Consider the following 243,793-nt stretch of genomic DNA (forward strand, 5'->3'; position numbering starts at 1 on the left):
ACCTCAATAAAAAACAAAAAAGCAAAATAAGTTCTCTGTGTGTGTGTGTGTGTGTGTGTGTGTGAATGATTTCATTTATTATGGTTTTTACTGAACAGCTGAATAGAAAGAATCATAATAAAGATACATGAAAGTGGAAAAAGAACCTCTGTTGCTTAAGCATAATAGATAAAACATGAAGTGTGCTTCAGGGAAAACAATCAAATCACACTGGAAATACCGTAAGTGTCTACATGTGTAATGTTTCAGCAAGGCCCAATGTGCTAATGACAGGCCATTGCCACATGCCACAATGCTGCAAAGCAAAGCCATTCCTTTACATTGCCCTTATCCAAGTCCATTAAGAAATAATGGTTCTAAGATGAAAGTCTTGTTAGGGTTTCATTGAAAATGTTTGGCACACCACGATGAAAAGTCAACAATCTGCTTTTAACGAGAGACACCGGAAAAATGTTGGTTAACATACCACTGAAAATATTAATTCTCCTTAATGGCAGGATGCAACGTAGCTTTTTATAGTTTTTGATCCATGTCATAAATTTGGCTATGACAAAGGGGATATTCCGGCTTTGACTCTCTGGCAAGAACATTAGCTATTTTCCAGCCCTAAAAACTTTTGTCCTTAGTATTCTTTGTAATGCAGCAAAGGGCCAGATTTCTATCTTCAGAAGGACAGGCTGTGTTTGGGTATCTGTACATACATTCACCTGTATTTGTGAGTGTGTAGTCAATGTGTGTGGGTTGATTGTGAGTAGTTTTCTTTGAACTTTTAGAGAAGGAAAAATATTACAAGTCCCAAGTCCCAGATTGTAGCATCATTGTCAGAATTCCAAAAATTGCAAAGCTGAATGAATGAGGAAGATAACAGCCTTACAAAACACAATGACTTGGTTACTAAATGCCCCTTTCCACGGGATGTTGTTAGAAAAAGTATATTTTATCCTATTTTGTTTTGCTTAGCCTAATTATAAATTTTCAAATTTTAAGGGTGAGAAGGAATGACCAACAGGGAAAGTAATCCTCTCATTAGCTCAGAGCAATGAATTTTGGCTTTGAAACTTACATTTTAAAAGAGGGTTATCCTTGTTCAGAATTTTCATGTAAAGTCCTTTTTTTGTAAAATACCTACACATATGTGTGTGTGTATACAGCCCCCCCCACATACACACACACATACATATATATGTGACAAGTATTAACATCAGTGCCAGACTTGAACATTTTATCCCTAATGCCTTCTCTCAACTCTGCCAGTGAGTGAGTGTTTGTTTTGCTTTTTCTTCAACAGTATTGAAAGGAAAAGGAATTTTTTGAATTAGATAACTATAGGAACATTTACTAAAGGAATAATTTTTTATTGCTATAATGGAAGTACATAATTATAACCATAATGTTTTAAGTTTATTCCTGATTTTTTGGCATTCTTCAACAACAGAAACTTTTACACTTAAAATAAGCTAATAGATTGATATTTCTTCTATTTTAAGTTTCAGTGTGTATCCAATGTTTTAGAGCAGTGATTGAAAAGAAAGAACTGTAAATACACGAAAAATAATTCACCACCAGAACACCTTAATTTTTTTTTTTTTTTTTTTTTTTTTTTTTGAGACAGAGTCTTGCTCTGTCACCAAGCCAGAGTGCAGTGGTGTGATCTCAGCTCACTGCAACCTCCACCTCCTGGTTTCAAGTGATTCTCCTGCCTCAGCTTCCTGAGTAGCTGGGACTACAAGCGTGCGCCACCATGCCCAGTTAATTTTTATATTTTTAGTAACTAGTAGTTCATTAACTTTCATGAATACAAGCATCACTTAGTGGTGGTGAGTGACTTGTTAAATATCCAAGTTTCTCGATGCAAAGATTCAGTAGGTCTGGAATGGGGCCCAGGAATGTAAATTTAAAATATAACTTTCTCCTTTTCCCACTGATGCCATTGGTCCTTTTCTCAATTTTGAGAAAACACTGCTTTAGATCTTATGAAAAAATGTCTTGGACAAAGAGAGTTAGACTTATTCATGCCCCAGTTGTTTTCCTTGTTAGGGAATATCTTCACACACTCATAGAAAATGTGTGCTCCTTTCAAAGACCATGGAGCCCTCTTCAGTGCAAGTATTCCTGTGTTGACTTGACAAGCACCTGGAGAAAATGTTATAAAAAAATTTAAATATCAGAGGGATGATTAAATTAAGTTAGCTTCAAGGTCACTTCCAACTTTGACCTTTATTCCATGAATCCTGTATATGTTCAGTATTAATTCTTTTTTTTTTTTTGAAGTAAATATCAGAAAAGGGAAAGGGGATGATAAAGCAGTGAGTTGTCTGTTTTGTGTCTTTGATTTTCTTAAACAACATATGGTTGAGGACTAACATTACACACTTGGGTGTAGTGGCCTCTGATTGTGTGGGGTTGAAATAATCTGTCTCTTCAGTCATTGCATGCATTTTTTAGTTTATAGGTACTCCAGCAAAATATGTATTCCTTTAGAATGCACAGATTTTTAGTTTACATACATAGCATGGTATTCTATATCACATTCTGTTCTGTACTTTCCATTGACCATTATGGCTTTAAAATCAATTCACATTTCAATGCATAATTGAATCTGCAGCATCTACCTGCTCCACAATCTCCATAAAGTGCATCCTTTACATTGTACTTATTTGTTCTCCAAGAGATGAAGGGGTTTCCAGGTTCCCTCCAACTCCTCACCACCAAAAAACATGATAAGGTGAACATCCTCTTACATATCTCTTGATGGACTTGCACACATCAATTTCCAGGCATATAAAAACAAACTTTAACAAAGAGAAATCTATTGGGGTTTCAAATTTTCTGTGTCTCTTAGGAATACTGAAAAGTCAACTTATGATAACCTTATGGAAAATGTAGCTTACTCCTTGAAATAATTGGTATTAATAGAATTCACCCACTCTCCCCTGTAGCGCTCTCTAGAGTCAGAACCTGATTTAAACAAAAAGAAAAGAAAAAGAAAGAAAAAATAAAAATATTCTCTCTTCTTTGCTTTTTCTAAAACAAACAAGAGAAATAAATCGTACCTCCCCCTCTAACCTACTTACGTGAACTTGACCAAAAACAGTATTTTTCCCCTGTGATCATTTAAAAAAATCAGTCCAAATGTATACAATGGTCTGAATCAAATTTAGAGAATAATTGAATGTTTTTTAAAAAGTTATTTCATAGCATTAGCACATTTTGAATTTTATATTTAAGAAATAGTATTTGAGATTCACAAATCTTTTAATAAGGTACATGCTTAACCCATCAATTCCATTAACAGATCTGTCTGTTGTATTCATATTTATTGAATGAACTCTCACGTCCTTGCATTTAATGAAGTGTTACTGTAATTTAATTTGTTTATCCAGTGCCTATTTCTTTATATTTGAAGTCATCCTGCCAGCCAACACACAAAAGCTGCTGTGCAGAGATCAGCAAATGTCTCTAAAAACTTAGCAATTTAAAGGAACCTTTGGAGCACATGTTAGAGATCCTTGTACAGCCCCTGAAAGCATCTCCATGTGGCCATTTCTGTTCTTGATTTAATTTCTGCACATTTTAAACAGTTGGATGCTCAGAATGATGGCTCGACTAGCATGTCCCAATAAAATTTGGTTAAAATATATGGATTTTAACCAACTTGGCAAAAGCATTTTTATTGATTAAGCCTTTCAATGAGACAGCAGGAAACAACTTTTTAAATGAAAGCAAAGATCTGAAAGCACATAGAAAGTCAAGGTGGAAATGAAATTTAACGTACGAATTGCCGCTTAACATACCACTTCGAAGGAATATTAAATGAGTTTGTAGGAAGATGTAAGGTAATTTAAATGTTTATTATTTTGATGATTGACGACTCATATAAGTTGTAGGCTGTGCTTCATTGCTCGTGGTTCTTTAAAGCAATTGTTATTACTCTTAAGTTAACTATAAAACCCTTTTCCCCCATAGAAACCTTATTCCAAAGCAGTAAGTAAAAGTGAGTAGGCATAAAGCTGTTCTGGTGATGGTGGAGGCACAGCCTCATCTGTTTGAACTCATGTCTCACAACCCAACCCCTCCAAGTAAGTTTTTGGGCTCCATGAGAACCCATTTGGAAAACACTGATTCTAAAAAGTAAAGACCATCAAGGAAATGTAAATGCAACCAACCCTTGTGTCTGCTTGCACGGATTAAAAGCAAAATGAGTATCACTGAGTTTGAGAGTAGGAGATGAGAGGTTATCTTTCTGTCTTTGAGTCGGATGCAGACTCTAGAAGTTTCCTGAGTTAACCCGACTTGCATGACACATTTTTTTTTTTTCAGTATGCTACCGTCCCCACCACTGGGTCAGGCACAAAATGAGCACACAATAGTCTTAATTTGAGTTTGTTGTGCATCATGTAAGGAACCCTTGACAGAGAAATCATTAGCACTATTAAATACAGTGAATATTTTCTCACTTAATCTTCATTATCCTCTCAGGTAGATGGATTTCATCCCATTCTACAGATGAGGAAACTGAAGTTTGAGAAGGGGAAAATGTTTGTGGTAACATTTCTTATCACAACACTTTTGAATATTCAACAATACAGAGTATCTCTGTTTGTGTTTGTACTCTAATTTATGAGCAAAATACTAAATGTTTTTAAATTTTGGGAACCTTTAAAAGTAGGTTTTGCGGGTGGAATTTGTATGAAAAATAAAACATAGGAATCACAAAGGAAAACAATATTTTATTGGCTTATTCAAAAAACACAATAGTTATTTTCAAAGGGAAACAACAGATAAACATTGTTTACATAAGGGTAATTCAGCATTACTTGGCTGCACTCATGTTTGTTGATAAAGCTGAAATGAACTTTCACTGAAATATACTTTGAAGCCCAGCTCTGGCCTGGTTCCAAGGGTGGAGTGAAGGAGAATTTGGCCAGCAGCTGGTCCCGATTGTATTCAGGATCCTATGCTGAGCACAGAAGACACCACATTTCCTTTGGAAGGCAAGGCCTCTTCCCTACTATTTGAAACACCTTTTAAATTTTCTTCTCCTCTCAGATAAGCAGCAGGAGGAACAAGGGCTAGGATAGCCCTGTTTAAAGATCTTACAATTAATGTGTTATTAGAGTGTACTTCCTTGATACTAACTTGATATCCATGTTCTTAATCAGGCCAGAGAGACTCTCTGTCACTGGTGTTATTCTCACAGTCATCTCTAGAGATCAATTGGTTTTGGATAGGGCTGACTTTAGACACACTACACAGATGTGTAATATCTACACAAATGTCTGCCCAAAGTCCATTTTCAATTACCTGGATGACAGAACTCCAGAGTTCTGACTTTCCTCTCATATTCAACAGAAATTCTGATAATCTATCTATATATATATAGCTTGAACATATATATTGTGAATCTCTAAGAAAAGGATAAGAAATGTATATATACAGAATATACATTCTGTATACAGAAATGTACAATCACTGTATATTTGATCTCTGAATTCTAGAGGCCATTGGTGACTTATTTAATGTTTTACTTGGGTGTCGTAAGGAAGCTAATCAATGAATAAACCAGACTGGAAAGACATTCGTTAATCTCATCTTTCTTCTATAGTAGTTCTCAGTCTTGGGTGCATGGTAGAATTATATGGCAAGCTTTAAAAAATACTGATTCTCAGTTCTGCACCAGATCAATTGCATCAAATCTCCGTAGATGAGGTATGGCAGTTTTCAAAAGTTTTGTGGTGCCGCCAGGGTTGAGAATTGTTGAACTAAGTGGATATTTCTATTTAAAAAAATGTAAAGTTATATTGTATCTTTAGAATTTCAAAATATAGGAGTTTATTTACCTAAAAATAGATAGGACTGCTCATCCATATTGAGTTTAAACTCACCAGATGACATTAAGGTCTTCATGTACAGACAATGTAGTGTATCTTAAGCTAACTCTTTGTAACCTTACTGAACAACGTGTGGTTCAAAAGTCTTCAAAAGTCTGGGAAGCTTGTTAGAAATGCAGAATCTCAGGCCACACGACAGAATCATCGAATTTAAAATGTGCCTTTTAACAAGACTCTCCAGGGAGGTTTGCATGCACTTTCAAGTTTGGAAGGGATCGATATACAATTTCAGCTATTGGAAAATCTTTTGAAGTTAGTAGATCATTGTTTTTTGATCCAATAGTACATCAGAAAATGAATCAAACATGGAGTTAAGAGAGGGATGGAGGACACTTCCGCAATGTGTGGAGGTCATCCAAATGGAAGCTTTCCCAAGATGATTCATAGGTCTTCATTTCAGTCGTTAATTCTTTTCATCTGACACCTAGTTTCATTTCCTAATGAACGTGCTATCTTTTCACATATGCTTTCTTTCTTTGGCACTACACTGAATTTTTCATCCCATGTAAGAAAATTGCAACCAAAGGCAATAGAGGCAAATATTGAGGGATGAGGGAATTTGGTGATTGGCAACTGGTGACTGAGAGTCTTAGGCAACAGAATATTGAGTTTCCAGCATGCTTCATAGTGCAGAAACCAGGGTCACATTGAGTCTAAGCAAAACATCTTTAACTTATGTGTATATGTGTGATTCGTCTACCTCTCTTCCGGGCTTAGTTTAATTCCTCTTGTGTTTCTCTTCAATCTCACCTTACCCTTCTTCGTAACTCGGGACAGGTTGGAGAGAAGCAGGCAGATAAACTTCCCCTAGAAGAACTAAGGATACTTGTTAACCTTAAAAAGCACATTCCTGGTAAGACTTTTGCTGCACAAATCTTTGGCGCATAGAAAGGCAAGGACTCTAGTTTGACTACTAATCCATTGCCACTTGGAGTACGTTCCCAATACATGAGAGTTTCTTTCTTTCTCAAACCCTCTCCTCTTTCCAAACATCCTCCAAAATAGCTAATACTTAAAAAATAGCTAACAATTATTGCACATTTTACATTTATCAGAAACTAAGTACTCAATAGCTATTAATTAATTCATTCAGTTTTAACAAGAAAACTGTGAGAGCACTGAAACACAGTTTTTTTTTTTTAAGTAAATTTTTTAGAGCAATTTTAAATTTACAGAAAATTGCAAACATAGTACAGAGAGTTCGCATATGCCACATATCCAAGGTAACACCTTACATTAGTATGGTTACAAATAAGAAACCAATATTAATATATTATTATTAACTGAACTCCATACTTTTTTAGATTTCATTACTTCTTAATGTCTTCCTACTGTTCCTAGCATGAGATGTTTAAAGTAACTTCCAGTAGGAGTTGACAGATGTTGGATTGCAGCTCTAACTCCAGAGGCCCAAACTTTTAAGTGCTACTTTATAATGCTTTGTGAGAGGAAGGTATAGCCATTAAATCAGATACCTCAATAAGAAACTACACCAATTAAAAGCAGGAAAAAGGGCTTTTTGCTTTCGTTCTGGAAAAGCTAGTACAATCTGAGGAATCACCCTGATGTGGAAAGCTCATATGTGGGGTTGTGGTCAAACAGATCAAGTCCATCTTCATCATTTGTAAGTAGTTAGGCCTCAGTGTCTGAAAAATGGGCATGATAATGTTTAAGGGCTATTGAAAGGATTTTTATAAAGAGAAAAGAACTAAGATTTTTGTAAAACTGATTTTCATAAAGGGGAAGATACTCGTTGAGAATGTTCGATATGTCTGATGCTAAACTACTTAAGCAATATTGTTTTCATTTTCTTTCTCTCTTGCATATCCCATACCTGTAGTCATCTACATTTACTTTCTGTAAAGAGACATTTAATTACTGTAAGGTGACGAGATGTAGGGATGGCCTCTTAAGGGAAAACTGTGATATTTTTCTTTGTGCTAAGGAAGTTTGATGGCTCATCTTTTTGCATGACTGCATGTCACTGATTTTATGACAGCATCACAAGACTAGATCCACATGAGCATTTAAGGCCAGTCCCCTTCTATTTTTATAATGTGCTAACTCCCTATCTCAGTTTCAGGATATTTAAATAACTTGATACAAAACCCCAAAAGAATGATTTTATACACAAGGATGAACTCAATATTTAGAGGCATTTTTCCAAGAGTTTGTCTGGTTTTCCAAAAGCGTTGGCTCCAGGGTGTTCCTACTGCTTCCTGGTGTATGTGATGGCAACAGGAACAGGGAGTTCATCTTTTCGACACAGAACATGGCTTTGGCAAAATGGCAAAATGTCTGTCCAGCCAGGAAAAAACATTCACACATTTATTCATGTTCACTCCACCCACACCCAAGTCTGATCCTGGGAGCTGCCTTTAGAGTTGTCATCATATTCCAATGTGGATACTGGGGATCAGATAATACATATTGAGCAGTGCCTCAAGCCTAGTAAGTTGTTCCTCCTTTGCTGACCTGTCACTTTCTTTCCTTTTTTTTCCCTGTCATGCTTCAATATCTCTCAATATGTCTATGCTATGAGTGTTAGGATAGACATTTAATTACTTTAACCAAAATTTGCAGAATGTGTTAAAGCCACAGAAAGGGCTTTAAAATGAGATATTTCAAACTTTTTTCCAGCACAGCCCCCTCATTAGCTATAAAAGTCATAGTCTCATTTAAATGCATATAGAATAAAATTTTAAAAACTTTTTCAAAATATATGAATATAAATAAAAGCCTAATTTAGAAATTCTGAGTTCTTTCCCACTTAGGATACCAGCTATTTCATTTTCTGCATGAAGGGAAACACATCTGAATCATACATCAATGAATTAAAAAATCAAATTTTGTAATATAGGCCTCAAAGGGCACCATGAGAAGTTGTAACATTCATTCAGAAATTCCTAAATCATTTCAAATAATATTGTTGAAAATCTCCAGAAAAGAGATTTTATGACTTTCTGTAAAGTGATCTATTTTCTTAAATCCTTCCTGTCTCCTGTTCATACCTCAAGGGAAATGGAGGATTATCATTTCCCATTAACATCCCAACAGGCTTACACCAACTCCACAAGAGGACAGGTAACTCCCACAAGGTCTGACTGCCAGTGCGAGTCAAGATGAATAAGAGTAGGCCAAGAATACCTGTGGCTCCGGGTAGCAGGATAGCCTCATGGTCAGGAATGTGTGCTCTAGACGTACACAAAACCAGTTGTTTGGTTCTGCTACTTATTCGTTTGTTTGTTTGTTTTTTAACTATCTGGCTTTGGAAAATTACTTATTTTATCTGTCGGTTTCATCATCTTTAATTGAACTAGTAATACTACCCAGCTCATCAAGCTGTGACAGATGAATGAATACATTTTAAGGGGTTAAAGATATGTTTGCTAGATGTGATTATTATTCTCTGCTCTACTAGACACTGTGCTTCCAGAGATATGTTAAACGTTTAGTCTGACACATCATTCATAGGCCATTAATATTCCCATTTTATGGATGAAGGAACAGGACAAAGTGGGATTAGAAACTTGTCCAAGAAGGTATCATTAAAAAGCTGCAGAACTCAGAGCTGAGAGTTGAACTCAAAGTGACCTCACTTCAAAGCTCATTTCACCATTCTGCCTGCATAATGAGGCAATTATCTTCTCTTCCTAGAAAGGATGCCTTGAAGTTCACTTCAAGCACCCTGTGAACATGGTATAATTTTCATTTATAATAATTTGGACTTTTTTTTTTGTTTTTTTTTTTTTTTGAGAGGGAGTCTCACTCTGTGGCCCAGGCTGGAGTGCAGTGGTGCAATCTTGGCTCACTGCAACCTCCGCCTCCCGGGTTCAAGCGATTGTCCTGTCTCAGTCTCCAGAGTAGCTGGGATTACAGGCACACGCCACCATGCTTGGCTAATTTTTGTATTTTTAATATAGTCAGGGTTTCACCATGTTGGCCAGGCTGGTCTTGAACTCCTGAATCTCAGGTGATCCACGCTCCCCGGTCTCCCAAAATGCTGGGATTACAGGCGTGAGCCACCGTGCCCAGCTCTGTTTAACTCAACTGAATTTTTCAATGAGCAATTTAGACTTTTTTCCAAGAATATATAAAGTGCCTTAAAGTGAAAACCAATTTTGAGGCCTCTTTGTTTTTTTTTCTCTGTTTATTCACACATTTATTTATTCAGCAGGTACTTATTGAAAGCTACCATGTATACAACGTTGAAGGTAAAATGCAGATCAAAAACTGTTACTGCTAACTGCCACTTATCTTAAGATATTATCTAAGTAGAAAAGATGAGACAACTCCTTATTCAATGTATGAAAAAAATATACAACATCATATAATTAACTACTAACCTGAGTGTCACAGGAAAGAAAATACTGTGTAAACTGGGATAACTTTAGATGGCTCATTGAAAAAAGTAATTCTTGAGCTAGGAATAAAATAGTGGAGATAATTTGCCTATAACATAGAAAGCATTCCAGACCAATGATATACCGAGAGGGAAAGTGTGCAAGTACAATTAAACATGGCTTATTTGGAAAAAAATGAGGAAACAATCTCATTTGAACAAAAAACTGTGTTCAGAAGACTTGGGAGCTGGAACAAGAAAGACTATTTAAAGATTATACCGTGCCCAACCATGGATAATAAATGGAAATGTTTTGATTTTCTCATATAGGCATTTTAACTGCCAGAAAACAATGCAGTCATGTTAAAAGTGAGCGGCAAAATTCTATGACCAGACAAATATATTTATGTGCGAGAGGAACAGATTGACATTACCAGGCATGCAAGGGCTTAGGAAGGATGTCACCCACATACTTCCCTGGTAAAGATGACTCAAATACATGCTAGAGTAGATTGGAGAATAATGCAAAATTTCAAGAGTCTGGAAAATAATGGCATGAAAGAAACTGTGGTGTATTATGAAACCAGTAGACATACAATTAAGTCTAAATAATTGACTTCAGAGGATATACAATAATATATATATTCAAAAGATTCTTACCACATTGTATAAATAGTTTAAAAATTAATAAGGCACATGTCAACAAAAGCAGAAAAATAGGAAGAAAACGAGCTGGAGTTATTTTTACAAGAGATATTACATAGATTCTTTTGCATGACTGACATTGGTAATTAGAAGAAACATTGGTTTAAATATATTTTAGGCAAAGATAATAAATGACACAGCTGTAGCAAAGCCTTACTTGAATCTGCATAATGTGTACATAGAGCTTCATTGAGCTCTTTTTGTTTTGAGTATGTTAAATTATCCTATTAAAATAACAAAAATTGTCACAAAAAACTCACCCAAAGAGCTCTTCCCCTGTAGAATTCAACCCCCGGATCAGTAATGAGACACAGAAATAATTCAAGTGATATTATTCTAATTACAAAACAGATGCTAAGTTTTTTTTTTTTTTTTTTTGCTATTGTTACGATGTATTTAATAACTAAAAAGTAATGACAACTTTTTTTTTTTTTTTTTTTTTTTGAGACGGAGTCTCACTCTGCTGCCCAGGCTGGAGTGCAGTGGCGCGATCTCAGCTCACTGCAAGCTCCGCCTCCTGGGTTCACGCCATTCTCCTGCCTCAGCCTCCCGAGTAGCTGGGACTACAGGCGCCCGCCACTGCCCCGGCTAATTTTTTGTATTTTTAGTACAGATGGGGTTTCACCGTGGTCTCGATCTTCTGACCTCGTGATCCACCCGAAGTGCTGGGATAACAGGCGTGAGCCACCGTGCCCGGCCAAGTAATGACAACTTTTATAAGAAAGATGCAAAGTATCCAAATTACTAACAAAAATTGCGAGGAAAACATGATCTAAAAGCAAAAGGTAGAAGAAGAAGAAGAAGCACACTGAAAAACACAACAAACAAAAACCCAGAAAGCAATGAGGATGACAGCATTAAAACTAAAGTTATGGGCCAGGCGTGGTGGCTCACGCCTGTAATCCCAGCACTATGGGGGGGCCGAGGCGGGTGGATCACGAGGTCAGGAGATCCAGACCATCCTGGCTAACATGGTGAAACCCCATCTCTACTAAAAATACAAAAAATTAGCCAGGCGTGGTGGCGGGCCCCTGTAGTACCAGCTACTCGGAAGGCTGAGGCAGGAGAATGGCGTGAACCCGGGAGGCGGAGCTTGCAGTGAGCCGAGATCCCGCCACTACACTCCAGTGCGACACAGCGTGACTCCATCTGAAAATAAATAAATACATTAATAAAATAAAATATATGAATATGTTAAATTTCTCTATATAAATTTGACAAAACATACAAATATAGCATTTTCTATTTTATGTATTATTTATTTATTTTTTTAGAGACAGTGTCTCACTCTGTTGCTAAGGCTGGAGTGCAGATGTGTGATCGTAGCTCATTGCAGCCTCAAACTCCTGGGCTCAAGTGAGCTTCCTGCCTCAGTTTCTGGAGTAGCTGAGATTACAGGCATGCACAACCACCATATGTGGTTAATTATTTTATTTTATTTTTTGTAGAGACGCTGTCTCATTGTATTGCTCCAGGTGGTCATGAACCCCTGGGCACAGGCGATCCTCACACCTGGTCTCTCAAAGTGCTGGGATTATAGGCATCAGCCACTGCACCAGGCCCATTTGCTTTTTAAAAAATATATTCATAAAAGAATGATAGATACGGTTTAAAAATAAAAGGATGGACAAGTAAAACAACCAAAAGAAAGAATAGGCTGGCATCATTAAGATCACTCAAAGAATTATAGTAGAAATAATTAAATCAATAAGAAAAAGGCCTAACATACAAACAATAAAATTGACAATAAATATAAATAGAATGTTCCCAAAAATATTGAAACGGCCATTGCATATCTGAAATAATGTTCACTCCTACTAAATTAGGTATATTTATACAGTTCTTGGTGAATTCTAAATTGTACAACTGTTCTAGAGAATAATCTTGAAAAATCCCTCAGATCTTTAATAATATATAGAGATTTTGACCCAATAATTTTTTGCTAGGAATCTGTCTTAATGAAATAATCATGAATGAATACAAAGATTTGGGTGAAGAGTTGAACAGATGTTCACTTAAGCCAATTGTTTATAATAATGATGAATTGGAAACATGTAAATGAAATTTCTTAGATCAAGTATGTCATTAGGATAAAATATGATGCAACATTTATAAATTATAATTTAGAGGAATATGTAATAATAAAAAAAGTCCCCAATATATTATTTATAAAGCAGATGTAACAAGAAAACAAGAAAAGATGAAATATGTATATATATTTTAAGACAAGGTCTCACAATATTGCCCACCTTGGCCTTGAACTCCTGGGCTCAAGCCATCTTCCCACCTCAGCCTCCTGAGTAACTGGGACTACAGGTGCTAGCCATTGTACCCCACTCTCTATATATTTATCAACATGGTAATGATAATATTTCAAATTTCTAGTCAATATACTTTTCATCCCTCTTCTCACATAAGGTTACTTAACTTGTTCTCCAGTACCCATTGGGCAACACTGAGGAATCCTTGAGTACCAGCAATGTAGAGAACCAGATGAAAAATTACTCCATATACAGTAAGTGAAGTGATCTGAGATCAAGGTTGAGAAGTTAATACTCCCTTGCTCCATTGAGATTCATAGCACCTGCACAACCCCATCTCAAATTATCCTCCTTTCACCAAATTTAGGTGGGAAGAAAGCGATTAAAAGGATTTGCATCAAATGTAAAATCATTAAGAAATCCTTAAATTTAAATGAGATTAGATATATTTTTTCTTTAGGCAAATAACTTGCTTGGATTCAAAAAATAAATGGAACCAAATTTAATAAAAATTAAAAAATAATGAGCTAGAGTTTATAAAGTTGCATTTCCTTGGAAATATTTTTCATGGATAAATTTATACTTGCAACTTTAAATTGTCCTTAATATTAGTCATTTTGAAAAATAACCAATATATTCAAAAATTTGGCCAGAAGAATGGTATTATTTTACATTTTTGGAAATCTCTTTGATATCTTAATCAAAGACAGTTGGGTTCTTATATTTTTCCTTCAATTAACTCTGTAGCAATATATTTTTTTCTACTTGAAGTGTATGAAGAAAATCTCCTTTTACACAGATATATAATTGAAAAGAGGAGGAGAATGGAAATAATTGCAGATAACTCTTCTTCGGTATTAAATTAACATCTGACAAGTAGTATTTTCTTACAAGTTAGTTGGAATGTAAGAATCCGAAACTATATCAACAAACTTTTCTTACCCTGTATAGCAAAATCTGCTGGTTTATCTTATACTTTAGATGGCTTTTTTCTCATATATGATTTTGTAACAATACATTACTCATTTGTAAGATAATAGATTATTGGCTTATGTAGATCTCTAAAGGTTGATATACATTATTGAAAAGTCATATTTTTAAGTATCAGGAAACTACCAAACTCATGGTGGTAGATAAACATTTTCCAAAATTTTCATTTTCTTTTGACAGCTCAAATTTTATCACAATTATTGTCACTTGTGTTTCTCAAAGTGCCAGGCTCATTTTATTCATTTTTGAGGAACTTTCCAATATCCAATTCTGCAGAATGATAGTTTGTCTTTCAATCATTATTTCGAGTAAAATAATATTTCATGGTGTCATTTGAAGTCATTCTAAGGATTATAATCAGCCTTGAAAAAGGAAAAGAGAACTTTCTAAGACAAGACATGAATGCATCAGCATGAGTGTTATCCTATGGCCCTTGTAACTATATTAGTTAATCTGGAGCAGGACAGATAAAAAGAGCAAGGCTGGTAGAGGAAATTTTGTGGCCTGTTCAGAATCTTAAATTTATGTTAAAGTTCATGTTAAAAAATGATCTGTTGAGAGGTCAAGGCTGGCAGATCACTTGAGGCCAGGAGTTTAAACCAGCCCGGCCAATATGGAAAACTTTGTCTCTACTAATATGAAACTACAAAAATTAGCTGGGTGCAGTGGCACACACCTGTAGTCCCAGCTACTTGAGAGGCTGAACCATTAGAATTGCCTCAGCCTGGGAGGCAGAGATTGCAGTGAGCCAAGATCACACCACTGCACCCCAGCCTGGGCGACAGAGTGAGACTTTGTCTCCAAAAAAAAAAGAAAAAAAAAAATTGATCTGCTAAATATTTCACTTATTGAACCACAATTAATGTACTGAAATCTGGATTAGAGGTCATAAGAAGAAAATAACATTTTTAAAAATATATTAGCAGCACATTTCATTAGATCTTTATTCAGGATTATGATAGATCTTTTCTTTAAAAGCTTGCACAGCTATATAAAATGAGGCATCATATTATTGACTGATCTCCTATAAACCTAAAAGTCTTTTTGATGATTAGAAACATTTTTTCTCTTTTGGCTAAATTATTGGGTTCTCTGGAGATAAGTAGAATAAGTACAAATTTTGTCCAAAGTCTGAAAAGGCAGCCCTTGGAAAGTGCTATTTTGACTCAACTTCTTTCAGTTACTTAAAGAGCAGCACTGAGTTTTAGGTGTTCCAGCCTATAGCTTGTTCTGGAAATCACTCTCTGCATTTTCACTTAGATTCCAAGGAGCTTTCTCAGTGGTTGTTCAACATTCATGTTTAGCTCTGACATTGCCTTCACAAGATGAATCGAAGGTGAAGAAAATATCAAAGTGTGCAAAAATGTCTTTGCTGTTTAAAGAATTTCTAACTCATTCTAAACTTGCCCAATAGCTAATGTTTTCTTTTTGTGATTTTTGGATCATATAGGAGTTTTATCCAAACTATTTACCCTAATCAGCAGTTGGAGCTGAAGAATGTTAAATAAACAATCTTATTTTGATTCTTTCTCTGGATGTTTACCAGGCTGTTGACAAAACCCAGAGAATGTTTAATGACTTGTTGGGGGAACTTGAAACAGAAATGAGAACTGCTCTCAAGGAGACTCATTTGCCTTTTTTTTTTCCCAGTACAACAAAAGGAAAAAGATGACAGGCCACCTCTTGGTACCCAGTTTGAATTAGAAAATTCATCATGCTCCTTGTTGAGAATTCAATTATCTCACATTGCATTGAATAAACATCTTCAATGAAAGCCAGAAAGAAACAGGAAAAATTCAGATGTCTTTAAAAAGAAGCTACACAGGGGATCGAAGGAAATAGGCTCTCCAAAGTCTCACACATGGACTTATGCAAGGTTGCTCATGTGCCAAGAAATAAGGCAGGCCGCCTCAGCACTGCATTGTGACTGAAACCCTATGGGCACTAAATTAAGAGAGTTATCTCTTAGGAATGCAGTGATAAACAAGCAGTTATGATACTGACCAAGGAAATAATTTGTATGCACATCCATTAAAGGAATTACTGGAGTTATTCAATTTTAAATCCTTATTAATCTTTTTATATCTTGGGTAATACTAATTCCCTAGGGCATGCTATTTAAAGCTTAAGGAACATGCATCCTCAAGGACCTACTGCCAGCAAAGAAGCTGTTTTCAACATCTGGGAATAAAAATCACCACCAAATATAGATCATTGGGTCAACTTGCTTTGGGAAATGGTGAAATTCAGAAACGTGAGTTCTGACATTTGCATGAGCTTGTTGGCTTCATGGTAACTAATTTAGAGTCTATTCCTGGATCTGTATGCTGACTGAAAAAGTACAGATGTGGTTGGTGTATTATTTTCCTAACTGCCAAGAGACATGTAAAAACATATTAGTGGACCAATTAATATGGTCACATTGTTCTCACTCTTCTCCTGATTTATTTTTTCCTATTGATATCAAAATTCGGTCAAACTAATTATTTATAATTTTCTGTCTCTATCACCTTATCCATAATTACACAGAACTTGGGAATTTGTATTGAGTCGCTCCTCTCTCTTTAGAATATTTAAAACTGAAACCAAATTTCTCTAAACCTAGGATGTGGGGCAGCATTTTGATACAGGTGTTATTCCAAAAGCTATCAGTCAAATAGTATTTAATAATGACAACTTCAAAACTCTTATTTTTAAATTAGCTGTCATTTAATCATCCTCTAATCTAGATTTTGCTCTCCCTATTACTATTTCTTTTTACTTTTCATCTAAACTTCTCCAAAGAATGGTCAACCATCCTCCTTTATCATTAGCTCCTAACTTACTGTAGTATTTTCCCAACTCAACAACTCAACAGAAATTTTTCTCATTAACAATAATGACTTCTTCATTGCCCAATCCAAGGGTGATCTTGCATTGAGCACATTTTATTTTGTCACTTGAAATGACATTTATTGAAACGATTCTTGAACACCTTTGTTCCTCAATCACTCTTTCTTCTCTGTCTCCTTTTTGAACATCTGTCTTCCTCCACCAACCCCCAAATTTAAGGTTCCTCAAGGCCTTGTCTTGAATTTATGAATTTTTCCACTCTTCGTTCCCTCTCTGGTTGATAATTTTTATTCTCATAAAACACACACACACACACACACACATACACACACACACACACACTCTGTAAGTAGGATTCAGAATTTCTCTGGTAAACAACAGCAAGTCTTCTTTTATCCAGCTGCATTCTGCATATATCCATTTGGCTTTCCCATAAATAACTCAAATTCACCATGTGCAAGCTTGAACTTTCCCACTGACTCTTCTCTCAATGTTCACTAACAGTATTGATTGCACCACACAGTTTTGGAAACTCAAGAGTTTCTAGAACTTCCTCATTCTCTCTCTCATCTTAGTTCCATCTACTCTTGACAGTTTTAGATCCAAAGTATTTATTTATTCTTTCCCCTGCCCCATCCTAAGTATAGCTTTCCTAGATTGGGCTTTCATCATCTTTTTATTGAATCACTGTAACAACCTCCTAAATGGTTTTCTGCTCCAATATTGTGTTTTCAAAAAATGTATCGAATATATTTTAGTCAGAAATATCTGAAACAAAAAATTCTGATCACACTCTGATTTCTGTTTAATAAATGTTAATGTCTCTGCAGAGCTTATGATGAAATAAAGTGCAAGCACCTAAATATATAGCATAGTTAACTACTTGTAGTTAGGAGCTTTGGGTTTATTTTGATTTAATAGAAAAATCCAAAATGATACTAGAGTAGCCTATAAAATGAGAAAATTATATTTCTGTGTCATATATAAAAAGTCTGGAGGCAGGCTGACTTAGGCTGTTGTGGAGGTTTTACAATGTCATCAAAAAATTCAGTCTCCTTTGCTCTGCCATGCTTAGCACAAGATTTCTATTCTCAAAGTCACTTTTTGCTCCAAGTTCATCACTGGTGCTCCAGCCATACTATCTGTTACAGGTAGCAGAAAAAGAAGACACAGATGAGGTTGAAGAAAGGAGAACATCTGAAGCAACTTCTTAATTTTTTTTCTCCAAATAACACCCAATAGTATGAGAAAAGAAATATGATTTTAAAAGAATGACCCCAGATAGTGAGATATTATTATGTGTGTATCATGTTATTTTATTTATATTTAAGTATTTAGTGTCTTATATTTATATTCTATTATGATTATATTCTAGTATATAATATTTATATTCTGGTCACATATTTTTCAATAATAATTTTTTCTCAGGCATTAGTTACACATAGGATTGTTTTGAAGTTTAAATTGTGTTATGTATAAAGTGACTGAGTAATGCATGCTACGTAGAAGGTGCTAAATCAACTATTTTTTAATTGCAAATTGTGTCACTTATAGATGAGGAGGGAAAAGGAAGATCTTAGCATTGAAGTTATGCTTAGAATGATTTTACCCTGGACTATCTAAGAGATCGAATTTTTTTGTAGATATTTGGCTTTCTGTTGCTTTTTATTCTCCTAGGTCACCTAGGTCTAAAGTCTTTCATAGCTACGACTAGGAAAATAAAAAGGGTAGAAGGGAATGGAAAGGAGCATTGAGACATCAGGAGAAAAGTAAACAAGTAGTCAACTCTAAGAATCAAGAACAAAGAACTACTGGGCTACCCCTTGAAAAAGGGTGAAGTAAAGCCTGTACAAAATTAAACTAACCAAACTCCCTGTCTAAAGCAACCACATTCAGTAAGAGCTGTAAGCTCTGTATTGATACAATTTTCTAGAATTAGTGCATATTCCTAACCACTTAATGATGTTTTGTATTAATAGAATATAATATTCATCCATTCTGATATAAAGGTGCATACATTAGTAATTAATACAACATTAACTAGTAATACTTTTTAGGTTTCCTTACTTAGTGAACTAATATTTTATGGCTAATTTATTCAAATAAGGCCTCCATCATAAATTTATTGTAAAGAATAGCATGATTCGAAAAATATGATAAGAACAATAAACAGTATGTAAAACTACAAATACATTGCCTGATATATTTTAAAACCTGAATAAGTAGTTGATATATAATAATAAATTTCTGTCAGACTTCTGTTTATCAGTTTGCTTTTTAGGAAAATTATACTTTACAGAATGTTTTTATAATAGTATGGCTGAGTTAGACTCTTAGTTGCTCTGGGTTTTTTTTGTCACTAGATTCAAAAGCTAGGGACAAATTTCTGATTCTGCCACATTCTAAAAAGAACTGGATACCTAAGAAAATACACAGTGCAGTATTTAAAGAGACTTACTGTCTCCAACTTTCAGAAAATAGATGGGTAGGTAAGTAGGTAGGTAGGTAGATAGATAGATAGATACATGGGTAGGATGATAATATATAATTGATGAATCTAGGTAGATGAGTTTCTTTGTGATATTCTTTGAAATCTTCAGGCAATGTGGAATTATATCTAAATAAATAATATTGAAAATAAAAAAGCTTTAAAAATGTGGGGATCAGACCCCCTTAGAATCTTCTTAGGAAGATACCAAATTAACTGTGCTATTCCCAAACACCCTTTCATTACTGCCTCCCAATCAATCTTTATGAGTGGAAAAATAAGAGAATAAGTCAATGAAGTAACAACTCACTGGGTCAGTGGGAAATTTTCAACACTTTTTTTCCTTTCCCTACAGTGTGAGTCATGAAGGTAGTGCTCCCTACTTCCAATCTTGTGAGTGGTTCCTTAACAGTCACTTAGAAAAATTGAGAACAAAGTGGAGACTGGTATCTCTCATCCAGTCAGATATCTGGGAAAGGGAATTGCAGAATAGGAGAGACTAGGAGGGAGTGCAAGCGCAGGAGAGAGAGAGAAAGACAGAGAAGGAGGAAGAAACCTCTATGCTTAGCAAGTCAAATGGACACTGAAGAAAACAGTCAGTCTTGCATGATTTTGCCAGGAAAATCCTTCCTCTGACTTATGATTCTCTCATGGGACTTAATAGATAAATTCTTTCCATACCCTGCTGAAAGTCTCCCTGCACTTTTCATGACATGGGAGATTCACTTCCAATTATCTGTTTTCAGTGTTCCCTTCAGCTCCAGCTCCTGGTCATAGAAACTCTTACCAAGCAGCCAGCTGTCTTGAGTGGTGTTTTGGTGAAGTTGGGAATAGCAGCCGTTGATCGTTGATCGCACAAGCTTTACTATCTGGAGAGGGTAGCTGAGCCCAAATTGTTTACATCTTCTTTGTCACCTGGTAGAAAACAATTCCAGAGCAATCCAAAAATCTCAGTAACCAATTACTTACACTTTCTTTTAAACACACAATGGCAGAAACAAGCTAATCTGGCTGCGATTGAATATGACAAATAAACAACTTTGTATTACTTTTTAAGGAAAGGAGTTCCTGGTTTATGGAATTGTGACTTTAGATTCCTGGGTTTTTAGAATTATATTTTAATTTCATTGCTGTAGAATAAGATAAAAATATTTATTTCACTATTAATAGTCTTCAAACACTCTTCCTTTTATGCTCAAAACTTTTTTTCTGGCTCCTTGCTATCTAAAATACACAGGCCCTGAACTTGCATTAAAGGCTCTGTGTAATCCAAGGTAGTCTCTCTTGCCTAATATTTCACCATTCCCCACATGCATTATTTAACCCAGCCTGTGATTTCCTTCTTACCGTCTCTGGTTTTTGTCTTCTCCTTTATATTCCCACAGCTTGCACTCTAGTCTATTCCATTATAACCTCACATCTGGATTATTACAACAGCCTACTTAGGTAGTCTTGTCAAAGCCATTTCCAAACCATACTGCAGGCTGCTACCAGATAATTCTTCCTAAAACATGACTTTTACCATGTCCCCTGTTCAAGACCCATCAATGCCTCCTAATTCTCAAGAAGATCATTTTCATTTTAAGATTTTCCATGCTTGACTCCACAACAACTTGCCAACTTTCTCTGCTTTCCAAATAAACTCCATCTCTGACTGTTTTTGTTTTCCCTTTCTTCTACAATGTGCCTTACACATTCCCAAATTCTTTATACTATGCCTCAGCTTATCTGGCTTTTTGTTTTTATCTACAGAAATCTCCCCCATTCCTCAAGGCCAAGTTATTTTTTTTCCCTCTCTCTTCACGTAAACTTCCAAATAATACATATTCACATAATAGCTTCTATTTATAAAGTTAGTCAAATTATACTGTTTTTCTGGCCATTTGGAAGATGGTATTAGGAAAAAGAGCATGACTTTCAATTAACAGAGCCAAGGTTTGAGCTCCAAGGCCATCAATTACTGCCTGTGAAACTGGACATGCTTTCTCATCTTCCTGAGCTCCATTTGCCTCATCTATAGAAATAGAGTAACACAGTGTAAGTGTGTAGTCTTGTGTTTCCACATAAAGTGTAGTCTTTTTTTTTTTTTTTTTTTTGATACGGAGTCTCGCTCTTGTCGCCCGGGCTGGAGTGCAGTGGTGCGATCTCAGGTCACTGCAACCTCCGCCTCCAGGTTCAAGTGATTTTCCTGCCTCAGCCTCCTGAGTAGCTGGGATTACAGGCGCCCGCCACCATGCCCAGCTAATTTTTGTATTTTTAGTAGAGATGGGGTTTCGCCCTGTTGGTCAGGCTGGCCTCAAACTCCTGACCTCAGATGATCCACCTGGCTCAGCCTCCCAAAGTGCTTAGCTTTACAGGCATGAGCCACTGCAGCTGGCCAAAGTGTAGTCATATAGAAAGCAGAATCCACGTCTTTTATTCTAGATTGCACAATGCCTAGAGGTGTTCAGAATAGAGCATACACACACACACGCATGAGATCTGTGGGTGTACATAAAGATTTTCCAAGTAATGCATGGACAAGAATAGCTTAAAATACAGGGCAAATTTCCAGATCCTCAACTTACATCTATGTACAGGCATACCTCAGAGATATTGCAGGTTTGGTTTAAACCACTGCAACAAAGTGATTGTTGAAATGAAGTGGGTCACACAAATGTTTTGTTTCCCAGTGGATATAAAAGTTATGTTTACACTATACTGCAGTCTATTAAGTGTACAATAGCATTATGTATAAAAAATAATATAAATATGTTAATTAAAACAATTTATTGTTAAAAATGCTAATGATCATCTGAGGCGTCAGTGAGTCCTAATCTTTTTTTGGTAGAAGGTCTTGCATTGATGTTGATGGCTGCTGACTGACACGGCTGGTAGTTGCTGAAGGTTGGGGTGGCTGTGGCACTTTTTAAAAATACGACACCAGTGAAGTTTGCCATATTGAATGGCTCTTCCTTTTAAGAAAGATTTTTCTGTACCATGCAATGCTGTTCGATAGCATTTTACCCACAGTAGAACATCTTTCAAAAATGGGGTCAGTCCTCTCAAACTCTGCCACTGCTTTATCAACTAAGTTTATAGAATATTCTAAATGCTTTATTGTCTTTTTAATAGTGTCCTAACATATTTACAAGGAGTAGTTTCTATCTCAAGATAGAAACAACAACTCATCCATTTGAGTTCTTTAAGAAGCAACTCCTCATCCATTGGAGTTTGTTGTTGTTTTTGTTTTGTTTTTGTTTTTGTTTTTTGAGACAGAGTCTTGCTTTGTCGCCCAGGCTGGAGTGCAGTGGTGTGATCTCGGCTCACTGTAACCTCTGACTCCTGAGTTCAAGTAATTCTCCTGCCTCAGCCTCCTGAGTAGCTGGGATTACAGGCGTGTGCTGTACACTCCTGGCTAATTGTTGTATTTTTAGTAGAGATGGGGTTTAGTAGATGGGGTTTAGTAGATGGGGTTTAGTAGAGATGGGGTTTCGCCATGTTGGTCAGGCTGGTCTTAAAGTCCTGACCTCAGGTGATTTGCCTGCCTCAGCCTCCCTGTGGCTCATGCCTGCTGGGATTACAGACATGCGCCACTGTGCCCAAACTCCATTTCAGTTTTATTGAGAGACTGCAGCAGTCACATCTTCAGGTTCCACTTCTAATTTTAGTTCTCTTGCTATTTCTACCATATCTGCAATTACTTTCTCCACTGAAGTCTCAGACTCCTCAAAGTCATCCACAAAGACTAAAATCAACTTATTTCAAACTCCTCTTAGTATTGATATTTTGACCTAATTTCATGAATCAAAAATGTGATTAATGGCATCTAGAATACTGAATCCTTTCCAGAAAGTTTTCAATTTACTTTTCCCAGATCTATCAGAGAAATAACTATCTATAGCTGCTATAGACTTATGAAATGTATGTCTCAAACAATAAGACTTGAAAATTGAAATGACTCCTTGATCCATGGGCTACAGGATAGATGTTGTGTTGGCAGGCATGAAAACAAAATTAATCTCCCTGTACCTGCTATAAAGACACATGCACACATATGTTTATTGTGGCACTATTCACAATAGCAAAGACTTGGAACCAACCCAAATGTCCAACAATGATAGACTGGATTAAGAAAATGTGGCACATATACACCATAGAATACTATGCAGCCATAAAAAATGATAAGTTCATGTCCTTTGTACGGACATGGATGAAATTGGAAATCATCATTCTCAGTAAACTATCGCAAGGACAAAAAACCAAACACCGCATGTTCTCACTCATAGGTGGGAATTGAACAATGAGAACAGATGGACACAGGAAGGGGAACATCACACTCTGGGGACTGTTGTGGGGTGGGGAGATGGGGGAGGGATAGCATTAGGAGATATACCTAATGCTAAGTGACAAGTTAATGGGTGCAGCACACCAGCATGGCAAATGTATACATATGTAACTAACCTGCACATTGTGCACATGTACCCTAAAACTTAAAGTATAATAATAAAAAAAAATAATAATAAAATAAAATAAAAATAAAAAAAATTTCAGTTATACAAAATCAAAGAGTTCTGAAGATAGATGTTGTTGACAGTTGCACACAATATGAATGAACTTAATACCACTGAACTGCATATTTTTAAGTGGTTAAAATGTAAATTTTATGTTATGTGTAATTTACCACAATTTTAAAAATTAAAGAATTAAATTAGTTAATATATAAAGGATACCAGAACAGTGATTAATACACAGCAATATAGTATCAGCTATTGTTATTATGTCCAAGGCACAGAGTACTTAATTAAGTACTTAATTAAAGCTAGATATCATTAGTACTACGACTATAACTACTACCACTACAACTACAGCTGCTACTAGTACTACTTTACACAATCCAAAGAACAGTTAGAGTTGGGGTTAATGATAAAACAAAACCCTGAATAAAACAGAAAGGATTAGTTTAAGAACCCTATAAACAGGAAAGAGGAAGCCATCCTTTTTGAACACAGAAGAGAAAGAGAAAAGTGAACACAGAAATTTTGAAACATGGAGAAATGAATCACAGGTAACACTTGGTAAAGGTTACCCACCGACCACACACCCAAACATATAAACATATTTACACAAAGGCAGTCAACAACTATAGTAAAATAGTTCCTTAATTCATTTTTTAATGAATAGGTATAACCAAAGTAAATTTTGTGAAATCAGATGCTGCACTGAATGAGCAATAACTCAAAACAGAGAATTCATATTTTAAAAACTTGAATCAGTGGGTCTCAATCTGTCTAAGAGCTTGTTTTCTAAACATTAGAATGACAAAAACAAACCCAGAGCCTGAAATATCCCAATATATGGAAAGAATTTCTTAAGATTTACTAACAATAATGGTACATACACAATAAACCCGAAAGCTATAATACACAATGGAAAATGATCATTGACCATGTTCTGGTCCCACAATCTATCTCATTAAAATAAAGATTAGTAAAATGATAACTTAAATAAAATTACAATTAAATCTTAAAAAAAAAATTAATCTCCCTGTACATGTCCAACATATCTCTTGGGTGACTGGATGCATTGTTATTGAGCAGTAATATTTTGAAGAAAACAATTTTTGAGTAGTGGGTCTCAACAGTGAGCTCAAAATATTCAGTAAACCCTACTGTAACGGATGTGCTGTCATGCAGGCTTTGTTGTTCCATATATAAAGCATAGGCAGAGTAGATTTAGCATAATTCTTAAGGGTCCTAGGATTTTTGAAATGGTACATGAGCATTGCTTTCAAGTTAAAGTCACCATCTGCATTAGCCCTCTAAGAAGAGAGTCAGCCTGTTGTTTGAAGTTTTCAAGCCAAGCATTGTCTTTCTTCTAGCTATGAAAGTCCTAGATGCCATCTTCTTCCAATAAAAGGCTATTTCATTTACATTGAAAACCTGTTGTTTAGTGTAGCCACCTTTATAAATGAGCATAGCTAGATTTTCTGGATAACTTCCTGCAGCTTCTCCATCAGCACTTGCTGCTTCACCTTGCACTTTTCTGTCATAGAGATGGCTTCTTTCTTTAAGCCTCATGAACCAAACTCTGCTAGTTGCACACTTTCTTTTTGCAGCTTCCTCATCTCTTTCAGCCTTCACAGAACTGAATAGAGTTGAGGCTTTGCTCTAGATTAGGGTTTGGCTTAATAAGGAAATGTGGCTTTTTTGATCTTCTATACAGACCATTACAATTTTCTCCATGTCAGCAATAAGGCTGTTTTGTTTTAGTATCATTCATGTGTTCACTGGAGTAGCACCTCTAATTTCCTTCTATATATATATATATATATATATATATATATATATATATATATATATTGTGTGTGTGTGTGTGTGTGTGTGTATTTACAACTTGGCTAACTGGTACAAGAGGTCTAGCTTTTAGCTGGCTTTTGACATGCCTTCATCATTGAGCCTAGTCATTTCCAGCTTTTAACTGAAAGTGAGAGATGTGCAACTCTTTCTTTCACTTGAATATTTAGAGGTCATTGTGAGGTTATTAATTGACTTACGTCTAATAGTATTTTATCTTAGTGAATAGGGAGGCCTGAGAAGAAAAAAAGAGATGAGGAAATATCCAGTTAGTGGAGCAGTCAAAACACACACATTTATTGATTAACTTCACTGTCTTATATATGGGCATCCTTTGTGGTGCCCCAAAGCAATTACAATAATGGCATTGAAGATCATTGATCACAGATTACTATAACTCATATAATAATAGGAAAGAGTTTACAATATTGTGAGAATTACCAAAATGTGACGCTGAGACATGAAGTGAGCACTTCATGTCCCATAGACTTGCTTGATGCAGGTCCCACAGAAAATGGGTCCCATAGACTTGCTTGGAAAAATGGTCCCATAGACTTGCTCGATGCAGGATTGCCACCAACCTTCAATTGGTTATAAAACATAGTATCTATGAAAGACAATAAAGTGAAGCATAATAAAATAAGGCATGCCTATAATTTCCTAAGAGTCATCTACCTAAGAAAGTGCCTATAGTCAAGAAATTAATAGCCCTTTTTTTCTGTTTTACAACAGAAAGCTTGAATCTTATTTTATTTGTGACTCACGGTGTTCAAACCTGCAGGCAGCTGAGAAAAGGGACAATTCAAAATATCGAGACACATGCACTTATATTTTAATCATAGCACTACTCAAAATAAAAAAAGACATGGAATCAAACTATGTGCCTATTAACAGTGGATTGGATAAAGAAAATATGGTACATATATGCCATGGAATGCTATGAATAATATGCAGTCATAAAAAAGAACAAAATTATGCCCTTTGCAGCAACATGGAAGCAGCTAGAGACTATTATCCTAAGCAGATTAATGCAGAAACAGAAAACCAAATACTGCATGTTCTCACTTATAAGTGGGAGCTAAACATTGGATACTCATGGACATAAAGATGGCAACAAGAGACATTGGGGACTACCAGAGCAGGGAAGCGAGGAAGGGGAAAATTCGAAAAACTATTGAGTACCATGCTCAGTACTTGGGTGAGGGGATCATTTGTACCCCAAATGTCAGAATCATCCAATATACCTAGGTAACAGACCTACACATATACCCCCTGAATCTAACATAAAAATTCAAATTATAAAAAAATTTAAATATTGGTATTATGACACCAATGAAAATGAATGGCACTAATTTCTAATTACTGATTAATGAACTTTTTCTTTGCACATCAGATGGCTTCAAATTCTTTGCAATCAGAAATACCAAATTAGACTATGATCTGGTTATCTACATAGTGATTATAAAAAATAATTTTTAGCAATAAATTATACTGTCATATAACTCAGAAATTGTTCAAAGAATTGAATGAAATAGCTAAAATAATACTTCCTCCATTCAGTTTTTTAAGTTTATGACTACATGCTTCCTCAGGGCTTTGATCTATAAAAATGAAAAATGATTATCAAATTGATGTTGGAACCCATCTAATTCGAGCAATATATCTTACTTCTTATTTCATCCAAGGATTTAAAACCTAACTGGACAAAAACAAGGCCTATCTATCTCATTAAGAAATGCATTTCTTAAAAAAAAACTTCACTTTGAATGTTTAATAATTACTTAACAAAATGTGAGTTATATCTTAACTTGGATCAATTTTATGACAATAGAAATAATTACAATAAAATGTAGAAAAAAGCACTTTTTAATATTTAGAGAATTGTAATTTCAGAAAATGAGAAAAAAAAGTTAATTTTCCCTTTCAATCCTCATTATCGTGGCAGAGAAGTGTAATACATAAGCAATAAGATAATTTAAGACTAAAAATGTGGTACATTTTGTCAAAATAGTCTTTGCTGGAAATGAGGTTATAAAGGAGCCAACACATACATTATAAAAGAGATTATAGATGACATCAAGTTGCTATGACGTTTATTAAAACAAGAAACAATAAAAATAAACATTGAACAAATAAACAGTAAACAAACAGCAAATAGTGAGGAGGTTGGTTTAATGCCAATTTGTATAATATTCTGGAAATCATATCTCTTCCAAAAATATGTAAACATTTGATAAAATATGTATACATTTACTTGAAAATATGCATGGAGGAAAATAATTTTTAAAAATTCCTTTTGGGAATTAAAGCAAAAATGATTAAGGCACACCATTTGAATTCCACCTATCTTTTTCTTACAAATTAATCCTTGCAATTAGGTGACACTCTAGTATACATGAAAGAACACACAAGAAAGAAAAAAATCTTTTGTTTTGGTAAGTCATACTTAAAACCTTTCAACATGTAAATTTTCAATAAAAACTAAAGAAAGCAATTATGCTTCCTTACCTGCTAGAGAAATTGATGTAAGACTTACTCTCCCGCCATAAACAACTGGAAAATTGGTATATTGATATTATTTGGCTCTGTGTCCCCACCCAAATCACATCTTGTAGCTCCCATAATTCCCACGTGTTGTGGGAAGGCCCTGGTGGGAGAAGATTGAATCATAGGGTGGGTCTTTATTGTGCTGTTCTCCTGATAGTGAATAGGTCTGACATGCCCTATTCGGATCTGATGGTTTTAAAAATGGGAGTTTCTCTCACAAGCTCTCTCTTTGCTGCTGCCATCCAAGATGTGACTTGCCTCTCCTTGCCTTCCACCATGATTGTGATGCCTTCCCAGCCATGTGGAACTATAAGTCCAATAAACCTCTTTCTTTTGTAAATTGCCCAGTCTCAGTTATGTCTTTATCAGCAGTGTGAAAATGGACTAATACGGTAAATTGGTACCAGTAGAGTGGGGCATTGCCAAAAAGATATATGAAAATATGGAAGCCTCTTTGGAACTGAGTATCAGGCAGAGTTCGGAACAGTTTGGAAGGCTCAGGAGAAGACAGGAAAATGTGGGAAAATTTGGAACTTCTAGAGACTTGTTGAATGGCTTTGACAAAAATGCTAATACTGTTATAAACAATAAGGTTCAGACTGAGGTGGAGGTGAGGAACTTATTGGGAACTCATGTGGAGATGAGGAACTTATCTCCTCATATGGAGATGAGGAACTTATTGGGAACTGGAGCAAAGGTGACTCTTGTCACGGTTTAGCAAAGAGACTGGTGGCATTTTGCCCCTGCCCTAGAGATTTGTGGAACTTTGAACTTGAAAGAGATGATTTAAGGTATCTGGTGGAAGAAATTTCTAAGCAGCAAAGCATTCAAGAGGTGACTTCGGTGCTGTTTAGGCATTCAGTTTCAAAAGGGGAACAGAGCATAAAACTTTGGAAAATTTGCAGCCTGACAATGCAATAGAAAAGAAAATCTCGTTTTCTGAGGAGAAATCAAAGCCAAAGCTGGCTGCAGAAATTTGCATAAGTAACAAGGAGCTGAATGTTAATCACCAAGACAATGGGAAAAATGTCTCCAGGGCATGACAGAGACCTTTGCAGCAGCCCCTCCCAACATAGGCCCAGAGGCCTAGGAGAAAAAAGTGGTTTCCTGGGCCAGGCCCAGGCTCCCCATGCTGCTTGGTGCCCTGCATGCCAGCCACTCCAGCCATTGCTGAAAGGGGCCAATCTAGAGCTAGGACCATGGCTTCAGAGGGTGCAAGCCTCTAGCCTTGGCAGCTTCCATGTGGTGTTGAGCCTGCGAGTGCACAGAAGTCAATAATTGAGGTTTTGGAACCTCTGCCTAGATTTCAGAAGATGTATGGAAATGCCTGGATGCCCAGGCAGTAGGGACAGGGTCCTCATGGAGAACCTCTGCTAGGGCAGTGCAGAAAGGAAATGTGGGGTGGGCACACCCACACAGAGTCCCTACTGGGGCATTGCCTAGTGGAGCTGTGAGAAGAGGGCCACTGTCCTCCAGACCCCAGAATGGTAGATGCTGGGGTGACTGCTTGCACTGTGTGCCTGGAAAAGCTGCAGACACTCAATGCTGACCCATGAAGCCAGCTGGAAGGGAGGTTGTACCCTGCAAAGCCACAGGGGAGGAGCTGCCCAAGACTATGGGAACCCACCTCTTGAATCAGCATGACCTAAATGTGAGACATGGAGTCAAAGGAGATCATTTTGGAGCTTTAAGATTTGACTGCCCCACTGGATTTTGGACTTGCATGGGGCCTGTAGCCCCTTTGTTTTGTACAATTTCTCTCATTTGGAATGGTTGTATTTACCCAATGCCTGTACCCGCATTGTATCTAAGAAGTAACTAACTTGTTTTTGATTTTACAGGCTAATAGGCAGAAGGGACTTGCCTTGTCTCAGATGAGATATTGGATTGTGGACTTTTGAGGTAATGCTGAAATGAATTGAGACTTTGGTGGACTGTTGGCAAGGTGTGATTGGTTTTGAAATGTGAAAATATGAGACTTGGGAGGAGCCAGAGGCAGAACGATATGGTTTGGCTCTGTGTCCTCATCCAAATTTCATCCTGTAGCTCCCATAATTCCCACATGTTATGGGAGGGACCCAGTGGAAGATGATTGAATCATGGGGGCGGGTCTTTCCCACGCTGTTCCCGTGATAGTGAATGGGTCTCACGAGATCTGATGGTTTTAAAAATGGGAATTTCTCTGCACAAGCCCTCTTTTTGCCTGCTGCCATCCATGTAAGATGTGACTTGCTCCTTCTTGCCTTCCACCATGATTGTGAGGCCTCCCCAGCCATGTGAAGCTATAAGTCCAATAAACCTCTTTCTTTTGTAAATTGCCCAGTCTCAGGTATGTCTGTATCAGCTGTGTGAAAATGGACTAATACATGTATGAAGCAATGGTTTGCAGACATTGGACAACTGTCATTATAGACCATAAATATATTAATAATCCTGATATTGAGAAAAGATAACCAAGTATGATGAGCCCTATGATTTTTGTGACTTTTTCTCTAGAGGCATTCTCCAGCCCATGGTGTAGGTGCGGGGGGAATCCCAAGTATAGAATGGTGATCTCTCTGAAGAGGCAGAGACTAGATTTCAGGGAGGTGGAGAAAGCTGAAAATTGTAGAGTAGAGTGCCTGCAAAGAGGGAGCTGGAGAATGAAAGCCTCAGAAATCTGCATAGGGTACCCTTGAGTCTGCTTCTAAATTTGAAATTGCCCATGCATAGGAAACAATCCACTAGTCAAGGAAAAGAAAGACTTGAGACCTGAAAGCTGAAGAAGTGCAGAGTTTACAAGGCTAGGAGACTTGAGTTTTGACCAGCTAGAATGGAGAGTTTATGTTGCACACTCAGGACATTCAATATACACAGCAGAAAGACTTAGTAGTAGGACTGGAAAAAAAAATTCCTAGTGCAAAACTACCCCAAACGTGCTCTACTAAAACTTAAAAATAAACCTCAAAAAATTTAATTTATCTACAAATAACTATCTGACAGACCAAAGTTTAATAGCCTTTAAACAATTTTTAAATTAGGACTCAAAACTATAAAATTCACAAGTGCCCAGCACTGAATAAGAATGATTAGAAATAAGAAACAGGAAATTGTTACCTATAAGCAGAAATAGAAGCAAACCCAAAAAATGACAGAAAAGGTGAAATAAACAGATAATGATTTTAAAAGGGCTATCACAGGTATCTTCAAGTATTTAAAACAAAATGTGAGGAAAGAAATATATGCAATGAAAAAGAACCAAAGAGAACTAAAATAAGTTTTACTGGATGAGATTAACAGATTAAACACAATGTTAAAAAAGATCAGTAAACTTGAATATGCAGTAGTTCAAACTACAAAATGAAGTCCAGAGGGAGAAAAAAAGAAAAAGAATGAAAAAAAAAAAAGATACTCAGGGGCTTGTGATAAATATCAGATAGTGTTAAATCCTGAAGTGAGAATCATTAAAAATATTAGACGAGGTGCTGGACGCAGTGGCTCACGCCTGTAATCCCAGCACTTTGGAAGGCCTAGGCGGGCAGATCACATGAGGTCAGGAGTTTGAGTCCAGCCTGACCAACATGGTAAAACCCCGTCTCTGCTAAAAATACAAAAATTATCCTGGTGTAGGGACGGTCACCTGTAATCCCACCTAACTGGAAGGCTAAGGCAGGAGAATTGTTTGAACCCAGGAGGTGGAGGTTGCAGTGAGCCAAGATTGTGCCACTACACTCCAGCCTGGGCGACTGAGTGAGACTCTGTCTAAATATATGTGTGTGTATATATATATACACACATGCATATGAAGAAATAACAGCTGAACATTTTCCAAATTTAATAAAAATATGACTCCACTGATACATAAGGATTAATAACCCACAAATAGTATGAATCTAAGACCTTTCCAGCTTCTAGAGCCACCCACATAATCCCATTTCTTCATCTCCAAGGATTGCGACATTGCACCTCCTTGTGAACTTCTTACATAGTCACATCTTCTTCTGACTTTCTGAGTCTCTCTTCTAGTTTTAAGACTCCCTGTGAATATACCGAATCTACCTGCATAATTAAGACTCTATTTTAAGGTCAGTTAATTAGCAATCTTAATTCCATCTACAACCTTAATCTCCCTTTGCCACAAAAAGTAGTATATTCACAAGTTCCAAGTATTAGAGTGTGTTTATCTTGGAGTGCCATTATTCTGCCTACCACAAATACCTACGCACATCATAATTAAATTGCAGAAAACTAACAATACAGAAAAAAAAATCTCAAAGTAGAGAGGAAAAAAGTGCACATTATATACAAAGGAATAAAATAAGTGTGACCGCAGAATTATTTTAAGAAGCTTTGTAAGATGGTACATAATGAAATGGTGTTGTTAAAGCACTGAAAAAATAGTGTAAACACAATAGAAACATCTCTCAAAAATGAAGACAAATTAAAAGGAAATATAAAGGGAGATTATGTTTAACAAGTGTACCAAGATAATTAAATGAGGAAAATATTTATTTCCAAAAATGGTTCTGGTATAATTAGACGTATACTTGAAAAACATGTTCCTCAACCCTTACCTTAACCTATACATGCAAAATTAGTTTCAAGTGGATCAGATATAAACATAAAAGTTAAAACTTATAAAATGTCTAGTAAAATAAGATAGGAGAAAACCTTTGTAACTTTGGGGGTAGGCAAAGGTATCTTGGGACACGAAAAGTGTAAATCATAAAATTTTAAAAGTCAACAATTGAGTTTTATTATATTTGCAACTTCTGCTCTACAAAAATATACTACTAAAAATGAAAAGAAAACATATAGAGTGGGAGCAAATGTTCACAGCACATATTAATATTTCTGACAAAGGTCTGGTTTCTAGAATACTATAAGAATTCCTACAAATGTAAAGAAGCCAAAAAAATCAAAATAAGCAAAATATTTCATAAATCTTTCATAAAAGAAAATATGTAAAAGACTAATAAGCACATGCAGGATGCTCAATATCATAAGTCATTCAGAAAATGCAAATTAAAATCACAATAAAATGCACTACACATCCACTGGAAGGGCTAATATTAAAATGTCTGGCAGGCATTCTGCTTCTGTCCATAAAGGATTTACTGTTGCAGAGAATGTCTCCTCAATGTAAACAGAAAACTGGACAAAATAATAGAAACAACTATTTCCAGATATTGAACAACAGACACCAGAGGATTATAATCTCTAAGAGAAGGAAAACAAATGGGGTCAGCACTCTAAATGCTCCAGTGCTTCCTGGAAGCAATTTCCAGGCCTCAGGGTAGGTTGGAAGAGCCCAAATGGAGCCTGATGTCCTTGTAGATTCATGGTTTAAAAAGATAGAGTTTGAAGAGGACAACATGCTGGAATTTGTGAGTCAGAATAGTTAAGAGGAGGAGGAAGCTACAGAGGGAGAGGCTTTTCTTTAGAAATAGGCAGACTGATTCTAAAAACCGATATGGAAATTCAAAGGACATAGACTATGCTTATTAACATCGAAAGTAATGGCAAAAACTGCAATTGCTTTTGCACCAACCTAAAAACAATAGAAGTAAATGTCAAAGTTAGCACATTCTCTGAGTTAAGAATTTAACAAAACTACAGTAATCAAGTCATGGTCATAATGGTCCTAAAAATATACAAATCAAACAGAATAGGGAGTTTAGAAATATATCCAGTCCTTAAATAAGTATGAACAATGATTTGTTAAAAGTGTGAAGATAAGTATGCATAAAGTATAGCCATCTCAACACATGTGTTGGAAGAACTGAATACCTACACGAGAAAAGAAAAAAGAACCTCAGCATCACCGCACACTTCCAATAGATTATAGAGACCTAACTGGGAAAGCTAAAACGATACAACTAGAAGAAAGTAGAGAAAATCATTATAATCTTGGCATAAGCAAAGATTGATCAGGATATACAAAGCTAAATTCATTTAAAATATTAAAAAATGAGCTTCATTAAATTAAAAACATTTACTTTTCAAAAGAAATTATTTAAAAATTAAAAGGCAAGCCACAAACTGGGAAAATATTTACAAAACAACGATCTGATAACTGTCTTGTATCTAGAATATACAAAGAACACACAAGTCAATAAGAGAAAGAAATATAAAAATAGGCTGAAGATTTGAACAGACATTTCATCAAAGAAGATATAAAAATTACAAGCACAAGAAAAGAAACTCAACATCATAAGTAATTAGGTAAATGCAAATCAAAATCACTGTAAAATTTCTATTTCTCATCCATTGTAATAGTGCATTTTTAAGAAATCACTGCCTGACCCAATATGATAAAGCTTTACTTCTATGTTTTATTCTCAAAGTTTTATATTTTAGGTTTACATTTAGGGCTATGCTTCATATTGAGTTAATTTGTATATATGGTGTGGAGTATAGATTGAAGCTTTTATTTTTCACAGTAGCCAATTGTTCCAGCACCATCTCTTTTCTCCTTTTGCCATTGAATTGACTGTGCATTTTTGCCAAAAATCAGTTGTTCATATATGTGTAGTTCTATTTCTGGAATTTCTATTGTATTTCATAGATCTATTTTTTTAATTTTGATGACATTACCAGACAATCTTGACTATTATAGCTTCATAATCATTCTTGAGATCAAATGTTAGTTTTTTTCAATTATTTTATTCTTTTTCAATAGTTTCGTTGACTATTGTTGGTCACTTCTACATAAATTTTAAAATCAGTTTACTTTTCCCAAAAAATAGCTTGCTAAGATTTTGATTGTAGTTAATGTGACATACAAATTAAGTTGGGGCGATTTACATATTAAAATATTGAGTTCTCTAACCTGTATGCAAGGTAAGTTTCCCAATTTATTTAGGTTTTTAAAATTTCTACCAACATTGTTTTGTGAATGTGTTTGATATAGGTCTAGTATATCTGTTTTTGGACTTATTCCTAACCTCTACATACCTTTTTGGTTTGCATGGGACATCATCAATCTAGACATCCAAACCAAATTTTATTGGGGGTCCATCCTGTTTCTGTAGAGTGGACACAACTGCAGGAACATGACCATTGCCTTGAGGCAAAATATTGAAAACAGCGTTACCCTTCTCACTCAATCAGAAAGATCTTGAGTAAGAATGTCAATTGGCTTGGCTTGTTTTGTGTGCCCAACTTTGGCTGTCAGGGGTGCTTTTGGCAATAAAACAGAAGATAACCTCACAATAGTGGCTTAAACAATTGGATAATATTTTTTTCCTATGACAAAACCAAAGGTAGACAGTTTGTGGCCAGAAAAGTGACTGAAGGACCCAGGCACTTTCCATCATCTTGAACCAACACCTTTAGTGTTGACTTATGCCCTCAGGCTTATTGCTTCATGGTTATAGAATGGGTGCTGTGCCTCTAGTTATTACATCTGAATTTCGTGCTGGAGAGAGAACAAATGGGCAAAAGGACAAGCCAACTGAGTCTGTTCTTTATTATCAGGGAAGGAAGTAAAATCTTTCCCAGAAATCCTATTCAGCAAACTTTCACTTACATCTTATAGACTAGAAATGGACCACATGGCTACTCTTCTCCACAGAAGAGTCTGAGAAATCAATTATTTTGTCTTTTTCAGTCTCTGTGATAGAGTCAAGTAGGGGAGAATGTGATTATATTTGAGTATTGAGTGAGCCAAACTACAATGGCTGCCACACTGACTGATATTATGACAGGAGAATAGGAAAGTGTTATTGTCCTGGCCTGAGTTATGGGTCTGTCTCTGTGGTCAGGGAAGAGCCCCTTCTATTTTCACAAAAGAAGGATAGAGCATGACTAAATTGACAGAAAAAATAGTTATCAAGACACACAGAGTTAAGGCAAATCTCTGGAATCTGTCTCTTAGGATAATGATATAGCCTGGACAACATGGTGAGGTCCTTATCTCTACAAAAAAGAAAAAAAGTTAGCTGGATTCAGTGGTGCATGCTTGTAGTCCCAGCTACTCAGAAGGCTGAGGTGGGAGAATCACTTGAGCCCAAGAGGTCGAGGATTCAGTCAGCTGTGACTGCACTACTGTTCTCTAGCCAGAGCGACAAAGTGAGACCCTGTCTCAAAAAACAAACAAACAAAAACAAAAAAACAAAACAAAACATAAAAAAGGATAATGGCAATCAGTTTTAATTTTCAGGACTGTTTTTCTATATTTAAATTGAATTAGAGTTAAAAATGACGTCTCTTATCCACTCCTAAAGCCTGCTGATGTTTCTCTAGAGACGTACTGTGTAAGGAAAAATAAAGAGCAAAGTAAGAAGTCAAAGCAAGTCCTGTGTTCAAATCCTAGCATACCTACTATCTGAATTTGTCATCATCGGTAAGCTACTTAAATCTTAGGAGCCTCAGTTTCCACCAGTGTAAAATGGGGATAACTATACCCAATGGCTGTAGTAGTTGGGGAGATTCAGTGAGGTAATTGATATACAGCATCTAGCTTCTACTTGCCACTTAAAAATGTCAATTTTCTTCCCTGTTGCTTCTTTATTTTTATCCTTGTATTTCTGCTGACTAGATTTAAAGCATCTCTCAAGCTCCTATTTGTGCTCTTCCCCAAAGGACTCCTTAAATGTCAAGTTAAGTCCAGATTTTCAGAAGTTTGCATAATGTTTGTGAAAGAGCCATGGAAACATATATGTCTGGCCAAATGACCTTAACCTTCCCAGGTCTAACCAAGCTATAGTTTAGAACTTCTCAGCATGGCTGTGTTCACGAGACAAACAGCTTCATGATTTTGAGACTTATTTGCTCATAGTATAGGTCAGCTTTGTGATATTTCTTCAGAAAAGCCTCGCGTAGTCAATTTATACATTTTATACTCATATTAACATGTACCTCTCTTTTCTAGCACTCAGGACAAATTCTAATTTTGCATCTGTGGGACTGCTTTTAAATTTTGATCTGTCTTCCTGAAAGAAGGGACAGTATCTTCTTCTGCTTACCACTATGTCATAAGTGCCGTGGCCAGAGAAAAGAGATAGCCAACATTCCAGAAGAAGTAAAATACCTCTCCTGAATTTTCCCTGAAACCTGTCTGCACCCCTCCCCTTTCCATAGTTTGTGTTATCAACATTCACTTGTCTTCTAAGAGTTAGGAAGCTGCATTTGTGTCCAAGATAACAAAATTAGGTTTCTCTATCACTATCAACTTAAAAGACTTCCTTCCAAACACTTACTCCTTTAAATTTTTCATTCACTTGCTGAAATAATTTACTCCTTTATTTTTTCATTCACTTGCTGAAATAATTTTAAGGAAGAAAATATCTCATGCAGCTCTCATTTTTATTTTTATAAATGACAGGATCCGTTTTACAAAAGTGGGGATTGGGTTAAGAGGCTCTACAAATGCATTTCCACTTAAGCTGATGCACTCTAGAACAATGTGCAGCTGAATGGACATTTCCTGTCCTACCACCACAGAAGAAAGGGAAGGCAAGTTAATGATTGCCTGTTGGGGCCTGGGATTCAGAGTTTAGCCTTGTAAGAGCTGTGCTAAGAGGTTTCTGTACTGTCTACCACCTCCTATTTGGAAACCCATTTGACTTTTTCCATTAGTGTTTTTCTTCTTTTTGAAGTGTTGTAATTCAGCCTCAGTGTGTGGTCTGGCTTCGTTCTCACTAGAGCAGAGACTGGAAGAATTGAGCCAAACTGTGGTGGGCCAATGATAAAAATTGCTTCTATTTTCCATTTTAACAATTGTTTTGACTTTAACAAATTTGAGGCTGGAACTTTTCGGTTGGGAGAATGGGGTTTTGAGTATCAATGAATAAAAAATAAGTAAAAATAAAGGGATACATCTATAGGATATGGTGCACAAGAGGAAAAATAATTGTCTATCCCAATATTACCCCTAATTTGTTTAATTTTAATTTTTTAAAGAAACTACTTCTATGTGATTTGTGAAGAATCATCAAATTGGTATGCACCACCACTACGCCACCACAAACCCACTTTCTCTGCTTTATAGTACCATACTTCCTTTTAGATTCTAATTTGGGTTTCAATTCGTGTCTTTCCATAAGTCAGCTCACTCTTGAACCTGAACCAACTCCCTGACAACACATTTTGAATGAGTTAATGGGGGAAATGTCCACATTTAAGACCTCATGTTATATTCATTGCCTTTCTGGTTACCCATAATTGAATGATTATAGAAGAGAAATCTGTTCTAAAGCACAGAGTGTGATGCTTCTCTCACTCTGTTGAAAGTTATGTTCATAATATAAATTATGTCATAAATGATGTCACAAATTCAGGAACAAACGTGGCTACAAATTGATATTCAACATGACACTATCAAATTAATGTTGAGACATTAGACAAACCATTTATTTTTACTGCCTCAACTTTTTTTTTTTGAGACGGAGTTTCACTCTTGTTGCCCAGGCTGGAGTGCAATGGCATTATCTCGGCTCAACGCAATCTCCGTTTCCCGGGCTCAAACGATTCTCCTGCTTCAGCCTCCCGGGTACCTGGGATTACAGGCATGCACCACCACGTCTGGCTATTTTTTTTGTATTTTTAGTAGAGACGGGGTTTCTCCATGTTGGTCAGGCTGGTCTTGAACTCCCGACCTCAGGTGATCCTCCTGTCTCAGTCTCCCAAAATGCTGGGATTACAGTCGTGAGCTGCTTCTGCTAAATGAGATAATGAAGTCTGTCTCCACTTATGTTGAAGAATTAAGGAGTTATTTTTAATAACGTGATTCTAAAGTCATCTGGCCCCCAGATGCACTGCTTTTTAGAATAAGGTTAGACATAGATAAATAATGAGCTTTATTCATTATTTACCATATAGCTCAATATTCAATGTCGGCTGAATTTAGAAGTTTTAAAGCACTATCACATCTTACCGTTTTGTAAAAGTAATTTGCCCACAACTCACATTCACCCTATTTTTTTAATTAATTATAACCACAGATTCTGAGGTTGTGCCTTCTTCCTATATCATTGCTATATTACTCTGTTTCTCAGGATTTTGTTTTCATTCACGCTGAACTAATACTATGAATTAGAAGTTTTTCTTTTCATCACACATTATTGCAAGGGTTTACTCAATTTGTTCACTTATTTATATATTCAATACATATTTACCGAACACACTGTATGTGCAAGACTTGGAGATACACCAAAAATAAGAAACACAAAATCCCTGCCCTTGCGTAGCTTATTTTTAGGTAAGAGTGGGTGAAGCTATGAAGAAAAACAAAAGTGAATATTGGACAGGGAGTGACAAGATGGATAATGACCTCTCTATGGAGGCAACATTTGAAGAAAGACTGAAGATGTAGGAAGAGTCAAGCACTGTGAAGACCTGGGAAAGCATTCCAGACAGAGAGAAGAATAAGAGTAGACTGAGAGGGAGCAAGGGGAGAGAGGTAAGGAATAGAGCCCCAGGGAACTGGGACACAGCTAGACCCATAAGACCTGTGGCACATGGCGAGTCATTAGGATTTTATGCTGAGTGTGATGCCCTTAGAATTAAAGTAAAGAAAACCTTTGTGGTGTTAGTCTCTAGTATTATAAAGGCCTAATTCTTGGAAAATTCAATCCATAAGTATATATTGGAGGTTTTCATTGTGCAAGACATTGGGCTCAATGTGTGAGAAAATAAAGAATACAGTTAGAAGCTTGGCTTCCAGAATCTAACAGGGTATTGGTATTTTGAGTAGATGAATCACATACAGATAACGAAGTGTTTTACATCAGGGAACTGTACCTGTCAAATTAATGGTATGGAATAAAAACCCATATTTCTTCTCTTTAAAGAGCTCATACCTTATTGGGTCGGTAAAATGGTCATGGCTAAAGAAAATGTATGACAGCATAATATGATACAATTTCTACCTGTAGAAAGTATTTAGAAAATAAGTACATAAGTGACTGTTAGAGCAGTAAGGTGATGCTTGTTGGAAGAAAGAAGGCTTGAGGTGGAGCCTTGAGCAATAAGCATTTACATTAACATTCCATTGCAACTGAATTTCATGTGTGAGGTATGAAGTAGAAATAAATTACCACCTTTTTAATAAAAATTCAATTGACCTAGCACCATTTACTGAAAAGATAACCTTTTCCTTGTTGCATCTTTTCAGTTTTGTTGAGGTACCGTTGAAAATTAAAAATTGTGTATATATTTGCACATTGTGAAATATTCACAGTCAAGCTAAGTAATGTATATTTTTCTCAAAAGCAATTTTGGAATCGTTTGAATCTCACAGTTGTCTTTTTTCAAAAACAATTTTGGTGTAAATCAGAGATTAGAGGATTCAATATTATTAAGATATCAGTTCTTCCTGTATTTCTTACCATGATATTTTCCTCCCTTTGATATATTTTCTTTGATTTCTCTTGTAGTATTTTCTAGATTTCTATGTAGCAGTATTGCAATTTTTTATTAGACTTATTCCTAGATATTTGGTGACTTTCAAACTATTGTAAACTGATTTAGCTTTCAACTTTCATTTTTAAATGTTTGTTGCTAATACAGGAATGTAATTAATTCATATAGAAATTATACTCAGCAACACTGCCATTTTTATTAATTCTATTAATTTATCTATAGATGTGTCATTTTCAGTCCTTTCTTTGTGCTTCATTACAAATTATTTTCTACTAATCTCTAGGCCAAACACTAATCCCGTCTTCTGCAGTTTCTAAGGTGCCATTAGATTCATTCTTTAATTCTTAACTTCTTTTTTAAGAGCTGATGTTTGGGAAATTTTCAAATTGTACTCCATCTTATTATATACATTAAACTCGGTTATTTTAAATCTGTGTGTATCTTCAACAAAATTTAGATTACTTGGACACCTGTTCCTATGTGTTTTCTCTTTGGGTTTGGTTACTGACTGTGTTTATTGACATGTTTTGTAAGTTTTTATTAAATGCTGGACAGTATGTAGGAAAAAAATGCAGAACATTTGGATGATATCTTCCTCCAAAGACGATTTCATGTGTTTTGTTTTTTCCAGTCCCAAGTACAGACAAATCATTTTCATCTAGGCAAAACTGGCCTATTTTTAGTTTGTTCTCAGTCATTGCTATGCAATGTTTGTAGAAATCTCAACTAACACTACTTTTTGTCTTTCTAGCACAATAAAAGTTTCAAAATCATTGCTAAGCTATTTTTTAGTTTCTAAGCACAGAATCAGAGTTTCTCAGTGTCTTAGAGTTGGTAAATGCTAAGAGTAGAAACTGTGTAGATTGTCAAAGTCACTTTTCTGAAGTTCACTGATTTGAGCCCCTCACATTTTTAGACTATTGCTTCATGATCAGTTTCTATGCCTAGAGCTGAGAATTGCTTGCTAATGCAAAAAAGTGAAGGCAAATGAACACTCATCCTAATGTACTTCCATTCTTTTCAGGAACTCAGTTCCTCAATTTCTTGTTGACTTAGTTAATCTCCAATAATTTTAAGTAGTTGTTTTCTGCTTCATTTGTTTTATGCAGCTTTCATAGTTGATCTCCTTGAAAGTATTTGTATTATACCAAATACTGCACAGCAGAAAGGAATCCAGAGTAATAAATGCAGTTTGAAGTAAATGAAATAATGCTGAAGAGAAAAATTGAAAAAGGAAAATCTATACATTATTATGCAATTTTTGCCTATTTAATGTCATTTTACAGTTCAAATGCATGACATATAAGAAATTTTATAATCTCACTCTAAACTCTTCTCCAATATTATTTCCCACCATATTTCCTAAACCAAACTGAATTTCTCAAGGTTTCAAAAATATTTTATGCATTTCCTCAAATCTACGTTTTTGCATGCTATTTTATATACACACAACTAAGCTTCTCAACTGGTAAATTCTGAATATTTGCATGCAACCAGTGGAGTAAATGTGTGATATTGATTCCACAGTTCATAGGATAGCTGGTCAGAGCCAGGGTGGCCAGAGAACACGAGAAAGTTGCTTCCAGCTGAGAATCATTTTCTCATTTCCAAAAGTGTGCCATAAAAATATTAACATATGTGCCATGATATGAACAAATCTGGAAGCAGTGGCCAAGAATATCTGATCCCGATATACAATCAACTTTTATTTCATGAAAGATTTTGCTCGTTATTTAAGACACTCCTCAAGTGTAATCTTCTTTTTTTTTTTCTGAAACGGAGTCTCCCTCTTTCGCCCAGGCTGGAGTGCAGTGGCGCGATCTGCAATCTCGGCTCACTGCAAGCTCCGCCTCCCAGGTTCAAGCCATTCTCCTGCCTCAGCCTCCTGAGTAGCTGGGACTACAGGCGCCCACCACCACGCCCAGCTAATTTTTTTGTATTTTTAGTAGAGACGGAGTTTCACCGTATTAGCCAGGATGGTCTCGATCTCCTGACCTCGTGATCCGCCCGTCTCAGCCTCCCAAAGTGCTGGGATTACAGGCGTGAGCCACCGCACCCGGCCAAGTGTAATCTTCTTTTAACTCATTTTATTCGTTTCTATAACAATTTAATTTTGTAATTTTGTAGCTTTTGATATTGTACCAAATATATGGGTCTTGAAGTTAGAAAAACTAAATTTGAATCCTACATGAGGAGTTCTGGTCCTTGGTAAGTTTTCTCTGAGTGTCAATTGTCACATCAGGGAAATGAGGGAAATACTAATTACACTATTTTAAAAATACTTACTGAATGCATATTTTATACTAACCACTGAAGTGGGTATTAGATGAAACGAGAGAATTTCTATGAATGCATAGCAACAGCACAGGACATGACGTATTATAGTAACTTAATTTTAAATTTTTCTTTTATTATTTTAAGATGAGTAAATTAGATTAATAACAGTTGATGAAGGACTAGGACCCATTCATGGAAATTCCAAATGTTAGAGCCTGAGTAAATACACGAATTGTGTCTTGCAACATTAGGCCCTCTAAGCTCTTACTGTTGTATAGGTGAGTTGTAAATAGTCTTCTTTGACATCCTTTGCTCATAAGATTTATTAATATAAGTAGAGTATCATATGCATATTGTTTGCTTATTAATTCATGATTATATTTATTGCAGTGGTTCATTCATTCCACACTGTAGGTTGTCAAGAATATAGGCCCTGAGTCAGGTAGACAGGGGGTTGAATCCTGTCTCTACCATTAACTATTATAGCTCTTCATTACATGTTTATAATACATTCATCGCTAATGAACGAACCTAGGCTCAGGTTTCCTCATCTATAAAAACTGGTGTGATGATATATGCCTCATAGGATTTTTGTGACGATAGAAGGAGATTCTACATGTAAAACAACATGGCGTGGAACAATCAGTGTTTAATAACTGCTGTCTATTGTTACTATTTGAACCTTAGGCTCTTTTTTTCGGGGTCCTAATATATTAGCCAAGGAGCAATTTAATATATTTCCATCTTCCATTTCTATTTTCTAAAATCCTCAATCTCAGGTGAGGGTGCTGGAAAAGGTTTTCTTTCTTAAATGAATTTAGGCAGACCAGTTATTCCACATAAATCAAGTACCCCCTTGAGGTTCCCCAGTTCTAAAAGCATGGGAATGTGGGTAGTCTTGGCTTCACTGTCTTTGTCCGGTGTGTAGGATGTGCTGGCAGTCCATCCACTTGAGCTGAAATTTGGCCTTGGGGCTGGGTTCTGTTCACTTCCTCCTAACTAGGCTTTCAGGCCAGGAAAATGTTGTAATACAGTTTCTTCTCTCCAGAAAATCCCTAGAGATTCTTCCTCTTGGACTTGAGGGTAGACCTTCAAATACTGCCTTCCTTGGATGTTTTTTAGTTTAGCTGAGGATTAAATTTTTCAAATTGTCTGCCTTAATAAATATGTCCAACCCTTCTATTCATTCCTTATTTGAACCCAAGGTCAGGGGGCTGTTTATATTTTAGCCTCTTCCAGAAACCCATATTCTTTTCCTTTGTAACCTTTTAACCCACTTTCTTTCTTTTTTAAGTGTTAGGATTTTTAGTTGCTTGCTGACTTTTCCGTTTTATACCTTTAATCTTCTTTTATTTTATATTTTAATATATGCACTAGGGCACAATGAGGTTTCTTTTATAATAACATGAAAGGCAGAGAAAAAATAGTTTGGATCAATAACAAAATATTCAGGAAATGGACATGGAAAAGACCCATTTTTAAGTTTAGCTGGTAAAAACATAAGCTCTTTAGGGAAGGAGAAAGTGCTTCCAAAGGACAACCCTTGTAAAAGAAGAGACTCCCATGGCCCTGATTCACAGTCTGTTTATTTTAGGCTTGTGTTTCTGAGTGCAGTGTGAAAAATGGAAGAAGTCATATAGCACAATTTATTGTTGAGACCCATAGGTCATGGAGCAGAAATGTGTAAACATACTGAGGGATATATGTAATGGCACAAATGACTGCACTGCTTCTCAAAGAGTAACGCACACAAAGCACCATTGCTTATAAATACTTCACTCACTGATATGGTTTGGTTCTATATCCCCTCGCAAATCTCACCTTGAATTGTAATAATCTCCATGTGTCAAGGGTGGGACCAGGTGGAGATAATTGAAACATGGGGGCAGTTTCCCCCATGCTATTCTCATGATGGTGAGGAAGTTCTTAGGAGATCTGATGGTTTTATAAGGTGCTTCCCCCTTCGTTCAGCACTCATTCTCTCTCCTGCCACCCTGTGAAGAGGTGCCTTCCACCATGATTGTAAGTTTCCTGAGGCTTTCCCAGCCATGCAGAACTGTGAGTCAATTAAACCTCTTTTCTTTAAGAATTACCCAGTCTTGGGTATTTCTTCATAGCAGTGTGAGAATGGACTAATACACTCAACTATCTAGAATTTGTTGTTTTCTGATTGAAGGCACAAGGAAGGGTGAGGTACATGCAAAGGATTACCCCAGAAACACAGAGATGACCCTGGAAGATCTTCATAGTATTCCTAAGAAACTTCATTAAAAGCACTACAGTTGATGGCTGCAGAGGAGAGTATGTCTCTCTTCAGCTAAGAGTTGCATGCTAAAATTCCATCTATATAATCTAGAGGTATTTTTTTCTCCATTTTATAGAAAAGAAATCTAATATGCCATTTCAATCATCTACACAGACACTGGTTCTGATGGATAATGCAGTGAGACCTGAATTCCCTAAAGAGTAGTCAGTGCCTTCTGGAATTAGGGTTTCTGAAGGGTCTTGGATGGACATCTGCATTCCCTTAGACTATGAAATTGGCAAGTTTCACTGTCAATTCTTCTCTCTGTATTTCCATCCACCCTTCCAATTACTACATCCTATAACAGATATAGCACATAGTTCATTCTTACAGAACATGTGAAAAGAATTAGTTAATTAAATGAGACTGACCCCTGTCCAGGGAAGTGGAGGATCAAAATACATCTGCAGGAAGCTGCAGATCTAGCTTTGCCCTCCACCCCTATGCTACCCTTCTACCTTCTCTTCTCCCTGTAATGTACATAAAGGAAGGCCTGATTTGTCACTTGGGATGGTTACTGGACCCTTCTAAAATGTTCTTAGGTGAGGTTTTATATTCCCTGAAGTTTGACATTTCCTGAATTTTTATTAATTCTGATGACTTGGAAATTATCACCTAGTGAAGTTTGTAAAATCAAAGTAGTCATGGGCCTCTCTTAAATACCATCTTTAAGATGCTGGTGGAGCCTGGCAAGCTAATTGGCTTTTCTGTATATTTCTTCTTGCAGAACAATTGCAATTCAATACTGGGAGGACTTCCAGAAGGATTTCATCAAATAACAAGCGTGTTATTCAGAGATCCATAATGATATGTTCAGACCCAAGTACAGACACTTCTTTGGAATGATTGTAGCAGAAGAGAAATTCAAAACAGACAGTAAGAATTTTTATAATTTTTAGTAATAGTACCATAACTAGTTTGTTGGGTAGTAAATGAGACTTTCTTCATTGTTTCCAATATTTTGACTAATAAAATTTAAGAATGCCATATTTAAACATATTACAAATGCTATTACTACTGAAATATATTTATATTGACCATGTTGTTGACAGACAACAATGTTTACTTTGATCTGGGTAAAGAAAAGTAAGCTCATATATTTTTAAATTTTCTATATTTTTGTGGATATATAGTAGGTATATATATTTACGAGTTACATAAGATATTTTGATAGAAGCATGCAATGCATGATAATAACATAAGGGTAAATGGGGTATCCATCACCTGAAGGATTTATTCTTTGTGTTACAAACAATCCAATTATACTCTTTTTGTTATTTTAAAACATACAATTAAATCATTTTTGACTGTAGTCACCCTGTTGTGCTAGCAAATAATACATCTTATTCATTTTTCTAACTATTTTTTTGTATTAATTAACCATCTGTGCTTCCTCCAGTCCTCCACTACCCTGCCCAGACTCTGGTAATCATCCTTCTCTCTATGTTCATGAGTTGAATTATTTTCATTATTAGCTTCCACAAATAAGTGAGAATGTGTGGAGCTTGTCTTTCCGGGCTGGACTTATATTACTTAATATAATGACCTCCAGTTCCATCCATGTTGTTGCAAATAACAGGATCTCATTAATTTTTATGACTGAAAAGTACTCCCTTGTGTATATGTACCACATTTCCTTTATCAATTCATCTGTTGATTGACATGTAGCTTGCTCCCAACTCTTGGCTATTATGAATAGTGCTGCAATAAACATAGGAGTGCAGATAGCTCTTTGATACACTGAATTTCTTTATTTGGAGCATATAGCTAAAAGTGGGATTGCTAGATCAAATGGTAGCTCTATTTTCAGTTTTTTGAAGAACTTCCAAGGTGTTTTCCATAGTGGTTGTACCGATTTACATTCCCACCAACAGTGTAATAAGGTTCCCCTTTCACCATATCCTTGTCAGCATTTGTTATTGCCTGACATTGGGATAAAAGCCATTATAAATGGGGTGAGATGATGCATCTTAATGTAGTTTTGAATTGCATTTCTCTGATGATCAATGATGTTGAGCACCTTTTTATATACCTGTTTGCCATTTGTAAGTCTTCTTTTGAGAAGTATCTCTTTAGATTTTTGCCCATTTTTAAAATCAAATAATTAGTTTTTTTCCTATAGTGTTATTTGAGCTCCTTATATATTCTGGTTATTAATTTGTCAGATGGGTAGTTTGATGTTTTCTCCCATTCTGTGGACTGTCTGTTCACTTTGTCAATTGGTTTCTTTCCTATGCAGAAGCTTTTAGTTTGATGTGATTACATTTGTCCATTTTTGCTTTGATTGTCTGTGTTTGTGGGTTATTACTCCAGAAATATTTGCCCAGTCCGATGTCCTGCACAGTTTCCCTTATGTTTTCTTTTAGTAGTTTTATAATTTGAGGTCTTGTATTTAAATCTTTAATCCTTTTTGATTTTTTTGTATATGGTGAGAGATAGGGTTCTAGTTTAATTCTTTTGCATATTCGTATTCAGTTTTCCCAGCACAATGTATTGAAGAGACTTTTCTTTCTCCAGTGTAGATTCTTGTACCTTTGTCAAAAATGAGTTTACTGTATATGGATTTATCTCTGGGTTCCCTTTTCTCTTCCACTTATCTATGTGTCTGTTTTTATGCCAGTACTATGTCGTTTTGGCTACTATGACTCCATAGTATAAACTCAGGTAATGTGCTTCCTCCAGTTTCATTCTTTTTGCTCAGGAGAGCTTTGGCTGTTCTGGGTCTTTATTTTTCTATATAAATTTTAGGGCTACTTTTTATATTTCTGTGAGGAATGTCATTGATATTTTGATAAGGATTGCAATAACTCTGTAGATTGCTTTTGGTAATGTGGAGATTTTGGTAATATTGATTCTTCCTATCCATGAATATAGATTGTCTTTTCATTTTTGTGTGTCTTCTTTAATTTCTTGCATCAGTGTTTTATAGTTTTCATTGTAGAGATCCCTCACCTCTTTGGTTAAGTTAATTCCTAGGTGTTTCATTTTATTTATATAGCTATTACAGATGGGATTACTTTCTTAATTCCTTTCTCAGAGTGTTTGGTGTTGGCATATAGAAATGCTACTGATTTTTGTAGGTTGATTTTGTATCCTGCAACTTTACGGAATTTTTTTTTTTTTTTTTTTTTTTTTTTTTTTTTGAGACAGAGTCTGGCTCTGTCGCCCAGGCTGGAGTGCAGTGGCGCGATCTCGGCTGACTGCAAGCTCTGCCTCCTGGGTTCAGTCCATTCTCCTGCCTCAGCCTCCCGAGTAGCTGGGACTACAGGCGCCCGCCGCTACGCCCGGCTAATTTTTTGTATTTTTAATAGAGACTGGGTTTCGACGTATTAGCTAGGATACTGAATTTGTTTATCAGTTCTAATAGTCTCTTTGTGAAGTCTTCAGGTTTTTCCGAATATCAAGTCATATTATCTGCAAACAAGTATAGTTTGACTTCTTTCATTCCAATATGGATGCCCTTTAATTCTTTCTCTTTTCTGATTGCTCTAGCTAGGATTTCCGGTACTATGTTGAATAACAGGAATGAAATTAGGCATCCTTGTTGCATTGCAGATCTTAGAGGAAAGCGTTTCAGTTTTTTTCCGATTCAGTATGATACTAGCTGTGGGTCTGTTGTATACAGCTTTTATTATGTTGAGTTATGTTCCTTCTATTCCCAGTTTTTGAGGGTTTTTATCGTGAAGCAATGTTAAATTTTATCACAAGTTTTCAGAATCAATTGATAAGATCATGTGGTTTTTATCCTTCATTGTGCTGATATGATGTATCACATTGATTTGCTTATGTTGAACCATCCTTGCTTCCCAGGGATAAACTGCACTTTGTAATGATGAGTAATCTTTCAATATATTGCTAAATTCAATATATTGCTAAATTTAATTTGCCAGTGTTTTGTTGAGGATTTTGTATCAATATTCATAAGAGATTTTGTCCTATAATTTTCTTTTTGATGTATCTTTATCTGGTTTTGGTACCAGGGTAATACTAGCCTCATAGAATGGGTTTGGAAATGTTTCCTTTTCCTCTGTTTTTTTGAAATAGTTTGAGTAGAGTTGGTATTAGTATTAGTTCTTCCTTAAATGTTTGGTAGAATTCAGCAGTGAAGTCATTGGGTCCTGAGATTTTTTTTCCCTGGGAGAATTTTCATTATGGCTTTGATCTCATTACCTGTTATTCGTATGTTTAAGTTTTGAATTTATTTGTGGTTCAATCTTGGTAGATTTATGTCTAGGCATTTACCCAGTTCTAGACTTTTCAATTAATTGGCATATAGTTGCTTATAATGGCCACTAATGATCCTTTGATTTTTGGTGGTATCAGTTGTAATTTCTCATTTTTTATCTTTGATTTTATTTATTTAGGTATTTCTTTTTTTCCTTAATCTGGCTAAAGGTTTCACAATTGTTTATCTTTTCAAAATACCAACTTTTTGGTTCATTGTTCTTTTGTATTGTTTTCTTCATTTCAAGTTCATTTATTTTTGCTCTGATATTTATTATTCATTTTCTTCTACTAATTTTGGGTGGGTTTGCACTTGCCTTTTTTTAATTCTTTAAAGTACATAGTTAGATTGTTTATTTGAAGTTTTTCTTCTTTTTTTGATGTAGGCACTTGGAGCTATAAACTTCTCTCTTAGGTTCGGCTTTTGCTGTGTCCCATAGGTTTTGGTATGTTGTGTTTCCATTATTATTTGTTTCCAAAAATTTTTAATTTCCTTCTTAATTTCTTCATGGACCCAGTGGTCATTCAGGAGCATATTATTTAATTTCCATGTGTTTGTGTAGTTTCCAAAATTTCTCTTGTTATTTATTTCTAGTTTTATTCCATTGTTGTCAGAGAAGATTCTTGATATTATTTTAATTATTTTGAATGTTTTAAGACTTGTTTTGTGACCTAACATATGATCTATCCCTGAGAATGGTCCGTGTGCTGAGGAAAAAAATGTGTATTCTGCAATCATTAGATAAAATGTTCTGCAAATATCTATCAGGTCCATTTGTTCTATAGTGCAGATTAAGTCCCATGTTTCTTTGTTGATTTTCTGTCTGAATGGTCTGTCTAATGCTGAAAGCAGGTTGTTAAACTCTCCAGTTGTTATGTATTGGAGTCTATTGCTCTCCTTAGCTTTAATAATATTTGCTTTATAAATCTGGATGCTCCAGTGTTCAGTAGATATATATTTAACCCTTTTCCCATCTGCCCCAAGAATACTTGCCAGCAAGAAAACATGCGGCTGCCATGTTTACCCAAAGATAACTTGGACATGAAATTACCTCGCTTTTATTATTATTTTCGTATTGCTCTAGTATATCAACATTGGACACAGACATCATTTTATTTATAGCATTCTGTTTTTAGTAGCATGATATGGTTTGGCTTTGTGTCCCCACCCAAATCTCAACTCGAGTTGTTATCCCTGTATTCCCCATCTGTTGAGGGAAGGACCCAGTGGGAGGCAATTGGATCATGGGGGCACTTTCCTCCATGCTGTTCTGGTGAAAGTGAGTGAGTCCTCATGAGATCTGATGGTGTTATAAACGTCTGGCATTTCCTCTGCTCACTCTTCTCTCTCCTGCTGCCATATGAAGAAGGCCTTCCTTCCCTTTCACCTTCTGCCACGATTGTAAGTCTCCTGAGACCTCCCAATACATATGGAGCTGTGAGTCAATTAAACCTCTTTCCTTTATAAATTACTCAGTTTCAGGTATTTCTTTAGAGCAGTGTGAGAATGAAATAATACATAGTGGTATCTCCATTTACAAAATATAGTAATTCTTGATTGCTGAAAATGTCAGACCCTGGAAAATGTGACATTTCATGTGATGTTAACATCATTCTTGAACAGTTGTTGACAAAGATTCATTTGATCAATCTGATTTTTCCGAAAGGAATGATTCTGATGATTCTGATGTTAGTTCTGTTTAGAAATAACTCCAAAAGCAGTTTTCATATTTTATTTTTACATTGAAAATCAGTCAGATTTGCTTCAGCCTCGAAGAGCGTGTTTATGTGAAATTACGTGAGTGATGGCAATGAGCTGTGCTTTTTTTTTTCTAAATAGGAACAGGATTAAAATTGTTATATCTTCTTGCTGAATCAACTGTTTTATCATTATATAGTGACCTTCTTTGTATCTTCTTATAGTCTTTGTCTTGAAATCTATTTTGTCTGACATAGTTATAGCTACTCCTACTCTATTTTGGTTTCCATTGGGATGAAATATCTTCTTCCATTTCTTTATTTTCAGTCTATGTGTGTTTCTATATGTCAAGTATGTTTCTTGTAGGCCTGAGATCATTGGGTCTTGGTCGTGGTTGCTGTTTAATCCATTCAGCCACTCTATGTCTTTTGACTGGACAGTTAGTTCATTTACATCCAATGTAATTATTGATAAGTAGGACCTACTCCTGCCATTTTGTTATTTGTTTTCTGGTTGTTTTTGGTCTTCTCTTCTTTCTTTCCTTCCTGTCTTTTTTTTTAGTTAAGGTGATTTTCTCTGGTGGTATTTCATTTCTTGCTTTTTACATTTTGTGTATCCATTTTATGGTTTTTGACTTGAGGATACCATGAGGCTTGCAAATACTATCCTATAATCCATTATCTTAAGCTGATAACAACTTAACATTGTTGCATAATCAAATGAACAAACTAAGAAAAAACAAAATTAATAGAAATTCTATACCTTAACTTCATCTTCCTGCTTTTTAATCTTTTGTTGTTTCTGTTTATATCTTGTTGTACTGTTTATGTCTTAGAAAGTTGTTTTAGTTTTTATTTCTGGTTGCTTTATTATTTATTTATTTATTTATATTATATATTATATTATTTAATTATAATATAATATATAATATAATATATAATATATTATATATTATATATTATATATAATATTATATAATATATAATATATTATAATATATAATATATAATATATTATATTATATTATAATATATAATATATTATAATATAATATAATATATTATAATATATAATATATTATTACATATTATATATTATATGTTATATTATTTATTTATTTTTGTTTATTTTTATATATAATATATATAATGTTATAATATATATTATTTATTTATTTTTATTTATTTATTTTTTAGCTTTTCTATTTAAGATAAGAACAGTTTACACCCCATAGCTACAGTATTGTAGTATTCTAAATTTTTCTGTGTACTATTAGCAGTGAATTTTGTACCTTCAGACGATTTCTTATTGCTCATTAATGTCCTTTTCTTTCTAACTGAAGTACACCCTTTAGCATTTCTTATAGGGCAGGTCTGGTGTTAATAAAACTCTTAAGCTTTTGTTTTCCTGAGAAAGTCTTTAATTCTCCTTCATGTTCGAAGAATATTTTCAACAGATATACTATTCTAGGGTCAAAAAGGTTTTTTTCGGCTAGGCGCAGTGGCTCACACCTGTAATCCCAGCACTTTGGGAGGCCAAAGCTGGTGAATCACCTGAGGTCAGGCATTCGAGACCAGCCTGACCAACATGGTGAAACTCCACCTCTACTAGAAATACAAAAAATTAGCTAGACATGGCTGTAGGTGCCTGTAATCCTAGCTACTCAGTAGGCTGAGGCAGGAGAATCACTGGAACCCAGGAGGCAGAGGTTGCAGTGAGCCAAGATTGTGCCATTGTACTCCAGCCTGGGCAACAAGAGTGAATCTTGCCTCAAAAAAAAAAAAAGTTTCCCAGCACTTTAAATATGTCATACTACTCTCTTCTGGCCTGGTGTTTTCCACTGAAAAGTCTGCTGCCAGCGGTATTGGAGTTCCATTGTATATTATCCGTTCCTTTTTCTTGCTTCTTTTAGGATAGTTTCTTGACCTTTGAGTGTTTGATTATTAGATGTCTTGAGGTAATCGTGTTTGGGTTAAATCTACTGGGTGTTCTATCACCTTCATGTACATGGACATTGATATCTTTCTCTAGGTTTGGGAAGTTCACGGCTATTATCCCTTTGAAAAATTGTTCTACCCCTATCTTTCTCTCTACATCTTTAAGGCCAATAACTTTCAGATTTTCCCTTTGGAGGCTATTTTCTAGATCCTATAGATATGCTTCATTGTCTGTACTTCTTTTTTTCTTTTGTCTCCTCTGACTATGTATTTTCAGAAAAACCTATCTTCAAGTTCACTAATTATTTTTTCTACTTGATTAATTGTGCTATAAAAGACTGATGCATTCTTCAGTATCTCAATTGCATGTTTTCACTCCAGAATTTCTACTTGATTCTTTTTAACAATTTCAATTTCTTTGTTAAATGTATTATGAATTCCTCCTCTGTATTACCATGAATGTCTTTGAGTTTCCTCAAAACAGCTATTTTGTATTCACTGTCTGGAAGGTCACATATTTCTGTTTCTCCATGATTAATCCCTGGTGCCTTATTTAGTTCATTTGGTTAGGTAATGTTTTCCTGGATAGTCTTGATGCTTGTGGTTGTTCATCTTTGTCTTGGCTTTGAAGAGTTAGGTATTTTTTGTAGTCTTTGCTGTCTGGGCTTATTTGTAGTCACCCTTCTTGGTAAGGCTTTCAGGTATTCCAAAGGACTTGGGTATTGTGATCTAAACTTTATCTGCATTAGGAGGCATCCCAAACCCAATAACACTATGGTTCTTTCAGACTTATGGAGGTACTGCTTGATGGTCTTTGATAAGTTCTGGAAGAATTCTCTGGATTACCAGGCAGAGTCTCTTAGTGTCTTCCCTTAGTTTCTCCCAGACAAATGGATTCTCTCTCCCTCTGTTCTGAGCCACCTGGAGATAAGGGTGGAGTGATACAAGTACCCCTGTGGCCACCATCACTGGGACTGTGCTGGGTCAGACCTGAAGCCAGCACAGCACTGACTCTCACCCAAGGCCCACTGTAACCACTATTTGGCTAGCTCCTATGTTCACTCAAGGCCCTGGGGCTCTACAATCAGCAGGGGTTGAAGCCACCCAGGCTATTGTCCTTCCCTTTAGGGTGACAAATTCCCTCTGGCCCCAGATGTGTCCAGAGGTGCCATCTGGGAGCTCGGGACTGGAGTTAAAAACCTTAGAAGTCTACCTAGTGTTCTATTTTACTGCAGCTGAGCTGGCACTCAAATCATGAGTCACAGCTCTTCTCACATTTCCCTCCCTTTTCCACAGGCAGAAAAGGACTCCATGGCCACCACCATCACAGGACCATGGAGACTACTTCCAGGGTACCACCGATGTTCCCTTACGTCTCAAGGGCTCTTTAGACAGCTTGCGTTGAATGCTGTGTGGCCTCAGACTCACTCTTCAGGGAAGTGGGGATGCCCTCTGTCGCAGGAGAGGTCCAGAAATGCTGTCCAAGAGGGAAGTCCTGGAATCATGAACACCAGGAGCCTGTTTGATGTGCTATCCTCCTATAGCCAAGCCAGTACCTAAGGTGCAAGACAAAGTCCCCTTTACTTTTCCCCATGCTTTTTTCAAGCAGAATTAGTCTCGCTCCATAGCCACCACAGGTGGGAATGTGCTGAATCTTGCCTGAAGTCAGCAAGCCACAGAGGCTCACCCAAGGCCCACAGTATACTACTACCTGGGTATTGCTGCTGAGTATTTAGGACCTAAGGGCTCTGTAGTCATCATGTGATAGGTCCTGCCAGGACTGAGTTCTTCCCTTCAAGGCAGTGGGTTCCCTTCTGGCTCAAGCTGTGTCTAGAAATGTCATCTGGGAGCTAAGGGGGCCTGGAAAGGGTAACTCCTACTGGTTCCCTATCCTATTGTGGCTGAGCTGGTATCTAAGAAGCAAGAGAAAGTCCTGTTTATTCTTCCCTCTCTTCTCCCAAGTAGAAGGAAGGGGTCATTTTTGGAGCTGTGAGCTATGACACCTGGGGTTGAGGGAGGTGTGGTGCAAGCACTCCCTTAGCCACTCTGGCTGGTGTCTCAGTAGGGTCACAAGCCTCCCAAGTTCACTGGCTCTGAGCAGTAAGACTCACCTACAAGTTGCAGTCCTTGTGGCCTAGATAGCCTTTTAAGACTATTTAGAGCCCCAGAACACTTTAGCTTGTGGTGGTCAGGCTTGCTGAAACTCAAATTTCAACCGCTTGCAGGGTGATTCCCCTCTGGCTGGGGCTGTTTTAAATATGCGTGTCAGCTGAGTTCAACCTGGTTTTGCTATCTTCTGTGACAGGAGGATAAATTCAATGAAGTGTCTCACAATTGCTGCACTCTCCCTCTCCCAAGGGTACAGAAACACTCTCTGTACTACATGGCCATTGCTGGGGGATGGGGAAGAAGTAGTGCCAGCTGTTCAAGACTCAGTAATATAAAGTTAAAGCAAGTACTATGAGTGCGCACTGTTTTTTGCTTCTTATGAAGGTGCTTTTGTTGTGTAGATAGCTGTTAAATTGGTGTCCTTGCCAGGGGAACAACCAGTGGAGCCTTCTATTCAGCCTTCTTGCTCCTCTCCTCCCTAAGCTCACTTTTTTTTTTTTTTTTTAACTCCTTGAGTTATCTCTCTTACTGAAGAGCCTGGAAACTTTAATTATAAAACCAAACTACAAGCTTAACTGTTTTCAAGTAACAAAAGACATTAATGCAGCTTTTTATAGTGCAATGGGTATAGCACAAGCTAATGTTTTCTGTTATATGCCATAATTGGTCTTAAAAATTAATAAATATGTAATTTAAAAGTATTTTTATCTTTTAAAATATATGAAGTAAATCACATATTTTACTAGACTTAATATTTTACATATTCTGGTGACCCATGGAAACAGTCGTAAAATATTTCCTTTAAAGCACAATTTTAAGGTGTGTGAATCCCTATGTATCTTTTCAACTTTTTAAACTAGAGTGGGAATCTCTTTTTTTCCTATTTATTTTTTTAAATTCATGCCCCTATTAAAGTCAACAAATAAACATTGAATAGAAACTATGTACTCAGCACTCTGCTTATAGGAAAATTATCAGCAATAACAAAAATTATGGCTTTCACTAGGCATACAGAATTTTGTTGGAGGGAAAATAAAAACATAAATAGACAACAGTATAAAACTGCATGCCAAACTGAGTGGAAGGAAGCAGATATAGTATATTATTTCAGGTAGTATTAGAGAAATTTTGCAGAACAATTGAGGAGATAGAGGACAGTGGATAGAAAAATGCCATATTTTAAAAGGAATAATTAAAGCATACAGTTTGGTAAGTTTGACAAAAAGTACTGACTAAATTCTTGTGCAGATTGTTAAAATTTTTTGATTATTTAGAATAATTTTAATTGCTAAGCATTGGCAAGGCTCATTTTAAAAATAGGGCAATGTCTCTATTCTCTGTTGGGTGAGTATCTTTAGAGTAGAACATAACTGATACTCATATTCGTAACTTTTCTTTGTGCTTCAGAAGTGCCAAACTCTATGCATAGCACATTACACATAAAACCCTTATAATACCTTCTCACAACAATTCTGTAATTTTGGAACTCTGTTATTTCTATTTTACATATAAGGAAACTAAGGCCTAGGGTGAGTAACTACTTTGCTTATATTCAGGCATCGGAAAAACAGTAAATTTGTTTTCAAAGCACAATAATCTGACTCATAAACCTGTAATCCAACTTCTAAATTATAATATACAAAAGATATTTCACAGACTTCTGCTTCTAGTTATGTCAAAATAACCAGAAATATGTATCATACTCATGTTGCTGATTAGTTCAACTACTGTAAAAAAGCTGAATAAAATGCAAAACACAAAAACAGAAACAGCCAGTTGAAGGGATTAGAGGGCAACCAATGAAACCTAGGAGAGAAGAAGATGCATCAAAATAAGTCATACATTTGTCACTGCAATTACACATTGAGACATTTGATAATTCAAAGCACTGAGCATAGAGGTTACCAGAAAAATAAGGTTAAAGGTTTTTGTGATCAATCTGTGTTTGGGAGGTAAAATATTGCAATTTAAAACCATCGAGCCAGCCAAGATTTGAGGTGCTGACGTCCCAGATAATAAAGAAAATCACAGAGAAATGGACCTAACATTCTGTGTACAATTTCCCCTTGAGGGATTTCCTAACTCTTAAACTACTCTTGTATGGGCCATATTTAAAAGATTTTTTAAAAAATAAAGATTAGCTGATAATGAAACCACCTTTGCAAAAATTGTATCAGTGAGAAAATTATGGCAGTGAAAGGATTCTGATTTAACCCTTTCCTTAACTCACCTTCTCCTTAATTATTCCTGGGCTTTTGGGCCAAGCTAACTTTGAGAGGCTTTTAGGTTATAGTTTAAATGATAATAGCCATTCCCCAAAAGTCAACTACCTTTCTAAAGCTAATGAAAGGCCATCAAGCTAGGGAGAGGAGCTAATGTGTAGACTAGTCATTAGATACACAACTTTTTTGCATGTGTGACACTCATGGCTGGTATGTGGACACAGTGACTCCATCTGTACTTGCTGACTCCCATTCCTGTGGCCCCACCCAGAAACAACTACACTCAAGAGAACAGCTTATGATTTTGTCTCCATCCCACCTATCAGCAGCAAGTGCCCTTTGTAAAACCGCTAACTACATGCCTTCAAGGAGACTGATTTGAGGTGGCATGGCTGGCTTCATGTCTATTAAATACTTTTTTTTACTGCAATGTTGTTGTTTTTCTTTGTGGGAGGTAGAACTCCTCAGATGGTTACAATAAGGAGCTAAAAAATGAAACATACATTTTATCTGTCCCACGATGTTAGAGCTAGAAAAAATAGAATTTAGTGTTCGTGAAGAAGAAAGAACATGTATAAATTGAGGCCCTGCAAAAAGATCTTTCCTACATTTAAGAACATACCAGAAATAATCCAGATGGCTCAATGACATTGAAATGTAAACTAAAAGTATTTCAAATTTTAATGGAAATAACCTAACTCACCCATATTATAATTCATTGCCAGAAAAAAATTAAGTCTCTGACACATAAAGAGTCCATACATTTTTACATAGAATGTTTAGCATGCAACAAAAAAATTACCAGGCATGCTAGAAAATAGAACCAAATTATTGAAAACCAGGACAACAACAACAACAACAAAAACGAAAAATAGAAACAGTCACACAGGTAATTTAGATAATGAATTTATCAAATGTAAATTTAAAAATATGATTAAAATGTTCAAAAATAGGTACAAATGGAGAATTTCACTATACAAGAGAAATCTATAAAATAGAATCAAGTGAAAATTTGACAACTGAAAACTCCAGTAATTAGAATTAGGCACTAAATAATAGAAACTCTATACAGAATAATGCAATAAAAGTCACATCTCATTATGGGTTAGAAAAACTTTTCAAAACCAGGATCTAAGAGATCTTTTTCAAAGCAGACAGATAAAACAATCATATTACTATCATAGGTGCAGTAGTAAGACTGAGAGTCACTGTTCGGCTGACAAAAGATAGTAGAATGACATCTTTAAAATGCTAAAACAGTAGTAGCAACCAAGCAGTCTATAAGCAAAAGTAATCTTTGCAAACAAAGGCAAAATACATAGTTTTTTTTAGACAAATAGGCATTGGCAAGAGAGTACATAAAGCTAGTATTTCTGAGAATGTGGCAAACATACTAATTTGAAATATAGTTTAATAAATGGTAGATCTTGCAATCTCTGGGGTAACCACAAAAACGAGGAATGCATAACAAACGGGAAATAAAATAAGAACATATACAGATTAAAGAGAAATAAGGAGGAGAGAAAAGAACAAAAGTACTAGTAAAATTTAAAAGCTATAGTAAAATGCTAGATTGAAATACCGATATATCAACAAAACTTTAAATGTAAATTAACTAGACTAGGGGCAGTGGTTCATGTCTGTAATCTCAGTGCTTCAGGAGACTGAGGTGGGAGGATTGCAGGAGCCCAGGAGTTTGAGATCAGCCTGAGCAACATGGCAAAACCCTGTCTCTACAAAAACAAAACAAAACAAACCCACAAAAATTAGCCAGGCATTGACACATTCCTGTAGTCCCAGCTACTCAGGAGGCTGAGGCAGGAGGATCACTGGGGTGCAGGAAACGGAGGCTGCAGTGAGCTGAAATTGTGCCACTGCACTTCAGCCTGGGCGACAGAACAAGATTCTGTCACAAATAAAAAAAAAAATACTTGTAAATTTATTAAATCTTCCAGCTAAAACTCAACATTGTCAGACTGTATAAAACAACAGAAGTCAACTACTATATGCTGTCTAAGATACAGTCCTTGAATGTTTAAAAGTAAAATTATTGGGCCAGGCATGGTAGCTTACTTACTCCTCTAATCCCAGCACTTTGGGAGGCCAAAGCAGGTGGATCACTGGAGGTCAGGAGTTCCAGACCATCCTGACCAACATGGTGAAACCTCATCTCTACTAAAAAAAATACAAAATTAGCCAGGCATTGTGGTAGGTGCCTGTAATTCCAGCTACTTAGGAGGCTGAGGAAGGAGAATCACTTGAACCCAGGAGGTGGAGGTTGCAGTGTGCCGAGATCGTGCCATTGCACTCCAGCCTGGGCAACAAGAGTGAAAATCCATCTCAAAAAAAAAGAAGTAAAATTACTGGACATGTACTACGTGTACTCTAAACAAAATAAAACTAGTATGGCTCTACTGATATCTGATAAAACAACTTTAAAGTAGGAAATATTACTAGACACAGAGACAGCCTTTTTCTGATGAAGTTATCAATCCAACAGGAAGATATGCAATTCTAAATTCTGCACAATTTTAAAAATAAATTATGCACATTTATTTTGGTAGATTCTTGGTACCTGCTTTTAGAAACTGATAGAAAAATGCAAGTAAAAATTATAATGTTAAGGAAGATTAAGAACATGATTTTCCAATAGTCAGGGTTCTTCAGTTGTGCTACAACCTTACTGTGTGTACAGAATCCATCTGGTCCCATCTGCATAATTCCTATGGGGTGATGGGGGAGTCTGCATAATGCCTAAGCAAAATTGCTAATAATCTGCCCACTGTGCTGTGAGTAAAAAATAACCTTGTCCCTGGCTGAGGAGTCTCATGTCTTCTGCCAGCAACTATCAAACAGTAACAGGTTATAGGGTGTCTAATTTATTAACGTACAAGTAAATAAAATTCCAGGTTACCTCATCACATTTCATTATTGACTTAATTATTATGTTTATTACTTATTACTTTAAAAATTATTATGTTGCTCACTTATAAATATTGCTTGTTATTTTCCCACTAAAATGTAACTTCCTTGAAAGTGCAGAGCCATATTTTATTCCTGGATTTATGCCCAGCCACTAGATTAAGTTTGGGGCATAATAAAACTCTCAATAAGTATTTATTGAATAAATAAATGAATAATAAACAAAATTCCTCACAAAATAGTAAGCACCTAAAATTAGATACATTTAAGTTCCGTGCTGGGAATAAAAAGCTATATTACATGATTTCTATGTTCCCTTCTATTAAAATTCTATACTTTTATGATTGCTATAAGCAACCAGTAATGTAATACATTATAAAAAGAGGATTTAAAAAATATGTATGAGAAATACCTAGTAATTCCACTTCCAAATAACTGAGGAGCAAGACAGTATAATTACTTTTTATGAATTAATATTTAGAAATGGGATTTTAGATACTGTATTTCGTTAATGTCATGTGTGCACTTGTGTGTTCACTGGAGGAATTGTAAGAATAAAGTAAAATAAAATGATTTCTTACATCTGGATTGAGATATCTGATAGACTGGTGATATGTTTTAAAGGTGGGTATAATTTTTCCTTTTGATATGTACTTTTTGACACTTGAGAGAGAAATATGAAAATTCATTTTTACCTTAGTGAATGGTTGGCAGAGAAGCAAGATTGTTGCAGATATTTTACCTCCAGGGAGTAGGTGGGTTTGACAGCTGGAAGGAAGAAGTTAGAGCTCATCGCTAGGGTAGAGTGGGAGGAAATTAAAACTCAGAGGTGGGTCAGAACATCTTTAAGAAGGAGGGGGATTTTGGCAAGTGACTAGATAAAGTTCCAGCTGGGTTGGTTAGTGAGTGAAGTGGTGCAGAATAATGGGCTGTGCTTGGGAGTAAGTTCAGTTCAGTCATTCATTGTGTGGAGTTAGCTTAGGTAAAATGAAACAATTCTAAAGGCTTTTTTCTGTGATGGGAAGTGTAGGGGCTAAGAAGAGACAACTCTTATTTCCTGTAGTTTATTTTTCCTAATTACCTAGAAAGCCATGTTTATGTTTCCTAAAACATTGTAGTCAGAGTCCAACCATCTCTAGTACCTAAACCAGATAAATCTTTGATGTTAAATTCATTGTTTCAGACATCAGTTTGACAAGCCATAGCTCTATGTAAAAGACAGTGAAAGAATGAATTCGTTTTCTTTTTGGCCTTCTCTTGAATCATTAGCTGTCATAATTTTAATTCTAAATTTTTAGAGAGAGCTAAAAGAACATAACTATTTTCTTAGAGCCAACATACTCCAAATTTCCTCAGAAACAGTGAACTGCCATGACATACCAAGAAAAAAAGAAAAATGGAAATTTATATTATATGATCTCTTATAGTAATAGTCTTATTTTTATGTTACAGCAAGATTTTTCTATATCCTTTTCTTTAAAAAAATGGAATTTTTGATTACGTGAACAGATCACAGTGACAGACAATAAAAAGATTGGTCACCAAATGTCATGTTAGTAAAATATTTCTGGCTTGATTCCCAATTAAATCTATTTAAAAAGAAGAAAAACTATTTTAAAATTGAAAATTATTCTCAATAGTATTGGAAAATGAAAACAAGTGCCTTTAATTCCTGCCTGACCTGACACAAACAGAAACAACTATGCAGGACATGACTCAAAAGGTAATACACATAATACAGCATCCTGCACTTGTAGATGAGAGAGGACTTTCTGCAAGATACAAAGCAGATATAATCAGATTGACAAGAAACTGCAGCATAATGTGGCATAAAACACTTTAAGACAGCCTATCTATAGAGGAAGATAAAGCAAAGTAATTAAATGTAAGGAGCAGCCTGATACCCCTGGGATCTACTGAGATGATTAATTGTAAACTTTGCAGGAATTACTGGCTGACTAGACCATCTCCTGTCTCTTAGATTGGCCAAGTTAGAGGAAACAAAGGTATGTGGACAATGTCCGAGGTAGGTGGCAACTCTTTAAAAGGAGATTGAGCTTCCGTATGCAGAAGACAAACTACAGTTACACCTCATCCAAGTATATTATATTCATTTCCCATAATCAACCATGCAAATTCCTATAATCAGAAACAGTTCTAATAAAACTTGAACAGGTGTTTTCAAATACAACAATGATCATATGATAATAAATCACTAAATACAGAAAAAAAATCCCATAATCATCATAACATAGAAGGAAATTTCCATAATAAAATTTGGCGTCATACATGAATACACATATGACAAAGTCCTAAGACAAATGAATAAAGAAAGAACTACATATTGAAATGCCATAGTAAAATGCAGAACTCTGAGGATAAAGAGTAAAGTTAAATCTTCTAAAGAGAAAATAATGAGTTACTACAATAGAACAAGGATTATATTTGAATAAAGCTTCCTTGTCAGCAGCAGATGTTAAAGCACATAAACTAGTATTTAACAGATTCAGGAAATATGATTGTGAGTTTAAATCTTAGCCTTCTATCTAGTCAAACCATCAATAAATGAAAAGGGCAAAATAAAGACATCATAAAACATATAAATACTTATAAATTTTCCCAAACACAGACATTCCAAAGAAGAACAACTTTTTTGTTCTTTTTTAGGGGATTATTTCTAGCAAAATTCAAAATAGGTCCAATAAACAAGGCTAAAAGTGGTAATAGACATATGGTAAGGAAAAACACTAAATTTTAACTGTATGTAGCAGTTAGTTTCTAATGTAAAATATAATAACATGTGGAAATAAAATCCAGATTAATGGAACCTGAGGAAGTGAAGAGAAATGCAGAAATGGAGAAATAAAAATATGCAAAATTTTGAGAAAGAGAAAATTGGTTTGAGGGAGAGGATATTGCTTAATCCTAGACTTTGGTAGAATAATTTAAGGGCAGATATACAGAATAAAAACATAATGTTCATTAGCACACAAGATATAGATGGAAGCCCTCAAAATAACTTGAAAAAATATAAGGAAAAATAAAACCGCAAAAGGAATGGACTAAAATCTATCAAGAGCACAGTAAATAAGAAATACAATATACAATTACAGAAATATTTCCAAACATATAAATAGTTAAAACTTACATTGGTGAAACAAAACCTATTAAAAATTTCAGATTCACAAATTGTCTGAATATTATCCTAAGAATATATACTTACACAACATCTACCTACTGATACTATAAAATTTTGAAATAAGAAGTAAATTTGCAGGTAAGTACAAAAGAAAGTAGGCAGAGCAATAAAAATACATTTATTTCATTGGGAAATTATTAAACGGAAAAAGGGAAATTATTTCTGATAAAAGATGTACCTCACCAAGATGTCCCAGGAGTTAACCTAATACAGTTTTGAAAAATTCAAGGAGATTTAACAAACAAAAATGTCTAGGGAAATGTAAGGCAAATGACAAACATCATTCTACAAATACATATACATGTATACACACATACACATACACACTCTGTATTCTTAAAATAAAACTCTGCTTTAGAAAATGTGAGGAATTCACCAATTAGTGAGGCACTAAATCATAGACCAAATAAATCTCCATAGATTTTTAAAAACAGGAACCATGCAGCCTACATTATTTTTCTTTAATCACAAATTATCTACTCATTAATCTTAAAATGTTATTTTATAAATTGGGATAAAGAAGAAATCAAAATAAAAATAAGAAACTCTTTGGAAAATGACCAAAGATGGACTACTATGTATTAAAATCTTTGGGAAGTGACTTAAATAATTCTCATAACAGAATGTGTTTACCTATGAATGAGTTTATTAAAAAATGCAAAAATGTAGGCCAGTCAAGGTGGCTCATCCTGTTATCCCAAAACTTCAGGAGGCCAAGGCAGGAGAATTACTTGAGCCCAGGAATTTGAGACTAACCAGGGCAACATTTTGAGACACCATCTCTGCAAAAATAAAAAAATTATCTGGATGTGGTGGTGCATGCCTGTAGTTCTAGCTACTCTACGGGGCTGAGGTGGAAGGACAAATTGAGCCCAGGAGGTTGAGGCTGCAGTGAGCCATGATCTTGCCACTGCATCCCTGATTGGGTAACCGAGCAAGACTGTCTCAAAAAAAAAAGTACAAAAAACTCTCAAAACAACAACAACAACAACAACGAAAGCAAATGTAATAATGAGTTATCCAAGTTTCATATTGATGCGGGAGTTTTTCTTGACCCCTTCACTGGACGTGCAACAGGGGTGCCCCATTTACTCAGTCCATTGTGCTCAACCTCTTGCAGGAGGCAGCACATGAGCAATTGAGTGTAGGATGCAGCTGACTTCTTTGGGCACCTGTAGGAGCAGGCTTTGTATGGGCTCTACTGTGGTGGCCAGGTGGGGGGGTCTGCAACACCCGAAGTCCCAGAGGGCATGTTACAATGCTCTCTAGCTCTGCCATCCATGGACAGTGCTATGTTACCTGCTCAGTGGGCCCCTTGCCTCCTCACATGGGGCGGCTGCCCTCCACCAGTGAGGGCAAAGGGCCAGTGTGACAGCCTTTTTTGGGCACATGCAGTAAGTGAGTTCTGAGCAGTTGTCCAGCATCCAAGAAGAATGAGGTTGCACAGACACTTGAAGGATGGTGGAGATGGAGAATTTTACTTAGCGATGAAAATGGCTCTCAGTGGAGAGAAAAGCTGGAGAGGGGACAGGAATGGGCAGATAATTTTTCCTGAAGTCTGGCTGGCTCTAGCTGGCTCTTCAAAGTTAAGCTGTGGAGAGGAGGAGCCAAGATGGCCGAATAGGAACAGCTCCGGTCTACAGCTCCCAGCGTGAGCGACGCAGAAGACGGGTGATTTCTGCATTTCCATCTGAGGTACTGTGTTCATCTCACTAGGGAGTGCCAGACAGTGGGCGCAGGTCAGTGGGTGAGCGCACCGTGCGCCAGCCGAAGCAGGGGCGAGGCATTGCCTCACTCGGGAAGTGCAAGGGGTCAGGGAGTTCCCTTTCCGGGGTGACAGACGGCACCTGGAAAATCGGGCCACTCTCACCCGAATACTGTGCTTCTCCCACGGGCTTAGGAAACGGTGCTCCAGGAGATTATAGCCCACACCCGGCTCAGAGGGTCCCTACGTCCACGGAGTCTCGCTGATTGCTAGCACAGCAGTCTGAGATCAAACAGCAAGGCGGCAGCGAGGCTGGGGGAGGGGCGCCCGCCATTGCCCAGGCTCGCTTAGGTAAACAAAGCAGCCTGGAAGCTTCAACTGGGTGGAGCCCACCACAGCTCAAGGAGGCCTGCCTGCCTCTGTAGGCTCCACCTCTGGGGACAGGGCACAGACAAACAAAAAGACAGCAGTAACCTCTGCAGACTTAAATGTCCCTGTGTGACAGCTTTGAGGAGAGCAGTGTTTCTCCCAGCACGCAGCTGGAGATCTGAGAACGGGCAGACTGCCTCCTCAAGTGGGTCCCTGACCCCTGAGGCCCGAGCAGCCTAACCGGGAGGCACCCCCCAGCAGGGGCAGACTGACACCTCACACGGCCGGCCAGGTACTCCAACAGACCTGCAGCTGAGGGTCCTGTCTGTTAGAAGGAAAACTAACAGAAAGGACATCCACACCAAAAACCCATCTGTACATCACCATCATCAAAGACCAAAAGTAGATAAAATCACAAAGATGGGGAAAAAACAGAGCAGAAAAACTGGAAACTCTAAAAAGCAGAGTGCCTCTCCTCCTCCAAAGCAACGCAGCTCCTCACCAGCAACGGAACAAAGCTGGACGGAGAATGACTTTGACGAGCTGAGAGAAGAAGGCTTCAGACGATCAAATTACTCTGAGCTACGGGAGGATATTCAAACCAAAGGCAAAGAAGTTGAAAACTTTGAAAAAAATTTAGAAGAATGTATAACTAGAATAACCAATACCGAGAAGTGCTTAAAGGAGCTGATGGAGCTGAAAACCAAGGCTCGAGAACTACGTGAAGAATGCAGAAGCCTCAGGAGCCGATGCGATCAAATGGAAGAAAGGGTATCAGTCATGGAAGATGAAATGAATGAAATGAAGCGAGAAGGGAAGTTTAGAGAAAAAAGAATAAAAAGAAATGAGCAAAGCCTCCAAGAAATGTGGGACTATGTGAAAAGACCAAATCTACGTCTGATTGGTGTACCTGAAAGTGACGGGGAGAATGGAACCAAATTGGAAAACAGTCTGCAGGATATTATCCAGGAGAACTTCCCCAATCTAGCAAGGCAGGCCAACATTCAGATTCAGGAAATACAGAGAACGCCACAAAGATACTCCTCGAGAAGAGCAACTCCAAGACACATAATTGTCAGATTCACCAAAGTTGAAATGAAGGAAAAAACGTTAAGGGCAGCCAGAGAGAAAGGTCGGGTTACCCTCAAAGGGAAGCCCATCAGACTAACAGCGGATCTCTTGGCAGAAACCCTACAAGCCAGAAGAGAGTGGGGGCCAATATTCAACATTCTTAAAGAAAAGAATTTTCAACCCAGAATTTCATATCCTGCCAAACTAAGCTTCATAAGTGAAGGAGAAATAAAATACTTTACAGACAAGCAAATGCTGAGAGATTTTGTCACCACCAGGCCTGCCCTAAAAGAGCTCCTGAAGGAAGCGCTAAACATGGAAAGGCACAACCGGTACCAGCCACTGCAAAATCATGCCAAAATGTAAAGACCATCGAGACTAGAAAGAGACTGCATCAACTAACGAGCAAAATAACCAGCTAACATCATAATGACAGGATCAGATTCACACATAACAATATTAACTTTAAATGTAAATGGACTAAATGCTCCAATTAAAAGACACAGACTGGCAAATTGGATAAAGACTCAAGACCCATCAGTGTGCTGTATTCAGGAAACCCATCTCACATGCAGAGACACACATGGGCTCAAAATAAAAGGATGGAGGAAGATCTACCAAGCAAATGGAAAACAAAAAAAGGCAGGGGTTGCAATCCTAGTCTCTGATAAAACAGACTTTAAACCAACAAAGATCAAAAGAGACAAAGAAGGCCATTACATAATGGTAAAGGGATCAATTCAACAAGAAGAGCTAACTGTCCTAAATATATATGCACCCAATACAGGAGCACCCAGATTCATAAAGCAAGTCCTGAGTGACCTACAAAGAGACTTACACTCCCACACATTAATAATGGGAGACTTTAACACCCCACTGTCAACATTAGACAGATCAACGAGACAGAAAGTCAACAAGGATACCCAGAAATTGAACTCAGCTCTGCACCAAGCGGACCTAATAGACATCTACAGAACTCTCCACCCCAAATCAACAGAATATACATTTTTTTCAGCACCACACCACACCTAGTCCAAAATTGACCACATACTTGGAAGTAAAGCTCTCCTCAGTAAATGTAAAAGAACAGAAATTATAACAAACTATCTCTCAGATCACAATGCAATCAAGCTAGAACTCAGGATTAAGAATCTCACTCAAAACCACTCAACTACATGGAAACTGAACAAACTGCTCCTGAATGACTACTGGGTACATAACGAAATGAAGGCAGAAATAAAGATGTTTTTTCAAACCAACGAAAACCAAGACACAACATACCAGAATCTCTGGGATGCATTCAAAGCAGTGTGTAGAGGGAAATTTATAGCACTAAATTCCCACAAGAGAAAGCAGGAAAGATCCAAAATTGACACCCTAACATCACAATTAAAAGACCTAGAAAAGCAAGAGCAAACACATTCAAAAGCTAGCAGAAGGCAAGAAATAACTAAAATCAGAGCAGAACTGAAGGAAATAGAGACACAAAAAACCCTTCAAAAAATTAATGAATCCAGGAGCTGGTTTTGTGAAAGGATCATCAAAATTGATAGACTGCTAGCAAGATTAATAAAGAAAAAAAGAGAGAAGAATCAAATAGATGCAATAAAAAATGATAAAGGGGATATCACCACCGATCCCACAGAAATACAAACTACCATCAGAGAATACTACAAACACCTCTACGCAAATAAACTAGAAAATCTAGAAGAAATGGATAAATTCCTCAACACATACACCCTCCCAAGACTAAACCAGGAAGAAGTTGAATCTCTGAATAGACCAATAACAGGAGCTGAAATTGTGGCAATAATCAATAGCTTACCAACCAAAAAAAGTCCAGGACCAGATGGGTTCACAGCTGAATTCTACCAGAGGTACAAGGAGGAACTGGTACCATTCCTTCTGAAACTATTCCAATCAATAGAAAAAGAGGGAATCCTCCCTAACTCATTTTATGAGGCCAGCATCATCCTGATACCAAAGCCAGGCAGAGACACAACCAAAAAAGAGAATTTTAGACCAATATCCTTGATGAACATTAATGCAAAAATCCTCAATAAAATACTGGCAAACCGAATCCAGCAGCACATCAAAAAGCTTATCCACCATGATCAAGTGGGCTTCATCCATGGAATGCAAGACTGGTTCAATATACGCAAATCAATAAATGTAATCCAGCATATAAACAGAACCAAAGTCAAAAACCACATGATTATCTCAATAGATGCAGAAAAGGCCTTTGACAAAATTCAACAACTCTTCATGCTAAAAACTCTCAATAAATTGGGTATTGATGGGACGTATCTCAAAATAATAAGAGCTATCTATGACAAACCCACAGCCAATATCATACTGAATGGGCAAAAACTGGAAGCATTCCCTTTGAAAACTGGCACAAGACAGGGATGCCCTCTCTCACCACTTCTATTCAACATAGTGTTGGAAGTTCTGGCCAGGGCAATTAGGCAAGAGAAGGAAATAAAGGGTATTCAATTAGGAAAAGAGGAAGTCAAATTGTCTCTGTTTGCAGATGACATGATTGCATATCTAGAAAACCCCATTGTCTCAGCCCAAAATCTCCTTAAGCTGATAAGCAACTTCAGCAAAGTCTCAGGATACAAAATCAATGTACAAAAATCACAAGCATTCTTATACACCAATAACAGACAAACAGAGAGCCAAATCATGAGTGAACTTCCATTCACAATTGCTTCAAAGAGAATAAAATACCTAGGAATCCAACTTACAAGGGATGCGAAGGACTTCTTCAAGGAGAACTACAAACCACTGCTCAAGGAAATAAAAGAGGATACAAACAAATGGAAGAACATTCCATGCTCATGGGTAGGAAGAATCAATATCGTGAAAATGGCCATACTGCCGAAGGTAATTTACAGATTCAATGCCATCCCCATCAAGCTACCAATGACTTTCTTCACAGAATTGGAAAAAACTACTTTAAAGTTCATGTGGAACCAAAAAAGAGCCCACATCGCCAAGTCAATCCTAAGCCAAAAGAACAAAGCTGGAGGCATCACACTACCTGACTTCAAACTATACTACAAGGCTACAGTAACCAAAACAGCACGGTACTGGTACCAAAACAGAGATATAGATCAATGGAACAGAACAGAGCCATCAGAAATAATGCCACATATCTACAACTATCTGATCTTTGACAAACCTGACAAAAACAAGAAATGGGGAAAGGATTCCCTATTTAATAAATGGTGCTGGGAAAACTGGCTAGCCATATGGAGAAAGCTGAAACTGGATCCTTTCCTTACACCTTATACAAAAATCAATTCAAGATGGATTAAAGACTTAAATGTTAGACCTAAAACCATAAAAACCCTAGAAGAAAACCTAGGCATTACCATTCAGGACATAGGCATGGGCAAGAACTTCATGTCTAAAACACCAAAAGCAATGGCAACAAAAGCCAAAATTGACAAATGGGATCTAATTAAACTAAAGAGCTTCTGCACAGCAAAGGAAACTACCATCAGAGTGAACAGGCAACCTACAAAATGGGAGAAAATTTTCGCAACCTACTCATCTGACAAAGGGCTAATATCCAGAATCTACAATGAACTCCAACAAATTTACAAGAAAAAAGCAAACAACCCCATCAAAAAGTGGGCGAAGGACATGAACAGACACTTCTCAAAAGAAGACATTTATGCAGCCAAAAAACACATGAAAAAATGCTCACCATCACTGGCCATCAGAGAAATGCAAATCAAAACCACAATGAGATACCATCTCACACCAGTTAGAATGGCAATCATTAAAAAGTCAGGAAACAACAGGTGCTGGAGAGGATGTGGAGAAATAGGAACACTTTTAAACTGTTGGTGGGACTGTAAACTAGTTCAACCCTTGTGGAAGTCAGTGTGGCGATTTCTCAGGGATCTAGAACTAGAAATTCCATTTGACCCAGCCATCCCATTACTGGGTATATACCCAAAGGACTATAAATCATGCTGCTATAAAGACACATGCACACGTATGTTTATTGCGGCATTATTCACAATAGCAAAGACTTGGAACCAACCCAAATGTCCAACAATGATAGACTGGATTAAGAAAATGTGGCACATATACACCATGGAATACTATGCAGCCATAAAAAATGATGAGTTCATGTCCTTTGTAGGGACATGGATGAAACTGGAAGTCATCATTCTCAGTAAACTATCGCAAGAACAAAAAACCAAACACCACATGTTCTCACTCGTAGGTGGGAATTGAACAATGAGAACACATGGACACAGGAAGGGGAACATCACACTGGGGACTGTTGTGGGGTGGGGGGAGGGGGGAGGGATAGCATTGGGAGATATACCTAATGCTAGATGACGAGTTATTGGGTGCAGCGCACCAGCATGGCACATGTATACATATGTAACTAACCTGCACATTGCGCACATGTACCATAAAACCTAAAGTATAATAATAATAAAAATAAATAAATAAATAAACAAAAAAAAACCAAAAAAAACAAAAAAAAAAAAAAAAAAGAAAAAAGAAACTAATATTTGTGGAACAACAAAAAAAAAAAAAGTTAAGCTGTCTCTCCTCTGAAGTCCAGCCAGCCCTCTGAAGTCAAGTCACGTCTCTCCAGTCAAGCCAGGTCTCTCTCCCTACTGGCTGAGTCTGGGGTCTTTATAGGAACAGGGTGGGGGCTGGGGTGGGTGTAGATAGTTTTGGAAAATGCAACATTTGATTGCTAAAAAGACATTATTCAGAAAGAACCAATTGGGAGAGAGTGGGCAAACAGAGATAGAAGTTCTCACTTTGAGCCGTGAGTTTCCGGCTTTTCAGCTCAAAGGTAGGGTTATGCCAGGGACTTGCCCCTGTCTGCCCAGAATTTCTTTGCCTCCTGACTCTATCAATATCGAGAAAGTAGAATAAAAAAATATAAAGCAGAAGAAAGGAATAAATAAGAACACAATTTTCTAGAATACTAAATAGACACACTGTGTCAAGACAAATAACAAAATAAAATAGAAGAAAAGCAGCACTAAGTAATATTAGAAATGAGAAGTTAAGCATAATTATAGATATTAAGTGATATTAAATTTTTAAAAAATGATGAAATGTGGTATGGATTTAATTGTGTACCCCCAAAATTAATACGTTAATGTCCAAACCTCAGTACCTAATCTAATGTGACCTTATTTGGAGATATACGGTCTTTACACAGGTAATCAAGGTAAAAATGGGGTGATTAGACTTAAATCTAATATGGCTGGTATCCATACAAAAAGAGGAAACTAGGACAGAGACAGACACATGTAAAAGGAAAATGATATGAAGAGACACATGGAGAAGATTGCAATCTACATACAAGGAAAGAGGCCTACAATAGACTCTTTCCTTAGAGCCTTCCGAAGAAATCAGTCCTGCCACCATCTTGATTTTAGACGTCTACACTCCAGAAATAGGAGTTTATAAATTTCTGTTATTTAAGCCACTTCATTTATGATACTTTGTTATGACAACCCTAGCAAATGAATATACCCTGTTTGTATGCCAATATATTTGAAAATGTATGCAAAATAGATATCTGTGAATACTTAAGTGTCGTCTAAATCATCCTTGTAATTGGCTCAATAATTAGAGAAGAAATAGGGTAGAATATTTCAACATACCAATAGCCATTGAAGAAATACAAGACTGCTGAAAGTCAATATATTAAAGACACCCAGATCAGATAATTTTATGAGTTCTATGATAAGATAATTTTATGAATGAGTTCTATTCGAATAGATTATTCTAATCTTTTATACACTGTTTTAAAGAGTACAAATAGATGTAAATAGATGTAAAGTTTTCCTGTTCATTTTACAATACTAACATAATCTTGAAACAAACCAAAAAAATCTTCTTGGTTCACAACAAAAGATACAGAGATTTCCCATATACCTCCTGCCCCTCCTTATGCATAGCCTCCTTCATTATCAATATTCCCAGCCATAGTGATACATATGTTACAGAGGATGAGCTTACTGTGATTCATCATTACACCCAAAGTTCAGTTTACATTAGGGTTCATTCTTGGTGTTGCACATTCAATGACTTTGTTTGTCAGCTTTATGGAGATACAATTGACAAATAAAAATGGTATACATTTAAGGCATACAATGTGATGTTTTTATATGTGTATACATTGTGAAATGATTTCTACTATCGAGCAAAATAACATATCCATCATTTCACTAGTTGCCATAGTTTTTTGTGGTGAGAACATTTAAGATCTACTCCCTTAGCAAATTTCAAGTACACAGTACAGTATTATTAACTATAGTCAACATACTGTACATTAGATTTCCAAAATTTATTCATGACACATAACTGAAATTCTGTACTGTTTGCCCAACATCTCCCAATTGCCCTTTCTCCCCACCTCCTCCTGACAATCAGCATTCTAACCTATGCTTCTATGAGTTCAACTTTTTTAGATTAAACTTATAAGTAAGATCATGAAGTATTTTCTTTTTTGTGACTGGCTTATTTCACATAGCATAATGTTCTATAGGTTCATCCATATTGTCACATATGGCAAGATTTCCTTCTTTTTTTAAGGCTCAGTAATATCAGATTTTGTGTGTGTGTGTGTACATACACACATATATGTGTGATTTTAATATTATATGTGTATATATATATACATGTATATATAAAATATTAAAATCTTCATCAGTCTTAAATTAATTCCAAATAGATTTAATCAGCTCCAGCTGATTCCATATTTTGGCTATTGTGAATAATGCTGTCATGAATATGGAGTGCAAACATCTTTTTGAGATACTGATTGAATTTCCTTTGGATATTTACCCAGAAGAGGGATGACTAGCTTATATGGTACTTTTATTTTTAATTTTTTTAGGAACTTCTATACTTTCCATAGTGACTGTGCCAATTCACATTCCCACCAGCAGTGTACAAGGGTTCCCTAGTCTTCATATCCTCCCCAACATATGCTATTTTTTAAAATAGTAGTAGCCATTTTACCAGGTGTAAGGTGATAACTCATTGTGGTTTTTGATTTGCATTTCTCTGATGCTTAGTGATGCTGAACATTTCTTCATATACCTGTTGGCCATTTGGATATCTTCTCTTGAGAAATGTCTACTGAGGTTCTTCACTCATTTTTTAATGAGTTATTGGGGAGGGTTTTTTGCTATTGAGTTGTTTGAGTTCACTATATATTTTGGATATTCACTCCTTATCAGACCTGCAGTTTACAAGTATTTTTTCTCTCATCTTTTAGGTTGTCTGTTTACTCTGTTGATTATATCCTTTGTAGTGCAGAGCTTTTTGGTTGATGCAATCCCATTTGTCTATTTTTTGCTTTTGTTGCTTGTGGTTTTGGAGTCTTATCCAAAAAAATAATTACCCAGACCAATGTCATGAGACTTTCTCCCTACATTTTATTTCAGTAATTTGAACAGTTTCAGCCATTACTTTTAAGTCTTCAAACCATTTTGAGTTGATTTTTTTTAATATTGTGTGAGATAAAGGTCTTATTTCATTCTTCTGCATATGGATATCCAGATTTTCTAACACTATTTATGGAAGAGACTTTTTTCCCCATTGTGTTATTGATACCCTTGACAAAAATTAGTTGACTTTTTAAGTTTCGGTTTATTTCTGGGCTCTCTATTCTTTTCCATTGGTCTATATACTAGCTTTAATGCGGATATTATACTATTTTTGTTTCTGTAGCTTTATTTTGAATTCAGATTCCTCCAGATTTCTTCTTCTCAAGGTTTCTTTAGGTATTATGGATGCTTTATTATTCCACATGAATTGTAGGATTGTTTTTCCTATATCTGCAAAATAATTTCATTGGGATTTTGATGGCAACTGTATTAAGTCTAGATCACTTTGAGTAGTATGAACATTTTAACAATAAGAATTTTTCCAATCCAGAAATATGAGATATCCCTTCATTTATTTGTGTCTTTTAAAATTTCTTTGTAATTGATTTAACCACTTTATGCCTTTTGATTGAAGAATTTAGGCCAGGCATGGTGGCTCACACCTGTAATCCCGGCACTTTGGGAGGCTGAGACAAGCAGATCACTTGACATCAGGAGTTCAAGACCAGCCTGGCCAACATGGTGAAAGCCCTTCTCTACTAAAACTACAAAAATTAGCTGGTCATGGTGGCAGCACATGTAATCCCAGCTACTTGGGAGGCTGAGGCAGGAGAATTGCTTGAACCCGGGAGGTGGAGGTTGCAGTGAGCCCAGATCACGCCACTGTACTCCAGCCTGGGTGACAAGAGCAAGACTCAATCTCAAAAAAATAAATAAATTAATTAATTAAAAAGGAAGAATAACATTACATTTAAAATAATTCTTGACAGATGAGTACCTTCAATTGCCATTTTGTTTTTTCTGAATGTTTTGAAGTTTCCCTTCCTTCCTTCCTTCCTTCCCCCTTTCTTTCTTTCTTCTTTCTCTCTTTATTTTCTTTCTTCTTTCTCTCTTTTTGTCTTCCTTTGCGATTTCATGACTTTTGTAGTTGTATGTTGTGATTTTTTCTCTTTATCTTTTGTGTAGCTGATACATATTCTTTTCTTTGTGTTTACCATAAGGTGTTCATGAAGCATCTTATAACAGTCTATTTTAATAACAACTTAACTTGACACAAAAATTCTGCAATTTATCATCTCTTCCCCCAAGATTTTATGTTATTTGGGTCAATTTACATCTTTTTATATTTTGTGTCAACTAACAAATTATTGTATCTGTAGTTTGTTTTATTACTTTTGTCTTTTAAGTTTAAAATACAGTTAAAATTGATTTACACACCACCATTACACAGTATCAGATATTGTAAATTTGACTGTATTCCAACCTTTACAGTGAGTTTTATACTTTCATGTAGTTAATTAGTGTCCTTTTTCAACTTGGATAATTTCCTTCAGCTCATCTTTTAAGGCAGGTCTAGTGGTCATGAACTCCTCCACTTTTACTTGTCTGGAAAAGTCTGTATCTCTTCCTCATTTTCGAAGGAAAGCTTGGCTAGATAAACTACTTTTGTTTGGCAGTTTTATCCTTTCAGCATTATGAATAAGCCATCTCACTTTCTCCTACTCTTCAGTTTCTACTGAAAAGTCCTCTGATGGCCATTTTAAGATTTTCTTGCAGCCAGCAAGGTTCTCTTCACTTTTTTTTTTCTGCTTTCAAAATTCTCTCTTCCTCTGACTTTTGAAAATTTCATTATAATGTATCTAACTGAAAATTTCTTTACATTTAATCTAAATACTAATTTCCCTTTCCAGATTTGGAAAATTTTCTATTATTATTTATTTAAATTTAAGTCTTCTGCCCTTTTGTCTTTCTTTCTTACTTCTTAAAACTCCCATAATGAGAATATTCATTTGTTTGATGGTACCCCATAAGTTTATAGTCTTTTTCACTCTTTTTTCTTTTTGTTTCTCTCTGTGGGTAATTGCAAATAACATGTCTGCAAGCTCACTGATTCTTCTACATGAGTGAAACTCTATGGAATTTTTTACTTCAATCATTGTGTGCTTCAGCTCCAGAATTTGTTTCATTCTTTTTTATGGTTTCTCTCTCTTTGTTGAGCTTCTCATTTTGTTCATGTTTTGTGTTCCTAATTTTTTTGTTTATATAGCTATATGTATTCTCTTGTAGCTCACTGAGCTGTTTTAAAATGATTATTTTGAATTCTTTGTCAGATATTTTTTAGGTTCAGTTATTGGTGCTTTATTTTGTTTCTTTGGTGGTATTATGTTTTCCTGATTATTTGTGATACTTGTGCTCTGGCATTGGTTCTGTGCATTTGAAGTAAGCACATTTTCCAGTCTTTTCAGACTGGATTTAGCAGGAAAAGCCCTTATCAGGCAGCCTGTCCAGAGACTGCTGCTGAAGTCCTCAGGTAGACTGGCCTGGTGCTTGGGTCAGGGAGCAGGTTTCTCTGGAGCTTGGGTCTCCAGGGTTGAGCCAGGTCCTGGGTCCACTCCGTGGGCCTGGATTTTGGGTCAATGTAGGTGGTCTTGGTGTCTACATCTATGGGTATTGGGCTAGATCCTGGGTCTACAGGGGATGGCCTTGCACTAGGTTTCACATGGTGGGTGATATGGTTTGGCTCTGTGTCTCCATCCAAATCTCGTCTTGAACTGTAATACCCATAATCCCTATGTGTCAAGGGAGGTACCTAGTGGAAAGTAATTGGATCGTGGGGGCAGTTTCCCCCATGCTGTTTTCATGATAGTGAATGAGTTCTCATGAAATCTGAAGGTTTTATAAGTATTTGACAGTTCCTCCTTCACATGCTCTCTCACATGCCACCATATAAGACATTCCTGCTTCCCCTTCTGCCATGATTTTAAGTATCCCAAAGCCTCCCTAGCCATGCGGAATTGTGAGTCAATTAAACCTCTTTCTTTTATAAATTACCCAGTTTTGGGCAGTTCTTTAGAGCAGTGTGAAAATGGACTAATACAGTGGGTCTGACTACTGAATGGCTAGCCTGAAGCCTGGGTCCATCAAAAGAGACCTGGCAATGGAATAGGCTTTGAGCTTGAGTCTGCAATCACCAGCCTGGAATCAGAGTGAGCCTAGCACCAGATCCATGGAAACAAGCCTGATCCTGAGTCCATGGGGGCCAGTCTGGGATCCTATTAGGTGGGCTTATAGCCTTGGACCATGGGGGAAGGTTACAGGGTCTTGCTTCCATAAAGGCTGGCCTGGAATCTGAGACCACAGGGGCGGGATGTGTAGCCTAGATCCACGGTGGCTGGCAAGTGCCAAAGTTTACTGAGACAGGCCTGGATCACGGGTTTGCTAGTCTAGGGCCGTGATCAGCCTGGTGCTGAGCTTGGCCTGGAGCCTGGAGCCACGAGGACTGGTCTGGTGCTGCAGTGTGTCTGGAACCTGGGTGTGCTGGGCAGTCCTGGAGCCTGGGGCCATAGGGGTGAGCTCAGAGCCTGGGGATAAATCCCAAGGAGGATGATTGCTTGATTGTATGGTAAGAGTATGTTTAGTTTTGTATGAAATTACCAAACCATCTCCCAAAGTGGCTGTACCATTTCATATGACCCTTAGTAATGACTAAGACTTCCTATAATAATTTGTTTATAATCTCTGTTTTTTACAGAAATTGTCTTCTATATTAATTCATTTACTTATTCTAATTCTGTTGCCCTTTAATGGGATGTCTTATTATTGTTTTCCTAGGACAAAAAATAATAACTAGCTTTAGTTACAGGAAGCATCTTTAGTAAATATAACTTGACCAAATAAACCATTCAATGTAACTACCCTGCAGAGACTGTATAAAAAGTTCTGGTAAAACAATATATAAAAATAAAAATATACAAGTAATATATACAAGTAAACATACCTAAAAGTAAATATACCTAAAATATACAAGTAAAACATACAGAGGCATTTAAAAGTAGTTTAAAATAATGTAAGTAGTAGTAACATAAGTAGTTTAAAAATGTATTGAAATATGCTTAAATTAGTGTCAACAGAAAGGCAAATAAAAAAGCAAGAAAGTATTATGTTTTATCCATAATATTTTAAAAATTTGATTTGAAGGATAACATTGCATCTTGTTACAGTTATTGGAAAATGGGGATCTCATATGGTTTCGTTGAAATTGTAAATTGGTCATTTGTCATACATTACAAAATAAATATTTGTAGAACACATAAGAGAATAAAAAATATAGAGTCACTTTTTTCAAAAATTTTTGCTACTGGTAATATATATTGCAGAACTAGTGGCCTGGTTGTGTTATGTATTGTATAAATATTATACAACACGTGTGTCTTCATGAATCACTTCTGTAACTTGAACAACATGTTTAAATGAGTAGCTAATGATTACAATCTTATACCCAAATATGCACACTACCAACTGGACCAGTAAGTGTCTTAATTTTAGGAGGTGAGTGAAAAAAATTTTTAAGTATAAAACATTATTTTGCCATTGGAGATATTTTGTGTGTGTGTGTGTGTGTGTGTGTGCTGGTGAGAACTGGCAGCTTTTTAATAACAAATTTTCTGACAGATTTATATATTAACATATAATTTTACATTAAAAATAAAATAAAATATTTTCTTAATGGAAATTTTCCCTTGTGAAGATCAATTATAGATTTTAAGAAGAGGCCTAAATCTCATCCCTTATAGGAAGTATCTAATATTATCGGAATAGAGATTTAATTATATGAGCCCCTACCTTCTCTGTCTTTGTCTCTGTCTGTGTGTCTCTCTCTCTCTCAGATACATATTCTCTCTCTCTTTGTCTCTCTCTCTGTCTCTCTCAAATACTTATTCTCTCTCTCTCTTTTTCTCAAATACATATTCTCTCTCTCTCTATCACTCTTGTGAGGTATAGAAAATGAAAAAGAACACTGAGGATTTCCCTATCATTCTTCTAAATCATATTTTTTTAACTCAACATGGCAGTGCACAGTTTGAAAGTTCCTTGAAAGCCTGCTGGACACATTCATTTCAGTCTCTTGAAGGTGATGTGCTTAACTTAAACAGTGTGGGAAGTTGTTCCCTGATGATGCTAACAATATAGATTTATTAGTAAATTGTTTACTAATAGAGATAATATTTTGATCATAATTATTACAAATAAACTGTGTTTCAAAAATTCACAATTAGCTTATATAAATTAGAGGAAAGTAGAAAGGTCTAGCAAACATCTAATATTCAATTGGACATTTCCTTTGCTTCTTATTGGTGAAATAAAAGTAATCCAATGGATTAATAACATGCACATATTTAAGTAATAAAATGACATTGTTCTGAATATATGGTATCTTTACTAAGATGAAAGACATGATTATATCTTTTCAGTTATCTAAACAATTCATAACTGCTCAGTTTTGTTATTCAGAGTTGGCTTCATAGCTAAAATAATTTCTGAAATCTGCTTTCTGAGATTAGCAGTGCCCTCTCCTCTAATTTGAACAAAAAAATAATTGGAAAGGCACATGTATCAGCTTCCAGTTTATACAAGTTCATTTATTTGAAATCCCTTGAGCTCCTCCAATTAGAAAACAAGTTTTTGAGTTAATATCCTTCAATTGTTAGAAACTTGCGTCACTGTGAGAGCACAGTGAAACGTAAAGGTCCCAGCACGCTGGCAGTGGATTGTGAGGGGATGTGATTGTTCCACATTTAGACTGGAAAGGGTTAGGAACTCTGCTTCCTAATGTGCTTAATGAATGAAAGGAAAATTGGACCCCTGAGCTAGAGTCAATGACCTAAGAGAGTGAAAAATGTTCACAGGTTAACAAGGGCAACTGTTCCTTGCCATAATTCCCAGCGGAGGTGAATGACAAAGGGGCCAATGAACCTCTGTCTTGATATTATCTATTAATCAGTTTTATTCCAAGGAAAAATAACTTAGCATAGTTCTGGAAGACTCCAGTGTTGAACATCTTAAATTCTATGTTTGTTCCCTTTTGCTACTGATTCATTCTTTTGGTTAATATATTTTGTTTTAATAATTCATTTTGATATGTTTTATTTAAACGTACTAAGATATTTAGTGTATCAGCTAATCAAATTTAAAATTTTAAGGATCTAATACACCTTAATTTAATAGACAAAGTTAGAAGTTCTCACTTTATGTTCACATGGTAACAGATTCATTGGAATCTAATTAGTGCAAGTGACTATGGAGATTCTTTTTTCCTTAAAGTGGGGATTATTTCAAATTTTTGTTTAAAAACATTTGTTTCTTTTGTGAAGGGATTTTTCATAGCCATAGCCAAGCCACCACCCTGGTCATGTTCACAGATAGAAAATCCCTGATTGGCTCTTGATGAGTCATTCCTGGTGAGGAATCTTATCTAACACCTGCTTTATCTTCAATATCCTTTTCAAATTCTTGTAGTAAAACAATAACCAAGAAGGAAAAAAAATTGGGACGACTCCAGTTTTGAAACACCTGCCTTAGAGATAAAGATTGTAATTTTAAGCATTTGTAATGACTTTACTTTGGGCTGGAATTTGTTCTGCATGCTGTGAGCATCTGCCAATTTTTTTGAACACATGCTTGGCCTGGTCCTTACTTCAGTCTAGTAAATTACAAAATGACAAGATCATCTCTGTTACCATGGAAAAATCTGTGTATCAAAAAAATCTCTGAATCTCTGGCTTCATAGTAAATGCATTTTATGAGCTGAAGAAGCATTACAACATCAGCCCTAATGAATCAGTCAATAATCTTTTATGACTTAATTCCAGCCTGATACTGATAATCTGCAATTTAAAGTTAAAGAGGATATCCCAGGTTTATGTGACCACTGTGAACGAAAAAGTTCATTTAAAAAAAAATTACAGACAGGAACTAGACAGCTGGAAACCAGAAGCACTAGTTTTACTTGGGCTGTTAAGAAAATTCACAGTTAACTGAATAAAAAATATTTATTTTACCTCATTTATTTTTCCATCAGTATTTAGACTTCTCCCACATTGGAGAGGTTATTGGAAGGGCACAAATTTGTTTTAAGGTCATGAGTTAATTTTCTATGTAAACATAACTAATTACCAAGAGCATATATAATTTATGCTATTACATTAATTAGTTATATTGGTTTTTTTTAATTTAGTTTTATCATTATGTGTAAATGTTCTGCCACTGGACAGACCTTGCCTGAGACTCACTCCAGCTGAACTCCAGGCACCCAGAAACTGTCTGGAAGAAAACTGTAGAAAGGGTATCTAAGCAAAATTAACCAGCTTCAGAGAGCTTGCCTTGCAAAACCAAATTGACTAAGTGATGGCAAATGTCATAGTACTAAAACAAAAGTTAAAAAATCCTAAAAAGCCTCACAAGTTCCTTTTTGTGTGTTGCCCTCTGGGAATGTGCTGGCAGGAGTTTGATAAGATGGAATGATAGAGAAAAGCAAAGGAATCATCACGGGGCAGAAGAAAGAATGAAAGAAGTTGTGATTAAAACTATGATGAGGGCTGGGTGTGGTGGCTCAAGCCTGTAATCCCAGCACTTGGGAGGCCGAGGAGGGCAGATCATGAGGTCAGGAGTTCAAGACCAGCCTGGCCAATATGGTGAAACCCTGTCTCTACATGAAAAGACACTCAACATTATTAGTTTTAGGAAAATGCAAATCAAAAGCATAAAGAGATACCACTTAATACTACTATGATGGCTAAATAAAGAGGATGGACAATAACAAATTGCAGCTCATACATTTCTCATGGGATGATGAAAAGCTGTAGATACACTTTAAAAAATAGTTTTGTGGTTTCTCAAACATCTAAATCTGGAGTTACTATATGACCAAAAATTCCACTCCTAATTATATTTCCCCTAAAAATAAAAATATATGTCTGATAATAACTTGTACACTAATGTTTATAACAGCATTATTCAAAATAGCCAAAAAAGTAGAAACAACCCAATTGTTCATTAACTGATGAATGGACAAAAGTGATATATTTACTCAATGGAATATCTCAGCAAAAATGAATAAAGTACAGATACATGTTTCAATATGGATGAATCTTGAACACATTTTTCTAAATGATGTCAATCAGAAAACATCATGTATTATATGATGTCATTTACATGAAATGTCTAGAATAGGCAAATCCATAGAGGATTTGAAAGGAGATACAATTCAGTCCATGACATTCTGCCCTTTGCTCCCAAAATTTATTTCCTTCTCACATGTAAAGTATATTCATCCCAGCCCAACAGCCCCCAAAGTCCTAGCTCATTTCAGCATTGACTCCAAGTCCAAAGTCTCATTTAAACATTGTCTAAATCAGGTATGAATGAGACTCAAGATAGATTCTTCCTGAGATGAATTTTTTCTCCAATTCTGAATCTGCAAAACCAGACAAGTTACGTGTGGCCAAAATGCTTGGTGAAAAAGAATAGAAAAAGCATTCCAAAAGGAAGACATTGTAAAAATGAAAGAGGTAGTGAATCCCAAACAAATCCAAAATTTAGCTAAACAAATTCCATTAGACCTTAAGGCTGGACAATAATTCTCTTTGTCTAAATGCTGTGCCATCTGGGCCAAATTTGCAGGCCCACTGGAATGGCAACCCCACCTTCAGGGCCCAAAGGGGTGACAGTCCCACACCCTCAACCCTAGGTGGTAATCTCACCTTCCATAACCTGCAGATTGTCCCCCGAAGCCCTGGGCTAGGCAGCCTTGCCTGCAGAAACCAAAGAGGTGTTGCAACCTGTGGAACCAAGGAAGAGATTGCTTTGCTCCTCAGGTTTGTGCACTCTGGGCTTCTGGTGGCAGTGAATTATTTACAACTCACTCCATAACAGGCACATATCTAGGATTGGAATTGCTGGGTCATATGGTAACTTTGCTTAACCTTTTTAGGAACTGCCATTGTTTTTCCAAAATATCTGAGCTATTTTACATTCCCAACAATAAATGAGGGTTCCAATTTCTCCACATGTTCAGCAATGCTGTGCTTGGTATTTCTGAGGCTTGACATCTTAAAGTAACTCCAGAGCACACTTACCTTCATCATAGTTTTTGTTTGTTTGTTTGTTTGTTTGAGACCGGGTCTTGCTCGGTTGCTCAGGCTGGAGTGAGTGGTGTGATCTTGGTTGACTGCAACCTCTTGCCTCCTGGTTCAAGCAATTCTTCTGCCTCAGTCTCCTGAGTAGCTGGGACTACAGGCACACACCACCATGCCCAGCTAATTTTTTGCATTTTTAGTAGAGACGGGGTTTCACCATGTTGTCCAGGCTGGTCTTGAGCTCCTGACGGGTGATCTGCCTGCCTCAGCCTCCCACAGTGTTGGGATTACAGGAGTGAGCCACCGTGCCCAGCTGATTTTTGTATTTTTTGTGGAGACAGGGTTTCACCATGTTGCTCAGGCTGGTCTCGAGCTCCTGAGCTCAAAACAATCTGCCCATCTTGGCCTTCCGAAGTGCTGGGGTTACGGGCATGAGCCACCACGCCCAGCCTATTGTTATATTTAAGGAACTATTGTTTAATTCAAGGTGATAAAAATTGAGTCCTGTGTTATCTCCTAAATGTTTTGTTGTTTTAGCCTTTACATTTAGGTCTATTGTCCATTTCGAGTTAAGTTTTGTATATGATGTGAGGAAGGAGTCTAAATTTACTCTTTTGCAAAAATCTATGCACTTGCAAAAAAGATGGAAAACTTAAAAAGGCTATTTTCCCTCCATATTGGCACCTTTGTCTAAAATAAACTGACAATAAGTGTAAGGGCTTATTTCTGGACTTTTAATTATATTCCATTTATCTACATGTCTAGACTTACGTTAGTACCACATAGTCTTAAATATTGCAGATGTAAGTTTTGCAATCAGGAAGTATGAGTCCTGCAACTTTGTTTTTGAATTTCAAGATTGTTTTAGTTCACTGGGTCCATGCCTTTTCATAGACATTTTGGGATCAGTTTGTCAATTTATTTTAAAAAAGCAACTGGAATTTGTATGGGGATTATGTTGAATTTGTAGATTAATTTGAGAAACACTGTCATTTTGGCAATATTAAATTTTTCCAATCCATGAACTTTTGTTTCTATTTACTTAGGAATCCTTTGGTTTCTTTCAGCAATGCTTTGCAGTATTCAGTGTACAAGAATTGAACTTCTTTTGTGAAATTTTATTACTGCTATGATTTGGATATTGTTTATCTCAAGCAAAACTCATGTTGAAATGTGAATGTGGCAGATTTAGAGATGAAGTCTAGTGGGAGGAGTTTGGGTCACGGGGAGATTGCTCATAAATAGATTAATGCCCTCCCACAGAATGTGTTCTCACTCTCAGGGATGTGTTAATTTGTATGAGAGCAGATTTTCAAAAGCAATCTGGCTTCCTCAGTTTCTTTCTTTTGCTTCCTCTCTCACAAGGCATTCTCTTTACAAATGCCCCTTCCACTTTCCAGTATGAGTTGAAACGGCCTGAGTCACTCACCAGATATAGAAGCCCAATCTTGAACCTTCCAGCCACTGGGATCATGAGCCAAATAAAACTTTTTTTTTTTTTTTTTTTTTTTTTGCGAGGGGGGACAGAGTCTTGCTCTGTAGCTCAGGCTGGAGTGCAGTGGCGCAATCTCTGCTCACTGCTAACTCCACCTCCTGGGTCCTGGTTCAAGCAATTATCCTGCCTCAGCCTTCCGAGTAGCTGGGATTACAGGCACGCACCACCATGCCCAGCTAATTTTTGTATTTTTGGTAGAGTCGGGGTTTCACCATATTGGCCAGGCTGGTCTTGAACTCCTGACCTCGTGATCCACTCACCTCAGCCTTCCAAAGTGCTGGGTTTACAGGCGTGAACCACTGCACCCGGCAAAACTCTTTAATAAAGTATGTGGCCTCATTGTTCTGTTATAGTAACACCAAACTGATTCAGACAATTGCCAAGTATTATTATTTTGATACTAAATGTAAATAAAATTGTTTTCTTAATTTCATTTTTGGGTGTCCTTTGGCAGTATATAGGAAAACAATTGATTCTTTCTATATTGTTCTTATATCCTGCAATCTTGTTGAACTTGTTCATTAGTTCCAAAAGATTTTTTAGGGAGAGACAGGAAATTTCTTATGAGTTTTAACATTCAAGATCATGAGATCTCCAAATAGAGGTAGTTTATTTCTTCCTTTCCAATCAAGATGAATTTTATTTTATTATTCTGTTTTATGTATGTATGTATGTATATGTATTTTTTTTGAGACAGATTCTCACTCTGTCACCCAGACTAAAGTGCAGTGGCATGATCTCAGCTTACTGCAACCTCTGCCTCCCAGGTTCAAGCAATTCTCCTGCCTCAGCCTCCCACGTAGCTGGGATTACAGGCATCCACCACCACGCCCAGCCCGGCTAATTCTGATATTTTTAGTTGAGACGGGTTTTTACTGTGTTGGTCAGGCTGGTCTCAAACTCTTGACCTCAAGTGATTCGCCCGCCTCGGCCTCTCAAAGTGCTTGGATTATGGGTGTGAGCCATTGTGCCCAGCCAATTTTATTTTTTTTCCTGCCTAATTTCCCTGTGTAGAACCTTCAGTAAAATGTTGAATAGAAGTGGCAAGAATAAATGCATTTTTAATAGATACTTTTTACCACATGGTAGTAGGTCTCTTCTATTCCCTGTGTTTTGTAATTTTTTTTCATCGTGAAAGAGTTTTAGATTTTGTGAAATACCTTTTCTGCTCTGTGTCTATTGAGATGACCATGTAGTTTTTATTCTTTGTCCTTTTAATATGATATATTAAACTGAATTATTTTCATGTGTTAAGTCAACCTTCCATTTTGGGATAAATCACACTTGGTCATGGTGTATACTCATTTTTATTGTTGATGGATTTGTATTTAGGATTTTTACATCTTTATTCATAAGAGATAGTAGTATCTAGTTTTCTTTCCTTATTATACCTTTGCCTTGTCATTTTGTCTTCCTTATTCAGTCTTCTTTTGGTTTGTGAGGTCACTAGTGATGTGGACTTTTATTCCTGATTTTAACAAGTTGACTCTTCTTTTTTTTTTTTCTTCATCCATCTAGTTTGTCAATACTTTTTATTTTTTCAAAGAATCAACTTTTGGCTTTGTTGATTTTCTCTACTTTTTTCTATTACCAATATCATTTATTTCTGCTCTAATCTATATTATTTTCTTCTTTCTGTGGGCATTAAATTTAGTTTGATTCCTTCCTTCTTCTATTTTCTTTAGCTGGAAGGTTAGGCTCTTGATTTTAGAATTTTTTTCTTTTTGGTATAGACTTTTGCTGGTATAAATTTACCTCTATAAACTGTTTTACATACATCTTATAAGTTTTGGTGTATTGTGTTTTCCTTTTCATTAATCTCAAAGTATTTTCTATTTTTGCTTCTGACTTCTATGATTCATGGGTTATTTAGGAGTATGTTGTATAATTTTCCCAACTTCGTACATTTTCAAAAACTCTTTAAGTTATTCATACATAATTTTGTTCATTTGTCTAGTTTCAATCATTAAGTTTATGAAGACTTTTTAAGGACCTAATACATTGTCTATTCTGCATGTGCACTGGGAAAATGTGTATTCTGATGTTACTGATCTGAATATTTAATAGATGTCTGTTTTGTCTGGTTGGCTTATAGTCTTGTTCAAGTCTTTTTTTTATTTTTGGATGCTCTGCCTACTAATTCTATCCCTTTTTAAAAGTGGTATTGCAGTATCCATCTATTATTGTTTAATTGTTTATCTCTTACTTTCATTTTGTCAGTTTTTGTTTCATATACTTGGGGTCTTTTTCTTAAATGGAAATATGTTTTTAATTGTTTTATCCTGATGAATTGACTCTTTCAACAGTATACAATACTTTGTTATGTCTTTAGTAACATTTTTTTCTTAAATAATATTTTGTCTGATTTTAAAATAACTCTTTGAGTTCTTTTGTGTTTACTGTTTATGTGGTATATATTTTTGATCACTTTACTTTCAACCTATTTTTGATCATTGAATATACGATGTGTCTTTTGTAGAAAATATTTTTTAAAAAATCCATTCTATAAATTTATATTTTTCTATTGGAGAGCTTAGTCTATATTTAATATAATTACTGATTAATTAAATTTACATCTATCATTTTGTTATTTGTTTTCTATATGTCTTCTGTAGTTTTTTGTGTTTTTGTTTTTGTTCCTCTGTTTCTCTATAACTGCTTTCTTTTTTGTTAATGAGATATTTTCTCATATATAATTTTGAAAATCTTATTTTATTGTTATTTTTGGACTTATTCCCTGAGCGACTGCCCCAAAGATAAAGATTAACGTCTTAAATTATATAATTCAGATTAATATGAATTTAATTTTAATATTATATAAAAGCTTTGCTCTCATATAGCTCTATGTTTTCCCCTGCCTTTGTGCTACAATTGTCTTAAAAATTACGTCTTTATACATTATAACCTTATCAACACAGTTTTATAATTATTAATTTATGCCCTTATCTTTTAAATCCAATAGAAGAAAAGATTTACAAACAAAAACAGCGTACACTGTCACTTTTATTTAATCCATGTAGTCACCTGTACCAGTGCTTTAATTTATTCATGTTGAAGCACTTTATTATCTAGCGTCCTTTTATTTCAGCCTCACAAACTCTCTTTAGTATTTCTTGTAGGGAAAGTCTACTAATGATGAAGTCTCTTCGTTTTGGTATTTGAGAATGTGTTAATTTTTTCTTTGTTTTTGAAGGATGCTTTTGGTATATAAATAAATCTTGTTTAACAGTGTTTTTCTTTCAGCACCTTGAAGAAGTCATTTCATTGCCTTTTAGTTTTCATGGTTTCTGATAAAAGGCCAGCCATTAAACTTACTGAGTTTTTCTTGCACATCATGAGTCACTTTCCTTTTCCAGCTTTTGAAAGTCTCTCTTTTGACTACCAAGTGTCTACATATACATATTACTTCAAGTTTATTAAGATTATTTAATTGCATATTAACATTTTTCTTTGAACTTGGGACGCATACAACCACAATTTTTTCAAATACCCTTTCCGCCCTTTACTCTTTCTGCACTCTTTTAGGAACATTATGTACGAAGTAGACAGAATAATGACTCCTCAAAAAACTTTCATGTTCTAATCCCCAGAGGGTGTGTATATGTTAATTAACATGGCAAAAGGTGCTTTACAAATAAGATTAAGTTAAGAGTCTTAAAATGTGGTGGCTATTCTGAATTATTTATGTGAGCATCATATAATCACAAGAGTCTTTGAAAGAGTAAAAGGGAAACAGAAAGGTCAGAGTCAGAGATGTTATGACAGAAGCAGAGGTCAAGCTGATGTTTATGCACTAGCCAGAGATTTCAGGCAGCCTCTAAAATCTGGAAAAGACAAAAAACAGATTCTACCCTAAAGTCTGCATGAGGAATACCGTCCAATAGACACCTTGGCTATAGCCCAGTGAGACTTCTGACCCCTACAACTGTAAAATAATAACTTTGTGTGGTTTGAAGTCACTAAATTTGACATAATTTATCATAGCAGAAGCAGAAAATGAATACAATGAGTACATTCCTTTGCTTGATGGTGTCCCACAGGATGCTGAGGCTCTGTTCATTTTCCTCCTTTTTTTTTCTGTCTATTCCTCACACTGGATAATCTCAGCTGACATTCTCCAAGCTTTTTCATTCTTTCTTCTGCAAATTTAAATTTTCTTTTGGGCTCTAGTGAATTTTCCAGTGCATTTGTTGTGCTTTTCAATTGCATAATTTTTCTTAATTTTTAAAACTAAATTCTAACGCTTTGTTGATATTCTCTTTTTGACGAGTTATCATTTTCACATTTTCTTTTAGTTCTTTAGACACAGATTTTTTAGTTGTTTAAACATATTTATAACAGCTTCTTTAAAGTTCTTGCCTAGTAAGTCTCATGTTTATGGTTTCCTCAGGGACACTTTCTATAGGCTGCTTTTTTTTTTGCTTTTTTTTTTTCCTATGTATAGACAATAATTTCCTGCTTTGTTGCATGTCTCATTTTCTTTTATGTTATTAATTGAATATTGTAGATAATATAATGTGAGATCTCTTAAAACCAACCCCTACCCCTGTCCCTGGTTTGTTTTTGTTGCTATTTATTTATTGGCTTTCCTGAACTATTTCTGTAAAGCCTGTATTCTTTGTCATATGTGGCCACTGAAGTCTCTGCTCAGTTAGTGCACTAGTCAGCTCATGGTTGGACAGGGATTTCATTAAATGCATGAAACAAATGAATCTCTCAGCCTTTGCCAAGGGGGTGTGTGTGTGTTTGTGTGTGTGTGTGTGTGTGTGTGTGTGTGTGTGTGTGTGTTGGGATATGCTCTTAATGTCTTGACAGGCATTTTATAACTCTGCCTAAGTCTTTATTTCCTGATTTGTAAAGCCTCAAAATAAGAAGTGAGAGGATAAGGCCTCTAAGGTCTTTTCTGGGCATGCACGTAGCCCTGCACATGGACATGGCCTTCTAGATTCCCAGGAATATGTTGGAACTTTCAAAGCCCCCATGGACATTTCATTCCAAATTTCTTCTAAGTATTTTCATCAGCCTTTGGTAACCCAACTGGTATGACAAGCTCAGGCCAATACAACATTAAACATTTGTCACTGATTGTTTCCAACAGACAACTTGGCAATAAAACTGTTCACACATAGCAATCTTTTAGTCATCTCAAGTAAACACAAGCCCTAAGATCAAAGCTTTTCTAGGAGGCTGCCAGACTAGTCAGATAGTGGCAATTTTTAGTGGTACAGGTTATTTGGGGTGCTTCCAACCATTTCTGTTATCTACATTGGCTGGTAGACTGCTGGTTTTCACAGGTACCATGGTTACAAGGGTATTGGTTTTTAAGGCTACCACAGAGTTGGAGAAAGAGGGATGAGAATAGGCTAAAATGTCAGAGTTCTTTGTTCTTAATGAGATTCAGCCATTTTCCTTAAATAAGTTCCCCTAGTGGTATTGTTGTAAGCCTTTGGTTAATTTCCAGAATTCTGTAAATGTTTATTTTGATTGTCTTTGTTGTAAGTCTTTTTATGAAATAAAGGGTTTTTAGAGGTACTCTCCTCACCATTTCAGAAGTGCTTCTCTTGCCTTTCTTTTTCATATTAGATATGGTCACCAATCATCTAGAGTTAATTAAATATTTTAGATTCTATCTTTGCTGAAGATCTGAAATAATATGATGAATAAACTTTTAGAAATGTAAACTTTATTGAGGTTGCATTTATTATTTTAGCTCTCCATAGTTCCAGATTAATTTTTTCTGAATATGAATCAAAGATCTTATGATACTCATTTTATGGCTTAGCACTGCTTGCCAAACATGCCACACTCACTCACACCATCTAGTTTTTGCATACTGCGTTCATTGGTTTGGCAGCTCCACTGATGAGTTCCTTCTAGTCATTTTTTTCAAGTCATAACTCATGCCAAACCTCAAGTCCTCTTTTACTGCATCCTTTTTATACTCTCAGAGAATTAATGTTTTTTTTTCTTCTTCTTCTTGTTTTTTTTTGGAGACAGAGTCTTGCTCTGTCTCCTAGGCTGTAGTGCAGTGGTGCAATATCGGCTCACTGCAACCTCTGCCACCCAGGTTCTAAGCGATTCTCCTCCCTCAGCCTTTGGAGTAGCTGGGATTACAGGCACACACCACCATGTCCAGCAAATTTTGTATTTTTAGTAGAGATGGGGTTTTACCATGTTGGCCAGGCTGGTCTCAAACTCCTGACCTCAGGTGATCCACCCGCCTTGGCCTCCCAATGTGCTGGGATTACAGCCACCACACCCAGCCTTTTCATATGTCCATTGCACCGTGTGCGTTGTTCTTTAAAATGCTTTTTACATAGTACCTGTTTCTCATTTGTGTCCACATCAACTGGAGGATTGAGATTACAGAATTTTAATTTTGTAAATTCTGCTCTTAGAACAATAGACTATGTACTATGAACTGCTTGTTCATATAGTATACTGCTTGTTCATATACTATGAAATGCTTGTGTATTTACTAAATCATTGAGAAGTGACAGTCATTGACAAGAAAGTTTGTAGGGAGGTAAAGGATAATAAGGAGGATCATGGTGCTGGCCATCTTTAAGAAGAGAAGAACACAGTTTGGGTAGCTTTCCTTTATCCCCTTTCCAGTAAATGACAAAATATTTTGTTCGTTTTTCTTTTTTGTTGAGGAAAATCCCTTTTAGCTTAGTAATGCTCTCTGCACTAAGAGTTAATAGTTCAGAACTAAAAAGAAAAGACTTGGCATAGGCAGGGATGGGAGGAGAATTATGCAGCCAAAATATTTCTCTTCATTTTTTCCTTCAACTCTGGGAAGGAAGAAAACATAAAACTGAATATTATATTAAACATTAAGCAAGGCAAATATTCTTACTCTGTGATTAAAGAATAATGATGCTATTGTGGTGATGTCAGGTATAATAAAATGAAGTATAAGTAAATTTTAAGAAGGAATCTTGTTTGTACGATGTTATACCAGTTGACATGTTGTATCTTTTCCATTTGTAGTTTCCCTAACTTTCTGATTTGTTGCCAACAAAAATTGGTGTTGGTTAAGATGAATAAAAACTTAAGCATGGGAAGAAGTTGATGGATAGCTTTATGTGGTGTGCATGGAAAAATCCTCTTCAGGAAAGAATCCAAATTACTAACTGGAAAAGGGTGGGAAGAATAACTCATGTCAGTAAAGAAAAATTTATGAAAAATCAAAAGGTCAGAACTTTGGATATTTGTAAGTTAAGGTGTATTTAGACTTGTCCTGGAAAGATTCAACAACAACAATTGAACTGTAGTATTTCCAATAAAATTACTTGGCTTAAGTAATATCCCATTTCATTACCTTGCTTGCCATGAGGATAAGTGAAATAGACCAGTGCAAACAGCAGGCCAAACTACACAATATTTTAGGGAGATCTTGAATCATGAAAATATAAGCTACATTGCATCCATGTTTCTTTTTATGAACCACTATTGTAATCAGCAAATAGCTCTTCAAAGCAACCAAAACTACCCTCAAAGTTTGTTGTATCTTCTATACTTAGTAAAGTAGTATATGTTCTCTTACCAAAAGAAAAATTTAGTGGCTCACGCCTGTAATCCCAGCACTTTGGGAGGCCGAGGCAGGCGGATCACGAGGTCAGGAGATCGACACCATCCTGGCTAACACGGTGAAACCCCGTCTCTACTGAAAATACAAAAAAAAAAAAAAAAAAGAAAAAAAAAATTAGCCAGGCGTGGTGGCGGGCGCCTGTAATCCCAGCTACTTGGGAGGCTGAGGCAGGAGAAAGGCATGAACTCGGGAGGCGGAGCTTGCAGTGAGCTGAGATCATGCCACTGCACTCCAACCTGGGCGACAGAGCAAGACTCTGTCTAAAAAAAAAAAAAAAAGAAAAATGTATGTGCTTCATTATCAATATTATTGATTAGTTTAAAATCCAGAATTAGAAAATACAGATAGTGAAAACTATCTTTTGTCACACTTCATTTAAAATACTACTAATTGATTTTAAAATAACATTAAAACAAATATACTAATTTGGGCAAATTTTTATCTATCAGTTATTCCTATTCAGGAAAACAAATGTGCTAAAAACATTGATCCAACACATATTAAATTCCCTTTTTCCTTATATCTATGTGTTTTCAATTTGTGAGTATAATACATATTGATAAATACAAGTGTTTAACAAAGAAAATGTGGTAAACCCACAACACAGAAATAATTCATGGTAGCTTTTGTAGAAAAATATACTTTTATTATTTTTTCATTTATAAATTAACATACAAAAATGATGTTATACAAACTTTTACATCTTTTCAAGTGACTAAACTTTCTTAATAACATTATTCCTTTTTTTCCCTCTAACACTTTAATAAAATGTTCTACCTTGCCCCTAGAGGCAAATATTGGTAATATATTCAAACCTACATAAGAAGTACTAGTCCCCTTTTATAATGAGGAAAGTAAATTTTCCAGAGCTTAATTTACTTATCCATGTTCACACAACTAGCAAGAGCTTAAGCTGAGTTGGAACAGAAAAATGTATGACTTCATGTTCTTCCTGCTCACCATGCAGCATTTATTATTCTTAGTATCAGAAATCTAAGTGTTACTATTAGTTTCTAAATAAAATTAATAGCACCAAAATATGTAAATCTTAATTATTATTACATTGTCAATGACCATTGACCTGAATGTCATCACTAACAGATTAAGTTGCCTGCCAAAATGTAATATATTTTTTTAAATTCAGAAACCAGGAATTGTAATAGGACTTTATCTTTCATTACTACTTCTTGAATGAGTTCTAGTTTTTAAAGCTTCACAGCTATCCTTTCTTTCTTCCCTCTTCATTTCCTTCCTTTCAGTATTCAACAGATATTTTTGAGAGTCCACTACATGCCAGGTAATTTACCAGTGTGCTGTACAACAAGAATTTAACAAATGATAAGACAAAAATAAAAAAGGAAAGAAAGAAAGAAAGCCTCCCTGTCCTATTGGAATTTAAAGTCTAGTTTGACTTAAAATAGATTTGGTAACTCTAATGTTACTGTCAAGGAACATGAAGACCATGGAAAAAATAAATAGCTGCCCTACCATAGAGTAGGGTACATGACAGGATGGTTGGGGAGGGTGGCATCTACCAAGTTATGGATCAGAAGAACTCCAATACAGCAAGGTTATGGGTTTTTAAAAAATAAATGACAATAGGAAGCAAGTAGTGGTTGAAGAAATAGTAAGCATCAGGATATTCTGCCAAGAAGTAAAATGCAAAAAGTTATAAAAATGGAGTTTAGAACCACAATTTCTCTGGGGCTTATCAATGTTTGGGATAGGCAGGAGTTTAAGTCCTTAGGATACAAGACTCAAATTCAAAAGGTAGAACCCTGGTTGGTTTTTGTTTCGGGAAAGGGGCAAGCAAGGGAAGACATATGACTTCCCTAGAAGCCACTACAGCAGTGACTAAGCTTGTAAAGTCAGACTAAGACTTACAGGCATGTGTCTAGTGTATTATTGCTGGATACAAAAAGAGAGAAGCCCTAGATTACAGCAGAACTGAGTTAACTTCTCTGATTTACAACTGTGTATCATTGCTGACCAGGCTCAGGGTTGGATGTAGATACCAAGGGAACGCCAGAACATTTGGGTGTTTCTCAAGTGGTCTTAGTATGTGACGAAAGGCTGGTGCTATCCAAAAAATTCCGACAGGTCATTATAATAAACAGGGACAATGGGAAAGAAAGGAGTAAAATAATATTTGGAGAAACACCCATGGGACTTTTCTTCCGTTCTGAAATTCTGACTGACTAATTTGTCCCTGGGTACCACAAACATCAATTACGCATTCCAAAACTGCTTAGAACATTTTTTTGTGAGTTTTTACAAAACATTTTTCAATCATTACTTTCAAGTTACATGAGTAGAACTTAGATATAGCCCCTTTGAGCATTTTTATATTATGATATATAGGATGCTGTATTTTTGAATGGGGTAAATTTCCATTGACTTTATGTTTAGGCCTTCCAGGATCCTGTTCTCTAATACTGAAGAAAAGAAACTTGATTCCATTGAGGCTACATGTAAGTTATGGCATTCTCATAAATGTTGACTTGGATTACCCTAGAGAAGAAGCAAAAAGAGATACTCCATAGAATTGTCAGCAATAGTGGGTAAGAAGCCTGTGGTTAGAGCCAGGAGGGAGAATATGAACATATTAGAGTAAAGTGGTTTCCACGTAGCTGTCACAATGGTATATTATTGTGGTTAAGGGCACAGACTCTGAAGATGCAACAACTGGGTTTCAGTCTCAACTCTGCTACTCACTAGTGTGTGATGTAGTGAAGTCACTTAACCTCTCTGCACCTCTGCTTGCTCATTAGTAAAATGAGGCTATACTCATTGGACCTACCTCACAAGGTACTATTATTACAATTACAAGAGTTACTATATAAAGTGCTTTGACCAGAAAATTATGATGATGATGATTATTTCTGGTTGGTGATACCCTGCACAGGTTTTGACAGTAAGTAGTTCTAGCAAGGCGAACTCAGAAGTATGCCTATTTTTCTGCTTATGTAACTAGAATCTGAGAGCAACCAAACTGAATCAGATAAAACTCACTAACCATTCCTTACTAAAGATTTGGATTCAAATGACCACGGCAGAAGTCATATAATGGACATTTTAATGAACTAAACTAATACCAGGTTGATAGCCTTCAATAAGAGAGCTTCTACTAGGCCCTCCATAATATAAACGTTCTCCTGACACACCTAACTTTGCCACTGTTAGGCCAAGTGTGCAGTTCAGACCAAAAGACATGTCATCAAGTTTGATTTGAGTAGGGTTTGAATTAGGTTTTTTGCTCTTCATTTTCAGGCACCGTATTTAATATTAGTTTTCTAGCAGTTTCATTACTTTAACTCATGTTGTTTGAGTTTAGATTTAACTAAAATTCCATATTGCCCCAAAAATTCTGCAAGACTTTGAGTTGATCAGCAAGATGAGCTCCACTTCATTGCTTCTCTTATTTAACAAACTACCTATTTTAGTTGTATTGTTCCCAGTTAAAAAGTGACCTCATACTTGCTGACACATGTTCAGTGATTACACAAAAAATGTTGATATTTTGTCTTTCGTGCATCCAGTCAATCTTCTTTTCTCACTCTCTCCTAGAGTTCTGTCCTCCAATTTCTTTGAAGCCACTGTCCATTTGACATGAAAAATGTACTTATAGTCTTGTGGCTAATTATTTCAAGGGGAGGTGAAAAAAATCTTGAACATGGCATGATTAACTCCATCTGCTTTAGCTAAAGCAATTGCACACTTCAGAGTTTCTTTGTAATGACAACTTTTCAGCAATTTACTTTTGTTAAACATTGCATTCCATTCCTCCAATGCTGGACTGATTTTTGTATATATCTTCAGAGAATTAACCCTATCTCACAGCATGTTTTAAAGATCATAATTTTTTTCTGTGAAATTATATGCAACTGAATTGCTTTGTTAGTTTTCACCAAATTATTATCACCTCTTGTGTTACTGTTTAAGTCTTTAGTTTCCTGGCTCTCTAAATTCCCATCACCAAAGTGGATGATCTCATTGTGGGTGACTGTCCCATTCAAGATCTGAGGTAAAGAACTGCAGTCGGGGCTTGAGGCTAGACTGGGGAGTGCTCCTCAGATCATTGACATATGACTGTCATCTCTGCTAATCAGCCCTTATCAGGAGTGTATCTCCTGTTGCCATCAAACAGGATTCTTTAGCCTGGCACGGTGGCTCACACCTGTAATCCCAGCACTTTGGGAGGCCAAGGCAGGCGGATCATGAGGTCAGGAGATCCAGACCATCCTGGCTAACATGGTGAAACCCCGTCTCTACTAAAAAATACAAAAAATTAGCCAGGCATGGTAGCGGGCACCTGTAGTCCCAGCTACTCAGGAGGCTGAGGCAGGAGAATGGCGTGAACCCAGGAGGTGAAGTTTGCAGTGAGCCAAGATCACGCCACTGGACTCCAGCCTGGGAGACACAACGAGACCCCACCCAAAAAAAAAAGGATTCTTTGCAATAAAGCTCTTAAGAATTTTACATCTAATTCCACGGCTGAGACTGGATTCTAGATGTGCAATCTAGTAGCTGTGTAAACTTAGGTCATTTAGGCTCACTTACTTTCAGGTTCCTCATATGTTAATAAGGATAATTAATGCTAGACTATTCTTGGTAGAGTTGTTATATAGATTTATTAGAGATAAATTATTTAGTGTTCCACATAATGCCTGACATGTAGAAATTGCTCAATAAATGTTAGCTATTATTATTTCTGAAGATATACACTCTTGAAAAGTCTTGTGATAATAGTGATTTAGCTTAAATTGTCTTCCATTAGAATGTGAATAAATGCTAAATAATGAGAATTTGGCAATGACGAAGTAAATAGAATTTTAAAAATATATATATGACTGCAGTTTTTCACATGTACCCTAAAGTACTTGAGAATAAAAAGAGACAGTATACCAATAATATTATCTATATTTTATGAGTCCTAGCAATTAAAGAGATGGCAAATGCCCATGTTGCAATCTGTCTACGTTTTGATGATTTCTCCTACTACATTCTTGTTACATTTTTTAGATTCATATACTATCTTCTACACCTAATAATTTAGCAATCAGGTATTACACTCCTGTTACTCCCTCATCTGGGTTTGCTATCATGGGGTGTAACCACCTATACATGGAGATTAATAACTAAGTCACAGGTAAATAACTCATTCTGGTCATTTCATTGTTTGAGAATATTGGAGCACATGGTGGGCTTGGATTTCTCTTTAACGAAAGACATTGCCGGTGTGGCTGGGAGTGCTCTTGGTGAGCCATGTTCAGTTGTCAACCACTGCAGAGATTGCCTAACCCAATGGGATGACCCTTCCCAGAGTGTCCCACCTTCTCTTTGACATTTCCTTGACCACCCTAAAATCACAATGCCTTTCCTGTTTTGCTGCTCACACCCCTTCCCTATTTATATTTTTTTGTAGCATCTCTATATGACTTAACTTGATATCTATATCTATTTGTATGTTCTTGTTACTCTCTATCTGTGAGGATGCAAGCTCAATGAGGGAAAAAGTTATGGTCTGTTTTATTACTGTCATATCCCAGGTGCAAGTACTTAACGCATAATACTTGCTTGATAATTCTTAATGAATAGTTGTGAACTGTGCAGCGAATATCCTACCCTCTGTTGAAGGAGAAAGATAAAATATGAAGGATTCAATTGAAGAAACAAAACTGTTTTATAATCTGAATTTTCCTCAAGTATAGCTTCGGTGACAAAAGGTTTTTGTCTAGAATAACGAAGCTCTACTTTGTTTTTCACTTGGTTATTGGTCCTTGAACATTTACATTCTCACTTAAGATCTAAGAGAAGAACTATGCCTGGCAGTGAACACAACACTCTTCTAAAGTGCATGTGGAGCTGTCCAAGGCCGCTCAGCTATCTCTCTGCTATTTTAAGAATTTGTCCCTGTTCTGCCTCCTAAATTTGGCTTTAAATCTTCTTACACATATTTGGCTCTCTGTCATCCAGTAATTTGACTTTACACCCAGAACTCTGTTTTTAAAGAAAGGCCATTTTTAATGGGCTTTTTATTCAAAGACTCCACCAGACACTGATTTATGAATTCTTTCCTCTATCCATGCCAGGCACAGCACATTATTGGCAACTGAAATCCTGCCTCTTTGTGTAACCAGGACTCTAGGCCATTGGTCCCAGAATGCACCCAGCAAAATATCCCCTGGTTTATGGGACAGGGAATTAGCTTAAAACATTTTGTTGTTGTTGTTAACTTTATTGAAGTGTATTTTACATATCATAAAATTCACCCTTTTCAAATACACAGTTTGATGATCACTGGTAACTTTAATGAGTGGTGTAAACATCACATAAATCAGTTTTATAACTGATTTTTAGCCTTGCAATAGGATCATTCCTTATGTACAGTTAATCCCCCTCCTCATTCCCAGTTCAGGCAATAATTAATCTACTTTCCCTCTCTAACAATTTGCCTTTTATGAATATCTCTTATAAATGGGATTATGCAATATGTGGTATCTTTTGTTTGGCTTGTTTCATGTAGCATCATGTTTGAAGTTCATCCATGACATAACATGTTTCAATTGTTTTTATTACTGAATAATATTTTATTGTATGAATATGCCACATTTTGTCTCTCCATCCATTTTTGTCTATCTAGTTGATTAGCAGTTTTTCAGGTTTTGGATATGATGAATAAGGTACTATCAACATCTGTTTTTGTGTGGAAATACATTCTCTTTGGTAGGTGCTTAGGAGTGGAATTGCTGGGTCAAAAGATAATTTTATGTTTATCTTTCTGAGAAAGTGTCAAACTATAGTCCAAAGTGGCTGCACCAATTTACATTCCCACCAGGCCTGTTTCTCCACATCCTCACCAATATTTGTTATTGTCTGTCTTAATTATTATCACAATCAATCTAGTAAGCGTGAATGGTATCTTATTGTGGTTTTAAACTGCATTTCTGTGGACAAGGGGATGGGAGTAAGCCAAGTTAAAACATCACAAAGTTCAGTAGTTTTTCTGGAATATAATTGCTCTTCAGAGTATTGTAAGCCTTTGATTAATTTCCGGAGTTCCAAAAATGTTGATTTTGCTGATATTTTGTTGTGTTTATTAATGAGAGAATCTACCAAGTTCCTCACTCCACCATTCTAATAGTCTCACCTTGTCTAAAGTATTGTTGTTATGAGTTCTTCCGTTACTTTAACCTTCTAAAATTTGTCTTTATTCAGAAATTTGTTAAGTCTCTCCCTTTATTTTCTTGTTATTTGATATCTAAACATTTAAATTTTTTCCTTTTTTTTTTTTTCTGAGATGGAGTCTCACTCTGTCACCCAGGCTGGAGTGCAATGGCCTGATCTCAGCTTACAGCAACCACCGCCTCCTGGGCTCAAGCAATTCTCCTGCTTCAGCCTCCCAAGTAGCTGAAGCATGTGTCACCACGCCCAACTAATTTTTTGTATTTTTAGTAGAGATGGGGTTTCATCCTGTTAGCCAGGATGGTCTGGATCTCCTGACCTTGTGATCCGCCCGCCTCGGCCTCCCAAAGTGCTGGGATTACAGGTGAGAGCCACCACGCCTGGCCAAATTTTTTTCTTTAGATATTTATTTTGACAGAAGCTAGCCAATTGTCCAACTATCACAGATTAAATAATACTTCTCTTTTCCAGATGTTCATTATTACTCTTTGTCAGCTATGAGCATTTTTTAAGTTTATATTTTTATTAACAATGATACTCTTACACATTTTTAAAAACACATACATTTTAAGGGAGAAAAAAATAGCCCACTGAAACACAATTCAAATATTACTTATATATTTTATTATTTATCTCTATATCTATGAAGTTTTTAAAAGTAAGTTTAACCTGGACCTGTAGTCCCAGCATTTTGGGAGGCCGAGCTAGGCAGATCACTTGCGGTCAGGAGTTCAAGACCAGCCTGGCCAACATGATGAAACCCCATCTGTACTAAAAATACAAAATTAGCTGGGTGTGGTGCCTGTAGTCCCAGCTACTCAGGAAGCTGAGGCAGGAGAACTGCTTGAACTTAGGAGGCAGAGGTTGCAGTGAGCTGATACTGCACCATTGCACTCCAGCCTGGGTGACGTAGTGAGATTCCATAAGAAAAAAAGTTTAACCTAGGTATAATTTTTCCATGATCACATTGACAAATAAGGGCAGAGATATCCACTGATGACACGAAAAACTCTTCAGTTGGATATGGAAAATGCAATGATAATGATAATGATGATGATGATGATAGTGATAGTATCGGTAATGATGGCAAGCACTTATATAGTGTCTACAATGTGCCAAGGTCTGTTCTATGTAACATACATGCATTAATTCATTTAATTTTCATATCAAATCTATGAAATAGAAACTATTATGATCCATGCTTTACATAGAAAGAAACTGAGCCACAGAGGAGTTAAATAACTTCCCCATGGTCGCTCAGCTAGAAAATAGTGAAGCTGGGCTTGTAAATTTTTTGCTGTTAAATCCCTATTGCTGTCCTTGCTTTACATGATTTATTTAAGGCATAGAGGGGTTAAAAGAGTTGTTCAACCAACAACTGGTAAAACTGTGACTTGGATTTACTCAGATTCTAGAGGAGACAAAGAGTAACTACTGGGGACAGAATATCCACATGCCCCTAATTTTAAGATAGATCATTTGGGAAAGACAGTTTGAGGATAAACAGATTCCTATTATCCAGATTACTTGGGGCTTACACTACATTCCATATATCCATTCCCTGCCTACTAGCCTGGAGAAGAGAACGGCAGACAGTTCAGATGTACCCAGACAGAAGGATATTGCTTGATTAACAGGAGTTTGAATTCTAAGATGAGCTACTAAAACATCTCACCCTAGCAGCCATCTGCTTTTGGCAACATTCTGGCTGCAATGGCAGAACCACTCCAAGGTACGAAAGGATGCTGGAAAAAAGGTATTGCTGATACACTTATCAAACACCTATTTGACCATCTTTTTCCTTCTGGATGAACCAGCAGTCTGGGATGACTGATATGATACTCCAGAGTCAAGACACATTGATGGCTCTTAGATCATGACAACTCTGGGCATGCCAGCATAATGTACGCGTGGAGTATGTCACACATATTGGCCAATTCAGACACATAGACCTTCTTAGATTACCATAGGATGACCACCCCAGGCAGAACACCCATTCTACCGCCTCTCCCTCTTCAGATTCCAGAAAGCCTCTGTTTTTTTCTGCCCAGGCAGCACACAAAGCAGGAAGGGGGTCAGCTGTGATCTCTCCAAAGTGTAATGGACCATCTTCTTTTTTATCTTCTTTTATCTGCATGAAACATTTATGTTCATTTTCCCAAAGTTTATCTGGCCATGGTTTTCATGTGATCACTCCAGCCAGTGATTACATGTCTGTTCATTTTAAAATGTTTACATTGACAGGTGACAGTTAGGTAGTGACAGTTTATGAAAATTTTATGTGTTTCTAAGCATTTGTTTACTTTAACTATTGAATGTAAACTTGGAATTTCTTCAACATGTAATGTTAAACATATGCCATGGATTTTGAACTCAATGTCATGCATAAAAGTATTTATGAAAATCATATGCAACTCAGAGTGTCAAAGGAATATACTTTGGCAAAATCTGCTTTTGCCTTCTGTAATATGTATTTAATCAGAGAAAATTATATATTACTTTTATGAAAGTTTGGTTATTAGGCTTATTTAGTGGTGACTAGAGTACAAATTTGTAAATTATATCTATCATAATATATAGGACTTACTAAATTATACTTTGTTAATAGTACCTCCTAGAATGGTACTATATGAGCTAAATTTTTACAGTAGACATCAGTGATTTATTTTTAACCAGTCATGATAATATTTTATTAGACTTCAGAATCTGGTAGCAAACCCTACTGGAGGACTTGTGAATAATAACAAAAAAAAAAGGAAATTGTTTCCTTTGGCCCATGAGCTAGATCATACTATAAAAGGATAGAATGATTCTGCACATCAAAGTAGGTTCAATGATGTGTCCATTCCTTCCACCATACTTGCCCCCGTGAAGATTCCTGATAGGTCTCCAATGAATTAAATTTTGTCCTATTGTTTACATAGCAGAGTCCAATAAAACATAGTTTGAGTCTTCATTTATAATTCATATCATGTGACATATTCGAGCCAGTTTTTTAGAAAGAATTAAGGCAATATTTTCCTCTATCTTTTGTAAGATAGAACACTAAGTAAATTTTCTCAAAAAATCTTCTATTTTCTTTAATAAATTATTTTAGGATATTTGTTTTTCCAGATCTTCCAAGAAATGTTATCTCTCTTGTGTCAGAGAATTGTTGATGAACTTTGTGCTGAGGTTTTGTGTGTAAATGGATTTCCTCATCCATGAATGAAGAGCTTCCTATCCCAGAACTCTGAAGTTCCCCTTGAGAAGGCATGTGGGTCTTGACAGTGTCCATCTATCTTGTTCTGCAAACACATTCAATAGAAGTGCTTCAACGGGGTCACATGTCTAACAAGCACTCAGCCCATGAGGCCATGCTATTCAGTGGTAGAATTTCTCTGACTGCTCTGTTCAAAGACCAATGTACTCTGCAGTTTCCCATTGTAAAGTGTAATATGCTTAAGATACTATAATACGCTCTGCTTCTACAGTGCTCCTTTTCCTATTTGACCTATACCATTTTAAGGTTATTATCCATTTTAGGACACATTAGAGGACACTTGTCTTCTCTGCTCTTAGAATTTTTTGTGTCCTGGAGTAAAATTTTCTAAGTGCATATAAAAAGAGAGGAGCTGGCACTTAGCACCTGTAGTGGAAGCCATTGATGTCTTCCATTGAGTGCACCCGTGGTGCACTCATCTCCGAGCTGTAGCAGTCAATGTTGGCTGCCAACAATTCTCAGAAGCCTCCTTCCTGGATAATTTCTCTGGCCCAAGGTTTCTCACACTCTAGCATGTATCTGAATCACCTGGGGGCTGACTAAAACACAGATGTTTGGGTCGCAGATGACAAAATTGAGCATTTTACTATCTCTCCCTGACACTTGTCATTGGTAGAAAATAACTCCAGTCAGCTCAACTGGGGACTTGAATAGGAAGGGGATGTAATATGGAGCTGTGGTGCCAGAGAGAGAGAGAAAGGGAGAGGGACAGCAATAAGCACAAATACACCTAGATTCATAATAACTTTTTAGCTCCTGGTTTTAGCACCTCCTCAGACCCAGCAGTACTCGCTACTTGTAAATTCTGTGAGATGGATTGATTCTCACCAGTAAACTCCTCCTTCCACTTCAGCTGACTAAAACTTTTTTCTCACTGCTACCAAATGATCCCTAGCCAACACAATCCTCTGCATCTTACACAGTGTTCAGTGAGACACAGATAGACAAGTTTAAAAGATGAATAAATGGATATACAGTTGTAGGTGTCTGCTTTTGTTATTCCTTTAAGATAAAGGAGAAATGACAAATGGAATTTCAATATTAAGGATGAAGATTGTTAAAAAAAAAAACTGACAGAAAAATTTAAACATCATGGCAATCTGAGTTCATTTAAAGCAAGGTTTCTCAAATTGTGTCCCCAGAAGAGCAGTATCTTTCAAGAAATTGATTCATTTTATCTGGTTTATTTGTAGGCATAGAGTTGTTTATAATATTTATTTCTTATCCTTTTAATATCCAAAGGATCAGTAGTGATGACCCCTCTTTCATTCCTGATATTAGTCATTTGTGTCTTCCCTCTTTTTTTGTGGGGCAGGGGTATTAACCTTGGTAGAAGTTTATAAATTTTACTTATCTTTAAAAAAAAAAACAGCTCTTGGATTCATTGATTTTATGTATTGATCTTTTGTTTTCAAGATCACTGATTTCTGCTCTACTTTTTGTAATTTTGTATCTTCTTCTTACTTTGGATCTAATTTGCTCTTCTTTTTCTAGTTTCCTAATGTGGAAGCTTAGATTTTTTGAGTTCAGGTTTTTTTTTTCCTAATATACACATTCAATGCTGTAAGTTTCCTTTGAAATGCTGCTTTCACTGTATGCTACAAATTTTGATTTTTTTTCTCCATTTTCATTTAGTTCAACTGTATCTAATTTCTCCTGAGAAATCTTATTTGACTGGTCTGTTATTTAATACTCTGTTTTATAATCTCCAAATATTTGGGGAATTTCCAGCTATCATTCTGTTATTTTAGTTTAATTTTATTGTGAACTGAGAGCTTATTTTGTATGATTGTTATTCCTTCTATTTTACGGTGCATTATGTGGCCCAGAAAAAAATTAGTGTTTGCCCTAGAGTTTGCAATATACATTTACAAGTAATCTAAGTTCATTTTCAAGTAACACTGTGCTGCTTCATGTGTAGTACAGATACCTTATAACAAAGCATTCTCAATTACTCCCTCCCATGCCTTGTAATATTACTGTTACTGATTTCACTTACTCATAAGCTATAATCACCAAATATATTGTTGCTATTAGAATTTTAAACAAATCCATTTATCAATTAAGAATGGTAAAAATAAACAATTTTATTTTACCTTTATTTAATACCTTTTCTGATGCTATTCCTTCATTTATATAGATAGAGTTTCTGACCTATATAATTTAATATTTCTTGCAAGGCAGATCTACTGGCAACAAATTCCTTCAATTTTTTTCTGAGAAAGTCTTTATTTTTCTTTCACTTTTTAATGATAATTTTATTCTTTACAGAATTCTTCTTTCAATACAAAATATTTTACTCCACTTTCTTTTAACTGGCATGATTTCTGTAGAAAAGTCTTATCTAATTCCTATCCTTGTTCATCTATAGTTAAGATGTTTTGGGTTTCCCCATCCTTGGCTTCTATCAAGATATTCCCTTTATCTCTGATTTTCTGCAGTGTGACTATTATATACCTAGGTATGTATTTTTTGTATTTATCTTACTTGGTGTTCTCTGAGATTCCTAGTGTTGTGTTTTGGCATCTGTCATTAATTTTGGAAAATTCTTAGCCATTAAGTACTTCAAATGTTTTTTTCTGTTCCTTTCTCTCTTCTTGCAGTATTCCAGTTACATGTTTGTTACACATTTTGTAACTGTCCAACAGTTCTTAAATATTTTGTTAATTTTTTCACTTTTTTCTCCTTGCTTTTCAGTTTGGGAAGTTTCTATTGATATGTCTCCAGGTCTGATTCTTTTCTCAGCCTCCAGTCTGCCTATCAGGCCACTGAAAGATTTTTTTCTTTTTCTTGCAATACATAATTTTTTTATTTTTAACATATACTTTGTATTATTTCTTAGAATTTCTGTGTCTTCTCTGTTTATGGCATCTATCTTTTCTTATATGGGGTCTACTTTTTTCGAGAGAGCACTTAGCATATTTCATAGTTATTTTCTATTTTCAGACTGAAAATTCCAATTTCTGCCATCTCTAAATCTAATTGTGATGCTGAATTTGTATATTTAGGTTATTATGTTTTACCTTTTAGCACGCCTTGTGATTTTGCTGTTGTTGTTGTTGTTCAAAGCCAGAAGTGACATATCAGGTACAAGGTGTTGAAATAAATAGGCCATTAGTATGAAGTTTTGTATTATCTGGCTGGGGTTAGGCTGTATCTACAGGTGTCAGAGGCTAAAATTTTCTTCTAGTGTCTTTGTTATTGCACCTCCTTTTGTCTTTGGATTTCCTTTTAGACTCTTTCTTAAGTAGGGTCTGAGCTTTGCACTTATTTCAGCTGTACTGTAATCCCTTATTACTATTCAGTAGTCTAATTGGAAACGTGTGGGAGGAGGGGAAGTGTTCTATACTCCTCTGATTAATATTTTAGTGGGCTTCTGCCCTTGGTCCCTGACCTTCGAAAGTGCTTGTCAGCCTTGTTTTCCTCTTTAGGTGAGACAGGAAGGCTAGGGAAGGCGGGAACTGGGTATTTCCCTTCCCCAAGGTCCTTCAGTCTCTGGAAAAACCCAAACTGTTTAAGTTCTGATAAAATAGAGCAGGACTTTGTTAGGAAGAACAGAAGACTATGGGGATATTTAAAAATGGTTGCTTTTCCTTTTCCTCTGTCAGAATCATGATAGTATTTCCTGTGAACTTCATGCTGAGAACCTGGTGGGCCCCTGGAGGTAAACACTCCAGAACCTCCAGAACATATGGCAGCTTCTTCAAGGCTGGCCCCAGGAGGTTTTACCCCTTGAGCCAGTCCATGTCAGTCTTCAACAATTTGTCAATTCCCTGTAAGTGTTCCTACCAGATCATGTCTTCTGACTGCTTCTGTTCCTGCCAAATTGTGACTCTCTGTATTCCTCGTTTTCTTCAGGACTTTAATTCTCTGATGGATTTAAGTAGCATTGTTAACTTTCAATTTGTTCAGCTTTCTTTGGTTATGAGGATGGGATTGATGAGTTTAAAGTCTTTACATGTTGGAATGAAAGTCAAAATTTTTTTTTAGGTTTGCAAAGTACCAATGATAAAAATTAAAATCATAACAATGTCATTAGTTTTTTCTTTAACACATAAAGGAAGGTTTGCTAAATCAATTTCCTAATACCTATCCAGAGGTAAGATTTACAACGTTGAACCTGAGCACTTTGCTCCAGAACACAGTTGTGGTTAAGAATCATTCCCCATTCTTGTGTTTTTCAGAACCCCCACCATTTTATGTTCCAGGAAATTGTTTACTGCAAAGAACCACCTTTCCCCATATGACTCAGATAAGATTTGATGTCCACTATTTATTGTGACTCTCCTAAGACTGACAGATGAGCTCCTTGTTTACCTATGACAAGGCCAGATACAAAAGCTCTAAATTCCCATTCTTTGGCTCACCAATGATTAGGTGAAATGTTTGTCCCCTGATATTAACTAGACACAGAGATAAACATTTCTTGTTCAGCCGATTGAGATACTCCCTGATTATAAAAATAAGCCCAAGTGATAATTGTCCACCTGTAACTTGTTTATTCCTATTTATAAATGCCAAAGTAAAATCACCCTGCTGAGAAACTCTGATATTCAGATCTGGAGTGTTCTCCCTATTGTAATAGACTGAATAAAATCAGTTTACTTGTTTGAATTTTTGTCTTTGACACCGCCTTCTAACAAACTTATACATGTTCTCCTTAGCTTTAAGAAAAAGTTTTAAAGGCTTTGTTATTTTAATGTGTTGTGAATTGTAATGAACTTTTCTACATTAAACTCTCACTAATAATTTCAAGACATAATAAGACATTTTGGCATTTAGTCATATTATCCCATGCCCCAAATAATCAATCATGCATTATTAGTTGCAAGAAACAAGCTTTGATTTGAATGTCAATTTAGATAAATCTGTGATATTATAGGAAGGAATTATTTTTCAAAACATTATTATTTTGATAGCTTTCATGGAAAAATATTAATAAGATTGCTTGCTAGTATTTTGACATTTATAGAATTATTCATAATCTTGTTTTGTTATCCAATATAAATCTTAACAGTGTATGTATTGGCACAGAGTCTGAAATAAATGCAAATGAACAAAAAATTAAATATCCAAACTAACCACACATTCTTTCAAGTTGCTCATAAGTGATGCCTCTTGCAATTCTATGTTGTGAGAACTACAGACTTTGATAGTCAAATTCAATTACATCACATCCTTGGCAGTATACATTCTTGTAACAGGATGTTAAAATGGAAACCTTTCTTTTTAGTTTTGGTGGAGACTTCAAATTCCAAGACGAAAACAATAGCAGGCAAGTGCTTCCACATTCCACACTGAGGTGATATACTGCCTATATACAACTAGCAAAGGAAACAGTGCAGAAACAAAAATGAAAACAGTTTCTTGAACTCTAGCTACATATCCCTTATAGCACAACATTTTTCAGGTTAAAGAGCTAAGAGGATTTTTTTTTTTATACAGTTGCTGAACTGCTATGGATTTTTTTGTCTCTATTCAAAGAGGGAAAAAAGAATGGAGGGTGCCGTAGCCTTAACTGAAGTCAGCTATGGGATCTTTAATCTAATCATCTAGAGAGCTTGAGATATATACTGTATATATACAGATACATATGTATATGTATATCTGTATGTAGATATGAATGTATGTATAGATATATGTATCTGTATATCTGTATCTATATATGAATGTATATATAAGATATAAATGTATCTATATATACATTCATGTACATGTATATATATATATACATATATATACAATACATATATCTCTTGGAGATATATTTTATATATATATATGTATATATACAGCTCCTGAAGTCAAAAAACAGAACATACAGGTTCCTGAGCAATCTCTGAGAGAAACAGGAAAAGAGAGAGGCAAAGCAGCCATCACAGACTTCCCTGCAATGTGTTTTTTGTGATAAAGGGATTGTGCCAAGTAAGAAATAATGGGTCAGAGATTGATTTCAACTGTGATGATGAGGACCATCTGCAGGTTTGATATGATCTCAACCAAAGGGATATATCTTCAGAAATCTAAGACTGAGTGGGAAGGGAAAAATAATACAATTTATTATCCAAGCCAGGGGAAGTGCAGTAGGACTTCGTGAAAGAGTCAGATGTAAACGTTTGCTAAAGCAGGATCACAACAGTAACAGACAAGTCATAATGTTTCTTCACCCACTGCTCTTTTTTCTAATTCTTCTTATGCTAGAGAGGATAGAAACCTGGGGACAAAAAGAAGCAATGGTTACAAAATAGAAATGATGGAGACACATTTCCTTTTTCATTGCAGGCTCCATACCTGAAAAGGTACAAGGAGGGATGAAGAAAGATCATTGACCACAAATAAAATTGAGAGTTTTGACAATTAAATTATATGGACATTTTAATTCCTGAACTAAGACTAGACAACAACATGCAGACTGCTGCAGATGTCACCAAGGAACAGAAAATAACTAGCCTCATGAGAAAGTTTTGAATGGGCAAAAGGGAAATTGAATACAATTGTTTTTTGCTTGTACCATATAGAGGTGTATTCTTTCTATGTACAGTGATAGGAAACTGGTGGTGTTTGACATCATCCGAAAACAGGGCCCATTTTTTGAATCATAAATTATCTTCATGAACACACCCATTGCCTTCAACATACAGCCTAAGTCTCATACTTTCTAAAATATCTCCTGTACCTGCTCCAGTTCTCAGTGATCACCAATTCCTTTGACCTCCAATAACATAAATTTCTTTTCTACCTTGTACTTAAAATTCTGTTCAAACTATCTTGTTGTATTTAAAATAATTTTAACGAGCTATAGTTGACATAACATATTTAGTTATCTATCTATCTATCTGTCATCTATCTATCAATCTGATGAGAATTTATCATTACACTCAAGATAATGAGCTCAGACATGATTCCCAAATATTTTCTCATCAGGCTTTTTAATTCTTCCCTCTCAACGCTCCCCAGCATTCCCAAACCCAATAAACCACTAATCTGCTTTCAGTTGCTATAGATTCATTTATATTTTCTGAAATTTTATATACAATGGAATCATTCACTATGAACTCTTTTTCATCTGACATCTTATATTCAGCATAATTATTTTCATATTTTTCCATGTTGCAGAGTATAATTTCATTACATAGATATTCTATAACTTATTTATCAATTTACATTTTTGTAAAGATTGTGAAATAAAAATAAAATCCTAAGCCCTGCAACTGACTGAGCAGACACCTGTTGCCCAAGAAGACTCCAGAAAAACTTTGAAAAATTGAGTTTCTTTGTCATGACAAGGTGGGAGGTTGAGTACCCCTTGGTATACCTCGTTCCTTGCCAGTCTTTACTAGATTATTTTCTAAGGGTTAAACAGAAACTGGCCCTGGAAAAATATAGAAATGAAAACTCACTCCTTTGCTGATTTCAGCCAACTGCTGGACACTGCAGCTGGAATCCCCTCCCTTCTTGTAGTTTCTACACAGCAGCTCACCAGTTCCATAGCACATTCCTTTCTGATTTTTTACTACCAGCCATGGACTGGTTCTGGCCAGATACGGAGGCTGCCCACAAGACGTCTGTCACCTTTTAATGTATACAGCCCAATTTTAATACATTTAAATGTTAATTCTCCATCCTAAAGTGAACATGTGACATGTGTAATATGTATGTTTGCTTACTAGCATATGTGTGTCCCTTGTGAATATTCATAACTCTTTTTATAACTTGTTGATATGTATACTTAGCCATTCTGTCCAGTATAAATTCCTATCTCATCCTTCTTCCATCGAAGTACCTGCTTTTGATTTCTGCTGGAGGCTATGCTTCCCAGTCTGCAGGGTGGCCAGCCTGCAGGCAGAAACCCTTTATAAGAAACAAAGCTCTCCTCTCCAAATATATGGATCTCATGATTTTAAGTCTACAAGACTTAAGTTGTTTTCTTTTTTTCTTTTCTTTTCTTTCTTTTTTTTTTTTTTTGAGATGGAGTTTCACTCTTGTGGCCCAGGCTAAAGTGCAATGGCACGATCTTGGCTCACTGAAACCTCTGTCTCCTGGGTTCAAGCGATTCTCCTGCCTTGGCCTCCCAAGTAGCTGAAATTACAGGCACTTGCCACCATGCCTAGCTAATTTTTGAATTTTTAGTAGAGACGGAGTTTTGCCATGTTGGCCAGGCTGATCTTGAGCCCCTGACCTCAGGTGATCCACCTGCCTCAGCCTACCAAAGTGCTGGGATTACAGGCATGAGCCAAGGCACCCAGCCAGTTTTCAAACTACTGTTATAAATAAAAGTGCTGTAAACATTGGTGTACAATCTTTATCTGAACATCTGTTTTTATTTCTCATGAATAAATGTCTAGATGTTAAATGGCAGGATTATAAGGTAATTATATGTTAAACTTTCTAAGAAATTTCTGAACAGTTTTTTCAATTGGCTGTACAATTTTTACATTTCTACCAGTAGTGTATGAGAATTTCAGTTATTTAACTCTCTTACCAATACTTGTTGTTATCTAATTTAACTATTATCTGAATTATTGTTATTATCCAAATGAAATTTACTCATTCTAGTGAGTAGTAATATCTCATTGTAGTGTTAATTTGAATTTACTTACTCATGATGTTGCACATCTTTTCAGATGCTGATTTGCCATAAATTGCTGGATTACAGCTAATAAAAATAAACAAAATGGAATCATAAAAATACTAAATTATCCCTAAAGAAAAAAAATAAAGAAAGAAAGGAAAGGGAAAGAAGAAAAAAATGGAACAAACAGAAAACAAAGGGTAAGGAGACAGTATTAATTAATAATATCAATAACCACATTACATATAAATGGTTTAAATACTCAAATTAAAAGGCAGATATTGCTAGATAAAATAGCAAGAATTGCTTATCACTGCCTTAAAAAACTTGTTTGAGTATATAGATAGCAATGGGGTAAAAATAACTGAATGGGAAAATATATACTAATATTAATGAAAAAATGCTAAAATGACTATAGTAATTTTAGACAGAGTGGATTTCAGAGATAAAAATATTCAAAGAAGCCACTGAAAACTATTTAACTTCCATCTATAACGTTTATTTTTTCTAGTGTTGCTTTATGCTAAAAGAACATTTTAATTTACTGCACTTGACTTGTAAAATACCTTGATTCTTTGTAATTTTAGGAATAAAGTATAGTTAATTTAAAGAAGAACTTTCAATGTAGCCTTTATATCACATTATAACTTTCCTCAGAAGGGTAACAGAAGCACTGATTCATAGTAAGAATCTTCTTTTTAACTTTTAAAAAATGTATTAAAAGAGCTAACGAAGGCCACTGCGTAATGATATAGAAGGTCAGCATAGAAAATAACAGTTCAAAATATGTGTATGCCAAGTAACACAGCTTCAAAATACATAAAGAAAGCAATGATGGTACTGCAAGAAAAACAGAGAAATTCACACATGTAGGATAAGATTGCGTTCTTCATTAAAGAAGTCAACCAACTAGACTTCATTTATATTTATAAACAATCTATTCAACAACAACAAAGTACATACTCATTTTAAGTGCACACAGAACATTTACCATAAAATGTTATATTCTGGGCCATAAAAAAGTTCTCAATATTTCCAGGAAGGTCTCAAATTATACAGAGCATGTTATCTGACCAACAAAAAATTAATGACCAATAACAGTAATATATTAGAAAAATCTTCAAACATCTAGAAACTACAAGATAAACTTCTAAGTAAACTATGGATCAAAGAAGACATAAAAAATATTAGAAAGTTTTTTGAACTGAATAAAAATGAAAACATACCAAAAATTTAGCTTGTAGCTAAAACTGTACTTAAAGGCAAATTTATAACACTAAATACCTATGTTTAAAAAAGAGAAAAAGTATCAAATCAGTGATTTAAACTTTCATGTTAAGAAACTAACACAATTTGAAAAATATCAATCCCAAATAGAGCAGAAGAAATGAAATACTAAATGTAAAGGTAAAAAGAGAAAACAGAGAAAAATCAATAAAAGTGAAAGCTGCTTCTTTGAGAAGACAAATAAAATTGATACATTTCTAGCTAGATTGATTTAAAAAAATAAAAATGAAGACACAAATTACCAAACTAGTAATGAGAGAGGTGACATCACTAGTAATTTTGCACACATTAGAAGGATAATAAGCAGATATAATACATTTTATGACAAATTTAACAATTTCAATGAAATGAAAAAAATTCCTTGAAAGACACAAACCAACAAAGCTCACTCAAAAATAAATATAACTCAAAAAGCCTTAACTCTATTAGATAAATTGAGCTTATAGTTAAACTTTTCCATGAAGAAAAATTGTGGATCAGATAGCTTCATGGGGAAATTCCACCAAAATGTCAAGGAAAGAATAATAATTCTGCACAAACTCTTAGAAAATTGAAGAGGACAGAATGCTTTTCAATCCTATGAGGCCATTATGATCTTGATACCAAAGCCAAATAAGAGAAAACTGGAGATGAAAATCCACCACGAACATCAACGCAAAAATTTCTACCAAGGTTTTACCAAATGTTTATATCACACACACACACACACACACACACATACACATCTCATGACATATATAATATGTCATATATATATCATGTCTCATATATAATCTCATGACAAAATGGGGCTTTATTCTAGGAATGCCTGCCTGGTTTAAGATTTTCAAGTCAACCAATGTAATTCTTTTTAATAACAGCTGAAAAAGGTAATCTGTATAGCTGGAGAAAAGTATTTGATAAAACACACCATCCATTTCTAATAAAAGCTCTGAAGAAACCAAGAATAGAAGTGAACTTCCTCAAACTGAGAAGGTGAAGAGATTGAGTTGGTTTACAACTAGACTGAAAAAGTTGTTTTTTGTTTTGTTTTGTTTTGTTTTTGTTGTTTGTTTTTTTTTTAATCTCTGAGGATGCCTCATTTGTGACTCTTGGTCAGGATAAGAGTAATGGCATTTATGTTATGTTGTTTAAGGTCCAAAACTCTCCTAATGGCCTTCAAAATCAGTTTCTTTACTGATATTTGTGACTGGCCTAACCATTTTGTCCAGCACGGCTGGAGATACAGATTGTTACATATGTGGGACATGAATATGAATAGTGGTCCCGGGGAATCTTCTTGTGGAATGTCTCTTTGGTATCTGATGCTTGCCTCAATTCTCTTTCTTTTTCTGTATCTAATCCATTGCCTTTTAATAATAATCTTACATGTGTGTGTTCCATAAGAGTCTGATGACTCCTTAAATATCCCTAAATGGAATCTATGAAAAACTAACAACTCAAATCGTACTTAATGGTGAAGACTGAATACTATACCTGTAAATTCAGGAACAAAGCAAAGTGGTCAAAGTGGTACACTTTTTATTATTTCTAGTCAACATTTTACTGGAGATTCCAGCCTGTGTAATCAGGTTGAAAAAGAAATAAAAGGCAATCATTTATGTAAAAAATTCTAAAAAATCTACAAAGAAACTATCAGAATTAGTAAATGAGTTTAATAAGGTTTCAGGACACAAGATCAATTTACAAAATTAATTATATTTCTATTATACTAGCCATGAGCAATTAGAAAAATGAACTTATAAAATGATATTATTTATAATGATATAAAAATATAAACTACTTATGGATAAATTTGACAAAGATGTATAAGTTCTAGACACTGGAAACTACAAAAGATACCTAGCATAAATTAAAGATTGAATATGTGGAGACATATGGTGCATTCATAGTGTGATGACTCAGTATTGTCAAAACATCAATTCCCTGCAAATTCATTCAATGCGAGTCCAGTCAAAATCTCAGTAGACTTTGCTGTAGAAATTGTTTGTTTTAAAATTTATATGGAAATACAAAGAACTTAGAATAATGAAAACATCATTGAAAAAGAAAAATAATTTTGAAGGACTTTATCTGATTTGAAGACTTATTATGCAAGTTTAGTAATCAAGAAAGTGGGTATTGCTGTAATCATAGGAAAACAGATCAATTGATTATAGATATTAAATATCAATTCATGCATTTATGGTCAATCAATTTTTGCCAAAGCTCCCCAGGAATTTCAATTGGGAAGGATAAGCATTTCAACATACGCTATTGGAAAAATTTTATAGCCATATGCAAAAAAAGAAGCCTTATTTTATGTCATATGTAAAAATAACTCAAAATGGATCAAAAACCTAAAACTATAAAAGTTTTAGAAGACAAAAAGAAAATCTCAGTGACCTTGAACTTGACAAATATTTTTTTAACTATAACACAAAAAGCAAGAACAGACTCAGTACATTTGACATTATCAAAGTTAAAATTGTTAGGTTTTCAAAAGGCACTGTTAAAAAAACAAAAAGGCAAGCAAAAACTTGAAAAAAAATATTTGCAGGACATGTATCTGAGAAAGAACTTGTGTTTAGAATATATAAAGAATTCTTCTAGCTCAATAATAAGAAAATAAACAACATAATTTAAAAATGGGCAAAAGATTTGAACAGACACTCTTGTTTTGATTTTTAGCTTTTCATGTGGGTAAGCCCTGAATAGCCTACATTTCTTTAAGCTATGAGCACCAATCACAGTTAATAAATATGTTTTGAAGATGTCCAAACTGATAGGGAATGACTTAAATAAAAATCTGCTGCCATAAAATTTATGCTTTTCTCTACAATCTTTATTAGAGTTATCAATGGAATAAACTAATATGGATGTTCAGACTACTGAACATACCAGTTCACCAATGTTCTACTTTTGTTTCTGTTTGATTTGGGTGCCTTTTTGCTTCGATAGTCTAGACATAGCCTGTGTTTCTTAGACATGTTTATAAATACATTGGAAAGGTGGTCTAAATAAAGGCATTGCTGAAATACAAAGCATCTTTTTGTTATACAGGGTTGTTATTAAGAAAAGATTCCAAAATAAGGCTTCTGGCAATGAATCATAGATTCTGACTGATGTTTTCTACAGATGAGAGTTCAGCTCCACCTTTCTCAAAAATGTAAGTTTTAGAAGGAGAGGCCTTTCTTTCAAAGCCCTTGGGAAATAAATTGTAGTGTAGACTGTGTTTCTTAAAACCACTCCTACCATTGTTTGAAATCCAATGGCAAAGGTCTTCTCTGGTAAATAAATGATTTTGAAACTCTAAAGCTTTCAACATATTTTGCTCCTAGATTTGAAGCTACAGCCTTGCAATAGAATCTAAAAAATAAAAGAAGGGGGAAACATTAAGGAAGCTAATTTTCCCTCATGAATGTGAAATTAAGTGTGAAAGTAAAGGTCCTTTGTGTCCTAAAATATGAAAGAGGCTTAGCAAATTACATTATCCAAAGCTTTATTTCATACATAAGGAAACTGAGACCCAGAGCAGGGTGTGGTGCTGGACCCAGGAGCAGAAACCGTAAGCCAGGATTCTACCTCTAACCCAGTGGGGTTTTTCCATTACACCTTCTACATGACAGGAGGAAATAATCTCTGACAACATAATTAAGACCACTTAAAGAGGTCAGATAAATTGCCCAAGGTCACGTAGCCAGTAAGTGGCAACGCTGGTACAAGAATCTAGATATGTGAGACCCCAACGCGCATGATTTATACTATGCCATCATATTTTTAATATATTATTGTAAAACCAATTGAACATATTTCTATTAAAATATATTTGAGTTTCATGAAAGAAGCTTTCTGGTTTTGTTCATCAATATGTTCTTTAACATACCATAAATACACAATAAATATTGAATATTCATTCATAAGTTTATACATATTGATTGATTTTAATATGCGTAATGTTTACCCTGAATGCTTACCAACTATTCACTTAGAAGGCAATGGACATGTGTATTGGCTACAATTCTTTAGCAGCAAGAATTTACCTCCACTGAAGCTCTCTTAGAAATATATTTTTCTTTTTTTTTTTTTTTTTTGAGACAGAGTCTTGCTCTGTCACCCAGGCTGGAGTGCAGTGGTGCGATCTCGCTCACTGCAAGCTCCGCCTCCCAGGTTCATGCGATTCTCCTGGCTCAGCCTCCCGAGTAGCTGGGACTACAGGTGCATGCCACCATGCCCGGCTAATTTTTTGTATTTTTAGTAAAGACGGGGTTTCACCGTGTTAGCCGGGATGGTCTCGATCTCCTGACCTCGTGATCCACCCGCCTCGGCCTCCCAAAGTGCTAGGATTACAGGCATGAGCCACCGCGCCAGGCCAGAAATATATTTTTCATGACCCCAGATACACAGAAGTGTTGAGGAAAGTTTCTAGCTGATCCACTTTACTAACGTGGAAAAAAAAAAAAAAGAAAAAGAAAAGAAAGATAGAGATTTTTATTAATATATGTCTGCAGGTATACTTAACTCTACTGATTTCTAGAGGAATTAAGCAATACTGGGCTGACAGAAAGGTGAGAAAGGAGTGAAGAATTTCCTTCGTATAAGTCAGTTTATCTTGAGTCCCATGGCAATGCAGGATTTGTTCCTTGAGCATCTCTCTCCAGCTATACTTTCTCATTTTCTACTTTGTTTCCAACTCCTCAATCTTTATTGTTAAAAACATAGTCACTGAAATCTCATTCTTGCCTGTAAATCTAGTCTTAAACTCCCAGCACAAATTCTATTATATTGAAAATCAATATGAAATTGTGAAACAATATTTTGTTGGGAGATAACGTAGTATGTTTGTTTATACACGCCTCTCATGAATATGTTGAAAGTTGACTGTGCCTTAAAAATAGAACATATGAAGAAATGTATACAACATAGGACTTCTGGCAAGCATAATCTCATTTCATTTATTCTTTGTAAATACTTCAATTATGTCTGCTAAATATTTTTAAAATCACTCTCAACATACTGCAATGATTAAGAACAGACAGTACAAAGTTGACATCTTTTACATAATCGTAAAGTCGAGAAGGTGTGTGCTGTGAGTTTGTTGTATTTGTATGTGCTGTTAGATAGATAAAGTCTGTTTCTCCACGTAGCTCTTACTTAATGAACAATCCTAAAATAAATCACTCCAAGGGTGCTTCAATGTATTGTAAAGTATTCTGAGTACATTTATTTAAAATATATTTCAAAATACATTTAAACAGAGAAATACATTTAATTAGCACATTAATAAAGAATAACTTCTGCACTCAAATTTAGTAAAATTTGGGAGCTCATATAAAATGAAAAGATATATACCTCAATAACAAAATAAAGAAAATAAGAGTTCAACTTGACATTAGAAGACATATAAATGGCCAGCAAACACATAAAAAGATGTTCAACTTCATTAATCTAATAAAATAAAGTTATACTATTTACCTAGCTACTTAAATAAAAAGATTTGACATATTTGGTGTGGGCAAAGGTGGGGCAGAGTGTATAGTCATAAATATTTGGTGTGAGTAGATATGGGTTTTGGAGAGTAAACTGGGAATATGTATATACTTTTAAGATTGTCCTCTCTTTCCCCCAGAAATCGAAAATCTAAGAATCTATTCTTTAGTTACATTAGTCTAACCTCTACAGCACATACACATGCAATCAGAGACACTTATGCATAAATGATATTCATTATAAATGTTATTTGCAGGCTCAATATCAATAAACAATAAAATGAGATAAAGAATTATAGTACCTATATTTAAAAATTACTATAAAACTATTAAAAAGAATGAGGTACTAACCTAAAATGGTACATATGATAATTGAGTAAGTGGATAAAAATTTAAAAAACACACCAATATTTGTAGCATGATTCCAATTTTGGTAAACAAAGAAAGTAATTAATAAACATAATAAATAGATCAGAGTGCACATGTGTATTAATATATATGCAAATGTGTAATAAATATATCTGATCTATTAAATAACATCAAGGCATAATGAATATACAGGGGAATTAAAGAAAATAAGTATTTGGACTATGGCCCGAGTACAATCTGCTCCACTGGAAATGGCTGATCTTTGGAAACTTGGTAGACATCTATGATGATGTTCCTTTGAGAATCAAGGTTATTTGAGGAAAGTTATCAAGCTGACATATTGGAAGGTAAACAATATGACACTACAAGAATTGTGCGTATCAGTCAGTAAGTCAAAATCCAAGTATGTATAAAGTTGGCACCGAAGAGCTACTACTAGTTAGAATCTCCAACCACTGGGTTAAGCTACTGGCCTCCATAACCATGGATCTTTTTGAGATACAAGACAGGATATCAGCATATAAGATAGTGTACTATCCAGCTAATGAAGAATGGATATGAGATGAGAAGACACAGTCTCAAAGAACAAGACAAACACCACAATAAGATGAGCTAAAAGAATAATTTGAGGTTAAGATGCTGACCTGCACACTCAGAAAGCCTGACTAGAACAGAACAGGAAGATAATTCACTTGAATAAGAAAAGATCTATCTCACATCTTTGCTCACAGCTTGATTATACCACCAGTGAAATATATTTTTTCCCTCATCAAAAAACAGACACTTTATAATTTTACTTTTGCTCCCAATGGCATCATTATTTTTTCAGTCCACCAGACTCAAAATTTTAAATGATCTGTAACAATTTTTCTCCTTTACCAGCTTCTATAAACCTTGATCATTATAACCCCAAACTGGACATTTTCATTTCATTTTAATTACTAAAATAGTCTTATCATGTATCTTCTTTTTTCTGGTCGACCTTCCACAGAAGTGTTAAGATAATCTTTTTCAAATTAAGTATTTCTTACAAAGTCCTAATTCTTCCCGAGAGCACCAGCTGGGATGAAATGATGTGTCTCAGACAGTCACACTCCCAGACTCTCCTTTCTCAGATGGTTTGCATTGCCACTAGCTTGGATAATTTTCCATTTCTTCATCTCCAGAAATTGAGGAAAGTTTTCCTCTAAGTATATTAAAGCAGAGTGCTTAAGATCGTGGACTCTAAAACAATACTCAGTTGATTTTGCAATTTGAATCCACCATATTACAGCTGTATAACTTTGGACTGTGATTTAACTGCTCTAAGTCTAGGTTTCCTTATTCATAAAATAGACATAACATTTCTAAATTCATAAAACTGTTGTTAGAATTCAATGTTATCATCCATGTAAAGTTTATTGCCGTTATTTTTGTTGTATTGGTAGAGTGTCTGGCCCATAATATTTACAATCGTTATCATTATCATAATCATTCCTAGGCATGTCAGCATTTTTCTTTCATTTTTAACACATTTCTTACCAGTGTATGCATAGGGCCTTTTACAAATATACATAATATTTTTGTTCATTTAAAGAATATTACAGTGTAAATTATATAGAAGAAATCACTTACGGATATGAAGTAACACAGAATTTAACTTTCAAGTTCTTTCCTCATCTTTTGATTTCTCTTTGTTTTTCCTTCATCACATAAGCCCGTAGGTCTTTCCACAGTCTGTTCTTTTAGGTGAAAATCCTCCCCTGGAAATTTGTCAATCCAAAGCTAAATGGTTTCTTTGAATCACTTTAAACAAAAGAAATTCAAAGAGAAGACTAATTTAAATATGTATGTTACGGAACACTTTATTATTATTCTTTCTGGTTAAGGATAGTGTTATTTGAATGAACATAAATTAGCTAAGAAAAAATGAATGTATCCGATGAACACAAGGGAATCTCACCAACTGACTGAAAGAAAGAGTAGCCAGGACTCCCAGGAACTAAAAAGTAAGCAGGTAGCTGGTCTCCTTTCTCTATCTGCCACTCATTCCAAGGCATGCTCATTAAGCCAAATACTCAGTATATTTTATTTATTAGACTACATGATAGCACCAGATTTCCCTGTTTAATTATTAACTTAAACATAGATGAAATTGGCCACTGGCCTTAGAATATATAACCTTAAGGTGTCAATATCTCTGAATACCTCAGAATATCTCTGGCACTATTAGTATGAATCACTGGAAAAAAATCAGGTTTGTCACAAATAACCAAATGCTTATTCTTGTCTAATCAGCAAGGGCCAGAGGTATAGGGCTCCCTGGATAACGTTGCTCAGTAAGCTGATACTGTGGAACAGATGAACTCTGAAAAAGAAGCATAGAAAATATAAATGAATTGACTAGCACAGATTAGCAACATGTTCTTTCCCTAATCGCCCCCAAAACCCAAATTAATATCTCAAGAGAACCATCAGTCTCTCCAAAAATGACAGTAACTGATTAGGTAGTCATAAGGTACCAGAGTGCTAGTCACTTTTCTATTGTTATGCCAAGAACAGCTCGTTGTTCACTTTTCATTAGTCTTCTACTATGTTAATATCAACAGCTTAACAACTTAATCAGAAATTATAATAACACTGATCTAGTACCTATTCAGATCACATATTCAATGCAAGGGAAGAATAAGTGTAGAGGAATGGGAATTTGATAAGAAAATACTCAGAATCAAAGAGAAATTGGGAAAATGGTTCTTTGTTCTGTAATCATCTTCTGTCACCACTTGCCTCACCCTCCTGGGGGAAGAAGGGGCTTTCCAAAGCCAACTCCAAATAGGGCTTCAGTACAGTTTTTCCAAGACAAAGTCAGACATTGACAGTATAGAATCCAATGATACCTTCCTTTTTATTGGTCCTTATAGGAGTCTTTGACCAGCCACATATCCAAAATAACATACAAGGAAAGAACCATCTTTTCATCATTCATTCCACATTTGAATAGAACGTATGCATTGAGCATGCAGCATCCCCTGCCCTGGAAGCTGTGGACAGAAGCGATATACAAATTAAATAGAATGCCAGGCCATTTCATTATTTCTCCTGAAAAAGTCAAGAGTGGAGATGGCGAGGTCTAGCCACACATTAGAATCAGATGAGAGTTTTTTATAGCCTACTGTTGCCCAAGATCTACCCCCAACCAACTTAATCAGAATCATTGGTTGTGGGTCCACACATTGGTATTTTTTTTTCAAAAGTTACCTTGGAGATTCTAATCTGTAGCCAGCTTTGAGAAGCATAGGCTAGCCCTTGGGGAAATAATAGTTATTAAGAACACATGGGAGGCAGATTCCAGCCAGCTGGCTGTACTTCTCCAAACTTAAAAAAGAAAAATGAAAAAGAAAAAAAACACAACTGGAGGAAGTCAGGAAAATCCTAAGTATTGAAGAAACCATGGAAAAGAGAGCTAAGTGTGCAAGCTTCTTGCTTCACAGAAGGGCTGCCACTCAGTTTCTAAAGTTGTGCTCCCCACCTCAGGTATGAGGCAGAAGACACTAAATTCAAATCAATCACACACTTTGTTTAAACACAAACGACAAACATGGAATATTATTCTTACTGGGACATAGTACATAGCTAAGATTTAGTCCTAAATTAATGCTATTGAGACTGACATTTTTCAGGAACTGTTGTCGAGCTATAAGGAGAAGGAGCCCTGAATGATCATTGTCACCTGGCGTCATGGTGCCATTCCTTCAAAAAGTGGCCTTAGACAAGCCTTTTAATCAAACTACCTCTCAATTTCTTTGTTTCTAAAGTTACTGAGTTGATCTGACTGTCTACTCAAATATTCAATGAACTGATATTGAGAACTATCTCTTATCAGGCCTTGTCTTCAGCGCTATCCTTCTAAATGGATCACACGTGCTTTCTGGCCATAAATGTCCTACAGTCTATTGAATTTCAAGTAAGGGGTTACAGCACAATGTGAGTTGGAAACGTGGGGAGTTAAAGAGAAGGGTTCAAGAGGTCAGGAAAGATTCTCTGTGGAGTTTTATTTTAGTAGGTATTAAAACACGAATGAAGATGTACTAAACATATGAGATTGGTGGGTAGGAGTGGGGAACAGGAAGTGAGAGGGCAAAGCCTTTAAAAGAACTGTCATGAGTCCAGTATGGCTGGATTTCAGGTTGGAGATGGAGAAGTGGAGGGATGAAGTGCCATCATAAGGGAATATTGTTGAAGGCCTGTGTGTATTTTTATGCACTGATGATAGGATAACGAGATTAGAAAAACCAATCTACTGTGCAAATGAAGAAGAATGGTGACACTGAAGTTAGGGATTAAGTTAGGGAGTAAAGTAATAGCCCAGAGAAGAAATTACGATGGCCTAAATAAGAGCCTTTTGGGGGCATGCTATTCTAAGTATACGTTATAGAGCAAGAATGAGTGAAAAAATGAACTCATAACCTCTAAAAATTAATACCTTTGAAGTGTTTTTTAATGTATAATAAATGCTATTTTCATAGTAATTCTACTTCGAAAGAAATATGTAAGTATTTAAAACTTTGAGGCCAAGTTTTCATTGTCTTTCATTAACCACCAGTAACAAGATTATATTAATGTGAGAATGACTAAACCTATAGGGATATTCACTTAGAGTACTGCGTTCGAAGATACTCACAGATTTCTACACAGTTCTATACATCTTTACTTATCTCATCTCTGATATAGCCCTGGGGATTTTTAGAAAAGAGCATGTAATGTCAACTTTGTACTTAAACCGTAAGCATCAAACCCTTGGGAACTATCAAGTTATCAGTCTTTACTACTGAAAACATAACAGGATTTAAGTAGAGCTACTCTAAATGGTTCAGATTACATTTAGGTAATATTTTGAATGAGATGAAGACAGAGAGATTTTCACCCAAGTGACTAGTTTAAATTGCCTACATTTGTGTACCAGATTTGTGTGTGTGTGTGATGTCAAATAAGGGTATAAGAATTTTCCTCTCCAAAAAAGAAAAAGCTCTTTATGTTGCTGATATCCAAACAAGTACAAACTAAATATTCTTTCTCCCTAAAAGATAAAAAAAAGGAATATAATTTGTAGTTCTTTAAAATACTTCCTAAAGTTTTAAAAGAAGAAATTGACCAAATAGAGCTTCATGATTTAACAAATATAATTTTTGTTTCATTTGCAATCTATAATGGAGGTTACATGTAAAAAAATACCTTGAGGCACATAAATAGTGTTTACATATTTTTACTATTTATGCTTATAAACAAATTTTTTTGAATCCTTAGAGTAGATCCAAATGCCACAGCCAATTCAGTTACCCATAAAAGCATTTGTGCTTCATCTTGGAAACATGCTTGCTCCTCAGCCTCACCACTTGCACTGGTTCTCAAGTTTACATGGTCTTTCCTGCTTTTCCAGCTGGGTGGTAGACATCTTGGGCCCCAAAAGGACATTTATTTCAAAATGCTCAAGTAATTTTTCTGCTTCTGTCAGAAGAGGAGGAGGAAGAGGAAGAAGAGGAGAGAAGGAAATGAGTGAGTGTGGAGCCAACTGACTGTTGGTTTTGGACAGAGAAGCTTATACCACATACTCATGAGAGACTGTAATGTCTTTTAACTAAAGCAGGGCTGCAAGGTAAAACAGAATAGTGCATTTTTCATTCCACAGGCTCCAAACCAAACGACTACACCGAAACAGCTTGTGATAATGCTTTAATGATTTAGTAATGTGTCATTTCAATTATTTCCTTCTGCAAGAGAAAAATAAAGACTAACCCCCTAGTCTTTTAAATTGCAAGCTCAAATCAGTCCTAGGATAAAAGACAGAATTTTTCTGGACCTTAGGATACCATGAGAACGCCAGTGAAACAGGAAGTCATAAAATTATCCACTGCATGAGATACCAACACAGTTAGAAGGACATAGACAAACTATGGGCACTATATTTTCCTGGAGAATATATTTGTAGTGATGAAAAGAAAATGAACTTTGAGATAGTAATTAGCTTAGGAAGCTATATTTTTCTATGCCAAATGGATCTAAAAATAATGATTCAAGGACTATGGGATTATATTCTTTTGGCTAACTAGAAACCCCCTATATAATTTATTATGAGGACATAATAAAAGTATTAAATGAAGAATTCAAAGTAAAATGTTTCATATATTAGACACCATTATATATTGTTTCAGAAATTGTTTTGGTACTTACAATCAGAAGCTTTGTTTTAGAACTCTGTTTTCCCTTGCAGTTTGAACTGTGACTGGTAGATGGCGCTGTCAGGATGTGATTTATTGTTACATATAAAAACATTCCTTCCTCTTTTCTCAGCAATTCAAAAACAAGTTTCATATTTGCAGTCTGGTGAGGAATGTTCTTAGCTAGAAAACATACCGAGAATTAATTTTCTAGAAAATTCTCAGAAACGTCAATATATTTTGGAAATTACTTTCGGATGTTTATTGTTCTAGATAATTAAGTTGTCTTTTTCTGTTCCTGACAGACTCTCACTTCTCCAACACTTAAGCATGTTTTCCAATTATTCTTTTTTTAACTTTTTTAAAATATTTTTCCCCACATTTAGGTTTTTGTGATGAATCGGAAAGATCTTGGAAGCAGAGTTTCTTTAGGGAACAAGGCCCTTTGAGTCTGTAGCTGTAAATTTATTCTTTTCTAGTGCAATTTTTCCATTCCAGAATATCTAAACCTTGATTTAAAATCATGCAGTGCTAAAAAAATGATAATAAATTGTGCGGTAGAGCATTTCTTTTTCTCACCTTAAATGGTGACATTGATTTTGTTCACTTGCTTGAGAGGTTAATGAATAATTTCAAAACATAGTAAAAGAGATTCCGAAGTTCCTAGGAAAATCAAGTAATTCAGAAGGGAAAAAACCCAGGAACAAAACAAGGAAATGTATCTTTCAGGTTCAATTTCCTTAGTGTTGTAGTGGTGGAGTCAGCCATTTTTATGGTTCAGTCAACACAAGTTCAAAACATCTGGGCACTGGAAAAATAGGGATTTTCCACATCTACATGTTATGGGTCATATCTTGAATAACAACAACAACAACAATAAAACACTTCTTAGACGTTTGTTCCTAGATCTACTCTGTTATTAAAAACTGAAAGTTACTTGAAGGAGTTATGCCCTGCTGTTTTATATTCTAAATGTAAACTATGATAGTTTTAAAAATGTACAAATACAATATTTTGGAAAATGATTTGGTTCAATGGATTAAAAAAATTGACAGTGTTTCTCAGGCCCATTTTCTGATGGTTATAGCTGAAAATTTCCATAAAGGCCATCTAAAATGTTTAGTTTTTAGACTGACATTTTATGTTAAAAGCAAATAAGGGATATTCTTAAAGGTAATGTCTATGTCCTCTCTTTTCTCTATAAAGCTCACATGGTATTTAATTCAGGCCATGCATAAATCTGTAATATTATAAAACAAAAATAGCTGAACATTGTGACTTTTACTTTAAAGTTAAATTCTGGGAGCATTCTAAATATTTTTTCCTTGCTAAAATTAAGAAAAGAAAAAAGGTAGAAACATTTAAAAAATTATATTTTCTAAATTAAGTATATCATTAGAATATTCTCTTCACCTGCAGAGGTTACTTTTCTTTCCAAATCACTCAAAATACATTGTATTATCTGGATGTGGTCTTAGTCAAATCTATCATCTTTAGCATCTGCTATGTTGACAGAAATGTTTTACAGTGTGAAATGGTGGTTCATATTTATTGCTGAGAATTGTATAGAAGTTAAATTCCCTTAGGGAGGCAAGAATTTGGGAACCCAAATATATATCCTCTTGCATCAGAACACAACTGTGGGAAAGAATGAGACAGTCTATGCTTCTTTGTTTACAGAGAGCCATAATCTTTTGACCAGATTTTAAATCAAGTCAATGACTTTCAGTTACCCATTATGTTTCTTTTTCTTCTTTTTCTATTGTGATAGCATTTTCTATTTTTGTGGGGAGGGAGGATGATCAAAATTATTTCAACTCTGTTTGAATATTTGTCATCATGGTATAATGGCAACTGTAAATCATGCACATTGAGAAAATTCGTATCTGTATTAGCCTCAATACCAAAACCCGAATGAGCTTTTCTCCTGCAATCGTAATAATAAGCATTTTACAAACTCTCTGATTTGGTCTGCTTACCGTCATTTGTCTTTATAAAAGGAGACTTACTGTTTGGAATACTATTTGCTTAAAATAAGAGTCTTTTATGTTCTAATTAGTTCAAGAAAATCTTTTTTATGGTTTACTGTATCAAGTATAATATTGAAAATATTAATATTACATTGTTAAGGGGTAATGGGAAATGCCCAAATATCATTGAACCAAACTTTCTTATACTAAAATATTGTATTTTGAAATATTCCAAATTTAAAATCAAAACAAATAATTAGACTATGACAAGAAGTCAGAAATTCAGCTTAGTGCTTCTAACTGCCCACTGGTATTTCTTCAACTTATCAATATTATTTTGCCTCAATCCATTCCTTTTTTTCTAAAAATAAACTCAAATTTTATGAGTCATTTAAATTAAAATACATATCTACAAATGGTCAATATTATACTATTATATTTCTGTGACAATGTAGAGATATTTAAATTACATGGCATAGTAATTATAGATGTGAAAATTTATACATAATAATAATATTACAATAAGACAATAACAACATTTCTTAGTACGTGAAGCTGGACTCAGAAGTAAATTTTGTTATAGTGTTTTTCAAATGCAGGCTTGCTTTCTTCAAGTTAAGAAGGCATAGTGTGAATTTAAAATAAATGTTTTAGAAATTGAATGAGAAAAAATACTCTTCAGATTATATAATTTTCTATTTATTATATTTATGGCAGAAGATAGCATATCCAATTGAAGAAGTCATATTAAATCAATAGTGGTGATCATAATAATTGAAATTCATTCTTTGCCATCTTCTGGAAGAGAATATTAAGCCTTTATATATCTTGAAAAAATAATAATTTGAATACACATTTTAATGCCACTCATATTCAGATAATCACTAATTGTAAAAACCTATGTCTTGCTACTTTTGCTTGAAAATTGGAATACATCCTTACAGTGCTTAATAAATATTTGTTGAGCAGACAAAATCAATGTTGTCACCGGTGGTTGTATTTCCTACCTGACCCACAACATTCTGTTTAAGCTATGGATTGTGCATAAAGAATAACTCTGGCCTAGCATTGCCAAAAAATTATTAAACGTAAGATAAATTCAGACAAATCCCAAATCCAGATGACACCTTCACACCTCAGCCTTGACTTCGAACTGAGAAAACTCTTCCCAGTTGCAGTACTTGGTATTGTATGAGCTCTAAGCTACTGTTGGGAGTTCCATGTCTGGGTGGCCAGGAGGAAAAAAAAATGCAGATTGAAAAAAAAGTTCTGCAGGAGCACACTTCCCTGTCCTGGAATCACCTATCACAGTTGTTGTGTTTCTCCCAAGTCTGAATTTGGCTGCATAATTACCTTCTGCTGTCTGTGCCTGCTCCCATCCAACTCAGATATTCTCTCTCCCCCCTTCCATGAACAGAAAATGAAGCAACAGTTTCCTTCCATCTCTTCTTTTCCTGAAGGGAGAACGCAGAAATCCACTCAAGTTTTAAGGAATCTTCATAGCCATTAACAAATAGAAAGAAAAGCTGTGAAGAGGGCTCCACTTTTATCTTTCTCTGTTTTTCCCCTTTTCCCCCTTTGCCTTCTCCTTTGATAATCTACAGACACAAAAGTATACAGGAATAATAATTATGAGACATGCAGAAACTTGCAGTTCAGTTCCTGTGAGGAATTCGATATACTCAAATGCACTCAGCCAGCAGCAAGTCTCTGATCATTTCCTTTTATATCTAGGAGCATCACTCTGAAGGAAGAATGATAGACTGAGATACATATTCTCAGGGGAGGTGGGAGGCAGGAGTGTGATCTCTTCACCTTTGTCATGCCCTTTCTCTCTCACTATCTGTCCAGACGCAGTACATCCTGCCCTTTACCAGGATTAAGATGAAGTAAAAAATGTGACCTTCCCAGAAATTAGATGAAGTGAGAAAAGTGACCAGCCTAAAATTTAGATGACCTAAAAAAATATGACTAGGGCTAAAGGGAATGCAATGTAAATGTAGTTTGTTTGCGTGTGTGTGTGTGTGTGTGTGTGTGTGTGTGTAAGTGTGTAGATATTCTAGAAAACATCAGATTTTGAAATAATGAGATAGAAAGCAATCAAATATAATGGGGGAAAAGGTCTGGAAATCCCCTGAAATATCATTTTGGAAGGGGGGAAGATTTTCCAAATTCCTAGGCTGAAAAAAAAGAAACCCCAAAATCTAGTAATTCTTAGTGACATTTAGATTTAGGAGACATATTTAAGTTAGATTGATGCAAACTGACAATGTGTCTCCACTTTTAATTGTGCCTTGATTTCCTTCAAATAATTACTTTTTGTTTGTTTGTTTGTCTTCAGATGCATTAGATACTCTGCCAGAATGGTCACCAAAAGTTTCAGAAGTGTGCTAGCTGCCAAGAATAACACAAAACTTGTAACATGACATGTCAACATAAAACAATGGATGTGCAGATTGGCTAAACCATGATATATATAACAATAGCCAAACATTGTTAACTTGAAAAATTCATGATTTCTCCCATGTCATAAATCTGAGTTTTATTTCTAAAAAATTTTATTTCCGTCTTTACTTTTCCGTACTTTCAGCCCTAACACTGCTCCCAATTCTAAACTGACTTCTGTAAAATAAATTTGTTAAATGAATTCTTATAGTTAATCCCAGTAATACAGAATGCTATTCATGCACTGAAAGTGTGTGTGTGTGTGTGTGTGTGTGTGTGTGTGTGTGTGTGTGTGTGTGTTTTCTCTCAAATAAATTCTGGAATTCAGTTTAAGAAATACAAATCTTGGGCCGGGTGCAGTGGTTCAGGACTGTAATCCCAGCACTTTGGGAGGCTGAAGTGGGTGGATTGCTTGAGTTCGAGGAGTGGCCAGGAGTTCGAGGCTAGCCTGGCCAACATGGTGAAACCCCGTCTCTACTAAAATACAAAAATTTATTTTTGTATGTGGGTGTGATGGCACATGCCTGTAATCCCAGCTATTAGGGGAGGCTGAGGCAGAAGAATTGCTTGAACCCAGGAGGCAGAGCTTGCAGTGAACCGAGATCGCACCACTGCACTCCAGTCTGGGTGATGGAGTAAGACTTCATCTCAAAACAAAAACAAAACAAAAAAACAAATCTCGTAGTACCAATCTTTCAATCTGTAGATTTACATCTAAGAAGTAACGTCAGTCTATTGTTGTCTTAGAATTACTGCCATTCAATCTACTGCTAATCTTACAACAGTAATAAATAAAAATCTTTCTAAATAAATTATCACAATAATACAATGTAAATGAAAGGAATATTAAGCCAACACCATGTGACTTCAAGTGGAAATTTGTCACAGATCAATAGTCTAACTTATTCTTACCATAATTTCTATCGTACATAATACAGTATGTATGTGTGTACATATATATGTATACAAGTATGTGTGTATGTATATGAACACACACATACACTGTATTATGTGTATATAGATATATACAGATATATATAGATATAAAGGCTGCTTCACTGCTTTAAGTTTCTCTCATAGTACAATGGCTCCCCTAAGAGGGTTACAGTATTCCACTGACTGCTTTGTGAATTCATTTGCTGTGAGTTATTTCTGGCCAGCGAAAGCACGCAGTCACCTTTTGAGTATCGTTCAAGTAGGCACTCCATGATTTTACCAGAGGTTTTTCCTGTAGAAATAAATCTGTGTATTATTTGTCTAGTCAAAAACAGAGCATGCTGACATGAGATCAGTGGGGGATTGGAAAATGGATCTGGGGTTGAGAAGAACGAGTAAGAGGGAACGTACTTATTTCAATAATACACCCAGGACAAAAAAACAAAATATATTATTTAAAGTTATGGAAGTAATGTGTGTATGGAGCTATATGCAAGAAAACCTTAATCGGTTTAATTCTTCTACACAAGTACTTAACTCTCATCTGTGTATGATGTAATTTTATTGTCATTTGATTTCCATTCCCCTCGTTAATTATTGTATTTCACCACTTTTAACACCTTCTTGTTGTGCTTGTTTTAGGAAGAGATGTAAATATGCAGCTTTTAAAATCCTGGAGAAAAATTATCTGTTCACCTCCCATCATACACATACCTAAAAAAGCGTATGTACGCACACATGCACACACATGCCACAACTCTTGACTTTCCATCCTAAGAATGCACAGTGAAAAGGACATTATTTGCCTATCACAGTATCAAACAATAACTCTTAAAAGCTCTTCCCATCACACTTCCTTTTAAGATAAGTAGGTATTTTTTACATTGAAACGATACATAGTAACCTTCTGAAGTAAGCCCCTAGATTTAGAATATTTTGGCAGTAGTGTTTTTAGTGGACATACAGTGATTGATACAGACATTGTTAAAATTAGAGGCTGAACATATTTGATGTTTATCTTCCCTCCTTCTCCTCCTTTCTCTCATCATTTCATAGAAGCAATGACTTGGATTTTATTATGGAAATTATGCCATTCTGTTTAGAGACATCATTTTAAAATTTAGGTTTAGGTATGTATTTGTCTAATAATTAATTACTAATACTGCCTGAGTTAATAGTAAAATTACTATTCAATAAAATTCCTGTAAGATATAATTTAAAATGTGATAGGGAAATGTTTTCACTGTGTTTTCTTTTGACTTTTGTGAAAGTTTTGTATGCCTATCAAATGCCTTTATATAGGGTTTTCTTTTCATAGACATTGTGGTACCTATCATTCTTGATTATTTGGCCTTAGTAGTTACAGCTAAGGTTAAATTTGCATTTGCATTACATTTCTAAAATAAATATAATATAATTTACAAAGTTCTTAATCACAAAAAGACAGGCCAAACCAACAAAGCTTAAAACCTTAGTAGTAAGCAAGCTGGATACTAGAGTTCGTGCATGTAGTCCAGCTATTTGGGAATCTGTGGAGCCCAGTCTGAACAACAAAGTAAGACCTCATCTCTCTAAAACAAACTAATGAACAAAAAAACCCAAAACAAAAAAATTCCACCTTACTATATCTGGACAGTCACATGCAAAAAAAAAAAAAAAAAGAATTTAGAACCAGATATTACACCCTTCACAAAAGTTAACTCAAAACTGACCACTAACATACATTTAAAATACAAAACTATAAAACTCCTAGCAAATAACATAGAACTTCTAGATGATCTTGGGCATGATTACAACTTTTTAAATACAACACCAAAGGCAAGATCCATGAAAGAAATAACTGATAAACAGGGATCTATTAAAATAAAAAAGTTCTACTCTGTGAAACATACTGTCAAGAGAAGGAGAAGATAACCACAGATTGGGAGAAAACATTTGTCCAAGACTTAACTGATGGACTGTTATCCAAAATACAAAAATAACTCTTACAACTCAACAATAAGAAAATGAACAACCTAATTTAATAAATAGGCCAAAGTTCTGAACACTTCACCAAAGAAGATACACAAATGAAAATAGCGTATGAAAAGATGTACTACATCACATGACATTGGGGAAGTACAAATTAAAACAACTATGAGATATTTTGACACACCTACTAAAATAGCCAAAATCCAAAACACTGACAATATTGAATGATGGAGGGAATATGGAGCAACAGAAACTTTCATTCCTTGCTGGTGGGAATGCAAAATACTACAGAAACCTTGAAATACAGTTTGGCAGTTTCTGACAAAACTAAACTTACACTTATCATATGACCCAGCTATCACACTCTTTGATATCTACCTGAAGAAGCTGAAAACCACAAATGTTTATAGAAGCTTTATTCGTAATTGCCAAAGCTTGAAAGCAAACCAGTATCCTTCAGTACATGAACAGATAAATAAACTGTGGTACAGCCAGACAAAGCAATATTATTTAGCACTGAAAAGAAATGAGCTATTGAGTCATGAAAAGATATGGAGGAAACTTAAATGCATATTACTAAGTGAAATAAGCCAATTTTTAAAGGCTACATACTGCATAATTCCAAGAATATAACATTCTGCAAAAAGCAAAACTATGGGGCCAGTAAAAAGATCAGTGGTTGCCTGGGATTTGGATAAAATAAGGGATGAACAAGCAGAACACAGAGGTATGATAGGGCAGTGAAACTATTCTGTATGATGGATACATGTTATTATACATTTATCTAAACCTTTAGAATATAAAACACGGAAAGTGAATCCAAATGTAAAGTAAGACTTTGGTGAAAATACTGTATCAATGTAGGTTTATTTTGTAAGAAAGGTACCACTCTCATGCTAGATGTTTAGTAGTGGAGGAGGCTGTATCTGGAGGTGTGGGGAAGGAGAATATAGGAATTTTCTATTCTTTCTCATCAAATTTGCTGTAAACTTAAAATTGGTCTAAAAAATAAAGTCTATTGCAAGAAAAAAAAAAAAAACTAAAAAACACATGAACGAAAAGCCTTAATAAAATGTTTTCTCTTAAAGAACAAAGTAAATCAAACTACATTAAAAAAATAAAGTAGCCATAAAGCACCTTACTGCCCAGGTCTCAAAGTACTTTTTAGCTAGCAACTCATAACTGCTATATCCTTGAAGCCCTGTCAATACTTGCAGGAATTTTTATTAGTCGTCACCATAATAACTATTAAAGTCAATTATAATGCTTAACTTTTATTTTACAGATGAGAACATGAATGAATTTCATATCATTACATGTAGGATTAATTCTTAACTTTTGGCAATGATGGGGGGAAAGGAATAAAGCAGATCTTGCAATCCACATATTATCTGAAGCTTTCACACTAATTTCAACCTTATTTTCTATTAAATCATTTTTTAGAGGTGATAACCAAGATTGGGCAAATTCTGCCCAATTTATGCCTATTGTTCCATTATTGGAATGCTAAGCATGTGGGAGATATTTATATCTTACTGCTCAAGATCATCGCCAAAGCCTGATTGCAAAAATTCAAGAAACTGCAACCTCAGGCATAAATGGGTTAATTTGTGTAATGCTTTTTTTCTTGTCCCTGCTGTCTTTTCTTGTCCATGCTTTTTTCCCCCTTGTCTCTACCCTTCTGAAACCGCTAATTAATAATGAAAAGTCTAGACGTAAGATAGACAAATAGGCATACAAGAAAATCAATGAGTTTGGATTTCTCAAAATTAGACAATTCGAATTTAGCTGAAGTTAGCAGAAGTTTAGAAATTCAAAATTTACAGTCCTCAAAACTTGTCTGATACTGAGATATGTGCGACAAATCTGATTTCCAAATGTGGATGAAGTCCACTTCATTTTTCATAATTTTCCGGAATAGTTCCTAATCTAAAAAATTCAACATTTGCTTTATTTTGATTACTTAGGTTTTGTTATATGACTTATAAACACTTTGAAACAACCAGTTCTGTTTCAGGTAATCTGTAATTCTGCAATCTCGAGCCATTAATAGCTACACACAGACTTTCCACATAGAATACAAAATTCATGACTAATATAAATGCCAGTTGGACAGATGACTAGGCCAACCCTTTCCACTATGAGAAACAATATAGCAAGTGTTCAACATATTTCAGCTAATGAATGAATGACCTAATGAAATTATGAACGGATAGTCCCAAAGAATTTCCATAAATAAACCTAAAAATCATCATTTAAAATGAAGTTTTTTAATGCAAGAGAGTGAAAAAATAATGTTTTTTCTTCTAATAGTGAATTTTATGATGATAAAATTTATATTAATAATACCCAACATGTAGGATTCTAGGAACCATTCCATTTGTAATTCTTTAAAACCCCTTCTGCTGCTGGATGAAATGGGAACTGTTATAACCACAGGTTTCCTACAGCACTGCAGTATGAATGGTCTTTTTCCAAGTGGCATTTCTATCACATGGATTGAATTTTAAACTGTTTTTTTCAGTGACCAATCAGACATTATAAAATAGTTATGCTACTGGCTTGGTATGTGTTCGATGTCAAGCCGTGTTTTTCCATTGACAGCTTGAGAAGATTGTAAAACCACTAAAAATTTAAATTTGTGGTTCAAAGACACTTCTGTAGTTAGGGTGCTTTTATTTTTTCTCATTCCATTTAGTGAACACCTGCCTTTCATTGGATATTAAATCAATGCAAAACCTTTTAGATTTTGTTTGGAGCCTAGGTAAAAACAAAAAAAAAATTAAATATTTGGATAAAAGAAAAAGAAAAGGATGGACTTATTTATAGTTAGACTTTACATACTCGTAAGTATATACTTGTAAGACCTAATTTATTTTTTTAATTATGCAACCTATTACTTAAGATAATGGAATATTATTTAAAGAAATAATGACTTGCTGCATTAGATTGAAGGTCACAGGTCTGGAAGAGTAATTTAAGATGTAGTGGCCTGATGCTACTAACACTGTGATCATAATTGCCAACTTGTTAGCACCTAACTGAAAATTAATTGTACTAAAACCTGACTCTACGTTATCTACCATGTATACCAACAGCTTATATAGAGTTTAGCACACAGAAGACATTTGGTTTACAACTGTTAAATTGAATTTTAAAAAACTGTCTTTTGAAACTCAGCATTTATTTTCAATCAACAAACTTTTGAGCACCAACATTATATCAGACGTTCTTTTAGGTACTTAGGCTACCAACGTAGAAAACATAGTCACATCCTCAAAAACTAAAACCCTAGTAGAGGAGAAAGAACTGTTTCCTAATAATTGGATATGGCAAGTGATCGAGAGCAGGGTTCTAAATCTTGACTTCACATTAGAACCAGCTGAGAACTTAAAAACAAATAAATCTCATGTCCAGGCTCTTCCGCAAACCAGTTGAATCAGATGTCTGGACACGGTTCCAGGGCATCAGAATTTTGAAATGGTCTACAGAGTAATCCTAATTTTCAGGAGGTTGAGAAGGACTGTGCTTGAGGCAAGCGAGGTGATAAGAAAGGCGCTCTTGATTCCATCTGGTAGAAACAGGGCAATATATCTAGGAAAGGTGATGCTTAAACTAAGCTTTCAAGAATGCTTGAGATAAGTCAGATGAAGACATGGTGAAGGTCATTCTTGGCAAAAAGGAAATAATGACTAAAGGGGAGGAAGAACATGACACATTTAAGGAACAGGAAGTGGTTGTTGTGATTAGTATTTAGAATATGTGTAGGCAAATCTGGAGCAATAACATGCAAAAATCGAATATGTTACATGAAATATGCAATTGACTCTTCAATATTCATTATGTACTAGATAATTATTCTCCAGGTATTGATAAACCTATCATAGTAATTTTATTCCTTCTTTTATTATTGGCTCAGAAGTAGATGAATCTAAGCAAATTTAAATCAAGGAGAAACTTTCTTCAACTCCATGGAAAAGAGAAAAATCTTTTCTGCAACCAGATGGATGGTGAGAGGTATGTTTCATGGTTGCTGCTCCATGAGAGAAGCCAGACTGAGAATAATTAGCTATACTGGGTTACAGGCAGAGTCAAGAAAACCTGAGAAGCAGGGCTGGAAACTTGAGGTATTAGAAACTAGAACCCCACGCTGTTTCTAAGCTTCATGTGATGTGAGATTTAAAATGTTCTTCTTGTTAAGCCACTTTGAGTCTGGGTTTCTCAGCAGTGAATTCATCCAATCAATTCATCAGGCAAAGAATTTTCATTGTCAAGGTAATGAGTAGGATTGCAGCAATTTAGGAAGCAGATTTTAAAAGACAGAAACATGCAGCTACCTTAAAGTAGGATCTTTATATATGCCAGGCAGTGTGTGTGCATTTTATATATGCATAAGAAATCATAACCAGATTTGGGTTTTATTCTTCTGATAGTAACATGTAGGTTGGATTTGAAGAATCCTAAGCTAGGATATATAAAGAATATAGAAGTTATTTTACAGACTCAGGTATAGAGATAATTATGAAGAGAAAAAAGAAAGAGCCAAGATATATTTACGAGATGAACTTTCTAAAATTTGACAAATGGTAGAATTTTATGGCTAAGAGAAATGGAAGATTCTAGAATAAACTGTTTGTTAGAACTACTTGTGTATGTCTCAGTGAAAATGGACTAAACTGAATGTGAAACATTGGCTGATTAGCCCTGGTTTTTGGGGAGGAACTTAACTTGGGCAGAGCAAATTCTGCACTAAAGGTTACCCAAGCTTTCAAATTATTCTGCACATAAAGTGAGTGTAAATAATTATAAATTGTTAAATCTGAAGATTTTATGCTCAAAGCAAATACATTTTTAAAAAATCTCATAGAAATTCCAGCAGGGGCAGACCCTGAAATTTTCCTATTGAGCAGGTGTGGTGAATAAAAGTCAAATGCCTTGTATCTATTTTACTTACTTTAAGTGTGTGAACTCTAGTGGAGAATCCTCCTATATCATGTATTATAGTTAGATTTTTATTTCAAAGGTTGTAAAACATTGGTCAGGGTTTTCAATGACCTCAGTCCCTTGGTTTTCAATTTCTCATGTAATTTTCATTATAGTAGTAATTTTCCTTCCGTAGGAATTTTCATTACCTTCAGTTGATGAAGTATGTATAGCATGCTTCATTGGTGTTCCATTGATTCCTTCTTATATGTTAGTTTCCATGGCTTTATATTGTATTTACAGAGATAATTAGTTAAGTTGAGGCCATATAAGATTAGAGTGGGCTCTAAACTCAATATGACTGGTGTTGTAGTAAGAAGAGAAACACAGTAATCAAGGCTATGTAACCATGGAGGCAGGGGGTTGTAGCTGCAGTCAAAGAACACCAGGGATTTCTAGCAGCCCCCAGAAGCCAGGAAGAGGCAACCAAGGATATTTCCCCTGTGCCATCAAAGGGAGCACGGCTCTGCCAACACCTTGATTTCAAACATCTAGCCTCAAGAACTCTCACAGAATCATATCCTATTAAGTTACATAGTTTGTGGTCATTTGTTACAGAAGTCATAGGATACTATTTACTCCTTTAATATGCATTTTCAACACCAGTTGATTCATTCATGGTCCATACTGGAGTCATGTCTTGAGTCTTCCAAGGCAGTTTTCAAGAGTACATAAACCTCACCTCCTTTTAAAAGAGACACAGAGCTGCAAAATTATCTCACTCAATATTTTGTCTCAATTCTTATACCAATTTACAAAATATTAACATTTCGTTTTTCGTGAAATTTATATATGCTTGATCTCACAACTTCACCATTCCCTATTTTTAAGTAATCTTTAAAAGATTTCTTTACAGTTATTCTGAGGTAATTTCCTCGGAAAAATTTTTAAAAATTTATTAAATTTTTTTCTCCTTTTTAATTATAAATTTATAATAATCATAAACATTAAAAGCATTAATTGACATTGTTTCAGATTAACATGTCTCTCTGAATAGTGGTTTACAGCTAAAAATAAAGTAACTGAGGGAATGAGCCATATCAGACTATGTAAAGATTCAATGATTCAAACTATGGCATCCTGTTTCCTGTAAGATAATATTGGGAAAATGCATTGTCCTAATGTTTGAACAAATATGAGTGTTGCTTGACAGAACTCACTGGTCAATTCCAAATGAATACATTCTTAGAAAGATGCTGAAGTGATTTAAAGTTAACAAAGTAAATTACATATTTGTATGAAAGAGTAAATCTTTTGTAAAATTCATGACTTGTAGTGCTTAGCACTGTATTCTGATATGTACCTAAAATTGGATGTGTAACAATTTCCTGAAATCCTAATGAGATATATATTTAGTTAGCTTTCTTTACCAAGTTCTTATTGGTCAGAAACTTGATGTGCATATTTCTATTACAGAATTACATAGCAGAAAATTTATCTATTGGGTTATGTATTATTGATTTTATTATTTATTTTAGATTTAATTATAGATACATAAACAGAATGCTATATATACCAAATTCAAGCATCTTTAAAATAGTAAGGTCAAAAAGAGAAACATACATGGATCAGAGAAACCAAGACTGCCAAGCAACATATTATTATTTAATACCAAAGTGATAATTTTTTCAAAACTCTATAATCCCATCCCAGCATATGGAAAAAAAAATCAAGATTTTTACTTTTTTTTGAGACAAAATCGCACTCTGTCACCCAGGCTGGAGTACAATGGCGCCATCTCGGCTCACTGCAACCTCCGCCTCCCAGGTTCAAAGGATTCACCTGCCTCAGCCTCCTGAGTAGCTGGGATTACAGGCGCCCGCCACCAAGCCCAGATAATTTTTGTATTTTTAATAGAGAAAGGGTTTCACCACGTTGGCCAGGCTGGTCTTGAACTCCTGACCTTATGATCCGCCTGCTTCAGCTCCCAAAGTGCTGGGATTATAGGTGTGAGCCACCACACCTGGTCACATTATTTTTAAAGTAGCATGTTTCTCTCTCTCTCTCTTTTCATTTAAAGGAAATTCTCCACTTGTATTCACCTTCTGTGACTTCCAAAAATATAACTGTTTTCATAATTTTTGCCATTCCCAACTATTTCTCAATTATCCACTCCATATATACTGAGCCCAGACATGTACCAAGCGATGGCAACATAATCAGTTTCTTTCCTTCAACCTAAATTTCTTAAGGATTATTTCTTAAGACAAAGCAAATAAACAATAGCAAAAACATTTTCATTGTCTTTGCTTCTCTTTTAGATAGCTGCATTACTTTTTTTCCTGTTCGTATCTAGATTTCTGAAAAGCCCTGCATCTGTTTTCTCTTTTCTTGCTGTCTTCTGGGTCCTCTGCTGCTCTGATGAAACATTCTCTGTACTGTTAACCACATCCTTCCCTGAGGCCTTTCTCAAATAGTATCTTCCACAATATCTCTACTTGAAACTCTTCATCACCCATTTCCAGAATTTTTCTCTCCTCGTGGCTTCCTGGATATTGTGCTTGCTTGCTCCTTGCTTCTCTAATCATTTCTCTGACAAACCTTCCTTATGAGGTTTCATCCTTTTCTTTCTTCCTGAGAGTGAGACTACCTAGAGGAGGAGCCATTATTTTTGTATTGTCACTCTATGCCATCTCAGAAAGCTTATTTAAAATCATAGTCTTAATGATCATTTAACAATCAAGCCTTAATTTTATCCTTACTTCTAATGCAAATTCCAACTCATCAAATAAAGGAATATATTCGATACGCAACCATCCACTTGAATTGTATGTATTAAATACATAATACATAAGCACTCACCACTTTCCTCTCTAGCTAGATTCTTTTTGATATTTCTAATTCTGTCAAATACAACAACATCTCCTACTCCCAGGGGGATGAACTGCATGGCCACCAATAACTACTTTTTCAATCCTAAAATACAATCAATTGATAATTCTTACCTAACTTTCGGCCTCAAACAATGCACAAGCATTCTCTCCAAATGAAATTTCAAACTCCTTTCTAATTTGTGCTGTTTTATCTTCCTAGAGACCTTTTGCAGGCCACTCTAACATGTAAAGTCTCTATTTCTCTCTTTTTCTCTCTCCACACTCTCCTCTCTCCCTCAATTTATGAATTACAGAAGACTATATATATTCTTGTATATATGTGTAAATCTTGTCTTCCTAGAAATCCAACAAGTTTTCTCAGGAGAGGAATCTGTCTATACTTTTAAAATCTGTCTATACCTTTATGACTGAGCACCTCATTAGATCTTCCATTGGGATTTTATCTAGTTTTAGTTTACTTGAATTATTAGATGGTGAACAATTTTCTTGCACAGCTAGATTAGTGTTTAGTAATTGAACCTAACATACAAACCTGAAATGTTTTAGTAATCATTTATATATAATTTATATGTACTTAAAATAAAATTATGAAGTCTATATGGGAAAAGTTGAACCAGAAAAATATGTTTTGATAAACAGTTGTCACTTATTTCAAACAAGAACCAATATAACCAAATGCTGGTGAGTGTAATAATCTGTGTATGTTTTATTGCCTACTGAAGTAAGCATTGGTCCCTGTTTTACAAATGTATAGAAATATATTTTATATTTCAAAGTATATTTGTTGATTTTTACCCTGGGATTTTCACTATAGAAATAAATTATTAAATTGATTTCATAATTTTTATTTGTACTAAACATAGTAGTGGAATATACATGCTTCATATGTAAATTATCCCTCAGATAAATCAGTAATACCTGTCTTCAAGAAATATAGAATGATTTTTATTTTATTTAATAATTCTGGCCTAGACATATTTTGACTAAAAATATAATGTCTTTTATGGCATACAGTTAGTGTTATTTGCAAGTCATATAATTGTTAAAACCTATCATGTTAAGAAAACAATTGTGGGCATTTGTGCTTAACACATCCTCCTATAAACTGTATTATTTCAAACCTACACACATTGATGAAGGCAGTCTTCTTTACTCTTTTTACTGGTTCAAATGCTAATGTCTTCCAGCAACACCCTCATCAACATACCCATTAATAATGTTTTACCAGCTATCTGGCCATTCCTTAGCTGAGTCAAGTTGATATATAACATTCACCATCACAATTCACCCTTGTCTCCTTGGCACCCATATGCATGTCCTTTAACCATACTTAGTTTCCAAATAAAGACAATAACAAGGCCATAATTCTGCCTTATATAATACAACTATCTTGCATAAAATGGAAAATCCACTAATCCCTTCCAGAGGAGATACAGTCCTTAAGTAATATTTATCCTTCTAATATTTTATAACTTAAATACAATGATGTAAAATTAACAATACTAAATACTGATATAGAGTTAAATATCTTATGTTACATAACAGGAGAATAAGAGAAAAAAGAAAACAAGGATATTTGCTTAATATATATATAAGAAAAATATATTCATAACAAAATAAGGAGGAAATACTCGTGACAAAGTTTTAGTTTCTGTAACTGGTCCTGTTGTCATAGCCGGTGTTTATAACTACCTTCTTCTACTACCCATTATGTATGCTCTTTGCTTCAGCACGAACCTTATCTGGTCATGGTTCTTTACCTGGTGGGGTGACCCAAACCATTCCTGAAGAGTTTGGGCCATTAGTAGTCCTGTTCAGATGAAGTTGTTGTAATTTTCCATTAACCTTGATCACAGGCACTGTAATACTAGCAGAAGTCCTAAGGAAGCCTCTATATTTAAGATATGCTCATTATTACCTCCATTGTGGAGTAGGCCAATTTTCTTTTGGTAGTCCAGTTCAATTTCCCTAGTCAACACCAAAACTCCCTTCTTGTTGACTCAGAGGCATGAGTTGCCCAAAGTGTTAAGGAGGCAGTCTTAACTTCCAGTTCAATAGAATCAGTGTTGTGTCTCCTAGTGGAAGCATTCCCCCCTCTGGGACTAAGACCTCTGGGCAAGCAGAGCACAAAGTCACGGTAACAAAAAAAATATTTTGCTAATAGGTCACTAGGGGTAATTGCGAGTTGTACCACTCTCATTTCTACTTCTTAATTCCTGGACCTGTGAATCCTTACTATAGAAAAACAAAACAAAACCAAAAAAACACCATTTATTGGATGCTGATTCAGAGCATGTATAGCCTTCTGGAGAACTTGGTCAAGTGGTATTGTCACCTAACTAGCACTGTAAATGAGCCTTCAAAAGGCCAAACCACCATTCTATTAAGGCAGCTGTTTTAGGATGGTTGGAGACGTGGTAAAACTAGTGAATACCATGAGCATGAGCCCATTGCCACACTTTCTTTTGCTGTGAAGTGAATTTCTTTATCAGAAGCAATGCTGTATGGCATATCATGACCGTGGATAAGGCATTCTATACGTCTACAGGTGGTAGTTTTGGCAAAATCTGCCTGCAAGGAAGGAAAATCCATATCTAGAGTTGAGTTTTGTCCAGTAAGGACAAAATGTGGACACTTTCATAGTGAAAGTGATTCAATGGAATCAACCTGCCATCAGGTAGCTGGCTGGTCTCCCCAGGAAATGTTGCCACATTGTCTCTTAACTGCTACTTAAATTCACAATTATTCAAGTGTTTCATGAAAACTATTGTCAAATAGCAACATAAGTTTAACTGAAAAAAACGTACACAAGTACATATTCGTATTCTTGATATCTTCTTTGGAAATGTTGATGAGAAATTTTAAAGTGTAAATTTATTGTACTCACCTTTAAACCCAAGCCGTATCTGACCTATTAAAAGTTAAATATATGGCCTACTTTAGAGTCAAATATTCTGATCACTATGTTAATATATATTTAAAAAACTCCTCTTATTACAGCCACTATGTATCAAATACAATAAAAGTTTTTAATAGAGACAAAAGAAGTCAAGTTCAAAAGAGAGATACACTATTGACTATCAGATAAAATGATATGTTTTCCTCCATCTGAATTAGGATTATCTAGAGAAACAGAGCCAACAGAATACACACACACAAACACACACACAAACAAATACAGAGAAGTTTATTACGGGAATTTGCTCACATGATTATGGAGGCCAAGAAGTCCCAGGATCTGCCAGCTGGAGAAGCAGGAAAGCCAATGGCGTAAGACGTCTGAGTCAAAAGACCTGAGAACAAGGAGAAGCCATGATGGAAATCCTCGTCAAAGTCCAAAGGCCTGCGAACCAGGAGTGCTGATGTCCAAGGGCAGGAGACAATACATGTCCCAGCTCAGTGAGCAAATGTGCCCTTTCGAAACCTTTTTGTTCTATTTTTGCTGCAGCTGTCCCCTTTAGGGTGATGCCTCAGTATTACACAGAACATCTTGTAACCAGGCCCTAGTCTTCTCTTCTTCCGTCAAGTGATCATTGGGAACTCCATGAGACCACAGGTGCAGGCTGAGAGAGAGAAGCCAGGGTAGCAGGAGCGGAGACCTGGGACATTTGGTCCACTTCTTCATGTAACTGACTTGTGCCTTCACAGCCTGCTAGGGCCAGATCACAAATATACCACTTCCATTTGATGATGGAGTGTTATTTCATACACCAACTTGATGGGTTGATGGGTCAGATAACACCCAGTTCATGACGGTAGCTAAGGTCACATACTTGGTAGCCCATTTTTATACCCGTGGAAACATGAACCTCTTTTCCTTATAACTGCAATTTTTGCCACAAACCTTTCAGTTCCATCATCATTTTGCAACAAAAAATATATATCCAGCTGGGTGCAGTGGCTCACGCCTGTAATCCCAGCACTTTGGGAGGCTGAGGTGGGCAGATCGCCTGAGCTCAGGAATTCAAGACCACCTTGGGTAATATGGTGAAATCCCATCTCTACTAAAATACAAAAAAAAAATTAACTGGGTGTGGTGGCGTGTGCCTTTAGTTTCAGCTACTCAAGAGGCTGAGGCATGAGAATTGCTTGAGCCCAGCAGACAGTGGGTGCAGTGAGCTGAGATCACGCCAATGCACTCCAGCTTGGGTTACAGAGTGAGACATCATCTCAAAAAAAATAAAAAAAAAGAAAAATATATAAATATATATTCAATGAACATCATTGATCAAATTCTTCCTAGTGTATAGGCTAATTATTTTATGAGAAAATGTTTTCTATATATGGTTTCTCATGGCATGAACCAAAAAGTTATTTTAAAGTATAAGAATGACTGATGCCTTAGTGAATTATGGGACTTTGAGATAATATAATAATTTATAGCCAATTTAAAATATTTGCTATTTACTTTTCTTAAATGAAAATTATTGGCCAGGCATGGTGGTTCATGCCTATAATCTCAGCACTTTGGAAAGCTGAAGTGGGTGGATTAGTTGAGCCCAAGAGTTCGAGACCAGCCTGGGCAACATAGTGAGACCTCCTCTTTACAAAACATTTTAAAAATTGGCCATGTGTGGTGGCATGTGGCCGTAGTCCCAGCTACTCCGGCGGCTGAGGTGGGAGGATTGCTTGAGCCCGGGAGGTTGAGGCTGCAGTGAGCCGAGATTGCACCACTTCAGCCTGGGTGATGGAGCAAGACCATGACTCAAAAAAGAAAAAGAAAAAAAGAAAAACAGTTAATGGGACAATAAAATATTAATATTTGATACAAATATTTTGATATGAATGAGGGCACTCCATTTTTCTCAATCTTCAAATTAGTTCTTTCTAGATATAAATATGTATTAACTGAGGTCACTTAGAAATTTTGGGTCAAAATATTAACAGCCAAATTAACTTTGTAATTATATCAGATTTGTTGACTATATGAAATTTAAATTTTGTCACAGCCTCTTAACAAATTACTACTAATTTCTAATTTAACTTGTGACTTTATAGGTCATTCATATGCTGCAAATAGCCCCTGAATTCTTTTTAAATAAAGAGGATTGAATCAGATGATCTCTAAAGTCGCTTCCATCTGAGTCTAAGATTTGTTTTTAACTTTACATTTCAGTGGACTTTAAGTACAGTTTAAGCTCTCATTATGCCAAGAGTATTTTCATATTAGAGACATCAATAACAGTATCTAAATCATTTGCAAGAGAAAGAGAGAGAGAAGAGGTGAGGGAGTGAGAGGGTGGAAGATAAGGATAGGGAGAGGGAGAGGAAGAGGATATTTACTACAAACGGATGTTAAACTGTTTTTTTCATGCAATATTTTTAGTATTAAGAAAAGACTATTTCTTTGGTTACGTATTAGAAATTTGAATGTGCTTATTTTTGGATTGTTAGTTAAATATCTGTATTTTGCAAAATGTTATCAACTCAGGAGAAAAAGTAACACTATGAGTTTTGTTTGAAATTTCTGTAAAAATCTCAAGACCCTGAACTCTGTAAACTTGTGCTTCAGCACTGCAACAGCTCATGCCTCATAGGTAATAGAAGGTGTCATGTGATACTCTGAACTTTTCCTTGTCATCCCTTCTTTTGAGAACACTTGCTGCCATTCTGACTCCCACTAAAGATTAGACCCTATCATAGCAAAAAAACCCAAAAATGTCCCTGCCCCAGTCTCAACTTTTACACATGGGAGAAGAATTGGTTTCAATTTACCATAACTCAAACTATTAAATAACTATATTTGTCCAAGACAATACCCTGGTTTATACCCCCAGATACTACCAACCAGCCAGTATAAACTCTTGGTCTTAAGTGTAATGCACTCCATATGCTTCACCTTACTGCAGAGGCAGACCATTGAATCCTTCACATTTGAGTTGGTTCGGATTAGTGCCAAATTGGAGGTAGCACAACAATACAATTTTAGAGTAATGGATGTTATTTAGAAAGAGAAACAATAGTTTCAAAGGCAAAGATTCATTAAAGATAATCAATGGCTTTAACACAGCTGCTGGCCAATGTTATTCAACATGTGAAAAGTTGACTTGAGCCACTACAGATTTTTTTCTAATACATAGGACATCCTTTAAATATTTAGAAATAACAAAGGCGTTTTCCTGATAATAAAGTGTACACATTCACTATAAAAAATTGTAAAACCATTTTGAGACTGTTAGAAACAATACAAATATCCACTAATCTCACCAACTAGAGATAGTATTAACAAGCTCAAATTGTTGTCATTTTGAGTGTGTCTTTGAAGTCAAATATATATGCAATAAATACAGCAAAACATGTATGGTGTGAGTGTGTTTGAATTATATGGTTGTAACCTGCTTTCTTTCTCAGCATTATATCATGATTGATTTTCCATATTCTTCATTATTTTAGAAAATGATTTTTAATAGTTAGGCTGTATTTATCATGATTTACCATAATTTATTTAATCCATTTTTATTGTTTGACATATTTCAGTATAATAAGTATCACTTCAGAGATATAATTGTATGTACATCATTTGATATATCTAATTATTTCCTTTCACTATATTAATTCATCTGCAATTATTGGATTAAAGTTAGCATTTTACTTACTCCTAAAATTTCCACTAGATATGTTCTAATTACACTCTTCCCAGAAGTGTAAAACATTTATTATTTTCCAAAATCCTTCTCATCATAACCTATTTGTTTTTTAATGGTTATTAATTTGATAGGTGGAAAATGCTATCTTTTTTAACTTTCATTTTTATTACAAGTAAGTCTCCAGTAGTTTAATATTTCTTGATCATAAATAGTTCTACTTTGATAATGCAGTAATTCATGTCCTTTGTTCCCTTTTTGTTAGGCTCTGTTTTTCTAGCACTGAATTCTATGGGGATTTGATTTTTCTAGATTCCACTAAGTAACATTTTGCTGTTCAGGCCTTACAGAGATGTCCCTTTTTTAAAAAAAATTGACTCTTGATAAATACAAGGGTATTAGGTTAAATTTTTCTGCATTAAAAGTATTTCTACATTCATGGTTTTAGGCAATCTATATTTATATATTAAACAAAACTTAGAAAACTGGAAGGAATTAATAACTAAATAGCTGAAGACAAAAATAAAGGAAAATAGGGTGCGGTGGCCCACACCTGTAATCCCAGCACTTTGGGAGGCCAAGGTGAGAGGATGGCTTGAGGCCAGGAGTTTGAGACCAACCTGAGCAACATGGTAAGACCCATCTCTATAAAATATTTTAAAAAATTAGCTGAATGTGGTGGTACACACCTGTAGTCCCAGCTACCAGGGAGGCTGAGGCAGGAGGATCACTTGAGCTCAGGAGTCTGAAGCTGCAGTGAGCTATGATTGCACCACTTCACCCCAGACAGAGGAAGATCTTGTCTCTGAAAAAAAAAAAAAAAAAAAAAGTTGCTCAAATATTTGCCCCAAGAATGTACCTATCAAATGAATTAAGAGACCAAGAAAACACAGGTATGGCATTTGAGGGGCTATTTCACTGGCTATATTACATATATTGGAGAAATTAGTGTTTGGTTTTTAGGTTGTGTCTCAAGATCCATTTGTTTCTTTGTAGGTGCCACTCTGAGCCTGTGGGCTGTGAGGAGAAGGGAAAAAACACTGAGCAAGTGGTGCTTGGTGCCCCTGACCTGTGTCCATCCTGATAGCTCTGGTTCTCACTGTCCTTACATAGCTGTGTGCTACGATGCATTTCCTAAAAACAAACAAACAAAACAAAAGCCAGAGGTTTCTTCTGATATTTAAGGTTTGGAAACTTCTCCTTCAGAAGGTTCTCATGTCTTTATTTTATATTACACTTTAGTCTATAATGTATTGACCTTTAGTATTTATTTAATCTATAGTCTTTATTCTATGTTTACATTTTATCAAATTGTACTGTAAATCACCACAAAACATTTTTGGAACTAGGGATTCAATTATAAAGGAATGTACATTTTAGTCAGCACTAAGCAGTACATTAAGCTTATTTTCGGCATAGCTTATATATACTCACTATATGAATCAAGCATAAATGATGTAAATAGATGTTAAATCTCAAGTTCTATGTTATTCGTTTTATGAGTATTTTATTTCATTGTTAGTATGCTTATTTATTTGGAGTTAAGTGAGTTGCATATTACACTATAATTGAGGTTAGGGTTAGCCAGGTAGTTATTATCTCACTAAACCTCTGTTGTTACAGAACAGTTCATTACTTTTGAACTAATGGCTAGATCCTGTACAACCTAAAATCAAATTCCTCTAAAAATTTATCCAAAGTGCTTTAGATAAGAAATGACATATGGCTTTTTCTTTAGAATTTAATAGTTCTTTTGGCCACATGAAGCATTTTTGTCAGGCATCTCAAATTCCAGGTTTTATATGCCAAGAGTTTTTGTTTTACTATTACTTTGAAGGAAGTGGAAAAGTCAAGTGAAATATGTACAACCTAAATGTATAATCATTTAATTAAAAATGTTGGTAACTAAAGTTACATTTATCATTAGCATATTATTTATTTGATCAACAAGTTTTACCTGTGGAGGGTTTCCAGGTTCCTGGCATTTTGAACAAAGAGTTGGACAAAAAGCACAAATAAAACCACAAAGGAAGAGCACAGATTTATTGAAACAACTGCATACCCCACAGAGTGGCAGCAAGATTGAGCAACCTGCTGGAGACCACCGGTTACAGAATTTTCAGGGGTTTAAATACCCTCTAGAGTTTTCCCATTGGTTACTCCGTTTACGCCCTAAGTAAATGAAGACCAGTCTGACTGGTCGCGGGAGGGGACCAATCATAGGTACTTTTCATTTTTCATCTGCCAGGCAGAAAAGGGGCAGGTTGCAAAGGGAATATAGCCTCTGATCCTTTTGTTACTTGGGCGAGGAAAGTTGGGATTTTCCTTTAGATTTAGTTCTAGGAAGTCAGTGTGAATTGGCTTTAGGTTTCCTGCCTCTGGACCCTATTCTCCTGCCTCACAAACATTTATGAAATCTGGCCCTAGACAAGATGTCTCAAGATATTAGAGTGTTATTTGGGAGAAAAGATGGAATGAATGGTTAGATATAAGTAAATACTTCAAAATTTTCTTACAAAGATTGTTTTAGACAGAGTGTGGCTTCTTTTTAGTCAGAACATGGACCTGAAAATTGATGATAATGATGACAATAATAAAAATTAACATAAAGATAGTATCTATCATTTATAAATACACTGTACATCAATTTGCTTGCTAGTTGAGTAACATAAATTATATAATTTAATTGTCAACATGAAGCTATAGAAATAAACGTCTTTATTTTAGAGATGAGGAAACCTAGACACAAAAATATTAATTAACCTGGCCACAATCAAAGTGTTGAAAACTGATGAAAACAAGACACAACCAAAGTATCCTCTTCAGAGACAATGCTATAAATCACTATAAAATAGATAGTATTGGCTGCAAAAATATATAATGTCTCACTGGGAATAAGTCTGATTTACAGAGATTGGCATCACAACTGGTGTCGCAATATGACTGCAGACGCTGTGGGCAAATCCCCAAAAAATTTGAAACACTGTTATTGCATATGGACACAACTGTTGTTCTAATTCCAGTGAAAATTAGAAATGAACCTCTGCTCAAGGGCAAAAAACAAAGCAAACATTATAAAATAAAAAGAAGCGAGCAAACAAAACAAAACAAAAACCTGAAGCTGGGATGAGCATACAATTAGTTAAATCTTCTTTGCAGTTGTAGAAGCAGTTACATTTTCCTGATGTGGCCCAATAGCCACATGGGTACTAAAATCTTATGATAAAGTGAAACTCTTAGATCTAAATGCACTATTAAGTATATGTATTGAGCTCTTGTTTTGTGCCAGACACTGTGATAGAAAACATCAGCATAAGATGCCATCGAGAAACAGGAAGTATAGAGTTTAGCAGTGTGAAGTAGGCCTAGTAGGAGTACATTTGAAGTTTGTCAAAACCTGTTGTAACAGAAGCATTTACTGCTCACCAAATAGCCATGTGCTTCAGAATATTTTCTGGTCCTCTCTCAGGTATGCATGGCTTTGTTCTGGTCCCTGAGCTGTGAGCAGAAGTGGCACCTACCACCTCTGCCTCAAAGTATATAACACCAGGCATGTGACCCTCCACCTCTTTTTTCCCCTGCTGTGGGATGTTGGAGACACATGCTGAGATGACTGATTCACAGCGCCAACTGCTGCCTGGAGAGCCAACCACTGCCACGATATGCAGGACATTTTTGAGGTAAACTTGTGACAGCATTGTCTAGTTCATCCTGAAAAACACACCTGGCTCTTCTTTTTTCAAAAAGGACATTGCCAACCAAGGTGTTTTAAGTGTATCAACAGTTAATTGACAGTGATGCTCCTGATACACAAAGGAATAACAGACGTCTTCACATAGGGGGTTTTGCTGTTTCAGGAATTTCCTGTGTTTCCTTGAGATCTTGTTCTGGAGGTTTCCAGGTGTGGTACCACATTGTGAAGCTCCTAATCATGGGGTCAAAAGGATCAACTTACAGAGAGACTTTAGGTCCTACATCATTTTGACAGATATATATGTAATTTGGTACCTATTTGCAAGGGGAGGGAATAAAAGAGAGAAAAAGTTAAATGACACCCTCTAGCTTAGCACTGTCCAATGTAAACCACATAGGTCATTTTAAGTTTTCTAGCATCTGCATTAAAAAAGTAAAAAGGAAAGAAAGTTAATTTTAATAATATATTTTATTTAGCCCAATGTATCCAACCACTGTTATTTTAACATGTAGTCAATGAAAATCTTCATTAATTTCACAAGAAGTCTTTGAGATCTGGTATGCATTTTAATCTTAAAATGAATCTTAATTTGGAAAAGCCATATTTCAAGTGCTCAACAACCACATGAATCTGCATTCCACAGTGAGGTCTAGATGTAACTTAAATTTGTTAAACATTTGTTGAGCTTATGCCAGTCATCACGGTAAGTATGTTCACAGCATTGTAGAAATTGTTTATTATAATATTCTCTTGAGTTAACAAATGAATATATCCACAGAATTAGAAAGTGACAGAGCTAAGATCCAAATCAATTCTCCACCCTGCCTCTGAAGATGGAGGAATGCTCTAGGCAACTACAGGATCATGGGACCCCTTTATAATTTAAACAAGAAGAGTGAGGCCCCCAAATAAAGTACTGACTGGTGGTGGAGAGGATTATGGACTTAATGAACATTAAATAAGTATAATTGGGAATACTGCACTTGATGATTGATTGCATGGGGGAAAAGGAGAAGGAAGGAGGGGCTTGGCAATTGTGGGTTCCTACTTCTGACTTAAGCAACTGACTGTCAATAAGGCTGTTTAGAGAGAGACTGACACGGGACTTGCTCACTGAAAATTGAGATTTAGCAATTTTTGATCACTGGAATTGCTAGTACAGTACAGGGAAAATAACCCACTTTTTTTGGTTCTAGCCATGGCTATATTTGACACAAATGCCAGATTATAGTGATCTAACAATTGCTTTTTAAGAAAAATATTGTTCACATAACAGAACTAGACATAGATTAGCAAGTCTTTAATACTGTTACAGAAAAAGAAATAGCTAATTCAATAACCTTAGATTTACAGTGCATAACATTTACAAGCTTCTATGTGATTCTTTATATCTTTCTTCTCTAAAAATACACACTAGGCTTTATCACCACATGTGCAACAGTGAACATTTTTGCAATTTTATACTTACGTGCTTGTCTTTGGTTCTGGAAGGATTCCAAGTGGTGCTACCTGGGCCTGAGCCCTTTGCCTGGTGGGGTCTATCTGATGAAGGTATGATCAGATCTTAAAATCCAAAATTTCAACTTTGATCAAATCGCATCATTAACTGTAAGAGGTAGGATATCAGAGGTAACCGAGAACAAAATTTGTGGAAATTCAAACATTTCATAAGCTGTTGACAGGTAATACTGGCCCACAGATGATAATTATGATGAAAAAATAATTAACATGGAAGGTCATAAATGTGCTATTTTTATTGCTCTATAGTTACTATAGCAAAGGAATGTTCTTAAAATTGCAATAAATAGAGGTATTATTATATTTGATTATGGGTCAAGTCTATTTGATTTGACCTTGAGTATATCTTCAGAGAAACATTACCATCACTTTAACCAGCACACTTAATCATCTTTAATAAGTTATTTGCAGAAATGCTGCTTCAGATTACTACAGATATCCTAAATTAGAGGAAAAACCTGTCAGTTTTCTTTTACTCATAAAGTCCATTTTCAACATCAGTTGTCAGTTTGATTCTATTTTATCATGAAGTATTACAAGATTATTTTGATCTCTTTAGTCACTGTGCTCTTTTTCTACCCATTAGTTTTTTTATACCCTCAAGAATGAATTGTTAGAAGTGGAATTGGACCAACATAGAGTCCCGCAACTTTGAGCTTATAGGACAAAGGTCATGCAAAATGCATGGCCGGTGGGGAAAAAAAGAATCTTTTCTAGTACTCTAAGGGTTGAAGAGTTTGCATCTAGTATTTATACAATCTTATATAATATAGAGACAGCTTTGTTTCGATCACAGGCCCTTTTATGGATGAAAACAACTGTTGGCTGGTGGTATGAGAAATTGCCTTGTCCTGGGCCTTAGAGCTCAGAACTGGTATTCCTCCTGGGTTCTGGTTGGTGTTTGGTACAGAATTTCCTGACTTGTGCTTTGAAGTGCTTTAGAGTGCAGTTGGCCCAAGACTTCTTTTTTTTCCTCAGACACTAACAGCTGTTGAAAACCAGCTTATTCCCTTCCCATATACTATGACCCCAACTTAGCAGAAATCATCGTCTAAAAATAGATAAAATTTAGAAAAACCTTTTGCTTACAATGAGTTTCAGGTTACAAATTTGTAAGACAAAAAGGTAGTGATTATTCAGAACTTCAGATATTCAATAGCCTACACATGTCTAAGCATCAATCACATCTATATCCATATTTCACATTAATTATTTGAAACTGTTTCTCAGAATAGTAATATTTCATTATTACTTCTATCAACAATATATATGCCATGCAGTTAAATATGAACCTTTCTGTTTACTTATTTTTAAAATTCCAATTAAACTAAGATATGAACCTGGAATCTTTTTACCATGATCATACGTGGCTTACAATTTATGTATTAACAAATTTAAAATTATTTTTAATATCTTTAAGCTTGTCTCACTTTCTGTCTTTTCACCTGCTAAATACTCTTCTGATTTTTTTTTTGGCCCATTCTGACCTTCTGTTACCTTTCTTGTTTCTTATGTTAATTAAGACATGGGCAGACAGTTGTCATTTAATCATTTCATCCTTGTTTTGATCCATTTCCATACAGCCATTGCCTTGTATGAAATACTCCGTATCACTCTCAAAATCTTCAAAAAAAAAAAAACCTGTGCTCCATCGAAGTACTATTATAATGTTAAACTCTTAAAAATATGCTTTTATAAGAGATCATGTATTTGGCCTTAACTTTTCATTTTGTTTGGTATACAAATATACAACATTTTTCTTTTATTCCTAAAAAAAAAAAGTTGACATAAAAGGCAGCTGGTATTTCTTTGTTGAGTCTGAATCATATAAAATATGAGTGTGCAATTAAATATTTTGGAGAACTATACTAACAGCTAAAACACAGAGGTTTTTAGTAATCCAAATCATAAACCTGAGCTCAAAATGGAAAATCCACTTTAAGAATAAAACTTGCTACAAATTGATGAAGTATGAAAAATAAAAACACACAAGAAAAACTTATCATAGTGCCAAAGTTACATTAGTTATGTTAAACTCTTCAAGTTGGAAAACTAAAAACAGAAGACTAAGGTTTTACTTATAATTCCTGTCTGTATTTTCTATTCAATTTTTCTTCTCTGAGATTTGTGAACTTTTAAAAATTCAATTCATATAAAAGCATAGCATTGCTTTTTAAGACATGGGAGAAATAAATGGTGTAATTCCCTTAAATTGTGGATAGAAATGTAGTGGTTGTGAGTTGGATGCTATGGAAAATATAGTATAGAGTATTTCATTATAGAATTATCTTGAATTAGTTTGCCTGTACATCTCCCTGTTATGGAAAGGATACAATTTTCAATAATAAAATTTTGAAAAGGCCTACATTCATCAATAAAAATGACATACAACGTGAATGCAAATGAAAATGTAGAAATTAATTATTGTCTATTAGCATTATTATGAGTTAACTATCAAATAATTATGGATTTAAAACAGGTGAACAAAAGGAAGTCCAGTTAGAAGTGTTTGAAATTTGAGAGGCAATCTATGTCTTCCCAATCATAAGATGCCTCACAAAATAAAAAAAGAAAAAGAAAGACAAAAGATCATTAGAATTTTATTAACAGTGTGAGTACATATTATGAAAGAATGCATATATTTTGAATTTTTAATTCAATCTTTTAGATTTAATTTTATTAGTCATAATCTATATTGCATGCTGGCTTTCTAAAGATTATCTGTTAAATAGTTCTAATTTTGATATATTTTGTTTCCTGTCTTATTGCTTTAGGCAGAGTTATATTTATTGTTTAGAACAATTTCATTGATTATACTATACCGGAATTGAATGAAAGAAAAACACTAATTCCTGAAAGAAATAAATTTAAATGCAGGAAGACCTAGAAACTAGAAAAACAAAGTACATTGGATTGTTTTACAGTTTAGAAGTAAGGTTTTAAGTATTCATTTCTTTTGTTACATGTAAAATGAATATAACAAGTTTTATTGTGAATGTACCAATTAATGTTATGTAAAAATAATAACATTAAAAAATGTGTAAAAGTATACGGAATCACTAAATAACATGCATTAGCCATAGCAAAATTGTTTCATACATTTTATAATGCATAGTTCCTGGGAAAAATCAATTCCTTAGTTTTATAAAATAAAGTACGTCATAAGTCACATAAATTACCATTGGGTATTTAGCATATTTGGATACATTTTCAAAATTCTTTATTTCAGAAGAACAAACTGAAGGACATAACTGCTACTTTTTGGCAAAATATAGCAGACATAATATTTCTATACCCAATAAAGTTTTCAGAAACAAATTACAACATTAATTTAATTATCCACACTTTAGTTCATATATTATGAGTATATGTTACCAAGGAAAATTTATCTATTAGGTAAAATTCAAAGTAGAGTTTCCTATTTAATTTTAAATATTTGAAGTTCCATGATAACTCATGTCACACGTGTGCAGAAGAATAGCAACTTTTAAAAGAATCGTCATGAATCTTAAAGTAAAATTTAAATATAATTTTGTTGTATTGCTTAATATGAGCTCTATTCCCCTTAAAATAAAATAGTCCTAATAAAAAGAAATCTCTGCCTTTACTCTTGAATGTCATTTTATTTAAGCCGAGGAAACAATAGACATACACACTTATCAAGTTTAAAGAACCTAGCCTGCATTTAAAATAATTATAATTGTGGACCCTGCAAGAGCTAAGTAGCTTACCTTTTCGCATAATCAACCTCTTTATAATGTGTTACTTGATACTGAAACCTTACATGAAATGTTGGCATTAATATAACTTTTCTTCAGGAAAACTCAAGTATATTGTAAATATAGGATAAATACTATATCATATATAGTTTTAAATGATTGTTATACAGAAATTTTATAATACATTTTATAATTTTTACCATTCTTCTTGATATTATTAGGTAAAAAGGCATCTTTTCAATATTGGATTTTATGGATGTGAACACTGAAGTAGCTATTATAGGAAATGCTAGGGATTTTTTTCCCAATGTTATTACATTTTTAAAATTTCTCTATAACCTAGAGCATAAAATTCAATATTCTATCTTATTCCAAATATTCTAATAAAATTTAAAAATCTTTATGTAATGATTAATACATATTTAGAAATCCAGAGAAAATTAAAGTCATATTTAATTCTGGAATTCACCAAGACCTCCTTTGTAGTCCTTCATTTTTTTCCTTCCAAATATTTTCCTTATATTGTGTTTTCTGTAAGAAAACTGGACTTCATAATTTTTGCTGATATTAAATGTTTTGTGTCTTCAATTAAAAAGACCTTTCTTGCTAGCTTTGTTTTCATTGCATGCCTTTGGAATGACTTCCTCCTTTTCTACCCTTTCCTAAATTTTTCTTCCCAGGTTTCTGGCCCCACAGTTCTAGAGGCTGACTGACTGGGGCAGGTTGTAGAGAAACTTCTGGACAGGTTGTTAACATCTGACACAGTGAGTGAGAAAATATCCAGCACAGTTACTTGGCAGGTTTAAGAAGAAGTGGCAGCCTCGGGAGATGAAAGGTTTGTGTGTGCTTGTTGCTGGTTACCTGCAACACACTGGTTAAATTCAAATCCATTCATTTAGTAATTGCTTAGCTTCCTCTAAACCAATGTAATGCAAACCAAAAGGACCGTTGTGGATGTTTTGTACTGATGTCTGCAGATCAGGTGTAATTTTAGTCTGTCTTGTCTGACATTTTCCACAATGCTTTTAGTTGACAGCATTATATTATGTAAATATTTCTGGTTAGGTTTATTGAGGTGGTTGCCTAAATCTCACTTTAAATAAAGCCTTTAATGCTTTCACCCAGAATCCATAGAGAAGCTACATGACTTGGGGAAGTTTAGTGTTGCTCTTTGTACTTTAACTTTTAATATCAGAGCACATATTGAAACCATAAACACAATGAAAATACAAAAAAAATATTCCGACGATATTGGAGGACTATAACTCCCCCAACCTCTTTTTATTCTTAAAGAGCCAAGGGCGTGGGGAGTGGCAGGAAGAAATATTCTTAAGATCTAAGTCCTGGACGCCATCCTGCGAGTGCTTAAAGCCCCTAGAAACGTGCAACCTGAACAGCACCCCTTTTCGAAGTCTAAAACAATATTAGATTCCCAAAATATCGGCAAAGAAAGTCTTACCGTCAGACTTGCAGCAAGTTTCAGCTCAGACCCAGACTGAAAAGCTGAGCAGCTGGTGAACAAAAGTTTTGGTTTTTTTTTTTTTTTTTTAAACGAAGTCTGCAAAACTAATTTCCCTCAAAATAGAGCTCAATTTCCGTTAAAGAAAGCAGCGCTTACAAATCTCAGAATTCCTGATCAACCCCCACTCCACCCCACCTCTAAGCAATAGAAAACAATTCGATCTTTCACACGGATGTTATTGCGAAGCCACTATTCTGCAGTGTGACTTAAAAGAAAAGAAGATAGGGAGGCTTAAGCAGGGGGACTGGAAGAGGAGGGAAAGGTTCTGCTTTGGGGACACCTCTCAAAGATTAATCAATACTTTTTCCTAATTCAAACCAGATGTCTAGCCCAGTTTGCTGTACCCATTAATCCCATTAACAACTTCAAAGACCTGGTCATCATCCTCTGGACACCTGAGACAATGAAAAAACGGGGCGACACTGCTGGTGGCGCATTTGGGGCCCCGGGCGGAATAGGTGACTGCAGATATTCTCCTGATGCGACAGGTCCCAGATGGGACATGACTGTTCCTCCTGCTCATTACAGCGCCGCTCACTTGTGTGTAAACGACTCTGCCCCCAGCGGACCCTGTCGCCCGCCAAGCAAGTGGAAGTTTCAAAGCCCTGCCCTCGCTCTCGCATGCTTACTGGAGGCAAGTTTTCTATTTTATTTTCAGGTATGCAAAGTTGTAACCAAGTGCCCACGCTTGGTGAATTTTGGGAGGTATCGAAATGTAAGATTTCTCAGTAAATAGAACCGTGGTGGTAAGGGATGCATTAGCGGATTTATTTTTGAGCAGAAGAGAGTGGGTTTCTGGAGGAAACTGAGGAGACCTGGGCTAGCTGCTGAGGGGAAAGGCTAGAAATGCGCGTGCAATCTACACATCTCATGTGACCGGGACAAAATCGCTTGGAAATATTCTTGACCCAGGAAAATTTCTTCTTGGTGGACAAGTGGCAAGGAAATTGAGCGGGACCAGGAAATAGGGGGAAGGGAGCCTCCACCTGGCATCGCACGTGAGGATGCCAGGGAGCATGCATCTGCAACCCTTTCAGACTCACGCCTTCCTCCCACCCACCCAACCAGGTCCCTCTTCTTTCTGCATTGAGAACCGCCTTTTCCAGGCCATGGTGCTCATCCCCGCAACCTCAGACCTGGCGTCCCAGCCCATTAACAACCTACCCACAGAAACCAGCTGCGAAAACCCAGGCGCGCTGCGGCGCCCAGGGCACGGGAAGATGCAAAGTTTGAAAAACTTCGAGGGTGCGCCAAACTAGCTCTGGTCTTTTCCTTTAACTCTATTACTTCTTTCGTGTTCCTGAAAGGCTAGGCGTATCCCTAGCTTTTCTGCAGGTGACAGTTCCCAAATGACACTGACAAGTCACGTTTCCCCGAGAGGAAAGTGAGTAGGTAGGAATCAGGGTGCTGGGTTGGGGGTGGTGTGCGCCGCGCCCAGGCCTCCAGAGTCTGGAGTGCAGAGCTGCTGCCCTCCCGGGCGGGACTTAGACGCTGGCGTGCAGCTTGTAGCCTTGGCAGCCGGCAGTGCTGGGCGGGCGTGGACGCTCTACGTCTGTCCAGCGGGAGATAGGAAGTGGAACTGGGAGCGCGTGGCGCAGGCTGAGCGGGAGTTTTGGAGGGAGTTTGCATGTGGTCAACTCTGGGCTCCTAAGCCAGCCCCCAGCTCACGTTACACTCTATTTATAACCTCTCAGAGCCATTTCCCCCTGAAAGCAGTTCTCTGGGACCACCTTCTTTTGGCTTCAACCTCTCCCACTCTTGACATCTGAGTAGCTCAGGGAAGCTCTTCCAGGTCCGACTGTTCATATGTAAAGGAGACTGGCCGCTGGGGCTCAGGACCGGGATTATCCGAGCTCTGCAGAAGTACACCGCTATTGCTTTGGGAGGGTAAAAAAAATCACACGGTTTCCAGTGAAAAGTGACAGAGGGTGGTGGCCTTTGGAACCGTCGTGAAGTCTTCTGCCTGGAACCCGAAACTTGCATGCTATGGAACACCCGCTCTTTGGCTGCCTGCGCAGCCCTCACGCCACGGCGCAAGGCTTGCATCCGTTCTCCCAATCCTCTCTCGCCCTCCATGGAAGATCTGACCATATGTCTTACCCCGAGCTCTCTACTTCTTCCTCATCTTGCATAATCGCGGGATACTCCAACGAAGAGGGCATGTTTGCCAGCCAGCATCACAGGGGGCACCACCATCACCACCACCACCACCATCACCACCACCAGCAGCAGCAGCACCAGGCTCTGCAAACCAACTGGCACCTCCCGCAGATGTCCTCCCCACCGAGTGCGGCTCGGCACAGCCTCTGCCTCCAGCCCGACTCCGGAGGGCCCCCAGAGTTGGGGAGCAGCCCGCCCGTCCTGTGTTCCAACTCTTCCAGCTTGGGCTCCAGCACCCCGACTGGGGCCGCGTGCGCGCCGGGGGACTACGGCCGCCAGGCACTGTCACCTGCGGAGGCGGAGAAGCGAAGCGGTGGCAAGAGGAAAAGCGACAGCTCAGGTAAGGGCGCGCCAGGCACCCTCAAGAGTGCGCGCCGGCCTGGAAAGGGGGCGGAGAGATACTAGGGGAGATTCTCGCACTGGAGGGTGGCAGCGGGGAAGATGGGAATGTGTTGCCCTCTGTGGCTTCCCGCTGCCAAATTCTGCGGTGAAGCTTTGGTCTTGATATTTGGGGACACGTGTTTATCCGAGAGCAATGCATATACAGCCAGCAGCTCTAAGCTCTCCAAGATCCTAAACTAGTTTACCAGAAGGTTGATAAAAAAGGACAAGTGGCTGTGAAATCGATTGTGAAGCGTGACCTTCCATCCCAGCGCTGGGGAGGGAGGGGCGAGCGCGCAGGGATGCAGCGCCCGTTGGGCAGGCGTGCGTGCGGGTGCCGCTTCTTGACTTTTCTCTTGCAAGTTCCCGACTCTGAGTGGCTCGATTTTTCCCATCGTTAACTGGATTTCCAAATTATTGCACAATGTTTGGAACTTGCAATGGAACTTGGCAGAGCGCATGAGAAAAAAAAGTTTCAGTTTTTTTTAACATTCTTATTTCAGCGTTCTTTAAATAGCACCCTATTTCAAATGGTAAAATTTTCCCTTTATTGGGGAAGAAGACATTATCTAGGAATTCAGATCTTAAGGAATGTGTCAGAGAATTGTAAATAAATAGATGCTCACACTGGAAGAAAGACGAACCTTGATAGTACATGTCCATGTGGTGCAAGCTAATTACAGAATCTAAGTTTCAAAAGTGGAAAATAAATCCCTCTACCAAGTGGGTATTAGTAGAGACAAATACTGCGAAGCAACAGCAACTCGGGTAGTGTTAGATAGCTACGTGTCTGAAGGTGGTATGCAAGGGTGCGCGCAGGAGGCGGTGATTTCAGTGGGGATAATCTGAGCAGCCATGCAAAAGGGGAACCTTCCTGACCTCTGGTGCTTGAAGGCACAACTTGCCGAATGAATTGTAGTAATCCAGAGAAACTCAAAGTTTTCCAGACAAGTTTTCAAAGCTCTTACCTACTTGTATTATCATAAAATTGTTAAAAGATACTTTAAAATTAAGAGACTCGTGAGTTTTCTTTCGTGGGTATAGTGCAACCTGGATTACATATTTTTGGAAGGCGTCATTTGTTTAGTATAATATTTGCATATTTCTCTTCCTCTGTGGAATTGGGTTAATAATAGTCCTAGAAGGTAATCCCATATGTTGGTTTGAAGGATTGGAAAAATGTTTATCGCGTATAAAGCTTTAGGTAAGATGCCACATAAATGAAAATGATTGGCCGCATATTTAATATTCCTTCACCCTTCACAGCAATATCAATTGCTCTTCAGCGTTACTATGGGATGGATTCTTCTGTCATAGTCTCAAAAGCTAACTTTTATTTTCCAAGGCCAAGGGGTGAACTTTTAATGTTCCATCACAAATTAGTTTTTATAAGAAAATTACCAGTAGTGTCACTGATATTTAATGTATTTTCCTAACTATAAGTAAAACTCTCTTTAGATCGTGAGTTGAAAGGTTAATCATAGCAAGAAGGTTTCAATTTTTATTAGAAAAACAGTCGATTTTAGAATGCAGTGATAATTTTATAAACTGAACATTTGATATCAGTGTAACTTTGGAAGCAGATCCTAGTTCAGGTTGATGAGCGTACTCTTGCAATTCCCATAAGCTCTTACTGTTCATTTTATTTTTTGCAATGAGAAACCTACATGATAGATTGTTCTTCATGCTTCCTGAACTGAGCCATTGCCCTTAAGTTTCTTAGGGCAAACAATTTTCATACAAGCACATGTTATTTTCTTTGGGGAAAACTGAGAAAACGGAATTCAATAACTGATTCCCTTAATTTATTTTAATAATTTTTTTAAAAAATGGAATAATTTAACAAAACTTATTTATCTCTCCCCCCCAACTTAGTGGGAAATAACCATTTAACAAAATTAAGTTCATTTCTACATGTTGAAGCTGATAATGAGGGTAGTGGAAAAACAAGCAAATGTAAGTGTTTGTGTCAGCTACATAAATTATTAACAGATTAAAACTTCAGTGGAAAATACAGTTAGTCATCACCAAGGATAAAAATACTGGGGATTTAGAATGAGCTTTTCTTTCCTTTGATATTTTGAAGAAATATTTACTAAAGGGAAAGTCACAATAATTTCTGTTTAAATCTATGTACACTTATTGAAAATAAAATTTTATTTGCCAATTTCAGCTGAAGGTATATTTGTCAGATATTGAGATAGATTTAAATTAAAGATATCTTTCTCGTGTAACAATTGCATTAGGTGTTCCATAAATTATCTTCAAAGGTATTTTATTTCATAGACATCTTGATCTAGCACAAACTAAAGTAATATTGAAAATGATTATCATCCTGGTATGCTATTAATAACTATATCTCTCATTGCTTATAGCACATTTTAGTATTTCAATGTTTCTAAAATATAAAATTGAAGTGATTTCGGAACTCCTGAAATTTAAAATTGTATTAGATAAAAATCTCATCCTATATAGTGAGACCATTTGTATTTTGTTAGGTAGTTTGTAATTACTTTGCATTTATGGTTGAGAGGAAATTTAGTACATAAATCCAGGGTAAAGTCAGGACCAAAATTCTGTATCCCTGCATCTAATACCTAGACTGTATGTGTATGTGCTAATTATAATTACTGTCTTAAATTCTAGTAGAATTTTAAGCACCAGAAAGTATTGAAAAAGAGCTTACATATTTATAAACCTTACAATTTTACTCATAGTAATGATTTAAAACTATAATATGTAAACTTCTCTAGCATATATTTTATGCATTTTCCCTCCACAAATGCACATGGACACACACATATGCAAACTCTAGCAGCTTCATGTTTTGGAAGCAAATATTTATGGACTTTAGGCTTCCTTTATGTAAGTTTATTGACAATTGAAAATAACCAAATTTAATAGAAAAGCATGTCATTATATTTTATATGTGTTAAACATTTTTGTAACTTTGAACCTGCTACGCTTTCCAGCATTATTAGCAAAGCCAACATCTGCCACGTCTTCAAAGGGACTCTTAAAAATCAAAAATTTACAACTGCTGAAAAAAATCACTACAAAGCAGGTGATTCTGAAAAATGTCTATAAATAGTGTGAATTGCTTGGCTTCAATTATATTTGATTGCTCTTTGAGCAATCTAGTAGTAGGAATAAACTGCCCACTTTTAGTTAAAATAACTAAAATTAATTCATTAATCGAACTTTAGCTTTTGTGCATAGATCATACAGTGTACATATCTAGATATTTTCTATTCAAATTTATGAATACATATTTTATAAAAAATAAAAATTATATCAAAAAAGAGCGATTTGGGGAGGTAGACTTTACTAGGTTTTGAATCATATTAGATTCTTGTAAAATTACGTATATTTTTTTATAGCTACTATGTCATAAAGCCTTTGCTGTCAAATTATGTCTGTCTATATGCTTGACTATGCAGAATGACTAGCAAATATTACATTTAATAAGCTGGAAGTTAAACTCAGAGTAATACCTTCTCAACCTCATTCAGTATTATATTATAATATTTCCACGATATTTCAATCATTGTGTTTTCTGAAAGGAATAAATTAGTGTTATTATTCATTTCTGTGTTACTGGATTGTGGCTTTTCAGCATTTGCTTTAGAATTTAAAAAATAATATACTGGATCTTGAAGATTAGAGTGAAGTATTGAACAAATCAAATGGAGTACAAAAAAAAACACTTTCATTCTTTATCTTGGACTGGTAGACTAATTTTAGGTGTGAACATTTAAAAATGGTAATCTGACATAAAAAATTCTAAGTATCATTGACCTACATGAGTGCTCTAAAATGTGATCTAAAATAATCACACTCAAGTTAAAAGCAACAATTCCTTTAGAATTAAAATGCTTTATTGTTGAACATTAGCAATGAATAGAAGGAAGAATGCAAATAAAAGTGGGAATAGTTTCCAATTCTGTGTAAATTTCTTCATGTATAGTTCATTTTAAAATAAAAATCATAAATGCAAGGGATGATATTGCACAAATTTTCACTGGGCTTAGAAATCCAGAACTTAGTATTTAAAGTTTTAATCTTTGTTTATGGTAATTATCAATAGAAACCATTACAATGACATCTTATAAGCTGATTTTTACTAATAAACTGAAAAAACAGTACTTCAGTCATTACCCCATTTTCCCTCTGTGTTTGAAAACATAGACCATTCATTATAACTCTGGAATTTAAGTTGTAATATTTATGATAAGATCTAAACATCCTAAGAACTTAATTTTAAGCAAAAATGAAATATCAGGAAGTATCAATCCTTTCTCTTAGATTCTAGGAAATTTGGGAGGCGAATTCCGTATGTAATGAAATAATTACTTTTTTTTGCACTTAAGAAATGTAAATCTATAGATGAATTAATAGCTGAATTATGTAAAACATCACCAAATATAAGCCCACTACATGTACTTAGCCTGATAATGCTGCCTTGCTTGCGAAATTTTATTCGTTTAGTGTTTTTATAATGGCAGCTTGACACACAAAACCAAATGTGAAGGCTTTTTAGATTTTCATTTCAAATGAGAAAAACCAATATAATACAGCCATATATTTTAGTTTTGAACTGTATTCACTTCAGAGTTTATTTCTAAATTTTCAGAGCAAATCTCTTTTCCAAGCACTGCTGTGAGGGCTGCAAATATCTTTGAGCGATAAATACTAAGGATGCAGAAATATTAGAAAATAAATTACAGGTAGGAATTTCTTAAACAATATCTGTTGAATTAATAGTTGTGGATGATTTATCTCACTCAAATTTTCTTTATTTTTTTCACTTTTTTTTGAGATAAATGAAACATTTTGTGCAGGAAGATATATAAGCATTTCCCCCCTTGATTGTAATAATAAAATGAGAAGGCTTAATTTTCAACTGGCCAGTTACATTGTATTTCCCGGCTTATAGTATTGGTAAATGATTTCAGTGGTTAAAATCAAAACCAAAAGAATAAAATAAAACACAAACTAAGGCCAAAGTCCACAGATTAAAAATTGAAGTAGATGTGATTTATTTCCTATTTAGCATATTTAAGAAAAAAGACACAGTTTGTAGTCACAATTTGTTTCTACATATCATGTGCTTTAGATGTTAATATGGTTTACTGACATACATGTTTTGTAAAGATTGTAAATATAATGAGGCGCTAACATTTTGCCTACTTTCCTTATGATGCTCTTATGACTATTTCTTTTATTAGCGTGTTGAACTGAACCCCTAAGTAGAAAAGGAGTAACGGTATAAAGTAAAGTTAGTTGCAAAACTCTCTACATTACTCCTAAATCATAGTCATCAGTGAGATTCAAAATCCCATTGGAGAAAACCTCGCAGAATGTTTTATGTGTTTTAATGTAGTAAAACTTACAACGGCCAAGGTCTTATAGGGCTCAGCCTTCAATTTGCGTTAGAGGCAGAATTAATCTAAATCTGATGCCCTTTTCTCTAACAGTCCTTCCTATTTTACTTACATTATAAAAATATTGAATGTTTTAAAGAATGTTGTACTAGATAGTATTTTATGATACAAAATAATCAATAATGTATCTATCGATCCATTTGTGTTCATCTCAGATGTTGTTTTTATGTTTCAGAATAAGTATTTTCATGTAAAACCTTTTGACAATATTTATTACCAAATTAACAGAAAGTTACATGGTAAGTGTATGATCAAATGGGTTATTTTGATGGGTGATGAGTGGGTTATTAATTTTCCTCTATATTTGAAATTTTTGATATATGATTTCAGGAATAATAAGTAGCTCATTATTCCTGAAGCTTTCATTTATAATGTCACATTGTCTACAGAAATATAATATTTCTAAATGTATACATGTTACTCGCTATTGTGTACTGTATTTTTAAATATTGGTTTACACAGTGTTATGAAAATAATTTACATGTTTTTGGTTTCTTACATCAGCATATGCACAAGAATGATCAGGTAGAATCTGTACTGTATCTATACATTTTTGGAAAGAGTTTGTATGAAAGATAGAAAAAGCCTTTCAAAAATAATCCCTTGTTTTATCAATAGAATTACAAATTAATAAACTGGATCATTAACTTGTATGATAATATTGCTATTTTATTTTTAAAATTTCCATTTACTTAAATATTTAATAATTCTAAAATATTTGTGTACCTTGATGAAAATTCTTATGTCCTTACAATGTGTACTTTTATTCCAAATATAACATATTTTTACTAGGTAATAACTCATAGTGGTAAAAACTTTAGGGTATTGATTATAGCTTTAAATTCAAAAGCTGTTGCTCTTCAAAATTTTATAGAATCAATTCAATATGAATGTTTCAAATGTATTTAAGTATTCTGCTGTTTGTGTTCATAAGCTTTCTTTCTAAGATGTTAGAGGTAGGTTTCTTAACGCTTACATAGGCTACATTGATTAAAATTATGATTATAAGCTGCTTACTTTCATAGTTTTTTGTTTTTATTGTAGTCTAGTAGAGAGGATAATGGCAAGGAAAGGATAAAAGGGAGGGTGCTCAATTAACTAGGACATGGAAGCTATACTTAAAACACACGTTAAAAGAAGGCATTCACTTTATATATGTATATACATATATAGGTATATGCACACCCACACCCACACATATATATGCATACATTACTATAACTCCAAATTTATTTTCCTGATAATAGTAAATCTGAATTAGAGCATCCTTATTAAGTGCATAATATGATTATAAATGTTCCAATTGCAAAATTAAATATTAAGCTTGAAGCATATATCGTTTTGTGAAGAGTCCAGCAGGCTTAAGCTGGCAGTCAATGATAGCCGTAAAAGTCAAACCTGCCAAGTCCCTGCAGTTTTTGTTTTCTTTTGTTTTTCCTCTTTCTTTAGCTCATTATTCTTCACACACTTCAAGAGATTCCCATAATGCTACAAGAAAAAAACAAATTCGCAGTTATCTTACGTGACTGTGGGCAAGAAAATGACTAAGGTGAAATCATCTGTCAGGCTCTGCAAAAACTAGAGGAGGGTCCAGCTTAGGTTGGCAGATGCCAGTAGAATTTTAAACGCCTGGAATTTTACTCTTTGAAACTATAGCCTTAAATTTTTGCCAGAAAAGACACCCAAATGAAAACTTATTTTTGCAAAGTGATAGTTATTTGCAAATGCAGTAGTGAAATATATTCAGAGTCTGTTGAGGTAGCTTGTCCACTGTCTGGACTGCACAGTAAACATTTGGATGATTATTCTTAGCCACCCAAAAAACTAGAAAACTAAACTGAGATGTATTCTTATTAGTGGAAAAAATTAAATGGGCATGACTCTTATCAAATTAACAATGAATGCAAAGCAAATTTTGCAAATCATCGATTTATGTTGGTAGGTAACACAAGCAGGAAACTATTTAGGAAAATAAATATGTGTTATCCGAAACGTAATGGGGACTAGCTTTGATTTTGTAGGACAACAGCAATTTAGCAAATAACTTTCACATTTAAAGAACCATATAAATAATGCTTTAGCACTCACTGCATAGGTTGGAATCAAGTGATGTCTTATTTAATATTATTCAAAGATAAAATGAGGTCTTAGTATGTTTACTGCCTTTAACAATTAAAATTTTCTCACCTATATGCTATGCTTACATGGGAATTTCTTTTCCTTATTTGAAGTATAAACATATCTGGATGCATTAAACTAGACAGAATGTAGATGTAAAAATGATTGAGACAGATTAAAATGACAGGAAAGTCAGAGTTTAGGCATCCCTATTTGGGGGCTTGCTGCCACCGACGTTTCTAGGATTACTGTCTTGTGAACGTCCACACTCAAAATTCAGGGAATTATAAATAATTTTTCCTCCAGAACTATTCTTTGTTCCTGGAAGTAGAGCTTTATAATTTATTTTCTAGAATACCCAGATGTTTAGGAAAGTATAAATAAGTGGCAACACTTTTGCATATTTAGCCATTAGTTGATAAATCAGAAAAGATTTATCCTATTTCTTAATTATCATATTAGACAAGGAAATAGATGTCACACTCAAAGGGAGAGTTGAAGAGAGTTTGATGATGGCAATTTGATGGTGGGTAGAATGTAGCGAAACCACAGGAAATGATGAATCCCCCAGGGTCTGTCCACAGTTGGAATATATTAGCACCCCTAACCTGACGGGGCAAATGCAGGGAGCTCTTACCGGAATCCAATGAGCGCAAAAGGACAGAAGCCTTCTGGAAAAGTTGGGACCTCAGATAGAGGATTGCAGCTCATGTCAAATATCATCCAGTAACCTGTCTTCATGTCCTCCAATCTTCTTTTGTTGCTTCCATTGACCAAACACTATCTGAAGCCAGAACCCTGGGGGGTTAGAAGGATGCAACCCTAAGAGTCAACGGAAGAAGAAATGAGGCGAGCATATCTGGGAGAACACAATGGTTAGGGCTAAACCCCTGCTGTGTCTTTTACTATTGTCACCTCTGGGCCACAACTTTAACTTTTCTGTACCATCGTTTCTGAAAAGGAAATTGAGTTAATATACACAAAGCAATTAGAACAATGTCTGGCTTAGTAAAGTGTTAGTTATTATTTTTATCATCTATCAATGAAGGTACCATTATGTCATTCATATGCACCATCTGAAAATAGTCTATTTTATGCTACCTGTTTGCATGTTATTACAAATACTGCTATAGGAAATGTAACTTGCCTAAGTAATTACTAAAGATTTAAAATAATCATTTTCCTTAGAATTATAAACGGCATGAAATTTCCCTGAAATGTAAGGTGAATTCTAGCTGAGTTATGTAAGAGGCTCAAGTTGCTTTCCCCACCCTTAAGATTTCCATTCCACAGCCTCTTTTGCTTGGACCTCTCCTAACTTCCTCTTCTCTTGTGTCTCCTGCTACTTCTCCATTGAAAAGCTGTTTTCAGGAAGAGTGCATATTGAACAAAATAAAGAATAAAATGAGGACTCTTTTTTTTTTGAGATCAAGTTTTGTTCTGTTGCCCAGGCTGGAGTGCAGTGGTGCAATCTCGACTCACTGCAACCTCCACTGTCCGGGTTCAAGTGATTCTCCTGCCTCAGCCTCCTGGGTAGCTGGGACTACAGGCGCCCGCCATCACGCCCAGCTAATTTTTATATTTTTAGTAGAGACGCGGTTTCACCATGTTGGCCAGGCTGGTCTCGAACTACCGACCTCAAGTGAACTGTCCGCCTCGGCCTCTCAAAGTGCTGGGATTACAGGTGTGAGCCACCGCACCCGGCCGGAACTTAACTTTTTAAAAAGAGTGTACAGAGGGGCAGGGCATTTAGTCAAGACGAAACAGAACTTAAATAAAAGGAATTCAAATATGACGATGAAATTTTGGGTCTCTGTTTTAGCTGTTAACTAGGAAGGTGGGAATGACATTTTCCTGCTATGTTAGAAACTTTATTGCAGAGAGAATTTTCTGATTGTAGCTCTGTTATTTTTAGCAGTTCCAGTTGCAGACCCTTAGGAATGGCAAATGTGCAAATATTACTAAAAGCTGAAAACATATATGTCCCACAAAATGCATGAACATAATTTTATTTTGGTGATATAATTTCTTTTTACAAAGAAAATATTTTAATTATTTGTTTGTTCACATTTGCATATTTAATACGTTATTGAGAAATACCACTTAGATAGAGGTAAAAGAGAACAGCAAATCCCTGGAATTGCAAGTCCTGGGTGGTTGACTGCGTTGACTCTATTTAGTTTAGTCACCTCTCCCACATCCACAATGCAGTGTGCAGAATTCAGAAATGTACTTCAGCGAAATTTTAAATGATTATATATGCGAGACTTCTACAGTGCGTTTTGAATAAATAATAGAATCAAACATTATATTAAAATCACAAATGCAGAGTTAACTTTTTAAGCATTTTCAGATCCACAGCAATTTGATCCCTAAAACGAGAGAAGTTTAAAGGAATAGAGAGTGTTTCTCTGCTAGATAATAGAAGAGCTGGGAGGATGTAGGGAGAAGAGTACAGGAAGAAGAGCAAAATATTAAATGTCCGATAATACACAGCAGGGACAAGAAGGGTCCAACGGCATCAACCAGTGCGTTGACTCTTTGATTTTAGAGGAGGCTTGATTTGTCAAAGTTTTCTTAATGAATTGTAACCTGTAATATTTAAACAGATGATTAGAATCAAAATAATCAAGACACTAGAAGAGACTCAAGGCACTACCCAGTTTAATGAATGTATTTCCTAGATGAGGAAATGTGCCCAGAGAAGTTAAGTAATGTCTGTCCATTCAGCCAAGTAGTGGCAGCTGAGCTTCCATATCCTGACTTCAGCCTAGTGCCCTTAAAAGGAAAATCTCATAAAATATTTTGAAGCCTTAAGTTTTTAGTCTTCCCAATAAAAATAAATTTCAGCATCATTTAAAATGTTGGCTACTGCTTTTAAGTGAACAAAATGGAATTTGACAAAGTGCTTTGCTTGAGTGTAAATTACCTCTCCCAGAATCTGATTTCATGATTACCTCAGACATTTTTCAGCTTTGTTTTATGAATGTAAACAGTGATCAACTTTCTTAGCTTCAATTTTTAATTTTTTTAACGATGTAGCTCTTGTGGTCAATTACCAAAGTACCTGAATATATTTGACACAGTTTAATAGCTGGCTATGTGCAGATGGGCTTTGCTGTAAATAGTAGATATTTATGTGAACAGAATCATATTTTAGGCAGTTATTTGTGAATTGAAGTATCTGTTTTTTGTTTAAAAATTTAACATTTAATCCAAGTAAATTTTGTGAAGTTGAGCATTACCTATATTGTATTTGCCTTTTTTGTGTTTGGTTAAAGTAATAAAAAACATTACTACAAGCAGACACCAGGAAACTTTCCCTTATCTCAAGTCCTTAACTTTATCCCCAGTTTTAGAAAACCATTGATTTAAAAAAATTTAATATAGTCTTTTTGCATAGAAGATGCTGAAAAATATTAATGATTGGTCATTTTTCTTATGCTAACCAGGCATGCTTTCCTTGTTTCCCCTCCTCTCCTGTTCACACCTATCTTCCCCACAATGTGTAAACACCAGACCCATCTGTTCCTCTCTAATACAATGAACTGTGTAACCTCTGGAACACTCTAACATTGACCATTCTTGTCTATTTCAGATCCTTAGTTCTTACAAGACTCTCAAAACACAGAATTAAATATCAAAAATACAGTTAATTATTCCATAACTTTTTTCTTTTTGTTTTCTAAAGACAACACCATTTCCAAACATGCACACACACACACACACACACACAATCTTTTATCTAATTAATTTTAATTTACTGTCAAAATGCTTTCACATTTATAATCTCAGTTGATGATTTCTTCTTTTCTATTAGACTTATATTTAAGACTGAGTTCCATTGCTTCATCCTACCAGAGCATGGTTCAAATCCGTTCTATTCCATATTCTTCTATATTTTTTCCCTTTGCCTACTTTCAAGTCTCTTGCACTTAATTTAGTTCTTTCCCCCAGGACTCCCGAAGTGAGTATTCTCTGAGCATCTTTATCTCTTGTCATTCTTCTCTAATTAAATGCTGTAGAATAATACAACATGTAGTTATTATTTTGACTGTAGCATTTCTGTTTGTGGAATTCTATGTTAACCTGAAATTATTCTACAATTAAAATACAAATGTTGAATTATTGGCTTTGAAACACATGACTGGCTAATGTCAATCAATAATATGTTATTAGATATTACTTGTACTGGCTTTTGTGTGTAACCAAATTTTGTTTAATATTATATCTGTCTATAGATATGTATGTATTATTATATCTATCTATCTATCATCTATCTATATACACATGCACATATATGCATGTGTGTGTGTATTTAGAGCACTGCTTTTCTGGCAAAGTGAACTTTTCACTTAGTCTTTGGAACATGATGCTTAATGTTAAGAGTTTAAGACAATGTTCTGATATTTTCTAATGTGAATATCTAAATATTTATAGTTTAGCTACATTCAAGTTTTCTACAGGATTTTCCGCATCTCTTAGTTAGTCAAGAATCCCCAGTGACATGTTATGTCTTACTATCGAATTTCCTCAGAAAAGAATTTAGACTATATTTTAATGGATTTCTGTCTACAATCTCTCATCTTAATCAGTACAACCTTTATTGACCAGCTAGGACCGTTTTTGTTGATGTTGGTTTTGCTTTTGTTTTGACCAATTTTTTTTTGATAGACTTGTTTATGCCTATTCCTCATCTAAAAAAAATCTTTATTTTGAGGTAATTGTAAATTCACCTTCAGTTGTAAGAAGTAATACAGAAGGAGCCCTTATTCAGATTTCACTGTTTTATATGCACTTCTGTGTGTGTATTTAGTTCTATGCTGCCTGCCAGATTTATTTTTTATTTTTATCCCATAGCCTGTAATATATTTTCCCAATATATATGCATCATTTTCATTAAAATGTGAATGGTTACACCTTTTGAGATCACTACCTCCCTACACTAATCATTACTTTTCCCTTGCCATATAATATCTATAAAGTGCAGAAGACTATACTTAAATTTTCCCTTGTGGCTATCTTTGTTGTCCCTAGTTCACATGTCTCTGGTTTTTTACTTGGATCAGAAATATGCACTCCCTAAGGAAAAATTAGTGTTTTGTTTTTCTTTTAGTGTGTTTTCCAGCGTAGGCTTAGGTGCACAGTTCTTGGTAAATCCTATTTCTGGCATAGGAAATGCTTCCCTTATAATGAATGATTTCTCTTTGTTAGGGGTATTTTGAAGGTCTTGGTTCCAGGCTTTTAGAGTAGGGCAAATTTCGAAGATGCTTGGGAAATCTGTAGGAGAGTTGAATGACTGTCCAGGTTAAGTTTAATTATCTGTGTTTGTGTCTAATTGATATTTATGGATACTTTCTCTTTTCTTTTTTTTTTTTCAAGACAGAATCTCGCTCTGTTGCCCAGGCTGGAGTGCGGTGGCACGATCTCGGCTCACTGCAACCTCTGCCTCAAGGGTTAAAGCAATTCTCCTGCCTCAGCCTCCCAAGTAGCTGGGACTACAGGCACGTGCCACCATTCCCGGCTAATTTTTTGTATTTTTAGTAGAGATGGGGTTTCACCATTTTAGCCAGGATGGTCTTGATCTCCTGACCTCATGATCTGCCCACCTTGGCCTCCCAAAGTGTTGGGATTATGGGTGTGAGCCACCGCACCCTGCCCAATATCTACGGATACTTTCTAAAGTGAAATACCTTTGATTGTATGTGATATATTTGCTATTATTGGATTAATCAGGACAAAAATAAATATACATTTTTAAAAGTTTACCATAAACCAGCGAAACAGTCTATAATTTCAAAGGTAAGATGTCTATATTTTTAAGAATTTGGAAACTGTCAAGCCTAATTTTCTAACATGTGAGAATGCCTCATTACATTATTTTTAAGTAAGACATAAGATTCTATATATATTCTGTGCAGTTATGCTATACATTGTTGAGCTTCTGAGCATTGCATACAGTCAAGAAACATAGTATTTAATATGCCAGTCTAACAGAGACAAAACATTAAATAAAACATGGAATCATTGGACAACTGAGAAATATAAGGAATATCAAGCAATCTGCATTGTAGTAATGGATAGTGGCGAAAATAGTTGGTAATTTGAAAATAAAAAATAGATTAGTTTCAAATTTTTCAATTGATCACTTTGTTTTTTTTTTTTTTTTTTTTTAAACGGAATCTTGCTCTGTCACCCAGGTTGGAGTGTAGTGGTGCAATCTTGGCTCATTGCAACCCCAGCCTCCTGGGTTCAAGTGATTCTCCTTCCTCAGCCACCCACGCAGCTGGGATCACAGGCATGCACCAGCATGCCTGGCTAATTTTTGTATTATTAGTAGAGATTAGTATTATTAATAGAGATGTACAATTATTAGAGACCATATTGGCCGGGCTGATCTCGAACTCCTGACCTCAAGTGATCAGCACTTCATGGTCTCCCAAAGCACTGGGATTACAGGTGTGAGCCATCATGCCCAGCCCAAATTGACCAATTTTTAAAAAAGAAATGAAAAATCTCCTTTATGAGGACCTTGATACAATGATACTGATTTAAACTGTAATACCTGTGTCATGTCACTCTGATTTGAGTATGACTGATTAACCATATTCATCAATGGTGTTTGTTTATGTGGTTACGAGACACTGATAAGTAACCACACTGTGGCCTGGCTTGTAAGGAAGGAGCAATGATAGTGAGGGGTGGGCAAACTAATAAAGTCATTTCAGCTGTGGTTCTGGGCTTAGTCACGTAAACTGTCTAATAAAAGGGAAGTGTGCAATAAGTCTACTTGTGCAATTGAGTTAGCATTTATTTCTGTAAGGAAGTAAAAATCAATCCATATTGCAACACATTTTGATAGGTTTAAAAAAATCTGTTAAATTTGATTAGTTTTGTTACTAATGACTCTGATATTGATTCCATTTTAGCAATTTCTTTAGTTCACAAGAACAGATCACTGTCAGACCCTCCATGCTTCTTTAATTTATCATAAAATTACTTTTTTCTGACTAGTAATTCTCAACACTGATGTTACATTGGAATGATATGGGCATTTTTAAGAAATACTGATATCTCATAGAATATGATTAAGTTCATCTAGAATGGAGCTGGCATGTAAAAAATTTTATATTGGAAAATTGCAGCATTTAAAAAATAGAATTGTGTAATGGACTTCCCTGTGTCCATTATGTTCAATGTTTATCAACGCATGGCAAATCTTATTTATTTGTACCAACCCACTACTGCCTCATAGTGCCCCAATTATTTTGAAAACATCTCAGATATCTTATTATTTTATCTGGACATTAGTATTTTTAAAAAAGCTTCCAGGTGATTGCAATGTATAGACAAAGTTGAGAATTACCAGTTTAGAATAGTCTTGTTTCCAAGTTGAAAAGTTCTGAGAGTCAAGGACGCCGTAGTCTAAATATGATCTTTTTCTGCACCTGGAGAGCGATGTCAGACAGGGTTGCTCAACAAATATTACAGATGTGCTAGAAATGACCATTTGTACATATATGCTCAGCATCAATTTTTTTAATACTGTTTTATGTCATGTAGTATGGTATGTAAAGCCACATGTTGCTATGTAAATTTAAATTTTAACTAAATAAAATTAAAAATTCAATTGTTTGGCTCCACTAAGCACATTCCAAGTACTCAATAGCTATATGTGGCTACTAGTGAATGTACTGGGCAGCACAAATATAGAACATTTTCATCTGTTAGTAACTCCAGCTGGACAGTCATTCTAAACAACAAGACAAACTTTCTTACCCTTCAGCTACTGAAGGAGGCATCAAGGATGGGATCCCTCTCCCACCTCAATGGACAAAGAGATTATGAGATTCAAATACCACAAGAAGCCAATTACAATGAAAAGTTGAAGCATATCTGAAGGTGAAATGTAAAGAGTACTATTTTACCAAATGCCTTCATGGATAAACTCTTGCGTCTATCAACCAAATATTTATGAAAATAAAACGCATTCATTGTTTTGAAGAGGACAAAGTGCATCCTAAAATAATTATTAAACATAATGCATATGTGTAAGATATGGGGACTTAAAAGCAAAATCAGAAATATGAAATCATTGAACTGTAGATACCCAATTAAAATGAGGTAAAGCACAACATAACAATGGAAGTGAATGTAAGAAAAAAAGTAGAATTTTGGAAGCAAGAAAGCAAACAATAAAAGCATATTCAAGAATGTAAGGTCAACTAGGGAGATTCTTCCAGGCCTCTTGAGGAATGGGGAGGAGACATTTTTCTGGGAAAGGATGGGGAACACGCCAGGAACTAGGCTAGATTTTCCAGGGGGAAAGTCTGAAAACTTAATCGAATCAGGCAGTGGCAACTAATGACCTAGAATCATTAACCTTTAAAGCCTCTCAATAGATGTAGTCTTTAGTAATCCGTGGTCTGAATTCCAGAATCGCAAATCAGGTAGCTGAGAAACAGGAGAAGCTACTAGAGGAGTTTTTAACTTTTTAGAAGGAAAATTAGAATAAAGTATTCATCCTGGCATTAGAAAAGAGCAAATGCAAGTAAGAGTGACATATAGGGAGTCTCTTGTCTATACCGTGAAACATCTGGGCCTGTTTGGCCGTGGCCATACATTACACAATTCAGCTGCCACGACTGCAGAGTTTTGACTATGTGGGAAGCAGGAGGACAATTCAGCAGTGAATTCATTTTTAATAAAGATTAATTGGGAATTAATTGAGGATTAACCTGCTAGTGATTTGTGGTAGAAAAGGTAGTATTAACGCTACACATCAGGCAAAGATATTACTGGACATATTCACGTTAGAATTTATGAGTTGAGAGTTTGCGTTAAAGTATGAAAATGTAGAAAAAGTGTTAATGATTGCAATCAGGATATCTTAGAAACACAAAAAACAAATATACATGTTATAGCACTTGAGCCAAATATAAATAAGTGCCCAGGCAACTCTCATTATTCACAAGAGGTTTTGGAACAGAAATAAGTCTAGACCAAATATAATTTGTAGTAAAGTTTTATTGGCAGTATAGAAGAAGCGTAGAGAAAGCCTTTCAGTAGTTTTCATTGAGTGACATTTATGAGTTTACTTTTATATTGAAACTTTATTCGTACGATATTGGTGTCATTGGTGTGTAAATGTGTGGATGTGGTAATTGTGTTATTAATACCAATTGTTTTTTACTTTAGATTAATAAATCTGACTTTTTGCAAATTAAGAAAAGTTGCTATTGTTTTTTCCGTGGACATAGTAAGGAGAGGTAAGAGATGGTGTTTTAAATAGAAACCACTTAGAAGAAATAGTTTGCATACGTATAGCATCCCTATTAGAGACACTAATTAAATTTATGTTAATTAACTGCAGTAAAGTAGAGTTGACCCTTGAATAATGTGGAAGTTAGGGGTGCAGATCCCCATATGCAGTTGAAAATCCATGTATAACTTTCAAATCTCCTAAAACTTCACTACTGGCCAGGTGCGGTGTCTCATGCCTGTAATCTCAGCACTTTGGGAGGCTGAGGCGAGCGGATCATCTGAGATCAGGAGTTCGAGACGAGCCTGACCAACATGGTGAAACCTCGTCTCTATTAAAAATACAAAATTAGCCGGGCTTGGTGCTGGGTGCCTGTAATCCTAGCTACTTAGGAAGCTGAGGCAGGAGAATCGCTTGAACCCAGGAGGCGGATGTTGAAGTGAGCCGAGATCGCGCCACAGCATTCCAGCCTGGGTGACAGAGCAAATCTCTGTCTCAAAAGAAAAAAACAAAAACAAACTTAACTACTACTACTAGCCTACTATTGCCCAGAAGTCTTATCAATAACATAAACAGTAGATTAATACACATTTTTAATGTATATGTATTATATACTGTATTCTTACAATAAAGTAAGCCAGAGAAAAGAAATGTTATTCAGAAAATCATAAGGAAGAGAAAATATATTTACTATTCATTAAGTGGAAGTGGATCATCATCAAGGGCTTCGGTTTTCATCACCTTCAGGTTGAGCAGGCTGAGCAGAAGGAGCAAGAGAAGGGAAAGGTCTTCTGTCTCAGGCAGCAGAGGCGGGAGAAAATCCACGCATAAGTAGACCCACACAGTTTCACCCCCGGTTGTTCAAAGGTCAACTGTAGTTAAATGCATGTAGTTAAATACAGTAGAAATAGGTAGTTTCCACATTACTTGGCTTTACCTTGAAAACTTGGGATGTGAGAAAAACGAATTAAACCAATAAGAAATTTAAATATGTTATTCCAAGCGGGTGGAATAAAGTGGATCTGTTGTTTAACTGTGTCCTAAAGAGGTGCTGAACTAGGGAGGGACTGTTTAACACAAGAGTCACACACAGAATGTGATTAAGGGATTTTCCTCATTAAGTAGCTGAGCTATTCTCAGGTCAGATATAAATATTTCCTCACATTTTCTCCACACTTCTAATACCTTTTAAAAACTTTCTCCTTTTACATCTCTTAATGAAAATATACTTCATTTAAAATCACTTATTAACCTTAGGAAGCACATTAGTATTTTAGCTCAAGATGAATTATTTAGAGGCAGGAGCTCAGAAAAGGATGATTTTCATAAATGGTTATTCATTTCAAATTGTAGCCTACCTCCCCTAGGTCTCCCCAACACACACACCAATGCAATAGGTGTTTCAGCAGCATCATAATTAATAAACTTGTCCATAATTCCCTAAGTTCCAGGGACTTGGCCCTATGCTTTGGGTACACTAAGATGAATAGAACACCTTGAGGTTTCTGGAAGGGTCCACAGTACAATAGGGAAGCCAAAGATGGAAACAAATGGTGACAATCTGTGATAGAGGGTATAATAATGCAGCAAACATGATCCAAATACCCAGAGAAATCCAGGGAGTTTCCAGGAAAAGGGTGGCAGCTGCCTCAACTCTCTCACCTCTTATTTCCTACTTCTTTTTTTTTTTTTTTTTTTGAGACAGAGTCTCACTCTGTCGCCAGGCTGGAGTGCAGTGGTTCAATCTTGGCTCACTGCAACCTCTGCCTCCTGGATTCAACCAATCCTCTTGCCTCAGCTTCCCGAGTAGCTGGGACAACAGGCGTGTGCCACCACACCCAGCTAATTTTTTGTATTTTTAGTAGAGACGGGGTTTCACCTTGTTGGCCAGGATGGTCTAGATCTCTTGACTTCGTGATCTGTCCTCCTCGGCTTCCCAAAGTGCTGGGATTACAGGTGTGAGCCATTGCGCCCAGCCTTATTTCCTACTTCTAAAAGGTGATGAGTACATGAATATCTAGTAGATGGTGGCCAGAATCAAATCATTTTGAAGAAAAATATAAGGGACCTTGTTAAGTAATACGGATATTTAATTCAGTGTAGCTTTTGGGTTCCTGGAATCCTGTGCAAAATCTATTCCTAGGATATTCTTGTTCATAACCTCAATTTTTACCATTTGAATTTTTTTTTTTTTTTTTGAGACAGAGTCTTGCTCTGTTGCTCACGCTGGAGTGCAGTGGCACGATCTCGGCTCACTGCGACCTCCGCCTCCCAGGTTCAAGCAATTCTCCTGCCTCAGCCTCACAAGTAGCTGGGACTATAGGCATATACCACAACGCCCGGCTAATTTTTTTGTATTTTAGTAGAGACAGGGTTTCACCATGTTGCCCTGGCTGGTCATGAACTCCTGACCTTATGATCTGCCCGCCTTGGCCTCCCAAAGTGCTGGGATTATAGGCATGAGCCACCCCACCCGGCCCCATTTGAATATTTCTTTGTCTCATGCACCAAGGTTTGTGAAGCGGTAATTGATCCAAGGTTACCAAACTTTGTATTTCAAAAATACAATTCCAAGGACATCATTAGATAAAGTCATAGTGAAAGGCAGGAGATTTTCATAGCTGGTTAAATATATATAAGCTGTATTATTTTTGGCATGAAATCAATGCCATTTTGATAAGGTAAGGGAGGATTAGGCCTATGGAAGTCATTGAGAATTACATTTACAGGCATGACTGTGATTGTATTAGCTCTCCCATGTTTCGAGGACTGACTTTAGATGAAAATTATGAAACAAGTGATGTGACTTTTAGCCCTTTCTGAGTTTCCCTCCATTGGTCTTGGCATTTCTTCCTTTATTTCCATCTTTATCTTGAGAGCTGTTAATACCTTCCTGCAGTCTACATTTGAACACATTCGCAGAATGTTAGCATTGGAAGGGGTTCTAGAATCCATCAAAACCACCCTATCAATCTTAAAGTTGAGAAAATTGAGGCTCAGAATGTGGCACCCCTAAGACCATATATGCAGAGGTGGGAATAATAGCATCCAATTGAGTATCTTCTATAATCTGCTGTTTGAACATTTAATTTCATTTGTTTATTAAGGTGTCAAGTAGCTGAAATTTTACCTTTGAGGATTATTCGGCTGAGCACTTTCAGCAATAAGGGTAAAGATAGCATATAAATCTACTTTCCTAGTCTAGCAAAATTATTGTTACATTACTGATGTCCACTTGATCTGAATGAATACTGCAAATTAGTTTGCCAGTATTTTTAAGATGGAATCTAAAAGGGTTGTAATTCTTATTAATGAGATCTCAGTGTCTGACCTGTGTGATATTTACTACACGGTAAAATTGGTCATTTTAGGGGAAGAATAATTTGGACCAATCTGGAGTTGATATTTATTCTTCAAATTTATTTTAAAAATTCAACTTAATATATTTCATTAGTGACTAAAATGGCAGGTAAATCTATAGTGCTGTTGTACTTGAAACTACTTCAGGATCTGGAGTTTCAGGGTTTTCTCGTATTCTCTTTCTAAATAACAGACATCTTACTTGAATTCCTGAAATTAATCTGTTTTTCTTTTAATATTCCTTCAAGTATTTTCCAAAAGATAATTAGGGCTACTGATTCATTAAGGTGATTTTTTTTTCTTACTTTAAGGTAACCTTAGTTTTCTTTGCTCATTTCATTTTCCCTGGGTTATTCTGGAAATGTATCTGGAGGAAATCATATAGATTCACAGATTTGATGATATTGAATCACATGGCTCTTGTTTGCCAAAATGTGTAACATTATCTTGACCATTTAGAGTGTGGTTAGAAGGAACCCTGAACTGTAAGAAAAGTAGAGGCTTTGTGTGTGTGTGTGTGTGTGTGATGTCCACTTAATAATAAATCTGTCATCACTGACTGGTGTTCATTTCCTCTGAAATAAACAAATCACTATTAAGTCCTTTGAAACAGGAGACTGCCAGGAAACACAAAAGTCACTTTTGCTTCATCCTCCAAGATAAAGTATTTAATAAGTGGAAATGAGATGCAACAGAAGGAGTGGTGGGGTCTTCATACCTGCTAGAAAGTCCAGCAGATATCCACAGAGCACGAATTCTAACAAATCTCAAACCTTGACATTTAGCAAAAGTGCAGAGACTAAGCCAAGAAATAAATCTGTACAGCCCTTGCAAACTTCTTAATTAGAAATACTGATTTGTGGGAACATAGGAAGTTTGAAGAGAAAATGTTAGGGATTATAGCTGGAGGGTTCTGTCCCCCACCCAATGAATTAGCCATGAAGTATTTTTATTTTTAAATTATTTCATATTCTACTTTAAATCAAATGGTAGTTGATCCCTATATAGCAGGTTTTACTAGAAAGATGAGGTCTTGCTTGAGGAGTAAACATCAAGCATCTATTGCTGAGAGTTTTTGTTGTTTGTTTGCTGGCATATTTGATGTTGGAAAATTTCAGAACTATGACTCATTGTTATTTACTCAATCAAAACAAATGAGTACCTCCAAAGTAATTGCATATATATTCTCGCTAGCAATTTAATAGGGAAATACAGGTCAGATAAGAGGTAAGAAAAAGAGAAGCCAAATGCCACAACAACTAGAAAGATCAAAAAGCAAATACAACACAAAGGGAAGAAACAGACGTTAAGAGGAAGACCAAAAGCAAATCCGAAAATTAATTTTAAAAGCATATTTTTGTTTAATCCCTTTTTTTAATTAATGAATTTATTTGTCTCAATAGCAGAGTAAATCCCTCTTAACCTATCTCCTTCACATATATTGGCTCTTTAAGTACAGCCAACTGTAGTTTATATTTGCTTTAACAATCATTATGCTAAAACAAAATAAAAACAAAAACAAAACTTGATCTGAACTAAAATTTTTATTTGAACTCAAAATTTTCTTTCTCTCAAGATTTGATAAATTTCTTAAATCAGTTATCTATCATCTATCTGTTTATCTATCTATATCCATCTATACATTTTCAAACAGATAGTATTGAACAGAGCAAGAGCCTAATTAGGAGATCAAATAACAAGTTATTTTGTCTCTTCTAGCAGCTTAGTGATTGGAATGATGCTATTACTATGAGCTATGATTTGCATCTTACTGCCTGCCTTATACCCGTCTCTCTCTTTAAATGCCTGCCACAGTGCATTTAATTTAATTTATAGTAGTCCCAGCCTTCAGAAAGCTTGCATGTTATTTTTGTCTTTCAAAAAATAAGTTTAGTGCTATGTCATTTGTACATATTAAAGATTATTGGCTGGGTGCGGTGGCTCACGCCTGTAATCCCAGCACTTTGGGAGGCCAAGGTGGGTGGATCACGAGGTCAGGAGTTCGAGACCAGCCTGACCAACATGGTGAAACCCCATCTCTACTGAAAAAAAAAAATACAAAAATTAGCCGGGTGTGGTGGCATGTGCCTGTAACCCCAGCTACTCAGGAGGCTGAGGCAGGAGAATCTCTTGAACCCAGGAGGAGGAGGTTTCAGTGAGCTGAGATCGTGCCACTGCATTCCAGCTTGGGTGACAGAGTGAGACTCCGTCTCAAAAAAAAAAAAAAAAGATTACTACAGAAATTTCTCTTGCTTGACATTAACACAGTTGGCCACAAGATGAGTTCTTACATCTTTTTTGAAAATTTAATCTTCTTACTCATTAATTTTCAATAACGAATTTATAATTATATTGATTTTCAGAAATCTCTGATATTTTTTAAATAAAATGTTATTTGTGGCTGTGAAAGAGCGTCATGCCTGTGTGTTCTGTGTGGCCTCAGTCACTGGGAACTTCAGTAGGGAAGCTAGTGTTCTATCTGTAGTATAGATTTACAGATTGGTTATTTATAGATGTGAGAATGACCACTATGTTAGTATATTTCATGCTATTTACATCCTTGAATTATTTGATAAAATGGTATGGAGGCCTCTTAATTGTGGGGCTTCTGTTCCCAGAGTATTGATAATAACTTAAGACTTTGACCTCCAGAACAAAATGCGCTGTCTGTTAGATTATTGTTTTCTAACCATGGGAATCATTGATTGGTTTAATGAACTGTGCTTTTAAATTTTCATATGTCCTGCATTCAATCATAAATCTTTTGGAGTGGTTTCATTTTTTATAAATCTCAGTACGAAATACAAATAAATTACCAAAAATATTCCCAGTCACTGCACTTTTAAAGAGGATGTGGAAAAACTTTGAAGGAATGGGGACCTGCTCCATTGTTTTAAGCCAAAAATATCAAAATTTGGCTTATAACACTATGGAAACTAAAAGTCTGCTTATTCCTATAGGGGATTAATGCATTACTCAACCTTGAAAAATTATATTGCCTGGCAACTACAAAATATGTTTAATTTTCCCAGTCTTTCTGTCTCTATTCTTTTATTTTGAATCTAGTATCATTCAAAAGTTCTGTTCTGCTGACAGTTCAAATCTCATTAGACTGTTGTGCAGCTGATATTCATGCTGTTGGAGCAGTTTGGTATACATATTTTTAAAATTAACTATAAGTAGAATTATCGCAATCTTTCCTTCCCTATCTACTTAATTGCTTTTAGTTTAAGAAAATGGAGAATTTAAAACCCCTATAACTAATACACATCCCTAAAGAAAAAATATTATGTATGACATTAATATTACATTCTTATTTGAAGACCTCAAAGTTGCTAAATTAGAATTTTCTAGATAATGGACTTTGACTGATTTTATTTTTCCTTTTCAAAAATTAACTGAAATGTAAATAGCAGCAGTAGTGCTAATTTTCTGTTCGAGATTTTCCTAGTCAACACCAGTAAAGAGAATAAATGGAGTTGGTGGGGTGGGGGGTGGGGGAACACTGATCTTTTTCATTTTAATTCCAGCGTGTAAGGATTGACTTGCTTCAGATGAAAATGAAATTGTTAACTTTGCAAAGTTCTGTCTAAATACAAAACAAGTTTATTTTATTGTACCCTATTTAACTTGACTCTTTCCATTGCATAATGTAATTTTGTAGTATGTAGTTGTGCAATTATGGAGGTAGTAGCATCTATGTTTGCCACCCCAGCCAGTCATTATCTGTTACTGAATAATTTGTCAATGCTTAAGCAGGTAGAGTGGTACGAATAATGTCAAAACCACAGGCTTAGGTTTTGAACGTTAGCTTCTCTCAGAGAATGATTTTCTTTCGTGGCTATACAGCACTGCCCTAATCGTTACCAGCCATATAATAAATGCATTCTGTGTTACACAGGGAACTTTGTGTGTTTGCCTTGCCATAAAAGGAAAACGCATCAAGAATGCCACTTTGAAATGGCTGATCATATTTTTTAGGATGATTGATTCATCTCCCCACTCCTTCAGTCATTCAGTCACTTATAAAGTACATATTGAGTCCTTCCCATTGGCAAAGTGATGAACTTCTAAAAACATATGTGGTTGATTTTAAAAGCAAAACGCATTCCAAAAGTTCAGGCCCCATAGTTTATGTAGGTGGCTATTTGATCAAGTCAGTTTGGTGAATATGCTAATATATTAACCAATCATAAAGAAAATTGAGAAACTTTGAATATCCCTCTCTTAAACCATAATTAGCTTAGCTCTAAGAAAAATTGAGATGTGAGTGAATACAGTTCTTAGTGTATTATGTGAAGTAGCTCAGCTATAGGTTATGGCAGATTTGATAAGGAAAAAAGATAGCCACTTATCAACAGAAAAGCTATTTATGTTTTTAGTTATCAAAGCCTACCAATTTTACATTCTGGGCAACTGTTTAATATTTCCCTTAACCCAGTTTCTTAATTTAGAAATGCTATTATTCACCTGTGTCATTACAGCAACCCCTCTTCAGTATATCTTAATGCTTCCTTTCTCTCTCTCTCTCTCTCTTTTTTTTTTTGAGACTGAGTCTCGCTCTGTCACCAAGGCTGGAGTGCAATGGCATGATCTTGGCTCACTGCAACATCCACCTCCCAAGTTCAAGTGATTCTCCCACCTCAGCCTCCCGAGTAGCTGGGATTACAGACACCCACCATCATGCCTGGCTGATTTTTGTAGAGGTAGGATTTCACCATGTTGGCCAGGTTGGTCTTGAACTCCTGATCTCAGGTGATCCACCTGCCTCGGCCTCCCAAAGTGTTGGGATTAGAGGCATGAGCCACCAAGCCTGGCTCCTTTCTCATTTTTAAAGCAATTGTGATCATGGATTTAACCATTGTTCATTGAGCACTATATGACAGGCATGGACCTTTAATGTGGGATCAGTGGTTCTCAAATCAGAGTGATTTTGTCCCTCAGGAGGCATTTGGTAATCTCTAGAGACAAATAGTTGTCACAAGTCGGAGGCAGGAATAATTCTATTGGTATCTAGTGATTAGGGGCCACAGATGCCGCTAAATATCTTACGATGCAAACGACAGTTCCCCACCACCAGGAATTACCTCATCCAGAAGGTCCATAGGGCCAAAGTTGAAAAATCCTCGAGAGAGTAGGGTGGACAGGATTCAAAGAATAAGGTCAGGTTTCTATTCTTCAGGCATACTCATCTAATACTGTGCTGAGTAAAATTCTTGATTTTTATTTATACTCCCTGTTGCTCACAGCCTACACTCTCTTGCTAATTTTTTCTACCATTCTCTGGTGTTCTCCATGTGCTAGTTTTAGTCCCAGAAGAGTGTGATTTTCCATAGGACATCCTGTGCTCTTTTGTGTTTCTAGATTTTGTTCTTGCTATTTCCTTTGTGTGGAATACCCTTATTTTTGCATCTACAGAAATCTCACTCATTCTTTAAGATCTAGCTCAGGTGTCACTTCCTCCTAGAAGCCATCCTTAGCTCATTCAAGAAGGAAAGGTATTCACTTTTCCTGTCAAAGATATTACAGATCATTGCACATGCTTTTATTTTTGAATAAGTCATTTTGCATTGTAATCATTTATTAACTTGTGTCTCCTAAACCTGACTACAGAGACAAAGTCTTTAGTTCTGTGTGCTTAAGACAATGACTGATACAGAGTATTACTCAAGTACTCGATAAAAGAATAAAATAAATATTTGAATAACTGAAAGAGAATAAAGAATCTATATCACATAAAACTGCTAAAAATCATTAAGCTGGATCCTCTTTGCTTTTTTTTTTTTTTTTTTGAAAGGAGTCTTGCTCTGTCACCCAGGCTGCAGTGCAATGAGGCGATCTCGTCTCACTGCAAGCTCCGCCTCCTGGGTTCACGCCATTCTCCTGCCTCAGCCTCCCAAGTAGCTGGGACTACAGGTGTCCGCCACCACACCCAGCTAATTTTTTGTATTTGTAGTAGAGACAGGGTTTCACCGTGTTAGCTAGGATGGTCTCGATCTCCTGACCTTGTGATCCGCCCACCTCGGCCTCCCAAAGTGCTGGGATTACAGGCGTGAGCCACCGCGCCCGACGCTCTTTACTTTCAAGTGCTTAAAATTCTGGGTTTAGACATTACGCATACTTCAACACATAGCAGACACAGATATAAAATTTTCATTTTGTATGCACACATCCGACTGCAAAAGCATTTCTTTTTTTACTACCACTAATTCCTATGCTTACATATAAATATATGAAAATTGGTTGCAAAAAAGATGCAACATTATGGTTTCCACACCTTTCATATTTTAAAATAACATTGCTTAGTTTATAAATAAGTTATATATTAAAGTAAATTTTTGGACTTCTGCCTCATCTCTACAAAAACAATAAATAAAATAAAATAAAAAATGGCCAGACATGGTGGCATGTGCCTATAGTCCTAGCTACCTGGGAAGCTCAGGTAGGAGGATTGATTGAGCCCAGGAGATCAAGGCTGTAATGAGCCATGATCATGCTACTGCACTCCAGCCTGGGTGACAGAGCGAGACCCTGTCTTACAAAAAGAAAGTACTGGCTCATTGGATATTATATGTAAAACGAACATAAGGAATTTCCGAAAGATAGAAAGATGAGGCAGAATAGCTAGTGTCTTAGTCAATTCAGGTTACTGTAACAAAATACTATAGACTGGTTGTCTTAAAAAATAAATATTTATTTCTCACAGTTCTGGAGGCTGGGAAGTCCAAGGGCAGGGTGGCAGACTGAGTGACTTATGATGATCCTTTTCCTGATTTGCATATGGTTGTCTTCTCACTATGTCCTCACATGCAGAGAGAGACCATTTCTCCTGCATCTTTTCTTATGAGGGTGCAAATCCTATTCCTCAGGGCTCCAGTCTTGTGACCTATTACCTCCCAAAAGCCCCAACTCAAAATACCATCACATTGGGGATTAGAGATTTCAACATACGTATTGGGGGAAGATACAAACTTTTGGTCCATAACAGCTAGGGATTTTGAGATCGTGAGTTCTCTTTTTGCTTTTTTGCCTCATTAATACCAGAATTGAAGAAGCCAGAAATCTAATACACCAATACATACAGACAAAAAAGTTCTAACAGATGTTTGCTGTTCTTAGACAAAGATCCAGGAAAGGAGGAGCCTCACAAAGCATAACAATTTAAGACAACAACCTCTCTACTCCAGTCAAACATCGTAGGAAAAAAACCCATGGTTTCTTCTGCATCCACACTAGTGAAGGCTGAGTGAATAGCCTAGACTTCCACCCTCAGCAGGCTTTAATGAGAACCCCAATCTTCCTCCCACCTCCCCTGCAGGCTGAAGTCAGAGAAACCTGAATAAGGACCCAGAGCCAACTGGCAGTAATGAATTACTCATCCTGTTCCCCAAAGGGATGGTTTCAGAGGAGGCCTCGTACAAAGTCTGGACTTTCAGAACCACACAGTGTTAATGAGGACGACTCCACCTACCCACTCTGTGGTATTAGTAAAAAGCTAGTCTTATCCTTGCCAGCTAAGGTGGTATTATCAGAGGCCGAGTGGGGAGTTAGAAATCCTACCTCCAGCTGGCAGTAATCAGGAACCTTCTCCACTTTTGATGTAAACTGAGGCTTAGTGGGGAACTTCTACTTCAGGTAGCACTAAGAAGCCTGCTCCAGCTGCCTTGCCCCTCATTCCCTCACTATCACAGCAGTGTCAAAAGAAGCTGCTGAAACAGAAGGTTTAAATAAGAGTACCATACATAATACTAAAACTATCCAGGTTTCAGTTAAAAAATCACTCATCAGACCCTTACCAATAACCAGGTAAATCTAAAGTTGAATGAAGAGTGACCATCGTTGCATCTTAAAATTGAGATAATAGAGAAGTTAGATGTAATAATTGGCTGAAAATGTTTTAAATCAATAATCAAAATCTTTTCAATGATTAAGTACAAACATGCTTGGAACAAATGAAAAAATAGAACATCTCAGCAAAGAAGCAAAAAATTCAACAATGCTCTAGAAGACATAAAGAAGAACCAAGTGGAAATTTTAAAACTAAAAATATGCTAGCCAAAATAAAATCTCAATGGATGAGCTTAATAGCAGGATGGACAGGACAAAGGGAAAACTGGAGAATGTGAAGATAGAACCATAGAAATTATCCATAATGAATGATAAAAAGAAAATTGAAAAAAATTTTTACTTTATGGATCTGTGAGACTGTGACCAAAAGCAATCTAATATTTGTGTAATTGGAATTCCTGAGGGGGGAGAAAGAGGGTGAAACTGACAGAGAAATTGTTGAAATAATGGCTGAAATTTTCCAAATTTAGCAAAAGACATAAACCTGCAAAAACAAGCAGCTGTGAGAATCCTAAACAGGATAAACACAAATAAATTTACACTAAATGCATCATAGTCAAACTTCTGAAAACTAAAGACAAAGAAAATAAAATTAAGTCTAAATCAGTGAAAGAGAAACTATACCAATGAAGAGCAATTTTTCAATGATAGTAGATTTCACATTAAAAACCATGGAGGTCAGAAAGAAGTAGTACAACACTTTTCAAGTACAGAAAGAAAAGAACAGTCAACTCAGGATTTGGTACCCAGAAAAAATATTCTCAGGAATGACAGGGAGATCATGACATTCTCAAGTGAAGGAAGACTAAGAGAATTTTCCTAGCAGGACAACCCAAAAAGAATGACTAAAGAATTTTTTTTTGGACAAAAAGGAAATGATAAAGGAAGTAATCTTAGAACATCAAAAGGAAAAAGAACAATGGCAAGGGTAAAATTATAGGTAAATACAATACATTGTCTTTCTCTTTTGAGTTTTATGTTATTATTGTTATGTAAAGCAAAAGTTATAATGTTTTCTGATGTGGTTTTAAAATGAATATATAGGAAATATTTAAGATAATGGTTTTATAAATAGGGGAGGTTAAAGAGGAATAAAGGGAGATCAGGTTTCTACACTTCACTCAAACTGATAAAATGAAGACACCAGTAGACTGTGATTATTTATATCCAGCACAACCTCAAAGAGATACACTCAAAAACATGAGACAAATCAAAACGGTATTCTAAATAAATGTTTAGTAACCAAGGGAATGGCAGAAAAAAAAAAAAGAAAAACATGAAAAACCAAGGAAACAATGAATAAACAAAAAGTAAAAGGGCAGACTTAAGCTCTAGCATACAATAATTATACTAAGTGTTAGTGGCCTAAAAACATAGCAATTAAAAGTCAGAGATTGATAGAGTGGATTAAAAAACTTCATGAACCAACCATTTATTGTGTACAAGAAACTCACTCTAAATACAATGATAAATCTAGGTTGGGAGCAAAGAAAATTAAAATAAAAAAAGATTTACCAGGCAAACTTTAATCAAAAGAAGGAAGGAGTGGCTATATTAATATGAGATAAAGTAGACTTTAGAGAAAAAAATTACCAGAGACAGAGAGAGATATTAAAAATGATAAAAGTCAATTCATTGAGAAGATGTAGGTATCCTAAATGTACATTCACCAAAAGCAGAGCTTCAAAATACATAAAACAAAAACTGATAGAACTAATAGAAGAAATGGATAAACCCATTATTATAGTTGGAGATTTTAATATCCCTCTCTCAATCGATAAAACAGCTAGACAGAAAACTAGCAAGGATATAAAAAAATTAACAACACCATCAACCAACAAGACCTAATGGACATGTATAGAATATTCTATCCTGAAACAGTAGAATACACATATTTTTAAAGCTCACTAAACGTATATCAAGGTACACCATAACCTGAACTGTAGAACAAATCTTAACAAACTTAAAAGAATTGGACTCTTACAAAATGTGTTTTCTAACCAAATTGAAATTAAACTAGAAATTAATAACAAGAAGATTTCCAAACACAGAAATTACACACACTTCTAAATATGGATCGAAAAGGAAATCTTGATAGAAATAAAAAATACGTTGATCTGCAAGAAAATGAAAATACAACATTGTTAATTTTGTGGGATCTAGTTAAAGCAGCCCCAAGAAGGAAATTTATAACAGTAAATGAACATTAGGAAACAGAAAAGGTTTCAAAACAATTGTCTAGTCTCCCATCTAGAAAAAAAGAGCAAAATAAACTCAAAGCAAGCAAAAGGAAGGAAATAGAAAAGATAAGAGCAGAAATCAATGATGTTGAAAATATATAAAAATAATAAAGAAAATAAGTGAAATAGAAAGCTTGTTCTTTGAAATGATTTTTAAAACTGATAATCTTCTAGGAAGACAGATAATAAAAAACAGAGAGAAGCCACAAAAATGCCAGCATTAGATATTATATAAGAGGTATTGCTACAGATCCTGCAGACACCAAAAGGACAAAAAGAAAATACCATGATTAATTCCACTCAAATAAATTTGACAATGTAGAGGAAATGGACCCACTTTTTAAAAACACAAACTACTGCAATTCACCCAATACGAAAAAAAAAATTTGAATAGTTCTAAATTTATTTAGGAAATCGAATTTATGATTTAAAAATGTCAAAAAAAAATACAGGCCCATATGACATCATTTGAGAATTCTACCAAACTGAAGTAAGAATTAACATAATTCTATACAATCTCTTCCAGAAAATAGCAGAGGAGAGAGTACTTTCCAATTTACTTCATGAAGATAGTATTATTGTAATATCAAAAGCAGACAGTCAGTATAACAGAAGAAAACCACAGTTATATTGCTCATGCAAATAGATGTAAAAATTCTTAAAATAATAGCAAATAAAATTCAGTAGTATATAAAAATAATGATATACTATGATCAAGTAATGTTTATTGTAGGGTTGCAAAGCTGATTAAATATTTAAAAACCCATGTAATTCACCATATTAAAAGCAAAAATATTCTCATAATTAAACCAGTTGGTGGCAGAAGAAATATTTGACAAATTTCAAGATGCATTTACCATAGAACCTCTCAGAAAACTAGAAATGGAGGCAAATTTCCTCAACTTGATGAAAATAAATTTGCTGGTAGCCTACAACTAACACACTAATGATGAAAGACTGAATGCTTTACCCTTAGGATCAGGAATGTCCTCCCTCACCACTTGTATTCAACATAAGACTGAAAGGTACAGCCAATGCAATAAGGCCAGAAAAGGAAATAAAATGCATACAGATCAGAACGGAAGAAAAAAAAGCCTGTTCTTATTTGCAGATGATACATGTGTTTTCCAGGAAAAACCATGGAATTTACCAACAAAATTCCCCAAATATTAGAACTTATATGTGAGTACAGAAAAGCAGCGGAATACAAGATAAACATACAAAAATTACACAATTGTATTTCTATTAATTGGCAATTAACACATGTACTCTAAAATTAAAACACAATTCGAGCTCCAATAGCTCAACAAGAAATATCTTAGGTCTAAATCTAACAAAACATTCACAGGATCTGCATGCAGAAAACTACAAAATGCTGAAGGAAATCAAAGAAGATCTAAATAGATGGAGAGACATGTTGTGTTTATGGACTAGAAAACTTAACATAGTAAAGATGTCAATTTCCCCCAATTTGCTGTAAGTTTTATGTCACTCTATCAAATTCCCAACAAGAATTTCTGTAGACGTGGGATTTTTTAAAATGTATATGAAAAGCAGAGACACTAGAATAGCTAAACGATTTTGAACAGGGAGAATGAAGTGATAAGAAGTAGCGGATTCTATTTTGATGTATTACGTACCTACATTAATCAAAACTGTGTGGTATTGGTGGAGACATAGAAACATATATTAATGGAAAAAACAGAAAATCAATAGTGGAGAAAGCATACTCTTTTCAACAAATGGTGCCAAGGCAGTTGGACAACCATAGGTAAAAAACAATCTTGATCTAAACCTCAGACCTTACACAAAAATTAAATCAAAATGAATCATGGATGTAAATACAAAACATTCACTTATGATACTTAGAATAAAATGTATGAGAAAATCTTTTGAATCCATAGAGCTTGGTGAAGAGTTGTTAGACTTGACATCAAAAGCATGATCCATAAAAGGAAAAATTGATAAAGCAGACTTCATCAAAATTACAAATTTTTGCTCCGTGAAAGACTCTGTTAAGAGGATGAAAAGACCAGCTGCACAATGGGGGAACATGTTACCAAACCACATATCTGATAAAGGACGAATGTCAAAAATACATAAAGAACTCTCGAGTCTCAACAATAAAAAAAGCAAATATGAAAGTGGGCCAAGGATAGAAAGAGATTTTTTATCAAACAGAATATGAAGATGGCAAATAAATACATGACAAGTGTTCAACATTATTAGCTATTTGGAAAGAGCAAATTGAAACCACACTGTTATAACACTACACAGCTATCATACGAGCTAAAATTGAAAAATGGTGATTCTAACACATGATGGCAAGAATGTGGAAAAACTGGATCATCCAGACACCACCGCTAGTGGGAATGTAAAATGGCCCAGCCACTCTGGAAAAAAGTTTGACAGTTTCTTAAAAAAACAAAACATGCAACTACCATATGACTCACCAGTTGCACTTTTGAGTATTTATTTCAGAGAGATGAAAACATGTTTATACAAATATCTGTGCATGAATATCCACAGAAGTTTTAATCATAATAAACAAAAACTGGAAACAGTGCAAATGCTCAACAGGCAAATGGTTAAACAAACAGTGGTACATCCATAACATGGAAAACCACTCAGCAATTAAAGAGGAGGGAGCTGTTGATGTATTTATAGCAACTTGGATGAATCTTTAAAGAATTATGGTGAGTGAAAAAAGTCATTCCCCAAAGACTAACAATGTATTATTCCATATAAATAGCATTCTCGAGAGGACAAAAATTACAGACACAGAGAACTTACAGAAATAGAGATTGCATGTGAATCAACAACTATCTCAAAATAAAAAGATTAACCTAATTAAAAAGATGGTGGCTTAGTTTTTTAGAATATCTTTATTTGTACTATATGTTTGTTTATATATTTATATATTTACTATTTATATGGGCCATGATATGCTTTATACTCTTTGTAGATATTTTCTTTTCCAACGTGGCAGTGTTGCTGCTTTCAAAATGGAAAATACTTCTGGCTGAGAATAGAAGATCTGCTTATATGACTGGTGTTTACAAAAGATATTGTGACATATATTACATGCTTTTATGCCATGTACATTTTGTTAAAAATATTATAGATTACTTAATGAGAGTGTTCAAAATGCATGAGTAATTATATATGCATTTTCTACTTTATGACACGGTTCTAAAGAGGCGTCTCAGAATATCCTATAAATCAGTCACAACTAATTTACCTAATAGTTCTTTTGAACAGTGAAAGCATGTTACTGCATTTGAAAACACATTTTCAGAAAAGTCAAATGAAAATGAATTAATTGCTGAGAAGCCTATAGGTTCAAAGCAATTGAGTCTTAAATCCCTATTATCTTAAAAGATTCTTTCTTTTAAAGATGGTATTTTGTAAGCTGTTCAGATCCTTTGTTGGTAGAGTCTAAGACTGGGAAGAAGATGAGTTAATCATTGAATGGTTTCTAGATCATTCCTTTTCAGGATATGCTTGTTAACATTCAGTTGTCTTATGTTGGGGAAGTGAAATTACTAAGTAATCATGTCAGTCTGTTAATGATGTGGTCACATGTGTAATTGAAGACCCTGAAATTGTTGAAATCATGTATGGCTTTGAAGTTTTTCAGTAGGGAAGGTAGAAGCCATTAAATGTTGTTCATATTTTTTCTCCTTATTTTTCCTTTTTTTCAGTAGAGTCTTTCTTAGTATGGATTCAAAATAGAACACTTGGACAAGGGGCTCTTGAGCACTGATCAAGAGCACAGAGTCTAGTGCAAGATTTCTCAGAATTAAATCCCCTCCCTTGCTGGCTGTGTGACTTGGCATGTGCTACTGGACTTCTTGTGCCTCAGTTTCCTCATTCTTGAAATGAAGGATTGTGTAAATAAATGTAGGTGCTTAGAATACAGCCTGGTGCATAATCAGCACTCTAGAGGTTAGATATTATTATGTCAATATCAAGAACCCTGTAGAAATTACATTATATTCTAAAATATTTCTTTTATTTTGAGTGATTAGAAATAGTATTGCATTGCAATTTTATCAGAGAAAATTTCTTACAATTTTTAGACCATTAAGAACATGCCAGAGTTAACTGATTATTTTTTGTTCAATACCTACAATGCGACAATACTGGATATATATATTAATTACTATGGGCAGGAGAAATTCTCGGAATATCAAAGGAGCGTGGATATTTTCATAGCAGTATTGAGGGAAAGTATATCACATTTCATTTATACATACCAAAGTTAGACATTGAAACCTATTTTATTCCCCACTCCCTCTCAATTTTAAAAATCACCAATGGCTTCCTATTAACAAGAGAAAATACTCAGTATGAAAATCAAGGACTTTCACAGGCTGGTCCAAGCCTCATCTCTCCTCTTTGCTCCACGTCCTTGTTCCCAGCACTTTAAGAAAGTAAGTGTTCCCAGTACGTTCCACATGCTCTATCTCAGTCTTCTGTTCACTTGTCTAAATGCAGTCTGCCCTCATTTCTCTTTTAGGCAAACTCCTCTCCGTTTCCAAGTCCTGACTCATATTTACCTTCTCTGGGAGTCCCTTTTAATAAAAGGCAGGCAGATTGAGTGCCTCTGTTGTCTTCTTGTCTGTTCTTTTTAAACTACTGTGGAAATCCCTCCACGCTAATAGCAATTCTTTCACTGCATTGACTTTTTTCGTTTAATTGTTTTTATAATTCAAAATTTTAAAACTATGGAGAAGTACAAAAAAAAGTCAATTTTTTTCCCTCTATTTCTTCTCTCTCCTGTATACGATGCTATGATCCTTAAGGGAAGGAATAATTTCTCATTTATCTTTGTGTCCCCTCAGTGCCCTGCACAGTTACTGGCACATAGGAAGCATTCAGTAAACATTTATAAATAATATATTCACAAGATACGGCATTAGTCTGAAATATGTAATGAGATCAGCATTATTTGCATGTATGAAACATACAAAGGTAAAATAGAAACAATTTTCAAAGGAACAGTAAAAGCAAATTGAAAGGTACCTAGAAGGTAGGTAAAAAACTAAGTGTGAATTGTACTAAGAGATTATTGCAGTAATCTTAGCACAAGATGCTGAATCTGGTGCAGGTGTTGCTTGCCATCTCAAGGGAAAATTACACAGAACATTGCAACTAAGTTATGGGGTATGGAGAAAAGTGGAAAGCATTAGAACTCTTTAATGATTTTGAGCCCACAATTGGGAAAATTGTGGTGCAATTTACAGAGATGTTGGAAAAAGAAGCAAGTGTAGTTTTTGTGAAGAGGAATTTAACTCTAAACCAGTTGACTTGTAAGGGATGGCCAAACATCCAAGTGGAATTTCCCAGTCGGCAATTAGAAGAGCTGGACTGGTGAGAACTCTCCTGAGATCCACCTCTATTTATTACTGATCCTTAAAACCTTTGATCTATAGGCTTGGGCCTATCTGGTCACCAACTTTGTGAGTTTGGACCAAATTGCCTTGTGGCAATTTAATATGGTTCTAGCACTCTGCTTAATTTCTACAGTGTTGGCTTAATATGGAGACCTCTGCCTTGCTTATCCAAAAATATTAGACTCTCTGCGTGGCGAGACCCCTGTCCTGAGTTCCTGATGGCTTATCAGCAGCATAGTGTCCTGATCTACTCAGCCTCATGATACCATTGCTTGGACATCTGTACTTTTGCAATACCCCATACTCATTGCTGTCACAGAACAGTTTTTCTGCTCAAAAATGTTCAACTTCGTCCCTCAGCTTGTCATTCATTCATGGCATTAACTATGTTTCTGAAATAAGCTTTACCATCTCTCCCATTTATATTCCAGATACTCACTGTTTCCTGCACCGACTAGTCAGTCCCTAACGTAAAGTCTTTGTTCTTATTTTTCTTGTCATCTGGAAAGTTATTTTCTGCCATAGCAGAAGCTCTGTCCTTTCTAGAAGAACTATCATAAATGTAATTTGCTTGTGAAACTTCATGATTCTTCAATTTATGTGATTTTTCCATCTTTCATTATCCATAGATGCTTGTATCTCTTTTCTAGTACAAAGTATGTTCTTTGATGTTTTAGCTATTTTTGAAGTTATTTTTATCCATTTCTGATGTCTCCCACCACCCTTACTGCACACTATTTTTATAAGCTCCTTAATGAAGTTACATAATATATTACTTACAATTTGTTTCCCAGTTATTAAAACAATACCTTGCATTGTAAGCATTCAATAAATACTGTATTTGTTGAGTGGAATTCATGTGGTAGTTAACACTTTAAAAACAGTGAAATGTGTAAGATACGGAAATTATTTATAGAAAAGATCAGCATATGCTTGGCTATTGCAGAATTTCCCATTTTGGGAGGAAAGAGTAATGGAAACAGAGATGAGGAATCCTGGAGATGGTGACTTGCTTTGTTACTCAGGGAGTTGTGGGAGGGCCTCCCAGAATTCAGGGCAACTGTGTCTCAGCAAGTGAACAACTTAATTTCATGTAAATCAGCTATTATTAATCATTTATGGAGTGAGGCATTTCTGCTCCTGTTTTATAGTCGTGCTGGCAAGTGGGTGCCAAAGGAAGAGGGAATTCCCTGGGTAACTAAACTCCAACCTCAAATCTCTTTACTTCCTCTGGGTGATTAATTATGTTACAGGGTTCTAAACAAAGAACCCTTGATTCAGATTCTGAAGCGCTAGGTTATTGATGCTGCAGCACTTTCGCTACATCCTAGTTCAGTTAACTTTTTCTCAAAGCTGGTTTCTATTTTTGGCAGTAACTCTTCAGTTCTGGAACCTCAGTCCCAGCCAAAATAAACTATTGTCTCAGGTCTGTATTTGTCCTGAAGCACCATGGCGTTTTTATGGAATGTGGAGACAGTTTTATGTAAGACTTTAATGGTGACAATAAAGGACCCAGATCCCTTTCTCCGGCCTGCTATCCTTTCCTCTGTATCCCAGCAGTGATTATACAGTTTCCAAAAAAGAGCCATCTTAAACCTTCCAAATACAATCTCTCTTTTGTATACTCTGGGATACAATTTACGCTTTCTTTTTATTCCTTCATCGCACCGGCATAAAATTATTTTTTATGTATAGTTGGTTACAATTTTAAGGAAAAAGCAATCTCATATATTACGATTATAGAGTTAAAATTGCTTTTTATTCATTTAAATAATGTTCATTCAGTTTTACTTCTTTAAGTAGCTGTGTTTTATCTGTAAATATTTATTCATGCTGTTCATAATAATTCAGAGAAGCAAATATTACATTAAATCTTAAAAACTTAAAAATGTAAAACAGGTAAAGCTTGTCTATTTTTGATTTTTTAAAAATACCTATTAATTAAAAATATATGTCATTAAGGATGTATTTGCATGCTATGGGAATATCTCTAGCCTGATAGTATCAACATCTTAATATTCAGCATATTGAAGGCCAGATTCCCCAACTTCAATGAGTGAGTAAAAGAAATGCTTCTGAAACTATTATGTTTCCATTATTTGAATTTGTCTTACAAGTGATCCAAAACATGGTCTGTAAATTGAGAAGTTTAAAAATAAAGGAGAGTTCTGAAGTCATTTCTTTATTATAAGATGAGCTAATGCCTACATGGTAATCCTAGAAACAGTGATCATTTTTTAAGGTCAATTAAATTTTAAAAGTCCTACAGTTTTATTAAATGATTATCTTTTAAAATAAGAAACTACATTTTAGTAATTTCAAGAAAATTGCAATAAAACTTTTCATGATTTGTTTTTGTTGTTGGCTGTTACAAACAATTATAACGTTTCAGCCATCTAGCATTGCCACTATTATACAGTGACTGTTCACAGCAGCTTTAGTTTCATTTTCCATAAAATTGAGCTTCCTGTCTTTACATTTTAGAACCTAGATCATTATCCTTGAGAATGTCTATGCTAATGCATAAGATTGCTAAGAAAAGGAAATACTGTAATATGAGAAGACAAAGAAATTGAACCATCAAAGTAGACTCTTGCATAATAAGCAGAATCTTAATGCTTGTTGAGCTTAGAGAATTTACTAAAATGTAGCTTGCAGCCATATGTCTGGAAATGTCTTACCATTTAATGCAGAAAGCATGAGAACCTTTCTGAGATACTGCTATGGTGGGTTCATGAGGCAAACTTGGATTATTGGTAAAAATAAGCAATTGTGATGTTCTTCGAACACTCATTTTATGTATGTTTGAGTATTATAGATTTCTGGGATTTGGATGATTACCTTTTTCTCAACAGAAACTTTAATATTTTTAAGGTATGATATCTATCAAAAACAACTGTACTTAGCTAATAAAAACTTTCTTCCTGTAGAAGTACTGAAATACCTATAAGGAATATTTCTAATATATGTGTCTTATGAGCTTCAAACAAAATGCAAGCTTTAGCTATAGTTTAACATAATAAATATGTACTTTCTATATTTGTTTCTTGGGGGAGTATGTCCAGATATATAAATGCACTGGATATGTAGATAATACTGTATATAAATTGCCTTTAATGTAGCAAATATATTTTGACATAAGCACTTAAACACAGCCAATATAGTGTCTTGAAGATAACAGAATATTAATAAATAGAAGACATTAATTAAAATCAACTGTCACCCTAGAGAAGAAGAGTAAATGCTCATTCATTAATTTGGATATTAATCTTTCATATTCTGAACACTGGTTTTATGTCAGTGTGATTTAAGTGACAAATATTGGTGCTCTTTTCAAATACGTGATTAAATGTAATTACGAATTATGGAGACTTCTTCCATTATGAAAACCTTCTTATGTTCCTTGAAGTACTTTCTTTTAAGAAGACATTGCTTCATAGATAAGTATGATAGAGCTCTGTTTGTAAAATAATAAGGATTTAAAATATAATCAAACAAGTAATATTTTCAGTAACCCAGAGTTTTAATATCATGGGTTTTACAGACTATACTTTGTCAAACTCAAATTTTAAACTTTTGTATGTTACAAAGAGGATCTCCTTCAGTTGAGAAATCATATATTCCAGAGCAGGAAGAAGTAGATGTGTAGCTATGTGAGAGATGATAGTAGAATAATGGAAAGCCAATGTCATTTCAACTGAGGTTTGGGAAGGAAAAAACACAATTATATTGTGAAGATATAAGTGCTATAGAAAGTTTCCAAAGAAGAAAATTTGTGTTTATTTATGGGGGAGTTTATAAAATACTTTCACGTATATTATCCCATTTGTTCATTTACAAAAATTCGGAAGTCAGGGAGTAAACTAAGAGTAGAGAGATGTTAAAACTATCAGATAAATAAACAGGGACTAGAATGGAGGTTTTTATGCCAAGTTTGTTACTATTCTTATTTTCATAGCTACCACCACAAAATGTAGGGTTTTGGTGCAGAGTAATTAGCATTTATTATGTGGCTACTAACATACATATTATCACATAAACATTCTTCTTAATTTTGAATATTAGGCATCCACTTATGAAAGATTTCCTTTGATCCTGTACTTAAAGAGAAGATATAAACCAGAAACACTTTCCTTTAGTACTGCCACAAGGACATACACATATGCACACACAAATGCTTGTGACACAGAAATATTCATACACATTTCTCAGACTACAAGGTATATATATATATATATTTCCATGATCATTTCCCTTCTGTTTACTATTTGTAAGCCAACTCTTTCTAGAGGTCAGGCACTCTGCATATTTTACTTTCATTGTCTAGTACTTAAAATAGCATGACAGCCAAGAGACCACTTGAGAAATGCTTCTTTCTTTGTTAATAGTCCCCAGATAATTCAGGTACTCAATAACTATCAAGGGTGTTTTTTACCAACCAATTCTTTACATTTCTGTTTGTTTTAAGCTGTAAATTCCTTAAGTTATTTCAATGTAGAAATATTTTCAATAAAAAACAATTCCAATATCCATCTTAAAAGAAAAATATTGCAGTCATGGCGAATTTGGTGTTTCTTTTCACTGGTATGAGCCCATGTCTATACTTTTACATTTCGGTATTTGGATATAAAAGGGCGTTTGGTTTCTCCTTGATATCTTTTCTCAATGCTTTAGATTCGTCATAGCTGTTATTTCATTTAAAGAACACTGCTTACTATGTATTGCACATGATTGAAAATAAATCTTTTGCACTTATTTATGCCTACTCCTAGCAATTTCCTTGCTTACAATGACATTTGCATAGCCTCTGTGATTTACCCATTTTGGTGACCTGATTGTCAGATTAACACTATAAGAAAGGTTATTAATGAATCAGAAAAATATTATCAGTTTTATAGACAACTTTTATATATGTTTTATATATAACTTTTAGAATATCACTTTCAACACTGCTGTCTAATCATTGAGAGAACTTTCAAATTAGCTAATCATACCTCCTTACCTTAATCTTCTTTATTAGGCTATCACTAAGGAGATTGTTATCTATTATTTTATGACAGCTTCTGAATACCAGGATTCAGTTTGTGAGCTAGTAACGTATTACAGCAGTGGGTGTTCTGGGGCCAGTGAGTAGGGGCTCTAGAAAACTGACTGTTAAATTTTCAGGAAGTTTGTAACCCTGTTGACATCACCTTAGCTTACTGGCTTGGAATCCCCTTTGGTGGGTGTATTTACTTCATGGGAAGTGGCAAATTGTACAAAACGAGCATTTCTTCCTTCCTACCAGCACACAACTGGGTATAATTCACTGTAAATTACTCCAGAAAAAGATTCATGTATTGCATAAGTAATTGACAATAAAAAATATCTAGATTTTTCTTTTCGAGGCCAGGTTTGCATTTTCATCCTTCTGGGTTCTGCCACTATCCGAAGCATGTCCAGAGCACCTCCCTCGAATCCTGGAGCAAGGAGATGAGCTGCAGAAAGTGACATCTCAGGAAAGGCTGTGCTGCAGATCTGTCCGAGGTGCAGGAGCAGATTCACCTTTTCTTGGAGAACTTTCCTGGGTCTATGTGCTTCTCCATCCTCCTCTGTTTCAGGCATAGAAGGATTTTGCTCTTTTAGATTCCTTGTGAAACACTTTGAACAAATATTTTGAGAGAAAACACAGAAATTCTATCATAAGGGGTAAAAGAGGGAACCTCCAGGCACCATATTTAGCCACAGAACTCTGAGATCCTAGCTACAGGAACAGGAATTTCCACAACCCCTACAGACCTTTGGATTGGCAGAGGGAGCCAAATGGAGAACATATGGAGGCACTGCTTGAACCTACATAGAGCCCAGAAGGCTTTACTCTGCTGGGCAGCTACAATGAAAATGTGACTCTGAGTGCTCATCACCCAAGGCCCTCATCCTGCACTGAACAGCTGCAGCTCCTGCTGTCTGCCTGGCTAGGAGAAAACAGAGCCCAGACACTCTCATGCACCCAAGACAGGTCCACAGCCATTGTCAGGGGAGCAAGATGCATCTTAAACACATATCACCTTGCCTTCCAGCCACCCCTGCAACCAAGACTGCCTGCCTGGCAGTTCCTGCAGTGGGGCCACAGCATTGCCTTGTTTTGTTGGTAGCCTGGGAGCAGCTCACCAACCCCATCACAGTTGATGCTTGACCCCGAGGGCCAGAGGACAAAACTGCTGGTCTGGTTCCAGTTCCCCAGGACACAAGCACACTGCATAGGGGCATGACAATGGGATTTATGGCTTGATCTTGACTACAGGAGGAGCCCCCATTGTTAGAAAACAGAGAAGAGTGTGGCACACGTTTGTTTAGGGGCACAGGGGCTGGGCAGCCCTCCCTTCATGAAACTGTAATGTGAAGGGTGTGTGGCCTGACAGCTGCAGTTTTTCCCTCTGGGAGTCCCATAGTCTGGAAAGCCTAAAATGGCTCAGTGACCTGGAACAGACAGCTTGGGATAAGCTCAGGCCTGTTGCTGGGCTAGACACGGGAGGGAGACTCCGCTGGGCATGCCTCATGTCTCTCTGCTGGGCTGCAAACCCCAGCCCCCTCCCCCACCCCTGTTCCCCTATGGGAGCTCTGTGGCACAGGAGGGACACCACTGAAGAGTTGGCCCAGTGGCCTGAGAGCTGCCCCTAGACCTTAACCAAGATCAGTACTTGTACCTGCCTTGGAGGGCCTGGTGGCTGAGTCGCCTGACCCAGCCTCACCCAGCTTTGCCACCTCCAGCTACCTTGGCAGCAGAGTGCAGAACATACCCCCAGGAGCCCCAGCCCCACCCTTCACCAGGGACATACCAATACTTCCTTTGATCAACAAAGGCCAAGCAAAAATCCCACTGCCAACAGTGCAACTGCCTCTCACCTGCAAGCATCAACTACAGGCTGGGAGGTCAAACTGCATGTCCCAACACAACTTCTGGCATGATTGTAAGGAACTCAACTGGCTCTTACTTGCAAGAGCTACCTATTGACCTGTAGCATAAACTGCATGACTCAATATAATTGTTGACAGAACTGCACAGCAAGGAACAAGATAAGCCTCTCTAGACCTCCAACACCTTATTATCCCTGTAGGAGACAGTGAGTTTGACCACAAGCACTGCACATCACTACTACAATGTACAAACAACGCTTGAGAAAACCACTAAACTAAGGTTCTCTATAGCCAAGGAAATCATATAGAGCCTTGGCCCCCTAAAAGCACAAAGAAGCAAAGCTAAAGGGACCTACTCAGCATATGCAATAGTTACACTCTCAAGAGGGGGAAACCTCCACCCAAATGAAAGTAAATTCAAAAATAAGACGTAATAGCTTCTGCAGATGAGAAGGAACCAGCATAAAGAATTCTAGCACCATGAAGATACAGAATACTGTGACATCCCCAAAGGACCATGTTAGTTCTTTAGCAATTGCTCCTAACCAAAATGAAAACTTTGAAATGAGAGATAAGGAATTCAAAATATGGATTGTAAGCAAGATCAATAAGATCCAAAAGAAAGTTGAAAATAATCACAAAGAAACCAGAAAATCGATTTAGAAGACAAAAGGCAAGATAGATATATTAAAGAAAAGCAAAACAGAACCTTTGGAAATGAAAAATGCACTAAAGTAACTTCAAAACACTGTGGCAAACTTAGCAGTAGAGTAGAACAAACAGAAAAAAGAAATTCAGAGCTTGAAGACTGTACTTTTGAATTATCTCAGTCAGACAAAAATAAAGAAAAAATAATTTTAAAAAAATGAACAAAGACTTCCAGAAATATGGGATTATGTGAAGCAAACAAACTTGTGACTTGAAGGCTCTTAAGAGAGAGAAGACAAAAAAGTAACTAACCTGGAAAACATGTTTGAAGGGATAATTCAAGAAAATTTCCCTAATATTGCTAGAGAGGTAAATATCCAGAAATTAGAAATGCAGGAAATACCTGCAAGATACCATACAAGATGAACATCAACAAGGCATATAGTCATCAGGCTATCCAAGGTCAACATGAAGGAAAAATCTTAAAGCCCGATAACGAAAATAGTCAAATCACCTATAAAGGCAATCTCATCAGACTAACGGAAGATTTCTCAGCAGAAATTTTACAGGCCAGAAGAGATTGGGGGCTCATTTTTAGCCTTTTTTTTAAAAAATGGCAACAAAACATTTTATATCCTGTCAAACTGAGCTTCATAAATGAAGGAGAAATAAAATATTTTTTTCAGACAAGCAAACACTAGTGGAATTTATCACCATGAGACTAGACCTTCAAGAAATGCTCAAGGGAGTTCTAAAAATGGAAATAAAAGGTCAAAACTTACTAGGACAAAAGCAAATGAAAATACAAAGTTTACAGATGCTACAAAGCAATTACACAATTGGGACTACAAAGCAACTATCTAACAACACTATTAGAGAAACAAAACCTCCCATATCAATATTAACCTTGATTGTAAATGGCCTAACTGCCCCGTTTAAAAGATACAGATTGGCAAACTGGATGTAAAAAACAAGACCTAACCATTTACTGCCTTCATGGCACCCACTTGACATGTAATGACACAGGCTCAAAGTAAAGGAGTGGAGAAAGATCTACGATGCAAACAGAAAGGGAAAGAGAGCAGAGGTTGCTATTCTTGTATTTGATAAGACAGACTTTAAACCAACAACAGTTAAAACAAACGAACAAACAAACAAAAAACAAGGAAGAGCATTGAATTATAATAAAGGGTTCAATTCAGTTCAGTAAGATTTAACTACCCTAAACATATATGCAACCCAAATGAATACATTTCTGAAACATACAATCTCCCAAGAGTGAACCAGGAAGACATTGAAATTCTGAACAGACAAATAATGAGTTATGACATTGAATCAGTAATAAAAAACATCTACCAGTTAAAAAAAGCTCAGGGCCAAATGAATTCATAGCCAAATTCTACCAGACATACAAGACAGAGGTGGTACCAACTTACTGAAATTATTCCAAGAAATCAAGGAGGAGAGTTTCCTTCCTAACTCATCCTACCACGATATCAAAATATGGCAAGCCCACAACAACAACAACAATAAAAAGAAAATCATAAGTCAATATCTCTGATGAACATAGAGGCAAAAATTCTCAAGAAAATCCTAGAAAGCCAAATCTGGCAACATATCAAAAAAGATAATTCATCACGTTCAAGTGAGTTTAATTCCAGGGAAGCAAGGATAGTTCAACATACACAACTCAATAAATATGATTCACTATGTAAACAGAATTAAAAACAAAAACTATATGATAATCTCAATAGATGCAGAAAAAGCATTTGTTAAAATCCAACATCCTTCATGATAAAAACCCTCAACAAACCAGACATGGAAGGAACATACTTCAAAATACTAAGAGCCATGTATGACAAACCCACAACTAACATCATACTGAATGGGGAAAATTTGAAAACATTCCCTTTAAGAACTGAAAGAAGAAAAGAGTGCCCACTCTCACCATTCCTATTCAACATTCAACATAGTACTGGAAGTCCTAGCAGGGCAAGTGAAAGAAACAAAAGGCATTCAAATTTGAAACAAGGAAGTCAAATTACCTCTGTTTACTGATGTCACGATCTTATATCTAGAAAACTCTAAACATTCCTTCAAAAGACTCCAAGATGTGAAAAATAACTTCAATAAAGTTTCAGGATACAAAATTAATGTATAAAAATCAATTTCATTGTATACAACAACAGTGCTCAATCTCAGAACTGAATCAATAACCCAGTCTCATTCACGGTAGCCAGAAACACACACACACACACAAACACACACACACACACACAACCCCCAAACAGCAACAACAACAAACCTAGAAATATATCTAACTAAGGAGGTGAAAGAATTCTACAAGGAGAACTACAAAGCACTGATTACAGAATCATAGATAATACAAACAAATGGAAAAACATCCCATGGATAGGAAGAATCAATATCATTAAAATGACTACATTTGCCCCAAGCAATCTACAGATTCAACACAATTCCTATTAAACTACTAATGTCATTTTTCACAGAATTAGAAAAACAATTCTAAAATCCACAAGGAACCAAAAAAGAGAGCTCAAATAGCCAAAGCAATCATAAGCAAAACAAACAAACAAAAAACAAAAGCAAACAAAACTGGGGATATTACATTACCTGACTTCAAAGGGTACTAGAAGGCTTTAGTAACCAAAACAGTTTGGTACTGGTACAATAGACACATAGATCAATGAAACAGAATAGAGAGCCTAGAAATAAAGCCACACTCCTAATGCTAGCTGATCTCCAGCAAAGTCAACAAAAATAAACATGGAGAAAGGACACCCTTTTTAATAAATGGTTCCGGGAAAACTGGCTAGCTACATGCAGAAGAATGAAACTGGAACCTTCTCTCTCACTGTATACAAAAATTAACTCAAGATGTATCAAAGATCTAAACATAAGACCCAAAACTATAAAAAAGAGGAAAATCTAGGAAGAACTTTTTTAGAAACTGGCCTTTAGATTAAGACCTCAAAAGAAAATGCACCAAAAACAAAAGCAGACAAATGGGACTTATTAAATTAAAGAGCTTCTGCACAGCAAAAGACACAATCAATTGAATAATCAGAAAACCTAGAAAATGGAAGAAAATATTCAAAAACTCTGCATCCAACAAAAGACTAATATCCAGAATATATAAAGAACTTAAACAAATCCACAAGAAAATGACAGACAACCCCATTATAAAGTAGAAAAAGGACATGAACACATACTTCTCAAAAGAAGACATACAAGTTGCTAATAAACATATGAAAACATGCTCAACGTCACAAATCATCAGTGAAATACAAATAAAAACCCCTATGAGATACCATCTCATACCAGTCAGAATGGCTATTATTATAATGTCAAAAAAGTAACAGATGGTGAGGATGTGGAGAAAAGTGAATACTTTTACACCGTTGGTGGGAATGTAAATTAGCTTATATCCTATAGAAAACAGTATGGAGATTTCTCAGCTATAAAAAGAACTATAATTTCACCCAGCAATTCCACTACGGGTATCTACCCAAAGGGAAAGGAATAATTGTATCAAAAAGTCACCTGTTTATCATGTTTATCACAGCACTATTCACAATAGCAAATTTATGGAATCAACCTAAATGTCCATCAACAGTTGATTGTGTAAAGAAATTGTGATATATATGCACCATGGAATATTATGGAGCCATAAAAAAGGTATCAAATCCTGTCCTTTGCAGCAATAGAGATGGAGTTGGAGGCCATTATCTTAAGGGAAATAACTCAGAAAGAAATGAAATACACATGTTCTCACTTACAAGTGGAAGCTAAACAATAGGCACACATGGACACAAAGATGGAAATAATAGACCCTGGGGCTTCCAAAAGGGGAGAGAGAGAAAGAGGAGAGGGTAAAAAATACTACCATGTTCACTATTTAAGTGATGGGTTCACTAGAAGCCCAAACCTTACGATTATGCAATATACCTACGTAACAGAACAGCACATGTACCCCTCTGAACCTAAAAAATAAAGAAGATCTAGAAATGTTTTACATATGCACAAAATTTGCATGAATTTGACTAAATGCATATGAGACCAATGAAGACTAAATAAAACAAAGTATTTTAAGTGGGTTAACTGTAAATATATATGCCCATACACATACAAACATACATAAATAAAAGATAATGCTATTTAATTGCACTCAGAAAAATAATTTATGTTTTAAACTTGACTGCACTTTTTAGCAGCAAAGCTATAAAACATGAAAGAAATAAAAGTGTACAGACTTTCACAACCTATTAACTTTATTAAAAGTAATCATACACAACTCTTGCTGATTGCTTAAATAAATTATGAGGATTGTGGATCTTTTAAAATACACATGGGTAGAAAGAGCTAGAAAATAAAAATCATCTTTTTACTAAGTTCAAGATTACTAAAAATGAAATAAAGGTGTATTTCACTAAATGTTAGGTGTCAAATGAAAGTTAAATGATTCAAACGAAATTTGTAAACTAATAAATTTGACTTAGAAAAGGCTAATAAATATAACAGTACCATCCTACTCCTGGTACATTTTAAGTTTAATATTACTAATAGTAGGTTTGTATTATTGAATTGATACTACATCTCAGATATACACACTTTAAATTCTCTAATTCTTCTATTTTCAACAATCTTGTGGATTCTTAGATGGGGAATCTGAATTTCAGAAGACCAGCCTCAGAAGACCACACAGTAAGTAGCAACAATGGATGTCCAACTCAAGTCTGCTGGCTTCAAAGCCCCTGATATATTCCCCAGCCACTCTTTCCTTCTAAATAATTAGAGTTGTAAACAAAACTATACAAGTTATACAGCTATAATTATAACTACAATTCTGTTTAATCAATGAAAAACTTTAAAAACTGGATACTACTGAGATTTTTCTGCTTATTGAGAAGTATTGCAAGATTAGCAGCTGGTATGTTTTACGTGTGTGTGTGTGTGTGTGTGTGTGTGTATTGGAAAATTACAATTTAGGAGTAAGCGGGTACTCTTTTTGTGGGTGGTGGCACACATGTTAAGTAAAACAAAAATGTGTATGCTTCAAGTCCCCTTCTCTCCACCGTGTAATGGAATACTGAATGCTATCTAATATCTAACTGGAAGAAACTTATGAATCATTTCAGAAATTATAAGATGTAACCTATAACATATGAAAAAAATATTGTGAGTTTTGAGTGCCTGAATTTGTTATACAATTACAACCCAAGGATTGTCTGTAAGACCTAGATGAAAGCTTCACATTCACAAAAACTTAATGCCGTATCATTATATGCTATCTTGGCAGAGATCAGAAATAGGTGTAGAACATTTTTCACATTTAATCTAATATGAAATTAAGTATGATTTTAAAAAACATTTCAGACTTCAGTGAAATTAGTTTCCTAGTATAATTTACTCAACAGAATATTAAAGTTAGTCTCTAAAATATCATAAATGAATGGATAATTCTATGGTCTGAATGCGTTTCCCAAAATTCATGTGTTGAACAGTTGATCCCCAGGGCAACAGTGTTGGCAGGTGAGGCCTTTTGGGAGGTGTTTAGGTCATGAGGATTTCACTCCCATGAATGGATTAATGCAACTATGAAAAGGGCTTGTATGAATGGGATCATGCTCTTTTGCCCTTCTGCCTTTTGCCATTAAGGTTGAAGCAAGAAAGCACTCACCAGATGTTGCTGCCTTGATCGTGCACTTCTTCTCAGTCTCCAGGATTGTCAGAAATAAATTTGTTTTTTTTTAATAAATTATTCACTCAGGTATTCTGTTATAGCAGCACAAAATGGACTGAGGCAGATAATAGTTACATTTATGTTCTTAAATTTCTATATTGCATGTATAATTGAATTTAAGATCTTCAAAGAAATGATTTAGATGCTCTGTAATTGGGAAAATCTTTGCAAAAAACAATCACAATTTGATAATAATGCAGATTCGTCAACCTGAGATTGTTTTCCTTCTTGCCAGTACAGCTACAATCATGTAACAGATCACAAGAATTTAACTTCACTAGCGCAGTCAAAAGGAAACTGATGCCTGAGCTAGAACCCTATGTTGTTTGGTATTTTATAATTAGTTTTATTTCATTACCTTTATGCATTATTTATTATTGTTTATAATTGGTTTATTATACTTTGAATCTAAAGCAAAATCAATTTATAAATTCTTAGTCATTAATCTTCCAATGTGATTATTTCAGAAAAAATATCTAAGGGATTTTTTTTCTCAAACCCACTATATGAAGAAACTCATAATTAGAGAATATTTCTAAGTAAAAAATAAGAGCACAACATTTAAGAGAATCGGCTTGTAAGTGTTTTCAGTAAATACTTCTTATCTTGGTCTTCTACAAATCCATTTAAAAGTATTAATTAAACTTTTTTTATACCTTAACAACTAGGCAGAATGTGACTCCTAGCTTCCTACATTTATGTACCTGTTTGCCAGGACTCTAAAAGAGAAGAAACACACATACTCACACAAACACAAGCACACTATCTGACTCCGTTTTATTGGGTATGCCAGGTTTGGTTATGTTTCGTTGAATTTCCAAATAAAACTTTCAGAGGAAATAAAATTTCATACATTGATACCACTAAGCCTTGTAAAGTGTCACCTCCCCAGGTTCCTTGGAAAATTGTAATTAAACCTTCAGCTTCATTTGTACATTAGCCAAAAATAACACATAGATACTTTTAGGGGCCCAATCATTTTTCAATGTAAAGTGCAACTCTGCTAGTCACTGTGTAAATTCCTAAATTCTTAGATTTTTAGATTGAGGTCCATTTTAAAAACAAAATTTTCCTACATTTTAAAAAAACTAATTCTAACACATGATTTTATCAAATGCATAATTTTCAATCGCTAAGGCCTTGGACCACAGTCCTCTGCTAATAACGGCTAGAGTTTACAATTGATTATTGAGTGCCCATAATATGTAGGCATTGTTCTACATGATTTGCTTAATTTAACCCTCTTCACTTAAAGTCTGTGTTAAAGATGAGCACAGTGGAGACAATAGGGGTTGAATAAGCAGATAAGGAGCAGAGAGGATGCTCTTAATATCTGTGTATTTGGAATCTTTGGTACTCAAGATTCTGTTTGAGTATTTTAGGTTTCGTAACCATATTTAGTATCACAATTAAATGGCAGTGGTCCTCAAATCCTTGTTGTGAAAAGGCCATGCAGTAGGTAAAGGGTATTTCAGGAGTTCATAAAACGTATTCCTGTTGGTTTCTGTAGCTGAATGACACTTAGGCCTGAAACATTCTGTGACTATTTGTGACCCTTGATGAGCCCTTCAGCCACTTTTAGCCTCACTTTTCTCAGGTAGAGAGCAGGTAGAAATAGATGGTTTCTAAGAATCTCCTCAATTTCTAAAATGCGTGCCTACAAAGTCAATATTTATTAATTCAGTCAGTATTTAATTAAATGATATGGATGTAATCAAATAGTTGATTTATTATTAGCGCTTATGTGTTTTGATGCATTGTGGAAACATAATACTTCCCTCTGAAATTTATTGAAACTATCACACCTCTGAGGGATGGCTTAGGGACATGGCAATTTCTATGGTGATGCCATATGTGTCATTTTACTGTTCCGTGTGGATAATCCTCTGAAGTTAGAGTCACTTATTCTGCAGTTATATTTTGGGTGAATTAGCACTGACAAAATCTCTTCTTGAACAATTTTATCTGCAAATAATCTCATCATTGGCTTGGAGGAGACAAGGCGTGACCACAGTATAAAGGTGGGATTATTTACACATAAATAATGCATACAACTTATGAATCATGTTGGCCATTCCTAGAGAGAGTTGTATAACTGAAAGTTATTGATATCTTCATCCAAATATTATCTATATGCAATGATTCTCTACTGGGAGCAATTTTTCCCTATGGGGTACATTGGGAACTTAGGATTGCCAGATTTAACCAATTAAACTACAGATATCTGGTTGAATGAAAATTTTCATACAACAATAAACATTTTAAAATACAAGTATGCTTTGTGTAATATTTGTAACATACTAAAACTTTATTTATTGCTTGTCTGGAATTCAAATTGGACTGGGAGAACCATATTTTATTTGACGACACTAAAATTAGGGTTGAGGTTTGCTACAAGCATCCAGTGAGTAGAAGCCAGGGATGTTCTAAACATTCTACAAAGCCCAGAACTGTCCCCGCCTCACACCAGATGTCTTTATTTTGAATATGTTTATGTTTCATTGAATACAAATGTAACAAGAATTATCCAGTCCAAAATGTCGATAGTGCTGAGGTTCAGAACTGTAATCTCTGGGCAATATGTTCCTTCACTTAGTATAACATTCAATCATTTTGGTTTCAAATTTTATAATAGGGAGACTGATTTGGTACTTTTCTATGTGAACATGTTTGGAGATATCATTATAAATATAGAATGAAGATAACATTACCTGTCTGCCATTAGTTACACGAGATATGTGTAAACATGTCTTAAAAGTTAATAGAAAGCAATAATAAATGATACTTTTCCTTTTTTGAAGCTGAAGGTCAGTTAAATTTCTATGCCAGAACAAGGCTCCTTAGGGTTATCTTAGTAATTGTAATCTATAACCAGATCCTAAAGTCAAAGATACAGCAGAATAGTAGGTGTTTAATATTAGAAATACAAAGATGAAGATGACAAAATTCATAATCGTAAGTTACCCAGAGTCTAGAGTCCAGAGAAGCAAAGCAGACATGAAAATAAATGAAAAGTTCAATAATTTCTATGTCACTGCTTAAAAATATATTAAAGCCACTATGATGACTTGCTAAAGAAATGGCTCAGAATTACAGCATAAACGCAAGTCCTTACACTCTGAGAAGTTGTGGGCTTGTCTTTCATAATATTAAAAAAAATACTCTATGGAAGTTTTCCTGTTGCATGTCCAAGGGTTTTACTGCACTACCAGCAGAATTGGTGCTGAATTTTCTGGCATCACACTGCAAATCTGTATGGCGTTATCTGATGCCATAAGAGGGCTCAATCCTTTTTGCCCTGTTGACAGCTGTAAATTAGAAATGTCACAATTCTTTTGGCCTTTGCCAAGTTACTATTGTCCTTAATTTGTGAAAATAGTTTCTTTCCCTCCCCATCTTCTCAAATATGCAGTAATACCATGTAATTCCAGGCCATTTGCTGACATAAGAGCTGAGTAGGAGGTGAATGGGGGACACATGTGGAAGCTTGAGTTCTCTTCACTATCTTGCCTATTGCTTCTGCGTGTATTAAAATTAAGTGTGAATGCAAGTATTATTTTTATTGACCTCCAATGTCTGAATAAACTAGAACAAGAACTGGCCTCAAACACTTACGTTCTAGTGTGGGAAAGAAAGCATCCGTACAGTGACATAATGTGGTAAGCATTGTGAGAAAGGAACAAAAGGAGTTTGAAGGGAGCTGACAGAAGTGGTACCCTCTTTAAACTAATATAATCAGGGAAAATGGAATGGAATGCTTTATGTCAAAAAGTCTTAATCAGGGCCTTTAGTCCCACTGTAGGTGCAAACGATGACCTTTGAGAAGTCCTTTGCTATTAGACAGATCCAGGCACATGTGCCTTGTTTTGTTGGATGGATAGCCATGATCTTTCTTTAGTTTATGTTTTCTCTCTGGACTATAGCAAGAGCCATAAAGTCAATTCTGGGCTCTGTAAACTCTTTCTAAGCCTAGAAATGTGTAGCAAAATCTACAAAGTTTATTTTTACCCAGAACTCTTGTCCTGGTTTTGTTTTGCGTTAAGTGCTTTGAAGTTGGCAGTTAGAAGAATCAAATCTGTGTCAAATTTGACTCAAGTAAATTGCATTATATTCCTATTTTATGTGTCTCTGGCCTTTAAAAATATTTTTAACAAAAATACTTTGTTTTTGTTAATTTTGTTAAAATTTGTTTTGTTTTGGAATTGCATATTAATCATGATATTAATTTCATCACCATTTTTAGTTCTTTGTGAATTTGTCTTTGTACTTAGGTCATGGTGGAAGAACCATTGGTTTGGCATCTTCTTACTATGAGGAAGCATTACATAATAATAAATTCTAGGAAAGGAAAGATAAAATAACAAAATGACACATTAAAATCTCATCATTTAAAAATAAGGGTCTTCACTAAACAGGCTATAAAGTGAAACTGAATTCATGTATTGATGGGCACAAAAAATAAGGAATTAAAATGAGTTATGTACTATGCACCTATTTTAAAATGGCTAAAATTTCTGTAACTTCCATCATCTCAAAATTGTAGGGAAGAGAGGAGGAAGCAAAAAGAAAGACTTTGTTCTAATACTCGCCAGTTTATTCCAGCAGTGCAATGCAATGCCAAGGAAATTTTATTACCTACTTCAAGGAAACGTCTACATCTAAGGTATAGAGGACTTTAGACACCTAAGTATTTTATTTTTGTATAAATTCTGAGATATGTGTTTGCAAATTTTTCAAATCCATATCCATGCTAAGTTGCTAAATTTCTACCAATTTAAGAATAATCTTGTGCTATTTTCTCCTCTGTCTCTCTCTCTTTCTCTCCACACACACACACACACACACACACACACACACACATTTAACCTTGGCTTAACTTGCTCTTTTCTTTTTGGTAAAATTTTATAGCCTGTGATAAATTTATGATATTTCCAAAAATTAAAATTCTCTTTCATATTAAAATAACATGTAAAATATATAGATTTTATAAAGCATCTCAAACCTTCATACTTTTCCCTTTTATATCATTGCTTTGTACAGCATAAGTTATAAGTTAGCAATTGTAATATTTTCTTATGTAAGTAGCTATTGCTAAACACTGATGCAATCATGTGCATAAAGTTTTCATCAATCTCATTTTAAGAATGAGTGGTGTAAACATAAGCCTAAATATATTGAGAAAAAGTCAAGTCAATAAACTTAAATTGAAAAATTGTTACATAAAATTTTTAGCTATACAGTTACTCTTTCAATATAGACCACTATGTATGAACTTAAATGCCTTTAACAGGAATAAATAGGATATCCTCTATAAATTATTTGTTCAAGACATATAATTGGCTACATAAATATAATAAAAAATAATCTGTCTTCAATTATACTAAATTGGGATTTATCTGATTTATTTCCTCCCTGAAAGCATATTAGACAAACCCATGAATAATCAAGATATTGAGCAGAGAGGATAGATAGTGAAAAAGAGTACATCTGCCAATTGATAATCACTGCTCAGCAGGTACAATGATTTTTTTTTTTTTGATTTTTTTTTTCTTTTATTATTATTATTATTATTATTATACTTTAGGTTTTATGGTACATGTGCGCAATGTGCAGGTAAGTTACATATGTATACATGTGCCATGCTGGTGCTTTTGCATTTTGAAGACAACTATTACAATAATAATTACAAATCAATGGAAATTCCTTTTTTGGTATGTAAAATTTGGGTTTGCTTTGTAAGAGAAAGTATTATTATAGCTATCAAAGAGGTACAAGAAATAATAGATGTTTTCTGGCTATCCTATTCTGGATCTAACATAGTGGTGCTCGATCCAATTTTTAACTCCTCACACACCTTAGTGTATAATAGACACATTCATGAATCATAGTAGCTCGCTATGACTGTGGTTCTCAAATCTGGAGAGTGGATTGGCAAGACGATTTAAGAACTCCTGGAGGAGGTTGTTTACTTTGAAAAAAGAAGAAACACTGAGAAGCTGAAATGCTCACTCATTAATGAGCTGGAGTAGCAAGTTGGATAAGTGCCCATAAAGAAGGCAATTTCCCCTTTAAATGTGAAAATTACTAGCACCAATAGAATGATTTCATAAATTTTTCTGCCTCCATCCACAATCCCTATGCCTATGTAAAAATTATTAGCTTTCCATAACTACGGGTTTGTGCAGTTTTGTTAATAAATAATGAAATATCTCTCATTTTGAATAGTTTACAAAGTATTGATACAAAAGTTACATCAATATGCTGAGGCTTAGTATTCATTTTTCTTCAGGCTATGGAATAAGAATTTATATTAGTCTAAGCTATATAGACATTCCATTCCATTTTGATATTTTACAGACATAGGTGAGTTATGTTCTTCATTTAAACGAGCTAATACGTTTACCCAGAGTAGCCAAAAACATTCTCAATCATACTTTTATTTCTCTTTTGCTAAATAGCACTCTGTGCCACTAGTGAACAGACCAAGCCCTCCCATTGCTTGTCTTCTATAAAACATTATTATCTTTTGGCATTCTCTTGCACTAGGGGAAATAAAAAGTCACATGTGGAGAAGTTCTAAATGCTAGACAGAAATGATCCTTGGAGGGCAATTTTTATCCTCCACGGAAGTATTGCAGACTTCTTCCATTAGCGTAGTCCCAGGGAGCAAAAGGTTAGGGAACTGAGACTGCCAACCATACCTGAACACATAAGTCAACATTTCCTCGAAGCGCTGAGAGAGTGTGAATGGGCCCACAGGTGCATTAAAGTATCTGAGACGAAAAACAACAATTGTAGTATTTTACATTGGAATATACTGTACAGATGGTGACATATTGTTTGTGGTTGTAGGGAAGAAAGGAAGTCCAGATTCCCCCCTCAGCACCTACCATTTGGCATAGGATATGGGAGGTTGAAGAAAAGGGAGGGACTTTTGCCTCACTTAAAACAGCTGGGAAACAGATGGAAACTGATGCAAAAATTGTCAAATGCATGGTGCAAATCTTCCACCCATTTTCTACCAAAGAAAGTCTAGTTAGGTAATGGCAGTAGAGGCCTTAGGGTCAGCAAGTGATAGGCTTTGGAAACTGTAAAGAAAGAGGTAAAAAAATTTTAAAAACCCAAGACTGTAGGAAATACAAATCCAGAAATGCAATTCTAAGAAGCATGTTTTCAATAAAAGAGAATGAGGGTTGTGATGGAAACCACACTACAAGGGTAAAAGTACCTTTTACCATACAAGGGTAAAAGTAGTGGCTGGATTAATCAACACTGGTGCCACTTCAACTACATGAACGTTCTCTCTCATAGGAGGTGATATCAAGAAGCATACATCCACTCTCTGTCATCTAATTTAATGTAATTTAATTACAATTTAATGGTTCCTTCTGTGGTTATAAATATGAGTGTGCACAACTTACTTCATTTTAGTCATTGGATTTCACTTTGTGAGCAATTTTTGGTTTGGTATTCAAGCATTCAGTAAATAATTTATGGATTTAAATATTGAACTACAGCCAGATTTTAGCTTAAATCCAGTCACTGACTGTATAAACCTCCTGTTGTATATTTCCAGTTACAATGAGTGTGTATATAGACCCATTACCTGTGAGTGTCCTTCTGAGCATTGGCCCATGTTTTGTGTTTTTGTTTGTGTGACTGTGTGGTATTTATGAAGTACTTTTGAATATTGCAAAAGTTAAAGAAGATCACTTTCAAAGAAACTCAAATAAATACAAGTCAAAGCCTTTCCTGAATTTGAATTTGTTCATTCATGCTTACATAAGGGAATGTGCTAACCATGAATCATTCAAATTGAATTGCTCATGAGAAAAAATGTGCTGGCTTTACTGTCAGTTTCCAGAGTTGCTTGACTGAAAGGAAAAGAGCATTGTCTCCACATAAAGAATAATCAGCCACAGATTTTAGGCAAAGCAGGGATCCAAATTGGCAAAAGTTCTTTCAATTCACCTGAGAACATGGATGCCTGTGAGAGGGTCTTGTTATCTGAATATTCTGTACTGTGACTGAGTTTGCAGGCTGCAAGAACAGCCCACGGAAAAGTTAAAAAAAATCAATCATTTGGAAATGTTGTTCACACAATGCCAGAATAGCTAAATGCTCCACCAATGTGGATGCTGACATATCTGTAGCTAGAGGCAATTGGATGATGGACTGCAGTTTCCATCCTTACAGCCAGGTAAGTTGGCACCATGTAAACATGGCCTACCTGAGAGCACATACATCATCTCTTATGTCACTCACCTGGTCCCAGTGGCTTTCTATAAAGTGCAATCAACCTGTGCATGACATGTCACAAACTACTTTTGTGCTGGATAAAGCCCCACATGCCCTGCTAAGGTGAGAAGCTAGCTGATACAGGGATAAGTGACAAGCCCAGAAATGTGGTCAGTGAATGAAGAGTTTCCGATAGCACCAGTGCACCAGTGAGTGAAACACTCTGTGATCCATCAGAGGATAAGTAATAGTCAGTGTGCCAAGTTGTTGAGGCAACTTATTGCTGCTGCTGCTGCTACTAGACCTAGAAAACTTCACATCTGGCTCACTTAGATACTGCTAAGAATCAAAATAAAAGTCTTTACATTAAAGTGCCTTGTCTAGTGAATTTCCATTATGCAGGGTCCTCTTTAGTTCAGCTAAACATCCCTCAGGCAGATAGAAAGAAATAGAACACTAAAAAATTCATTTTTGTACTTCTTAGCATATTTAAGCATCATTGCATGAAAAAAACATAATCTAAAAAGATCCTGTATAAGCCATGCTGTATTATATTCGTCAATTAAAAAAACTATTAAAATGTCACTCTTTGAAACCTTTGGTTAATGATCATCTTTCTACATCAATTTTCTATCATTTGGGCTCCTAGAAGAGTTAAGTGTATTCACACTTTTTAAAGATATCACAGCTTGTTTGTACATGTGCAAAAATAATTAGATACCAGAAATAATTTTCAGGAGAGCATTAATGTGCCCTTTTATCTTGATTATGTTGATATTTCACTGAGGATAAATTTGCCCTAAGTTATTAGAGCTGGGTATGATTACTTTTTACTTGGCGTGTGCGTGTGTGTGTGTTTACTATTGATTCATGTTCTGGTTTTTAGTATATTAAGAATGTCTTCTGACCTACATTTCAGGGGTATTTATGAGGATAAAAGAAATTCTATACGTTAGTTATGTCTTGAACCCTTAAGAGGAAAAATGGAATGATATGCTTAAAATTGTTATTGGTATTTTCCACTGCATTATAAGATTTGATGTTGTGGATCACTGATGGTACATGTTGTGCATCTTATGTTTATCTTATATATAATGAAAAACATTTTAAAACTCTGTTCATAGTTTAAATCATATGAACACAATTTCATTTATAGATTCCATGTTGGACTAAGTATAATATAAAATAAAAGAACATTGCTATTGTCCTCAAGAATTTTACTTATATACAGATAAAAAAGCCAATAAGTACACACATACTTTTACATGTGCTCAGTCTGAGCATAAAATTTTTTATGGTCCAGTTGTTAAATGTTTGAATTTCTCAAATACTCCTATATTGAGATGCCACTTTTTAAAGGATTACTATGTTCAATCTTACTTAGACCTCAAGTACGTATGTTCAACAACTTATGAAACAAAACTTCATATCTAAAAGTGTTTTCTAGAGAGGTTTTGGTTTATCTTAATGTCATATTACAAGCAGTTAGAGGTTTTGTTAATATTTTATAAGAAGAAAATTACATGCTTTCCCAAATAGGCTGTGAGTTACCTGAAGGAAGATGGGAAAAAATAAGAATCATATCTCCCCCTGTTGAGCTGCCGTCAGTCTTATTGTCTTTGGTCTCTATTTGTTCCATGTCTGCGCAGTACCCGGAAAAGTAGTAATTCAATAACTGTGAATAATATGATTGCATGTGTTTGAATAAATGAGTTATTACCAATTCTGTCTCCCTTTTTTTTCAGACTCCCAGGAAGGAAATTACAAGTCAGAAGTCAACAGCAAACCCAGGAAAGAAAGGACAGCATTTACCAAAGAGCAAATCAGAGAACTTGAAGCAGAATTTGCCCATCATAATTATCTCACCAGACTGAGGCGATACGAGATAGCAGTGAATCTGGATCTCACTGAAAGACAGGTAAAGCTGGACATTGTCATTATATGATCTTTTTTAATTGCCCTGGGTCCACAGTCTTCTTTGCCATGTTTGAAATACCTAGATCCAGAATTCTTGAATACCATTTGGAAGACAGGTATACTATTCCATGATAAAATTTTGCCAGCAAACTGACAAAATTAAAAATAATCTAATGATATTTAAAAGAAAACCACACTTATTGAGTTGAAGAAAGAATCCTCCTATGATTATTATCCTTCTGTATTTTTGGGTTTTAAAATATTATTTCTTTTACATAATGATGGCATACAGTGAGGAATTGTGTGTGCTTATATGTTAAAATCTCCTTATTTGGCATATTAGAAAGTTGGTAACCCCAGATTAGTGTTCTGTATTGCTCAGGATAGGGTATGATACGTTGCAGTAACACATTCACCCTCAAATCTCAATGGCATAACATAAAAATGTTTACTCACTCTCCATACAAACTCTACACGTCCAGCATTCCAGATAATCACTCACAGACCCATTCTGACTCTTTAGCATCTCAACATGTGGTGTCCATGGTAACTACAAGAAATAAGAAAGAATTGGAAGTTTATGCACTGACCTTTAAATGTTTTCACCTGGAAATTAGCCATGTCACTTCTATTTACACACTAATGTCTAGAATAGTCATGTCTATTAGCCATGTCACTTCTATTTACACACTAATGTCTAGACTAGTCAAATGGTGCAGCTTAGGTGCAAGATGGCTGGGAAATGATGAAAGGCAAGGACACATAGATCATTGGTAAATATTTCTGCCCCTTTACCCAAAATATTTTTGAAATTGTATTGGTGTCAGTAATTCAAAATTCTGCTACCCACTCAGAGAATACTTTGAAATTATTAAGGTTTTTGGACGCCAATTAATGAGACCTAAATAATGTTTTTAAATTAATTGCTTTTTAGGTCCCTTTCTTGCATTTTTTTTGAATGACAAATGATTTGTTCTAACAGTGTTCCCAGTGAGCTCCTTGTACAGATTCTTGTTTCCCTGAGGAGAATCTAGCCTACTGCCGGTTAACAGTTGCTAATCTTTACAAAAACATTCCTGAAAGGCAAATGCAAACATCTTTATGGACAGTGCAGTTATGATTGGCACTCTTAGGGCTAGAGTCTCATTTCCTCTTTCACTGTGTGTACCTCCTCCAGGATCCCATTGGAACCAAAGAAATATCAACAGGGTGTGGACAAATGAATGCATGTCTTAAGAGAGCAAGTTATTTTATCCAATTTCTTAAATGATCTGCTTTCCTTCTGTTAATTTTTACATTTCAGCTTTGGTAGGTTATTTATGGGTAGTAGAAATATACAGAGGAACACTTTTCTGTGGTTTTATTTATTGGCAGTTTATATTTTATTACATATTATGACTAGTACCTATGTTATGGAGCACAGCATTTTCCTTCCCTTGGACTTCACATACAAAATTCCCTCTATGTGTTCAACATTTGGCATGCTGGAAAGCAGGATCCAAAATCTACATCATCAGACCTCTATTTTATTATTTTTTTTAAACACGGAACAGGAAAATAAAAAGGTGTATGTGGAGGGAGAATTACACACTAATGTTCTTATATAGAGATGGTGAACTCTGGGAAATGCAACCGTGTTTTATATAGTACATGAAGGAACTAGGAAACTAGGATTTGCTTCCAATCTGTAGAAATGACAGGATCCAGTACTGTGCTCTCGGCCAAGAGGAAAAACAAGATTCTGTACTTGACAGTTTGGGGATGGTCTACGGTTATCTGTCATTGTTTGACCATGGAGCAGAATCATTTATTTTTAGAAGCAGTTTTGTAAATCTGGTTTGAAAATGTTGAAAGTGTCTTGGATATTTCTTCTTTCTAACTGAATTCACAAGCTTGGTAAAGAATTACATGCAGGAATTATATATACCTATACATACTATTTTAATGTTTTTTGAAAAATTCTTTTAACATTTTGTGTTAGTTACCCTTTGCTGTGTAACAAACCACTCCAAATCTTAATGGCTTCAAATAATAACCAAAGTTTTATTTGCTTTAGATTTTGTAGGTTAGAGATTTTGACTGGGCTTAGTTGGACAGTAATACTGCTGGCCCTACATGGAACCCTCATGGAGCTCCAGTCAGCTGGTGGGTTGACTAAGAAAGAGATGGTTGGGCCTCAGCTGGTACAGCTAGTTTCTGTTGCTTGTGGTTTCATCTTCTTATAGGCTAGCTTGGGATCCTTCCAACAGTGATAGAAGCATTCCCAGGAGCACTGAGGGGGAAAACTCCAGTGAGCAAGGGCTTTTCAGGCCTCTTACATCATATTTTCTAGTGTCCCATTGTCCAAAGCAAGCCACATGACCAAACTCAGTGTCAGTGTAGTACAGGACCACTTCATTGGAAGTCATTCCTGAAATAATCTAACCACAGCATCACGGGGCGGGGGGGACGGGAATTAACAAAGAACATGAGAGATGATTCAGTTTACATTTAATTGAAAATTTGTTATTGTGCACAATATATTTTTATTCCATAAATCTCTATGTGCAGTTTTGCAAGTTAATGTGAAAAGATGTATACATGCAGAATTTAAATTCCTAATCAAAACTAAGGCTTTAGAGGGCCTCCTTGGGTTACTCAAAAAGAATTTAATTGTTATGAAAAAAATCTGAATAAAAATCCAAGGTTTGCTGATTAGAATTGTGTGTTCCTAAGTAACAATCTCCCCAAGGCATAAAATGGAAATTAAAACTACCTGCTCTTTCTTCTATGTAGATTTATATATCATAATGGATATGAAATAATTTTTAGTGTAAACTATAGAACAGAACTATCACCCAGGTGGGAAAAACCTTTGCTATGCAAAGCATGTTGAATTAATCATTTTGTAACACAAATATTTGTTGAGCTAAGTGCTGGAAATAAAATCTTAAGCTAAAGAAATACCTGTTAGAATTCACAGAAGAGGTAAAAGTTGAACAAATATTCACAATTGTTATGAGTGTAGAATGTCACAGGAGAGGGATGATGTAATCGTATTGGATAATGTTTCTGGTTGCACCATTTCATTCCAACATTTCTATGCACGCATATTAAGTTTCTTAAATTAAGAATCTGTGCACAAAATATCTTAAATTAACAATCAAGCTGGGAGTGGTGGCTCAAGCCTGTACTTGTCCCAGCACTTTGGGAAGCCAAGGCAGGCAGGTCACTTGAGGTCAGGGGTTCAAGGCCAGCCTGGCCAACATGGTGAAACCCCGTCTCTACCACAAATACAAAAATAAGCCAGGCATGGTGGCAGGCACCTATAATCCTAGGTACATGGGAGGCTGAGGCAGGAGAAAAATTTGAGCCTGGGAGGCAGGAGCTGCAGTGAGTCGAGTTTGCACCACTGCACTCCTGCCTGGGTGACAAAGTGAGACTCTGTATAAAAAAAAAAAAAAAATCCATACTTAAATTATGTATCTATTTTAAGTTATATTGTATTTTCTGGGCTGAATTCTACTGTGCTGAATTTATCAGAAAAAATATAGTATGATGTCAGTTGTCAACTTTGCTACTCTTGAAGGTCAGATGGCATATTCTTTCAAAATGCCAGGGCTCTCATCCCAGTGAAATATTTTCAGTTTATTTTCTGGAGGTTGGGCTTTTAAAGTTATTGACAAAATTACAAACAGAACACTTTAAAATCCATCTTCTGTAATTTGCAATGCAGCTTGTAGTCTATTGGGGCTGCTATAACGAAATACCATAGACTGGGTGGCTTACAAACAACACACATTTATTTCTCACAGTTCTGGAGGATGGGAAGTCCAAGATCAAGGCATCAGCAGATTCGGTGTCTGGTGAGCACACACTTCTTCATAGACTTCCATTTTTCCATTGTACCTTGATATGATGGCTGAAGAGGCTAGGTAGCTCTCTGGGACCTCTTTAATAAGGGCACTAATCTGAGTAATGCTAGATCTGTTCTTATGACCTAATCTCATTCCAAGGGCCCCACTTCCTAATGCCGTCACCTTGAGGGTTAGGATTTTAACATAAGAATTTGGAGGAGACATAAATATTTAGACCATAGCACAGCTATTCCATTACTTAGATTTTATATTAATCTCATAAATGCTATGTTTAGCCATGTAATCTATATCTTGACTCTATATAATCTTAAACAACATCCTTCCCTAGGATTTCCACATGTGAAATATCTAATTATAGATATGTTGTCTTTTCATATTCATTCTTTAAGACTTATTTTTTTCATATGTTAAAATAACCTGAGATTCAGTAAAATAAACATATACACCAAGGAATATTACATCTAACCTCATATTGTTCAATATTTTCCTTAGCTTTAATAGAATTATCTGAATATAAAATAGTTTCCTTAACATTGTCAAGGTCTTTTGAAATTCAAATGCAAAGACAGGACTTATAGGCTCATTTTATGTGGGTGTGTGATTCAAAAGCAGAGACAGGACTCATAGGCTCATTTTATGTGTGTGTGTGTAAATATACACATATGCAAACACATACACACACATATACACAGATATATATGTGTGTGTGCGTATAAATATATACATATCTCCGTACTTCTAACTATACATCTATCTATATACATCAAAAGAAAGATATCATGCAAACAAGGAAAAGAAATATTAAATTATATAACAAGATTGCTTTTGTTTGTGTGTTTGTTTTTTGAGACAGAGTCTCGCTCTGTCACCAAGGCTGGAGTGCAGTGGTGCAGTCTCGGCTCACTGCAACCTCTGCCTCCTGGGTTCAAGCAATTCTCTTCCTCAGCCTCTCTGGTAGCTGGGATTACAGGCACCTGCTACCATGCCCGGCTAATTTTTTGTACTTTTAGTAGGGACGGGGTTTCACCATCTTGGCCAGGCTGGTCTTGAACTCCTGACCTCGTGATCCACCAGCCTTGGCCTCCCAAAGTGCTGAGATTACAGGCTTGAGCCATGGCACCTGGCCTGTAACAGAATTGTTTTTGAGAAATAATTTTTTCCTACATGAAAACCTACTTTATAATCAGAACTAGTCTTTAGACATATTGTCATGTGGAAATTGTACATGATTGCCAATAAAATGTGCATGTTTATAACTGAAGTTATTTGTGGCTACCCCTACCTTACTTAGATCACCGATCAGTATATCTAACACAAATTTTATGATGAGTCATATATGTGTCATGAAGATTTGCAATAATAATTAGGTTTCCTTTTAGAAAAACATAAGATATGTTAAATCCTTAAATATCACTCAGGACTTGAATTTCCAAATTCCATTCTGAAGAATAGTCATGGAATCACACAAAGATGTCACACTGTTACATTTGCATCTTCCATAGTGCAATGTCAGGGTAGTCTGTAATTCTGTTTGAACTTCATCTGGCCAAAGAAGAAAAAAAAGAGGCTCATTCTGCAAAACAATTCCATGTCGGCACACAAGTGTTAAAGAAAATCGTTTTATGTTAAATAAAAATGCAGAAACCAGAATGAAGCTGAGCTTCAAATATTTTAATTATATAATGTTGTTTGTTGAACAGTTACAGATCACTCCAGTAAATCTTCCAGCTTCTAACTCACAGCTTCTAGTTTACAACATATTCTCATGTAACCTTCAAGATCAACAGATAATAATCTTCAATTGTCAGAGTCACCCCAAACGATTTGCAGAAAACTCAGTCTAAAGGCTCTCCAGTTTCAAGGTATTTTTAATTTGGACAAGCTTATTCTGGCGTTTTTTTTCTCCATCCAGATAAACTTGGAGAAAACTCCCACCAGATTTTTAATATCTCACGGTGGGAAGATGAGAGAAAGCAGCTACAGGAGCATATAAAAGAAGTGGTAAAATGGACATTTTTATAGAGTTAAGGCTGCCAAATATAGAAAGAATGAAAGATCCTTTCACTTCAAAACATCTTTTTCACAGAGCTAATGAAAGGTGCAATGTTGCAGACTTGTAAACTAGTTAAGATTACTGGAATAAACAGACTAAATTAATGATACTTCTGCCAAGATAAATGGAAAATCCCACCTAGCTAGATCATACTCCATTGGTGGAAATGAGAGGAATTATGTTTTGTTTTTTACTCATAAATCATCAAATGGCCCAATGCCAAGTATTTTCAAAATAGCTATCATTTTTTTGATGACTACTAAGGAGAAATATTTTGTGTGTCAAATAAAGAGTGGTTTTGTCTTTTGCTTAGCTGTTTTTTTTTTTTTTTTTTTTTGGTCACCCAGGCTGGAGTGCAGTGGCTTGATCTCAGCTCACTGCAAGCTCCACCTCCTGGGTTCAGGCCATTCTCCTGCCTCAGCCTCCCGAGTAGAGTAGCTGGGAATACAGGCGCCCGCCACCACGCCCATTTTGCTCAGCTATTTTACGCAATTTATCTACTTCATATTTTTATTTCTACAAATTTATACATTTAGTTATTTAGCCAATTATGTCTCCATGAGTTGACTTATTGTCTGTTCATGTTAATTCAAGTCTACCTATGTAGCTAGACTTTAGAATATTTCTTTATTTCTTTACAGCAGTATATAGGAGTCATCTAGAGGAATGGTAAGATGCTTTATTTGCTTAACTCATGATATGACAATTATTAAGAATAATTTGACTACAACTGGTAAAATGGGGAGAGTATAGGGTAAAAGAGTTGATGATAGGATATGAGAGGGGATTTTAATTTTAAATATTAAGAGACATTCCTGATAATGCTTTTGTTTAAATAAATAAATACATATTGACAGTATCGGTAAGCATCAAAAACTAGACTCAAAAGTACTTCAGCTTCCACACGAAAAAGGTTATGATACATGAAAAGTAACTTCAGATCAATAATAAAGCAAGATCTATTCGGTGCAAACAATGTTTTAACCTAAAATTAATTTTCAGAAATATTACCTGTATAAAGTAAAAGACTAAGAAATAAGTAACTCATCCCTAATAAATGTAAATATTTAAATTTCAAATCATATTTTAAAAACCAAAGAAAAATAAACATTACCTTTATTGAACTGGCCTTGAGAATATATAATCTGTTTTCTTTTAAAATGCTATCTTTCTTCTGATGTAGATAGGTAGACATATGTATAGTTAGAGGCAAGGAGATGTATCTATCTATAGATATATATACACACACATATCTGTGTATATGTGTGTATGTGTTTGCATATGGGTATATATACACACACAAAAATAAAATGAGCCTTTATTTTAGAGATTTTACTGAAATTTGCTCCACTGATTCTTGCTGTAAACGTTCATCAAGCTGGTATAATAAAAGGATAAAGATAATTCTTCCCAGGAGTCTAAGAATTTTCCACATTTTGTTTCTCAGTTTCCTCACTAGGGAAGCAAAAATATTAATTTATATTTAATCAACAAATTAACAATAATGTTCGGAAACATATCATACATTACATCACAGCATCAGCACTTAAAGTGTACTGCTAAAGAAAGAGACTTCTGCTATGAAAGATCACTCCGAGCATTCCTTTTCTACACTATTCTTGCATCCATAAGTTTTATTCATGTTAAAAAAAATCCTAAAACTGAGATGCTTCTAGATATTTTGAGAAGCTGGTGCAAGTTTTGTGTTGGCATTGTCAATTTTAAGAAAACTTTCTATTATCTACATCTTTATATAGAAGAGTACATACATGTGTTCTGTGACATCTATACAATAATAAACCCAGGCCTAAGAGAACTGACAATTTTCTAGAGACTTTGACTATAAATGACTTTGTACCAATTATTCTTCATATTTCTATGTCTCCTCATGAAAAACTCCGAGATGCATTCAATTTAGAATAGACTTTGAACTTCAGATCCCTTTATCACTTCCAATTTTTTATGATGAACATATATTTTTAAATTTTTGAAGGTTTTGAAGTTATTAAAATTATTGACTTTTTTATGGGTCAGTGTATACTCACACAGAACTAATAATTATCTTTATAAGTTTATATAATAAACTTGGATCTAAGGTGATAGTCTCTAAATCTAATAAATGAAATAACCAGGGCAGTAAAGGATCACATAGATTCTGATAAAGGATTTAAACAATCATAAATAATCAAAATATTAATTTAATATTAATAACAATCAGAATATAAATTTAGATTGAATCATAGTAATATTTCAGTATTCCACTGTTCTTATAAAAAGGGTTAGTTCCTTTGTTTCAGCTAAATATTTATATTCGATAGGTTATACTTAGAAGCTGTTAGCCAAAATACTGATGGTGTTATCTTGCCAATTATTGTTAAACATCAGCCAAGAGATTGGGCAAGATGTTGAGATCAAAGACCATCATTCTAGTTGGTCTCAGTAGTTTGAACAAGATAAGCATGAAGTAATGGCTCAGAATATACAAATTCCATGTCTTCAGGTATTGCTTATTCAGTAATTTTATAACACAATAAAGAAAAAAAGTGCCTAATTTAGTTTTGATATTTTCATTAAATTTGATATAGTCTTTTATTCACGAAATACTTGAGTAAACAATATTTTACTTAAAATAACTAAAAGGTGTGTCTTTTTTATCTCGTGTAAAAATGGGATTAAGAATAGTGAATTTTTACCGTAAATATAGTGAAAGAAGACATTCGAGTTGAATTTTACTGGGTATGAGAGAAAACAATGGTTAATAAAGGCCAAGTTAAAAGGAATCAATGATATAACCACTTTGCTTTATCATGTGAATGGTTGCTTTCAGTTCATTTTTGGAAAGAAGAGTGAGATTATAAGGTTGGCTTATAATTGTGCCTGTGAGATTCAAATCTGTCGTGGGGAGTTTAATCTGTTGCCCCAAGAAAGGGTTAATCCTTGTTCAATATGTTATTTGTCCATGGCTGTCTATAGCTAATGTGTATTCACTTTGTTTTAAAAACATATGAAATATGTAATTGTAAATGTTATGATTACATTAATGAGCCTGATTCACAAGACTTGGAAATAGAAAAGGAAGAGGCTTCAGAACTAAAAATTACAGAGGTAGGAAAATGATTCCCAATGTGCTAAATCAGTGGATAAAGGTGAGAGGCAGCCCTGTAAACAGGACTTAAGCCTTCAGTTATGAAGTATATCCTAACCCTCCACAGCCTCCCCAACACACACAAACACCCTTTAATTGTGGTAGAAACAACAGAGTCAATTAGTGGCTCCAATAAGCTTTTGGAAATAGCTAAAGAATTCCTTCTCTTAATCAGATATAAATCCATCTATTCAGGAAGAGTTAAAAAAGCTTTCTTTTCCCCATTTTTCACCTTTACTTTTAAGCATTCTTGCTTCTAATTCTAATACTACTGAATCAGTAGTTCAGCTACTTTGTTACTGAATTACTTAGGCGAGTCTTTGGATTTACTAGGTACACTGCCATGATCAAATTTAATCACTAGGGATGTGATTAAATCTGAAAATTTTATTTGTACAATTATCCTTTGCATGTTTTCACATCTCAAAGATATAAATAAATATTTGTTAGATAATGTCTACAATATTCCAAGTGCCCAGATAAAAATGGAAACAGTTGGAATACGAAATCTACAAATCCCAGATGTTTAGAGGCATCTGGGTATGTCATTGAAATATTTAGTTTTCATCCAGATGTTTGATGTTATGGTTGTTTCTTCAAAACAGAGACATTTATGGTATTACATAAATGTGGGTTATGACATTATATAGATTCAACTTTCTATCAACCTATTTGCCTAGGAAATTGTGTGACAATACAGATTCATAAGTCACTTATTTTGTCTGGTAATATATTGTGAAACCTAAAAGGACACCCTTTACATAGTAAAGGGTATAATGTGATGTCCAAATAAGTTACATTTACATTTCCTCCATTTTCTTGACTGTGAATACCTTAAGGGCGGGGGCTATGTTTTACTTGTGCTTCAACACCTCCCATCTTTGATCTAACACAGTACAGGTTACTGGACATTTGGTAATATTTTTAAATGTATGAATGAATGAATAGAGATCCCAAGTCACCAAGGATATGTGAGAATTCTTGTACTCTATGTAGTTTATAAATTAATCTTATTATATAAAATGTGCTTATAAATTTTAATAAAAATAATTCAAATACTTATTTTTTAGTAAATAAAATTTTAGGCATTTGGATGATTATAATTTAGCTGTCTTAAAAACAAAAACTAAAAGTTTTTTTCATTACAGTCAATAAAGCTGGGTTAATAAAGTGATACTAAATTATACTATGAAGTCTCTTTATAAATTGCCTACTGTCCTACATTAATGACTATTGATTTATAATCTGGAATTAAATTTGTAGGTTTTGTTGGGGGGGTTGCTAATACTGTGATGCTAATAGAAAAATATGTGTTTTTCCAAAAATCCTTCACTTATTTTAATTCACCCCAATATTTTATAGTATATTTGAAAATAAATCTGAACATATTGACGTTTAGAGTTCTATATTCTTCCTTCTGTTTTCTATAAGATATGCCCATTATGTATTTGTTGCTATTTTTTGTTTCCTTGCTAAGGTCACGGAATTTCAGTATCAAATATATAATCTAGGTTTTAAATAAAATAGTATGTAAGGTATTAGAGTTATTCTATATAATCAAATGCATAGTCTTATATGTATATATCTATTCATAGGTATATACATGTAGCTACTATTGGCAATTAACCATTCAGTCTTTTTTCAATCTATTTTAAAAAATAAAATGGTAAAATTTCACATGATAGACATAGAAAACAACACAAAATAGGTCATAATATATCTAAAATCAATACCATATTCTTACATTTAGAATTATCTTATTTAGAATTGCCCATAACAGGTTTTATACTGATATTATATAATTACTATACCCCTTCTCCTAGAAAAGGAAATATATGCAGATTTTTAAAAGTATATTTCCCCTTTTTTTCTGCCAGGATTATTTAGACTGAATGTTTCAGCTCTTGGTGACAATGATGATGATCATGACATATGTATTTCTTCCATCTGGAATTGTCCATGATAAAATATCCCTATAGGGAATCTTGAAAGGCTTATGATTCCAATATTAGAAATATGAAAATTGAGGTAGAGAGAAGTAAAATTTTCTCAAATTCACACAAAATGGAGAAGTAAAGCCAAGAGTAGAACCCAACTCATGTGGAATAGATCTAATGCAAAATGCAATGTCAAGCTTGCAAAGGTAATTAGACTCAGCAGTATAATTACCTAAATTATAGTACAGGAAAATGGTGTCATATTTACAAACCTAATTATATCAAGTGGGAGAATTACCTGAATGATAGTAATCATATAGATGGCGTCCACGTACTCTATATGCGTTTTTTTTTATTCCAAATGCTTTAAAAATAGGAGATTGAAATATAACAGGAACCAAAACAAACAAACAAACAAACAAAAAAAACCAGAATCTGGAATCAAACAAACCCCAGCCCTCAAGTTTAAATCCTGGCACCACGGTTTCCTTTCTGTTTAATCTTAGGTAAGTCACTTAAACTTTACCACAACTTTCTCATCTATAACTTAAGAATAATGGTAATAATATCTGGAAAACTGTATTAGAATACTGTATAAACAGCACCAATAGTATAGCTGTCTATCCCTAAGTAGGTATATAATAAAAGGCAATTACTGATTATTTTGTTTAGTAAGTCATAATAATATGTGAACACCCATCAACTACTTTTTAGTGAATCTTTTTTGTACTATTTTTCTTATTTATGTATTTATTTATTTTTTATTATTATTATACTTTAAGTTTTAGGGTACATGTGCACAATGTGCAGATTAGTTACATATGTATACATGTGTCATGCTGGTGTACTACACCCATTAACTCGTCATTTAGCATTAGGTATATCTCCTAATGCTATCCCTCCCCCCTCCCCCCACCCCACAACAGTCCCCAGAGTGTGATTTTCCCCTTCCTGGGTCCATGTGTTCTCATTGTTCAATTCCCATCTATGAGTGAGAACATGTGGTGTTTGGTTTTTTGTCCTTGCGATGGTTTACTGAGAATGACGATTTCCAATTTCATCCATGTCCCTACAAAGGACATGAACTCATCATTTTTTATGGCTGCATAGTTAATACATGTTTGGGCAATATATGATACATGAATTCAACTATGGCTCAAAGTGAGACCAAGAAAAATCCAGAATAGAGAAATATCTCAGTTTAAATATTTCACTGTGAAAGCATGCTGATGAAGCATCGTGATTTGAAGATCACTGATATAATTATGTCTTTGGAAATTTAACATATTTTTCTTCACTTTCTCCATAGCACTATTTACAGAAATTGAGATTATTTCTAAAATGAAAATAGAGAATATTCAAAATATTTCTAATGTAGAAGAATGAAACAGAACTATCCCTAGCAAATATAAAGGTTTACTATAAAATTATAATTAATAAGGTAATGTGGTTTTATCACAACTATAGAAAAATTAATAAAGGAACAGAACAGAATACAGCAATAAAGCTATGTATATATGGAAACTTGATTTATGAACACAGATGAAACAGTGATCACTGGAAAAAAGCTGGGTTATTTAATAAATGGACCTGGACAATGCATTATCCATTTAAAATAAAGTAAAGTTAAGCCTATTCTTCAGACTATATACTAAAATTAGTACTTCATTGATTAACTACCTCAGTTTGAAAGGCAAACTTTTTTTTTTCTTTTTGAGACAGGATCTTGCTCTGTTGCCCAGGCTGGAATGCAGTGGTACAACAACCACTGACTGCAACGTCAACCACTTGGGCTCAAGCAATCCTCCCACCTTAGCCTCCCGTGAAGCTGGGACTACAGGCACTGTGCCATCCCACCCAGCTAATTTTATTTTATTTTATTTTATTTATTTATTTGTAGAGACAGGGTCCCACTGTGTTGGAAAAGGCAACCTTTAAAACTCTTAGAAGAAGACACCATAGAATATCTTAGTGGCCTCAGAAAATAGATGTTTTTAGAAAAAGAAAACACAAAACACTAGTCATAAAAGAAACAATAGATAAATTTAAACATATTTATTAGGAGTTTCTAATCATCAAAAGATACTCTAAGAAAAGGAAAAAGCAACAGCATACATTGAGAGAAGACAGATAGTAGCAGCCGTATAACTGCAGTCTCCAGGGAAGTTCCCATGATATGCTTATCAGGACACAAATGCAAGAATGTCTATAGCAGCATTACATATAGAAAAAAAAGAATTCAAATATCAATGGACAGTAGAATGGAAAAATGGTGCTACATTGACAGAATTTGGAATATTATACAATGATAAAAAATGAATAAATACAGTCTTTTGAATCAACAAAGAAGTGGCAAAAAGCCTACACTTAAGAACATTCCATTGATAAACCTAACAAACAAATAAAATTAAAGAGTATATTTTTAATGTTACTTGTTATGAAAAAAATTTGTTTTCTTTTTTAAGAAAGACTTGGAGATGATACACAAAATTCAGGCTTGTGGTACTTTTAGGTGAGGTAGACAGAAATACAATGTAAAAAGAACACTTCGCTTACTAGAAGCTATAATTATGAGAAATGCAATGTGAAAGAAACAGATTTCCTCCTAAACAAGATGCAATAATGCCAATTATATTCTAGTTCTGATAATGGAGAGACCTTTAATGTCTGTTTGCTGTTTTTTTTGTTTTTAATACATATATGTTATTTACATATATATATTTATTTAAATGTATTAGGCAAATTCAATGAAGCTTTTAAAAAGAAAATACCTGTACAAAGCTGATGTGAATGATGTAGTATATAATCTTGGTGTTAGCATTTAACAAATGTTGATAATTTTTTATTGTGACCGTATTTTAAAGAAATCACTAGATCAAATATTTGCAAAGTAAAATAAATGAATTAAGGTAGAAAATAAGAATAGTTCAAAAGAAGATAGGCTCAGTGTGAGGTGGAATGGTCAAATAAAGATTTGTGAAAGCAGCAGTAGTTTCTAATGGCAGAGTATGGCCTTTCAGATGCCGCTTAATCAGTAGCTGCCGGAGCATGTTTTAAATTGGTTCAGGAAATGACAGCTGGATGTCAAATCAAAGAAGAACTTAGGAGTGAGGGGGCTTTGACCAACACAAATATTATGTTAGCTCCAATTCACAGAAACTCTTTATAGACCCAAGTGCTTTGAGTGACCTTAAATGACAAAATTTTTGTCTAGTTCCATATTTTACACTGTATGCTGTAAAATACAAATATAGTACTTTGTATGCACCTTTTGAAACTTTAAAAATTATTATCATGAACATGTAACCTGATTAAATTCAACGTGGATTTATTTTTCTATTCACTCCTTCATGGTGTCTTTGTATAAGCCTTTGAGGAACTACTTTTCATTGATGACACTAAGGAGAAAAAAATGTCATTTTAATTACCTTTTTTGTTCTGTTTGTTTGTTCCCTTTCTTCGCTGAAGGTGAAAGTCTGGTTCCAAAACAGGCGGATGAAGTGGAAGAGGGTAAAGGGTGGACAGCAAGGAGCTGCGGCTCGGGAAAAGGAACTGGTGAATGTGAAAAAGGGAACACTTCTCCCATCAGAGCTGTCGGGAATTGGTGCAGCCACCCTCCAGCAAACAGGGGACTCTCTAGCAAATGAAGACAGTCACGACAGTGACCACAGCTCAGAGCATGCGCACTTATGATATAAACAGAGGACCAGCTCCATTCTCAGGAAAGAAATGTTGTGATGGCAAGCCTTACCCAAACATCGTTTACACAGAGAGATGACTATGGCAGTGATGTTTAATATTATTAAATCCAGGCATTTCGAATCTGTTTTTCATGATTTATAGAGGGTTTACACAAAGTGCCACTTATTAAAGAGCTTCCACAGTGAAGATGGAGAAGGTGAACTTGCTTTGAATATTCCAGATGTGTTTGGTCGTGTGTATGGCAGTGAGCAGGTATGCGTTTGCTTTTGCTTGCACTGAAAATTACATTGCTGTCAAGAGCAAACTATGAACGTTTTTATTCAAGATGTCTCCAGAGTGAAGATGCCGAGGATGAACTTGCATTGAACATTCCAGATGTGTGAGATCATGTGTATTACAGTGGGCAGGTATTTGCTTTTGCTTGCACTGAAAATTAAATTGCTATCAAGAATAAACCATGAAACATTTTATCCTGAACAGCCACAGTGCCTGAATTCACTCAAGTGGATAAAAAGTGTATTTTAACTCTGTATATATTACCCTTAAGTCATTTTCCTGTCTTCACTAATTTAGCAATGCATTCATATTAGCTGATGAAAATAGGCACTCACAATGACAACCAGAGCCAGTTTCTTGTCTTTTTTATACATTTTGTCATCCCAGAGACAATCAGTATGTGCTTACCTGTGTTCAAGTAGAGAAAAATACAGTAGAGTCTGATAGGACATATTCTTGTACCACAGACAAAACAAATCTTATGTTGCATTTACTATCAACTGCTGCTAATACATTATTATAAAACTTACCTAGCTCCTGAATTCTTCCTATCTTATAGCTTAAAAAAATTAGGATCATAGGCAAATCAGTTACCTTGCAGAAAGAGCTTTGTATGACCGACATTGTCTTATTTTATTTCTGTAAAATATTAGCTGTATGAATATGATTTAATTAACAAGAAAACATTTCTTCCTGATTGACAACAGTGTTAGACAAGGTGCAAAGTGAAACTGATTGCTCAAGTTGATAGAAAACAAAATTCTGAATATCTTCAAATTAAATTTGGTAAAAACACATTATTTTTTTCATATGTGATGTATTCATGCAGAACAACAATCTTTGTATTTTGTTTTTAAAATGTGTTTAATAAATGATCCTTTGTAAATAACTTTGGTCTCCCTACATTAATTTTCTTAATTTTTATAGATTTCAGTATCAATAATTAACAAAGTCTCAAATCTATCTGCACTTTTGCAAGTCCAGATGATTATAATTAGTGGATTATTTACATTTTTTCATTTCTGAATTTTTTTATTACGGCAGGAAAAAAATAAATCCTTGTGCAATCAAAGGGCACCTAAGAATGGGCATATATTAAGCTATTTCTCTAATTTGAAGAATACAGTTAATGGAATTTTTTGTGTGTTTTATGAAGCCACAGATAAAAGTAGGAAAAAAGTATTAAATAATAGTATTCACCACAGTGAGGAAAATAAAATAGTCATACATTTTTAAATTTATGTCTGATATATGTAAGTTAATCCAACAATGGTTTTATAGTCTGAATATGCAGAGTCTCTGATGTGAAATATAAGCTAAACAAGCTAATCAGAGTCGTCAGTCCTAATGGGACTAATGTAAGAAGTAAAGGATGCTATTAACGTAATGTATTTTGCATCATGCATGATTGCACACGCATGGGGTGCCTTAGTCCTACTTATAACTTTATCACATTGTTTTTCATTTGTTTCATATTCTAAGCAGAAATGCTTGGAAACATTGCCAGCCTTCCTCCCCTGCCTCAATCCGAAACAAATACAGAAAAACAATCAGTAAAAATTTCCAAAAACCCATCAGTTAATTGATTTCACTTGCTTTAGAATGATTAGACTGACAAAAATTAGATTTGATGTATTTTAACTTAATCTAGCATGATATATAGAGTATCCCAGAAATAAATAATTTTTTGTATCACATTTTCCTTTTGTGTAATACATTTTATCTCAGTAGTTGTCAGTATTTTAAAATTAACTGAGAATAGACCATTCAAATTGAAGTCTCCCAGGCATGAAACAGACACTTTTCTATTAGTCACCTGAATTAATACAAAGTCTGTTTATGCTGATGACATCTGCTTGGGTGGACTGACTTTCTTATCGTAGAATAGGATTTAAAGTCAAAACATCTTGACAAATTGGTCAAGTGGGAAGACGTAAATCAAATTGAGTTCAATAGGGACAAAGTGGAGGATAATTCATTTGGGCAGGAAAATAATTTCCAGAAATAAAAGAAAAGGACCCCTTAGAAGTAGCTAAAAGGAGAGCTACCGGTTGTAGCCAAATAGACATAAGAATTCCAATGTAGTATGAAAATGAAATAGGAAAAAGGGATTCCAAATAGATATAACATTCAGGAAATGGGAGGCTTTTGTATCATGGCCATATCTTTATTAGAGAATTGTAAGCAATCCTGAAATGAAATTTGATCCAGAGAACACAAAGTGGTAGGAAAGGCCACATGGCTGACTAAAAAGAGACATCACTTTCTTTATGATGAATTAAAATGATCTGCCTGCCACATAAGACACCTGACACATTATCACATTGTCAACACACTGACAATTAAACGGGAAGCCAGAGTAATTTTTATTAGTGGAACTTGCTATCTTTTTAAAGTATTTCAGTATCCTCCGGTCTTCAAACTGATGTATAGGTTAGCTACATTATACCCCAATATCCTTTTGGAATTAAAATTCTGTGAGGAAAATTAAGATATTCTCATGAACTATCTGGGTTTAATTCACTCCAAAGGTGCCAAAAATCTGAAAGAACTCTACTTGTTTTTAATCTACACTGGGCTCCTGGCATGCCACGGTATCTTATTGCATAATGCCCTTTTCATGTAATTCTATCTCAGACCCTGTGGCTCTGTGGAAATTCATAATAGCATGAAAGCACCTTTCTCTGAAAATAGTGTGAAATCATCGTTAGGATGATTTTTTTTTCAGTAGGATTCAGAAGGATGAACACTACAAAATTTTTCCAAAGACTGATCCACATATTTTTAACTCATTATTCACATGATCCCAATTACTTCCTACTTCCCACATTTACCATTTGCTGTCAGACTATATTTTCTTCTTCAGAAACCATGCATAATATCTGAGTTTGTCATTTTTTTAAGATGAAATAAATGCATTTAAAATAATCCCAATCACAGTTTTAATATGCTTATGAATGCCATTACATGTAATAAATGTGAGAATTACTTGTGAAATTCAATAAAAGCTTTTCTCAGACTAATAAGCTAAGATTAGAGGCCAAATTAAAACAAAGTAAGTTATAAAAATAAATATTTAGTAAGTTAAAAAAATAAATATTTTATATTTCCAATGCTACTCGTTTTTGAGAACATTTCTTAAATTCCTGGCGTACTGATGACAGCAAATGCTAATTTTCGCCTGACAGAAGTTTTGAGAAATTATAGATTTGCTGAGGAGAGCTTTACTTCCAAGTATGTGGTCAATTTTGGAATAGGTGTGGTGTGGTGCTGAAAAAAATGTATATTCTGTTGATTTGGGGTGGAGAGTTCTGTAGATGTCTATTAGGTCCGCTAGGTGCAGAGCTGAGCTCAATTCCTGGGTATCCTTGTTGACTTTCTGTCTCGTTCATCTGTCTAATGTTGACAGTGGGGTGTTAAAGTCTCCCAATATTAATGTGTGGGAGTCTAAGTCTCTTTGTAGGTCACTCAGGACTTGCTTTATGAATCTGGGTGCTTCTGTATTGGGTGCATATATATTTAGGATAGTTAGCTCTTCTTGTTGAATTGATCCCTTTACCATTATGTAATGGCCTTGTTTGTCTCTTTTGATCTTTGTTGGTTTAAAGTCTGTTTTATCAGAGACTAGGATTGCAACTCCTGCCTTTTTTTGTTTTCCATTTGCTTGGTAGATCTTCCTCCATCTTTTTATTTTGAGCCTATGTGTGTCTCTGCACGTGAGATGGGTTTCCTGAATACAGCACACTGATGGGTCTTGAGTCTTTATCCAATTTGCCAGTCTGTGTCTTTTAATTGGAGCATTTAGTCCATTTACATTTAAAGTTAATATTGTTATGTGTGAATTTGATCTTGTCATTATGATGTTAGCTGGTTATTTTGCTCGTTAGTTGATGCAGTCTCTTCCTAGGCTCGATGGTCTTTACATTTTGGCATGATTTTGCAGCGGCTGGTAACGGTTGTTCCTTTCCATGTTTAGTGCTTCCTTCAGGAGCTCTTTTAGGGCAGGCCTGGTGGAGTTAAAATCAGTCTCAAGAACAGAGTATCCTGGTAGTGACTGAAAAGATTTAAAGAAAGTATTTTTCACTTTAATTTCTAAATACACTTAGGCTGGTGACTTTTAAGAAGCAGCCATTTATGCCATGCCCTATTTTCTAATAAAATGCTTTTAAAATAATTAAGTTCATATTTGAGATGACTAGTATTTAGACTATAATATAATATTTAAAATATGAACAAAAAATACCTACCTGGCATAGTTCTTTGAACTATTTGGGGGAATAATTGTATTTTCTTGGCAGCTCTCTTTGTTGCATTCTTTCAGTAAAAGCAATCTAGAAAGAAAAATAAATTTCAGCTACAAACATTCCAAATCTTACAAGCGTGGAATATGCAGGATTGATCTGCAAATACTGTCATAAAAGTGGCTTTTTTGGTTATGTTTTTATATCTCCTGCCTAAAGCTGGTCAGGGTAATGAATAACAATCCTCATGGGCACCTCAACATTTCTGCTTTCAACTCTTGCAAAATGTTGCTAGAAGTAGTAGACAAAGGAACAAAAATGGCTCCAGTAAACAGGATTGCTACACCAAACTCTAAGAACCTATAAAAACATGCGGCTCAAAATTTAAATTTTTTTTTCTTCAAGTAATTCTCTGATATCATGTGTTTTTACAATACTCTTATCTTCACATTTACAATGGTTAAATACATTGAAAGTATATTTAAGACTAAAAAATTTTTTATGAATTATTTTTCCCCTTAAGAGCTAAGTTTTATTCAAATGCAGCTTCAAACTGTGGTTTGAAAAATTCCAGAAAACTTTTGATTGCATCACAATGTATTCAGCCAGCTCAGTAATCCCCCATTAAAATATTGTTTACTTTGGTTACAGATGGTTTTCAGAAACAGCTCCCAAAATAGAATGAATTTGCAAATACAAATTATTGTCACATTCATTTCATGGAAGAGATGATACAGTGATTTGAGGACATGGTAATATCAAGTTTAGGCTGTACTTTGTATTTCTGTACTTCAAATAGGGATTCACTGAGATAGACATGTATTTTCTTAAATTAAAGAGTAATCAGATGGTTTGGGAACAATCAATTATCCTACAATTATTTAAGTATAGGCTTTGTTTCTGCATGTGTGTAATAACTATAGTTGAAAACATTAAAAATTTTCTTTTGCTCAATACATATTAATTTTAAAAACAATAATTAGAAAATACTTGTCATTAAGGATAGGTAGTTTTTTTTTTTAAATTACCATTGCTGGCTTTGTTTTTCTTTAAAGAAAGGCGGTTTATTCTACTTTTTCCTGAATATACTACTGTCAATAAAGGAAAACAATCAGTCAAGATCCTTCTAATTTTCCTATTTGATGAAATGTTGGACCCAAACTGTTATTTAGGGTCAAGCTATTAATTCAATTGGATTATTTCTTTGGCTTGTATTTTTCTAGGGCAGAGTTTAATTATTTTCTTTGGACTCATCAACATTGAAATATAGCAATTTTTCATGATCACAGATGTATATGGTGTAAGAGAGTGTTTAGGTATTAAAAAGCAGCAAAAAAAGTTGAAAGAAAAGTGGATGCTAAACTGAAAACTTAAAAATACTTCTTGAATTGTTCAATAGCAAAAAAAGAAATTGGCTCATGAAATTGCACATTCTATAAAAGTATCACCAACTTAACTTCTTTTAGAAGAACATATGAAATAAGCCTTTCAAAGTTGCCTCTGACTACCACATTTTTGGGCAAATTTTTGCTTACTGGAGGCATGTGATTGTAGCCAGTGTCAAAGAATGATGATTGGGCAAAATCTTTGCTAAATGTTGTGTTTAAAATATTTGCTAAATGTTATGAAATAAAAACCAAAGGAGATAAATCTTGTTTGAATTCAATTTAACAACAGACCACAAATCAGATTGATTAAATGAAGAGATGTTCAATCATGACCATATTCTTCTCTGGAAACCTCATATAGATTTAGGTGTCCTTGCTAACAACACATTACACTTGATCTTAGCCAAAAGGCTGAGAAGCAATGCTAACATACATTAAATCATGTTCAGATATTTCCTTACGATAAATGCTTTTTTTTAAAAAAGAACATATAAGAGAAACCTTTTTATTCACATGATACATAGTTTTAGAAAATATATATCTGTATACATGTATATTTTTAAATAATTTTGGAAATATACCATATATGCTGCTCTGTAAGCTAAGGTGTTTCTTTGCATAATAATAAGATATAAATATATTTAATAGCTGAACAGTATTTCTTTTTATGGATCTATTATATGCTATTTAACAATCCCTTACTATTGGATATTTTTTTTCTCCACGTTTCCCTTTAATAACATTGAAGTTTTTTTTACATAATTCTATGTAAAATTTAATTTTTCCCATAAGGGGATTTTGTAGAAATTGTATTATTGGAACAAGAAAGTAGATTTATTATTAGGACTTTAAATATACATTGTCAATTTTGTATTGCAAATTTACACTCATTCCAATACCTATTTCTCCATCAATAGATAATTTTAATTATTAGAATTTTTAAAAATTATTTGGAATCTGATTATAAAGCATATTTTAATTTGTATTTGTTCAATCATTAATGAAGTTGAACATCTTCATGTATTTATTGATAATTATAGTTTTTAAATTATTGATCATATTTTTAATTTTTTTTTCAGTTGTAACATTTTCATTTCTTATTAATTGGTAAGAGCTTTTTACATATTAAGTGTATTAAGTATTTATATGTCATGTTATATAGTTATAAAATTATAAAGTTAAAAATTAAGAATTTTGCTACTTTGGTAAATTTCAAGAGTATGTTATTTTTTAAAAAGCAACAGGTAATTAATTAGTAAAGAAATTGATCAAATGAAAAAACCTATACATTCATGACTCATTTCTTACATATGTAAGCAATAGACTGAATGAATATATCTTATTTCATTTTCAGTAAATCTTTTTCTTATTAATAATACATAAATTCTAAAATGCTAAAGAACTACATTATTTCACTTAGTAGGAGGTCCTACAAATAATATCTTAATAGTAACAAATATAATTATTATTAAATCTCTTAGGTCTTTTGGTTTGGGGAAAACAACAAGAACACAGACAAACTTTGATGTCTCCCTTAAACATATTTTCTTCCTTTAGGGGCAGTGGTATATCCACAAAAAGTTAGAAAGGCAAAATCAACAGCTTTTTTAAACAGAAAAACAAAGCCACAACAATAAAGATACATATCTAGAATGACAAGTATTTTCTAATGATTACATCTTTAAAATTTAGATTTCTTCTAGAAGTTACCAGCCATGTCTTCCAGGCAAGCCACATATGCAGCTGAGAAAACACTAGATAGAGCTGCAAAAATAAAAATATACCTTTAAAAAGTACCATTGTGGTAAACTTTCCTTGACTGCATTAGAAACAGGCATGGAGGAGCAGGTGGGTGTGAGAACTGCGCCTTTTAACAGAAGCATCAGGTCTTAGAAAGAGGAAGAAACAAATACATTGAGGGAATTTTTTTCTTGGTCTTTTAGTTTTTAGAGGAGCAATCAAAATGAACTCTAGACGTATTAAAGATCCCGTGTACATGCTAATGTTAATTATAAAATTATTGGTGATAATAAGATCCACTGTTTATTAAAATTTTTCCACTACTCAGGATGCTGAGGCAGGAGACTCCCTTGAGGCTAGGAGCTGGAGTCCAGCTTGGGCAACAGAGCCAGATCCCTATCTCTAGAAAATAAATTTAAAAATTAAACATTTCATGCATGCAAAGCATTATATAACTTGCTATAGTGAGAGCCAAATAGAAACAAATAGAAAATCATTTCTTGTTCCTCATGAGGACTTTGGTTGTTAATTTTTTAAAATATACCTTATGCCTATTGAAAAACTTTAAATTATTAGTGGGCACCATTATGGAGAAGCCTATATAACATTCTGATATTACAAAATTAATGAATCAAAGAAGTTGTTCACAATAATATTACTTTAAATTTGCTTTAATTTTTTTCAGGCTACCTTGGCCAATATTTTATTATAGTCAATTTAATTCATTAATTCATTCTATAAATATTTCTGTACTAATTTTAGGTAATGTTCTGCTCAATCATCATTTAATTCGCTGTGTTATTGATTTCTGTTAATATATTCCTCAGTCTTGGAGAACATTTTAAATAATTGCCTACTCAGCATTTCTATGGACATTGTTCAGCCCAGTTCCATTCTGTTAATGCACAAAGCAATTCAATTTCCATGAGTGCGGGCTAGGAGCAGCCAAAGCTGTCCTTGTAGTACCTTCAGAGACAGTTAATAAGGGCTGCCTGACATTCATGACTTATCTTTTCTGTGTGTTTAATTATTACTATTTTTCTGCCAGTAAATTTTCAAGCTACTGGGGCAAAACCAATATTGATTCTGACATTTATGCTTTATATTTTGAAATTTATTTTGATCATTACTTATTATTTTATTGCTGTTACTTTGAAAATATTATACATTTTCATTGTATAAAATGTCATTAGATCATGCAAAAAGTTTATTTCTTGTAAATAATTACTTTAGGAGTTTGAGTGCATCTACGGTTCCTTGTATTATTCTTTCTAGAGTCTGATTACATAAAATAATCAAAATATGACTTAAAGATGTTCAAAATAATTTTGATGAACATGTTCAAAATTTAAAAAGCCATCTGCATTAAAAAATTTTATTAATAAAGCTGTATGAAACAGTGACTTTTTTCCAAGCAGCAGTAGAAGTTCTAGATAGTTCCCTGGTCAAGAGGACAGAAGAATACAATGTCCTACCCTGAAGTCACTTAACAAACTGTCTAGGGTAATGTAACACATGAAAATAGCTGTCTCCCTTGTTTTCCACTCTTCTTCTGCTGTATGTAATCAATTATCTTTTCTTTTCTTTTTTTTTTTTTTTTGAGACGGAGTCTCACTCTGTAGCCCAGGCTGGTGTGCAGTGGCGCCATCTTGGCTCACTGCAAGCTCCGCCTCCTGGGTTGGTGCCATTCTCCTGCCTCAGCCTCCCTAGTAGCTGGGACTACAGGCGCCTACCAACACGCCCGGCTAATTTTTGTATTTTTAGTAGAGACGGGGTTTCACTATGTTAGCCAGGATGATCTCGATATCCTGACCCCGTGATCCGCCCGTCTCGGCCTCCCAAAGTGTTGGGATTACAGGCGTGAGCCACCGCGCCTGGCCTGTAATCAATTTTCTACACTGCAGCTAGAGTGGTCCCTCTAAAATACAAATCAGATTAATAAGCAGTTCATAGTGACTTGCAGATGTAAAATACCATGTGAAGGCTGTAATGGTCCATAATGAAACATTTTTACACATTTTAAAAAAGACAAATCAGATCATAGCCCTCCTTTGCAGAAAACACTCCAATGACTTAGAATAAACCCCAAGATTCTTACCTGGGCCTCAAAACACTGTAATATCTGGCCACACACTGGTCACCCATCTTGTTGCCAACACTTTCCCCGAATAGCCTCACAGCTCCAACCACTCATGCTTTCTCCCGATCTCTGCCCACTCTGAGATCACTTATGTCTCATTCAGGCCTGTATTCCCAATCCTGTTGCCTGGAATGCTCTTCCACCACATGTATTTGACTTACTCCCTCATTTCCTTTAGGTTTTTATTGCTTCACATAGCTAATATCGGACCTTCTCAAACAAAATGGCACTATCTGTGACATTCCACCATTTTAAGAAGTACAGCATTGCTTTTCTCTTACCCCTCGGGTAGTTATCTACTGATCTTTTCCCCTTATTGAGTGTAGGTTTCATAAGAGCGGAGACTGTCTATTATGGTATGTATATGTCTCTAGCACTTTGAATGGTCTCTGGCAACCTCATCACCAACCCACATCCAGAATTTGTATGAATTAGAAAAGGGTACTACTGACTGAAACACTAAACTACCATTGCCCGGAGGCCACCGTAAAAATGATATAACTCTATGCTAATTGTGAAGCAAATTATACCCCCTTCATATATATATAGTTGTGCAAATTATACCCAATTCATAATTTGCACAACTATAAGCACTGTCTCTGAATTTGACAATTTGCAATGATCAATAAATATTTTTGAATAATTGCATGAATTAAATGGCATGAGATCCATCCAAAAAATCTCTATATCTAAATTAATATAGTTGAAAATGGAGCCCTAGAATATTTTTTAA

The 243,793-nt window shown here is 35.2% G+C and overlaps 1 protein-coding gene and 2 long non-coding RNA genes across 15 annotated transcripts; 1 reads left to right on the plus strand and 2 right to left on the minus strand.

The window, feature by feature from the left end:
* Positions 1-108,694: 108,694 nt before the first annotated feature.
* On the minus strand, positions 108,695-158,038 carry LOC134739864 (uncharacterized). 10 transcript variants are annotated; one of them, XR_010126931.1, is made up of 12 exons: positions 156,843-158,034; positions 151,615-151,752; positions 149,879-150,460; positions 147,142-147,257; positions 143,077-143,161; positions 128,053-128,153; positions 124,743-124,912; positions 123,852-124,019; positions 121,412-121,555; positions 120,723-120,882; positions 120,150-120,320; positions 108,695-109,053 (listed from the first exon to the last, which is right to left on the minus strand). It is a non-coding gene; the product is annotated as an uncharacterized LOC134739864 (long non-coding RNA). The 10 variants fall into 10 exon arrangements; XR_010126926.1 differs by lacking the exon at positions 108,695-109,053 and adding an exon at positions 125,309-125,537 and having other exon boundaries at positions 118,044-120,320; positions 156,843-158,037; XR_010126928.1 differs by lacking the exon at positions 108,695-109,053 and adding an exon at positions 118,045-119,721.
* A 375-nt stretch (positions 158,039-158,413) lies between these two features.
* On the plus strand, positions 158,414-233,277 carry MEOX2 (mesenchyme homeobox 2). 4 transcript variants are annotated; one of them, XM_063667511.1, is made up of 5 exons: positions 158,414-159,405; positions 207,343-207,387; positions 218,410-218,582; positions 222,376-222,426; positions 233,042-233,277. In XM_063667511.1, exons 1-5 carry the CDS (start codon positions 158,892-158,894, stop codon positions 233,264-233,266), a joined length of 1,008 nt encoding a protein of 335 aa, XP_063523581.1. In that variant the 5' UTR covers positions 158,414-158,891; the 3' UTR covers positions 233,267-233,277. The 4 variants fall into 4 exon arrangements, with proteins under 4 accessions (XP_063523581.1, XP_063523582.1, XP_063523583.1 ...); XM_063667512.1 differs by lacking the exon at positions 207,343-207,387 and having other exon boundaries at positions 158,464-159,405; XM_063667513.1 differs by lacking the exon at positions 222,376-222,426 and having other exon boundaries at positions 158,468-159,405.
* Positions 233,126-243,244, minus strand: LOC134739865 (uncharacterized). Its single transcript, XR_010126933.1, has 3 exons — positions 243,019-243,244; positions 237,799-237,882; positions 233,126-237,605 (listed from the first exon to the last, which is right to left on the minus strand). It is a non-coding gene; the product is annotated as an uncharacterized LOC134739865 (long non-coding RNA).
* Positions 243,245-243,793: the final 549 nt, after the last annotated feature.

Source organism: Pongo pygmaeus, chromosome 6 (assembly GCF_028885625.2).
Source record: "Pongo pygmaeus isolate AG05252 chromosome 6, NHGRI_mPonPyg2-v2.0_pri, whole genome shotgun sequence".
Lineage (NCBI taxonomy): Eukaryota > Metazoa > Chordata > Mammalia > Primates > Hominidae > Pongo > Pongo pygmaeus.

Excerpts from the sequence above, each read along its gene's own strand:
- MEOX2 (XM_063667511.1), top strand. The coding sequence starts at position 158,892 with ATGGAACACCCGCTCTTTGGCTGCCTGCGCAGCCCTCACGCCACGGCG. Across the intron at positions 159,406-207,342 it reads GAGGAAAAGCGACAGCTCAG|ATGGGGAATCTGAATTTCAG; the intron begins GTAAGGGCGCGC and ends GTGGATTCTTAG. Across the intron at positions 218,583-222,375 it reads TGGATCTCACTGAAAGACAG|TTCTGGAGGATGGGAAGTCC; the intron begins GTAAAGCTGGAC and ends TATTTCTCACAG.